Source organism: Chiloscyllium plagiosum, unplaced genomic scaffold (genome assembly GCF_037043375.1).
Source record: "Chiloscyllium plagiosum isolate Xiang-an unplaced genomic scaffold, Cpla_swu_hap1 HiC_scaffold_42, whole genome shotgun sequence".
In the NCBI taxonomy this organism is placed as follows: domain Eukaryota; kingdom Metazoa; phylum Chordata; class Chondrichthyes; order Orectolobiformes; family Hemiscylliidae; genus Chiloscyllium; species Chiloscyllium plagiosum.
This window is the reverse complement of record NW_028270180.1, coordinates 551417-839774: the sequence shown is the minus strand read 5'-3', so window position 1 is coordinate 839774 and position 288358 is coordinate 551417. Positions and strand designations below refer to the sequence as shown.

The following is a 288358-nucleotide window of genomic DNA, read 5'->3' as shown; positions in this document are numbered from 1 at the left end:
TGTGTCTGTAACACATGGTGAACAGTGATGGGGATTTAGTTTGTCTGTGTATACTACATAGTGAGCTCTGATGGGGATTTGGTTTGCATATGTGTACCAGACGGTGAACAGTGATGGAGATTTGGTTTGCATGTGTGTACCAGACGGTTAACAGTAATGGGGATTTATTTTGCGTGTGTGTACCACACGGTGAGCAGTAATGGGGATTTGGATTGTGTGTGTGTATCACACAGTGAGCAGTGATGGGGATTTGGTTTGCATGTGTGTACCAGACGGTTAACAGTCATGGGGATTTATTTTGCGTATGTGTACCACACTGTGAGCAGTGATGGAGATTTGGTTTGCGTGTGTGTACCACACAGTGAGCAGTGATGGGGATTTGGTTTGCGTGTGTGTACCACACGGTGAACAGTGATGGGGATTTGGTTTGCGTGTGTGTACCACACGGTGAACACTGATGGGGATTTGGTTTGCGTCTGTCTACCACACGATGAGCAGTGATGGGGATTTACTTTGCGTGTGTGTACCACATGGTGAACAGTGATGGGGATTTGGTTTGCGTGTGTGTACCACACAGTGAACAGCGATGTGGATTTGGTTTGTGTGTGTGTACCACACGGTGAACAGTGATGGGGATTTGGTTTGCGTGCGTGTACCACATGTTGAACAGTGATGGGGATTTGGTTTGCGTATGTGTACCACATGGTGAACAGTGATGGGGATTTGGTTTGCATGTGTGTACCACACGGTGAACAGTGATGGGTATTTGGTTTGCGCGTGTGTACCAGACGGTGAACAGTGATGGGGATTCGGTTTGCATTGATGTACCACACGGTGAGCAGTAATGGGGATTTGGTTTGCATGTGTGTACCAGACAGTGAACAGTGATGGGGATTTGGTTTGTATGTGTGTACCACACAGTGAGCAAGTGATGGAAATTTGGTTTGTCTGTGTATACTACATAGTGAGCACTGATGGGGATTTGGTTAGTTTGTGTTGTCAAATTGCTGTGGCTTCAAGAGGTGTGTTTTATCCTTTTTTTAAGAGAGAGATTGGGCGACAGGTGTCAAGCGGTCTGTGAGAAGATAAACAACTTGTGAGGTCTCGGGCTACTTTTAAAGTTGGAACAATAGAAGCAGCCTGGATAGGTGTGGCCAGGTCTCATAGACGAGAATTTCTAATTTTTTGGGGTTTAGCATTAAGCAGTTGCTGTTGGAGTCTCAGCAGGGCAGAAACTGCTGGAACTTTGAAGAAGTAGAAACTTTCTTTTCCCTCTGTTGGTTACAGTTAGATGCTTGGGTTTGTCTCTGCTACTGGGTAACTTGTAAGACAAATCTACTTTTCTGAATTTGCCTTTTTGCCAAGGGGTGTATTTATAGGATGTCACGATATTGGAACAGTTAATTAGTGTATCTATTATTCAGTTATGTTTTCCAAAAGAGTTAGATTAATCTGAGTTCATCACAGAATCCCTATAGGTAGAAACAGATCATTTGATCCAATAAGTCCACACTGACCCTCTGAAGTTATTCCACCCAGATCTATTCCCCTACTCTATTACTCTACATTTCCCCTAACTAATGCACCTAGACATCCCTGAATACTATGAGCAATTTAGCATGGCCAATTCACCTAATCTGCACAGCTTCGCACTGTGGGAGGAAACCGGAGCACCCGGAGGAAACCCACACTGACAGAATATACAAACTCCACACAGGCTCTACATTTCCCATGACTAATGCACCTAACACACACATCCCTGAACACTAGGGGCAATTTAGCATGGCCAATTCACCTAACGTTATTTTGTTGTATTTTAACTATGGCGTTTAAATAAACTGTTTTGGTTAACGCAGAATAGTTTGACCAATCGAATTGCATCTGGAACACAGCACATCACATTTGTCTTTAACATAAGAAAAAGTTAGGATCTAGGCTATTGTCTTAAATTATTTTGAGGGAATCTTGTCTGATCCATAACAAATCGAGGGCTCTTGTTGGGATCAAAATCTCTAATTTCAGATTGGGTTTAGGATTACTGAACTCAAAGGCAGCAAGTTGTAGGTGTTGGGACTTTGTTTCTGGTGTTAACTTCAGTTGGCTTAAACAGGGTGTTCTTTTGTGTAGTACTGGCTCTTTTAGTCACTAAGAGTTTTCCGGGGGTCGAAGAAATCACATCGTGAGTTTTACAGAAAATGAGCAAGGCAAAGCTTTCGAATTGACAGACCAACTGGAGTTGGGGTTGCCTTTGCCCACGCGAAAAGCGGAGATAGTTGGACAAATGGCTCAACATTTATGATTTCCAGAAGTGCCATCATAACCTTTGGATATGACTAAAATTCAATTGAAGATATAGCAGCTTGAACATGAAAAGGAAATGAAACAGTTTGAATTACAAATTACAATTAAAAGCAGAAAGTGGGAGAAGAAAAGCAGAAAGAGAGAGTTTGAACTTTAGAAGTTCACAGTTAGAGAGGAAAGTTGACTTAAAAGGGCAGAGGTGAAGGTAGACAGTAGGCCGAGTGAGGCGGATGATGGGGTGACGAGCAATCCCATAGTAGCCAAGGGTCTGGTGGGGATCTGTTTAAGTATGTCCAAGTGTTGCTTACATTTGATGAGAAGTATGTAGAAGCCTTTTTCCTTTCATTAGAGAAAGTGGCTAAACAAATGAAATGGTCGGTGACCATATGAACATTGTTGATTCAAACAAAGTTGGTAGGTAGAGCTAATTAAGTATTTCCATCACTACCAGAAGAGGTATCTGGGAAGTATAATGAGGTGAAAATGCCATCTTTAATGTGTATGAGCTAGCATCAGAAGCCTATAGACAATGTTTCAGGAATTTAAGAAGGGAACTTGGTCAAATGTGCACTGAGTTTGAAGACTCAAACAAAGTAACTTTGATAGGTGGACAAAGGCATTGAAAATAAATCAAAATACGATGCTCTTAGAGAGACAATTATTTTGAAGGAGTTCAAAAATTCAATTTGTGAAGTCGTGAGAATTCATGTGGAAGAGCAGAGAGTTAAAACTGCAAGATTAGCAACTGAAATGGCCAATAATTATGAGTTGGTTCATAAATTAAAGTTTAGCTTCTGAAATCAATTTCACTCTGTGAGGGATAGAAACTGGGGAAAAGACAAATCCTCAGGTCATAAGATCTCATCTCACCTGGATGGGTACATGAACAGGAAAGGTTTAGAGGGATATAGGCCAAGTGCTGGTCAATGGGACTAGATTAATTTAGGATATCTGGTCAGTATGGATGGGTTGGACCATAGGGTTTGTTTCCATGCTGTACATCTCTATGACTCTGAGTTATATTACTGGTGGATTATATAAAGGTGCTGCAGATAGCACATGAATTACCAGTAGAAGATAATTTGGGTGTAAGAAAAACTCAAGCCAAAATACAAAACCATTTTTATTGGTCTGGACATCACAAAGATGTGGTTGAATTTTGCTGGACATGTCATATATGTTAGGTAATTGGAAAACCTCAGGTAGAGATAAAACCAGTATCTCTAATACCCATTCCCACATTTGAGGAATCTTTTACAAGGGTGTTAATTGATTATGTAGGAGGCCTTATCTAAAACCAACAGTGGGAATCAGTATTTGCTGACAAATGGATGTGTTTACTAGATTTCCAGAAGCCATCCATTTCACAGTATCACAGCTAAAAGGACTGTAGAAGAATTACTATTTTTTTAACTACATACAGAGTACCCACTGAGATATAATTAGATCAAGGGAAAGAAGTTATGAATAGCATAGGAATAAAACAATTCAAATCCACTGTATATGATCCAAAATCACAGGTAGCATCAGAATGGTGGCATCAAACTTTAAAGACTATGTTGAGGGCTTATTGTCAAGACTATCCAGAGGAGTAGGATAAAGGAATTCTATTTTTACTCTTTGCAATTAGGGATGCACCAAATGAATCTACCAAATTCAGTCCATTTGAATTAGTTTTTGGGCAAGAGGTGAGATGGCCACTGAAATTAATTAAAGAGAAGTTAGTGAGTAGGAGCTCAGAGATCACATATTTGTGCCAGGTATCAAATTTTAGGGAAAGCTTAAAAAAAGTGGTGAGTTGGCTAGACAGCATTTTAAAGCAGCACAGCATGTGTTGGTAACAGGAAGCAGACAAGAAATCAAAAGTTTGCAATTTTGTGAATGGAGATGAAGTATAAATGTTCCTTCCAATGGTCAGTGAACCTTTAAAAGCAAAGTTTCAAATTGAAAGAAGATTCAGTGAAGTGAATTATTTGATAATAATGCCAGATAGAAAGAAATGAGTGTGTCATATGAATATGCTCAAAAGGTATTTTGATAGGAAAGGAAAGCAAAAGGAGAATATGTTACTGGTTACAACACTGAGTGAAGAACCAAGTTCAGATGATTCGAAATTGGACAGACCTCAAATTAAATTGGACAATAGGAAGTTCTCAAAAATTGGGATAAATTATTGAGTTACCTTCCAAAGGAAAATCAAAATGACCTGAAAGATTTATTACTATCACATGGTGAGATATGTGGGAATACATTGTGAAGTACTAATTCAATTATACATGGTGTAGATATAGGAAATGTTGTTCCAATTAAGCAACATCCTTCTAGATTTAACCCCCTACCATTGCTACAGGTTCTAAGAGATTGAACGCATTGAGATTGCTGAAAGAGGTTGCTCAACAACAACATTATTGAGCTGTAAAGACTGGAGCACATCCATAGCAATGGTGCCAAAACTAGATGGTATCTAACAATTATGTGTGGACTACCCTCTTTCGTGTTTGAGAAGGTTGGACAGGCAACTTATATTTGTAAGTTGGACTTACTCAGAGGATATTGGCTGGTACCTTTATCCAAAGGAGCAAAGACAATTTCAGCTTTCGTGACACCAAATGGACAATACCAATTTAAAATTATTTCTGGATTACCTATTGTATAGTATACATCGATGGCCTGGTGATTTTTAGTTACACATGGGAAGATTTGCAGCATCTATCGGAATTGTTCGATCAATTTCGGGAGGCAGGTTTGGTGATAAACCTGGCTAAGAGTGAGGTTGCAAAAGCCCAAATCACATTCCTGTGTCATGCTACTGAAGATGGACAGATGATTCCACAGGATGTAAACCAAAGGTTATGTGGGAGTTGCCCATACCATCAACGAAGTGGGTAGTACTATGATTCGTGGGATTGAATGGTTCTTATTGGAAACGTGTACCGAATTATAATAATGTGGTTGCTCCAATGACTAACTTGCTGAAGAAATGCAGTAAATTTCAGCGGACAGTGGGCTGTTAGAAGGAATTTGACAGCCTGAAAGCTGTGTTATCCACTGCCTCAGTGTTAGCCACATCTAATTACACAAAGTCATTCAAGGTGGCTATTAATGCGAGTGTCATAATGTGGGTGTCAGTGTCATTCTCTTGCAAGAAGATGACAAGAAGATAGAAAGATCTATTGGGTATTTTCATGCAAATTGAATGATAATCAACAGAAATATGTCATGATTGAGAAGGAAACCTTGACCTTGGTGTTGGCATTACAACATTTCAACACTTATATTGCCAGGAATGTGTCTGAGACAATTGTAAATACTGATCATAGCCCTTTAGACTTTTTGGAAAAATGTAAGGAAAAAAATTCCAGACAGTTCAGATGCTGCCAATTATTGCTGCAATTCAATTTAAAAATAATACACATGGCAGGATGAGAGAATGTAATTGCCAATGCATTGTTGCAACTTTGATGAAGAAAGATGGAGGCATTCAGTGATGGGAGTAATTGGACTGAAATAGACTGTCGTAGTGAATATCTTCATGCTTAGAGTTAATTTAATGTATATGTATTGTAGTGTACTAATAGCAAAAGACTAAGGACTTTTAAAAATCAAGCAATCTTTATGTATTAATGGTTCTTTTCTTTAAGAGGGGAGGTGTGATGATGCTGTGGCTTTAAGGGATTTGTTTTGTCCTGGTTTCTTGGAGAGAGAGACTGGGGAGGACAGGTATTGAGCAGTCTATGAGAAGATAAACAACTTGTGAGGCTTTGGCATATTTAAAAGTTGAAACAATAGAAGCAGCCTGGATAGGCGTGGCCAGCTCTCACAGGCCAGGTCTTTGGAGTTTTTTTTCAGGTCATTGGGTTTAGCATTACGCTGTTGCTGTGGAGTCACAACAGGGCAGAAACTGCTGGAGTTTTGAAGAAGTAGAAGCTTTCTTTTCCCTCTCTCGGTTACAGCTAGAAGCTGGGTTTCCCTCTGCTGCTCGGTTACCTGTGAGAAATCTATTCTTCTGAATTCACCTTTTTGCTAAGGGGTGTGTTTATGGGATGTTACTATATTGAAACAGTTAAGTAGTGAAAGTTACTGTATCTATTATTTGGTTAAGTTTTACAATATAGTTAAGAGCACAAGAAATAGGAACAGGAGTAGGCCATTTGGCCCACTGAGCCTGCTCCACCATTCAATAACATCATGGCTGATCTTTTTGTGGATTCAATTCCACTTAGCTGCCCATTCACTATAAACCTTAATTTCTTTACTGTTCAAAAATCATTCTTTCCCTTAAAAACATGCTATGAGTTAGCATCAACTGCTTCACTGGGCAGGGAATTCCATAGATTCACATCCCTTTGGGTGAAGACGTTCCTCCTCAATTCAGTTCGAAATCTGCTCCCCCTTATTTTGAGACTATGTATCCTAGTTTGTGTTTTGAATCCCATATTCCCATCTATCCTGATAACCTTTGATTGTCCTGCTGAACAAGAATCTATCTAACTCTGCCTCAAAAATACACAATGCTCCCATTTCTACTACCTCTTAGTCAGAGTTTAAAAGTCACACAACCATCAGAGAAAAATAAGTTCTCCTCACCGCCATCTTGAAAAGGCAACACTTAGTTTTATCACCGTATATCTAGTCTGACTGACCAAAAAGAGAATATATCCTATGAACATTCATTTTTCAAGATCATTCAGGATCTTACACGCTTCAAGTTGCCCCTCACTGTTCGAAACTCCAGTGGAAAGAAGTTCTGTCTGGACAACCTTTCCTCATACAATAACCTTCTCATTCCATGTATCAATCTAATAAGCCTCCTCTGAATCTCTTCACTATATTTACATGTGTTCCGTCCATAACAGCTGGGAACCACAATACACAACAAAATAGAAGGAAGGGTCAACAAAAGAAAAATTAATCCAAGGTCACAGAACTGGGTGCATCGCATAGCCAGTAATTCAAGTAATAAAACTGAGTAAATTAAAAGCCTAAAGAAGCTAGAACATTTGAAGATGACTTTATTCAGACTACCAAAATTGCTTCATAAGAGTCACAATTAAGACACTTTATTTTATTTGAATTTTGAGGATCAAGAATCAGTGAAACAGGTATAATTTATTGAAGGTTCAAAAAAGGAGGAATCCTCCACTTTGATGGATGAGGGTAGTATGCTCCATTTTACCCTGAAGAACTAGCATTCTCCATTGCTGCCAATGTTATGGACCAGGCCAGACCCCCTCAAAACATTTCAAGAAAGTAGCCCAGACCCTAACTTTGCTAGTTGATTTAGGCAGATGTAAGATGGATATTCCAGGAGTGATGAGCTGGTCAAACTACTTGGCTTCAAGTAAAACAATTTATTTACACACCACTGAATGAAACACAAGCAAAAGGAAACAGAGTTTAGAATAACATAACCTATCTGAAAATGCAACTAACTCTATTGCAACTTAATGATCCAGTTCCAAATTCCTGCAACATCCCCATAAACATACCCTTTGGCAAAAAGGTAAATTTAACCCAGGTTCTTAAAGGAGAGATATTAGAGAGAGAGGATCAGCCAGGGGTCATTTGCTGAAGCAAGGAACCTTTTTAGATTACTTACAGTGTGGAAACAGGCCCTTCGGCCCAACAAGTCCACACCGACCCGCCGAAGCGCAACCCACCCATACCCCTACATTTACCCCTTACCTAACACTACAGGCAATTTAGCATGGCCAATTCACCTGACCTGCACATCTTTTGTGACTGTGGGAGGAAACCGGAGCACCCGGAGGAAACCCACGCAGACACAGGGAGAACGTGCAAACTCCACACAGTCAGTCGCCTGAACCTCTTTTCACTGTAGCGGCTTCTCTGTCCCCAGCTGTTTCTAACTGCTAAAACTAAACCAAATTAGAAAAGTCCCTGAACTGGGAGAATTGGCCACTCCTCTTTCATTGTACAACTGTTTTTGAAAAAAAACCTAAAGGCCTCCCCTGATTGTTGACTCAGGCAATCTCTGGTAGCCAGGCCGGCACCTCTGCCTTTACACACCCTTTTCAAAAAACCAAGGACAACATAACCTTGTTAAAGGAGCAGCATCGTCACACTGAGAAAAAAATTACTATTCAGTGCTAGGTACAAAATGGGGCAAAACTTTCTAGTGGGCAGCAAATAGCAATTTAACTGCTATTACTGAGAAATACAAGTCTCTTAAGCAAGCAAAATATATAGTCATATGAGAAAAATATGGCATCAGAAATAATAATGTCAAGAAAACTTAATTTTAGAGAAGCAGAATTGCTTCCAAATTAGATAGTAAATCAGATGTGGAGCTAGTAAACAAGTTTCTATGCATAATTGGGAGTATAGCTGATGATGTCACAGCTCATTAAGAGTTTTAAAAAAGCATAAGACTTTAAAAGTATTGACAGATTTTGACAATCACTATCAACCCAGAATGAATAAAACTTGTAAATGAGCAAGATTTAATAGAAACGTTCAGCATCCAGGGGTTTAATAGAGGATTTAATGATCTCTATAGATTAGTGGAGAAAAGCAAATATTGTGATTTCAAGTCAAGCAAGAATTACATGAACACAATAAGTCACTTTTATAAAATGTACAGAAGGGGTCACAGCTTCAGAAAAGCAGGAAATCAAATAGCTATGCACAGAGAGATCTAATGAAGTACTGTCTGCAAAGAAAGAAAACCTGATCCAGGAGAATCATGAAACATCCAGATTGCCAGAATTTGTAAAGTCATTGGTTTGAGAGGGTGGTGGACAAGTGATGGTTGTAATTCTGTGCATACACTGGGGAATACTTCACTCATAAGAACAAAGGAAGAGTAGGCAATTCAACCCCCTGAACCTGCTCCAACGTTTATTATGATCATGGCTGATCTCATCTTGGCCTTAACTCCACTTTCCTGCCTGTCCATACCCTTCTGACCTTTAGAAATCTGTCTATCTCCTCCTTAAATTTACTCGATGTCCTTGCATCCATTGTACTCTGGGGTAGTGAATTCAGATTCATGTGTCTTTAAAAGAAGTAATTTCTCCTCATCTGTGTTTAAACTGTGCCACCACTTATCCAAAAGTCATGACATTTCATTCTAGATTGACCCACAAGAGGAAACATCTGCTGCACTGTAGCTCCATTACTTGGATGGCAGGTTTAATGCACGAAGCCTCACTTTCTCAACCTTGTGTGGTGACTCTCAAACTAACCTAAACTTTCTACAGTCATCTCTCTCTAAGGTCTTCTGAGACTATAGCTATTTTCATTTTCACACAAATGAATAATGGTAATCAGAAAAGCTTGGGTAGAGTATTGTTGAAACCCAATATCTAGTCCTCCTCAACGTTTCTGTAACTTACAGCTAGTTGCTGACATGCAATAAACTACATCTTGTTAACTAAGAGGCTCTTATACTTATACTAGGCAGTGGTTTTCCTCTCCCACAATGGACTGAGTAATTAGAGAATATTGGCAGCAAGCAATGTGGTGAGCTGCCCATGCACATACAAAAGACATTTTGCACCTCCGTACTCGCGGGTTCGAGTGGCTGTCAGAGGGGAGGGCCGTGGCGGCGAGGGTGACCAGGGTTGGGGACGTGCTGAGTGCTGGGGGCCTGGGCTGGATGCTGCTGCAGGACATAGCGAGCAGGGCAGTGGTAGATGTCCGGTACGTGGCCACCGCCATTTGACGCCTTAAAACGGCGGTGCTCGGACCCGACGTAGTGCACCAGTTGGAGGACGCTCAGGTGTGCGGTGGGATCCCGTCCGCGCTCACCCCAGCCCGGACGGAATTTCACATTGGCCCCAAGGTCCCGTACTTCCCGCGGGAGCCTGTGCCCCACAACCTGAGCCTCCTCCGAAATTTTAATTTTGTTTTGTTTAGGGATATAAAAAGAAGAACCCTGTATAGACTGCTGCTGCACACCGTCCACCTCTTCTCACTCATCCACCGTCCGGACACGCCTTGGCGTGCCCATTTGCCACCGGGCGGTGGGGATCCCCAGTGGAGGGCTCTCTACGCGGGAGTCCTCCCCCTTTCTCTCGGGGATCTGGGGTGGAGGGTGCTGCACGCAGCAGTCCCCTGCAACCGCAGGTTGCGGTGGTTCACGGACTCCCAGCCCAACTGCTTGTTCTGTGGCGCTGTGGAGTCCGTGGACCACGTGTATATTGGGTGTGGGCGTTTGCACTCCCTTTTTGATTTTCTTAAAAACCTTCTCCTCTGTTTTTGGCTGCACTTCAGTCCCACGCTCCTGTTCTTTGGACACCCGGTACGGAGGAGGGAGGGCAGGTCTGAAGACCTCCTCGTGGGTCTGCTCCTGGGCCTGGCCAAACTGGCCATCAACAGGTCCAGGCAGCGGGCCGTGGAGGGGGTTGTTAGGGCCGACTGCCTGCCCCTCTTCCACGGTTACGTTAGAGCCCGGGTGTCCTTGGAGAAGGAGCACGCGGTGTCCACCAACACCCTGGAGATGTTCAGGGAGAGGTGGGCGCCGCAGGGAGTGGAGTGCATCATTTCTCCCTCCAATTCTATTTTGATTTAGTCCCTACCCTCCCCTTCACTGTTTTGAACACACAGCACTGCCCCTTGATGTGAAGGGCAGTGTTTGTCACTGGCCACCCGGGTGTTTTTCTATCTTCCTGGTGGTGGAAATTGAATAAAGATTCGTGCACTTTGTGTCTTTAAGAAAAAAAAAAGAGAAAAAAAGAAAAAAGAAAAAGAAAAAAAAACAAAACACATTTTGCACCTCCGTACTCGCGGGTTCGAGTGGCTGTCAGAGGGGAGGGCCGTGGCGGCGAGGGTGACCAGGGTTGGGGACGTGCTGAGTGCTGGGGGCCTGGGCTGGATGCTGCTGCAGGACATAGCGAGCAGGGCAGTGGTAGATGTCCGGTACGTGGCCACCGCCATTTGACGCCTTAAAACGGCGGTGCTCGGACCCGACGTAGTGCACCAGTTGGAGGACGCTCAGGTGTGCGGTGGGATCCCGTCCGCGCTCACCCCAGCCCGGATGGAATTTCACATTGGCCCCAAGGTCCCGTACTTCCCGCGGGAGCCTGTGCCCCACAACCTGAGCCGCCTCCGGAATTTTAATTTCATCCCTTTTAAGGACGTAAAAAGGCGGGTCCTGTATAGACTGCTGCTGCACACCATCCACCTCTTCTCCCTCATCCACCGTCCGGACACGCCTTGGCGTGCCCATTTGCCACCGGGCGGTGGGGATCCCCTGTGGAGGGCTCTCTACGCGGGAGTCCTCCCCCTTTCTCTCGGGGATCTGGGGTGGAGGGTGCTGCACGCAGCGGTCCCCTGCAACCGCAGATTGCGGTGGTTCACAGACTCCCACCCAAACTGCTTGTTCTGAGGCGCTGTGGAGTCCATGGACCACGTGTATATTGGGTGTGGGCGTTTGCACCCCCTTTTTGATTTTCTTAAAAACCTCCTCCTCTGCTTTTGGTTGCACTTCAGTCCCACGCTCCTGATCTTCGGGCACCCGGTACGGAGGAGGGAGGGCAGGTCTGAAGACCTCCTCGTGGGTCTGCTCCTGGGCCTGGCCAAACTGGCCATAAACAGGTCCAGGCAGCGGGCCGTGGAGGGGGTCGTTAGGGCCGACTGCCTGCCCCTCTTCCGCGGTTACGTTAGAGCCCGGGTGTCCTTGGAGAAGGAGCACGCGGTGTCCACCAACACCCTGGAGTTGTTCAGGGAGAGGTGGGCACCGCAGGGAGTGGAGTGCATTATTTCCCCCTCTAATTCTATTTTGATTTAATCCCTGCCCTCCCCTTCACACATCATTACCCTTTGATGTGAAGGGCACTGCTTGTCACTGGCCACTCGGATGTTTTTCCTATCTTCCTGGTGGTGGAAATTGAATAAAGATTCGTGCACCTTGTGTCTCACACCTGTACACACACACCATGGCTGCTGGGAAAAAATACGTACTACTGCAGTTGGGCGGTAGTGTGGGGGTTAAATTTAAAAATAAAGAAAAAAATATATATTTTTAAAAAAAACAAAACACATTTTCAGCAAAAGCCTTTTCTGGGTGTGTTAGTGAAATGTCTGATTGTGATTTCCTGCTGACTGTCTATCTTACTCACGTTGCATGCAGAATTAGGAATTGCAACAGCTTGCTCTGACTGGCTGAGGCTGGAACAGCAAATGATTCCAGACAGTAGCTTTCAGAGACCTACTGCTGTGGTTAGTGTCTCAGACAGGGAATAGCACGTAGAGGAGATTATGAAAGCAATGCAGCAAAATTAAACAAAAACTCACAAAGGGAAATTACTTTGTTTCTTCTTAAAAAAAACTTGAGATGAGGAGGAAAGATTCAAATAAAAACACAAATTTCAGTTTCATTTCAAATTTCAAACAGTATCGGCCGTGAGATCAATGCCTCAAGCAGCAAATTGCAGAGAACAGTGTAAAGGCTTGAAAAGACATACAATGACCAATCTTCATAACGGGAGACCGTCTCTCTCCATATTTGCTCTGGAATCTGTCACAAGCTCAATGTTGATCGAAGGACCAGCTTTCTTTGAAGTTCTGATTTTCAGTTGAGCTTTCCCACTCATTTTCCTTCTTTCTAGAAGGTGCTAAAGTTTGATTCCATGACAAACTAGCTAGTTGATTGGTTGGTTGGTTGGTTAACTGATCTTATCCAGTACTACAATCACCCTCAGTGGTTCAGCTAGAGGATCAAACAGGTTTCTATTTTCAGCTGATTTCATTCCTGGGATTCCCCCACAGTCAAACAACTGACCACCACTCAGTACCATGTCTCACATATGATGAACAATCACTTGGACAAGATAAGGAAAAGCTGCCGTCTTTGGAGCAGAATCCCATGACCCTGTGACAGCCAGAGAATCGGAGAAATATTGAGGAAAATGGTTGGAGACACATTTCTATTTGAGCAAATGAAAGTCCAATCACAATCTATGCAGAGCTGGGTGGGAGTGTGTGTTGTGAGGTGGATTCAGAGATGCTTCAGTATGATTTGGACAAACTGACCGAGAGGCCAAATGAATGGTAGGTGTAATGTAGATAAATTTGAGGCTATTCACTTTGGTAGCAAAAACAGGAGGGCAGATCATTATCTAAATGGCTATAAAATGAAAGAGAGGAATGTGTCCTAGTACACTAGTCGCTGCAGGTTGACCTTGTTGACTCTGACTCTGAAGTCATTAGCTCAGGTTAACAACCCCAATCAGGAAAGCCCTGGCTGACTAATATAAACCAGGAGATGAATAAAGATTTGCACACCTGTTGTATTTCACATCTGCACCCCTATCATGGGTGCTGGGGAAATGTAAGCACTATTGTAGTTAGGTATTAGTATGGGAAGTAAAGTATGAAAAAAAATGTATAACCAGGAGATTTGGAATCCCCTTAGTTTAGGGGACTGACTAAGTGGGCCATGGTCAGTATATTCTGCTAAACTGGGAGAGTCAGGTAAGCCTGGCTGACCAATATGGCCAGGAGATTCAGAATCTCCTCAGTTTAGGGAACTGACTTGATGCTGGCTGGACTACAGTCAGTGTGTTACTGCTGTTATTGGTTTCTGTTTTTTTGGTGGGGTGATTCCTGAACTGGCTGAATTATTTAGCTAGTTTGTTAACTAGTATTCCTTTTTTTATTGATGACTGATTTCTAAACTGCCTGATTTACACAGTCAGTTTTTCAAGTGTAACTCAGTTCTCATTAGGGAACTGTTGTTTCACTGGCTAGTTACAGTATGTGTGATACTCTTTGAGAAGAGGACTATGCTGATTTAGAGACAGGGCTCAGCCCTTGCACTCTGGTTTTCTTTCTTTTGAATGTATTTTCACTTGTTTGGTGTTTGGACTGAGCCTTGTGAGAAAATACATCTTTCTGGATGAGTTGGTCCTGTATGGTAGGCCTGGCCCTTTTGTGGGTAACTAGGCCTCTGTAAAAACTCAACACCTATGTGTGTGCTGGGAGGTGAGCATTTGCTGCATCCTGGAGTTTGGGAATGGACTCTGCCTCAGTCCCCTGTTAGTTAACTGCTTTTACAATGTACTGTGTTCCTGTGAGTAGGCCAGGACTCTATGGAGACTGAATACGTGTGATGTGCATTTGCTGCCTTCAGGAGTGGACTCTGTTTTTAGCAATGGACTCTGCAGTTTGGAGTGAACTCCATTTCTGACAAGGCACTTTGTATACTGGAATGGACTCTACATTTTGAAGAGAACTGCTTATGGTAATAAACACGGTGCACCAGAAAGGACTGTTTGTTGGTAATTGACTGTCGTGTTGCTTGTTGGGGTTATCACCTGCACTGTCTTATGTCCCTGGGTCTAGTAGGCTCTGTGAACTGGGAGCTCAGGTCATCCTGAAAGCTGTCACCCCGAGAGCCAGAGGGTGGATAGACTGTCCTGTGAACCTGACAGTGGGTAGGCTACCCTGAAAGCTAGTGGGTGGGGAGGCCACCCTGATGCCAGTCACCTAGAGAGCCAGAAGGTGGGTAGGCTGTTCTGAGCGGTGTTGCCCCAAAAAGGGGTAATTGGTACGAGCTGTCCTAGTGGTGGTCGGAAGGTGTCAGGGTAGCCAAACACTAGAAGGTGCATTGGGGTTGACCAAGATCCAGAAGGCTTGTGGGCTACCCTGTGTGCTATCATCCCAGGGAAGGGGATGGGCTGTCTTAGAGGTGGCCAGAAAGTGTCAGGGCAGTTCACCGGCCGGATGGCGCATTGGAGTGGGCGAGAGCTCAATGGTATGTAGGGGCAGACAGAAAGCCAGACGGCAGGTAGGCCATCCTCAACGCTGTCACCCCAGGCAGGTACTGGTGTGGGCTGTCCTAGAGGTGGCTGGAAAGTGTGAAGGGTGGCTAGGGAAGCCAGAAGATGGGTAGGCTGTCCTGACTGCTGTCATCCTGGCGGTGGGTTGGGAAAGTAGGATGGGCTGTCCTAGAGATGGTTGGAAGGTCTCGGGGTGGACTGAGAACTGGACATGACATGGGGTGGACCGAGAGCCAGAAGTGGCAGACTGCCTTAGAGTGGCCGGAAGTTGGGAGGGACGAGTGGCTTGCTGGGGGGGTCTGTATTTTATGCACTTTTTTATGTAATTGGACTGTTACATGTACTTGTTACTGTTTTGTGATGATGGAAAGTGGGATTTGAGGTTTGTCCTCGTTTCCTGAAAACTAGTTGGACGGTAGGGTTTGAGGCCTGGCTTTGGCACTCCTTCTTCCTTGGAAAATTGCTGTTTCTCTGTATACAGCTGTTAATGTTCACTGTTTTGTAAACTGTCTATTGTTTATTAAAATAAAAAAAAAAACCAGGAGATTTAGAATCTCCTCAGTTTAGGGAACTGACTCTGTACTGGCTGGGCTGTAGTCAGTGTGTCACTGCTGCTGTTGGTTTCTGCTTTTTCTTTTGGAGAACCTGATTTTAAAACTGGCTGGTTTACAAAGCCAGATTCATTAACTGGTATTTCTTTTTCTTTTTTCCCCCCCACCACACCTACCTAACAGTGGTAGTGCTTATATTTTCCCCAACACACGTGTGTGTGTGTGCAGGTGAGACAGTCAAAGACAATAGATATACAAATTTTTTTTTTATTTTTTAGAGTCCGTCCCCTAAACTGAGGAGAGTCTAAATCTCTCTCCTGGTTATGTTCTTTTCTTCCCCCCACTCCCCCCTTTATTCCCACACTACCGCCTAACTGCGGTCATGCTTATATTTTCCCCAGCACCCATGTTGTGCGCATGCAGGTATGAGACAGTGAAAGACGACAACTGTACAAATCTTTATTCAATTTCCACCACCAGGAAGACAGGAAATACTAGGATGACCAGTGACAATCAGTGCCCTTCTCATCAAAGGGCAATGCTGTGTGATTTTGTTTTTTAAAAGTGAAGGGGAGGGCAGGGATTAAATCAAGAGTTGGGGGGGGTAAGAAATGTGGGATATAGGTAAAGTGTTATTTCTGCAATCATAATTACTTATGCAAGGTAAATGAACTCACACCAGTGTATAATTGTTTCAACCAAGAGCTGAGTCAACGAGAATTAAAACTGTGAAGGAAATATATAATTGTTTTTGTATTAGTTAAAATGTGCATACAAGAATGAAATGTGCCCACAAACAATGGTAGATGTTACAGACAAATAGATAAGGTGCTGTGAGGATGTAGGTTAAGCCAGATATGCTTGTACAAACAGTAGTTATAAGCATCTGTTTCCCACTTCTGCAAAAACAAAAAACAAATCCCAATTAAAAGGTCATAAGGTTCAATATGTTTGAGGAATGGGAGGAAATGTCATAAGTGGGGGAAATAGATGGCAGTGAAGGAAGATATACCTAACAATGGACCACAGCAGGATGTGGTTAAATGGCCAAATAAAACTTGTACTTTGTTATGCACGCGGCTGGATAAGGCAGGAGGTAAACAATAGTAATGGGCACCGGGTTTGGCGTAGTGAATCCTATATAAGATGTGTACTTGCTAAACTGTGTGTCTATTTTAGACACCACACTTGCAAGCATATAATAAACATACTGATTGCTTCAGATCTTGTCTCGGACTGAAATTATTGAAGTGAGTGAGCTCAGTTTCTCACAACTGGGGGCTCGTCCGGGATATTCTTCCATCCTTGGGGGGAGTGGCTGCCCTGGACACTGGGAAATGCATCCCGTTCCCAATTGAGGAGCGGTCTTGTGTCCTGGTTTGGTCTGCTCCCTTAGGCAACTGGTACGAATCCCACAAGAGAGACATCTGAATCAGGCAGTGAAAGGAGGTCGATAGAAAGTATGGCAAAAAGGGGCCAGGCAACTCTGTGCACAGACCAAGGTAAGAAAACTGACTTTTAAGTATTGCCTTGGTGGCTGGGAAAAGGGGTATTTAATCGCTGAGGGACTGGCAAGGGCCCCGAGAAATGGGGGGGGGGAGGCAAAGTAAGTCGAACTGCGACAAAGTAAAGGAAGAAAAAGTCCCTGGTAATATTCCTCCTGAAAGTCCTTTGGGGAGGATGTTGTGGGAATGGACAAGTAACCCTTGTACAAGGGGAAAAAGATAAAAAGAAAGTGATTAAATATTGTTACTTTCGTATGGACCAAAGAACCAATCCTTCGTCCAGCTGTCTTCTGGCCAAAGTATGGTTCGGGGATTGGGTATGTCAGTATTTAGATTTGTATGTGAATGAAAAACAACCTTTTAGTCAAGAGGAGGCGGACTATGTGTCCTGTTGGAAGGGCAGTTTGGGAATGATGGTAGTAAAGACAAGGGATTCCCCCTCTGCCCCACCCAGTCTCTGGGATCCTCTTGGCTGCTTGCCCCCCTCGTACCATAAAATCAGATTAGGTGAAAATGGGGGAGGAGGAGAGACGGAGAGACAGACGGACAGGGAACGGATGACCCACAAGAGGACGACGAAGGGGCGGTGGACGGGGATGTTGTTTGTTCCTGACCCTTAATCCTCAACAAAAGAAAGGGAAGATAAAGTAGACGTAGAGGAGGCCTCCGGAGTATCTAAACCAAAGCCTAAGGGGGAAAAACAAAAACAAAAAAAGGAAGAACGTAAAGACTTATCCCCTTCAGGAGACACCGCTAGGGGACAAAGAGATTTGATTTGTAAGTGCCCCCCTTACCAGTGGGGAGGTCAGAACATTTAAAGAGATGAAGGTCCTGGTTGAGGATCCAGTAGGGTTGTCTGAACAAATTGATCAATTTTGGGGGCCCAGTCTGTATATATGGACTATGTTAATGTCTATTTTGAATATACTATTTACTGGGGAAGAAAGGGGACATATACGAGGAGCAGCCATTTAAAATATGGGACAGGGAACAGCCCGATTGGGGATGCTGGACAGGGAGAGACTAAGTTTCCCCTCAGAGACCTGCAGTGGGAAAATCAAAACCTGGAGCATAGAGAAGAAATGAGGAATTGAAAGACCTGATTCTAAAAGGAATGAGAGGCAGTTCCAAAGTCGCAGAATTTGACTCTGGCTCTGAGGACCCAGTGGCACAGAGCCTTTTGAAAGTACATTTTGTGACAAAGGCATGGCCAGACATAGAGAAAATTTATAGAAGGGTGAAGTGAAAAACTATTAGATGAATTGTTAAGAGGCACAAAGTGTTTGTAAAGAGAGAGACAAAAACAGAAGGCAAAAATGTTGGTAGCTATGGTTGATGAGGTAGTTAAGAAAAGAATGGAACCAATAGTGAGCAAATGGAGCGGCGGGTGGCAGCATGTAGGACGGGGAGAGAGAGGACAAGGGGGAGCATTTGACAGAGGGTTCAGGCGACAGGGGCAGAGATGGATGTCTCCACAGGCAGGATGCTATTATTGCAGAAAGGTAGGGCATTTTAAGCGGGAGTATCCTGATCTACAAAGGGAAGAAAGGGCAATTCCAGGTATGAATTCTGAAGAAGAATAGGGGTGTCAGGGGTTCCTGCCCCCGGGGATCCACCAGGAACCCTTGATAAACCTGAAGGTGGGACCCTGTAGGGAAGAGGTAGTCTTCCTAGTAGATACGGGGGCAGCACGGTCATCGCTGTTTTTTAAACCAAAGAAAATAGGAATGTCAACACGGTCAATTACTGTTTTGGGGGTAAAAGGGGAAGGATTTACTGTTCCAGTATTTGAACCTATGATGATAGAAGGTCCTAAGGATGGAGTCACAGGGGAACTGTTCTATATCCCTGATATAGAAAGTAACTAATTAGGGAGAGATTTAATTATCCTCTTAGGACTGGAAATTGGAATTCAGGAAAAAGAATTAGTTGTACAAATGGTAATGTTGACAGAGGATGTGGAGACAGAGAGAGACTCTATTGTATGGGCTAGAGAAGGGAATCGTGGAAAACTACCCTCCCTTAGAAATAAGTTTAAAAAGGAAAGGGGATGTTGTCTGTGAGCGACAATATCCCACTTCCATAGAAGGTAAACGAGGACTGCAGCTAGTAATTGAGGGACTGATTAGAGATGGACTGTTGGAGCCATGTATGTCTCCTTATAATACCCCAATTGTACCAGTGCGGAAATCCGATGGAACGTATCGATTGGTGCAGGATTTGAGAACATTGAATCGAATAGTACAGATCAGGCACCCAGTGGTGCCAAACCCCTACACGTTATTAAGTAAGAACCCTCATAACCACAAATGGTTTAGTGTGATAGATTTAAAGGATGCCTTTTGGGCTTGTCCCTTGGCGGAGGAAAGTAGGAGTTTGTTTGCCTTTGAATGGGAAGATCCCAAGACCGGATGGAAACCGCAATACGGTGGACCGTGCCCCCCCCCCCCCCCAAATGGGCTTATGGAATCCCTGAATTTATTTGGACAGATGCTAGAACAAATATTGGAGAAATTTAGCAGCCCCAAGGAAACTACCCTGTTGCAGTATGTAGACGACCTCTTAGTAACAGGAAAAAGAAGAGAAAGAGTAGTAGAAGCCACTAACAAATTATTGAATTTCCTGGGTCAGCAGGGACTGCAAGTATCTAAAAACAAACTATATAATATGTGAAGCGAGAAGTGAAATACTTAGGACATTTAGTTAGTGAGGGAAAGTGAAAAATTAAGCCCGGAACGCAGAGAGGGAATAGTGGGGATGCCGCTGCCCAGGACTAAACGGGAGTTACGTAAATTTTTGGGTCTAATGGGATATTGCAGATTGTGGATTGATTCTTATACTCAAAAGACTAAGAAATTATATCTCAAACTATTAGAGGAGGAACCAAAGTGTCTAAGTTGGGATGATGAGGAAAAAGAACTAGTTGAGGAACTCAAAAGAGATCTGATCCATGCCCCCGTGTTCGCCTTACCTTCTCTAGATAAACCTTTCCACCTCTTTGCTACTGTAAATAAGGGAGTGGCTTTGGGAGTATTAACCCAGAGGTGGGGAGGAATGAAACAGCCAGTAGCATATCTTTCTAAGATATTGGATCCAGTATCCCGGGGCTGGCCTGAGTGTGTGCAGGCCGTGGCTGCCACTGCACTGTTGGTGGAGAAAAGCAGAAAGCTTACATTTGGGAAAGCCCTAATAATAAACACCCCACACCAAGTGAGAGTGATCCTAAACCAAAAAGCTCAGCGATGGTTGACAGACTCGCGGATTCTGAAATGAGGCAATATTAACAGAAAAGGATGATCTAGTGTTGGTCACGGACAACTGTTTAAATCCAGCTGCCTTTCTTTGGAAAGGGGAAGTAGAATCTCCTCAGAATCCAGAGCATGACTGCCTGGACATTATAGAATACCAAACTAAGGTCCGCATGGGCCTAAGAGATGTTCCGCTTCATGCAGGAGCTCGACTTTTTATAGACGGATGATCCCGGGTGCCTGAAGGGAAAAGACATAATGGGTATGCAGTCGTAGACTGGATGAAAGGTAGTGTGGTAGAGGCAGGAAGGTTGCCAAATGGGTGGTCAGCTCAGACCTGTGAACTCTATGTATTGGAAAGAGCCCTTAGGGCGTTAGAAAATAAAGAGGGAACAGTATACACTGACTCTAAATATGCATTTGGTATTTTGCACACTTTCGGTAAGATATGGCAGGAAAGAGGACTGATCAATGGCCGGGGGAAGGAATTAGCATGAGGAGTTAATTAAACGGGTCTTGGAGTCCCTATTACTCCCCCAAGAAATAACAGTAGTACATGTAAATGGTCATCAGAAAGGAAATGAACCAGAAACTAGGGGGAATAGATTAGCCACTTCATCGGCTAAAGGAAGCAGCCCTGAACCCACAAGAAATGGAGATTCATTCCCTAATACCTACTGTCCCAGGTCCTCGGGAAGCTCCTATATTTACTGAAAGAGAGGAAAAAGAATTTGAAAAATTTAGGGGCTGCAAAAACAGCAAACGGGCATTGGATGTTACCTGATGGAAGGGAAATGTTAAACAAAATGATGATGCGAGGAAATTATGGCTGTCTTACATCAAGGCAGCAATTGGGGGGTACAAGCAATGTGTGATTTAGTTCTTAGGGAATATGGATGTAAAGGAATATATACAATTGCTAAACAAATATGTGAGGGATGTGTAATATGCAGGAAGGTAAATAAGAAAGCCTTGAGAAAACATACCCTGGGAGGAAGAGACCCGGGATTGAGACCCTTCCAGAGTATACAAGTAGATTATACTCAACTACCCAGATAGGAAGACTGAAATATATGCTGGTCATAGTAGATCACTTATCTGGTTGGGTTGAGGCATACCCCCTAGCTACTGCCACTGCGAGAGGGGTGTCTAAAACAATATTAGAGCACATAATTCCCCGATTATGGGCTAGTGAACCACATAGATTCCGACCAAGGAACTCCTTTTACCTCTAAAGTGTTATGGGGGTAATGAAAGGGTTGGGAATTTCCTAGGACTTCCATACTCCATGGCACCCGCAATCATCAGGAAGGGTTGAGAGAATGAACCAAACACTCAAACGACAGCTTTCTAAATTGATAATAGAAACCAGACTCCCTTGGACCAAATGTTTACCTATAGCTCTCTTGTACGAACAGCCCCAAGGAAAGACTTGGGACTATCCCCCTACGAAATCTTATTTGGATTACCTTATCTGGGAACGAATGGAGAATTGCCAATTCCCAAAACTAAAGACTTGTTCTTAAAGAACTATATACTGGGCTTGTTGTCCTCTTTGTCTTTCCTCAGGAAACAGGGTTTATTGGCACAGACTCCGCCTCTTGAATTCACCGTTCATCCCAGCGGGCCGGGAGATTGGGTCTTAGTAAAATCATGGACAGAGACTAAATTACAACTGGACTGGGAAGGGCCGTACCAGGCTCTTTTGACTACCAAAACGGCAATAAGGACGGTGGAGAAAGGCTGGACTCACTACACTCAGATAAAAGGGCCAGTGGAATCTCCAATTGAGGAAGAAGTCTGGACAGTCGAATCAACCCAAGAACCGCTGAAACTCTGACTAAAGAGACTGAGTAACTGATTATACAGTGGCGACGCGAGCGCGGGATTATTTCTGTAGGATTGTATATTAAGTCTTTTTGCACTTCACGATTTTTAGAATACAAGGATAGATTAGATTACATTACAGCGTGGAAACAGGCCCTTCGGCCCAATAAGTCCACACCGACCTGCCGAAGCGCAACCCACCCGTGCCCCCTACATTTACCCCCTACCTAACACTACAGGCAATTTAGCATGGCCAATTCACCTGACCTGCACATCTTTGGACTGTGGGAGGAAACCGGAGCACCCGGAGGAAACCCACGCAGACACGGGGAGAACGTGCAAACTCCACACAGTCAGTCGCCTGAGGCGGGAATTGAACCCGGGTCTCAGGCGCTGTGAGGCAGCAGTGCTAACCACTGTGCCACCGTGCCGCCCACTGGGGATGCTGGGGATGCTTAGAGTTATGATACTAGCCCTCTTAGTATTGGGATTTTGTCAAATATCATTTTCATATGTGTTATTAACGGTCCCTGAGTCTGATAATCCACAAGTAATAGACGCTGATGCATGCAGCTTAGTCAACTGTGGGGATGTAGATAATCAGAGACAGTACCGCAGCTCAGAGATACATCTTAAGTCCTATGGGGATGGCCTCGGGGATGGTACTTGGTATAATGGTCTCGTCACAGTACTCCGGGCCCCCTTCCGACCAGCTCTCGATTGTCCCGATTAAAAAGTGTAACCCAATATACCTAGCGATAAAGAAAACCGCATGGCACGAAGCAATTCTGGGGAGCATCGATCAGGTACAATTAAATGAAACATTTGGGATAGAAATGAAAACAAACAGGAATGATTTGTCGGGCTGTTGTTTTCGAATTAGCGTAGGACAGGGAAAACGGGCAGAACTACTGGATAATAAGGTACAACCTTTCACCCCTCCCAATGACCTTAAAATAGTAAAAATTATAGATGTAAAGGACTTAAAACAGACCATTGAAATAGAAACTGGGTACGGGGCTGCAAATGTCTGGGTTGAATGGGTAAAGTATACTGTAAAAAGTCTGAATAAGCAATTGCTATGCATGTGCCTCCGGTAGGCCAGTGGCCCAGGTGGTTCCCTTTCCGCTCGGGTGGAAGCGAGACAGAAAGGGTATGAAATGTATGGTAGCCCTGTATCAGGATAAGACTGCATGGAATGATAGGAACTGTACCTCCCTATCTCTGATGTTCCCTCCCTTGGAGAAGAAAGAGTCAAATGCCCCCCACTACGTTTTCAGCCGCAATCGGAAATCACACGTCGTGTGTGCGTAAACGAGGTACAAATCGGTCCAGAGATTTGGGGGAGCTGAAATTATGTACAGAGATTAAGAATGTCACCGAAACGGACAAGGGAGGGAACTACTCAGCACTGAAGGTTCCCCGAGCGGATCTATGGTAGTACTGTGGAGGCAAAATATTGAGACCCACCCTACCTCTGGATTGGAGAGGGGTATGTCCAATTGTACAATTGGCAATTCCATTTACCCTGGCATTTGAGAAGGAAAAGATAGTAGGGAAAAATAGAAGGAGTAAGAGATCACTGTTAGACACTTTGTTCGATGACAGGATTTATCTCGATTCTGTAGGAGTCCCTAGGGGAGTGCCTGATGAGTTCAAGGTTCGTAATCAGATTGCAGCAGGCTTTGAATCAGCTCTCTTTTGGTGGGTAACAATTAATAAAAATGTAGATTGGATAAATTATATTTTCTATAATCAACAGCGGTTTATAAATTATACAAGAGATGCGGTTAAAGGAATATCAGAACAGCTTGATGCCACAAGTAGGATGGCATGGGAAAACAGAATGGCCCTTGATATGATTTTAATGGAAAAAGGGGTGTGTGTGAGTGAGAGAGATGTTTAGGAGGAAGCTGTTGTACCTTCATTCCTAATAACACTGTGCCTGATGGGCCTTAAGGGGATTGACTACCTTAGCAGAGGAACTGGCTGAGAATTCAGGAGTAGACACATCTCTCACGGGATGGCTTGAATCCTGTTTTGGAAAATGGAAGGGGGTGGTGGTTTCCATCCTTACTTCCCTGATAGTAGTAGTCGGGGTATTGGTAGCCATTGACTGTTGTATCATACCCTGTATACAAGGGCTCACCCAAAGACTGATTGAGACAGCCTTGATGAAACAGATGCCCCTAAAAGGGAATCAGGCAGAGGAACTTTATAGATTAAATAATGAGGGGGTGAGTGAGACCAAGATGGATGAAATCTCTGGAATGATGCTTGTGAATTTTGGGGGCGATGCTTAAAAGAAAAATGCAAAAGATAACATATTATAATTAAAGAAAAAGGGGGAAATTGTGCGATATAGGTAGTGTTATTTCTGCAATCATAATTACTTATGCAAGGTAAATGAACTCACACTAGTGTATAATTGTTTCAACCAAGAGCTGAGTCAACAAGAATGAAAACTATGTGAAGGAAATATATAATTGTTTTTGTATTAGCTAAAATGTGCATACAAGAATGAAACGTGCCTACAAACAATGGTAGATGTTACAGACAAATAGATAAGGTGCTGTGAGGATGTAGGTTAAGCCAGATATGCTTGTACAAACAGTAGTTATAAGCATCTGTTTCCCACTTCTGCAAAAACAAAAAACAAACCCCAATTAAAAGGTCATAAGGTTCAATATGGTTGAGGAATGGGAGGAAATGTCACAAGTGGGGGAAATAGATGGCAGTGAAGTAGGATATACCTAACAATGGACCACAGCAGGATGTGGTTAAATGGCCAAATAAAACTTGTACTATGTTATGCACAAGGCCGGATAAGGCAGGAGGTAAGCAATAGTAATGGGCACCAGGTTTGGAGTAATGAATCCTATATAAGATATATACTTGCTAAACTCTGTGTGTCTATTTTAGACACCACGCTTGCAAGCATATAATAAACATACTGATTGCTTCAGATCTTGTCTCAGACTGAAATTATTGAAGTGAGTGAGCTTCGTTTCTCACAGAAAGCACTCCACTCCCTGTGGTGCCCACCTCTTCCTGAACAGCTCAAGGGTGTTGGTAGACACCGCGTGCTCTTTGGTATTCCTTTTTTGAGGACTGATTTCTTACAGAATCAATGTGTTTCAGGCATAATTCATCCCACATTAGGGAACGGTTGTTTCACTGACTGGGTACAGCCTGGGTGTTATTCTTTTTTTACTTTTGAGAAAAGCACTATGTTGATTTTGTGGCAGGGCTTAGCCCTTGCACTCTGATTTTCTTTTTTTTGTATATGTTTTCATATATTTTTTAGTGTTTGGTTCAGCCCCTGTGAGAGTGCACCTTTCCATATGAGTTGTTACTGTGGATAGCGCTAGCCCTTTGTTGGTGGACTAGGCATCTGTAAAGACTGAACACCTGTGTGTGGGTGCTGGGAGCTGAGCATTTGCTGCATCCTGGAGTTCGGGAGTGGACCAAACCCCTGTGAGTTAACTGCGCCTTTACAATGTACTGTGTTCCTGAGAGTGGGCCTGGTTCTCTAATGGAGACTTAACACCTGTGTGTACTGTGGGGTGTGTATTTGCTGTCTTCAGGAGTAGACTGCGCATACCAGAGTGGACTCTGTTTTTGGCAATGGACTCTGCAGATTGCAGTGGACTCTATTTCTGACAATGCACTTTGCATACTGGAGTAGACTCTGTTCCTGGGAATGGCCTCTACATTTTGAAGAGAACTGTTTATGGTAAGGGACTCTGTTTGTTGCTAATTGACTCTGTCTGGTTTGTTGGGCTTATCACTTGCACTGCCTTGTGTGTCCATGGGTCTGACAGGCCTGCGAGCTGGGAGGCTGTTGGCTGTTTTGAGCGCTGTTGTCCTGAGAAGGAGTAATCGGGACAGGCTGTCCTAGAGGTGGTCGGAAGGTGCCTGAATGGCTGAGCACCATAAGATGCGTAGGGGCAGGCTGAGATTCGAAGGCCTGTGCACTGCTCTGAGCACTGTCATCCCAAGGAAGGGGATGGGCTGTCCTGGAGGTGATCGGAAGGTGTGTCAGGGCAGTCAACAGGCCGGATGGCGCATCAGGGTGGGAGAGAGCCAGGTAGTACATAGGAGCAGACCGAGAGCTGTCACCCTGGTCAGGTACCGGGGCGAGCCATCCTTGAATGGCCGGAAGGTGCGATAGGGCGGTTAGAGAAGTCGGAAGGTGGGTAGGCCATCCTGATCGCTGTCGTACTTGGGGCAGGGTGTGTGTGTGGAGACAGGACAGGCTGTCTGAGAGGTCGCCAGGAGGGACATGAGGCACATAGAGTGAGCTGCCTTTGTGTCGCCGGAAGGTGGGAGGGCTGGGTAGTTTGCTAGGTTGCTGGGGGTGTCTGTGTTATATGCACTGTTTTATTGGACTATCTGTTTGTGATTTGTTTCATTCTTGATAATATTAAGGTGGGATTTGAGGTTCGTTCTCCCCCTTTGTTTTCTTCTGTATGGTGAAGTTTGGGGTCAGCCCCCCGCCCTCCGCAAATATTCATGGAGTCATAGATGTACAGCACGGAAACCGACCCTTCGGTCCAACTCGTCCATGTTGACCAGATATCCCAACCCAATCTAGTTCCACCTGCCAGCACCCGGCCCATATCCATCCAAACCCTTCCTATTCATATACCCATCCAGATGCTTTCTAAATGTTGTAATTGTACCAGCCTCCACTACATCCGCTGAAATCCCATTCTATACATGTACCACCCTCTGCACGAAAAAATTGCCCCTTAGGTCTCTTATCTTTCCCCTCTCACCCTAAATCTGTGCCCACTAGTTCTGGACTCCCACGCTCTAGGGAAAAGACCTTGTCTATTTATCCTATCCATGCCCCTCATGATTTTATAAACCTATGTAAGGTCATCCCTCAGCCTCCGATGCTCCAGGGAAAACAGCCCTAGTCTATTCAACCTCTCCCTATAGCTCAAATCCTCCAACCCTGGCATCCTTATACATCTTTTCTGAACACTTTCAAGTTTCACAATATCTTTCCGATAGGAAGGAGACCAGATTTGCACACAATATTCCAGCAGTGGCCTAACCAATGTCCTGTACAGCCGCAATATGACCTCCCAACTCCTGTATTCAATACCTTGACCAATAAAGGAAAGCATACCAAACTCCGCCTTCACTATCCTATCTACCTGCAACTCCATTTTCAAGGAATTATGAACCTGCACTCCAAGGTCTCTTTGTTCAGCAACACTCCTTAGGATCTTACCATTAAGTGTATAAGTCCTGCTAAGACTTGCTTTCCCAAAATACAGCACCTCACATTTATCTAAATTAAACTCCATCTGCCACTTCTTAGCCCATTGGCCCATCTGAGCAAGATCCTGAGGTAACCTTCTTCACTGTCCACTACACCTCCAATTTTGGTGTCATCCAGTCATACTAACTATCCCTCTTATGCTCACATCCAAATCAGTTATGTAAATGATAAAAAGTAGTGGACCCAGCACCGATCCTTGTGGCACTCCACTGGTCACAGGCCTTCAGTCTGAAAAACAACCCTCTACCACCACCCTCTGTCTTCTATCTTTGAGCCACTTCAAATGGCTAGTTCTCCCTGTATTCCATGAGACCTAATCTTGCTAACCAGTCTCCCATTGCTGTTTTTGTAAACTGTTCTTCATTTTAACTGTTGTTTTTTAACTTAAACTGTTTAATATAATGAAACAAGGAGAATTATAATCTCCTTAGTTTAGGGGACTGACTGTGCAAACTGGCCACAGTCAGTACTGTTGTTCGTTTCTGTTTTTGGGGACCTGATTCCTGAACTTGAAGATTTTTACACAGCCAGTTTGATAACTGGTATTCTTTTTTTAATTGAGGACTGATTTCTAAACTGGCTGATCTACACAGCCAATGTGTTACAGGTGTATTTCAGTTCTCATTAGGGGACTGTTGTTTCACAGGCTGGTTACAGCCTGTGTTATTCTTTTATTTTTGATTCGAGAAAAGGACCATACTGATTTAAGTGGCGGAGATTTAGCCCATGCACTCTGGTTTTCTTTCTTGTTTGCATGTGCCTTCACTTTTTGGTGTTTGGGCTGAGCCCCTGTGAGATACTGCACCTTTCTAAATGAACTGTTCCCATGTGAGTAGGCCTGGCCTCTGTGGGTAGACCAGGTCTCTGTGTGTGCTGGGAGGTGAGCATTTGCTACCTGTTGGAGTGGACCATCCTCTGTGAGTTAACTGCACCTTTTACAATGAACTGTATTCCTATGAATGGACCTGGTTCTCTGGGGATAGACCAGGCTTCAATGGATGATTGAACTCGTGTGTGTGTGTGCGCGCGCGCGCTGTGGGGTGTGTATTTGCTGCCTTCAGAAGTGGACTCTGTCTTCAGGTGTGTGCTCTGTTTCTGGCAATGGTCTCTATTCCTGGCAATGGACTCTGCATTCTGGAGAGAACTGTTGGTAATTGACTCTGTCTTGTTGCTTGTTGGGTTTACTCTGTCTTGTATGTCTCTGGGTCTGCCAGGCCTCACTATGAGCTGAGAGGCTCAAAGGTTGTCCCAGAAGCTTTCACCCTGCAAGCTGGAGGGTGAGTAGGCCATTCTGAGAACTGGAAGGTGGGTAGGCTGTCCCAAGAGCCTGAAGGTAGGTAGGCCACCCTGATGCTGGTCACCCCGAGAGCCGGAAGGTGGGTAGGCCATTCTGAGCACTGTTGCTCCTAGAAGGGGTAATCGAGGCAGGCTGTTCTCGAGGTAGTTGGAAGGTGTGTCAGTGGCTGAGAGCCAGAAGGTGCGTAGGGGCTGGCCAAGATCCAGAAGGCTTATGGGCTTCCCTGTGCACCACTGCCCCATGGAGGGGGAACGGACTATCCTAGAAGTGGCCAGAAGGTGTCAGGGCAGTCCACCAGACTGGCTGAGAGTCAGATGTATGTAGGGGTGGACCGAGAGGCTGGTAGGCTATCCTCAGCCCTGTCAGCCTGGGAAGGTACTAGGGCGGGTTGTCCTAGAGGTAGCCGGAGGTGCGAGGTGAGTAGGCCGTCCTGATTGCTATGGTTCTGAGGGGCGGGGGGGTATGGGGAAACCAGACAGGCTGTCCTAGAGGTGGGCATGTGGTGAACTGAGAGCCAGAAGGGGCATGGGGTGGGCTGCCTTTGAGTGGCCGGAAGGTGGGAGGGATGGGTGGTTTGCTGGGTTGCCAGAGGTGTCCAGGAAGCTTTTCTAACGCAGTATGTAGATTGTCCAACCAGAGGGGAGGCCATATTGGATTTGGTACTCGGTAATGAACCGGGACAAGTGGTGGGCTTGTTAGTGGGTGAACATTTTGGTGATGGTGACCACAATTCTGTGACTTTCACCTTGGTTATGGAGAGAGATAGGTGCGCACAACAAGGTAGATTTTATAATTGGGGGAAGGGAAATTACGATGCTGTAAGGCAGGATTTGAGGAGCATACGTTGGGAGCATAGGCTGTCAGGGAAGGATGTGGTGGAAATGTGGAACTTTTTCAAAGAGCAGATACGACGTGTCCATGATATGTATGTACCTATCAGGCAGGAAAGAAATGGTCGTGTGAGGGAGCCTTGGTTGACGAGAGAGGTTGAATGTCTGGTAAAGAGGAAGAAGGAGGCTTACATAAGGTTGAGGAAACAGGATTCAGACAGAACAGTGGAGGGATACAGGATAGCCAGAAGGGACCTGAAGAAAGGGATTAGGAGAGCTAAGAGAGGGCATGAAAAATCGTTGGCGGATAGGATCAAGGATAACCCCAAGGTATTTTATGCGTATGTGAGAAACCTGAGAATGACGAGAACGAGGGTAGGTCCGATCAAGGACAGTAGTGGGAGACCGTGTATTGAGTCGGAAGAGATAGGAGAGGTCTTGAACAAGTACTTCTCTTCAGTATTTACGAACGAGAGGGACCGTATTGTAGAAGAGGAGAGTGTGAAATGGACTGGTAAGCTAGAAGAGATACCTGTTAGGAAGGAAGATGTGTTGGACATTTTGAACAACTTGAGGATAGACAAGTCCCCCGGGCCTGACGGGATATATCCTAGGATTATGTGGGAAGCAAGAGAGGAAATTGCAGTACCGTTGGCAATGATCTTCTCGTCTTCACTGGCAACGGGGGTGGTACCAGGGGACTGGAGAGTAGCGAATGTTGTGCCCCTGTTCAAAAAAGGGAATAGGGATAACCCCGGGAATTACAGGCCTGTTAGTCTTACTTCTGTGGTAGGCAAAGTAATGGAAAGGGTACTGAGGGATAGGATTTATGAGTATCTGGAAAGACACTGCTTGATTAGGGACAGCCAGCACGGATTTGTGAAGGGTAGGTCTTGCCTTACAAGTCTTATTGAATTCTTCGAGGAGGTGACCAAGCATGTGGATGAGGGTAGAGCAGTGGATGTAGTGTACATGGATTTTAGTAAGGCATTTGATAAGGTTCCCCATGGTAGGCTTATGCGGAAAGTCAGGAGGCATGGGATAGAGGGAAATTTGGCCAATTGGATAGAAAACTGGCTAACCGGTCGAAGGCAGAGAGTGGTAGTAGATGGTAAATATTCAGCCTGGAGCCCAGTTACAAGTGGAGTTCCGCAGGGATCAGTTCTGGGTCCTCTGCTGTTTGTAATTTTTATTAATGACTTAGATGAGGGAGTCGAAGGGTGGGTCAGTAAATTTGCAGATGATACGAAGATAGGTGGAGTTGTGGACAGTGAGGAGGGCTGTTGTCGGCTGCAGAGGGACTTAGATATGATGCAGAGCTGGGCTGAGGAGTGGCAGATGGAGTTCAACCCTGCCAAGTGTGAGGTTGTCCATTTTGGAAGAACAAATAAGAATGCGGAATACAGGGTTAATGGTAGGGTTCTTAGTCAGGTGGAGGAACAGAGGGATCTTGGGGTCTATGTACATAGATCTTTGAAGGTTGCCACTCAGGTGGATAGAGTTTGTAAGAAGGCCTATGGAGTATTATCGTTCATTAGCAGAGGGATTGAATTCAAGAGTCGTGAAGTGATGTTGCAGCTGTACAGGACTTTGGTTAGGCCACAGTTGGAGTACTGTGTGCAGTTCTGGTCGCCTCACTTTAGGAAAGATGTGGAAGCTTTGGAGAGGGTGCAGAGAAGATTTACCAGGATGTTGCCTGGAATGGAGAATAGGTCGTACGAGGATAGGTTGAGAGTTCTCGGCCTTTTCTCGTTGGAACGGCGAAGGATGAGGGGTGGCTTGATAGAGGTTTATAAGATGATCAGAGGAATAGATAGAGTAGACAGTCAGAAACTTTTTCCCCGGGTACAACAGAGTGTTACAAGGGGACATAAATTTAAGGTGAAGGGTGGAAGGTATAGGGGAGATGTCAGGGGTGGGTTCTTTACCCAGAGAGTGGTGGGGGCATGGAATGCGCTGCCCGTGGGAGTGGTAGAGTCGGAATCATTGGCGACCTTTAAGCAGCATTTGGATAGGTACATGGATGGGTACTTAATCTAGGTTAGAAGTTCGGCACAACATCGTGGGCCGAAGGGCCTGTTCTGTGCTGTATTGTTCTATGTTCTATGTGTCTGTTACATATGCACTGTTGTTCGGTTTATCAAACTCTGTATATGATTGTGTTCACTGTTTTCTTTTTGATAATGTAAAGTGGGATTCAAGGTTACTTGTTTCCATGCGAACTGGTTGTATGGTGAGGTTTGTAGTCTAGCTTTGCCACCCTTTCCCCTGTAAAATGCTGTTTCTTGTATATGGCTGATTTACACAGCCAGTTTGTCGATTGGTATCCCTTTTATTTCATTGAGGACTGATTTCTAAACTTGTTGATCTACACAGTCAATGTGTTACAGGTGTATTTCAGTTCTCATTGTTTTACTCACTGGTTACAGCCTGTGTGTTACTCTTCTCCTTTGAGAAAAGGACGATACTGATTTTGTGGCCCTTGCATTCTGGTTTGGTTTTCTTTTTTTCATGTGCCTTCACTTATTGGTGTTTGGACTGAACCTGAGTCAATTGTACCTTTCCAAATGAACTGTTCCTCTGCGGGTAGGCCTGGCCCTGTGGGGGTGGGCAGGCCTCTGTAAAGACTGAACACCTGTGTATGCTGAGAGGTGAGCATTTGCTGCCTGTGTGCTGGAAACGCAACTGTGAGGAGTTAGTGAATTCTGTTACTGGATGTGAATTTTGTAATTGATTATGTTTGGGAGTGGGCCAGCTAGTATGTGGAGCGGCTGGGCGCTGGAGGGTTGATGACTGAGCTGGGGAGGGGGAGGGCAGCCGACAGCATGTCTATAGGAAAGCTGGTCAGGGGCTTTCCTTTACACATTGCCTGCACCCAGGTGCAAAGTGTTTGAAATTGTATATTGTGGGCTTTGGCCCATTCTAAACTCTGCCCTTAGCTGAAATTGACTTCTTTTTTTGGACTCCTGTCATTGAGGTACCTTTTAGGAGCTTAAAAATGTGTTGCTGGAAAAGCACAGCAGGTCAGGCAGCATCAAAGGAGCAGGAGAATCGACGTTTCGGGCATAAGCCCTTCATCAGGAAAGGGAACTTGTGCCTGTATCTGGTCTGGCTACATGTGGCTCCAGACACAAGCGATATGGCTGAGTTTTAACTGCCTAACCAACAAGGCCTGCATGCTGTGAATGAGTGGAGAAAAAAAAGCTATATAGAATTCTGACAGTGTGGAAACAGGCCATTTAGCCCAACAAGTCTACACTGGCCTTCTGAAGAGTATCCCACCCAGATCCATTCCCCTACCCTATTACTCTACATTTCCGCTGACTAATACACTTAGCCTACATATCCCTGAACACTGTGGGCAATTTAGCATGGCCAATTCACCTAACTTGTACATCGTTGGACTGTGGGAGGAAACCCATGCAGACACAGAAAGAATGTGCTAACTCCACACATAGCGCCCAAAGCTGGAATCAAACCTGGGTCCCTAGTACTGAGGAACCACTCTGCTGTCTGTTGACAGTTCATAATTGTTTACGTGTGGTTTATTTAGTTATCTATTTATTTGTAATAAATAGTAGTTCTATTTCACAACAGAAACCTGGTATGTGATTTATGTTAACCTGGGGTTATGACAGGTACATTGGACATAATGCATATTTTGATTTATATTTTAAATTTGTGATGACTGAGAAGAGTAGGGTTTGATTTCCAGTGCGCGGCCCAACAATTCGTGGCAATGTTGTTTCTTAACACAAACATGACAGAAAACACAGGCCCCCAGGTCATTATTTCATTTTATGTCTTAGTAATATTTTATACTAAAAGAGGGTATGAATATAAGGGCAGTAGGCACATGAGAACAACATCGCCAAATCTCTCTAATTTCAGACTTGAAAATGTATCACTTTTTTTCCTGATCACTGGGTCACATGCCTGGACATCCATCTCAAATAACTTTGAGGACACTGTCACTACAAGGACTGCCATGGCTCGCCAGGATCTTATTCTCCAGGATCTTATTGATGGGCCTTGAGCAGTGACTTTTACAACATAAATCATTTTGAACTATACAGTTAGGAAAGCATACTGGAAATAGTGTCTGTACTTGTGTGTGTATGAGAAGAAGCATGTGTAAGCCTCAGGTGTACACATACACGCGAAGAGCATGAGACACAGGAGCAGAAATTAGGCCATTGAACCCTACAAGTCCGCTTTGCCATTCAATCATGGCTGATAAGTTTCTCAACACCATTTATCTACTTTCTCCCCATAGCCTTTGATACTCAAGAACCTATCTATCTCTGTCTTAAATTTACTCAGTGGCCTGGCCTCCACAGCCTTCTGTGGCAATGAATTCTATAGATTCACCACTCTGGCTGAAGACGTTTTTCCTCCTTTACTCGAAGGCTGTGCCCTCTGGTCTTAGTCTCTCCTACCGAAGGAATCATCTTCCCAACATCTGCTCTGTTCAGGCCATTCAGTATTCTGTACGTTTCAATGATATCCTCCCCCCCCCCCCCCAATCCTTCTAAATTCCATTGAATATAAACTCAGAATTTTCCAACGTTCTTCATACGTTAAGCTTTTCATCCATGGGACCGTTCTCATGAACCTCCTCTGAATACGCTCCAGGATCAGTACACCCGTCCTGAGATATGGGGACCAAACTAGGCACAATAATCCAAATGTGGTCTAACCAGAGCCTCATAAGTACATTCCTGCTTTTTTAAATTCAAGTCCTCCCAAAATAAATGCCGTTACAGCATTTGCCTTCCTAACTACTCCCAAGTCTCTTTGCACTTCAGACTTCTGAATTTCCTCTCCATTTAGAAAATAGTTCATGCCTCTATTCTTCTACCAAAGTGCATGACCTCACTTTCCTATGTTGTAATCCATCTGCCACTTTTTTGCCCACTCTCCTAACTTGTCCAAATCCTTCTGAACAAAGAACATTTACAGCCCAGCAACAAGCCCTTTGGCCCTCCAAACCTGAGCCGATCCAAATCTACTGTCTAAACCTATTGCCCAATTCCTAAGCATCTGTATCCCACTGCTCCCCACTTACTCGTGCATCTGTCCAGACGCACCTTAAATTAATATACCATGCCTGCCTCTACTACCTCTGCTGGCAACACGTTCCAGGCACCTATCCCCCTCTGTGTAAAGTACTTTCCGCATGTATCCCCCTTAAACGTTTTACCTCTCACCTTGAACACACGACCTCTCATTATTGAATCCCTCACTCTGGGGAAAAAGCTTATCTCTATCCACCCTATCCATACCTTCGTGATTTTGTAGATCTCAATCAGGTTTCCCCCTCGACCTCCTTTTTCCTAATGAAAACAATCCTAACCTACTCAACATCTCTTCATAGCTAGCACTTCCATACCAGGCGACATCCTCGTAAACCTTGTCTGCACCCTCTCCAAAGCGTCCATACCCTTTTGGTAATGTGGTGACCAGAACTGCAGCCTCCCTGCCTCCTCCTGCTACCTATCCCTCTATTTATCTTTGTATCATCTGCAAACGTAGCCAGAATGCCCTCAGTTCCTTAATTTAGATTGTTAGTGTATGAAGTGAGAAGTTGTGTCCCAACACGGAGCCTTGCGGAACACCACTTGTCACCGGCTGCCTTCCTGAGAAGGACTCTTTTATCCCCACTCTCTGTTTCTGCCAGACAGCCAAGCTTCAATCCATGCTAGCACCTTACCTCTGACACCATAGGCCTTTAGACACTCAGTAGCCTCCAGTGTGGCACCTTGCCAAAGACCTCCTTGAAGTCCAGGTCGATAACATCCATTGACTCTCCTTAATCTAACCTACTCATTAGTTCCTCAAAGAATTCCAGGAGATTTTTCAGGCATGACCTCACCTTGATGAAACCATGCTGACTTGGCTTTATTTTACCATGCACTTCCAAGTACTCAGAAATCTCATCCTTCACAATGGATTCCAGGATCTTACCCATGACTGAGGTTAGGCTTCAGTATTCTGTAAGTTTCAAATAGATCACCCCTCATCCTTCTAAATTCAATAGGTCTATAATTTTTTTTGTGTTTTGCCTTACTCCCTTTTTAAATAGGAGTGTCATGTTAGCAATTTTCCAATCCTCTAGGACCCTTACTGAATGTAGCAATTCCTAAAAGATCACCACTGACACTTCCACTATCTCTTCAGATATCTCCCTTAGAAGTCTGGGGTGTAGTCCATCTGGTCCAGGTGATTTATCCACCTTCTGGCCATTCAGTTTTTCTAGTCACTTCTCCTTAGTGACGGCCACCATACTCAGCTCTGCCCCCTTACTCTCTTGAATTGTTGGAATATTATTCGTGTCTTACACTGCGAAGACTGATGTGAAGTAATTATTCAGTTCCTCGGCCATTTCCTTGTTCCCCACTACTATTTCATCAGCAAGATTTTCCAGCGGCTCAATGTCCACTTTTGCCTCTCTTTTGCCATTTGTATATCTGAAGAAACTCTTACAGTCTTCCTTTATATTACTGGCTAGCTTACTTTCCTATTTAATCCACTCCCTTTTTTTTGTTGTCCTCTGTTGGTCTTTATAAGCTTCCCAATTCTATGGTTTCCCACTGCCCTTCGCCGCATGATATACTTTCCCTTTTGCTTTTGTGCTATCCCTGACTTCCCAAGTCAGCCATGGTTGCCTCATCCTCCCTGTACCATGCTGCTTTTCCCTCTAGATGAATCTCTGATGTGTCTCCTGAATTATTCCCAGAAACTCCTGCCATTACTGTTCCACTATGTTTCCTGCTAGGGTCCTCTCCCAGTCCAATTCTACCCAGCTCTTATTTCATGCCTCTGTAGTTGCTTTTATTCAGCTGGAATACAATTACCTATTATTCTATCTACTCCCTCTCAAATTGCAGGGTAAATTCAATCATATTAACTCCTAAGAGTTCCTTCACCTTAAGCTCCCTTAGTCTATCTCACTGCACAACACTAAATCCAGTATTGTCTGTTCCCTAGTGGGCTCCAGCACAAATTGCTCCAAAAAGCCATCTCATAGACATTCCACAAATTCCTTTTCTTGCAGTCCACTACCAACCTGATTTTCCCAGTCCACCTGCATATTGAAATCCCCCACGATCACTGTAACTTTGCCTTTCCTACACATCTTTTCCATCTCCTGGTGTATCTTGTGCCCCAGCTCCTGACTACTGTTTAGAGGCCTGTACATAATTCCAACTGTCATTTTTTTTACCTTTTACAGTTTCTTAATTCTACCCACACAGATTCTACACACCTGATCCTACTTTGTTTCTTACTATTAATTTCATTTCATACTAATAAGGCAACCCCACTACCTCTGCTCACCTGGCTATTTTTTTGACAGGATGTATATCCTTGAATATCCAGCTCCTAATCCTGATCCCCTTGCAGCCACGTCTCCGTGATGCCCACCATGTCATACCTGCCAATTTCAATCAGCACCAAAAGCTCATTTACCTTATTCCTTATACTGTGTGCATTCAGGTATAACACCTTCAGTCCTGTATTAGCCACCCCTCTTCTCTGTCATTCGTTTGTCCAACGTGATTGAAGTTTGATTGCTATCCCTTTCCATATACTCTCTCCTATTTGTGTCTGTGCCGGAATTTTAATAATCTCTCCTGAATTCTGCACTCTTAATTCAACTCTAAATTCCTTCTTTAATTCAAGTTTTCTAATTTCCCCTATAACTGAGCCCTCTTCCCCTGTTTAGTTTAAGGCCCTGTCTCCAGCCTGAGTTCTGTAATGTAAATAGACAATTATAGTCTCCACGCATAATCTGGGAATAGAAATATGTTTCATGGAAAAAGGACTAGGCATTTCTGATTAATTCCCACAAGTAGCCACTGCTCTGTGCAAAGAGTAACTGTGTTGATTTTCTTAACTTTTAGTTGTCAGCCTCAGGCAAAATAGCTAAGCCTTAACTTGCGTTGCTCACACTTCTGGATATTTTCTGATCGAACTGTTCAGAGATTTAATTACACACCTCTGCAGCAGGTAGGTCGTGAACCAGGATCTCCTGGTTCAGAGATGAGCAAACTATCACTGCACCATAACAGCCCTCCACATTGTTATTATTCATAAAATCATTACCTAATGGTAATGAGATGGCAAAACCTGAGTGATATGACTGTACCACCCATAATGGCATTGATGCAATTCAACAGCCCTGTCTTGTTGCTCCGGTTAATTTGGTGCTGCTGTTGCTACTCACCACCAGGGAGATGGGTCTTTTCCAGGAAACAACACCAATTAGCCCTGATAAAAGCACCTGCAGAAAAGAAAACAAGAGTTTTGAGTCTTTATCTTAGACTGTAGGCTAATAATATGCTTCATCCCTGTCTTTTAGAACAACAACTCCCAGCAAAAGCAGCTCCGTATAGAACATAGAACAGTACAGCACAGTACAGGCCCTTCGGCACTTGATGTTGTGCCAACCTTTTATCCTGCTCTAAGATTAAACTAACCTACATAACCTTCATTTTACTATCATCCAAGGTGTTCCTAACGTGTCTGACTTTAGCACCACCACTGGCAGTGCATTCCATGCACCTGTAAAGGACCAACCTATTACATCTCCTCGAAATTTTCCTCCAATCACCTTAAAATTATGCCCCCTTGTGATAGCCATTTCTGCCCTGGGAAAAAGTCTCTGACTATTCACTCTATGCCTCTCATCATCACCTCTATCAAGTCACCTCTCATCCTTCACTCCAATGAGAAAGGTTGAGTGAGCTAGGGCCTTTTTTCATAAGACATGCCCTCCAGTCCAAGCAGCATCCTGGTAAATCTCCTCTGCACCCTCTCTAAAGTTTCCACATCCTTCCAATAATGAGGTGACCAGAACTGAACACAACATTCCAAGTGTAGTCTAACCAGGGCTCTACAGAGCTGCAGCATAACCTCGTGGCTCTTAAACTCAATCCCTCTGCTAATGAAAGCCAACATACCATTCCCTTTTTAAGAAGTCCATCAACTTGGATGGCAACTTTTGAGGGATCTATGGATGTGAATCCCAAGATCCCTCTGTTTCTCCACACTGCCAAGAATCCTGCCTTTAACCTTGTATTCTGCATTCAAATTCACCTTCCAAAATGAATCACTTCACACTTTTCCAGGTTGAACTCCATCTGCCACTTCTCAGCCCAGTTCCGCATCCTGTCAATGTCTTGTTGCAACTTGCAACAGCCCTCAACATTATCCACCACTCCACCAACCTTCGTGTCATCAGCAAATCTAACCACCCTTCCATTTCCTAATCCAAGTCATTTATAAAATTCACAAAAAGCAGAGGTATCAGAAGAGATCCCTGCAAAACACTACTGGCCATTGAGCTCCAGGCTGAATGCTTTCCATCAACTACCACCCTCTGTTTTCTATGGGCCACCCAATTCAAAACGCAAACAGCCAAATTTCCCTATATCCAATGCCTCCTTACTTTCTGAATGAGCCTACCATGGGGAGCCTTATCAAACGCCTTGCTAAAATCCATGTACACCACATTCACAGTTCTATCGTCAACGTGTTTTGTCACATTCTCAAATAATTCAATAAGGCTTGTGAGGCATGACCTGCCCTTCACAAAGCCATCTAACCAGCTCTAATCAATCTATTGTTTTCTAGGTAATCAGAAATCTTGTCTCTCAAAATCTTCTCTAATAATTTGCCCACCACAGTCGTAAGACTGATTGGTCTGTAAATTCCAGGATTATCCCTATTCCCTTTCTTGAACAAGGGAATAACATTTGCCACCCTCAAATCATCTGGCAAGACTCCAGTAGACAGTGAGTATGCAAAGATCATCACCAATGGCACCATCTCTTCCCTCGCTTCCTGTAGTAATCTTGGGTATATTCTGTCTGGATCAGTGGGCTTATCTATCCTTATAATTTTCAAATTTTTTAGCACATCTGCCTTCTTAACATCAACCTGTTTGAGCATATCAGCCTGTTTCACGCTGTCCTCACAAACATCAAGGTCCCTCTCAGTAGTGAATACTGAAGCAAAGTATTCATTAAGGACCTCCTCTAACTCCGCACACAAGTTCCCTCCACTACTCCGATTGGCCCTACCCCTCACTCTGGCCATCCTCTTGTATTTGACAACAATTAATGTTTTGAGAGACACATCTTCCTAATTCAAAAATAGCAATATAGCAACATTTTTTAATTCCAAAAGTTTAATTTATTTATTAAATGTGTGGACGTACTAGTATGACTTGAGAATTAAAGCAGATACGATAAGATCCAACTTGTTTCCATATTGGCCTATTCCTGTTTTGAATTTGCATGATCCTATGTTTGTATTTTCATATCATATTCCACTCTTTGGTTTCTCTATTATAACAAATATAATAGTTTTAATATTTACAACATATATTCCATTTAAAGTTACAGCCCAGTGGCAAAATATTTTAAATTGAAAATAACCAAAAGTGCAATAGGAATAAATCTTTCTCCCTGCATCATATTCTATCTGAGGACTGCTCCTGTTCCAACGTTCAAGAGTCAATCAGGGTTGTGCAGAGTGTGACAGCCAATGAAAGATCTCTCTCGGATATTCTCACTCAACACTCAGTCCTTAATGCTGACTGTAACATATTGTCAGAAGATCAACATGCACTCAACTTTTAAAAATCCTTGGAGATAGTGAGAACTGCAGATTCTGACGAGTCAGAATGGATAAAGAACGGAGCTGGAAAAAGCACAGCAGATCAAACAGCATCAGGGAAGGGAAGTCAACGTTTCAGGGCAGAATCTTTCATCAGTACTGCGGGAACGGGAAGGGAGCTGCAAAATAAATTGAGGGGTGGGGCTGTGGAAAAGGTGGGTGGGATGGCAATAGGTGGATGCAGGTAGGAGGTGATTGTGATTGATCAGTGGGAAGAGTGGAGCAGATAGGTGGGAAGGAAAATGGACAGGTAGGGTCAGGTTAAGGGGGTAGGGTGGAGAGGAAGGGCTGGGTCTGGGATGAGGTGGGAGTGTGGGGAGATTTGGAAGCTGGTGAATTCTACGTTAAGGCCGTATGCTCCTGAGGCAGAAGATAAGGTGTTCTTCCTCCAGTTTGCGTGTGGCCTTGTGTTATGAAACCAGGATCAGTCAACTGAGCTAACTGACCCCCACTTACCTATTTACAGTCTGTATCAATCATTCGGATGACGGGAACAAAGGTATGGTAGGTACATTTGCTGATATCATGAAGTTTGGTAAAAAAATGTGTCTGCAAAGGAATAAGCAGACATTTGGCAGATAGAGTACAGCATGGGTAAATGCGAACTTTTCTAGTTTGGCTAGAAGAATAGAGAAGCAGTACCCTATTTAGATGTAGAGAAGTTGCAGGACCCAATGGTACAGAGCAATCTGAGTGAGCTGGCACATTAGAATGCATTAACAGCAAGTGATTAGGAAGAAAAATCATATGTTATCATTTATTGCAAAGAGAACGAAATATGATGGAAGTGAAGTTATACTGCAACTGTACAGGGTATTGGTGAGTTCTGAGGAAGGGTCACTCGACCCAAAACGTTAACTCTGATTTCTCTCTAGATGCTGCCAGACCTGCTGAGCTTTTCCAGCAATTTCTGTTTGTGTTTCTGAACTACAGCATCCACAGTTTGATCAGTTTTTTTATAGCAAAGTATTGGTGAGGCTACATCTGGAGTACTGTGTCAATTTGACAAAGTATATAATTGCAAAGACCATATCTTTTCATTTTTCTGTATTTGGATTATGGACCAAAAAGAGGAAAGGACTGCGTTAGACCAAGGATTGTGGAAAGTTAACTCTTCAGTGATGATTAACCAGTGACTTAAAAACTGAACAATTACTGAGTCAACCTTTCCCTGTACCTTCAGTGAGAACCGCAACAACTTGGATGTAAAAAAAATTGAATAGAAGAATTGTGAATTATGGGGAGGGTAGTGTAGTACTCCAAAAGGATATTGACAAATTGATGGAGTGGATGGCAGGTGGCAGATGAGGTTCAATGCAGAGAGATGTGAGATGATATACTTTAATAGGAGGAACACTTAAAGACAATATAAAATAAAACACAATTCTAAAGTGGTTGCAGGAACAGAGAGATCTGGTGTACTATGTGCACAGGTTATTGGAAGTGATAGGACAACTGGAGAGAGCAGTAAATAAAGCATTCCTCTGCTTTATCAAAACAAGCATACAGTATCAGAGCAAGGAGGTGATATTAAACATACTTTTCAGACCTTTGCCAGAGTATTGCGAATAGTTCTGGGCACCACATTATAGGAAAGATGTGAATGCACTGAAGAAAGTGCCTAGCAATTTAGTTCCTGTGATGAACAGTTATGAAGAGAGATTGAAGAAGTTGGGACTATTCACCTCGGAGAGAAAAAGACTGAGAAGAGATTTGATAGAGGTTTTCAAAATCATGAGCAGGCTGGATGCAGTAGTTCAGGAGAAGTTCTTCTCACTGATTAAAGGAACAATAATGAACGGGCTTAGATTTAAAGTGATGTGCAAAATAAGCAAGATGATATGAGGAAAAAAGGTTTTCACATAGAGAGTAGTTAGGGTGTGAATGCATTGCCTGGAAATGTGGTGGAGACAAGTTCAATTGAGGAATTCAAGATGATATTAGATGATTATTTGGATAGAAATAGTGTGCAAGAATATGGGGAAAAGGCAAGAGATTGACACTCTATAATGATGACCATTTGCATAGCTGCTGCAGAAATATAGTTCAGGTTGTAAGTTTGCTTGCTGAGCTGGTAGGTTTGTTCTCAGACGTTTTGTCACCATGCTAGGTAACATCATCAGTGAGCCTCCGGTGAAGCACTGGTGTTCGATCCTGCTTTCTATTTATGTGTCTTCGAATGTTAAGGTGGGTAATATTATTTCCGATCCTTTTTCTCAGATGTTGGTAAATGGGTCCAAATCGATATGTTTATCGATGGAGATTCGGTTTGAATGCCGATCTCTAGGAATTCCGTACATGTCTCTGTTCAGCCTGTCCTAGAATGTCTTGCCCCAGTTGAAGTGGTGTCCTCTTTCATCTGTGTGTAAGGATACTAGTGATAGCTGGTCATGTCCTTTGGTGGCTAGTTGGTGTTCGTGTATCCTGGTTGCTAGTTTCTTGCCTGCCTGTCTGACTTATCGTTTCTTGCAGTCCTTGCAGGGTATTTTGTATATGAATTTGTTTTGCTAGTTGTTGGTACTGGGTCCTTTACATTCATCAGTATCTGTTTCAGTGTGTTTGTAGGTTTGTGGGCTACCATGATGCCAAGGGGTCAGAGTAGTCTAGTAGTCATCTCAGAGATGTCTTTGATGTATGGTAGTGTGTCTAGAGTCTCTGGGCATGTTGTTGTGTCGTCTTGTTGGGTTTGTTGTTTCAGAATCAGCGGACTGTGTTTATCAGGTACCTGTTCTTGAATACGCTGTATAAGTGTTTTTCTTCTGCTGCTCTTAGTTCCTGGGTGCTGCAGTGTGTTGTGGCCCAATTAAATAATGTCCTGATGCAGCTCTGTTTGTGGCTGTTGGGATGATTGCTTCTGTTGTTGAGTATCTGGTCTGTGTGTGTTGCTCTCCTATAGACGCTGGTCTACAGTTCTCTATTGACTGTTTGTTCCACTGTGACATCTAGGAAGGGGAGTCTGTTGTTGAACTCTTCCTCTTTTGTAACATTTATGCCAGTAAGGATGTTGCTAATTATATTGTAGATTTTCTTTAATTTGTTTCGTTTCATGATGACAAAGGTGTCATCCACATAGTGGACCCAAAGCTTGGGTTGGATCGTGGGGCAAAGTGTTCGTCCTCATCTCTGCATCACTGCTTCTGCCAAGAATCCTGATATTGGTGTTCCATTGATTTGCCTGTAAGTCTTGTCAATGAAGGCGAAGTGAATAGTGAGGCACAAACAACTAGCTTGAGGATGCTATCCTTGCTGATGGAGTTGGTGCTGTCTGGTGTTTATATCCTTGGTTCATCTAGTAGTGTGGTCAGTGTTTCTTTGGCCAGGCTGATGTTAATTAATGTGAATAGGGCCACTGTGTCAAAGGAGAACATGACTTTGTCCTCTCCTATCTTTGTGTATTTGATCTTCAGGAATTTTTGGGTGGAGTGGATGGAGTGGCATGAGTCTTCTATTAGGTATTTCAGTTTACGGTGAAATTCTTTTGCTAATCTGCATGTTGGTGTGCCGGGAAGTGAGATTATGGGTCGGGGAGAGGGGGGAGGGGGGGATGGTTTGTGTACATTAGGTAATCCATAGAAATGGATCCATCAAATTTCATTCTTTGGAAATATGTGTTGTTAATTTCAACTGATTTGTGGAGTTTCTTCAGTGATGCTGTGATGTGCTTTTCTAGCTGTGGAGTCAGGTCCATCGCCACCTGTTGGTAATGTCGATATCTTTGAGTAGCCTTTTCAATGTACTGTTCTGTTGAGAATGACTGACTGACTATCATGCACACTTTGTCTGCAGGGAGGATTACAATATTTCTGTCTTTCTGAGTCCTTCTAGGGCTTTCCTTTCCTGTGTGTTGAGAGTGTTCCCTGCTTTCTTCCTGTTTAATGTTGTTGCTACTGTCTGTCTGATGGTCTGTTGGGTTTCTTCCGTAAGTCTGTTGTGCTTCAGGGTTGATTCCAATGCTGCTAGGAAGTCCTTTTGGTCTACAGTTGTTTGCGGGTGGCAAACCAATGCCATTTGACTGAGTGTCACCTTATGGCCCCTCGACTCTGCTCTGCCATTCAATAAGAACATGGCTGAACTTTTCATGGATATCGCTGCAGGCGTTCCTCAGAGTAATGTCCTAGACCCAACCATCTTTAGCTGCTTCAGCAATGGCCTTCCCTCCATCATAAGGTCAGAAGAGGGGAAGTGGCAAGTAATATTCGCAAATGCCAGCCTATCAGCATTCCCAAAAAGAGACAGACAATCTAACCACCGCCCCTTGACATTCAATAGTGTTACAATCACTGAATCTGCCACTAACAACATCCTGGGTGTTCCAGACCTCAGCTGGAAACTCAACTGGGCTAACCACATAAACGCAGTGGCTACAAGGCCAGGTCAGAGGCTAAGAGTACTCCAGCATGTAACTCACATCTTGACTCCCCAAAGCCTGTCCACCATCTACTAGGGACAAGTCAGGAGTATGACGGAATACTCCCCATTTGTCTGGATGTGTGCAGCCCCAACAACACTCAAGAAGCTTGACACCATCCAGGATCAAGCAGCCACTTGATTGGCACTGCATCCAAAAGCATCTATTTTCTCCACCACCAATGCTCAGTAGCAGTAATGTGTACTAGCTGCAAGATGCACTGCAGAAATGCACCCAAGTCCTTTAGACAGCACCTTGCAAACCCACAACTACTTCCATCTGGAAGGTCAACGGCAGTAGATATATGTGTACATCACCATTTTCAAGTTCCCCTCCAAGCCACTCACCATACTGACTTGCAAATATATTGTTGTTTCTTCACTGCTGTTGCGTCAAAATCCTGGAATTCCCTCCCTAATGGCATTGTGGGTCACTCTACAGCAAATGGACTGCAGCGGTTCAAGGCAGCAGCTCACCACCACCACCTTCTCAAGTGCACTAGGGATGGGCAAAAATGCTGGCCAGCCAGCAATGCCCATATCCCACAAATTGAATAATTTAAAAAGAGGCGCAGAGATTAGATGATGGCTCTAACAATAGACCGATATTGTCAATTTGAACAAGAAAATATTCTGAAGTCCATTTAGAAAATCAATCTCCTGTGGGTTCTGGTAATATGAAATAAAGTTAGAAACTATTTGGACATCCAAGCAGGTCAGGCAGCAGCTGTGGAGAGGAAAATATAGCTGATTTTTTAAAACTTGATAACCTTTCATCAAAAATCACAGAAAACTTTCATTTTCAGTATCTGAAGATGTTGAGCTATCATGTCGGAGTTCACTGTTCCATTTGGTTAACTAACTACATGATCATCAAGAGTATAAATAAATTTCAGAGGATTAGATCATTTTATTTATAACCATCTATAGAATCCTCCAAAAACAATTCTGGAAATGAAAACTCTCTGAGATAATTTTTTTAAAAAAATACACATAGTCATTTACACCATATTATCCATATATTAATTCCCACTTCAAAGCTACTTAGGTGTATGGTAAAGCACTTTAGGAGAAGCTGAGATCAGAGTGGACTCCAAAGAAATGGAAGTCTTTTGTTCACAGAAGGATGTTATTATTTAATATTTAATATAGTCTGAGGGAAGGCTTGCAGCCTAATGGAATGAGGGAACTGTTGATGGATACAGATATTTTGAAAATCAACTTGTTCAAAGATGTTAATACACACTTTTTGAGCAGATGGGAACTGAACCTCTTGGGTCACAGGTGGGCCCAGGTGATGGATATATAAATTAAAGTTAATTGGGTGTGAATTGCTTGCATAAATATGGGAAGCTAGTTCCAGGAGGTGAGAATCTCCTCATTTCAGGTGACTGACTCTGAGTTGTGGGGAATAGTTAGTTCTCGGAGTTGGGAAACATTTGCCTTCTGGTTTTCTCTTCTGTTTTGTGTGTTTTGGTTAAAAAAAAAAGGGAAGCTAGTAATCAGTAGGCATGAGTTTTATGGAACATGGCTAACTGAATTAAAGCTCACACTGAAGCTCCTTCTCCACCAACTGTGCTAGAACAATGAAAAACTAACTCCAGTTTAATAATATCATTATTGCCTGTGACAAATACTCACTTAATTTTCTCTTAAAAGATGTAATTTCTCCTGTTTCAAATATTCTCTGTGGCAAAATATTCCACACTCCTAAAATCTTTCGTTATGAAATTTCTTAATCTCTCTCCTCGCTTACTAACAAATAAACACAAGTAGCAATCAGAAGTAGACTAATAGGTTCCTGAAATCTGATCTTCCAACCCCCACCTCCATTCCTGAAGAAAGGTTATACTCGAAACATTGACTTCTCCACCTCCTGATGCTGCCTGGCTTCCTGTGTTCTTCCAGCGTCCTACTTATCTACTTTGGATTCCAGTATTTGCAGTTTTATTGCCTTATTTAATAAGATCATGGCTGCTCAGTTTGTGTTTTGAATTTTACATTTACAACTACCCTGGTAACCTTTGATTCCTCTGCCTAATGGACGTCTACCTACCTCTACCTTAAAATTATTTAAAGATTCATCCTCCATCACCTTCTGAGGCAGGGAGTTCAAAGGTAGCCCAACTCTTAAAGAGAAAATTCTCATATCTCCTAAAAGGGCGATCCCTAAGTTTAAAAAAGTGTCCTCTGTAGTGACTGTAACAAGGTCTGTGAACTGGATCTTACAGAATATGAGTTCTCTGATTGCGCTGTTAATCTGGTCCAATCAGGGAACCCTACCTGACATATAAAAAGGTGAGTGTCACAAATATTGACACTCTCGTGCCTGATTCTGTATGAAGCAGTACAAAAGTTTGGTTAAATGGTCATCCGGGGATCTAAAATGGCGGCGATCTGAGAAGATCGCACTGCAGAGTTTTGCATCGCAGCAGGAGCAGGACGGTCCTTTAACCTGCCCAACCCAGGTCATCAGGATTTCTTGGGGCATTGGAAAGATTGTGGAGCCGCAAGAAACATTTAAAAATTGACTTACCTGTATTTTCAGCTGTCCAGAAATGCCTAAAAAGGGAGGAGGAGCATCTAAGACCGGGCCTGCAGCTCAGCCTGCTGCAGCCTCGGAGCCGATTACTCTCCAGGACCTGGTGAACCAGCTCTCGAAATCTCGCGAGATGTTGGGGAAACAGATTAAAGAGAAGCAGGCTCCAGTCTCTCTGATGCTGCAGAAGGATGAGCAGCAGCTGGGAGACCTGGAGAAGAGGACAGATGAGGTAGAGCACAGGTGGAAGCTGATGCCAGTTCACTCAAGGAAGAGATCCAAGCCCTGAAGACACAGGTTCGTAATTTACGTGACTAAGCGGATGATCTTGAAAACAGGGGTAGGATAAAAAACATTTGGATCATTGGTCTGTCTGAGAGTAAGGAAGGTGAGTGGCCTGTGGAATTTGTTGAAGATTGGCTTCCGAAATTCCTTGACTTGGAGACTGGCATGAGAGGATTGAAGATAGAGAGGGCTCACCAGGTTGCAACGCGGAGGTCGGGTATGGGTCAATGCCCTTGTCCTTTCCTGGTGCGGTTCCATCATTACCTGGATAAGGAGAGAGTCATAAAGGCTTCCAGACTCCAGTGGAAGGATCCAAAGACCCTAATTTACGAGGGGTCTAAGATCATGTTTTTTCAGGACTTTTCAGCGGCGGTGATCCAGAAACGAAAATTGTATGATGGTGTCAAGAGACGACTGAAGGAACTTGGGATTCAGTACTCCCTGAGATATCCGGCAGTACTTCGGATCACCTTGGATGGATCCATGCATCCCTTTGACAGATCGGAGAAGGCGAGAGACTTTGTGGACAAACTAACCTAATTTAAACAATTGTAGTATGCATAAATGTTGTTGCTTGGGAATGCATTTTTCATTCTGTAAAAGAAATGGAGGAAATCCGGTTGGAGCTTTGTTTTTCCCCTTTTTTTCCTCTCTTGATAATAATTTGGTTCAAACTATGTCTGGTGGTGGGTAAGATGTACATTTTAAATTTCTAAGTCAGGACATACCAAAGGATGGGTGGGGTATTTATTCCCCTTTTTTAAAATAAAAGAATTTTTAAAAATTCATATTGATACTCTAGGGTGTTTATTCTTTTTAGCTTGTGCTTGCCATGTGGCTCTAGCTGGGAGAAGTGAAGGTGGTTGAGATGGTTAGATGCCTACTTATGGGGAGTTCGGGACAGGTAGTTGCCCCCTCCGGGCAGGGGGTGAGTTCCCCTACTCTGCGCTATTGGCGCTTTATATGTTGGTTTGTTTTCTAGTTTTTGTTGTTTTTTATTTTTAATAATTTTGTATATTTGTTAAATGTAGTGGTTTTAGTTTATGTAGTTTTTATATTTGGTGGACCATGCAACACTAAGGCTCAGCAATTTGTGGTTAGGGTTCCGCCTCTCGGGAATTTAAATGTAATTGCAGAAGATTATGGCTAGTGATTTGAGTAAATGGTGTACGTGGAATATCAAGGGAAGTCACTCACCAATTAAGAGGAAGAAGGTACTCTTGAGTCTTAGAAAGGATAGGGTGGATATTGCTTTGTTACAGGGACAAAAAGCATCTGAAATTACAGCAGAATGGCTTTGACCGAGTTTATTTTTCATCATTTAATACCAGAAGTAGAGGAGTGGCTATATTGGTTAGGAGAAATCTCTCATTTAAATTGTTGGAATGTATTAAAGACACATAAGGGAGGTTTGTAAGCCTTGATAAATGGGGAAGAATATGGCATTTTAAATGTTTATTGTCCCCCAACTCATCCTCTTAAATTCGTGGTAGATGCTTTTCCTAAACTGATAAGTCTCTCAAGTCTCGGCACATCATTATAGGGGGAGATTTTAACTGCCTCATGGACCCCACAGTAGACAGGTTGCCTAAAGGTCCCTCGATACCCTCTGCACAAACTAAACAGTTATTGGGTTTGTCTGGGGAATTAGGGTTGGTGGACGTCTGGAGGTATCTCCACCCTACAGGTAGGGATTTCACGTTTTTCTCCAATCTCATAGATGTCACACGAAGATTGATTTTTTTTTTCTGACCCCTGCGGTAACCTTGGATCTGGTGGCATCCTGTATGATTGGTAATATTGCCATCTCTGATCATGCTCCAGTGTACCTCATGGTTAAGATTAAGGATGTTACAGTGGATTCAAGGTACTGGCGAATGGACCCCTTTATTCTCATGGACAGTAGATTTGTGGAGTATTAGTCTAGGGAATTTCGGGCATTCCTAGACATCAACATAGGCTCGGTTGATAGTTCATCTGTTCTCTGGGAAACTGCCAAAGCTTATGCCAGGGGGTTAGTTATTTCATATTCCACCAGTAGGAAGCGGCAGAAGGGTGAGCAGCAACGTCTCCTTGAAGTACGGTTGAAGGCAGCTCAGAAGGCCTATTTTGACAGACCCTCATTGGTCAAACTACAGAGGATTACAGCACTGCGGTCTACACTAAATTCCATGCTCAAGCAGACGGCAAAGAAGGAGCTCGCTTTTGCAAAGCAAAGGTTATACGAGCATGGTAACAAGCCAGGCAAATACTTAGCATACCTTGCCAGAAAGAGAAGTGCCCCACAAAGCATTACAGCGATTAGGGAAGGGTCTGTGAACCTAACATATGATTCTAAAAAGATTAATGTGGTGTTCCAGAGATTCTACTCTAAGTTATATCAGTCTGAGAATTGTGAGGAGGGGCAGGCCAAAATGGAATCCTTTTTTAGAGATCTGAAGCTCCTGCGTGTGACTCCCGAACAACCGTCCTTTCCCAATGCCCCATTATCAGAGCAAGAAGTGCAGGAAGCTGTGAGGCAGCTTCAGAGTGGAAAGGCGACCGGTCCTGATATAAATTCCTTATAGAATTCACTGGGAAGTCTAAGTACACCGTCAGGCCCGATGCTGAATATGTTTAATGATTCATACAGTCATGATTGTCTCCCACCATCTCTGAGAGAGGCCAATACTTCACTTATCCTTAAAAAAGGGAAGGATCTGGAAGAATGTGCTTCATACAGGCCCATCTTGCTCTTAAATGTGGACTTTAAAATCCTCTCTAAGGCTCTTGTGTTAAGGCTGGAGACTGTGTTACCCTCTATTATTAAAGAGGATCAGACGGGCTTCATAAAGGGTCGCAGATCCTCCAATAACGTTAGGAGGCTGCTTAATGTAATTCAAGCATGCCAACAGCCGTCAATACAGGGATTGGCGATTTCTTTAGATGCAGAGAAGGCATTTGACCGAGTTGAGTGGCCGTACCTTTCCTATACTCTAGACTCTAGACGTTTTCATAAGACGGGTAAAGTCCCTTACAGTGTACCTCTCATGGCAGTCATTACCAACGGGATACAATCAAGCAATTTTAATATTTCTAGGGGCAGCCGGCAGGGCTGTCCCCTTCCATCATTACTTTTTACGTTGGTGATTGAATCGTTGGCAGAAACCATTCATGGGGATCTCAACATATCAACTCCAGAAGTGGGGTCAAAATTACATAAGAGCTCGATGCAGACGATGTTCTAATTTTTTGGACAAATCCAGCAGTCTCAGTGCCTTGCCTGATACAATGCATTCACGCATTTGGCGCTTTTTCAGGGTATAAGATTAATTTTGCTAAATCAGAGGCTATGCCTATGGGTAGGTCTTACAAAAGAGTTGCCTCTTGAGAGTGACTATAGATTCCCATTTAGGTGGTCACAGGGGGGTTTTGTGTATTTGGGCATATTCATTACTCCAGTTCTGGATTGCCTGTTCAAAGCCAATTTTACTCAATTATTTGAAAAAATTAAACAAGATCACCAAAGATGGGAGGCACTTCCAGTTTCATGGTTGGTTTGGATAGCGCTTATTAAGATGAATATTCTCCCTCGTTTGCTATACCCTATACGGATGCTCCCCCTGATTTTCAGTAAACAAACACTCAGGAGACTGACCGGTTGGTTCAGCTCCTTTATCTGGCACCGTAAACAGCCCCTCATTAAATTAGCCAAACTGCAGTTGCCTCACAAATTGGGGGGAGTAGACCTTCCGGACATTAAAAATTACCAATTAAGCTCGCTTTTGACCTACGTGAATGATTGGGTTTGTGGGGACCCTCTTTCAATATGGCTAGATATCGAAGTCTCCCAGGCAAGGTGCCCCCTCACCAGTTTGCTGTTTTTGGACAAGGTGAGGACAGTTAGGGAATATTGCCATAACCCAATAGTCATCAATACTGTTAAAGCATGGAGGGCAATTCAGCAGAGGGAAGGTAATATTGGCAAAACATCTTTGTTTACACCTTTAGTGGGTATGCCGGGTTTTCAACCGGGTATGATAGATTCAGGATTTAAACGTCGGGCAGCTAGGGGTATATCTTGCATGGGTGGTTTATTTGAGGGAAACGTAATGATGTCCTTCGATCAGTTAGTACGGAAGTACAAGTTACCTAATAGAGACCTCTTTTGATTTTTTCAAGTTAGGGATTTTATTCAAAAAAGGACCACACTTTTGACTGACAACACTAACACTACTTTGACTGACCACACTAACAAGGGCTAAGAGTACACTCTGTCAGTACTTTATATCACCAATTGGGGGGGTGCCACCTCAGATGAGTCTGATCGACTCGGCAAGATGTGGGAAAGAGAGCTGGGTGTTGAAGTTTCTTCAGAGGCATGGAAGGATATTTGGGAGAATGCAAGGAAGATATCAATTTGCAATAGGACCCATGCTTTACAGTTGAAGATTCTCCACAGGGTCCACTTAGCCCCAGACCGTTTATCAAAATTTAAACCAGGGGTATCTTCAGCATGTCCCAAGTGCAAGCTCTGCACAGGCACTCTTACCCATTGTCTTTGGTCTTGTGACAGGCTTCAAACATATTGGAGCGCTGTGGTGGGTGCAATGGCGAGGATTTTAGGTGTAGGAGTGGAGAAAGACCCTATTTCTCTCCTTTTGAGCCTACCCATTGTGTTTCCTGCAGACGCGCATAAGAAAAAACTTTTCAATATTCTTATATTCTGTGCAAAGAAGAATATCTTGCTAGGTTGGATATCCGAAAAAAACCCCAGGCCTGTCGGCTTGGCGGAAGATTGTTATGGAGTATATTCCCCTGGATTTTCTCACAAATATGGTACACCACAAAACTGAGAATTTTTACAAGACATGGCAACCCTTTTTGAAATACCTGGACACAGATTTATCTGCCACACTAACAAGAGCTTTTATATAGCCGTAACAATTGTGTTTCATGAGTCCAATATCCAGGGAGGAGGAATTGTGAATGTATGAGTGTTTTGTTTGGCTGGGCTGAGTTATTACTATTTATTTGTTTGTTGTTAGGTATTTATTTATTTAGTTAAATAGCTAGTTTAGGTTTTTTAAAAATTTTATACTTCTCTATATATGTTTATAGATTCGTATAGGAGGGTAGGTTGGGGAATTTTTATTATTATTATTATTTGGGTTTAGTTTTGTACTATTTTTGTACTGTTTTGAATTGCATTGTTTTGTATTTGTTGTAATATTTAAAAATCTACTTTTTCTTAATAAAAATATGAAAAAAAGGTCATCCAGTTCTCATGGAGGTCAATACTGGTGCAGCAATATCAGCTATTGCAGACCAGTTTTTAACAAAATTCTAGACCTCTGGACTCTAGACCTTAATTTTGCACAAGACCTCAGCTAGGCTGAGAAGCTATAGTGGGGAACTTTGCAGATTTAAGGGTTGAATTTTAGTTCCAGCCTCTTATGAAAAGCAGCTGGTTCAATTACCAGTGATAGTTGGAAAAGGCTTGGATCCAAGCTTGTTAGGGCGAAATTAGTTTCACCTAGATTGGCTCAACACTTTTCAATTAAAAAATGGCTACCTGAGTGAAGTCCTAATTAAATATTTAGAAGTTTTCTAGAAAGGTCTTCAAATGATCAGAAGAGCCAAGTCAATGTTGCATTTTGACCAAGAAGCAATTCCATCATTCTACAAGGCCTGCCCAGTGCCATTTGCTTTACAGGGAGAAGTAGAGACAGAAATCAAAAGGTTAGAAAGTAAAGGAATCATCAAACCAGTCCAATTTGTAGAATGGACAGGAGTGGTCGAACTGATTTTGAAGCCCAATGGGTCGGTTCACCTTTGTGGGGATTTTAAACAAATGGCAAACTGCTTTTCACAGCTGGATAAATACTCCATCCCTTGCATAGTGAATTTATATGCTGGCAGGGGGCTGTCCTTTAACGAAGCTGGATATTAGCCATGCGTACTTGCAATTGCATTTAGACCAGGATTCTCAGAAGCATGCTATAATTATTACTCATAAATACACATTGTACCAATATACGAGACAGCCATTTGGGCTTTCGTTGCTGACAAATACTGGCTGAACTTCACTAGCGCCATCCAGGGCTTTCCAAAATGACACTGTCGCCGAGATGTCAGGTGGCCGGGCTTTGACGCGGACATAGCTGTGTTGATGGGTGATTGCCCAGAGTACCAACAAGGACAACAATTGGTGCCAGCAGCTCCCCCAAATCTGTGGGAGTGGCCAGATAAAACTTGAACGTAGTTGCAGGTTGACTATGCAGGTCCTTTTCGTGAGTTCAATGTTCTTTGTCATTGTAGACATCCACTCAAAATAATTGGGCATGCATAGAGTATATTCGTCAAACAAAGCAATGATAGAAAAGCTGCATGCATCTGTTTCAACAGAGTTCTGTAAGTTTTGATCACAGAGAATGGGCCATAGTATGGGTTAGTGGTCACTGCTGTCTCACAGCACTAGGGACACGGGTTCGATTCCAGTCTCAAGCGACAGTCTATGTGGAGTTTACACATTCTCCCTGTGTTTGCTTGGATTTCCTCTTGGTGCTTCAGTTTCTTCCCACAATCCAAAGATGTGCAGGTTAGGTGAATTGGCCATACTAAATTGCCCATAGCATTCAGAGATGTGTTGGGTGCATCAGTCAAGGGTCAATGTAGAGTAATAGGGTAGGGGAATGGGTCTGGGTGGGTTACTAATCAGAGGATCAGTGTGGACTTGTTGGGCCAAAAGGCCTGTTCTATGATGCCTGTTTACCAGCAAGGAATTTGGTTATTTCTTAAAGTCAAATGAGATTCAACATATAAGGACAGCTCCATACCACCCAGCATCCAGGCCGTGGAACTTTGAAGCATGGCTTTAAGAAACAGCTAACAGCCTCGTTATGAGAAGATTTGTAGCGCAGGTTGAGGTTCTGGATGTAGGTTTGCTCACTGAGCTGGAAGGTGCATTTTTAGACATTTCGTCACCATACTAGATAATATCTTCAGTGAGCCTCTGGATGAAGCACTGGGGGTGTAGCCTGCTTTCTATTTATATGTTTGGATTTCCTTGGAGGATGATGTCATTTCCTGTGGGGACATCATTTCCTGTTCTTTTTCTCAGGGGGTGGTAAATGGGATCCAAGTCAATGTGTTTGTTGATAGATTTCTGGTTGCTTCATGCATGAGAATTTAAAAATGTGTTGCTGGAAAAGCGCAGCAGGTCAGGCAACATCAAAGGAGCAGGAGAATTGACGTTTCGGGCATAAGCCCTTCTTCAGGAATGAGGAGCGTGTGCCAAGTTGGCTAAGAAAAAAGGTAGGGGGGAGGGGCATTGGGAATACGATAGGTGGAAGGAGGTTAAGGTGAGGATGATAGGCCAGAGAGGGGGTGGGGGCGGAGAGGTCTGGAAGAAGATTGCAGGTCAAAAAGGCGGTGCTGAGTCTGAAGGTTGGGACTGAGAAAAGGTGGGGGGAGGGGAAATGAGAAAGCTGGAGAAATCTGCATTCATCCCTTGTGGTTGAGGGTTCCTAGGCGGATGAGGCGCTCTTCCTCTAGCCGTCGTGTTGCCATGGTCTGGCAATAAAGGAGGCCAAGGACCCTCATGTCCTTGGCGGAGTGGGAGGGGGAGTTAAAGTGTTCAGCCACAGGGCGGTTGGGTTGGTTGGTGCGGGTGTCCCAAAGGTGTTCTCTGAAATGTTCCGCAAGTAGGCAGTCTGTCTCCCTAATGTGTAGGAGGCCACATTGGGTGCAGCGGATGCAGTAAATGATGTGTGTGGAGGTGCAGGTGAATTTCTGACGGATATGGAAGGATCCCTTGGGGCCTTGGAGGGAAGTAAGGGGGGAGGTGTGAGCACAAGTTTTGCATTTCTTGCGGTTGCAGGGGAAGGTGCCAGGAGTGGAGGTTGGGTTGATGGGGGTTGTGGATCTGTTGTGGTTCTGTTCGCCGAGCTGGAAGTTTTTGTTGCAAACGTTTCGTCCCCTGGCTAGGCGACATCATCAGTGCTTGGGAGCCTCCTGCGAAGCGCTTTTTTGATGTTTCCTCCGGTGTTTATAGTGGTCTGTCCCTGCCGCTTCCGGTTGTCAGTTTCAGCTGTCCGCTGTAGTGGTTGGTATATTGCGTCCAGGTCGATGTGTTTGTTGATGGAGTTTGTGGATGAATGCCATGCCTCTAGGAATTCCCTGGCTGTTCTCTGTCTGGCTTGCCCTATGATAGTAGTGTTGTACTATCACAACACTACTATCATAGGGCAAACCAGACAGAGAACAGCCAGGGAATTCCTAGAGGCATGGCATTCATCCACAAACTCCATCAACAAACACATCGATCTGGACCCAATATACCAACCACTACAGCGGACAGCTGAAACTGACAACCGGAAGCGGCAGGGACAGACCACTATAAACACCGGAGGAAACATCAAAGAAGCGCTTCGCAGGAGGCTCCCAAGCACTGATGATGTCGCCTGGCCAGGGGACGAAACGTTTGCAACAAAAACTTCCAGCTCGGCGAACAGAACCACAACAACGAGCACCCGAGCTACATATCTTCGCACAAACTTTGAACACTTACATTGTGGATCTGACGAGGGAGTCGTGGAGGGAATGGTCTTTCCGGAACGCTGATAGGGGTGGGGAGGGAAATATATCCTTGGTGGTGGGGTCTGTTTGGAGGTGGCAAAAATGACGAAGGATGATACGATGTATCTAGAGGTTAGTGGGATGGTAGGTGAGGACCAGTGGGGTTCTGTCCTGGTGGCGATTGGAAGGCCGGGGTTCAAGGGTGGAGGAGGGGGAAGTGGAGGAGATGTGGTGGAGAGCATCATCAATCACGTCTGAGGGGAAATTGCGGTCTTTGAAGAAGGAGACCATCTGGGTTGTTCGGTATTGGAATTGGTCATCCTGGGTGCAGATGCAGCGAAGGCGAAGGAACTGGGAATATAGGATGGTGTTTTTACAGGGGGCAGGGTGGGAGGAGGTGTAATCTAGGTAGCTGTGGGAGTCTGTCGGTTTATAGTAAACGTCCGTGTTGAGTCGGTCGTCCGAGATAGAAATGGAGAGGTCTAGGAAGGGGAGGGAGGAGTCTGAGACGGTCCAGGTAAATTTGAGGTCGGGGTGGAAGGTGTTAGGAGGATGAACTGTTCAACCTCCTTGTGGGAGCACGAGGTAGCGCCAATGTAGTTATCGATGAAGTGGAGGAAAAGGTGGGGGGTGGTGCCAGTGTAGCTGCGGAAGATGGACTATTGCTATACAGTGGGGAGACAGGCCGCCTACTTGCAGAACGTTTCAGAAAACACCTCGGGTCACTCGCACCAACCAACCCAAACGCCCCGTAGCTGAACACTTTAACTCCCCCTCCTCCATCGCCAGACTATGGCAACACGACGCCTGGAGGAAGAGCACCTCATCTTCTGCCTAGGAACCCTCCAACCACACGGGATGAATGCAGATTTCTCCAGCTTTCTCATTTCCCCTCCCCCCACCTTTTCTCAGTCCCAACCCTCAGACTCCGCACCGCCTTCCTAACCTGCAATCTTCTTCCTGACCTCTCTGCCCCACTCCGGCCTATCACCCTCACCTTGACCTCCTTCCACCTATCGCATTTCCAACGCCCCTCCCCCAAGTCCCTCCTCCCTACCTTTTATCTTAGCCTGCTTGGCACACTCTCCTCATTCCTGAAAAAGGGCTCATGCCCGATATGTCGATTCTCCTGTTCCCTGGATGCTGCCTGACCTGCTGCGCTTTTCCAGCAACACATTTTCAGCTCTGATCTCCAGCATCTGCAGACCTCACTTCCCCCAGTGACTAGAGTTAACCTGACACTGACCCAGGTTAACCTTGTACTGAAATGACTATACCTAACAGTGACCTGAGTTTAATTTGACACTGACCAGAGTAAACCTGACATTTCCCCGAGTCAGCTTGACACGAGTTTCAAAGAAAAGTCACACTGGACTCAAAATACTAACTCTGTTGCTCGCCATAGGTGATGTCCGACCTGCTGAGTTCCTCCAGCACTGTTTTCATTTCAGATCTTCAGCATCCACTGTACGACGTGACAGACAGCAGTTGACACTGACACTAGTTAATTTGAAATAGACGCGGGTTAACTGGGTAATGACCAGCTTAACCTGACAATGACGGTGCCATACCTAACACTGACACGAGTTAATGGGCCAACCTGGGCATGAAGTGGGTTAAATTGGAGTCACTCACCGAGAAACCGGCCCAGAAAGGACATGAATGCCTGACCCTGGCCGAGGAGGTGAGCGCCAGAGCGGCGAAGCTGACTGCCACGATCAGACCCCCGAGTACCATCTCCGCTGCCCCGAGAGCCAGCAGAAGGCGGCGGCGGCGGCGGCGACGAGGATTCCGACCCCAACATGCGGTCGGGCCCAGAGAACGGGATTGGCAGTCACCGGGCATCGCCAGAGCAGACAGCGGTGCCGCGGGAGAGTGCGCGCCACGGGTGCGCGCGGGAACAGAGCGCACTGGCGGGAGTCATGAGCAGCTCGTATCGTTTGCCAGGACAAACGGGGAAAAGCGAAAAGAAACTGCCGCTACAAGGGGGCGGGGCCGCGGGTGATAGGGCGGGTCGGAGAGGGCGGGGCCGAGTGTATAGGGCGGGTCGGAGAGGGCGGGGCCGAGTTTAATAGGGCGGAGCCGAGTGTAATAGGGCGGGTCGGAGAGGGCGGGGCCGAGTGTAATAGGGCGGGTCGGAGAGGGCGGGGCCGAGTGTAATAGGGCGGGTCGGAGGGCGGGGCCGAGTGTAATAGGGCGGGTCGGAGGGCGGGGCCGAGTGTAATAGGGCGGGTCGGAGAGGGCGGGGCCGAGTTTAATAGGGCGGAGCCGAGTGTAATAGGGCGGGTCGGAGAGGGCGGGGCCGAGTGTAATAGGGCGGGTCGGAGAGGGCGGGGCCGAGTGTAATAGGGCGGGTCGGAGAGGGCGGGGCCGAGTGTAATAGGGCGGGTCGGAGGGCGGGGCCGAGTGTAATAGGGCGGGTCGGAGGGCGGGGCCGAGTGTAATAGGGCGGGTCGGAGAGGGCGGGGCCGAGTGTAATGGGCGGGTCGGAGAGGGCGGAGCCGAGTGTAATAGGGCGGGTCGGAGAGGGCGGAGCCGAGTGTAATAGGGCGGGTCGGAGGGCGGGGCCGAGTGTAATAGGGCGGGTCGGAGAGGGCGGAGCCGAGTGTAATGGGGCGGGCCGGAGAGGGCGGGGCCGAGTGTATAGGGCGGGGCCGAGTGTAATAGGGCGGGTCGGAGAGGGCGGGGCCGAGTGTAATAGGGCGGGTCGGAGAGGGCGGGGCCGAGTGTATTCGGGCGGAGCCGAGTGTAATAGGGCGGGTCGGAGGGCGGGGCCGAGTGTAATAGGGCGGGTCGGAGAGGGCGGGGCCGAGTGTAATAGGGCGGGTCGGAGAGGGCGGGGCCGAGTGTAATAGGGCGGGTCGGAGAGGGCGGAGCCGAGTGTAATAGGGCGGGTCGGAGGGCGGGGCCGAGTGTATAGGGCGGGTCGGAGGGCGGGGCCGAGTGTAATAGGGCGGGTCGGAGAGGGCGGGGCCGAGTGTATTAGGGCGGGTCGGAGAGGGCGGGGCCGAGTGTAATAGGGCGGGTCGGAGAGGGCGGGGCCGAGTGTAATAGGGCGGGTCGGAGAGGGCGGGGCCGAGTGTATAGGGCGGGTCGGAGGGCGGGGCCGAGTGTAATAGGGCGGGTCGGAGAGGGCGGGGCCGAGTGTAATAGGGCGGGTCGGAGAGGGCGGAGCCGAGTGTAATAGGGCGGGTCGGAGGGCGGGGCCGAGTGTATAGGGCGGGTCGGAGGGCGGGGCCGAGTGTAATAGGGCGGGTCGGAGAGGGCGGGGCCGAGTGTATTAGGGCGGGTCGGAGAGGGCGGGGCCGAGTGTAATAGGGCGGGTCGGAGAGGGCGGGGCCGAGTGTAATAGGGCGGGTCGGAGAGGGCGGGGCCGAGTGTATAGGGCGGGTCGGAGGGCGGGGCCGAGTGTAATAGGGCGGGTCGGAGAGGGCGGGGCCGAGTGTAATAGGGCGGGTCGGCTGTTGCCAGGGTTGGTGGATTTGAGATATAGGGAGATGCTGAACAGGCTGGGGCTGTTTTCCCTGGTGCGTCGGAGGCTGAGGGGTGACCTTATAGAGGTTTAGAAAATTATGAGGGGCATGGATAGGATAAATAGACAAACTCTTTGCCCTAGGGTCAGGGAGTCCAGAACTAGACATAGGTTTAGGGTGAGAGTGGAAAGATATAAAAGGGACAACCTTTTCATGCAGAGGGTGGTACGTGTATGGAATGAGCTGCCAGAGGAAATGGTGGAGGCTGGTACAATTGCAACATTTAAGAGGTATTTGGATGAGTATATGAATAGGAAGGGTTTGGAGGGATATGGGCCAGGTGCTGGCAGGTGGGACTAGATTGGGTTGGGATATCTGGTCAGCATGGACGGGTTAGACTGAAGGGTCTGTTTCTATGCTGCACATCTCTATGACTCAAATATACCCTGCCCCAGCATCCATCACACTTTGGGGTGGCGAATTCCAAAGATTCACAACCCTTTGGGAGAAGTAGTTTCTCAACTGTTTTAAATTTGCTAACTCTTCTCCCTTCAGTATGGCCTCTTATTCTAGAATGTCTGACAAGAGAAAGCATCCAGTCCATACCTTTATCATCTTGAATATCTCAATGATCTCCCCTCATTCTCCTAAATTCCAGAGAGTAGAGGCCTAAACTGGTCAATCTCTTTTCATACAATAAACCCCTCATTCTCTAAGATCAATCTGGTGATCCTCCTCTGAACTGCCTCCAATGCCATTTCATCTTTCCTCACATAAAGGAACCAAAACTGTGTACAATACTCCAGCTGCAGTCTCACCAATGCCTTGTCCAACCATGTTCCCAAACTAAACTAGTCCCATCTGCCTTTTTGGCATATATCCCTTCTAAACTTTCCTGTTCATGTACTTATTCAAATGTCTTTTAAATTGTACTTGCATTCACGACTTCCTCTGGCAGTTCATTCCATATGCGAACCAGTGTAAAAAACAAAAAAAATTGCCACTCGTCTTTCTTAAATCTTTCTCCTCTCATTCAAAATATGCCACTAGTTTGGAATTGAATCACCCACCCTAGGGAAAAGACCATTGCTATTCATCATATCTGTACCCCTCATCATTTTTATAAGCCTCTATAAAGTCACCCCTTAACCTCCTACAGTCCAGTGAAAAACGTCACAGCCTATTTTTCCAAACTCAAACCCTCCATTCCTGGCAACATCGTGGGAAATCATTTCTGAACCATCTCCAATTTTATAATATCCTTCCAGACCAGAACGGCATACAGTACTCCAGAAGAAGCCTTACCAACATCCTGTACAACCTCAACATTATTTCCCAACTCCTATACTCAATGGTCTGAGCAATCAATTGTCAAGCTCACCCCAAATCCAACGTGATTTAACTTCACTGATTAGTCTCCCATGCGGAACCTCGTCAAAGGCTTTACGAAAGTCCAAGTAAACAATGTCTACCACTATGCCCTCAATCTTCTTGGTTACTTGCTCAAAAAACCAAATCAAGTTTGACAGACATGATTTCCCTTTCACAAAACCATGATGACTATCCCTAATCATTCCTTGCCTCTCAAAATGTATACACATCTTACCTGTCAGACTCACAGGTGGTCTTCTTAAATAAAGGCACATTAGCCACCCCACAACATCTCATCCATGGTTTCAGATGATAAAAATATTTTTGCGAGGGGCCCTGCAATTTCCTCCCTAACTTGCCACAAAGTCCTGGGATACACATCAGGTTCTGGAAATTGATCTACCTTTGTTTTCTAAGACCTCTTCTGTAACATGAGCTGTTTTCAAAATACCAATATTTATTTCCCCCAAGTTCTCTCGCCTCCATTTCTTCCTCTGCAGTAAAAACTGATGCAAAATATTCATCTAATATCTCACCCATGTCCTGAGGTTCAACATGGTGATCTCATTGATCTTTAAGGGGCCCCGCTCTCTCTCTCTCTAGTTGCTTTTTTGCTCTTAATGTACCTGCAGAATCTCTTTGGATTATACTTAATCTGAGCAGTGAAGGCTACCTCATATCCTCACTTTGTCTTCCTGATTTCCCTCTTCAGAATGCCCCTGCACTCTAAGTTCAAGAGATACATTTGATCCCAGTTGTTATCTATGATTCTTTTATGTTTTCTTCACTAGAACCTTCACATCTTTATTCCTCCATTGTTCCCTAATCTTATCAGCCTTACCTTTCACTGTAACAGAGTGCCCCAAACTCTTTATTACACTTTTGAAAGCTTGCCTCATACCATTAAAATTTGCCTTATTCCAATATGAACTTGAACATTTAGGAAGGCTTATCCTTTTCCATATTTATTTTAAAACTAATAGTATAATGATCATTAGTCCTCAAGTGCTCCCCACGCAACACTTCAGTCACTTGCCCTGCCTTATTTCCCAAGAGTACATCCTGGTGTGCTCCTTATCTAGTGGGAACATTTCCATATTGAAGAAAATTTTAATAGAAAATCATATTTAACAAATTCTTCACCATCCAAGCCTTTAACACTATGGCAGTCTCAGTCAATATTTGGAAAGTTAAAATCTCCTACTTTACAACCTCATTATTCTTGCATGTATCTGAGATCTCTCTATACATCTGCTTTTCAATTTCCCTCTGACTATTGGAGTACTATAGTACAATCCCAACAAGGTGATCATCCCTTTCTTATTTCTAATTTCAAACCATACATTTTCACAGGATGAGCCCTCAGAAATATTCTACTTATAGTCATAATGTCTTCCTTAATCAAAAAGGACCACTTCCTCATCTCTCTTTCTCACATTCCTATATCATCTGAAACTTCGAATAGTCCTGGCCTTCCCTCAGCCAAGGTTCTGTAATAGCCATGAGACCTCAGTCTCATGTTCCAATACATGCCCTGATGTCATCAGCCTTACTTGCATGTATTGTTGCTTGTATTGAATTAAATGCAGTTTAATTCAAAATATTAACTGCTTTCTCTCCACAAATGCTGCCAGACCTGAGCTTCTTCAGCAAATTCTGATTTTATTCAGTAAAGATCAGCCATTTGACTCACTCATATGAACTGAGAAATTATAGTTTCCCTATGTTGATGAATATAGTGCTAAAGGCACAAAATAATAGAACATTTCCTTGATCTATTTTCTCCATCAGTTGCATTTGAGGCAGAAAATTAGACAGTTAATCCCAATTAAGTACCCAGCTTTGAAGAATGGCCTCTCCCCTCCCAATCCCTGAACTCTGCATCCACATTTGATCTTGACCAGAGACCCGCACCTGTGGTGGGGCCAGACAGCCTCCACAACAGGTCGTCAGGAGTGAAGAAGAATCACACATTCAGACATGATCGGAATGATGGTCTGAGGATAAATAAACCGGAGTTTGAAAATATTTCATTTCATTGTGCATTAGTAGTGTCCAACAAAATGTTTCGTCTTCTGTCACTATATTCTGAGTGAAAGTTCTGACAACATCAAACTACAGAAAAATGACTGATAACAAATTTCTCACGCTATTAAAATGAATCTTGTGCTTGGGGAAAAGTTAAAGCTTAAGGTACAAGAATACAGCACAATTTAGCATTCTCAGCATAAGGTCGTTGCTAAGATCCAATCCATCTGTTATATCCCATGCCCAAATATCTGCTCATGCATTGATTTGCAGCTTTTGACACAATGATTCATAGTCAGTTCTGCTATAACACGTTTTTTTCAAATCTAATTGGCTTTAATGCGATTAAAGAATTTAGACCGTTATTTGTAGAACACAAACCACTCTCACCTGTATTGGCTATAACGAGATTCCGGCCCCGTTTGTTTAAATGGTATGGCTATTGCACAATTTTCTTATAAAGCGAGAATGCATGAGAACAGGACTATCACGTTACATCAGAACCTACTCCACTGTACAGCCTTTCAATGCTCTGACCCAGACGCAATCTGTGGTGCTTGATAGCTGCGGAAACCCTGGAGTGCCGAAATTCTTAAGGACACCTTGCAGAAGGCTCTTGAATGACTGTAGAAAACACTTAAAAGTGGCAGCACCATGGAGGCTGAGTTGGTTTCTGACATTATGCATACAAGTTCTAATTGCATGGTTCAGCCTAACTTCAAATTTTAAGCAGTAACTGATTTATTTTTTTTAAATGGTACAATTCAAGTTGTCTATTGTCATAAGTTTCACTTGTGCAAATGAGCAAATAAACAAACAAAAAGAAACAAAAAAATTTCCAGCCCAGGAACAGGCCCTTCAGCTCTCAAAGCCTGAGCCAATCCAAATCCACTGTCTAAACCGGTTCCCCAATTCCTAAGCATCTTTAGCTCTCTGCTCCCCACCTACTCATGCATCTGTCCAGACGCATCTTAAATGAATCTACCGTGCCTGTCTCTACTACCTCTGCTGGCAACACATTCCAGGCACCTACCACCCTCTGTGTAAAGTACTTGCCACATGTATCCCCCTTAAACTTTTCACCTCTCACCTTGAAAGCGTGACCACTCGTTAGTGAATCCTTCACCCTGGGGTTAAAAAAAAGTATCTCTATTTACCCTGTATGTACCCTTCATGACCTCAATCAGGTTTCCCCCCTCAATCTCCTTTTTTCTAATGAAAACAATCCTAACCTACTCAACTTCACTTCATTGCTAGCATCTTCCATACCAGGCAACATCCTCGTATACCTTCTCTGCACCCTCTCCAAAGCGTCCACATCCTTTTGGTAATGTGGTGACCAGAACTGTACACAGTATGCTAAATGCGGCCGAACCAATGTCTTGTACAATTTTAACATGACCTGCCAGCTCTTATACTCAATACCCTGTCTAATGAAGGCAAGCATACCATATGCCTTCTTGACCACTCTATCCACCTGTACAGCAACCTTCAGGGTACAATGGACCTGAACTCCCAGATCTCTCTGCTCATCAACTTTTCCAAAAGGCTCTTCCATTTACTGTATAATTTTATGCTAGAATTAGAAATCCTAAAATGTATCACACCTCAGATTTATCTGGATTGAACTCCACCTGCCACTTCTCCGCCCAACTCTCCAGTCTATCTATATTCTCCTGTATTCTTTGACAGTCCCCTATGCTTTCTGCTACTCCACCAATCTTTGCCTCACCTGCAAACTTGCTGATCATACCAACAGTATCCTCTTCCAGATCATTTATCACAAATGTATATCACAACCAACAGTGGCCCCAGCACTGATCCCTGTGGAACACCACTGGTCACCTTCCTCCATTTCAAGAAACTCCTTTCAACTCCTACTCTGTCTCCTGTTGCTCAACCAGTTCTTTATCCACCTAGATAGAACACCCCGCACACTATGGGACTTCACTTTCTTCATTAGTTTACCATCAGCCATCCAACACCGTAGAAAGACAATCAGATCTTTGCTCTATATAAAGTCCATTTATTGATTTGAATCTGACTGTCCTTGGTATCCCTGCAGTAATTTGTATCCGCACTGGTAATCAAAATCCTTTCGCTGCTACATAGATGCGGGGTGAGCATTAACCTGAACGTAGCTCTGACTGATTAGATAGTCAAAAGTTCTGATGGAAACTCCTGATTGGTCTTTCCTCTTACATCAATAATAGGCATTGAGGGATGTTTGAGGGGGCAGGTGAAATACACCCCAATAACAGTCTGTGCCTTCATAGAGTCATGGAGATGTACAGCATGGAAACTGACCCTTCGGTCCAACTTGTCCATGCCGACCAGATATCCCAACCCAATCTAGCCCCACCTGCCAGCACCTGGCCCACATTCCTCCAAACTCTTCCTATTCATATACCCATCCAAATGCCTTTTAAATGTTACAATTGTACCAGCCTCCACCACTTCTTCTGGCAGCTCATTCCATACACGTACCACCCTCTGCGTGAAAAAGTTGCCCCTTAGGTCTCTTTTATATCTTTCCCCCCTCACCCTAAACCTATGCCCTCTAGTTTTGTCTCCCCCACCCCAGGGAAAAGACTGTCTATCCTCAACAGTGACCTAACCAATGTTCTGTACAGCTGCAACATGACCTCCCAACTCCTGTACTCAACACTCTTGACCAATAAAGGAAAGCATACCAGACGTCTTCTTCACTATCCTATCTACCTGCAACTCTACTTTCAAGGAGCTATGAACCTGCACTCCAAGATCTCTTTGTTCAGCAACATTCCCTAGGACCTTACCATTAAGTGTATAAGTCCTGCTAAGATTTATTTTCCCAAAATGCAGCACCTCACATTTATCTGAATTAATCTCCATCGGCAACTTCTCAGCCCATTGGCCCATCTGATCAAGATCCTGTTGTAATCGGAGATAACCTTCTTCGCTGTCCACTACACCTTCAATTTTGGTGTCATCTGCAAACTTACTAACTATACCTCAAGCGAGGACTGGCAGGGGGAAGAACAAAGTTAAACAGGAATAGGTTATCAGACAAACAAATAACTACAATTGATATTTTAAAAAGAGTTTTATTCAATAATAATGATATATTTAGAAACGTGTAATTTGAGTAATCACAGGAAATAAAGTCAGCCCCATTTGAAAGTGAAGTGATTAACAGAAGCCATGTTAGAATCCCCAATGAGCCACGTACTGCTGTGCCAGAATAAATTGTCCATTAGTACAAAAATACATTTTCAGCACACAGTACAGTAACCTGTCACTTTATTCAAAGATCCCTCATTGCACTCCAACATTCCCAAACAGTGCCTTAAAACAAAGGACGCAGTGCCTTTACACAGAAAAACGTCATTCTCAAAGAAGACAGCAACATTATTACAAAGCTGTAGAAATTTAAATGTTTTTTTAAATTGTAAATGTTGATTTTATTGCTGCAATTATACAACTGCTCAAAAGGCCTCATAGCGACAGAATATAAAGATTCTCTTTAGAAAGTTCTTTTCAGTTTGTTTTATACAAAATAAGACATAAAAAAATGTTAATTTACAAACCGAGTTCCAAGGTGAAATCAGGGTTTATGTACAGCCACAAATCTTCGCAACTTTTCTACCAATCCCACAGCATAGCAGGACATCCAAACTTAATTTGTTCAGAAGTTCCTGCCAACCAACTATACACACTCAAAGCCAAACTAAAAGACATAGAAAAGTAGCATGTATATTCAAACTAGGATATGGTTACCTTATAAACATGTAAAGATTCTAAAGTTATAGAATGTAGAAAAATCTATTTAGTATTTTAAATCACAGCTACAAAACTAAATGTAAGGCATCCCTGCTGGTTAACTCAAAACTGGGAAAATGTTACAATTCAGACTTGTATCACTTCAAACTCATCTGCAATTCTTTTCACAGAATTTAGAATGTAAGCATTTACATTTTAGTTTGTCCAACAACCTGCTTTTTGATTGTGAGATAGCAGGTTATTGCTTAAATCTGTGTTCCATCCACTGCCTAGATATCCTGACATAATTGTCAATAACCCACTTTCACCTTTAAAAGTGATCAATCAAAACTGAGACACAATTTGTCCCCACATGGTAATTAGGGTCTCCAGGTAGGGATTTGTTCTGCCAGCTCTTAGGATCACCTGGAAGAAAGAAACAGACCAATTAGTTTAGTATCAAACCAATGTTTCACTCATGAAGGGAAGGGATTTTAGCACAGGTCAATGGGCCAGTTTCTACATTTGTCACCCACATGTATGGCCAGGGCAAGTTTAGTGCAGGGTATATATGATGCAATCTTCCATTTAGAACCCGCTCTAAGTTCTAGGGAGCTTTCCAATTCCAACAGCCAGAAGCAAATTCTAATTAAAGCAGCTGCAGTATCAAACTTTCAGATGAGGCAGTTTTCCCAAGTCAGTTACATTCAAGCACTCCTGCAGCTTGTCTGAAGTTCTTTTAATCAGGATAAACATAATATCCTTGCAGTTTTACAAAAACAGAAGGAAAGGCAACCAGTTCTTCATCCAGACACATGGAACAGCCGTGGGGACCAAATTTGCACCCAATATGCCTACATTTTTATGCACAGGTTCGAACAAGACTTCTTTTCTATGCAGGATCGCCAACCAACATTATACACCAGCTACACTGACAACATTTTCTTCCTCTGGACCCATGGCAAGGAGTCACTGATTAAACTACACAGTGACATCAACAAGTTTCATCCCACCGTCAAACTGACCATGGACTACTCTTGACTATCTGTCTCATTCTTGGACACATGCATCTCCATCAAGGATGGACACCTCAGCACCACACACTACCACAAACCCACAGACAACCTCACAATGCTACACTTCTCCAGCTTCCACCCAAAATATATTAAAACAGCCATCCCCTATGGACAAGCCCTATGCATACACTAGATCTGCTCAGATGAGGAGGAACATGACGGACACCTGGAAGTACTCAGGGCTGCCCTCACAAGAACGGGTACGATGCCCAACTCATCGACCGCCAGTTCCGACATGCCACAGCAAGGAACCGTAATGACCTCCTCAGGAGACAGACACGTGCTGCAACCGACAGGGTACCCTTCGTTGTTCAGTATTTCCTAGGTGCTGAAAAACTACGCCATGTTCTTCGTGACCTGCAACACATCATCAATGAGGATGAGCACCTCGCCAAGACCTTCCGCACACTTCCATAACTTTCCTTTAAACAACCGCTGCCCGGCTCTCAGGACACCACCATACAACTCTGTCACGGTAGGCGCTGCAAGATGTGTCAGAGTGTGGACACAGATACCACCATTACGCATGGGGACACCTCCCACCTTGTACATGGCAGATACTCATGTGATTCAGCCAATGTTGTCTATCTTATACGTTGCAGGCAAGGATGCACGGAGGCATGGTACATTGAGGAAACTGAGTAAAGGCTACGAGAATGGATGAATGGGCACTGCACAACAATCAACAGACAGGAGTGTTCCCTCCCAGTTGGGGAACACTTCAGTGGTCCAGGACATTCGACCTCGGACCTTCGGGTGACCATCCTCCAAGGCGGACTTCGGGACAGGCAGCAGAGAAAAGTGGCCGAGCAGAGGCTGATAGCTAAGTTCGGTACTCATAGGGAGGGCCTCAACCAGCACCTTGGGTTCATGTCACATTACAGGTGACCACCATTGCACTACACACAGAGAGGCACTCCTATACACATGGACACACATATACACAGATGCGCACAGACACCCACACACACCCTTACAGACACCCACACTCCCACATGCACCCCCTCACAGACTTAAGACACTCTGCACTCACCACCAACCCAGATAGACACACACACACATACACACAGACAGACAGTCAAAGACCCACATGCACACACATTTTGTGGGGTGAATTTGTACTTACGGGGTTACATTGTACTTTGCTCAAAAACTGCATGCACTCATGTAGAACTCCGTTATCTCACTTTTTAGATTAGAATCAATCTAAACATCATGGCATAGACAGAGAACACAGGGGGCCAACACCTTCAACATATTGTCTAGCTATCACCCATTGTTAACAGCTAACCTGAGAATGCAACTTTTAAAAAAGGTTTTGTGATTTACAGATGAAAGAAGTGAAACTTTCATGGTATTCAAACAGATGAAAGACTTAATCAATTTTTCAATGTATAATTTCAGTTACATCACACTGTAAATTTTTGCTATAAATTCTGTGTGTTAGGATTGAGCCATCCACTATCACCTGATGAAGCATCAACGCTCCAAAAGCTAGTGTGCTTCCAATTAAACCTGTTGGGACTATAACCTGGTGTTATGTGATTTTTAAGTTTGTACACCCCAGTCCAACACCAGCATCTCCAAATCATAGAAGGAAAGGAATTGCAACATATTCATTTTTGATTCAATATTAATGTGCAATGTTAATATTTTATATATGAACACTGCATGCTGCACATCAATTCTAAGAATAAAGCTTAAGCAAGAAGTTTTACAACTGATACTAAGAGTTGGTTATGAACGAGTAAAGGAGTTGAAGGGTCTTGAGCATCAGCATGTCCAAACACTAGTCAAAAATTCAAGTAGAGACTGTCTGAGAGTTTTAAACACAATTAATTAATAACTTGGATAAAGTTAATACAGAGATCAGGGAAGGCACAAGGGACAACTCAACTTAAGTGACAATTTTTGTGCTTTCTGATCATATCTGCAAGACAGCTAGCAAAGTTAGGGAAGGCCACACAATTAATTGACCTGCAAATGTTACACAGAGACATGATTAAGCAGCTCTTAGGACAGGGTGTATTAAATGACAAGTGACAATTCAAACAAAGCCAGAGTGGGATAGTTAAACTAATTCAGACCAATGCATTAGATTATGTTAATAATGCTTAAATCAAAGTTCAACATTTATCCAGAAGCTTCCAATTTGATGGATGACAATTATTTGACACAATTTGGCAAATTGACATAATTTATGATATTTCAGTAACCAGCTGGAAAAGAACAGTGCATAAGGTCAGAGTACTGAGTACAGGAGTTGGGAGGTCATGTTGTGGCTGTACAGGACATTGGTTAGGCCACTGCTGGAATATTGCATGCAATTCTGGTCTCCTTCCTATCGGAAAGATGTTGCGAAACTTGAAAGGGTTCAGAAAAGATTTACAGGGATGTTGCCAGGGTTGGACGATTTGAGCTATAGGGAGAGGCTAAACAGGCTGGGGCTGTTTTCCCTGGAGCGTCGGAGGTTGTGGGGTGACCTTATAGAGGTTTACAGAATTATGATGGGCATGGACAGGATAAACAGACAAAGTCTTTTCCCTGGGGTCAGGGAGTCCAGAACTAGAGGGCATAGGTTTAGGATGAGAGGGGAAAGATATAAAAGAAACCTAAGGGGCAACTTTTTCACGCAGAGGGTGGTACGTGTATGGAATGAGCTGCCAGAGGAAGTGGTGGATGCTGGTACAATTGCAACATTTAAGAGGCATTTGGATGGGTATATGAATAGGAAAGGTTTGGAGGGATATGGGCTGGTTGCCGGCAGGTGGGACTAGATTGGGTTGGAATCTCTGGTCGGCATGGATGGGTTGGACTGAAGGGTCAGTTTCCACGCTGTACATCTCTATGACTCTAATATAAAGGCTTAGTGAGCCAATCTGCTTGTTCAATGTATCACTTTGGCCATGCTATGTTTAGAAAATCCTGTATCCCTTGCTTCCAACACTTTGCTCCTCTGCAGCTGTCTTCAAGTTACTGCAGCACTCTCAAAGTGCTCCAAAAGTCACTACATGCATGCCCTTCACAGCTCATTCCAGTCCAACATTGGATCAAGTACATTCCAATTTGCACATCCTATCCCATACCTTCCAACGAATGCTTATACCTTACTCCTGGAGGTCAACCAGTGCTAAATGGACAGCACCTGTTGCAATGAAGACCCTACAAATCTTGCATTAATTCATATTCACAAATTGTATAAAAGATGAACAGGTTTCTTGCACCCATCAGTGAAAGTAACACCAGCAAAATTGCAATCTTCAAACATTATCTAGTTTAACACAAAGAACAGGCGGGTATTAGCCTTCATCGACTGTCAAAATTATTTTCTGCATATTCTTCCAAAATCAAGAAGCTGGTTTTAATTCAGTCTCTGTGTTAGATAATTATAAGTGCATGACATTTATTTACAGAATGAACCTGACCTCGAGTGAAATGAAGGGAGCTGACACTAGTCAAAGAAAATTCAACAATACAAATTAAACACATCCTAAACAAACTGAAAGAACAGGTAAAGAACTGGAGAGCCACTCCTGTGCCAAGAAAACTCCAGATAACGCAGAGAGAGACAAAGAGTGAGAGAGAGAGTGAGCGAGCATACCCGACGAGGAATCTGAGGATTTTAGAGCAAAAGACCAACCATCTGGAGTCATAGACGCACAGTGAGGTAAGCGCAGCTCCACAGGCTTCAGGAACTTCAAGCCATGGGGTCCACACATCACCAGTGGGCTCAGGAGTGTTTCACCTAGAAAATAAAAGACATTAAGATCAATACATTAAAATTAGAACTGAATATAGAGGTGAACAAATGAAGTGGACCCCTGAGAAACAACTGTGGTTCATCATTCACAAATTCTTCTTCCTGTCAGTCAGCTTTCCTGCTGGTAAAACCTAGCTGCAACAATGGATTTTGCTTCGCTAGATCTTTTATACATTTTCACTTTTACCTCAATCCTGCTCTTGACTAACAATTGGAGCTCATTTTCTGGGAAGCATAGATCTCCAAAAACATGTTTATCCTGGAAATTGTGCAAATACCTGCAAAAATATATATTTCACCCTGGATATTTCTGCAATGCTATGTAAAACATTAAAGTGAATCCATGTCTAATGTCTCACTTCAAAATAGAAGTATCAACGGGCACTATTTGTGATAAATATTGCCAAGAGCTGAATTCTATCCTTCAACCAAGATAAAAATATTAATTGATTACTTGCCTTGTTACAAACGGGGTATCATGCAGTGAGCAAATTAGCTAATGTGGTTCTAAATTCCAAGCAAGACCTTTCCTGAAAGAACTTGACTGGCTGTAAAGAACTTGGATCATTTTAAGATTGTGTAAGGCATTAGACTAATGTTCCATTACAAACCATGTAGAACGTGCAACATTACAGATCATAAGAAAACACTAAACTTCAACTTAGAAGTTCCAACACCCATATTTTAAACATGAACTCCAACAGCAACACTCAATTGGAAAGCATTAACAAAAGCACGCAACGTTGACTGCAAGTCTACTTTGCTAACACTTTGTTCATTTACTTAGCATGGGATAAGTGCTTCAGAAAATACCACTAACAAGCTGCACCTCGAGAAATTAACATATGCATTATTGAAACAATTTCACTGTATTTAATTAAGTTTGTTATGCTGATGGAAAGCTGCTCAGTCTTGCTTGTCTGACATGCAAGACATAGGGTTTGCCCAATCTACATCAAACACTTGTTGACAATATTGCTTTAACATTAGTGACTGAAGATCACCTGCATCAGCAAATTGAGTGCCTCACACCTTTAAGGAGCTTGGTATGACTATCAGCATCAGGAAGGCAAATATCATATTCCAAGATGTTGCCACCTAGCAGTACGGGCAATGTGACACTGGGGGGGGGGGTTTAATGAATCATTTTAAAGAAGGAAAGCTAGTTCTCACCTTTCTCTTTGTCCAGAGGAGGGAGGATACTGTTGTCTCTGCAGACCTTAAAGTAGATTTCCTGTTCCACTCCTTCTGGAATGGCTCCCTTTGGAATTATGATACTCACTCCAGTCTCAACAGAGCTCAGCACACCACCATTGCTGTCAAAAATTCCCCGAGCTGTTGCAACTACCGTGTGACTATCATCATCATCATCTTCCAATGCACTAGGGCTGAGAAAAAGCAAGTCAGTCAGCATTATAATTATATCAGACGTCTCTACAACTAGGTATGGACTTGAGAGTAAAGGATAATCAACAAGTATTAAGAGAAGACATGTCATTACACTATTCAATGATCAACAGCTAAAACATTACAACTCTACCCAGTCATTGACTAATCTAACATGCGTTTGACCTACTCTTGGTTTGATTTCCATTCTTCATTTATTTGGTTTTGTTGTATACTTGTTGCATGAACTCTGTACTCATCAAATCGAAGAGCATCAGCGCTGGAGAGCTCATTGTTACCGAATCAGGCAAATGTAGGCCAGTTAAAGCACTGACCAGTGATGAATAATATCCTCACTATTCCTTTTCATCTCTCCAACTTCAGCACAGTGCTGCATCAGTTATTTTTTTCCCTATATGATATCCAATGTTTCAAAGTCCAAGGACAATGTTGACACTACAAACAGCAGAGAGATAACAGAATTTTGCACACTGTTCCACAGCCCTTAGCAGCATCAAGATGTCTTCAAATCCAACAGATGCAAAGAATTCATAATAACGTATTTACTGTCCTCTTTGACAAGCTGCTTAGCTTGCAGCAAATAATGAGTCCCTGAAGCCTTTTAAAAGTGTTATGAAGTTGAAGGCTTGTACTACACCTTTAAGAGAGAGACAATGCTGTTCTGAACTGAGAACGGAGAAGCACATGTGTATTTGACTAATGGCAGTCCCAGAGTGCACTGGAAAACTGAAAATATGCAATCTTTGGCTGGGAAATGAATACCTGAATTTTGGTTGCTGTTTTGACAATAATTCCAATTTAACTAGTTTAAATTATGCCCCAGGATACTAAAACACAATCAAGTTTGAATTTATTGATTTGCCAACATCTAACTAATGGGACAATCTGATGTTGTGGGGTATAAGAATGTGGACATTTTGAAAATTGGTCAGAGAACAACTGCTGTAGAGAGAGAAACTGCTGGAGAACTAATTACCCATCAAACATTTTGCTCTCAAAGAAATTAGAAAACGCTCTCAATCAAAAGGTACCTTTTCATGCAAAATATACTCACAGTAAAAAGAAAGAAAGTAACCCAGAGAGATCAGCAGCAGGAAAATTGAAGATAGCAGAGAAAACAACGACTGAGAGTTTATTAAGTGTCTTATTGGAACAGCATATTGTAATAGAATTGGAGTCACAGTATAAGCAATTAAGAGAAAGGTGGGGCTAAGATTTTTGAATTTTTTTGTTTAATGTTCACTTTAGATTAGATTACTTACAGTGTGGAAACAGGCCCTTCGGCCCAACAAGTCCACACCAACCCTCCAAAGAGCAACCCACCCAGACCCATTCCCCTACATTTACCCCTTCACCTAACACTATGGGCAATTTAGCATGGCCAATTCACCTAACCTGCACATCTTTGGACTGTGGGAGGAAACAGGAGCACCCGGAGGAAACCCACACAGACACGGGGAGAATGTGCAAACTCCACACAGACAGTTGCCTGAGGCGGGAATTGAACCCGGGTCTCTGGTGCTGTGAGGCAGCAGTGCTAACCACTGTGCCACCGTGCCACCCACGAGTAAGAAAATAAATTGATGGTATTTTCTTTAAATAGTGGAATTTAGGAGTTCTCAGTCACTCATTTTAATAGATTATGACAAGGGGCGAGCTTTTCTGGGTTTTTAGTTTACTTAACAGAAATGGTTTGCTTCGTGTTATGAAGTTGAAGGCGTGTACTGTAACTTTGAGAGAGTGATTGCAGGCATCCGTCATGCGACTGACAGCAGTCTCATCATATGCTGAAAGTCTGTAACATTTGGATTTGATACAAATACTGGAGCTTGGTAGCTATGTTTTCACAACAGTTCGAATTTAACCAGTTTAAATTATGCCCCAAGATACCAAAACCCAATCGAATTTGAATTATACTGTTTTGATAACATTGGACCAATGAGACAATCCAATGTCTTGGAAATAAAAAGCAGGCATTTTGAACAGTTAGCCAGAGATGGAGCACCTTTTGCCATCGGCTGATTGCCCGCAAACCCTCTCTCTAAAAAGGTACCTTTTTCATATGAAAAATTTGTACAGCAGAAGACCGAAGACGATCATAGGACATCTACAATCAGAGGAGAAAGCTATCTGGTTTTGAAAACTGATTTGCTGTAAATTTAAAAGGGGTTTCCTGAATCAGTATATGGTTATAGAGTGGGAGGTAAATAACAAATCTTTAAGAGAAAGGAGGCTTACTGTTGTAAATAGTTGTTGTTTAATCTTCATTTTAGAGTTTAAGAAAAAAGTTATTTTTTCTTTAAGTAGTGGAATTTAGGTAGTTCTCCCATCACTCTCAGTTTACTACGAGGCGAGGTGAGCTTTTTGTGTGTTTGGTTTAATTAGCAGAAGGGATTATCCAATGTCGTAACAGTGTTGTAACAAAGGGAAAATCGACTATTTCTGAGAGTGGAGCACATTAATCAAATTCACTTTATGTCACATCATTGCAACAACTCTTTCCCAGTACCTGGTTTGGTTACTGGGGACAGTTGAAGAGGAATGATTTAACCGCTTTTCCTAAAATGGCTGCATGCTTTAAACCATTGTTTTTCTCTCTCCTGATGATATAATGTAGGAGGTGAAAACAGAGATTGCACTATTGGCCAGATGGATGCGTGCTTGATGGGTCTGATTTTTATATTTGCTCAGTTCATAAAAGGTCGAATGGGTAAATCAGTTAGGATAGGTGGCCTAATGTCAGAAGTAACAAAACTTTGAAATCATCACCAAATGCAAATCTTATTGGCACATGGAAGAACATGGGGGTTCAAAATAAAAGCCAGAATAAATTTGTTCAAAGGAAACTATGCTCAATTACTATGTTCAAGTTCTTCAATGAAATAAGGGAGAAGGTTGAGAGACAGACAGAACATAGAACATAGAACAATACAGCACAGAACAGGCCCTTCGGCCCACGATGTTGTGCCGAACATTTGTCTGAGCTTAAGCACCCATCCATGTACCTATCCAATTGCCACTTAAAGGTCACCAATGATTTTGCCTATGCCACTGCCACAGGCAGCGCATTCCATGCCCCCACCACTCTCTGGGTAAAGAACCTACCCTTGACATCCCCCCTATACCTTCCACCCTTCACCTTAAATTTATGTCCCCTTGTAACACTCTGTTGTACCCGGGGAAAAAGTTTCTGACTGTCTACTATATTTATTCCTCTGATCATCTTATAAACCTCTATCAAGTCACCCCTCATCCTTCGCCGTTCCAATGAGAAAAAGCCTAGCACTCTCAACCTATCCTTGTACGACCTATTCTCCATTCCAGGCAACATCCTGGTAAATCTTCTCTGCACCCTCTCCAAAGCTTCCACATCTTTCCTAAAATGAGGCGACCAGAACTGCACACAGTACTCCAAATGTGGCCTAACCAAGGTCCTGTACAGCTGCAACATCACTTCACGACTCTTGAATTCAATCCCTCTGCTAATGAACGCTAATACGCCATAGGCCTTCTTACAAGCTCTATCCACCTGAGTGGCAACTTTCAAAGATCTATGAACATAGACCCCAAGATCCCTCTGCTCCTCCACCTTACCAAGAACTCTACCGTTAACCCTGTATTCCGCATTCTTATTTGTCCTTCCAAAATGGACAACCTCACACTTGACAGGGTTGAACTCCATCTGCCACTCCTCAGCCCAGCTCTGCATCATATCTAAGTCCTTTTGCAGCCGACAACAGCCCTCCTCACTATCCACAACTCCACCAATCTTCGTATCGTCTGCAAATTTACTGACCCACCCTTCGACTCCTTCTTCCAAGTCATTAATAAAAATTACAAACAGCAGGGGACCCAGAACTGATCCCTGCGGAACTCCACTTGTAACTGGGCTCCAGGCTGAATATTTCCAATCTACCCGCCACTCTCTGACTTCGACCGGTTATCCAGTTTTCTATCCAACTGGCCAAATTTCCCTCTATCCCATGCCTCCTGACTTTCCGCATAAACGTACCATGGGGAACCTTATCAAATGCCTTACTATAATCCATGCACACTTCATCCACTGCTCTACCCTCATCCACATGCTTGGTCACCTCCTCAAAGAATTCAATAAGACTTGTAAGGCAAGACCTACCCTCTCAAATCCGTGCTGGGTGTCCCTAATCAAGAAGTGTCTTTCCAGATACTCATAAATCCTATCCCTCAGTACCCTTTCCATTACTTTACCTACCACCGAAGTAAGACTAACCGCCCTGTAATTCCCGGGGTTATCCCTATTCCCTTTTTTGAACAGGGGCAGAACATTCTGCCACTCTCCAGTCGCCTGATACCACCCCCGTTGACAGTGAAGACAAAAAGATCATTGCCAACGGCTCTGCAATTTCCTCTCTTGCTTCCCACATAATCCTAGGATGTATCCCGTCAGGCCCGGGGGACTTGTCTATCCTCAAGTTTTTCTAAATGCCCAACACATCTTCCTTCCTAACAAGGATCTCTTCTAGCTTACCAGTCCATTTCACACTCTTCTCTTCAACAATACAGTCCCTCTCATTTCTAAGTATTGAAGAAAAGTACTCATTCAAGACCTCTCCGTTCTCTTCCAACTCAATACACAGTCTCCAACTACTGTCCTTGATCAGACCTACCCTCGTTCTCGTCATTCTCATGTTTCTCACATACGCATAAAAGGGGTTATCCTTGATCCTACCTGCCAAAGATTTTTCATGACCTCTCTTAGCTCTCCTAATCACTTTCTTCAGCTCCCTCCTGGCTATCCTGCATCCCTCCAACGCTCTGTCTGAACCTTGTTTCCTCAACCTTATGTCAGCCTCCTTCGTCCTCTTTACAAGACATTCAACCTCCCTTGTCAACCAAGGTTCCCTCACACGACCATCTCTTTCCTGCCTGACAGGTACATACATATCAAGGACACGTCATATCTGTTCCTTGAAACAATTCCACATTTCCACGACATCCTTCCCTGACAGCCTATGCCCCCAACTTATGCTCCTCAGATCCTGTCTTACAGCATCGTATTTACCCTTCCCCCAATTGTAAAACCTGCCCTGTTGCACGCACCTATCTCTCTCCATAACCAAGGTGAAAGTCACAGAATTGTGGGCACCATCACCAAAATGTTCACCCACTAACAAGCCCATCACTTGTCCCGGTTCATTACCAAGTACCAAATCCAATATGGCCTCCCCTCTGGTCGGACAATCTACATACTGAGTTAGAAAAGCTTCCTGGACACACTGCACAAACACCACCCCGTCCAATCTACTTGATCTAAAGAGCTTCCAATCAATATTTGGGAAGTTGAAATCGCCCATGACTACTACCCTGTGGCTTCTGCACCTTTCCAAAATTTTCCCAATCTGTTTCTCCACATCTCTGCTGCTATTGGGGGGCCTATAGTAAACACCCAACAAGGTGTCTGCTCCTTTCCTATTTCGAACTTCAGCCCATACTACCTCTAAAGGTAGATCCCCCTCGAACTGCCTTTCTGCAGCCGTTATACCATTTCTAATTAGCAACACCACCCCCCCCCCTTCCTTTTTTACCACCCTCCCTAATCTTACTGAAACATCTGTAACCAGGAACCTCCAACAACTATTCCTGTCCCTCTTCTATCCACGTTTCCATGATGGCCACAACATCGTAGTCCCAGGTACCGATCCACGCCTTAAGTTCACCCACCTTATTTCTGATACTCCTTGCGTTGAAGTATACAGCATTTGGTAAACTTCCTCAGAAGAGACTTAGCAAAAGCTGAAGCATATAGAATTGAAGATCTGGCTAGAAAATTGACTGAGTGGTAGGACAGCATGGATATTGCTGAAAAAACTGCTCGGTTGTGCTCATCAAAACAATTCATAAAAAATATCCAAGTAAAGCACGGTGGCACAGTGGTTAGCACTGCTGCCTCACAGCACCAGGGTCCCAGGTTCGATGCCAGTCTTGGGCAACTGTGTGTGGAGTTTGCACATTCTCCCTGAGTCAGCATGGGTTTCCTCCGGATGCTCCGGTTTCCTCCCACAATCCAAAGATGTGCAGGTTAGGTGAAATTAGGTAAATTGTCCATAGTGTTAGGTGCATTAGTCAGAGGGGAGTTGGTTACTCCTCGAGGGTCGGTGTGGACTTGTTGGGCCAAAGGGCCTGTTTCCACACTGTAGGGAATCTAATCTAAAAGGAAATCAACATTTATACCATATTGGTTGATAAGTGGACTCTGGTAGACAGTAGTAGCTATCAATAACATACCAGTTAATGATGACTGACAGATAACTACTGGACAATAGTTATCAGATTATCAAGGTATCGCCTTGATAAATGAACCAGAGACTGACTGTCGCTTATTCAGTTGAGTTGAAATAGGTGTAGTGCGTGTACACGTTCTTTCTATTTGCAAAGGATAGGACCCAGTCTGTTAATACATGTAAGCCCAAATGACAATCTTAAATTGATTGTCAGCATATTTCTTCACATGCTTTGAATTATTTTTTAAATGTTGCCCAATTGCAGAATGACAACTAATGTTTACATTGTGTTGAGAGTTTTGCATGAACAGCGTGATTGGATACAGTCAACACCTTGCTTGTGAAATATGCACACATATCCTTGAATGTGGCAAGGAAAGTTGAAAAAGTGTTTGTAAAGAAAATTGCATCCATTATCAGAGAGATGAAACAAAAGCAAAGAAATTATACTGAACTTTTGTAAAACACTGGCTAGGCCTTATCTGCTATATTCCATCTAATTTTTCCATTGGCTGTGCAAACCTCTGAGATATGTGCATGGCAGCAAATGGAGATGAACACACTTGCAAGAGATAATACAGCCGTGCAACTTCAAGGGAATATTGTTCACCTGGTATCACAGAGAAACCATCAAGGTCCCAAAGGATGAAGGGGATACTTATAAAGGAGCATGGATTAATTAGAAAGACTGAAAATAAGCAATGATTGTCAACATACTATAAAGAGATCTTCAATCATGCATCCTTGACCTAGTAATATCAGATGATCTCCCACATTTATGTGTTTACTTCTGTACGATCCATGTTTTTAACACTGGGGACCCAAGTACAGGACAATAAATTTATTGTATTATTAAATTATGGTTGTCCAAGATGGCAGCAGAGTAGGATGCTCCAGCCAAAGCTCCTTTGCTCAGTCTGTTCCTTTTCTCTTTACATGAGCTTTTTTAAGAACTTAATTTTTTAGACTCACAGGGAGCAGGCCCTGAACCAGAGGGTGTTGTGGGAGGTGTTTGAATAGATAAATTGGAGACATTTTCCATATGAATCAGTTGCTCTGTACCTACAAACCATTAGAAGCTTCAACAAAGATATTGTGACACCATTGGCTTGGCTAGCTGAAAAATGATCATCTCAATGTCAGAATTGGGAAGCAAAGAACATTGAAATAAGTTTCCATTTCTCTCTACCTCTGCCAAGTCTTTTTTTCCCTATTTTTTTGTCCGTGTGTGCACCGGTAAGGAGTAGTTTATAAGGAGGTTAGAGTTTAAGTTAGTTGTGTTACATACCAGTGGTTTAAGTTTCTTGTAGCTTATAATCAAATTACCTATAATAAATAATCATTCTGGTTTCAACAGAAATCTGGTTTGTCCTTTCTATGAACCTTGTTCTGAAAGGTTAAAGTAAAAAAACTTTGACATTTTATATAACTCTGGGAATAGCACGGTTTGATTTATGATGCGCTACCCCAGTGCAATGCAACACAATCCAACCTCACGCTGAGGATCGGCGTTTTAGCAGTTAAACATGTCAAGCATGCTAGCTCATATATGATGCTGGCATGGACACTAAGAGTGATTCCTTTGAGGACTGACTTTAAAAAAATGCAATGGGCACAAACACTCAAAAGCATCCTTTCTTTGCACAAATGTTAATGTCAAGCATCTTACCTTACAGGAATGGCTTTAGGTACTGCGTGGATGTTGTTGGTGTGATATTTAGATCTGTGGTCAGACGGCTTGGGGAATGTGTCAGTGCCACTATCAAAATCTGCAGGATGTGGAGAACTATGCATTTTTGAGGGTGGCTCTGGTTTGGTTTGTATCGGAGGTTCACTAGGTAGGAGGTTGTGATCAAATTTTGGGCTCTCAAACTTGCGCTCAAAAGGCCGTGCGGCACTTGTGTACGGCTTTGGGGTGAATCGATTGTATGCTGCAGCTGTTTGCTTCTGGGTCTGCTCCATTCCATTTACAGGGGCTCTTTCAGAAACAGGAAAACTTTTCTGCGGATAAAAATTTGAATGAACAGTTTCATCTCGAGCAGTAGATCTGAAAGCTTGAGCCTTGCTTGGAGGAGGGAGTTCTGGCTTTGACTGTAGAAGACTGGGCATGTCCCGAGGCATTGAATTCACTGGAAAGTGAGAGGAAAAAACACGAGTTAGTTAACATTTCCTCAGTTCATAAACAAGCATAGAATGATACGGTGCAGGGGGGGGGGGGGGGGGGGGTAAGACAGGGAAGATATATATATACTGAAGAAGATGAGCTTAACCTGAAGATCACCACACCCTAGACAAAGGGCAAGAAGGCAGGACCTTAATAAAAACAAACTTCATGTGGTGCAGGAATCGAACCCACATTGTTGGCAGCACTATATACTGTAAAAAACTGCTGTCCAGCTAACTGACCTCACAGCACAATTAAGCAACAAGTGGTGGGGGCTCCCCAAATGTCTCCATTCTCAATGATGGGGAAGCTCTGCATATGAGTGCAAATGCCAAGGCTGAAACATTTTGCAACAATCTTAACTCAAAGTTGGCAAGTGGCTGATCCATCTCCGCCTTCTCCTGAGGTACACAACATTACAGATGCCAGTGATCATCCAGTTCAATTCACTCCATGTGAGGTCACGAAGGGGCTGAAGGCACTGGATACTAAAAGGACCACTGGCCCCAACAACTTTCCAATAATGGCACTGAAGATGTGTTTCAGAACTCATTCTTAGCCAACATGTTCAAGGATAGTTACAACATTAGAATATCCAGCAATCTGGAAACTTGTCTCGGTTATATCTTGCCCACAATAAGCAGATCAAAACCAACTTGGCCAATTACCACCTAAGTCTACTCTATCAACAGTCAAGTGACTGAATATGTCATCAACAGTGCCATCAAGCAGTACTTAGTCAAGAAGAAGTAACACTGATGTCAGGGTTCTGCCAGGACTATTCAGCTTTTGACCTCATTGCAGTTTGGTCCAGGCATTTACAAGTGTATTGAACTCGAGAGAAAGTGATGATATTGATCTTGATATTAAGGCCATCAACTTATCTGAGTATGGTATTAAAAGATCTCAACATAACTGCAGTCAATGGGAATGGAGGGCGGAGCTATCCACTGGTTACAATCATAATGAGCACAAAGGAAGGTGATTGTGGTTGTTGGAGATCAATCACCTCAGCCACAGGACATCATTCTTCCTGAGTAGTACCATTAGCCCAACAATCTTCAATTGCTTTCCCTCCACCATTAGGCCAAAGATGGAGATATTTCCTAATGATTGTAAAATACTCAACACCATTCTCGACTCCAGATACGTAAGCAGTCCAAGTCCAAATTAAGCAAGACTTGAGACAATATCCAGGCTGGGGCTGCTAAGTAGTAGATAACGGCATACAAACACAATGCAATGACAATATCCAATAAGAGAAAATCCAACAATTGGCTCTTGTTAATTAAAGGTGTTACCATTGCTGAATTCCCCCACTAATATCATTCTTTTGGTGGTTGTGGTGGAATTGTGTGTGTGTCGTGGGGGGGGGGGGGGGGGGGCGGATTTCTTTTACAAAGAATACACCTCCATCATATGGATGATTCAATTCAGGAGTGCTATGGAATATTCTCTGTTTGTATTAATAAGTATAAGTCTCAACAACACTCAAGAAACTGGACACCATTCAGCACAAATTGGCACCACACCAAACACCTTCAACATTCATTCTCTCCACAACACTGACATGCAGTGGCAGCAGTGTGCACCATGTGCAAGACACAGTGTATAAACACACCAATGCTCCTTTGTCAGTGCCTTCCAAACCAATGACTCCTATCCCTTAGAAGAGCAAAAGGAGCAGTTACAAGGGAAGGTCACTACCTGTAAGTAAGTTCGCCTCCAATCCATACAACACCCTGACTTGAATCTATGTCACTGTTCCTTCACTGTGGCTGGATCAAAAACCTGGAATTCTCAAGCAGTGTTCTAGGAGTACCTACATACATGGACTATAATAGTTCAGGAAGGCAGCTCAACATCGAAATAATCTGTGCAATTCTGATCTCCCCCCTATTGGAAGGATGTTGAGAGACTAGAAAGGTTTCAGAAAAGATTTACAAGGATGTTGCCAGAATTGGAGGATTTGAGCTATTGGGAGAGGCTGAATAGTCTGAGGCTGTTTTCCCTGCAATGTTGGAGGTTGAGGTGACCTTAGAGATGTATAAAATTATGAGGGACATAGACAGGTCTTTTCCCTGAGGTGGGGGAGTCTAGAACAAGAGGGCATAGGTTTATACTGGAAGGGGAAAAATTTAAAAGGGATCTAAGGGGTAACGTTCTCACACAGAGGGTGGTGCTTGAATGGAATGGTGGAACCGGGTACATTTAAAAGGCATCTGAATGGGTATATAAATAGGAAGGGTTGAGAGAGATATGGACCAATTGCTGGCAAATGGGACTAGGTTAGGCTAGGATATCTGGTTGGCATGTACGAGTTGGATCAAAGGGTCTGTTTCTGTGCTGTACATCTCTATGACTCTACGACCTGTTTATGGGTAATAAATGCCGGCCTAACCAGTGATGCCAACATCTTTCGAAATGAATTTTCAAAACGCCTGATCCTAACTGCATTGAAAGTCTAAACCTATTACTTTCTGTTGATTTGTAGCCAAATTAAGTCAATACACTCAGCAGGAAGCACGTCATTACCCTTCAATGAGAGTAATTTATCCATTAGGAAGCTTTTATTTACTATCGATAAAATGCATTTTAAGGACTATTGTTGAGGTTTTTGGATTTGCACTCATTAGGTCAAAATGGCAAGAACACCAGATCTCAAAGTGATCAACAGTTTGCATGAGAAGACATTACTAATTGATTGACTAGGGTATTATCATGGAGAATGCAAAGAATTGCAGTCCCCAAACTTTCATTAACTTGAAAAATGCAAAGTACATGGACATGTTCTTCCTGCTTGCAAAGAGCAGAGCCCTGCGAGTAACTTCTAGCATGAGTCAGTGAGCCAAGACGAGATTAACTGATAACCTTACATTATTTGTCAGCATAATTCTTAGTTCAAGCAGGATGTACTGCAAATGTTGTCTAATCATGGAATCATATCCAATGAGCGACACAATGCTCAAAATTTTGCAAGTACAGCCTGGTTTAGAAGTAATTATTCTGATGCATAATCATGAAGACATGCACTGTTTCAAATGATCCACAAAGGGACATAGTTTTAGGGAAAGGGGCCAGGAGATTCAGAAGGGATTTGAGAAAAGAGATGTTTTCACTCTGTGGTGGAATCTCCAATGCCATACCGGGGAAAACAGAGGAAGCCAGAAACCACACAACCTTTAAAAAATATTTAGATGAGCACTTGAAATATCATAACATTCAAGGATATGGGTCAGTGCAGGGAATTCGGAGTAGTGCATCTTTAGTGGTAGTTGCTTTGGTGATGACTTGACGGGCTGAAGGGCCTCTTTGTGCTGTACGACCCAATGACTGAACACCCAGATGTATTGCTTACATATCTGGCATCACACTTCAATGCAATTCATCTCTCACCTTAGTCATTTTGTGGGAGGCAGAGCATGTTTTTGGATGACAGCATTCCATTAGTGGAGAATGCCACTCATATTGCTATTGCATAGCAGTATTATGTAAACAGCTAGCTTCACCTGTAGCCCATTTTGATTTTGAGACACCTCATCGTTATAAGGTAATCTGAGGTAGACTGGGCACTTTTCAGGACCATAAGTGACAGCCTTAGACCCATCCATTCGTTTGTGAGCTGCGAGCAATGATCTAATTGACATGGTCATTATTCCGCAAGTTAGTTCTGATCTGTCCTATTTCAACATATAGCCTGCACAATCAGCAATAGCAATAGGGATCAAAAATTCTTTCCTCCAAGTCTTTAATACTTATTGCAAACAATTCATTCTCAGCACCAATCCCTTTGGAACAGGGGAATGGGAACCAGAGGTGTAGTTGCAGTGCACAGGAGGATGAGAGTAGGAAGGACAGGGACAGGATTTCAGGGTCACAGGAATGTGCTGGCAGACAGCAAAGTGGTTTGAAGTGTGTATACTTCAACACCAGAAGTATCCGAAATAAGGTAGGTGAGCTTGCAGCATGGATAGGTACCTGGGACTTCGATCTTGTGGCCATTTTGGAGACGTGGATAGAGCAGGGTGAGGATTGGATGTTGCAGGTTCCAGGGTTTAGATCTTTCATTAAAAACAGGCAAGGCGGTAAAAGAGGAGGCGTGGCCTTGTTAGTCAAAGATAGTATAACGGTGGCTGAGAGAATTTTTGTGAGGACTACTGAAGTAATGTGGGCTGAGGTTAGAAACAGGAGAGGAGAGGTCACACTGCTTGTAATTTTTTGTAGGCCTTCGCAGAGTTCCAAGGAGGTGGAAGAGAGGATTAGCAAAATTATTCTGAGTAGGAGTGAAAGGAACAGGGTGGTCATTATGGGGGACTTTAACTTCCCCAACATTGACTGGAAATGTTATAGATCTAGTACGTCGGATGGATCAGTTTTGTCCAACGTGTACAGGAGGGTTTCCTGACACAGTATGTTGAAGGGCCGACAAGAAGGGAGGCCACACTGGATCTGGTGCTTGGTAATGAACCAGGCCAGGTGTTTGATTTAGTTGTAGGTGGGCACTTTGGAGAGAGTGACCATAATTCAGTTACGTTTAGTTTAGCGATGGAAAGGGATAGGTACATGCCACAGGTCAAGAGTTATCGATGGGGCAAGGACAATTATAATGCAATTAGGATGCATAGAATGGGGTAGCAAAATGCAGGGGATGCAGACAAGCGAAATGTGGAGCTGGTTTAAGGAATAGATATTGTGTGTCCTTGATAGGTATGTCCCTGTCAGACAGGGAGGAAGTGATAAGGTAAGGGAACCATGGTTTACCACAGAAATTGCATCTCTTGTTATGAAGAAGAAGGAGGCTTATGTGTTGATGAGGCAAGATGGTACAGATCAGCTAGGAAGGATTTAAAGAGAGAGCTAAGAGCAAAGAGAGGACACAAGCAGTCTTTAGCAAATAGAATAAAGGAATACCCTAAAGCTTTCTATAGGTACGTGAGGAACAAAAGGATGATTAGGGTAGGAATAGGGCCAGCCAAAGACAGAAGTGGGAAGTTGAGTGTGGACCCTGTAGAGATCGGAGAGGTGCTAAATGAACATTTCTCATCTGTGTTCACTCAGGAAAAGGAGAATATTGTGGAGGAGAAGAATGAGGAACTAGACATTAGACTAGAAAGGATCGAGGTTAGTTACGCACAGGTGTTATCAATTCTAGGAGTGAAAGTAGACAAGTCCCCTAGGCTGGATGGGATTTATCCGAGAATTCTCTGGGAAGCTAGGAAGAAGATAACAGAGCTGTTGGCTTTGATATTTGAATCGTCACTGTCTACAGGTTTAGTACCTGAGGATTGGAAGATTGCAAATGTTGTGTCATTGTTCAAGAAGGGCAGCAGAGATGACCCAGGTGATTATAGACCAGTGAGCCTTACTTCTGTTATAGGAAAGGTTTTGGAAAGGATTATAAGAGATAAGATTTATAATCATCTCGCAAGCAACAATTTGATTTCAGATAGTCAACATGGTTTTGTCAAGGGCAAGTTTTGTCTCACAAACCTCGTTGAGTTTTTTGAGAAGGTCACCAAGCATGTAGATGAGGGTAGGACAGTTGACATGGTATACATGGACTTCAGTAAAACCTTTGATAAGGTTCCACATGGTAGGCTGATGGAGAAAATGCAGAGGCATGGAATTGAGGGTGATTTAGCAGTGTGGATTAGAAACTGGCTTTCTGGAAGAAGGCAGCGAGTGGTGGTTGATGGAAAATATTCAGTCTGGAGTCCAATTACTCGTGGTGTGCCACAAGGATGTGTTTTGGGACCACTGCTGTTTGTCATTTTTATAAATGACTTAGATGCAGGCATAGGTGGATAGATTAGTAAATTTGTAGATGACACTAAAGTCGGTGGAGTGGTGGACAGTATGGAAGAATGTTACAGGTTGCAGGAGGACTTGGATAAACTGCAGAATTGGGCTGAGAGGTGACAAATGGAGTTCAATGCAGCTAAATGTGAGGTGATGCACTTTGGGAAGAATAACAGGATGGCAGAGTACTGGGTCAATGGAAAGATTCTTGGTAGTGTGGATGTGTAGAGGGATCTTGGAATTCATGTGCATAGATCCCTGAAAGTTGCCACCCAGGTGGATAATGCTGTGAAGCAGGCATATGATCCGCAATATCATGCTGCAACTATACAAAACGCTGGTGCGGCAACACTTGGAATATTGTGTACAGTTCTAGTCACCCCATTACAGGAAGGATGTGGAAGCATTGGAAAGGGTGCAGAGGAGATTTACCAGGATGTTGCCTGGTCTGGAGGTAGGGTCTTATGAGGAAAGGCTAAGAGACTTGGGTCTGTTCTCATTGGAAAGAAGGCAGCTAAGGGGGGATTTGATAGAGACATACAAGATAATCAGAGGATTAGATAGGGTAGACAGTGAAAGACTTTTTCCTAGGATGATGACGTCAGCTTGTACGAGAGGGCATAATTACAAATTGAGGGGTGACAGATTTAAGACTGATGTCAGAGGAAAGTTCTTTACGCAGAGAGTGGTAAGGGCGTGGAATGCCCTACCTGCTAATGTAGTCAACTCAGCCACATTTGGGAGATTTAAAACAATCCTTAGATAAGCACATGGATGATTTTGGAATAGTGATGGGGACAAGCTGAGAAGAGTCCACAGGTCGGCGCAACATCGAAGTCCGAAGGGCCTGTTCTGTGCTGCACTGTTCTATGTTCTAATCCCACTTGTTATGCATTGTCAACCTAATGAACCCCCTTATCCCCACTCAGTGTTTCCTGCCTATCAGCCAATTCTCTATTTACACCAATATTACTACCTCCAACACATGGGGTAGTATGACCTGGACATCTAAATACAACACACCTACTGGTTCCCCTCTATCCACTCTGATTGAGACTTCCTTGTTAAACTATAATAGTGAGACATGATTTACCTTTCATGAAGCTATACTGATACTGCCTGATTAGATTATGATTTTCTAAATGTTCTACTACTTCCTAAATAATTGATTTCACACCTTTTCCAAAAAAAAGCTGTTAGGCTAATTTGTCTACTGTTCTCCACTTTTTGAGTTCCTCGCTGTTTGAGTATGGGTGTCAGATTAGCAGCTTCCTAATCCTCCATTTGTTCGCCAGGATCCAAATATTTTTTGTAAAATTACACTCAGGGCCTCCACCATCTCTATGGCTACCTCTTTTAGGATCCTACTTACAAGCCAACAGGGTCAGAGGCCTTTTCTCCCTTTAGCCTCATTAGTCTGTTTAATACTTATTCTCTAATGCTAGTGATGGTAGTTAGTGTCATCATATTCATTAGTTAAACCATTGAGAGAAAATAAAACAGTTGGAGTGTTTAAACATCTGTTTCATTGTTACTGGTCAAACATTGACAAGACTCCATTGGAAAGAGTACACACTATTTCATTAATGTAAAATGATTTTGTATTCAAAAGAATTTCTAATCAGACCCTGAGATTCACATAAATATGCATATTTCATTAACAGGCACAATGTTATATATTCTTCTGTACACCGTTATTGTGGCTCAGACAGTCATGCAGCCCCACTTCATCAGTTGATGCCCAAAATTCAGAGTATCACTTCAGTGCTGCACTGCAGGAGGCAGATTCATTCTGAAAGAAATTAAAGTGAGGCCCCTTCTGCATGCTCAAAAGTTCCACGGCATCAATCAGAGAGATACAGGGAGGTTTTCCTCATGGTTTTAACCAATTACACTTCTCAAAACAGGTTAATTGGTCACTTAAGTCGGTGCTATTTACCAGACTTTGTCGTGCAAGGTGCTGATCTTGCATACACAATAATGATCACCTTCATAACATATTAAAGGTTGCAAAATGATTTGGGATATCTAAAGGAACTCTTGAGTCATGTTACACATGGAGTTTGACTTTCTTCCTATACTGTTACATTTTACAAACAAACCATTTCTTGCAATGACACAAACCGTGGTTTCAATGTGGCAGCGTGGTAGTTTACATTGGGGTACAATGAACACTGCAGATGCGTGCTGTGTTTCAAAACTTATAAACAGATTCACTCACCAACAGATGGGCAGCTATTTCTTCTATAGGTATCTTAAAGCAGACCAAATGCATTCAGAATAAATGTGGAGGGTAAGTACATTACCTTCAGGTGGAGAAAGCTTGGGATGCACTGGCAGTGACACTGAAGAGTTCAAACTAGATGGTGGTGGTGGCCCGTACCGTGACTGAAGGCCGGGCAATTGTGATACAGAGTCATATTTCTTCTCATTGATGCTAGATTTGATAACATGATCGAAGTTTGTTTGTGTACTCCTGTAAACAATTTTATAATTCTTAGTAAAGCATACTTCTACATTTACTTCTTTGTAACTGCAAGCAGAAACAATAAAAAAAGGTGTTAACATCACAAACACATTAATATCCAAATCTAGCAAAATGGTGCACTTAAGATCTTATAGAGTATCAAGAGATTCCAGGGTTACAGGAAAAAGCAAGAGAATGGAGTTGAGAACCTTGGCCATGATTGAATGGTGGAACAGACTCAATGGGCTGAATGGCCGAATTTCTGCTCCTATGTCTTATGGTCACCGACTCATGACTGCAGTACAATTCTCAATTCCTCTAGTACAGAGGACTTACTTAACAATGGGATGTTTCAGAACTACAAAAGCTGATCAGGAACAATTTGAAAATTATTACTTCTTACCCAATATGAGCCTATATCTTTTCTATAGAGATTCAACTTCATATTGGTGAGAATTTCAAAGGACATTTGGGAAAATGATGTAATCTGGCTGCACATTAAAATTCATTCCTTCAAGTGCAATGTTGCGAATCAATTGCACAAAATCAGTCTTTTAGTAAATTGTGTTATTTGAAACAGGCAACTGCTATCTTGCACAGATGGAATAAACTACCTTCAATTAGCTAGTCATTAATTTGGAATGGTAATATATTTCCATGTCAGGATAGTGAGTGGCTTAGAGAGTAAACTTCTCCCCAATATCTGAGGAGTTGCAAATGTGTTGAATATTATGCAATCATCAGCAAACATCCCCACTTCTGACATTATGGAGGCAAGGTCATTGATGAATACATAAAATATTTTTAATCTGTTATACCGGTAGCTCTCCTATAACCTCAGTTGCGTTCCAGCAGAACATCGCTTAATAGAAATAACTGGGACTATGGGAAAGTGGAGTTAGGGGCAGACCAGCAAAAACCCAAGCCTGATCGGCTCAGGCTTGGAGGGCCAAAGGGCCTGTTCCTGGGCTGTAAATTTTCTTTGTTTTTTTTGTAGTCACGATTGCTCAAAAATCACCCAAAAGCCTAACACAAAGCATAGCATAGCCTGAATGAAGGTTGAAATCATATTAATAAAACACATGTTAACTTAACACAGCACATTTAAAAAACGTATGAAAGCTGCTCTCTGTACAATACTTCTCACAGAAAACTGCTTTGTCGGCATATGGCGCAATGACTGGTGCTGACATCGTGCAAGCACAGAACAGCGCAGAGACTTTGGTGTGGATATCGGTGCACACACAGAATGAAGCACACAAACTGATCCCCACTGAAATCACACTATTGCGGAGTTAAGCATTCTCGAAAATACTGTTCCTAATTGTTCTGCAATGTTATAGCCAAACCGCACTGCTGAAACGCAAGTTACCCCAGAACTACCTGTACCTCAGACAATTGCAATGACAAAGGGCAAAAACTTCATGAGCCAAATCAAAGTCCACTAAGCAGTGCACAATATTAGTGTGGACTACTCTATCGACAAGCATTCCCCAGAAGAATACATACTTCACTTAAGCTCCATCCTCCAGGATACAGGATTTACTGCAAACCCACTTGTCAGAAAACAATCCACCGTCAGCCCCCTACCAAGAGCATAATGTTCAATCTAAGCACATTCCTCACCAGAGCTGACAATCAGTGTGCTGGAACAAATGCCACAAATATAGGTAGGAATGTAAGCTGTAAAGAGACAAAAGCAGGCTACAAAGGGACACGGATAGACTCAGTGAGTAAGCAAAGCTTTGATAATTAGAGTACAAAGTGAGAAAATGTGAAATTTTCTACTTTGGCAGGAAGAACAATTATCTAAATGATGAGAGATTGCAGAGCTCTGAGATGCAGAGGTATCTGCATTCAAATACATCAATGACAAAAGTTTAGCTTGCAGACATAGGTAATTAGGAAAGGCAGTAGAGTGGCATTTAGCATAAGGGGAACTGAATACAAAAGAAGTGAAGCTATACTTCAGTTATACAGGGCACAGGTGAGACAGCATCTGAAATGCTGTGCACAGTATTGGTCATCTTATTTACGGTAGGATGAAAATGCTCTGAAGGTATTTCACTAAAAGTTTAATTTCCAGATAAATATCTGGAGTTTGGATGGGGGTGGTTGTCTCATGAGGAAAAGTTAGATAGGCTCAACTTCCAACTGCTGGAGTTCAAAAGATTAACAGGTGGCTTGATGGAAGTGGAAAAGATCTGAGGGGTCTTGGCATGGTGCATATGAAGGGGACGTTTGTTCTTATGGAAGGAGTTACAATTAGGGGCCACTGTTTAAAAATCAGAAGTGCCCATTTAAAACAGACGAGGCAATTTCTTTTCTCTCTGAGTTGAGAATATCTTTGCAACTCTCTTCTTGAAAAAGTCGTAGCAAGAGTCCTTGAATATTGAAATAGATAGATTTTCATCAAGTAGTAGAAAGAGGTAGGTTGGGTCATACATTTGAGGTTACAATCAGATCAGTCATGATCTTACTGAAGGGCAGAGCAGGCTAAAGCAGCTGGATGACCTACTCCTAATCTTATGTTTGAGTGTATAAGATTCTAGATGCCAATGACATCAAGATATACAAGGTGAATGATTAAACGTGATCTGTTTCAATAACAGAGAAGGCTTGGAGGACCAAACGGTTGCCTCAGTCTCCTATTTCCTACGCACACATAGCTGAGATAATCTGCAAAAGTAAACCAAAAGTAACAGAAATATTGTTTTAATCCAAAATAGATAGCACTCACCCGAGTCCCTCTTTTGCTGTGTTCCCATTCCGATTATTTCTCTGCCTATCCGCCTCTTCCCTCACCATCCCATTCCCTTCTCTTCCTCCACCCATTCTATTCCGCCCCTCTTCCCTCCCTCTCCACTTCACAGCCTACTCTTTTCTCCACCTCATCCCATCCTCCATACTCCTGGCCCTTCCTCGCCCATCCCATGCTGTTGTCCTTCACTCCTTTCCTCCACCACCCAGTCTGCCTCTTCACACCCCTCCCCTTCCTTCTGCCCCACCCCATCCACAGGGATAAAACCTTTCCCAGAGCAGCTAAACTGACAATGAGACAGCACAGATGAACAGAGATAGCTGTGGAATGAAAAGGGGCAGGAGCATTAACTACTCTGTATCTTTGAATCAGTCACATAGATCTAAGTACATTAACTGTAATCTTAATCTCATGATGGCTAGATACATTCTCACAACTGCATCACATAAAATGAAACCCAAAAAAAACTTGAAAAAGTGTAAACTTCTTCTCGTCAGCCAGCACTCACCTGGGTAAGTATCCAGTGTAGTTAGACTGAAGTACAGGTTCTGATGATTTCACAGATTCAGGATGGCTGTTGGCAGGAAGCTGAGTTGCTGGCTTTTGTTCCAAGTTTCTGCGGCCAAAATAAGACAACTGCTTCCTATAATCTTCCTCATCTTCGTCTGCGCTGTAATGATTTATTCGTGGAGCTTCTTCTGGAAGTTTCATCTGTGTTTCAGGACCTCTGCAAGTACAGACATTCAGCTACTTTATGAAAACACTACAGCCTTAACACTACAATAGAGTTCACCAATCACACTGAAAAGATTTTTCCTATTTATATGAATTCTGTTCTGCACTAAATTTCATCTGCCACCTAAACACGAGCCTATATTCGTTTGAAGTTCTATACCTGCCTCTCAGTTCACAATTCAGTTAAGTTTTTTATTATGCTCAAATTTTGCACATTTTACTGAACTGTGTTACAGGAATCTCAACATCCTGAAGAAATGTACCATAAACTATCCACTGCTCAAAGAAAAATCCATTAACTAAATTATTTCTTGTCATTCAGTTCATGTCATATTGCTAAAGTCCCTTTCATTCCATGAGTTCCAAGTTTGTTGTCAAAAGTCAGTGTGTGGCACTGTATTAACAGCCTTCCCAAAATCCACATACACTATATCAACAGCACTGCCCTCATCAAACCTTTATTATCTCATCAAAAATCTCCAACCTAGATAAGCATGGTGCACCCTCAAAGTGTGTGCTGGTTTGCCTTAAGGTAACACTGTAATCCAGCTGTCTCCTGTATTAATTTTATCCTGAATTATTGTTTCCAGAAGATTCCTCATTATCATTATCTTTACATCTTGGGGCAGCACGGTGGCTCAGTGGTTGCCTCACAGCTTCAGGGACCCAGGTAAAATTCCTACCTCGAGCAACTGACTGTCTGCGTGGATTTCCTCTGGGTGCTCCGGTTTCCTCCCACAATCCAAAGATCTGCAGATTAGGTAAACTGGCCATGCTAAACTACCCATTGCATTTAGGAATATATGTTGGTTAGGTGCATTAGTCAGGGATAAGTGTAGAGTAATGGGGAATGGGTTTGGGTGGGATAATCTTTGGAGAGTCGGTATGGACTTGTTAGGCTGAAGGGCCTGTTTCCACACTGTAGGGATTCTCTCTCTTTTTGAGCAAAGATGTTACATTTGCAATTGTCCACTTTGGCACCATCCAAGTGCAAATATTTTTAATCAACATGTTCAGAGTATTATTACATACCTCTGCAGCAATTTGACATGAAACTAATTCAGAGGTAGAGGTACTGTGCCACAAGCCCACGACCTAAGTGTAAAGACAACTGAAAAACTACGACCAGTGCCTCCGCAATTTACATTGTCCTTTCCCTCAGCATCCTTCAATGCATTGCATGTGGTCCAGGTGCCTTATCAACTTATAATTCAGATTTTGTCAGTATTTAAACAGCGCAGGAGGTGGCCACTTGGCCACGGCATCTGCAACAACTCCACAATGAACACTAACTTGGTGCCCTTCCCTATATTCTTGTACATTGCCCTCTAGAATGCCTCAAATGACTCTGCCTCCACCACACTTTCAGGCAATGCATTTCAGACTTCAACCACATTTGAAAACATTCTTTTCCTCTCATTTATATTTGCGAATCACTTCATATCTGCATCCTCTCTTCCTTTCATTTAAAAAAAGGTTTGAATAGCTTCTCCCTATATACTCTGTCCATACCTTTATGATTTTTGAAAACTTCTCTCAGATTTTTTCTTAGCATTTTGTCTTTCCAAGATCAATTTCATTCTCTCCGATCTATCTCGCAACTGAAGTCTCTCAGTCTGGGAACCATTTATGTAATTTGTTTTCCCCCAGTATTCTCCAATGTGTTCATATGCTTCCTTCAGTGTGATGCCCAGAACTGTACATAATGCCACAGACATAATCTTACAAGTGCCAATCTTCTGTCTCATCAATGTTAACCTTTTCAAGTGACTGAATTACCTCCTCTTTCACCATGATCTAAGCATCATCATTTTTTTTTATTTGCAGATCCATAAGCAGAAAATTAATTTAACACCTCATTCCCCCAATTTCCAAGTGCAAATACATCCTTTTTGATCCCAAATCAGCCACACTCCTCTTTTACCAGTCTTTTATTAAAATAATCTTTGGGATTCCCTTTTAGGTTAGCTGCCAGTCTCTTCTCTTACTTTCTTTTCACTTTTTTTCTTTGTTTTTTTGAATTCCCTCAAAATTTCACTTTCAATCTGGGTCTTAGCTGCATTAGCCACCTGAAATATATCATAGGCACAATTTTTCTTCTTCATCTTAATCCCATTTCTCACCAACCAGTGAACTCTAATATCTTTCCCCTTCATGGCAACATACCTGCACTGAACACATTTCTCAGGCATTCCACTGTTCAGTGTTGGTTTGCCCACTAACCTTTGAATCCATCTTATCCCCACTGAAATTGTTTTTTTCCCCAGTAACTTATTTATTCTTACTCTGCATTTTATCTTGCCCTTTTCTGTACTCAATCTAAACCTTGATACATTGAGCAATGTTCTCTAAGTTTTTCCCTACTGAGACTTGGCCTACCTGTTTTGCAAGGATCAGGTTAGCAGTATCTCCTTTCTCATTGCTGGAGAATATTTACCTGAACCCAATCTAGGACCTCCCTGCTCCTCTCTGCCCTTCACATTACTGCTACCCTGGTTTACGCTTGGATGAATAAAGTCCCATTTTATAACCACACTATAATTCTCGTGTCCCTCAAGAATATCCTTGTAAAGTTATTCTTCTACATATTTCCCTTACTTGGTAGTCTGAAACCATGCCAAGCAATGTCATTTCACCTGTTTTGCTTCTTCATTCTTGCTAAATTACAAATTTTTATACTTAAATCAACATCATAACAAAAATTATCTGGTCATTATAACATAGTTGGCCATGGGAACTTGTTGCATGCAAATTTGCTGCTGTGTTTCCAACATGACAACAGTAGCTGTATTTCTAAAGTACTTAATTGGCTGTACATATATTAATACAAGTCCTGCAAGTCTTTTTTTTCTTTCATCAAGATGCAACAAAGTTCTTTCACCAACCAGATGTCAAATATAACAGCTGCACCTGTATAAGTGCGGAGGTGTCTCCTGTTCTGGTGTTGACTGAATAATTGACTTGGAAGGAGCGACCGGAACTAACACAGGTTTAGGAGCTACTTCAGGTGGCTGTAATAAGAAAACACACAATTTGAAATTGAGCATTTCTGGAACCAAGTTCTATACATAGGTTTAAAACTGTGCCCAAAGTCAAGCTACAGCCAAAGATCTTTTAAAAAGAACCTTATAATGAGAGATATTTCAGAAGCTGCTAATAATCAACTGTTCTACAAGGAAACGGAGGATTTCTGCCAAAAGTTTGGATTGGCTAACGTTTTCTTCTTCGGAACAGAATTAGTTCAGGAAGATTAAGTAATGTGGGTGGCATGGTGGCACAGTGGTTAGCACTGCTGCCTCACAGCGCCAGAGACCTGGGTTCAATTCCCGACTCAGGCGACTGACTGTGTGGAGTTTGCACATTCTCCCCGTGTCTGCGTGGGTTTCCTCCGGTTTCTTCCCACAGTCACAAAGATGTGCGGGTCAGGTGAATTGGCCATGCTAAATTGCCCGTAGTGTTAGGTTAAAGGGGTAAATGTAGGGGTATGGGTGGGTTGCGCTTCGGGGGGTCAGTGTGGACTTGTTGGGCCGAAGGGTCTGTTTCCACACTGTAAGTAATCTAATTTAATCTAATCTAATGAAGTGTATCAGAAATGTGGTTTTTGCTTTGTGCAGTTTGTACTGTCAGGCAACATCCTAACAAAGTAGAAAATATTTAGAAAACGGAGTCTTCTAAAAGTGTCCTATGTCTGCCTGTTCTAAAATCTAAGTCACGTTCAGCTCTGCTTAGCACTGGTGATAGGGTCTGTTGCAACAGTTTCAGTTGGTGACTCAAAAATTAGGATGCTGCAAAAGAGCAGTTTCAGGGTCAATAGTTAGCTTGGGAAGACAAAAGAGAAGCAAACTCTATGTTAGATGAATGCAATTAGTGGTGCTGCTGAGGGCAACTGAACTACACAAGTTGCATAGTTCATAGAATCCCTACAATGTGGAAACAGGCCATTCAGCCCAACAAGTCCACACCAACTCTCCCAACCAGACTCACCCCCTACTTTATCCCTGTAACTCTGCATTTCCCATGCCTAATCACCTAATTTGCACATCCCTGAACACTATTGGCTATTTAGCATGGCCAATCCACCCTAACCTGCACATCTTTGGACTTTGAGAGAAAACTGGAGCACCTGGAGGAAACCCAGGCAGACACAGGGAGAAAATGCAAATTCCACACAGATAGTCACTGAAGGCTGGAATTGAACCTGGGTCCCTGGCATTGTGACGCAGCAGTGCTAACTACTGAGCCATCATGCCTGGGGCTCAGGTAAGTCCTAGAGCAGCTGAATGACTTTGTGGGGAGGGCTCAGAGGTATTAGGTGGCATGATGGGATCAAAATGAGAATAGTTCAGTCAGTAGAGAGTGGGGATTGAGAGTCCACGAGCAATATTTGACCTGTGCAACAGAGCTCAAATAAAATCCAAAGGAGTGACTATCTTTGTGAAACTCATTGTGAAAAGTTGGAGAGTTGGGCTGACATGCAGATTCCAATAATTCAAAGGAACACAGTTCCAGGAAAACAAGGTGAGCAATCAGAACATGAGCAATTGTTGAGGAAGTCCACGATAGAGAAACGGCTTCAAAATCTGCAAGGCAGGGCAGGGCATTAGAAGAAAAGAAGCTTAACTGCCTTGGAGATTATTTGATGTATTCTGAGGGGTGCTTGGCATTCGTTTGTTATCCATATTTGCCTCACTAATTTTGGGATATTAGAATACAAATCATATCTATATTAGTACATACAAATATTTCCTTTCAATAACCTCTTGACTAGATTTTACTGGTATTTATAATAAACTAGTTATTCTTTGTTGAAGGAAATCTGGCTGAATTGACCATGACACCCTGGCGAAATTTAAAATTTCTGACTCGTAGTAGATTGAGACCAAAAAGGAGCTGGTGCACTTCAACCTTAGTTGTACTAGCAACCTAAACAATGGTAGAAAGGATCCACTTCCATTAACAGAGATAACAACCAGGGAGCATAGATGTAAAGCCATTGGTGGGAGGTTGAGATGGAAGTTGAGAAAGAAATGTCACTTAGGAGGTAGTGGGCGTCTGTAATTTACTACCTGAAAGGATGATAGAAGCACCCTAAACACACTTGCAAATGCACTTGAAATACTGTGACCTACAGATCAAGTCCTGGAAGACAGAAAAGCACATGCAATCTAATCCTGTCAGCGAAGACACAGTGGAGAGACAGTCTCATTCTGAGATAGATTTTACCATGAAGTGCAGCAGCAATGCCTATGGCCCACAGAAATGCAGCTATTGTGCGATTATACACAGCGCCAGAGACCTGGGTTCAATTCCCTCCTCAGGCAACTGTGTGGAGTTTGCACATTCTCCCCGTGTCTGTGTGGGTTTCCTCCAGGTGCTCCGGTTTCCTCCCACAGTCCAAAAATGTGCAGAATTGCCCCTAGTGTTAGGTGAAGGGGTAAATGTAGGGGAATGGGTTTGGGCGAGTTGCTCTTCGGAGGGTCGGTGTGGACTTATTGGGCTGAAGGGCCTGTTTCCACCCTGTAAGTAATCTAAACTAATCTAATCTATACAAGAATTCAAGTTAAATAGAAGAAAATGAAAGAAAGAAGGGTCATGATCACATCCAACCAGCATTCAAATGGAAATCAATGCATACAACATGAGTATTGCTGGTAATATAGAATTAGATAAACACAAAAGGTTTTAATCAAAATGTGCGCACTAAATAAAATTGTGACTAATTATTCATAAGATATTTTTTTAAAAGAAATGTAATTGGTTTAAGTCACAGAATTGTGAATGTGCAATTTCATACAAAACACAAAAGTGTAACTACATGGCTGCGTCAGCTTTGAAATATACAGAAGTGGCCCCTTCACCATTAACCATATTTTCTCCTCTATGGTGATGGATGTTCTGTATTTCTAGCAATTTTTTTTAAACTCCAAAATTGGAACTTTGCATAATTTAAACCAAATGTGGGGGAAAATAAAAACCTCTGGCACAAAGAAGAACACAGACAATTGAGGTGCTTCACATAACTTAAATACTTAAACCACATAAGGTCAGAAGAAATGTTTAAAAGGAACCTGGATGGGTATGATAGGAAAGGTTTATAGGGATATGGGCCAAATACTGGCAAATAGGACTCGCTTAATTTAGGATATCTGGTCGACACAAATGAACTGGACCGAAGGGTCTGCTTCCATGCTGTACAACTTTATGACTCTATATGCTCCTCAGAAAAGCAACGTTAAAATTAATTTTAGAAAACAGCAGGCTTCTTTGAGAAACAACCCAGAAGTACCAACACTAGTACGTGTTGTGGAAAGGCACATTTTGATGACAGCAGTCAACAACCACAAATTCGAAGAAATTGAATTTCTATGGTCAGTAACCTGAAAGAATGGCTTAGTTTTACAATATATTTGAAAGCCATAGCAAGCCTGCCACATGAATGTTCAAAATGTATTCCCAAGGGTAGGTACATGAATATTGGATCACGGGAATTCTTTCTCCTAAGTAGACTGCAAGTTGGTGCAAAGGTTCCATGCTAAATAAAAGGCAGGGCTTGATCGAAGCTGAATCAAAGTTTCACATTGGAAGTTAGAGTATGATCCTACCAAGAAGCATAGGAAAAGCTATGGTAAGGGCATAATTAGCTTTAACTAAACTAGACATTGTTGCTTTTGATGACTTTACTCACCCTCACTGAAGTTATTTCGGTGGGGTCCTTGGCCTTTGATGAAATGGACTTTTTACTTTCAAACAGTTTCACTCGGGTAAGCACTGATTGTGGCTTCATTGCTGGATCCACATCCTCATCAACATTTGGCTTTATGGGTGGTGGAGGCAATGGCTTACTAACAGAATGTGCAGACTCAGCACCTTTAGAGTGAGGAGGTGGAGGAGGAGGAAAGGTATCTGTGTTCTGGACTGGTTCAAATTGCTGAGGGAGGGAATTATATTCTTGGGATCGGCCCTGGTCATAGCTTCTGACTTGGGACTCAAAAGACTGCTGTTGTGATTCCGGAGACTTGGAGGTTGGTGGATGAAAAGCTTGAGGATCAGGTTCATATTGAGGACGAGGATCATAGCTATGAAGAGGTTGATCATAGCCATGAAGGAGTTGACCATTGTAATGTGGCTGTGAAGGTTTGTAGCTTTTAACTGGCTTTTCATAACGTGGCATTCTATTCTCATAGCCTGTAAATGGCAGCTCTTCATGAACTGGATGGTAGTCACGATCTGGATAATGTTCAGTGTGCTTTGGATCATAGTCAAGTGGATGCTGGTCCTCAAAATAAGGTGGAGGTTGGTCATGTTGAGTAGGTTTTTCGTTATAGTGTAGCCACTTATCATTGTAACCACGTAAACTTTCCTCATAATGCGATATAGGTCCAAAACTTGGGGAGAGCTGCTGCTCATATTTTGTTTGAGATCCATTTCTATAACGTGTCTGTTCCTCAATGTTCTGATGTTGTGGTTCATAAACTTGTCGGTCTTTATCAATTCTCAGTGCAGGATGGTTGCCTACTGGCTGCTTGATGTCATAACTTTGCCTTGGAAGTTCATTGTTGTACGAATCTTTTTTGTATATCTACAGAGCATAGAGGAGTTAAACAGACAGTGGTAATGGGCATTGCATAAGTAATGATGCAAAGCAGTTTAAAGAAAACAAAAACCTGCAGCAGTTCCATCACCAAATCCAGAACAAAACACATTAAGATTCAAGACATACACCCTTCATCAAAGCACATGCTCTGGAGGATATAGAAGAAAATTCTAACTTGCCTTCCTGAAGTGATAGGTCTACTATGCACTTCCAGAAATCTATTTTTGATTTTCAATATTTGCTTGCTTGCTTTTGATTTTACAGATGTGAAGAAAATTTCTTTCCAATTTACTTGGTAAAAATTTGTCCAGAAAATGTTTTAAATGATACTGGAACATTTTAAAATCAACTTGAAAACATACACACCCAAGAATTTCAAAGTAATTAAAGACTTTCAGAATTGTAAAATTTAGAAGTTAAAAGAAAAAGCTGATGTGTTCAAAAATATGATATAATAAACTAAACTCAAGATGCTTAGGCAATATTTGTCGACAGGTATGAATTGGACAGGCATAAGCTTAGCATGGAGCTTACATTATGCAAATTTAAATTGGAATGTAATGGTAAATGCAGTTTAGAAGCTTCATAAGTTTTTTTAAAGCTCTTAATAATTTATGTCCAGTAGACTGTAAAGTAACTTATTTATGGACAGGATGAATTGTCACCTACCTTTAAAATTGTTTTGTTTTACTTATCACAGTAAATGCTGGAAGTAGCATAGGGTTGGTCAAAAGGTTTTTAAAAGGAATCTGAAAACATCATGGCCATGAGTGAAAGGTATTCCAACAATAGTCATTTTGTGCATGGCACTTAGAAAGTTGCAATAAATGGGACAGATGTTAAGTTACAACTAGTGAAAGTGGCTTTTATTTTGAAAGGCCTCAATTCAAACTAAAGTTAATTTGTCTTTTAATATATGCATATTGTGGTGCTGAAGGTGGGGCAGTGGCAGCTAATATCATCAGACTGCCGACAATGCCCTTCGATTCCAAAGGCTGGAGTCTATCAAGGGGACATATATCAAGTGCTCGATGCAGCTGATGGAACGGAGTTTAATTTTAAGCATGAGTACTGAAGAACATAAGTAAACAGATCTGTGAAAAGATTGATTTTACATTGCATGGCAGAGTCTGCTGGCACATAGAGGAACTCTGCCAGTCAGGGAGAACCAGAGGGTGATTTTAGTAATCACAATCTCAAAACAACTAAGTAGAGAGTCAAGGATACCAAACTTTGAAATGATTTTCCACTGAGCGCAGCTGCCTTAAGTTGTATCTTTGTAACATTATTTGAAAAGTCTTTTTTTTAAATGGGTGTTCTGAACAAAATCAAAATTTAAATGCATTTGTTGAAGTAGCAGATGAAGTATTTTTTAAAAACTAAAAATGAACATTGGCAGCTTCTACCTTAACTGATACAAAAACATGACTCAACTGATCAATAGAAAGGTTATAATTGCAGACCAATTGCTAAACTCATATTTTAGAATTCAGTCCTGTCTCCTTCAACAGTCCAAGTTATAAGGATACTGAAGCAACTGCCCTGAAAAGGATCCGAGAGAGTTAAATGTAGACAAAACACATATTGGCAAACATGCTGATGCTTGTAATTAAAATCAGAATCCCCTTTGATCATGCCACAGCAAGGCTGGTTGCAGTCCATGAAAGGTACAGACAGTAGCCCACATAACATATCTTCTAAGAGGAGTTAGAAGGAAGGAACTACAGAAAGCTTTCAAAGAGCAAAGGTATATAAGCAAAAGTTCAAGGTATAGGCCAAGCCAATTAGATTAGTATAAAAATTTGTTAAAAATTCTCAACACAATGGAAAAATTGGGAGTCTGGTATCAATTACATCAACTTAATAATTAATTTTAATTAATTAGTATGCCAGGTAACATTTTTGGTTCGAAGAGAGAATTTTCTGATTAAATACCAAGTGTTAGTGCAGTTCCCTTATAATATTCAGTGAATACTCTACCGCACAGTATTTACAAAGCATGTCAGTAACATTTGTAGGAGGAGTTTAGACAACAACTTTTCTATTCCCTCTCCATCATGAAAGATGGCCATTGGTCTACTGAAAACACATATTTGGTCTGGCCTCTAACTTCAGCAATATGATCAACTACAGAGGCAAAGCAAGTGATTGAGCAGAAGCAAGCAGAAGCTCCGTACATATGGCGTGCCAAGGAATTTACAGCAAGCGGTACCTTTGTTGGTTCTGCAGTTCGAGTTGCTGTCGGTTCTGGATCTCTCAGCCTCTCAGGACTGATGGAATCAATAACATGAGGTAGTTCAGGACTGGGTTTTCTGTAAGAGTTGATCTGGGACTCAGGGCTGCTGTGGGGAGGAGAAGCATTCTCCTCTTGTCTCACATTACTTAGGTCTACTATGGTATTGACTCTAGAGGGCACAGTCATCACAGAAATTGATTCAAGCTGCTGGGATGAATTAGGGACTGCAGAAGGAATATCTGCTTTCTGTGAAACGTCCAAGATAAAATAAATTATTTAAATAGAAATTTATGTTGTCTACAAGGTGCATTGTTGGCAAAACAGATGTTGACTTAACTTTCAAATTACTCTGAAATAGTTATTTCAATCACAATAAGCATATTAATTAAAACAGAAAATATTTAACAAATAGAAGCTAATTCCTTACTGCAAGATTTCACAAATTTACCAAAGTTAAAAACAAACATCTGGCAAGTATAAAATTCATTCTTAACAGAATTATAACTAGGTTCAAAAATGTATGCATTAAAATGTTAGAAGTAGTAATGTGACACAACTGGAAAAGAAATTCATCCTCTTCAAGAAGAGACAGAACGGCAGTGGGAGTAGAAGCAGACTGGTGCATCAGTTTTGCTAACCCAAGTGGGCGGCACAGTGCCTCAGCGGTTAGTTCGGTAGCCTCACATCGCCAGGGACCTGGGCTCGATTCCAGCCTCGGGTGACTGTCTGTATGGAGTTTGCACATTCTCCCAGTGTCTGCGTGGGTTTCCTCCGGGTGCTCTGGTTTCCTCCCACAATCACAAAGATGTGCAGGTCAGGTGAATTGGCCATGCTCAGTTGCCCATAGTGTTAGGTGCATTAGTCAGGGGTAACTATACAGGGTAGAGTAATGGGTCTGGGTGGGTTACCCTTCAGAGGATGGGTGCGGACTTGTTGGGTCAAAGGGCCTGTTTCCATACTGTAGGGAATCTAATGTAATCACCTAATGTCAAGGTACACAAGGTTTAATAAATGGAATTTTAAGGTATCTTGGACTAACTTGTAAAACTGTATATCTTCCAACAGGTGCACTGTAATCCTGATCTCAATTAAATAAAATTACTGTTGATGACTCCTGCCTGTTTATAGTAAATTCAGTCTCTGCCTCTGCAGCTTATTTTTGAAAGGAAGGATAGAAACAGTCTGATGCAAAATTATACACACAGATAATGGGCTTTTATATTGGACAGCTTTTGGTTTGGAGTTAAATAATGTACTATATGAGGCAGAAAAATCTTTAATGATGTTTTTATTTTTAAAATCACAATGAACTGGTATGTTAAAGACTTAGAGAATAATTTGTACTAACAGGGATTTGTGAATGAATTCTAAGCAATTTTTAAATGAACTTTTCTAGCAAACACAAGTTAAGCCCTGTGACTCAATATGGAGTTATTGCTGGCACATTCTCTGTTACTTCAAGTTTAACAAAAGAGCATGTTTTGTGCACAACTAATTGGCCAAACAGCAGCAGTTCTGGGTAGCAGATCTACCAAATACCCTTTTAGAACCATGCACTCCTTTCGGATCACCCTACAAATACATCCCTTGGTAAATTTTCTCAGCTACTAGGCCTTGTCCAATTACTCGAACAATGACAGAAGCCAACTAACTTGTCCAAAGATAGAGAAATTCAATTCAGGTGCCTGAAAAATTCTGCTTCCCTCTTATCCTGCAGCAGTTGATTTGCTAATCACTTCATCTTCATTGATCTATAGAGACCAGAGTTTCCTACCAACACAACTGAAAAATATTAATCTTTCGGAGAGATCACCTCTGTCCATTTCTGTAACCTACCCCACTGCTAAACCATTCTCACAGCTAGACTCTGATTTCTAATCTTTCTTGCGCCCCACTCTAGATTTCTCCTCCTCAAATGCTGCCCACTTTGCTAAAACCCACTTCTGACAAAAGCTTTTGGTCACCCCGTCCTATTATTCCCTTCTTTGCTGCTTAACAAAGATGTATTTTGTCAAAAACTTTCGGTCTTCAATTTATCAGGACGTTTCACAAGAATGTAAATTCAAGAGGAAAACCAACATGTATACTGCATTAACATAGTAGGAAAGTGGACTCTCACTGGTAGAGGTGTTGCCATGAAGAATGCACTAAGTCGTGATGATTGACAGTTAACTTGTAAGCTTTGTTTGAATTTTAAGCTATGCGGGCTGATTTTCATTTGTCTAGGCATTTCCCTGAGAAATAAATCAGTGGATGGTTCACACTTATTTTGTTGTGTGGAAACAGATGTAGGCATGTTCTCAGTCTGGAGAAAAAAAGTGTCTTGTGCATTAATATGCACAGTTTCCAGTACATATAAGGACACCACACTATGAACCTGAGTGATAACCTCAAATTGGTTGTCAATATAATTCTTTGAATGCTCAGGATTATCTAGCTAATGTTGCCCAACTGTGGAATTTAGTATTGGACACAGCGTTGCAAGTTTTGCAATCGCAGGCCGTCAGTGTATGGTCTATACCTCACATGCTAACAGCCAAAGGGATGCACTGTTGGTTACAAGGCACCAATCTCTGGGACATACAGCCTAAATACTTACTATTCCACAGGCACTGAAATTCACATACCACATTAATTATTTGTGTGACAGCCACAAAGTCTTTTTTGCTTGACATCAGCACCCTGTTAATGGCAAACACCATCTTTGGTTCCCAAAGATTGACAGATCATATCAAATAGCACACCCCATCAGTTCTTTGCAATAAGCCAGGTACTAACCATAACCAAACAGGCTGCCCTTGTGTAACTCACAACAATTCTAATATTAGATGTGATTCCGTAGCTGGACCATATCGGATGAGTCACACCTAATGTGCAAAGACCTACACTCTCAGTCAACTTAGAATTGTCAGTCGGGCTCACAGAGAGGCATACTGTGTGTACTGGAAGCTATTAATATACAAGGTTCCATTCTTCATAAATAGAAAGAACAATGAATATGCCCTGCATCTGTTTCAACTCAATAAAATAGGTGGTTCATTTCTCAGCGTAATGCTCTGACCAGTCTGATCACTGCTGAAAATGTGTTGCTGGAACAGCGCAGCAGGTCATGCAGCATCCAGGGAACAGGAGAATCGACGTTTCGGGCATAAGCCCTTCTTCAGGAATGAGGAAAGTGTGTCCAGCAGGCTAAGATAACTCACTGAAATCTTTGTAGAGGGAGGAAGAGAGCTTCCTCCCTCTACAAAGATTTCAGTGAGTTATCTTAGCCTGCTGGACACACTTTCCTCATTCCTGAAGAAGGGCTTATGCCCGAAATGTCGATTCTCCTGTTCCGTGGATGCTGCCTGACCTGCTGCGCTGTTCCAGCAACACATTTTCAGCTCTGATCTCCAGCATCTGCAGACCTCACTTTCTCCTCCAGTCTGATCACTCTGCCTGGTTTAAAACTTAAACAAAGCCTGGCAGTTAACTGTCAAACAGCACTGACGGGTGCATTTCCAAGGCAGCATCTCTGCTGATCAGATTCCACTTGCCAACCAACCTGTATTCTCCTCTTTTCCAGCATATGCATCGGTTCTCCTTAAACTTATATTTCTGGGAGAGATGTCCAGATGAGACCAAGTTGAAAGACTTCAACAAAAGGTACATTTTTTTTTGGCAATACTCAAAATCTGTACTACAAATATACAATTTCCTTCTGCAGTTTGATGTTCATTTTTACCTCATGGCCATGAGGTACCTGGGAACTGTTTTCTACATTGAAAGATGCAAAGTAAATTCAATACTTAACTTACCATACAATTGCTATAACAAGACTTTCCAAATAAAAGAGACAGAATTCTAATAAGCTTTGCCTTTAACATAGTATATTACCACTTAATCAAACACATTAACTACTTAAATCAGAGTGAACTCACCTGTTGATTAGACAAAGGCTTGTACACAGGAGAGTCCACTCTCTGAACTTGTACTGGATAGGATGGGAAGGCCGGCGCCATTGACTCAGAGTGCATCATTGACGAATCATCTCGTACAGGTTCTGAGGACCTAGTTATGGCAGATTCTGTCGGACCAATTTCATCGTTGAGAGTCTCATCCAATTCTTGGTCAGTGTAGGCACCACCTTCAGTATCTGTGTCATCATAATCTGAAGTGTGTCTACTGTCTGTGCTGTACATAGAGTACTCACTGCCTGGAGCTGACAAATATGACAAGCGATCATCGTGCAAGTCAAGATCATCCTCTGCTGTACCATCAGCCTACAAAAAGAACAGTCAAATCACACAATTAAACAAATATTACACTTAGCAGTAAACAAGGTGTTTTGTTAACATCCATTGACCAGCTGGATTATTAGAAATGTGAAGGATCTTCCTCCTCTTAAAGTCCTGGAGAAACTGGTGTGCACGCATGCGTGTGCGTGTTGGCAGGGGCAAAGGTCTTATAACTTTCCAGCAGGAATATTCACATCATTCTTCATGCATCTGACTTCATACATGCCATTTTGCCGGAGAGATCATTCTGTAGTGATCAGGAGTGGGAACATTGGTTGATTTACCTCCCCCCACAGCCCCCCCCCACCATGTGATCGTGCACCAAGTGTTATCCATCTTCTCAACAATTTCAAATCTTGCAACTTATTGGTGTGCTTCAGTAACCCTCCAGTCATCAACTTTCTTAACAATATAAATACAAACAAATTTCTCAGGAACGCTTCCTGGAGTTCATACACTCAGATTTCAAACACCAAAACACTAACTGGTTCAAAAACTCCCCTGCCTGTTTTCCCAAAGGAATTGGATATGTAATGTTGCAAATTCTTTATGTCACAGCACAAGAGAGGAACTTGCAGGAAGAATACTAGTCATTTCTTATAATCTACTCATCACTGACAATACTGGCAGGGAATTTATATAGGTACAGGCAATAAAGCAGAGTGAGTCACTGCCTACTCATGACATAATGCAGTGGGGAAGAGAAGAAAAAAGAGATTTTAGTATAACATTGTGCAGTTTTGATTTAAATTATAATAAATTTTCATCCTACCTTGCCCTCTGAGACCCAAACTAACTGGCTCTGTTGCTGCTGAACAGATTCCTTCAGAGCCCCATACCAGCCTTCGTTCATCGAATTCAAATTGATGTTAGCTGTAAAGACAAGTTGCGGAATCTGTTACAATTTCAATTACTTACGAAAATTCTTCGATCAATGATTTGGAGATGCGGGTGTTGGACTGGTGTGTACTAAGTTAAAAATCACAACATAAGGTTATAGTCCAACAGGTTTATTTGGAAGCACTAGCTTTCGGAGCACCGCTCCTTCACCAGGTAGTTGTAATTATATTCTTATGCTGCACAACCACCTGAAGGAGCAGCACTCGGAAAGCTAGCGCTTCCAAATAAACCTGTTAGTCTACAACCTGGTGTTGTGTGATTTTTAACTCCTGGATCAAGATCTTCTCAAAATCCTTTGATCAAGACCTCTACAAAATCAGATTCCAAAGGCACTTCCTACAAAATGAAGTTGACCTTGTACAGAAGCAATATGGGATAGTTGTGTGTCAAGGTAAACAATGCACTCCCTCTTCCGTTAGGGTGCACATCAGAAATAGTCCAACTATTCAATTGTAAGACCAAAGAATATAAAAGCAGAAAGGCCATTCAGCCCACTGAATCTGCCAGCCATTCAATGAAGTTATGGCTTATCTGATAGTCCTCAACACTTCTCTTTTTGCCCCATAATCCTTGATTCCCTTACAGATTAGAAATTTGATAATCACAGTCTTGAATATACTTAATGACCCAACCTCAATTGCACTCTGTGGTAATATCTGTGGAATACCATAGATTCACTAATTCAAGAAAACAAATTCCTCATCTGTGTCTTAAATGGGCAACTACTTACTCTGACATTATGTCCTCTGGTCCAAGATTCTCCCATAAGGGAAAACAACCTCGCAGCATCTACGCTTTCAAAAGCCTAAGAATTTTCAGTAATATTACTTCTCATGCTTCGTAACTCCAAACAATAAAAGTCAAACCTACTCAACCTCTCCTCTTACAAAAATCCCTCCATGTCTGGGATCCATTCACTAACAGCCTCCAATGCCAGCATATCTTTCCTTAGATAAGGAGCCCAAAACTGGTCACAGTATTCTAGGTGTGGTCTAACTTTTACCTTGTATCATTTTAGTAAGACGTCCCCATTTTAAAACTCTTTGGAATCAAACCCAACTTTTCTTCTGACGTCCCCATTTATCTGCTTGACTTGGATTATGATTTTGAGTATTATATGCAAGGACTCCCAAACCCTCTCTGCTGTAGATTCCTACAGTCTGAATAATATTCAGCTCAACTGTTCCTACCAAAGTGCACAACTTCACATTTTCTCCTTTGCAAAATGTTTGCTCACTCAACCTTCCCATATATCTCCACACACTTTGTGCTATCCTACTTGCCTTCCCATCTATTTTTGTCATTTGCTAACTTAGCAATAGTACATTGGTTTCCCTCATTCAAGTCATTAATATATATGGTAAAGAATTGTGGCCCCAATGCTGATCCCTGTGGTGATCCACGAGTTAGATATTGACATCCTGAAAATGCCAACCCTTATCCCAACTCCTGTCATCTATTAGCTTGCCAGTGCTCAATTACAACTTTTATTATTCTTACACAGATGATCTCTCTACATTTTTGTTCCTCAATTTCCCTTTGACTATCGGGAAATGTAGTACAGTCCCACTAAGGTGACCATCCTCCTCTTATTTCCGAGTTCCACCCATACAGCTTCACTGGATGACTCCCCAGGAATATCATCCAAGTACAGCAATAATGCTTTCCCTAATCAAAAATGCCATTCCCCTTCCTCTCTTGCCTTCCTATCCTTCTGTAGTATTTAAACCCCAGAACATTGAACTACCAGTCCTGTCCCTCCCTCAATCACGTTTCTGTAATAGTTATGATGTCCCAGTCCCATGCTCCCATACATGCCCCAAGTTCATCTACCTTACCTGTAAGACCCCTGCAATGAAATAAATGTAGTTTAATCCAGAGTTACCTCATTTTCAGACTTGGTCTTTCCTGCCTTTTCGAATTAACTTGCTCTTTTTTTAAATTCAGAACCATCCTCATCCGTCTTTCTATTCTCACTACTTAGGATCCCCCGAACTTCCCGATCAGTTCAAAGACTCCCGAATAGCATTAGCAAATTTCCCAGAGAGGAAATAGGTCCTTCCAGTTCAGGTGAAATCCGTCACTTTTAAACAGTTCTTTTCTGCCCAGAGATCCCAGTGATCCAAAAATCTGAATACTTGCCAAATGCACTACCTTTTCAGCCATTGATTTATATGCCCTATCTTCTTATTCCAACTTTCACTAGCACATAGCATTGGGAGTAATCCAAAAATTACTACCTACCTTTAAGGTTCTGCTTTTTAACCTTCCACCTTACTTCCCATAGTCACTCTGCAAAGCCTCAACTCTTTCCCCAACGATGTCATTCTTACCAATGTGTACAGCGACTTCCAGTTTCTCACTTTCCCCTTTGATAATTTGCTGCAACCATTTTGTTGCAGCCTTGACCCTGGCACCAGGATCAACATACCATCCTGAATTCATGTTCATGTCCAGAGAATCTCCTATGTGATATCCTAGGATGCAACCCACCAAGTTGAGGGAAATCAACTTTTATGCCGATTAATTTCCTCAGTACATTTTCTCCACTAACAGTCATTTAATTATTTCTTCTTATTCTTTTGCTTCTTGATTAATTAGAATTTTCACTCAAAATTGGAATCAAGCTGTAATAACCACATCCTGCAAAGCATAGTGACAAGTATCTGCTTCATGATGGATGATGTTGCATTACAAATATCACTTTCCTTCATATTGATAATTATTAGACAATTATTTTTTCTGCTTTTCTTGAGATACTTCAATGTCCATTGACCTCTTCCAATTTCTCAACCACAAGCTGATCTTATGGTGATATCACCAAAACATATATCCCAAATATGCACCAATGGCAAGAAATTCTTCTGTATCACCATCTCTCTGAATACATCTATTGTGTATGATAAGTCACACTGCATGACTGTCATCTAATAATGGATCAGCCTGAAATCACAAACACTGGCTCCTAAATATCAAAAACAACCCTTCTCCTGGATCACCATTGAATCAGATTGTTTATAACTCTGGAGATGATTTTCTGATACCACGTCCGCTTTACCATCAAGTTCACAAACCATCATCTTTGAATCTCTATCCAACTCTCAGCTCATCTGCTGCAGAAACCATCATCCATGCCGCTGTTATTCCAGACTGGATTACTCCAGTGCTCTCCCCTGGCTGGCCACGAATGCTACATCCCTGGGAACCTATGCCCAGCCAAAGCTCTGCTGCTTGAACTCTAAATCTTATGGAGTAGATTCATATATAATTTTAAATATTATGAGCCCAGCCACCATTTATCCATTTTTCTTGATGTCAGATGATTTTACCAGTCCTCATTCATTTATAACCATTTGCTCCTTGACATATATGGGTTTCTGTCTTGATTTTAAATATTCTGTCCAAGTGGAAAATTTCAGAAATATTTCATTGCCTGCGCAGCAAGTTAAAATCATCTGACATCAAGAAAAATGGATAAATGGTGGCTGGGCTCATAATATTTAAAATTATATATGAATCTACTCCATAAGATTTAGTATAATACAAATATAAAACCCTCAATTACACAAAAGTCCAGCAATATTTGCTATACATTTAGGAATGGTGTATTATACTCACATGTGAATAGATGATGATTGTTTTTACGTAGTTTCAAAGCACGCTCAAACAACTTTCTAGCACTCTTTCGGGACTCGGGACAAAGTCTTTGCCGCATGATCTTAACACCTTGTTTGGAATCAGGATTTAGGAAAATTACGATTGGGTACCACTGTGCATAATTCAAACGGTCCACTGCATTTGGAGTAATGTCCAATACTGCATGCTTATCCTAATGTAACACAAAGGCAAATAGACACTTATAAATATGAAGTACACCTCATTTACAATCAAAAGTTGCTTAGACACAGGAATCAACCTTACCCTGTCAATGACTTGTTTGATTGTATGTAGTCGAATAATTCCAGAACTGCGTTGATCAGTGCCAGCATCTCTGGGCTCACTCCCTGTGATCAAATAATGCCATTTGAAAAGCAGAACAGTTTAAAGTCAAACAATTAAACTTTTGTCTCATTTCCAATTCACTTAACTCCCCTTCATTCATCAGAATATTATACATTAAAGCAGTAAACAATTTAGCCCGTCAAGTCTATTCCAGCTCTTTCCAAGAGCAATTCAGCTAGTACCCCTTATACAGAGGATGAACTCTATTTATGCAATTTTTTTTACAACTCAAAATAGTGCTGGATTGTAGCAACAATAAATTTTTCACTACTTTTCTAAATACATGACAATACATAAATAACTCAAATAACCAATTCTCCATCTCTCCCTCTTATTCCACAAATTTTATCTTCAGGTGTTTATTTACTTCGGTAATCTGTAATCCACCATACCTCAAGCACTACAATCCATAAATACCTGAAGAGAGAATTTTAGTACTGAGGAAAGATTGGATAGGCTGGGTTGTTTTCTGAGCTCGCAATAGCACAGTGGTTAGCACTGCTGCTCGCAGCACCAGAGACCCAGGTTTGATTCCAGCCTCAGGCAACTGTCTGTGTGGTGTTTGCACATTCTCCCAGTGTCTGCATGGGTTTTCTCCAGGTGCTCCGGTTTCCTCCCACAATCCAAAGATGGGCAGGTTAGGTTAATTGGCCCTGCTAAATCGCCCATAGTGTTCAGGGATGTATGGTTAGGTGCATGAGTCAGGGGAAAATGTATGGGAATGGGTCTGGTTGAGATACTCTTCAGAGTGTCGGTGTGGACTTGTTGGGCTGAAGGGCCTGTTTCCATGCAGTAGGGATTCAAAAGGATGTTAAGGAGTCAGCTAGATGCAACTTACAGGAGCTTAAAAGGTCTAGATAGTGTGAATAGAAAAAGTCACTGCTCTGCTTAGTTTAAAAGATCTAGATGCCGGAACGGTTACAACATTTAAAAGACATTTGGACAGGTACATGAATAGGAAGGGCTTAGAGGGATGTGGGCCAAACACAGGCAAGTTGGACTAGTTTAATTTTGGAAACTTGGTCAGCATGGGCAAGTTGGATTGAGGGGTCTGTTTCCATGTTGTATGACTGTATAACCAGGACACCATAGATTCAAAAGAAGAGAGAGGAGGTTTAGAGGAGTTACAAAGGGAAATATTTCATCGAGCAAGTGATGGGATGTGGAACTAACTCACTGTCTGGAAACAGTGGCAGAGATAGAAACCCTCATAACATTTTGAGGAAAAAAAGTGGATAGGCACTCTAAGACAATAAGACCAAGAGCCTGAAAGTGGAATTTATTTGCATAGCTGTTTTCGACCAGTGCATATATATTGAGCTGAATGGCTTTCTTCCATGCTGTAAATTTCTGCAATTCTAAGAAAATATCAATACTAATGGGACAAAATTGCAGCAAATTCAGTTCAGTGAAATGAGAGTATTGGGTCTGCAAAGGAACTACCTACAAGACTGTATGCGCACTGTAGCTTGAAATTAGATCTAAACCTCCACTTAGCAGTTTGAAACATTTGGGTTGACTCATACTTAGAAAGCTTGGTTAATTGCAGGTTGCCTTCAGACAAAGGGACGCTAGGAACCTGAACTAAATTTCAAATGTAAAACACTGTTTATTACTTAAACACAATTCGACTTCTTTGGACATTGAGTTGTGTGCCACATCTGGCCTAGAAAAGATTCATCAGGTCATTGTTATTCTGGGGGAGGAGTAGGACAACAGGAAATATGGGATTAAAGACATTTATAGTTCATAGGACTGATACATATATAACTGACAAAAGATCAAAATTGAAAGAGTTCAGTTTAACTCAATGTTGGTATAAAATGCAGCATTGCGGAGTCTCACCTAAATGTAACTTTGGGATGAATTACTTTGCAATATGGTGAATTACAAGAAATATCCAGTTTAGTTGCATATTTTTATGGTTATTAAGAAACACCAAGGTTAATACCTGATACACACTGCTCCTGGAAGCTAACACATTGGCAGGCATCTGTGTAAGTCTCTATCATAATGATGATAGCTCTGCTCAAATAGCCTCAGCTATGAAATTTAATACCCATGCTCATTTGAATTATGGCCACTTGAATGAAGTATCGGAGGTCAAACCTCACTTAAAAGAACATTCCCCAACACCAATCATTGCCAAGAAATGCAGATAAAGACTTGCTGACCACAAAGGCATGCAATGTAGAAACAGTCATAGATTTCAAAGGAAAACTGGATGAACTTTTGAAGGACTATGGAGTAGGGGAGTTGAACCAGATTGCAGTGAGAAGCCAGATTAATTTTGATGGCCAAATGGCCTACTGCGCAGTAAGTGACGATGATTTTAAGGAACTGAACAGAAAATCTTACTTGCAATTTCGTACAAATCTGGTTCTTCCCGTCCAAGTTTCTCTCGAGCAACATCAGCAAGAGGTCCAAAGATGACTACTGGCCTCAGGAAACCAGCTTTAAAAAAAGATAAAGTTTGTGAGAAAATTTGTAGCTTGGGTGCTCATTGTGGTTCTGTTCGCCGAGCTGAGAATTTGTGTTACAAACGTTTCGTCCCCTGTCTAGGTGACATCCTCAGTGCTTGGGAGCCTCCTGTGAAGCGCTTCTGTGATGTTTCCTCCTGCATTTATAGTGGTTTGTCTCTGCCACTTCCGGTTGCCTGTTCCAGCTGTCCGTTGCAGTGGTCGGTATATTGGGTCCAGGTCGATGTGCTTATTGATTGAATCTGTGGATGAGTGCCATGCCTCTAGGAATTCCCTGGTTGTTCTCTGTTTGGCTTGTCCTATAATAGTAGTGTTGTCCCAGTCGAACTCATGTTGCGTGTCATCTGTGTGTGTGGCTATCCACGAAACGACACAACCAGCTATCCTACGTAGCCACACACGCAGATGACATGCAACATTAGTTTGATTGGGACAACACTACAATTATAGGACAAGCCAAACAGAGAACAGCCGGGGAATTCCTAGAGGCATGGCACTCATCCACAGATTCAATCAATAAGCACATCGACCTGGACCCAATATACCGGCCACTGCAACGGACAACTGGAACTGACAGCTGGAACTGACAATCGCAAGCAGTAGAGACAAATCACTATAAATGCCAGAGGAAACATCACAGAAGAGCTTCACAGGAGGCTCCCAAACACTGAGGATGTCACCTAGACAGGGGACGAAACGTCTGCTACACAAATTCCCAGCTCGGTGAACAGAACTTTAAAAAAGATAACCCAAAATTATCATAAGCAATATTGTACATTGTATATTGTAAATCACTGTTAATTATTTAAACACAATTTGACTTGTTTAGACATTGAATTTGCACTACATCCGGCCTAGAAAAGATGAAAAAAAGCTATTAATTCGGGGGAGGGAGGAGGACAGGAGGAAATATGGGACCAAAGGCATTTACAATGTATAGGACTGATAGATGTATAACTGACAAAGATTAAAAATCTCAAAGACATCTGCACATCAGTGGATTTAATCATTCCAGGATTGAACATGCAAATCAGGCACTACAATAACAATCATTTACATGTCTTCATTTAAAAGTGTTTTTCTCAGCAACACACAAAACTGCATAAAGTGGTAATCATATCCCCAATCTATTGGTAATCATATCTCTAGTCTGTTGGGAACAGTGACCAATGCTGCAATAGGAACAGCAAGTATTTTGATGTACTCCATCTGCCGGCTCTCTGCTTCCTGTCAACTGTCTGAGTGAGGTATGACGTACTCCTGCCCTGGTCAGGGACCAGGTAAAGGCAAAACCTTTGAGATTACACCAGCTTCAACAATCTTCAATGTTTCCCAAAAGGTTGAGGTATTCATTTATTTAAATTAATCACAACCTAATACTTAAGAGAATCAATACTGATTGGTTCGATTACATGTGAATTAAGTTTAACTGTCCTTTCTAAAGGAAATTCTGATGAAATGGAATTGATTTTACGTACTCCCATCGAGAACAAATAATAAAGAAAATGAGGTTGACAGGGTCTCTCCCCAAGTGAGCAGAGAGTGATTTTGCTCACCCCAGTAAACACTCAGTTCCTTTCCCTTTACCTTCTCGAAGGACTACTCTCTCATAAGCTGGAAACTTGGTATGAACTGGCTGAGCTGCAAGATCTTCTCTGCTTTTTCTCAAATTTCTCTTTGAACTACGAAGTCCACGAAACCGCCAAAAGTCCGCCCGATCCCCACCAGCAGTCTTGGGTAGTGTGTACTGCACACTAGACATCTGTTCAGCTCTGGTTAGCACAATGTATGAAAAGTACATAATATTAATCAAGTTACTCAGTAGTTAAACCATAGATCTAAACAATGACTTGATGGTGGAGTTAATCTTTTTCTTGAGCACTTAATTTGTAAGGAGACCTCAGTTATCTGTAAGAGTAAAAGGGCAGTTATGGTAGGGGATCTTAACTTTCAAAACATAGACTGACACTGACATAGTGTTAAGGGCTTGGATGAAGAGAAATTTGTTAAGTGTGTACACAAATATTGTCTAACACAGTATCTGATGTAGATGTATTTATGAATGAAGTTGCATCTACTCTTGGGAATTAAAAAGTTACTGAGGTGTCAGTGGGGGAGTATTTTGCAGCCAGTGACCATAATTGTACTAGTTTTAAAGTAGTGATGGAAAAGAATAGATTAGATCTAAAAGTTGAGGTTTTAAACTGGAGGAAGGCCAATTTTGACAGCATTAAGCAAGAACTTTCAAACCTTGATTGGGGGCGGATGTTCACAGGTAAAGACAGGGGGCTAGAAAATCGGAAGCCTTCAAAAATGACGCAGTAAGATTCCAGAGACAGTATGTTCTTGTTAGTGTGAACGGCAAGGCTGGGAGGTGGAGGGAATGCTGGATCACTAGAGAAATTGAGGTTTTAGACAAGAATAGGAAGGAAGCATATGTTAGGTATATACAGCAGAAATCTAGTAATTCACTAGAAAAGTATAAAGGCAAGTAGGAGGAAATCAGGAGGGTAAATGAGGACATGAGGTAGCTTTAGCAAATAGGGTTAAGGAGAATCCAAAGGGATTCTACAAATACATTAAGGACAAAAGGATAACTAGGGAGAGATTAGGGTCTCTTAAAGATCAGCACAGTCAACGATGTGTGGAACTACAACAGATGGGGGAGATACTAGATGAGTATTTTCCATCAGTGTTTATTGTGGAGATGGATATGAAAGATAGCGAACGTGGAGAAATAAATAGAGACATCTTGAAAAATGTCCAAAATGTATAAAGGTGCATAAATCCCCAGGACCTGGTCAGGTGTACCTAGAGCTGTATGCGAAGCTCAGGGAAGAGATTGCTGGATCTCTTGCTGCAATATTTGTATCATCGATAGCCATAGGCAAGGTGACAGAAGAGGGGAGGTTGGCTAACACGGTGTCACTATTTAAGAAAAGTATACACCGGTTAGCCTGACATTGGTGATGGGCAAGTTGTTGGAGGGAATCCTGTGGGGCAGGATTTATATGTATTTGGAAAAGCAAGGACTGATTAGGGATAGTTAACATTGTGCATGGGAAATCATGTCTCACAAACTTTGACAAAGTAACAAAGAGGATTGATGAGGCAGAACAGTGAACATGATCTATGTCAAACGCCTACTGCAGTCCATACATTTCCTCATGATAGGCTCGTTAGCAAGGTTAGGTAACACCAGAAAGGGAGAACTATCTATTTGAATATGGAACTGGCTCAAAGGTAGAAGACAGAGGGCTGTGGAGGTTTGCTTTTCAGACTGAAGGCCCATGACTAGCAGAGTGCCACAAGGATCGGTGCTGGGTCCACTGCTTTTCATCATTTAAATAAATGGTCTGTACGTGAACATAGGAAGTGTAGTAAGTTTCCAGATGACACCAAAATTGGAGGTGTAGTGAATAGCAAAGGTTACCTCAGACTGCAATGGGATCTTGATCAGATGGTGTTTAATTTAGATAAGTGTGAGGTGCTGCATTTTGGGAAAGCAAATCTTAGCAGGACTTATACACTTAATGCTAAGGTCCTGGGGAGTGTTGCTTAACAAAGAGACCTTGGAGCGCAGATACATGGCACCTTGAAAGTGGAGTCGCAGGTAGGATAGTGAAGACAACATTTGGTTTGTTTTCCTTTCCTGGGTCAGAGCATCAAATATAGGAGTTGGGAGGTCATATTGCGGCTGTATAGGATATTGATTAGGCCATTATTGGAATACTGCATGCAGTTCTAGTCTCCCTGCAAAAGGAAGCACATTGTGAAACTTGAAAGGATTCAGAAAAGATTTACAAACATGTTGCCAGGGTCGGAGGGTTTGAGCTATAGGGAGAGGCTGAACAGACTGGGGCTATTCTCCATACAGTGCTAGAAGTTGAGACATAACCTTCTAGAGATTTATAAAATCATGAGGGGCACAGTTAGGGTAAATAGACAAGATTTATTACCCTGTAGGAGGAATCCTAAACTAGAGGGTGTAGGTTTACGGTGAGAGGGGAAAGATTTAAAAGAGACTCAATAGGCAATTTTCCATGCAGGGAGTGCTGAGTGTATGGAATGAGTTGCCAGATAAAGTGATGGAGGCTGGTATGATTCCAACATTTAAAAGGCATCTAGATGGGCATGTCGTTGGAAAGGTTCAGAGGGATATGGGCCAAATGCTGACAAATGGGACTAGATTTATTTAGGATATCTGGTCGGCATGGATGAGCTAAACCAAAGGATCAATTTCCCTGCTACACATCTCTATGACTGTATGTAAATTCTGTTTTAAAACAATCCTTACAAATATATTGGTTTGACAAACAAACAAAGCCCTAACCCTGACTGCTTTGGTTTCATTCCAATCCATCTTTTCTCCAGGCTGCTACTGGGACATTTCATTGACAATAGTAAAATCCTGTAATTTTAGGTGGGAATTCCTCACGTTTTACCATAGATATAAAATCATATTAACAAAAACAAAAATGTTCACTGGGTGCAAGTTCTGATCACACACCTGTTTCTGTTTGGAATGATGCCCCTTTCCACCTCCTTATGGTTTTTGCCAATTCGAATTGCAAGCCAGGAACCCAGCTTCCCATTATACAGTGTATCCACCACTCGGAATACCTCGCCTCTGTTAAAACTTAAACCATACGGCGATTCCTTTTCATAGTCAAAGTGAGTCCGTATGTAGAAAGAATCGCCCACATCAGATTCCACAATACGCCGGTAAACTAGAACAAATAAATAATGTGCTATGAAAGCAGCATTTAAGATAAGGACAATTTGAGAGAGAAAAAATACAATCTCAGGTAACAATATTTCAGCTGAATAAAAGGAAACTACAGAGGCATGAGGGAGCAACTGGGCAGAATCGACTGGGAAAGGAGCCTAGCACGAAAGACAGTGGAACAGCAATGACAAGAGCTTCTGGAAGTAATTCAGGAGACACAGCAGAGATTCATCCTACAGAAAAAGAAGAATGACACAGGGAGGATGAGGCAACCCACAGGTGACTAGGGAGGTCAGGGATAGCATCAAAGAGAAAGCATATAATGTGGCAAAGGGCAGTGGGAAACCAGAGGATTGGGAAGCTTACAAAGACCAAGAGGGTACAAACAAAAAAAAGGGAGAAGATTAAAAATGAGGGTAAGCAAGCCAGTAATGTAAAGGTAGACTGTCAGAGTTTCTTTAGATATATAAAGAACAAAAGAAAGGGAAAAGTGGACAGTGGTCTGCTGGAAAATAATATAGATGAGATAGTAATGGGGAACAAGGAAATGGCTAAGGAACTGAATAATTACTTCGTATCAGTCTTCACAGTGGAAGACAAGAGTAATTTCCCAGAAGTTAGAGAGTAAGGGGGCAGGGCTGAGTATAGCGGCCATCACCAAGGAGAAGGTGCTAGAAAACTGAATGGCCTGAAGGTGGATAAATGACTTGGACCAGATGGACTGCACCCTAAAGTTCTAAGAGACAAAACTGAAGAGATAGTGGAAGGGTCAGTGGCAACCTTTCAGGAATCACTAGAATCAGAAAGGTCCCAGAGGACTAGAAAATTGTTAATGCAACAACCATGTTTAAAAAGGGAATAAGGCAGAAAACGGAAAATTACAGACCAATTAACCTAACCTTGGACATGGGTAGGATCCTGGAACCCATTGCGAAGGATGAGATTTCTGAATACTTTGAAGCATATGGTAAAATAGGGCAGAGTGAGCATGGTTTCATCAAAGGTAGATCATGCCTGACAAATCTTCCAGAATTCTTTGAGGGAGTAACAAGCAGATTAGACCAAGGAGAACCAATGGATGTTATCTACTTAGACTCAAGGTGACCTTTGACAAGGTGACTAATGAGTAAGGCAAGGGCTCCATGGTCTACAGGTACGGTGCCAGCATGGATAGAAACCCGGCTATCTGGCAGAAAGACGAAAAATGGGGATAAAAAGGCCCTTCTCAGGGTGCCAGCCAGTGACAAGTGGTGTTCCGCGAGTGTTGGGATCACATCTTTTCACATTAAAGATCTCGATGAAGGAACCAAGGGCATTCAGGCTAAGTTTGCAGACGATACAAAGATAGGTAGCACTGAGGAGGTGGGGATGCTGCAGAAAGATTTGGATAGGTTGGGAGAGTTGGCACAGAAGTGACAGATGGAGTACAATGTGGGAAAACGTGTGGTCATGCACCTTAGTAGAAAGAACAAAGGCATGGACTATTTTCTAAAGGGGGGGGAACATTCAGAAGTCTGAAGTGCAAAAAGACTTGGGAGTTCTTGTCCAAGATTCCCTCAAATTAAACTTGCAGGTTGAATCAGTAGTTAGGAAGACAAATGTAACAATGGCATTTATTCTGAGATATAAAAGCAGGGATGTACTTCTGATGGTCTAATCAGACCACATTTGGAGCAGTTTCATAGGTTTGGGTCCCATATCTCAAGAATGATGTATTGGCCATGGACAGTATTCAGAAGAGTTTCACGAGAATGGTCCCTGGAATGAAAAGCTTAACATAAGAGGAACATTTGATGACTCTGGGTCTATTCTCGATGGAGTTTGAAAGGATGATGGGGGATGTAATTGAAAGTTTAAATACTGAATGGCCTGGACAGAGTGGATGTTGGGAAGATGTTTCCATTAGTAGGAGAGACTAGGGCCCGAGGGCACAGCCTTAGAGTAAAGGGAAGACCTTTTAGAACACAAGAAACTTCTTCAGTCAGAGAGTAGCAAATCTATGGGATTCACTGCCACAGAAAGCTGTGGATGCCAGGTTCTGGAGTATATTTAAGACAAAGATAGATAGGTTCTTGATAGTGAAGGGTTATGGGGAGAAAGCGGGAGAATGGGTTGAGAAACTTATCAGTCACGATTGAATGGCGGAGCAGGCTAGGTGGCCTGAACAGCCTAATTTCTGCTGCCATGTCTTTGGTCTAAGATGGGCCAAATTTGAAAATTTAATAATAGGAACAGGAGTAGGTCAATCAATTCCTTAAGTAACATTTCTCTTTCCAAACTTAAAGTTTTCTTGCATTAAGGATCTGTAGGATAATTTCAACAACTGGTTACACTTGCTTTGGAACAATTCTAAAACTTCCACTTTGAAGCTTCCACATCAAGCTTGGAGTGAATGAGAAAGTACAACGGAACAGCTCACCATCTTTCTTCTGCTGTGCAAGAATAGTGACCTCATCTCCTTTTGGAAGGTCAAGCAGGAACAGGACAGCTTCCTCACGGATGATATTTGCAAAGTCCACATTATTTACCTGTGAAGACGACATCTGAATGATAATGTCATACTTCCCAGTGCATTAAAAATATTAGATGCCCGTTTTAAATATTTCTTTTCAAGACTTTCCATAAAATACTGTCCACACCCAGCTAAGTTGAATTACTTACTATCTTTAAATGGGTTTTGAAAGTCTCACCAATAACATTATATTTTCATGAACCATAATAAACATCAATTTAAATTTCAGTTCCTATTCTGAATTGCAGTTTTGAAGAAAACTTAAATATTTGGATTAGTTATTTTAAATGATTTTATTTTTATTAGGACATTTCAGAGAGTAGTTAGGTCTAAGGACACATGTAGCATAAACTAAAAAAAGGCACTGTGGTTCAGTGGTTAGCAATGCTGCTTCAAGCACCAGGGATCTAGACTTGATTCTGCCCTCAGGCAACTGCCTGTGTGGAATTTGCATGCTCTCCCCATGTCTGCATGAGTTTCCTCCAGGTGCTCTGGCTTCTGCCCACAGTCCACAAATGTGCAAGTTAGGAGGACTGGCCATGCTAAATTACCCTGCCGTGTCCAGGGAGGTGTAGGTTAGGTGTACAAAGTTAAAAATCACACAACACCAGGTTATAGTCCTTTATCAGGTGATTGTGGAGGGCCCGATCGTAACACAGAATTTATAGCAAAAATTTGCAGTGTGATGTAACTGAAATTATACATTGAAGAATTGATTGTCTGTTAATCAATTCTTCAATGTATAATTTCAGTTACATCACACTGCAAACTTTTGCTATAAATTCTGTGTTATGATCGAGCCCTCCACAATCACCTGATGAAGGAGCGTCGCTCCGAAAGCTAGTGTGCTTCCAATTAAACCTGTTGGACTATAACCTGATGTTGTGTGATTTTTAACTTTGTACACCAGTCCAACACCGGCATATCCGAATTAGGTTAGGTGTGTTAACTATGGGAAATGCAGTGTTACAGAGATAATGTATGGGAATGGATCTGAGTGGAATGCTTTCCGAAGGGTCGGTGTAGACTCACGAGGCCAAATGGGCCTGTTTCCACACTGCAGGGATTGTATTCTATTAAAAGGTGGAGGATTTCCTTTCCTAAGGATTAGAGGACTCTGGATTTTATTGCATCTCCCTGATAACATTGTCAAACAGCATTATAGTTAAGTGGTTAGATACAAAATACAACTTTCCAAAAGTCACATGACAATTTTACTTCATTCATGGAAAGAATCAAATTTCATTAGGACTGCACTCAGTCAACCAACAGAATTCACTGCAAATATGTTGTCTTACTCTGAGGATCTGATCTCCTTCCTCTAAACCTTCTTTAGCTGCAGGACTATCTTCCAATACTCCAGCAACAAATATTCCCACATCATTTCCACCAGCCAGGCGCAGCCCAACACTTTCGCCCTTCTTAAACTTCACAAGCTTCATACTTGGTCTGAAAGAGAACATTGTGTGGTGTGAGACCACAGTAAAGAACAGTTAAACTGTTAACTCCACTGGCAAAACATGCTCAAGTTTTTTGGCGTAAACGGAACGTACATACAATGTATGGATATTCATTGCTTCCTGGTGTTTCTAGCATGAGACCATTGAGCAGTTTCCAAAATAAACAAATTAATAATTATCTGAAGCCCTGTGGATTAAGATTTAGATGATATCTTGTGTAAATCGTGAAGAGAAGAAAACTTCAGCTAAATTATCCAAACACATCAAGTTCTGTGTTATAGGTCGTGGAACAATCACATCATTTCTTAGCAGCACTACACTGGCGTGGGCAGAATTGCTGAATTACCTCAACATTCCATCATCATGCGACGAGTTTGGAATAGGTGCATCAGATGGGCTAACAGGCAAATCCACATCAGGCTGACCAGGTTGAGCATACACAGGCTTCGGTTCTGTAGAAATAGTTCATGTTAGGTATTGTTTTGTAATATAACTTCTCAAATTTAAAAGTAAGGGCATTCTTAAACCTTAATTGTGTCCTAACTAGTTATATTTACAGAAGAATTTCAAAAGATGTAAAAGTCTGAACTAATGTGACTGTAGTGATATATGTCTTCTTAACAGTAATCTTGTCATGTAGCAACGTGCAGAATCGATCAATTACACCTGCTAAACTCTCCAGCTGTCCCTTCTCCCAACAGTGCTTCTGAAAATAGCATAATTTCCTTCTGAACAATAATGATTTTTTTACAACAGACCTGGTAATGGAGGAACCTGTTTCTCTGTTCTCTCGTCAACAACTGCAGTCATAGGCTCTTCGACAGCTTTAGCTACAAACAACTCTTCGGTATTTTTCACTGGTGTGGACACAGCTCCAGCCTTGGGTCCTCTAATCACATCATCTTCACGAGATCTTTGACTAAACACAAATTTGAAAAGTTATCACTAGTTCACTTTTCAAACAAAGAAACTCTATGCATCTGGTGAGTACTCAGTGACATTGAAGCTTTGAATAACTTATTATAGTGTCATAAAACTATGGTTAAAAGGATTATGTCCTAGTCTTTTATCGAAGAAAGGTTTTTAAGACAGAAATGCCAAGATGTCCATTAAAAAATTGACAAGTTAACAGCTTGAGGGGCTTTGGGTTTCTTTTTAAAGTTAGAATAATAGAACCAGCCTGAATGGGTCTGGTCAAACTCTCACAGAACCCGAATTTTTAGTTTCTTAGTTTTGCTGGAAATCTCTTCTTGCTACAGTCTCGGAGTTCTCTTGAAGCATTTCCTCTTGGGCCAGAGTTGCATGTGAGACAATCTGTTTTGAATTTGCATTTTGCCAAGCATGAGTTTATGGGATGTAACTACTGTGATGAAGCTGCTCCTTTAACAAGGTTAGGTTGTCCTTGGTTTTTTTTCCCTTCAGGAGGTCGTAAAAACACAGGTTCCAAAAAGTCTGAGTTTGGATGAGTTTATGGGCTAATTTGTTTACAGCTAACAGATACTGCCTCAGGCACACGGCTTTCAAGTTACGAAAAAAAAGTTGTATAATGAAAGGGGAGTGGCCAGTTCTCCCAGCTCAGCTTTTCTCTGGTTTGGTTTTTTTGGTATGGAAACGCTGCTGGAATTCAGAAGCAAGCTCAGGCTGGTTCTCTCTCCAATTCCTACCTGTAAGGACTTGTATTTGATTTAACCTTTTGTGCCAAGGGATGTTTATGAGGATTGTTGCGAACAGCATCATTAGGTGGGATGATTGGTTTGGTTTTCTGATTAGTTATTTGGCATTCTGCTTCCTGCTCCTTGTGTTTCGTTCAGTAATCTTGTAAATAAATTCTGTTTTGTTTAAAACTAAGTGGTTTGACCAGCTGATTCTCTCCTGGAATACCCACTTTACACCAGAACAAGTGGTGGAGGCTAGTATAATTGCAACATTTAAAAGGCATCTGGATGGGTATATGAATAGGAAGAGTTTGGAGAGATATGGGCCGGGAGTTGGCAGGTGGGACTAGATTGGGTTGGGATATTCGGTCAGCATGGATGAGCAGACCAAAGAGTCTGTTTCCATGCTGTACATTTCTAGGACTTTAAAACAACTGGCACAGTTAGGGTCTGGGACACCTTCTTGAAACGTTTTGAGGGTTCTGGCCTGGTCTATAATACTATATTGGAACAGTTAATTAGTAACAGTTACTGTATCTATTATTCTGTTAAGTTCGCCAATAGAATTACAGCTCAGCCAATTCTTTTATTTCTTTGTTTTGATGTATTTTAACCACAGCTATGAATAAATTGTGTCTTACATAACATTGAGCAGTTTGGGCAATCGAATTGCATCTGGAACACAACATCTTAAAATTATCTTTCTAATAAAGAAAAAGGCAGGGTCTGGTCCATGACAAACGGGGGGCTCGTCAGAATCAAAATATCTAAGTCCGGGTTAGGCTTTGGATTATTGAACTCTCAGGCAGAGAGTGGCAAGTGTTACTGGTCTTAATTTCAGGAGGTGAATTCAGTTGGTTTACACAGGGTATAATTGTGTGGTAATGGCTCTTTCAGGCACTAAGAGGTTTCGGGAGGGGGGTGTGGAAGAAGTACTTCATGACTTTTATGGAAAAGGAGCAAAGCAAAACTTTTGGATGTAGCAAACAAGCTGGAATTGGGGTTTCCTATGTCTACAAGGAAAGGGGAGATAGTTGAGGCAATAATGCAGTATTTAGAATTGCCAGAAATGCCATTAGACTCTTTGGAAAATTAAATTCAATTGTTAAAATTAAATTGCAAATGCAGGAGCTTGAATGTGAAAGGGAAATTAAACAGACTGGATTACAATTTAAAGCCAAAGAAAAAGGAGAGACCAGAGCCCGAGACGAAAGGGAGCAACAGCAAGAGTCCCAGACGAAAAAGGAGCAAGAGGGAAAACCAGAGAAAGACAGACGAAAAGGAGAAACAGAGTTGTTGAACTTCAGAGATTGGAACGGAGAACTCACAGTCGACTTAAACTAAGGGTTATAGATATCAAATGAAAGAGTAGTAATGAGGACAGTGATGGAGAGCAATTCCATCATAGTCAACAGCCCAGTGGGGATCTGTTTAAATCTATCCAAGCGTTGCCTAAGTTCAATGAGAAGGATGTCGAAACCTTTTTCATTTCATTTGAGAAAGTGGTAAAACAAATTAAATGGACGGTGGCCATGTGGGTATTTTTGATCCAAACGAAAGTTGGTAGCAGAGCTACTGAAGTAATTGCATCACCATCAAACAGAGGTCTTTGGGGAGTACAACGAGGTGAAAAAATGCCATCGTATTATAAGAATTATATGTAGTATTATATGAACATGTACCAGAAGCCTACAGATAACATTTCAGGAACTTAAGGAGAGAACTTGGTCAAATGTATATTGAGTGTGAAAGAATCAAACAAAGAAAGAGGATAAAATTCATCAAATATATGACATTCTTAGACAATTATTGAGGAGGAGTTAAAAAATTCAGTTCACACAAGACAGAGGGCGGTGGTGGAGGGTTGCTTTTCAAACAGGAGGCCTGTGACCAGTGGTGTGCCACAAGGATCAGTGCTGGGTCCACTGCTTTGCCACTTTTATAAAGGATTTGGATGTGAATATAGGAGGTATAGTTAGTAAGTTTGCAGATGACACCAAAACTGGAGGTGTAATGGACAATGAAGAAGCTTATCTCTGATTACAACGGGATCTTGAGCAAATGGGCCAATGGGCTGAGGACAGGCAGTTGGAGTTTAATTTAGATAAATGGGAGGTGGCTGCATTTTGGGAAAGCAAATCAGGACAGAACTTATACATTTAATGGTAAGGTCCTAGGGAATGTTGCTGAACAAAGAGACCTTGGAGTGAAGATTCATAGCCCCTTGAAAGTAGAGTCGCAGGTAGATAGGTTAATGAAGGAGAAATTTGGCATGCTTTATTGGTCAGAGCACTGACTATAGGGGTTGGGAGGGCTTGTTGCAGATGTACAGGACATGGGTTAAGTCACTTTTGGAATATTGCATGCAATTCTGGTCTCCTTCCTATCGGAAGGATGCTGTGAAACTTGAAAGGGTTCACAAAAGGTTTACAAGGATGTTCTGGATGTAGATTTGCTCTCTGAACTGGAAGGTTCCCCAAGGAAACCCAAACATAGAAACAGAAAGCAGGTTACACCACTAGTGCTTCATTCGAAGGCTCACTGAAGATGTTACCGTATGGTGACGAAACGTCTGAAAGCGAACCTTCCAGCTCAGCGAGCAAACCTACATCCAGAACCTCAACTTGAACTACAAATCTTCTCAAAACTCGCTTATTGCCAGGATTGGAGGACTTGAGCTATAGGGAGGGGCTGCAACAGTTTTCCCTAGAGCGTCAGAGACTGAAGGGTGCCCTTATAGAGGCTTATAAAATCATGAGGGGCATGGATAACATAAACAAAGTCTTTTCCCCGAGTTGGGGCAGTCCAGAACTAGAGGGTTTAGGTTTAGGGTGAGAGGGGAAAGATATAAAAGGGACCTAAGGAGCAACTTTTTCACGCAGAGGGTGGTGCATGGATGGAAAGAGCTGCCAGAGGAAGTGATGGAGGCTGGTACAATTGCAACATTTAAGAGGCATTTGGATGGGTATATGAATAGGAAGGGTTTGGAGGGATGGAGGGATATGGGCCAAGTGTTGGCAAATGGGACTTAATTAGGCTGCTATGTCTGGTCAGCATGGACGAGTTGAACCGAAGGGTTTGTTTCCATGCTGTGTTTCTCTATGAAATAGTGAGAATTCACGTGGAAGAGCAGAGACTTAAAACTCCAAAATAAGCAGCAGAAATGGCAGATGATTGTGAGCTGATACATAAATCAAAAAAATTTGGCTTCTGACATCAATTTTGATCTGTGAGGGATAGAAATAGGGGGAGAGAGAAATCTTCAGGTGGTGAGAGAAAAGGAAATCTCACTGAAGATAGTTTGTCATATGAATTACCAGATGATGGTCAATTGCAAAGAAGGAAAACTTAAACCAAAATACAGAAATATTTTTGCTGGCCTGGACTGCATAGGGATGTGGTTGAATTTTGCTGGAGATGTCATGTGTGTCAAGTAATTGGAAAACCATAGGCAGTGATAAAACCAACACCCTTAATACCCATTCCTGCATTTGAGGAACCTTTTACAATGGTCTTTATTGATTGTGCCAGGAGCCCTACCTTAAACAATTTGCTGACCATAATGTTAGTTCTAGATTTCCAGAGGCCTTTCTATTATGCAGCATCATGGCTAAAAGGACTGTAGCAGAGGTACTCTTTTTTTTCCCACTAGATATAGAGTACCCTCAGAGATAAAACTGGATCAAGGGTCAACTTTTACAAAGAAGGATAACTTAGGAATAAAATAACTCAAACCCACTGTGTACCATTCACAATCGCAAGCAGCATTAGAATGGTGGCATCAAACTTTAAAAACTGCATTGAGGGCTTATAGTCAAGACTATTCAGAGGACTGGGATAAAGGAATTACATTTGTAATTTTTGTAATTAGGGATGCACCAAAAACACCAACCAAATTCAGTCCATTTGGATTAGTTTTTGGGAAATGAGGAGAGAGGACTACTGAAATTAAGGAAACATTGTTGTGGTTCTGTTCGCCGAGCTGGGAATTTGTGTTGCAGACGTTTCGTCCCCTGTCTAAGTGACATCCTCAGTGCTTGGGAGCCTCCTGTGAAGCGTTTCTGTGATCTTTCCTCCGGCATTTGTAGTGGTTTGAATCTGCCACTTCTGGTTGTCAGTTCCAGCTGTCCGTTGCAGTGGCCGGTATATTGGGTCCAGGTCGATGTGCTTATTGACTGAATCTGTGGATGAGTGCCATGCCTCTAGGAATTCAGAGAACAGCCAGGGAATTCCTAGAGGCATGGCACTCATCCACAGATTCAGTCAATAAGCACATCGATCTGGACCCAATATACCGGCCACTGCAACAGACAGCTGGAACTGACAACCGGAAGCGGCAGATTCAAACCACTACAAATGCCGGAGGAAAGATCACAGAAGCGCTTCACAGGAGGCTCCCAAGCACTGAGGATGTCACCTAGACAGGGGACGAAATGTCTGCAACACAAATTCCCAGCTCGGCGAACAGAACCACAACAATGAGCACCCGAGCTACAAATCTTTTCACAAACTTTAAGGAAACATTGGTGAGTCAGAGCTCAGATATCACATATTTGGACTATGCGCCAGCCATATTTTTGAGTACTATTTTTTTTACAACCCACTAGAACCTTTCCCAGATCCAGGGAGTTTTGGAAAATTCTAATCAATGGATCCACTGTCTCTGCTGCCATTTCCTTTATGACCCTAGGATGTAGGCCATTAGGGCTTGAGAACTTGTTCACCTTCAATCCTAAAGGTTTGCTCAGTACTTTTCCCCAGTGATGATTGTTTTAAGTTCCTCCCTTTCTACAATCTTTGTGGGTGCACCACCCCAATAACAGGTTATACAATGAAAACTGAAGTAAAACATTGAGTTAGTAACTTTGCCATTTGTATTCTTCATCATCAACTCTCCAGTCTCACTATCCAAGTGATCAGCATTCATCTTACCTACTCTCTTCCAGTTATGCAGTAAACCTTTTATTAACCAACCGTATGGAACCAGATTTGCGCCGATTGATCAAATGTTGCAGTTAATCAAGAGATCCACAAATAATAAATATAAAATCATACACTAAGATAATTGAAACATGATGCAGGAGGTATAAACATCACTGTTATGCTTTACTTATTGCATTAATCACTTAAATAATAATGCAACTTTGTATTAAACTTACCAGCAGACATCCTTCTCACTTGCATCCTCAACTGACTACTGAGACATCATGCTAATCCATTAAAAACTTTGGATATTTGAGTATTATTATTAAGTGTGCCAGCTAAAATAAAGTGTGCCAGTTAAAATAAATTTATCTTTACATTAGACAGCAAATTTGACCCAATGCCTGAATTATTATTGATCTGTTTTGTTTTCATTCAGCTTTCAAGCAAAATAGCCAACATTATCCTAACTTTCAGAACAGGAAGCATTGCAAAGGAAAAACACTGTCATTGTTTGTCAAACAAATTAATTTAGCTCTGCCAGCACAAAATATAGTTTGTGCCAGAAAGCACATGGGGACATTTTCCAAAGATACTTAGTGCTGTTTAATTATAGCTTCTGAAAATGGTTTGTACATTGATATAAAACCAACAATGACAAAACTACAAACTTAAACTGCAATTCAGCCATGTTAGCATTAGGTTGTCTTTCCGATGATACTGAAGAAAGAAGAAAGTGAACAAACGTTAATTTGTGTGATGTGAAGCAGCAGCCACACTGACGCTATCAAGCATGGCTCCTTGACAGAATCTGGGGGATCTTAACAAGTTATGTGAACCAACATGGCTGCTGCTACATATCACTGCATGTGCATACACTCTTAAATTAAGAATACTATTGGTATCAAGCCATTTTATTCTTCGGTAGACATGTAACAACATAAAATGTTATTTGCTGACTTGCACAAAGGCCTGAAATAACTGGAGTGTATTATTTAATATTTCAATATTATACCTTCAATGTTCACTCATTCTTTGTGCATTCATGTCATTCACTAAACAGTGCCAAAAATAATGCACTGTGTATGTGGTCAAAATTCTCACTGACAATCTAAATGGTAGGAAGCTAAAGCAATCAATATTTAGCTTTGTGCAGCATCCCAAATTTAACCTTTGTTAATATACATGCTAGGGTGACAAGAACCAAAGGACTCAAAAGTGGAACTCTATACCCACACAGAAGTATTGTGCCAATCCTGTAGAATGGAATTTGCTGTCAGGGGAGCTCAGAGAACACAACAAACCAAAAAAAAACTGGACAGCTTAAGAAAAACCTGAAAATGACTTGTTGTTGACTCGAGTGCCAATAACCTGAAACACAGGGAGGCCTTTCAACTGCATGCAGCTGTTCTCACTGCTGTCTCTTATCCACCTAATTGATCACGTATCTAGCTCAATCCAATCTTTTTACAGAGGCAAACACATGCACATTAAGCATTTGGTAATAATATGACAATCCTTTCCACTTTCCTTTAAACTTTTAAATTATTTTAAGAGAAATGCGCTGCCTTCACACAGATTTCGAAGGTCTATCTAGCTGCCCAACAGAATTAAATTAGTTACTATCAAACCAGAGATAGTACAGACACAGTAAGAGAAATGATTAAAAGGATGATTTTTCCCCAGACCATTGAATATCCAAACAGATTAGTAACTTTGCAGCTGTTATGGGTAGGTTAAAAAGTTATTGACTTGTTCTATGGTCTTACCATCTAGAATTTCATGTGAAGCAAAAGCTACAAAATATGTCCAAGAGCAGTGCAAACCTTGACGCAAGGTAAGGCCTCATTAAAAAGGGCAAAAAGCCTACCTCCCGTTACTGATGGGCTGTGGAGAATGGTGTGAATGGTCAGACCAGTCTGACCGTTTGTCTGGCGAACGTGAACGATTGCGTAGCCGTGGTCTTTCATTTGAACGGTTGGAATGATCAGATACCAATGAATGAATTTCTGAAATATCTAAACAAAATTCACAAATCATCTTGTTACTACAGGAAAAACTCAAAATACAAAAACTATTCACTGATTTCACAAAAACGTATTTCTACAATAAAACATTTAACTTGGGAAAATATTGAGTATCTTCACATCGTGCACACAGTAACTGTTCAAGTCCCAAAGAGAACAATTTGAATTCTATTAGGAACGAAGCTGACAATGAAAGCCTGACATTTCCTAGTACACGCTCAGTATTCCTCTGGTGAACAACTAAACACATTAAGTTTAGGCTCAGCATGTCACTTGCATTGAAAAGGTCTAAAAGGTAAGCAATTACACCACTGTCCTTGAAAGACTTTTAGTTCAAAACTTACCATCTCTTTCAGAAGCATTTGCAGAGGGAATGCTGTCATCCAAATCAGGCACGTTAAGGAGAGTGGCTCTCTCATCTCTCTGCACCACCATTTTAAGCTTCCCCTTTGACCTCTCAATTAGCTTCTTTGCATCTCCTAGTGACATGTTTTCTGTCACAGTACCATTGATCTATAACGGAACAAAAGAACCACAATAAGGAAGAAACTGGTGCCTGACCATAAATAGGTCTTCATCTGAAGGCAGCAGTCAGAGTGATACAATAGCTTCTTCTATGTACTAAAAATTAAAACAGTACTAACATTTTCTCATACAGCAAACATTCTCTTCCCCGTCAGCAGTCCCTACCCATTGTAGGGGAATGGTCTGGGAGGGTTGCGCTTCAGTGGGTCGGTGTGGACTTGTTGGGCCAAAGGGCCTGTTTCCACACTAAGTAATCTAATCTAATCATACCCTCAAATGTATCAACATTAACTTCAGTTATAGTAGTGCAAAACCCTCTACACCACAAGAATTGTTTAAATAGAGCCAAGATTAGAAAAACATTTGTCAATTAATTTAATAAAACAAGATTTTTTTTCTGTTGAGCTTGGACTGTTATGAACTATATTTTCAAGTTGAGAAAGGTTTGGTCAAAGTGCCCTTTAGTTGAATGAAACAGTGACAGCCCTTTAAACTGCCAGAGACTTCAGACACAAGTGTCTTCCCTAACTGGTAATCACTGCAGAAAGACTTCCAACGTGTTCAGATGAATGTGAATTCCAACATACTTTTTCTTTCTTCTGTTCTCTCACTCATCCCAGCTGGAGCACAAATTCTATGATCATCAGTCAACCTCCATTATCTTGCCCATTTCTCCATGTCAGAATAGACAATGAGAAGCAGTAAATTATTTCATTACAAACAGAATCCAATTCTGTTGTGTCTACACTTGAATGCCATCAGGCATGACACAACTTTAATCCTAATTTAGAAATGAAGGCATATTCTGGATTCTCACCAGGTGCCTAGATGATGCCAACTTAGGAGACCAGAATTAGGGCATGAAACTTGCTTGAGCTACAGGGTTCAGCTATGTACTGAATAAATTCATGTTGCCATCAAGAACACCTATTGCTTTAGATGTTCTCTAAACAATAAAAGCGCTGGATTCCTTATCAAATGACATATATTTAAATATTATCGAACTGGCATTTATGGGACAATTACAAAATTGTTTCACGTTATTTTCATCCGAAAGAGCAGTAAACAGCCGGGATCAAAGCCTCCCTGTCGAACCACTTGAACACTGACTAGATAAATGCATTTTCAAAATCAAGGTTTGGTGTCAAATCTGAAGAGGAGGGACATTTTCATGTTTTTAAGATGGGAACTAGAAAAGTGACCAACCTTCAATACTACATCTCCCTCATGAATGTTGCCGTCCTTGGCAGCCAGCCCCTCTGATGAAATCTCCTTTACAAAAATGTGGCTTGCTAATCGCAGACCGTACTCTGAAAAACAACTGACAGTTACTGACAAAGGAAATTGACATTGGACAGAAAATTGTACTTTGCTCCATGGAACAGGATATTCCAAGGCAGAAATTCTTCAGATAAACAGTTTCAAAACACCATGAATCAAAATCAAATTTTGCAGGCATCATTACCATTAAATTGTCTCCTATCTGTTTAGATCAAGCCATCTTCTCTTCACATTTTTCACTGAGCACAAATAGCAATGTCATGAAGAGGCAGATGCTTGCTTGTGCAATACTAGCAATACTAAAGCAAGTGCCAGCACAGCTTTTGTAATTTAGTAATCAACATCTGCATCTCCAACTTTCAGACATCTACTAAACAATTTATTTATTTGTCACTTGAATGATATGCTAAAATTCCAGCAGAGCAGAGGTTAAACATAAACCTTTGACCACCTGAGCCGCTCCCCCTATACAAAAAGGGAAGTGTTGCAAAAAGGACATAAGGCGCCTACAAAGGGATATAGATCTAGCAAATGGAACATGATGTAAGAAATTGTTCACACTGGCAGAAAAAATATTTAAAATAACATTGTCCAAAAGATGACATGTTGCAGAGCTCTGAATCCAAAAAGTTCTGGATGTATTACAGAAGGTTAGAATGCAGATACAGCAAGTAGTCAGGAAAGCTAATATATGAATTGAATACAGCAGTAGGGAGGTTATGCTTCAATTATATAGAACATTATTGAAACCACATCTGGTGTACAACACTGATGACCATATTTTCAGAAGGTTGTTAATGCATTCAAAGGTGTTCAGAGAAGAAGGTTTATTCAATTTATACTTGAAATGAGTGGATTGCCTTATGAGCAAAGACTAGACAAGTGGGCCTGTACATTGAGAGTCAGAGGTGACATAACTGAAACTTAGTATCCTGAAGATTAATTGGGTGGATGTCAAAAGGATGGTTCCTGTTGTGGGAGACTCCACATCTCGGGGTCATAGATTAAGAATAAGGGAGTGTCCATTTAAGACCAGTGAAGAAATTTTTTTTCCCTCTGAGGGTTGACTGTCCTTGGAATTCCTCAAAAGGCAGTGGATGCACAACCCTTAAATATTCTAAAGAAAGAGAGAGAGACAGATTTTTGATTACCAAGAGAATGAAAGATTATCAGGGATATGCAGGAATGTAGAGTTAAGGTTAAAATCAGATCAGTCATGACTTATTGAATGTCGGAGCAGGCTTGAAGTGAGAAGTTGCCTACTCCTTTTCCTTATTTGAATGTTGATATGCACCGACGTGCTATCAAGGTCATGAAGAACAGAGCATCCGGCAGAGCTCAGAACACAATGAAGAAAAACAAAAACTTGGGTTATGTTGCTGAAATGGTGAACAGTTGTTGTAACTCATGATAAAAGCTCACACACAAAGACAAACTTTGATAAATACCAAGATCAACAGATAGCTATGGAACCACGTACAAACAAGAAGCCAGCAACTTACACACCTTTCTGAATTTTCTATTTTAAAAAACCCAAAACCAAATAGTAGGAACAGATTTCAAACTAAAATATTACTTTTTTTTAAAAAAAAAAAGGACCAAACGTTGCAGCAGCTGACAGTTCACGTGTGTACCTCATACCAGAGACCTGGGTCCTTTCGACATAACCAGTTAGAATCATAGAATTCCTACAGTGTGAAAACAGGCTATTTGGCCCAACAAGTTCACAATGACCCTCCAAAGAGTATTCCACCCCGATCAATTCCCTTACCTTATTATTCCAAATTTCCACTGACGAATGCACCAACTACACATCCTTGAATATTATGGGCAATTTAACATGGTCAATTCACCTAACCTGCACATCTTTGGATTGTGGGGGAAACCGGAGAACCCGGAAGAAACCCATGCAGATATGGGGAGAATGTGCAAATTCCACACCATTCAGTTGCCAGAGACTGGATTTGGCGCTGTGATGCAACAGTGCTAACCACTGAGCCACTGTGCTACCCAGTTCTAAGCCTTTAATTTGCTAGTGCAATATATTTATATTGCAGTTTATATATCAGTTTATAATAAGGATGGATAATGAATAAATTTCAATATTTGTGAATGCAATTGTGACTTGTAGATTGATCCCTGCCAACTCTCTAACGGCTAAACTACATGATTTGCATTAACTTCAGAGAAGGTATTGTGAAATAACAAAAAAATTTAGAAATTTATGGACACCATTCTCAATCTACAGCAAAATGGCTATCAGAGCAGAACTTCACATTTGCAATTGCTCCACTGTAATCTTCAGCACTGCACTTAAACTCTCACTCTTAACTTTTTCACTGCCATAATGGACTCTGACCAACGTCAAAAACAAACAAAACAAAAATCAACCACGGAGCAGACTGAACCCTGTTTGCACCATTCTGCTCCCATAGGCAAAGTAGGAAACCACTTTAAAAATAAAGAACCATCTATCTCAGAAAGCATGCTGACCACAAAGTGGAGCCCTGCATAAAAGCTTTTTCTTAATAACCTACAATTTTGTGACCATCCTGTTTGATATGAGTATCCAACTGTACTGCATTGAATTGTCCCATTCTCTAAACCTTTGACCACTTGAGCGGCTCCCCTGTGTCAGGTGACAGTGCAGGGGTCCTACAGTTTAGATTTTTACTTTTGACCACTCTTGGGTATTTAGCCAGCATATCAGTTTCCACTGCCTCACACTAATCAACGCTCTCCCATCAGAAAAGCACTAGTTTGCATCTCAGCCTGAAGTTACCAGTGATTTTTGAATACCGCATCATACATTCAGCATGTATTATTATGAAGATGTAGGTGTTCTGTACTCGAAAGTTAAAAGCTAGCAGAACTACCTGACAGCCTGTTTGGAACAAGATATAATGTGATCTTTCGTCCAACAACTAGTACAGCTGGTTATCTGGAGACAACAAAAACAAATTTGAATTGGGACAGTTCAAACTATACCCCCCAAAAAAACTAAACACTAATCAAGTTTGAATTTAGTATATTGACAATATTAAAAACCAATGACACAATCCAATGCTGTGGGGTATAAGACCGGGAAAAATTGAACAGTTGAGAAAGAACAGCCAATAGGTCAACAGATGTAGACTGCTCATCAGAAGTGTCTGAGAAGTACCTGTCTGGAGAAGGAGTTTATACAGAGAAAAACATCAACCTGGAGAGCAAGTCTGCAAAGAGAAGATTCGACAGCTGGCTGGTTTTTAAATTGGAATTTTTCAGTAAATGTTAAATCGGGGTTTTTTTTAGACTATTATTTTAGAAGGGAAAATAAAAGATAGGTTAGAGGAAGGAGTTATAAATAGCTGTTAGTTAATTATTCGCTGTTATACTTTAAGAAATAAAGTGGTTACTTTTACTTTAACTAGTTTTTGGCCCCGAAGTTTCACAGATTACTGCACGAGATAAATCTTTTCTGTGTTGCAGGTTTAAATTAAGCAGGAGAGTTTACCCTATGATATAACATTTGATATCCCGGACGAGGCCCCAACTGTTGTGTCATGGAGTAATTCTTTTTAAAAAAGTAAAACCTGTCGAATCTTCTCTTTGCAGATTTGCTCTCCAGGTTGGTGTCAATGTTTTTCTCTGTGCAAGTTCCTTCTCTAGACAGGTTCCTCTCAGACAGTTCTGACTAGGAGTCTACATCTGTTGGTCTTCCTCTCAACTGTTCAATTTTTCCCAGTCTTATACCCCCACAGCATCAGGTTGTGTCACTGGCTTTTAATATTGTCAATATACTAAATTCAAACTTGATGGAGTTTGGTTTTTTTTTTGGATATCATTTAAACAGATTGGCCCAATTCAAATTTGTTTTTGTTGCCTCCAGGCAACCAGCTACACTCACTGCGGGACCAGAAGGTTACATTATATCTTGTTCAAAACACTCGGTGTTGTCAGGTAATTCTGCTAGCTTTTGACTTTAAGGGTACAGTACACCAACATCTGCATAAGCATGAATGAAGATGGTGAATTCTGGAAGATATTCTTGAAAAAAAAAATTAAGCCACACAGAATTCTGCTGATATCTGCTACATAAAGAGTTTCCAGCAATAGTCCCTGGATAGAGGGCAGCTAACCATGATTTCTCCACTGAGCACCATACTGTGCTCATGTGAGAGCTCTGGAGGATAATTATCATTTTGCTCAAGTAATGCTACAATGGTAAGAGATTATACTGAGCACCTATCGCTTATCACTAGCAGAAAAGTGTTAAACATACATACATAAACACCTTGACCAATGACCAGCTTAACAGTGATACTTCATAGTTAGAAGTATTTTATTTTCTCAAGTTTGGTTTAACTGGAGAAATGAGCAATTTTGGCCATAAACATCACATAAATCTGTTCAATCTCAATTTAAGATAATTATCTAACCTTTTGCATTTTCCTGATCAACACTCACCTTCACTCTTCCTAGATTTGACCAATGTCACTTTGATGGGTTTTGGTGGAAGATTTGATGACACTGATCGTCGTTCTGATCTTGGTGACAAGCTTCTCTCTCTGCTCCCTTCTCTCCTCCCAATGCTCCTCTCACTCCGCCTCCCACTGTAGGGACTTGGTCCACTTCTTCCACTTTTTCGATCGTACACTTCCTCTTCCTCATAACTGTCATCCTCAGGTTCTGAAATGGGCTGACGGTCTGGCTCCGGTCTTGAGACTGGCATCTGAATTTTTCGTTTTCTCCTAATTGTCTGAGAACATTAAAAAGTATAGCATCAGTTGACAGATCAAGAGTTCTTACTTTGCCTACTCTTACAGATTTCCATTGAAATGTGTTCAGCGGATAGTGCTCTTGACTTTAAGTCAGGGGATGTGGATTCAAGTCCCACTCTAAACATTTAACCAAATGATCCATATTGGCACTCCAGTTCAGTACTGAGAGAGAGTGCTGCAATGTTACTGCAATCATCTTTTGGATGAGATGTTAAGCTGAGCAGGGCAGTTGTTCCTGTTGTTCTGACCAACATTTGTGTGTCAATATGCACTCAAAAGCAGATGTAGTTGTCTGTCTCACTGCATGGAAACCTACAGCAGTGTTTCCTATAGTGACTAAACTGCAAAAACATGTTATCAGCTGTAAAACAATTTGCTGTTCTGAGGTAGTAATGGTAATACATAAATAGAACTGCAATTGACAATGTTTCCAATCATGATAAAGGAAACACTCTCATTTGAAAGATTTGAATACTTTTTACACCAGAGTTGAGGTGGAGAAAATTTCATTTGGGCTATTTGTGCCTTTCATCTACTAGTAAGGTACTAAGATTCCATACCAAGGTACCCTTGTACCTAAGATGGCACCTTAAGTGATGATTTGTAAACTTTTCACTGTACTCCTGCGACTACACGCAACAATAAATGTAAATTCAATTCAGTAAGGCTATTTCACTCATGCACAATGCTGGGAAACTGAATGCCAACTATTTCAGGCAAGGTGAAACTTTAATAATTCCCAATGAATTACAATTTGAGGCTTTCTCTATGCATGACATTGAGATATTAAAGAGTTCATTTGCTCTGTTGACCTTCAGGAAATTCTATGTCCCGAGGCTAGGATGGGATGTCTCTGATTTGCAGGTAGTCTGTAAGGAAATCACATCCCATCTCTTGGCATTCAAATCCATTTTGCATGGCCAAATTATTCAAAAGCCAGTTACATTGTCATATCCTATAATTTACATTTTCATCCGCTATTCAGAAGTCAATAAGAACATTACAGTTGGAATTTGACTACTGCCCAATAGTTACAAAAAAAGATTGACGACTGATTTGACCATTATGGAATGATTTGCATTACATTGTTTCTCAGGTGAAGTAGTCATTGCATTGTGCCTTGAAAGGCATGTGACTGTGGGGGTTGTCTTGTAGACATTACTAACTGTGATGCAAAGATTTTGTATAAAGGAAGGACTGTTTCCTTGGTTCAGGGAGAGCTTTTGCCACAACCCCATTAGCCCTGCAAGGTGTGTTAAAGGTTCCTCCAGAAAGCTTGTACTGTGTTTAATAAATTTGGTTGTTGTTCACAGAAGTTGACATTGCAGTTGCATCAAGTGCGTAAAGAACTTCAGAAAAAAAAAACTTAACAGCACGAACCACATGGCATGCTCACGTAAGGCAAAGGGCAGTGGAATTTGCCTCCTAATCAACACCCCCGGTGCTCAGAAGTGGTGACCCTGGCAGATCACTGCTCACAGGACCTAGAGTATCCATACTGAAACACCATCCTTATTACTGCCACGAGAGTTCACCTCTGCCATCCTAACAGCAGTCAACATACCACCCCATGCAAAAGTGAAGGCTGGTCTGGATGAAATTTACACCCTGACAAATGCACTTGAGGGTTCATTCATTGCAGCTGGTGACTTCAATCAGGCAAACCTCAAGAGAGTGCTATCAAAATACATCTCTCACCAGAGGATCGCACATTCTTAATTATTGTTACACAACCAAAGATGCCTATCGTTCCACACTTTGGAAAATCAGATCACAATGCTGTGTTCCGCCTCCCACTTTGCAAGCAGAAGTTGAAATGTGAGGACCCAGTACAGAAAGTAGTACAGCGCTGGTCTGAGGCAGAAGAGGAGCTTCTGCAGGACTGCATGGAATTGGTGGACTGGTCCACATGAGAACTCTATTGCAATGAGAATGCTAGGCAAAGGTGAGGACTGCAGATGCTGGAGATCAGAGTCAAGATTAGAGTGGTGCTGGAAAAGCACAGCAGGTCAGACAGCATCAGAGGACTAGGATAATCGACGTTTCGGGGTCCTGAAGGGGATGGGCACATTAGAAATGTGGAACTTATTCAAGGAAAAGCTCCTGTGTGTCCTAGAAAATTATGTACCTGTCAGGCAGGGAGGAAGCTGTAGCGTGCGGGAGCAGTGGTTTACGAAGGAAGTGAAATCTCTGGTCAAGAGGAAGAAGGCGGCTTATGTTAGGATGAGATGTGAAGGCTCAGTTAGGGCGCTTGAGGGTTACAAGGTAGCCAGGAAAGACCTAAAGAGAGAGCTCAGAAGAGCCTGGAGGAGACATGAGAAGTTGTTGGCAGATAGGATCAGGGTAAACCCTAAGGTTTTCTATAGGTATTTAAGGAATAAACGAATGATGAGTGTAAGATTAGGGCCAATCAAGGATAGTAGTGGGAAGTTGTGTGTGGAGTCAGAGGAGATAGGGGAAGCACTAAATGAATATTTTTCGACAGTATTCATTCTAGAAAACGACAATGTTGTCGAGGAGAATACTGAGATACAGGCTACTAGACTAGGTGGGATTGAGGTTCACAAGGAAGAGGTATTAGAAATGTTGCAGAGTGTGAAAATAGTAAGTCCCCTGGGCTGGATGGGATCCTCTGGGAAGCCAGGGAGGAGATTGCTGAGCCTTTGGCATTGATCTTTAAATCATCATTGTGTACAGGAATAGTGCCAGAAGACTGGAGGATAGCAAATGTGGTTCCCCTGTTCAAGAAGGGGAATAGAGACAACCCTGGTAATTATAGACCAATGAGTCTTACTTCAGTTGTTGGTAAAAAGTGTTGGAAAAGGTTATAAGAGATAGGATTTATAATCATCTAGAAAAGAATAATTTGATTAGGGATAGTCAGCACGGTTTTGTGAAGGGTAGGTCGTGCCTCACAAAACTTATTGCGTTCTTTGAGAAGGTGACCAAACAGGTAGATGAGAGTAAATCGGTTGATGTGGTGTATATGGATCTCAGCAAGGCATTTGATAAGGTTCCCCACAGTAGCCTATTGTACAAAAAGCAGAGGAATGGGATTGTGGGAGATATAGCAGTTTGGATCAATAATTAGTGAGCTGAAAGACGACAGTGGGTGGTGCTTGATGGGAAATGTTCGTCCTGGAGTCCAGTTACTAGCGGTTACTGCAAGAGTCGGTGTTGGGTCCACTGCTGTACGTCATTTCTGTAAACGACCTGGATGAGGGCGTAGAAGGGTGGGTTAGTAAATTTGCAAACGACACGAAGGTTGGTGGAGTTGTGGATAGTGACGAAGGATGTTGTGGGTTACAGAGAGACATAGATAAGCTGCACAGCTGGGCTGAGAGGTGGCAAACGGAGTTTAATGCGGACAAGTGTGAGGTGATTCACTTTGGTCAGAGTAACCGGAATGCAAAGTACTAATGGTAAGGGCTAATGGTAAGATTCTTGGTAGCGTAGATGAGCAGAGAGATCTCTGTGTCCATGTACACAGATCCTTGAAAGTTGCCACCCAGGCTGACAGGGTTGTTAAGGAGGCACACAGTGTTTTAGCTTTTATGAATAGAGGGACCAAGTTCCAGAACCATGAGGTTATGCTGCAGCTGTACAAAACTCTGGTGCGGCCACACTTGGAATACTGTGTACAGTTCTGGTCACCGCATTATAAGGATGTGGAAGCTTTGGAAAGGGTGCAAAGGAGATTTACTAGGATGTTGCCTGGTATGGAGGGAAGGTCTTACGATGAAAGGCTGAGGGACTTGAGGCTGTTTTCGTTAGAGAGAAGGTGGCTGAGGTGACTTAATAGAGACATAAGATAATCAGAGGGTTAGATAGGGTGGATAGGGACAGCCTTTTTCCAGCGATGGTGATGGCGAGCACGAGGGGGCATAGCTATAAATTGAGGGGTGATAGATATAGGGCAGATGTCAGAGGTAGTTTCTTTACTCAGTAGTAAGGGTATGGAATGCTTTGCCTGCAACGGTAGTAGATTCATCAACTTTAAGTACATTTAAGTCGTCATTGGACGAGCACATGAACGTACATGGAATAGTGTAGATTAGATGGGCTTCAGATTGGTATAACAGGTTGGCGCAACATCGAGGGCCGAAGGGCCTGTACTGCGCTGTAATGTTCTATAAATCAGGAAATCTACGGCCTACTGAAGACTCGGCATGCGGTGCCCAAGTCAGACGACCTGGACATTTACAGGAAATGTGTAAAGCCATTAGAGATACCAAGAGGCGAACCGGACTAAATTTGAATCCCAAACTAATCATACAAACACCTGTCATCTGTGGAAAGGCCTACACAACATAACAGGCTGCAAAATGAAGCAGAACAGCAGACAAAAACGCATCCTGTCCTAATGTGTTCAAGTCATTTTACTGAGTTTGAATATAATGTTCGTGAAATGGTGTCACTGCCCAGATAGCCTCAGATGCACCTGTTCCTTCTGTCATCACTGCAGACATCCATGGGTTCACTCAATAGTGAACGCACAGAAAGCAAGTGGCTCGGATAGAGTACCTGGCTGTGCACTCAGATCCTGCGTGGACCAAACGATCAGAGTATTTGCTGACATCTTTAACCTCTTCTTCTTACAATTTGAAGATCCCATCTGCTTCAAGACCACCAACATCATCCCATACTAAAGAAAACACATGCAATGTGCCTCCATGTCTACTGCCAGGGCCTCTGACCTCCATAATCATGAAGTATTTGAAAGGTTTGTCATGGCTCAAATCAACTCTCAACTCCCAGCCTGACTCGATCCATTACAATTTGCCTACGGGTCCAACAGATCATTGGCAGACACCATCTCCCTAGCCCTACACTCATCCTTAGAACATCTGGATAATAAGGATATCCATGTCAGGCTTCTACTATTGACCACAGCTCCACCTTCAACTTCAGAATCCCAACCAAACTCTGAGGCCTAGATCTCTGCTCCGCCCTTAGCAACTGGATCCTCACTTTCCTGACCCACAAACCACAAGCAAAGAATGGCAACAGTATCTCCTCCATGACAATCCTTAACACTCGCATCCCACATACTTAGCCACTTACAGTACTCTCTATACACTCCTGACTGTGTAGCCAAAGTTAACCCAAACTCCATCTACAAGTTCTTTTACGACACCATCATTGTAGGCCAGATATCAAACAATGACATTACTGAATGCAGGAATGAGACAGAGTGCTTGGTGATGTGGTGCAAAGACAACAATCTCTCAGTCAATGTCAGCAAAATGAAAGATCGACTTCAGGAAGCAAGGAGGAAGGCATGCCTCTAACTACATCAATGGAGCTGAGGCAAAAATGGTCAATAGCATCAAGTTCTGATCACCAATAATCTGTCCTGGACCACACATGTTGATGAGACGGTCAAGGCGGCACAAAAATGTCTCTACTTCCACAGGAGGCTAAGGAAATTTGGCATGTCCATAAGGACTCTCATCAGCTTTTATAAATATACCATAGACAGCATTCTACCTGGATGCATCATAGCTTGCTATAGCAACTGTTCTGCCCTGGATCATAAGAAACGACACAGTTGTGAATACAGCCCGCACTTTTAGGCAGGAGTGTAGTGCTGGAAAAGCACTGCAGGTCAGGCAGCATCTGAGGAGCAGGAGAATTGACATTTCGGGCATAAGCCCTTCATCAGGAATCTTATGCCCGAAACATCAATTCTCCTGCTCCTCAAATGCTGCCTGATCTGCTGTGCTTTTCCAGCACTACACGCTCAACTCTGATCTTCAGCATCTGCAGTCTTCACTTGCACTGCACTATCAGGCGAGCCAATTTACACTTCACGATACCTTGGTAAAACAGCCAACATGAAAGACCCTTCCTACCCCAGTTATATTCTGTTCCAACCTCTTCTGTCAGGCAGTACATACAAAAGCTTAAACACATGCTAACAGATTCAAGAACAGTTTCTTCCCTGTTGTTGTTAGACTTCTGAACTGACCTCTCAAATTTCAAATCTCATGTTGACCTTGCTCTTGATTTCACTCAAAGATCATAGGATGATTGAACAGTGTGTTATGATCTGCCTGTACTGCATGCAAAACAAGCCTTTTCACTTTACTTGGGTACACATGACAAAGATTAATGAAACCAATGAAGAACAACCTGTACTGGGCTGTGATGAATACTGTTGCCAATGCAGGGAGGTAGTGACATAGTTGGGATAATAGTTACCTTAAAAAGATCATTGTACCGTATACATTATTCAAGCTCACAAATGGACAGGAATGTGATGTTTACCTCAAATTACCCTGGAAAGGTGAGATGTTTCAAAACATGAGTAAGTGAAACAGTAATTTCACCCTGCTATACTGCAACAGCAACATGAACGCATTCTTCACAAACAGAATACTGCAATCAAGCCAAAAAAACACACTGCCTAACATACTAATGATTAATGTGATTTGAGAGTTGCATTGTCAGTGCAATGCCAAGCTTGCAGGGTGTAAATTTGAGGCTGGAGGATCAGTGTGTTCTTTCACTGTTTGCAACAGCTTACGCTTATAAAACTCAGAACGTAGTGTCCTCCATCAGATGTGATTTTGAGTTGGACAGCCTTGACTGTGTTAAGAGTTACACTAACAACCAATTTTAGATCAAGTCTGGCTCACTTGCACATGCTAGAAGCAATCTGTCCTGACTTTTGAAGACAGAAAGAACAAGAACAAGAACATGCAGTGCATCTTTTTCAACTAACAAGAGTTTAGGGAACTGCCATTCCCTGGTGCACTCCTCGTAGACCTTGTGCTTTGATCAAAATCAAAACGCCTGGTTTGAAATTGAGGTTGAGCAGTTAACTGTTAGCTGGTGCACTCTTCATAGCAATGCCTTTACCAATCAATCAGTATCCTCCACTCAATAGTATAAACTGCTGTTCCCTTGAGATTTGGCATTCTCGTGATTCTGTCAAGTGCAGAACTAAAAGCTTTGACAGCATTTGTTTAAGCAATGCTCTTATTCTGTCCTTTCAAGCCTCCATATAAACATTCTTGCAACTTCAGCATTTATATTGTTAACCTATCCTTTTGCACTCATGACCTTTGTTTGCATTTGCTCCAAAGAGATAATCCCCTGAACTAAACAGCTCTTGTTTAAGTTGATTGTTTCGTATAATTGCAATACAAATGCTTGGAGTTCAGCGAATTAGGTTTACATAGTACTAGACCCCATGTAGTGTCTGCACTTCCATACTTCCTATTGGGACAGGACTGTTAAATGAAGATGTTGTGACATGTGAAACAGGCAACAACATAATTCCAATATTATGATCTACAATTCCAATAAAATTGATGAAAAATACACATATTAGCAAATGTATCTAATAATGCTTCCCATTGTCTGTTAAATGCAGTGACAGCTTTCACTAAATCGATTGTCTGAACAGAATTAAACTTTGTAACTTTACTTACAATTTTTGCATTCTTTCCACTTTTCCGTAGCTGCTGGACAGCAAAAGCATGTTCAACATTATCCATTGAAACTCCATTAACCATCGCGACCCGATCATTCTCACTGCCAAAACAAAAACATATGAACTGACACAAACAGCACTTAACAAACCACTGCATAGGTAAAGGTTGACAAATATAACTTCTTCCATTTGCTTCTCATGCACACCTGAACAGAGGATTTTGGGTTTTTTTTCCCCATTACCATTGCAAACAGGGAAAGCGCTTTTAACATTGGACTTCTCACAGTCAACCTTCATTTTGTTCAATGGAAGTCTTCGGTCATTTTGCAGTTAAATGAGCCAAGTTAGCATTCACAGATGAAACAAAACCTCCCTTGATCCAATCCAAGCATTCTTTTTAAAAATTATTGCATGTAGTGTTACCAGAGGGAGTTTTATTGCAAATCCAACCCAAAACAGTGATACGCTTTATAACTTTAATGCAGAGATGGCCCATTTGCCAAGAAAGTTAATGACAAAAGCTGTCCATTAAATAAGCAATGCTAGTTTACAGCAGATTTGCTTAACTTCAAATTATTGCTTATACTTAAGAGAGTCTCCTCTGTATTATAAATGTTTTAATTTAACATCAGAACAGGAATAGGCCAGTCAGCCAGCTGAACCTGCACCATCATTTGATATGATCATCGTTGATTGAATTACTTCAATGCCTTTACCCACCTCATCCCCCCATAGCCCTGTACACTATTCGTAATCAGAAATTTATCAATCTATCAATCCTTACTTTAAATATATTCAAATATGGGGCTTGAAACTCTGCACAATACTCCTAATGTGGCCTGACCAGAGCCTTATGAAGCCTCAAATGGACATCCATGCTTTTTATATTCGCGCCATATTGAGCTTCCAAAGCCCTAAGTGGTAGAGAATGCGCAAGATTCGCAACCTTCTGCACATCACAGACCTAAAATGACACTCCCTGCCCCAACTCTTATTTTTGAATTGTGCCCACTGGTTCTAACTTCCCAACATCTTACCTTCATCCACCTTGCATCATGATTCGGAGACACTGATGATGGACTGGGGTGTACAAAGTTAAAAATCGCACAACACCAGGCTATAGTCCAACAGGTTTATTTGGAAACACTAGCTTTCAGAGCATTGTTCCTTCACCAGGTGGTTGTGGAGAAGATTGTAAACCTTTGCTATAAATTCTGTGTTTTACAATGTGATGTAACTGAAATTATATATTGAAAAAGACCTGGTTTGTTTAAGTTTTTCATCTTTCAGAATGACCATGGTGGTTTCAGTTCTTTCATATGTAAATCACAATTTTTTTTTTTAAAAAGTTACATTCTCAACTGACCTTTAACAATTGGTGTCATGTCAGCCCAGATAATGTATTGAAGGTGTTAACTCCCTATGAGAGGCTGTCCACAATGGTCAGACTGATTCTAATCTAAAAAATGGATTTATAGAATCTCACATGGATTCATGCAGTTTTTGAGGAAAGTAAAATGTAATTCTACAAGTACAAAGTACAACTTATATGCTTATGTGTGCATTTGCGTGCGATGATGGTGGTGGTTGTGGGGGGGGTTTATGAGTGTCTGTGAGAGGGTGAGAGCATGTGCAAAGGGGTTTAGTCTGTGAGAGGGTGCGCGTGAAAGCGCGTGTGTGCGCGAGTCCATCTGTCTGGGAGTGTGTATAGTGCAATGGGGTCACCTGGAGTGTGGCATGAACCAAAGGTCATGGTTGAGGCCATCCCCATGGGTACCGAAGTAAAATTACATTTTGCTTTGCTCAAAAACTGCATGAATCCGTGTAAGATTCTGTAAATCCGTTTTTTTAGATTAGAATCTGTGTGACCATTGTGGACAGCCTCACACAGGGAGTTAACACCTTCAATACATTATTTGGGCCAACATGACACCAATTGTTGACGTTCACTTGAGAATGTAACTTTAAAAAAAATTTTGTGATTTACATATAAAAGAACGAAAACCACCATGGTCATTCTAAAAGATGAGAGACTTAAACAAGCCAGGTCTTTTTCAATATATAATTTCAGTTACATCACATTGTAAACCTTTGCTATAAATTCTGTGTCTTACAATCTTATCCCCCACAACCACCTGATGAAGGAGCAGTGCTCCGAAAGCTAGTGCTTCCAAATAAACCTGTTGGACTAGAACCTGGTGTTGTGTGATTTTTAAACTTTGTCCACCTTGCGTGTCTCTTTTAAATATTGGTACATTTTAATGAGATTACCTCCCTCTCTTTGAAACTCTAGAATATACAGGCCTGGTTTGCCCAATGTCTTTTCAGAGGATAGTCCCGCCATCTTAGGAACAAGTCTCACGAACTACTGTTGCACTTCGAAAGTAATGACACCTTTTCTGAGATAAGGAGAACAAAGCATGGAGAGAAGCTTGGCTTGTCTGGCAGAAAGCAGAGGGTGGGGATAAAAGGGTTTTTCTCAGGATGGTAGCCAGTGACAAGTGGTGTTCCGCAAGGTCCAGTATTGGGACCACAACTTTTCACGTTATACATTAACAATCTAGATGAAGGAATTGAGGGCATTCTGGCTAAGTTTGCAGACAATACAAAGATAGGTAGTGGGACAGATAGTATTGAGGAGGCAGGGAAGCTGCAGGAGGATTTGAATAGGTTAGGAGAGTGGGCAAAGAAGTGACAGATGGAAAACAACATTAGAAAGTGAGACAATATACTGACCTTGGAGCATGTTCAAAGGAGGTTCCTGAGAATGATCCCAGGGATGAAAAGCTGAACATATGAGGAACATTTGAGGACTCTGGGTCTATACTCTATGCAGTTTAGAAGGACAAGGTGGGATCTGACTGAAACTTACAAAATCCTGAATGGCCTGGACAGGGTGGACGTTGGGAAGATGTTTCCATTGGTATGATAGACTAGGAGCAGAGGGCACAGCCTTCAAGTAAAGGGAAGACCCTTTAGAACGGAGATAAGGAGAAACTTCTTCAACCAGAGTTCATGGTCATGGAAGGCTGTGGAGGCCATGTCATTGAATATATTTAAGACTGAGATAGATAGGTGCTTGATTTTCAAGGAGATCAAGGGTTACAGAGAGAAGGCAGGAGGATGGATTTGGGAAACCCAGCAGCTACGGCTGAATGACAGCGCAGAATTGATGGGCTGAACAGCCTAATAAAATCTAGGAGCAGGAGGCGGCCATCCAAGCCCTTCGAGTCTGCTCCACCATTCAGTAAGATCATGGCTGGTCTTTTCAGATCCACTTACCCACGCTCTCACCATGTCACTTAACTCCCTTGTTGTTCAAAAAAAATCTACTTGAGCTTTAAAAACATTTACTTAAGTAGCATCAACTACTTCACTGGGAAAGTAGTTCCCTAGATTAACATCCCTCTGGGTGAAGAAGTTCTTTCTCAATTCAGTCCTAAATCTGCTCCCTCTAACCTCGAGGCTGTGCCCTCTTGACCTAGCTTCACCTGCCAGTGGAAACACCCTCTCTACTTCTATCTTATCTATTCCCTTCATAGTTTCATATGTTTCTATAAGATTCCCCCCTCATTCTCTGCTCATATGACTTATGGTCTTAAAACTACACTAAGTACTCCAGCTGCAGTCCAATCAAGATCCAACACAATGAGTTATTGACAAGGACACCAAGTACATGAACATAATAGCACACTACAGGCCCTTCGGCTCTCGATGTTGCACCAATCTGTGAAACCAATCTGAACCATCTAACCCACACTATTCAATTTGCATCCATTTGCCTATCCAATGACCATTTAAATGCCCTTAAAGTTGGCAAGTCTACTACTGTTGCAGGCAGTGTGCACTACGCCTCTACTACTCTGAGTAAAGAAACTACCTCTGACACCTATTTATATCTATCACCCCTCAATTTAAAGTTATGTCCCCTCATACTAGCCATCGCCATCCGAGGAAAAAGGCTCTTTGTCCAACCTATCTAACCCTCGAATCATATGTCTCAACTATGTTACCCCTTGATCTCCTTCTCTCTAACGACAACAGCCTTAAGTCCCTTAGCCTTTCCTCTTAAAACCTTCCCTCCATACCAGGTAACATCCTAGTAAATCTTCTCTATACCCTTTCACATCCTTCCTATAATGAGGTGACCAGAACTGTACGCAACACTCCAAATGTGGCTGCTCCAGAGTTTTGTACAGTGCAGCATGACTTCTTGGTTCCAAAACTCAATCCCTCTACCAATAAAAGCTAACACACCATATACCTTAACAACCTTATCAACCTGGTGGCAACTTTCAAGGATCTATGTACCTGGAGACTGAGATCTCTCTGCTCATCTACACTGCCAAGAATCTTACCATTAGCTGAGTACTCTTTATTCCTGTTTCTCATTCCAAAGTGGATCACCTCACACTTTTCCGTATTAAACTCAATTTACGACCTCTCAGCCCAGCTCTGCAGCTTATCTATGTCCCTCTGTAACCTATAACAGCCTCCATCACTATCTACAACTCCACCAACCTTAGTGTCATCCGCAAATTCACTAATCCATCCCTCTATACCCTCAACCAGGTCATTTATAAAAATTATAAACAGTGGCCCCAAAACAAATCCTTGCGGTACCCCACTCGTAACTGAACTCCAGGATGAATATTTCCCATCAACCACCACCCTCTGTCTTCTTTCAGCTAGCCAATTTCTGATCCAATTTCTGCTAAATCACCCACAATCCATGCCTCCATATTTTGTGCAGTAGCCTACCATGGGGAATCTTATTTTACTGAAGTATATCTACACTTCCCAGGGTAATTGAGAAGTAATTGATAGATTACAAATTTAGAAAATACAATCAATAGTGAAACAAAAGCAGAAATCACTAGAAAAATTCAGGTCTGGCAGCATCAGTGCGAGAAAGGGAAGTTAACCTTGAGTTCAGTGACCCTTCTTGAGAACACAGTCAACAGTGTATTGATTACATCCAATATTTAGCATTACTTGCTAACAATAAGGGCAACAATCACACAAGTTCATCAGATGGTAAGAGAGGAGAAATTATGTGGTTAATGTACTCACTGTAGCAATCCTTCAGCAGGGCCTCCTTTCAAAACATCAGAAATTACAATTGAAGTTTCCCCACTTTGGAAATGTGGATTATCTTTTCCTCCGGATATGGCAATTCCAAACCCAAATCCAGGAGCCTAAAGTTCAATGAAAGGGGCAAACAACATTGTGACATGCAAATGGCAACTTTCAATATTAACTAAAAACAATAACAGAAATTGGAGGAGAAACTCAGCAGACTGCATCTATGGACATACAGTTCTGTTCTTAAGAAGGCTACTAGACTTGAAACATTAACTCTGCTTTCTTTCCATTGATACTACAAAGCCTGCTAAATTTCTCTAGCAATTTCTACTAGAGCTCTTTATTTTAATCCAGTAACTACCTTGTTGATGCAATGGTTAACACCTAATAATATTGCCTCAGATGGGCCACAACATAAGAAACATTAAACCAGGTCCATAAATAAAGGGCAAAGCTTTACTATCCCCTTTCCCACTATCTTGCCAAGTGATTTTTTGATCCATAATCATATTTGATTTTCCAAATATTGTATCCACTTCCATCTGCCTCACTTTTTGACTAGTTGTTATCCATAGAATTTATATGACTCAAATACTCAAGCAGAAGAATCAGCATGAAGAGGCATTATCTGACAGATCATTCAAGATGCAAGGGGGGATAAAAAAGCATTGGATGACAAGATGCTTTTACAACTGTGCTCATGCGCTTCAAAGACTACAGTATAATATCTGAGCTTTGGTTTTGCTCAGTACTTACTATATTTTTCATGCTGATCTGCTGATAGGCAGAGGCAGAAGCAACAGGGGATGTCAATGGTTCCATTATGGCACAATGAAAGCAAGATATCCACAGTAAAGTACCACGTCATATAACAATTTCAACTCGGCTCAATAATCAGCTTCCAGTTTTTCATTGCATTATTACAGGCCAAATGAAACAGGAGTGACTAAGAACTGCTTTCCAAGGCTGTTTGATCTTTGAAATAAATTTCATTACCTGCAGTTACTATAGTAATAGTTAGAGCTGCAATTTAGTCCACTGGACATGCATCCAGAGGTAAATGGACTGAAAATCATTTCAAGCTTGTTGCTGTAAATGGGAAACAACTGAAGTGATACACTTGAAGTGAAAACCAAAGCTGACAGGTAGTTCAAGTCATCAACAAAATTAAATTAATACACTTACATATGACAAAAACATCAAATATTCAGTGTAAATCAACTCCTTGCAGAGTCTGAATGGCAAATTAGACTTGAAATGACAACTGAAGCTATTAGCCCAATAATAGAATAATAAGACAGATGTCCTGTACCTCTAGGAGAAAGTGAAGACTGCAAATCAGAGCTGAAAATGTGTTCCTGGAAAAGCGCAGGAGGTCAGGCAGCATCCAAGGAGCAGGAGAATCGACGTTTCGGGCATGAGCCCTTTTTCCTGAAGAAGGGCTCATGCCCTTCTTCAGTTCTCAACCTATGAAGTGGGGCTTATTCAGAATTCACAGCATCTGTCCAAATTAGAGCAAAACTCTTCTTGTGCAGACTGCAAGTAATTACCAGCAAAGAGTTGCTTCACTATGTAAAAGCTACAGTGCTAACCAGTGTTTAGACAGATCATTGAAGGATTAAAAATCTCAGCCACTTATTATTGAAGTTTCTGTGGAGAATACAATTTCAGCTTCTGTACTAACCAGTCAGCAAAATCACATTGTGAAAATTGTTATTCTAACGAAGAATTACAATGCAGTAATATATAAGTTCAATTGAATCATCTTCCTCCTATTAATCTACCTTCAAACCCTCTCCTGTGTTTTTTCCCTATGGTTGGGGAATTCAAGACTAAGGGGCACATTTTTAAGGTCAGAGGAGAAAGATTTAAATAAAAAACACATGAAGGGCATTTTTTTTAAAATACAGAGTGGTTAATGTGTAGAATGAACTTTGAGAGGAAGTGGTGGATGCAGGTACAGTTACAACGTTTAAAAGACATTTAGATAAGCACAGGACTAAGAAATGTTTGGAGGGATAGAGGCCAAGCGCAAGTAGGTGGGACCAGTTTATTTTGGAATTATGGTCGGCATGGACTAGCTGGACCAAATGATCTGTTTCTGTGCAATATGACTCTATAATGTTGCAGTTGACAAAGGAAAAAAAAATCATAGATTCTGCATAAACCATCCAAAACAAAAGACCACAATGATTAGTCACAAGCATGTTATCCACCAATAAGATTGTTTTTAAAAATCACCCCTCAGACCATCAGGTACCCTGATTATTTTGTTTTGCCAAAAGTTCACTCCTCCTAAAAAAAGATGTCTCGACTGGAGATTAATCGTTTCAGCATTACCGATCCAAAATCTACTCGTGCACATGTATGAAAAAGTAACTAGTACAGTTGACAAGGGGGAACCAGTCAATGTGGCATATTTGGATTTTCAGAACGTATTTTAACAAGTCCTGCATACGATATTGTTGTGCAATATTAAAGAATATGTATCACAAAGCTAGTCCCTTTGCTCAAGGAAACGCTGTCCTCAATTTTTTCAGAGGGATAATAAACCAGGCCGGACTCCAATCAGTCTGGTTTTTTACAGAGATGGAAAGGATTTTGAGAGGCCTTTTGTTTATATGTAAGCAGATGAGACTTCAGGCCAAAGTGGTCATGTTTTAGAAGTGACCGGATTATTGAAAGGGGAGTGGTCAGCTCTCTAGCTGAGCAGTTTAGTTCAGTCTTGAACTGGTGAGGAGTTCAACAGTGAGCTGTGTGGAAACACTCTTTCTGCCCTTAAAAATCAACCTGTAATAATGTGTTCCATTTATACTGGTTTTAAAGGGATTTTGCTTATTGGGACTGTTGTGTATGTTCGGAACAGCATAATTAAGTCCAGTTGGATAGGTTGAGTTCTGTAGGGGTTCTTTATTCTGTTCTGTGTGTTTCATTGTGTAATGTTGCGAATAAATTTTTGTTTGTTCTAAAATCTAGTAGTCAATCAAATAACTTACTCTGAGTAAATATCACTGTATACTTACCGAATCAAATTGCAAAGTCATGTCCTGGGCTGCCTGCTTAAGAATGTTTTGAGTCGCCTCGCCCAGTCCATAACAGATTGGGGGACATCTGGGATCTTAAACAGTGAGTGGTATGTACCAGTGTTTTTACTTCGGGTATTGGTTTGATTGGGCAGACAAAGCTTAGGATAGGAATGGCTCTTATCCAGAAAACTTTTGGTGACTGATATGTATGCAGTGACTTTGGAAGTTTTGCACAAAGTAAAGATGACCAAATTGCAGGAATTAGAGAAGCTGGTATTGGAACTGGCTGTTTTGGTGAGGAAAAGGAGAGAGAACTACAGCAGTAGCTCAGCATTTAAACTTGCTGGAGAAACCCTCAGAATCTATAGAGATAGCAAGAATTCAATTGCAAATGAAGCAGCTTGAGTTAGAGGCAAGAGATAATGAAAAGGCAGCAGAAATGACCCAGTTTGAATTACGATTAAAAGCAGAAGAGGGGAAAAAGACAGAGAAAGAAAAAGAGTGCTTTTGAACTTCAAAAACGGACACTTTAAAGGCTGGAGATAAAGGCTGAGGGTAGGTTTAGTGAGGAAGTAATGCAAACTCATGTGGAAGAGCAGAGAGTTAAAACAACAAGATTAGCAGCTGAAGTGGCTGACGCTTATGAGCTGGTCCATAAAACATGGTTTGGCTTCCAGGATCAATTTCAGTCCATGAGGGATAGAAATTGGGGAAAAGAAAAATTCTCACGTGGAAAGGGAATGGTCAACCTCAATGAAGGCCATATGGATAACTTACCACAAGGTAATAAGGAAACCCTTGAGGGAGACAAAGAAGTTAAAAAGTTCCATTGTTTTCACTGTAATAAAGCAGGACACATAAAATCAGTGCTGTGGGCTAAGAGAAAGCCAGATGTAGGAAAACTAGACAAGCCTGGGAGTTTTGTTGGACAAGTAACAAAAAGCTCAAGGGAAATTAGACAACTGCCTCAGAGTGCACAAGATGATCAGAGGTTGATAAAGGAGGAAGTGCCAGGCCTGCTTAAAAAATATACATGTACGGGTAAAGTTGATTCACATAGGCCAGGAGCAATAGGTAAGGAAGTTACAACATTAAGGACCACAGGATTCTCTGAGTCTGTAGTGCTGAGGAGATATGTACTCCAGAGGAACTATTGCCAGAAAAGGTACCGGGAACAGGAATTCATGGTGCGTCAAAATGTGCTCAGTTACGTAAAGAGAGGCTAGAGAGTCCAGAGAAGAGTGGAGAATTTGTGGTAGGAGTACTGGACAAACTCTCAGCTCCAGGAATGCAATTTGTCCTTGCAAATGATATAGCTGATTCACTAGTAGGCATGCTGCCTGCTCTAGTTGAAAAGCCAGAAGACGCAGGCAACTTAAGACATGGAGAATGTTTTTCCAGGAATTTTCCCTGGTTTTGTGATCACAAGATCACAGAGGCACAAGCTGATGCAGGAGGGAACGAAAGGCACAAATAAGGAAGCTGACATTGCATTTTCCGACAACTTGCCTGATCAGATATGGGGAACAGAGAAGGAGCAAATAGGTAAACGTGCAAGTATCTTTAGCTCTGCAAAGTTGATTGAATTATAGCAGAAAGATGAGTTAAAACTATTATATCAAAAGTCATTTACAGAAAAGGATAAAAAGTGACTGCATTTGTGTGTGTTATTACTTAACAAGTTATGTCTTAATTACTTAACAAATGATGTCTTAATGAGGAAATGGGGACCATCACACATTCAAGCACATGAGAAATGGGCAGAGATTCATCAAATTGTTTTGCCAGTTGGGTATAGAAAGAATGTGCTGCGAGTGGTGCATGAGCTACCACTTGGAGATCATTCAGGGGTGAGGAAAACACAGGCTAAAATACAAAAGCATTTCTACTGGCCTGCACTACATAAGAATGTAGTTGAATTTTGCCAGACGTATCATACATGTCAGCTAATTGGAAAACAACAGGCAGAAATAAAACCTGCACTTTTAATATCAACTTCAGCATTTGAGGAACCTTTCACAAGAGTCTTGATCGATTGACCCCTACCTCAAACAAAAAGTGGGAATAAGTATTTATTAACAATAATGGATGTGTCGACTAGGTTTCCAGACGCAATCCCATTATGCAACATCACAGCTAAAAGGTGTGGTAGGTGAATTACTTAACTTTTTTTTTTAAACGAGATCCAGACTGCCAATAGAGATCCAGTCAGATCAAGGATCAAGCTTCACATCCAAACTATTTAAAATGGTTATGGATAACTTGGGAATAAAGCAATTCAAATCTACTGGTACCAGCCGGAATCGTAGGGAGCGCAAGAGAGATGGCATCAAACACTAAAGACCATGTCGAGGTCTTATGGTCAGGATTAGCCTGATGATTGGGACTAGGGAGTTCAATGTGTACCTCTTGCAATCAGAGATGCACCAAATGAATCAAATTCAGTCCATTTGAATTAATTTTTGGGCATGAAGTAAGAGGACTGATAAAATTGATTAAGGAGAAATTAATAAAGCAGAATTCAGAGACCACCCATTTGAACTATGGGTCAAATTTTAGAGAACCATTAAGTAGAGCTAGATTGGCTGGACAGCATTTAAAAGTATCATGGCATACAATGAAACAAGAGGAGGATAAGAAGTCACAAATTTGCAATTTTGCCCCATTGGGATTGGTGTTACTTCCAGTGATAGGCGAACCTTTAAAAGCCAGGTTTAGTAGACCTGGTCAAATAGAGAGAAAATTGAGTGGGGTGAACTACTTGATAAGGACTCCAGACAGGAAGAAATCTCAGTGTCATGTGGATATACTCAAAAGGTATTTTGATAGGTAAGGAAAGCAAGAAGGTGTTAATGATTACAGCACAGAAGGAAGAGCCAAGTTCAGAGGATTCTGAATTGGACATTCCTCAAATCAAATTGGTAAATGAGAAAGTTGCCAATAATTGTGATAAATTATTAAGTTACCGTCCACAAGAAAGTCAAAATGACCTGAAAGAATTAATACTATCACATGGGGAGATACACGGAAATCATCTGGGAAGTACTAACCTAATTGTGCATGATATAGATATAGGAGATGGTGGTTCCGATTAAGAAACATCCTTATCGGCATAACCCTCTAATGTTGGCACTGGTTCAGAAGGAGATAGAGCGCATGCTGGTTGGAGGACTGTATCGAAAAGGCGGGACAGACAACTTATATTTCGAAGTTGGACTTGCTCAGAAGCTATTGGCAAGTACCTCTGTCAGAGAGAGCAAAGGCAATCTCGGCTTTCGTAACGCCAAATGGATTATACCAGTTCAAATTCTGGTGTAGAGTGGTGCTAGAAAAGCACAGTTCAGGCAGCATCCGAGGAGCAGGAAAATCGACGTTTCGGGCAAAATCCCTTCATCAGGAATACAGACAGAGTGCCTGAAGAGAGCACCACCCTCTTCAGGCACTCTGTCTGTATTCCTGATGAAGGGATTTTGCCCAAATTGCCGATTTTCCTGCTCCTCGTATGCTGCCTGAACTGCTATGCTTTTCCAGCACCATTCTACTCCAGAATTTGGTTTCCAGCATCTGCAGTCATTGTATTTCACCTATATCAATTCAAAGTCATGCCATTTGGAATGAAAAACGCTCCAGCCACATTTCAGAGACTGACTAATAAGGTCATCGCTGGATTACCCAACTGTGTGGTGTATATTGATCACCTGGTGATTTTTAGTCACTCATGGAAGAAACATTTACAGCATTTATCAAACTTGTGCAATTGACTTCGGAAGGCAGGCTGAATGGTAAACCTAGCTAAAAGTGAATTTGCCAAAGCCTAAGTCACCAAGCCTGGGCCATATTACTGGACATGGACAAATGGCCCCACGGCATGCAAAAGTCAAAATAATTGGGCAATTTCCCACACAGTCGACAAAAAAAGCGGTTCCTGGGGTCAAGTGGATTTTATTGAAAGTTTGTGCTGAACTTTAGCAGTTTGGCTGCTCCACTCACTGAATTATTTGAAAAGGGCAAGAAGTTTCAGCGAACAGCGGACTGTCAAAAGGCATTTGACAGCCTAAAGACTGTATTAGTTACACTGGATGACATGAAGCCTTTCAAGATGACTATCAATGCCAGTGTTGTGGGTGTCGGTATGGTACTCCTGCAGTAGGATGACAAGGAAATAGAAAGACCCATTGGGTGTTGTTCCGGGAAGTTGAACGTTCATCAACAGAAATATTCAATGATGGAGAAACAGACTTTAAGCTTGGTGTTGGCAGTACAACATTGCAGTGTTTAAATTATCAATGCATCTGAAACCCTCGTATACACTGATCACTACCCATTGACATTTATGGAAAAATTTAAGGACAAAAATGCCAAACTTTTTAGATGGAGCTTGTTGTTGCAGCCATTCAATTTGACAATTGTGCAAGTGGAAGGTCGCGAAAACATGACTCGAATATGTTATCGAGACTTGAATGAGATACGGAGGGATTCGGTGGTGAGTGCACCACAGCCTGATTTTGCATGGGGTTGTGCATGCTTGTATATTTATAGTTATAGTGTATGTGTGTGTTCAGACTACTAACTGGGTTTTGAAGGATTAAAAATGAAGCCATCTTTTGGTATTCATGGCTCATTTTCTTTTTGTTGGGGGGGGGGGGGGGGGGGGTGGAAGAGAGAGAGAGGAAAAAGAGGTGAGACAATGCCCTTTTTCTTGTAAAAGCTGTTCCTTGGCTCAAGGATACGCTGTCCTTGATTTTTTCAGGGGGATAATAAACCAGGCCAGACTCCAATCAGTCTGGTTTGGTACAGAGATGAAAAGGATTTTGAGAGGCCTTTTGTTTATATGTAAGCAAATGAGACTTCAAGCCAAAAGTGGTCATGTTTTAGATGTGACCTGTATAATGAAAGGAGAGTGGTCAGCTCTCTAGCTGAGCAGTTTAGTTCAGTCTTGAACTGGTGAGAAGTTCAACAGTGAGCTGTGTGGAAACTCTCTCTGCCCTTCAAAAATCAACCTGTAAGCATATGCTCCATTTATATTGGTTTTTAAAGGGAGTTTGCTTATTGGGACTGTTGTGTATATTCAGAATAGCATAATTAAATCTAGTTTGGATAGACTGAGTTCTGTTGGGGTTCTTTATTCTGTTCTGTATGCTTCATTGTGTAATTTTGTAAATAAATTTTTGTCTGTTCTAAAAGCTAGCAGTCAACTTACTAACTTACTCCAGTTAATTTTCAATGTACACATACCAAAACAAATTGCAAAGTTATGGTCCGGGCTGTCTGCTTAAGTATGTTTTGAGTGGTCTGGCCTCATCCATAACACATGGGATTGGAGGAAATGTATAGAGTTGGATAGAAAACTGGTTGACAGAGGGGAAGCAAATTGTAGGAATCAGTGGATCCTTTTCAAACTGCAACGAGCACTGTGTCAGGGGGATTGGTGCTGGGATCCCAGCTATTCACAATATATATTCCTTGATTTGAATGAGATGTTACATTTTGTTCCCTCAAAGTTTGCAGTTGGGTGGGAGGGCGAAGTGTGACGAGGATGCAGAGATCCTTCAGCATGATCTGGACCGATTGGGTGAACGGACAATTTAATGGCAGATGCAGTATAATTTGGATAAATGTGAGGTTATTCCCTTTGGAAGCAAAAACAAGGTGGAAAATTACTACCTGAATGGCGATCAATTGGGAGAGGAGAGGAGGGGGTGCAGCTGGATCTGGATGCCGTGTGCACCAGTTGCTGAAGGTAAGCATGCAGGTGCAGCCAGTTGTAAAGAAGGCGAATGGTATATTGGCCTTCATTGCAATAGGTTTTGAGTAGAGGAACAGCAATACATTGTTGCAGTTATACAGGACCTTGGTGAGGCCACGCCTAGAATACTGTGTGTAGTTTTGGTCTCCTTTTCTGAGGAAGGATGTTTTTGCTCTCGAGGGAGTGCAGTGAAGATTTACCTGGTTGATTCCAGGGATGGCAGGACTGGCGTGCGAGAAATAGATAGACTAGGTTAGGATTATTTTCGCTGGAGTTCAGACGAATGAGGGGAAACCTTATAGAGACTTAAAATTCTAACAGGACCAGATAGGGTAAACGCAGAGAGGATGTTCGCAATGGTATCACAGTCTGAGGATTCAGGGTAGACCATTTAGGATGGAGATGAGGAGGCATTTTTTCACCAAAGAGTGGTGAGCCTGTGGAATTCATTACCACAAAGTAGTTGATGCCAAAGCATGGTATGTCTTCAAGGGGCAGGTAAATATAGGACTTGGGGCAAATGAGATCAAAGGTTATGGGGAGAAAGCAGAATTAGGCCACTGAGTTGGAAAATCAGCCACAATCGTGAGGAATGGCAGAGCAGGCTCAAAAGGTCCAAATGGCCTCTTCCTACGTTCTATATTTCTCTGTATCTTCTAGGAGGGATCACAGGCTCGCAACCAAGAAAAAGAACCCGAACCCTGGTTGATATTTCTACTACCTAATTTAGATGGTAAAGTTAATCGCAAACCTCTCCATTACCACTTTTCTGTATCAGAACAGCTGAGGAATCAGCCGAGTTGAAATGGCTCAGTTACAGATTTTCTTCACCAACTTAGTTAATATGGTAACATCCTTTATTTGACACACAACTTTCTGTCAGAACTCTATCAGTTGGAACTACATCTATCAGGTTCGAGAAATTTAAGGAAAAAAAATAAGTTGCCTTCTGTCATTTCCTGCCATCTGGTCTTGAACCATTGTACAACTGACTACTTAATATCCTGAAATTCACAGCATAGTTAAATGTAGCTGGTGACTCACCCTGTGAAGTGTAACTGTCTGCTGTTCCCAGATCACCGTTTCCTCCATAACTGTCGTCTACAAGAAAAGGAGGTACAATTAAATTTAGAATTTAGAGATTGTTTTATGAAATGATCATTTAAATTTTGTTCCAATGAGTTCTACATTAACTACAGAAGTCAAGTAATTACAAAAATCTCATCGGAAACATCATGCTTTCCATAAAAATGCTTCTAACACGACGATGAGTTTTGGAACAAAACACCACACAACTGGAAATGTGTATCAGTCTGGATCCACAACACCAAATCATATTAACAGAAGTAATGCACTTAAATCTCAATACTTTTAACTTTTCCATTTTCCAACAAATTGCATGGGTCAGATTTTTTGTTTCCAGTGACCAAATAATTATAAATTGCCAAAAACTACACAAAAACGTGCAGAAACTTGCAGGGTTCAATAATTTCTGATCAGTTCCTCAAACTCAAACACCTTCAAGCTTCTGCATCCAGATAAAAATCTTTCCCAAGTCACCGACCAAAACATTTCAAACTTCAAATTCTCAATCTCTGAATTTCTATTCAAAACAATACTTCTGCATTAGTTAAACTGCTCACTCAATTCCATGATCTCTAACTTAAATGTCCATGGCTCCAGTAAAACCCTGAACCACATTGATCATTCCTTGTCATGGTTGAACTCATCACTCTCAAGTCCAAAGGAACACAGATGCTAACACACGTGATTCACAACTGATTACCCTTTCATCACCAGATTTGGCTTGATCATGTCTCACAATCATACCCTCACCATAAAAGCAATATTTGATTGAAGTGCATTTTGTGATATCTCAGTTTTGAAAGGTTCTGTGCAAAAGCTCAATCCAGGATCACACTTGATAAAGTAGACAGGAAAGGAATAAAGATGCTCTCGTGCACTTTATAAATTGGTGGTTGATACAGGGATAGACAAATCCAAAACAATATTTTCTGAAGCCACGTAGCACAGAACTCTCAAGAAATATTCAATTTAGTTTATCAAGAAAGTTACAACCACCCAATACCACGAGATATAAAAAACTAAATGTACCAAACATACATATCAAATCAAATATGATTTTATTTAACATGCTTCTTTTTAAACTCTCAGCTCCATGATTTCCTACAAACTGGAAAGTGGCTTAATCATAATTAATAGATCAATTTCATAGGAGGCTTTCTAATTTCACAAAGATGACCAAAGAGTATAGTCAGTCTTTCATCAATACAGAACACAAAGCTTTGTTCAAACAACGTTGGTGCAAGATTGCATATTCCAATACACAGATTTGTTCCAGAACTAACAGTATTGAGCAGGAGACATTTGATAAAATGTTTTAAACGTTACTGATACACACAAGGCAGGACTAACAGGGACAGAATCTGGCACTGGTGCAGCAGGTGATGGAGCCAGTCAGTTTGAACAAGCTATACTCTTAAGCCATGAGAACATCTGAATGAAAGCATCTCAACAGCATCACTTGATGTGGCCTCCCTCAATCAAACATGTCTTTATTGGAGCTAGGTTTTAGTGACGAGATTAACAGCTTACAATTATTAGAAATTTTGAAAGATGGACAACACGTTTTAATACACATGAAATCCTTCATTTTCACAACCATAGCTACACTTAGCTTTTCAAAAGATTAGATATGAACATTAATGCATTGCCTCAACATTAATTGAACCAGGTATGTTGCATATTTAAACAAGTTTATGCTGAACAGAATCTCCAGTGGATTACATATATCGAACATAGCACTCAAATATAGAAAATCGTACCAAATGGAAGAGTCTAACATCAACAGTAATAAAAGAAATCTGTCAGGGAAAATCTTAATTAATTTAAAATATAATTAGAATTTTAAAAAGAAGAGTGTAAAAGAACAGAATAATAATGCTGTAATCCCATGTAAGGACCATTTTTATTTTATGCTTTTTAAAAAAAATTTCAAATTAACCTAGGTTCAGAACAGGTGGAACTTAAACCCTCGTTCAGAAGTAGGGTCACTGCCTCTGTGCCACACGACCTTCTGTTTACAGACCAGTGCTTAAAAGGATGGCTGCAAATTTCCCCTTTCAAATGCCTCGACACATTCAGATCTACTATCTCTTTTCCACATCTAGGACTGGCCGCCCCATCTAAAACACTGTTCATTATAGTTTTGTGGTGTTTAATCAGGATGCAAGTCTTCGGATTGTTACTCTGCTCTTATTTTACTTTTGAGGCAAAAAAAAACTACAGATGCTGCAATCCAAAATAGACAGACAGGAGGCTGAAAGAACACAGCAAGTCAGGCAGCATCAGATAAAGAAGTCGACATTTTGGGCATAAGTAATCCTGAAGAAGGGTTACACCCGAAACATCGACTTTTCCACCCCTGATGCGGTCTGGCCTGCTGTGTTCTTCCAGCCTCCTGCCTGTCTATTTCTTATATTTTTTTTCAGCTCAATCTATTCAGCATTATTCAAACTCAACTGCAATTCTTATTTTCCTCTAAACTCAACACTTTGGAGCACACACTCCAAAGCTGAAACTCAGCAACCGTCTGCCCTCAAACCTAAAAACTAAAGTGCGAGGGTTCTTACAGCATAGTGGTTGGATCCCACCCCTGGGTTTAGGTGCCACCTGCTCCAGAGGTTGCAATAACATCTCTGAACAGTTGACAGATAACATAAAAGCTAGAGTATGTCTAGCCCCAAAAGCTACCATCACTCTCCCACAATACTAAGTTCATAGGCCCCGTCTCAATATTCTGCATCTGAACACAAGGAGAAAGTGAGGTCGGCAGATGCTGGAGAACACAGTCGAGTGTGTTGTTGGAAACGTACAACAGGTCAGGCAGCATCCAAGGAGCAGGAGAATCAACGTTTCAGTTTGTTTGAAGGGCTCCCGCCCGAAACGTTGATTCTCCTGCTCCTCGGATGCTGCCTGACCTGCTATGCTTTTTTAACAACACATTCTCCCATCTGCGCACAACCCTCAACTCCTCCTCACACCTCATACAGAAATTTCCTTTCCAGCATCTGCAACTTGTCCACCTGCTGACGCAATATTCAGTCTTTAAGTCCCAGACCAAATCTGAAATGAGCCTGGTCTTTGACAACCAAACATCTGTGACCATTCTCATCCACCACACCCCATAATACCTGAAGACTACATCCACTCCTCCCTAATACCACCCTCCCCATCACATGGAGACAGTTACCCCACCCACTTCTGTAGTCTGTACATTCCTCCCAAAACAAAGGAAATTTTCCATTGAACATTGAGGGGCTGCACTACAGTCCATTCCACCACCCAACCCATTCCCCATGACAAAACACCAAAATCCATTCCTTTCCTCCATCTCCCCCACAGCCAGAATCCAATCCCCCACTTCCGACACCTGGAATCCATTTTCTCCCCAACACCTGGAGTCCCCTGCCTCCCCAATACCCAGGGTTCTCTTTGCTGCTTCCCAACATCCGGTGTCTATTCCCTTCCCCAACCTCAGTTATGCTGCCACCTCTTTGGTCAGTAATAGCTTACTAGCTACCCACAGGCATACAGTCAATCACTCCTCTCAATCTCACCAACATTAAGTCCTAAATCAGCCTTAATTATCTTCAAATAGAAGACTACAGGTGCTCATTTCTGCAATTCTATTACTCCCTCCAACTTTAAATTTCTTAGAATGTTAAAAGTACTGTATAGAGGCAATTAAGTGCTTAGGAGGGATTGCTGCACAGTACTGAGGACAGGAAAACTTGCTGATTTCTCTCCCTGAGGTGATGAAGCTAATTAGAACTTTCTCCCTCCCTGCTGCAGTCAACATCAGCCAGCTCAGCACAGACCACACAACGAAACTCAGACATTCCTGGTCTGTATGGCTTAGCACCACAGTCTATCAGTCTATATTTATCCACAGAGCCTACAGTAACTTGCATTTATCCAGTGCCACAAATGTGAAACATAACCAAAGCAATTTCAAAGCAGGAGGAGTGCTTTGTATAAAGGGTTCAAAATACTACAATTAAATCTGTATGCATTAAAAATTTTAATGCATCAATTTTCTATTGCAGACATCAAGTCAAAATTAGATACTTGTGTCTTCAGTGAACTTTAAGAGCTATATTTATATTTCCAATATTTACTTAAATCAGTACATCTTAATCTTTAGTGGCAATTTAATCACCCGAAATTGTCCCCATCGTTTGCATTTCAATCAAGTGCGTACATAGCTCAGAAGATCTTGACAAAACACTTGATCCATGTATCAAGGGAAGTATCTATAATGAATCTTTTGATGTCTTTCATCCACAGCTGAACAGGACATTGCAGGTACATTTCAGCAAGCTACCATTATATTTTGCTAAAAATGTCATGAACATAACTTTTCCAGTGGGTGAGAAAGGGAGAAACCTTTACCAATTCTAGGCCTAATACAGACTTTTTAAAAAATTAAAGCCTTGTATTATCATGAAAATATGATCCTCTTCACTTTTTGGGTTATAACCATAAAACATCAGAGAAGGTACATGGCCAGTTGGCTTGTGGCAGCAAGGCACTCATAGCACAGCAATCACTGATAATTCAATGTCAGTTCTATCCATCACCAAGATTGAACTTATAAATTTTACAATGATTCATTAGTGACTTTTAGGCAGCCATTTGATGTTTACTTAGATTTTTGAATACAGTTTTTCTGGGGCCACACCTAGAGAAATTTTCTAACTATCTTTTAGGTTATTTGGTCCACCAAATCTACTTAGAAATTCAATGGGATCTTGGCAGATCTGATAATCTTCAGCTCTACTGTCTCAGAATAAAGGAGTCAAAAAGTGTGGTGCTGGAAAAGCACAGCCAGTCAGGAAGCATTCGAGGAGAATCGACGTTTCGAGGATAAGCTCTTCATCAGGAATGAAAGCTTATGCTCAAAATGTCAACTATCTTGCTCCTCGGATGCTGCCTGATCGGCTTGTTTTTCTAACACCACACTTTTTGACTCTTACCTCCAGCATCTGGTCAGCATGGACGAGTTGGACCGAAGGGTCCGTTTACATGCTGTACATCTCTATCCTCACTTTCTCCTTTGCTCCAGAATAAAGGAGTGCCAATTTAAGACTGAGATGAAAAGGAATTTCTTCTCAGAGGGTTGAGAATCTTTGGGACTCCTTTCTGCAGAATGCTGTGAGGACAGAGTCCTTGCATGAATTTAAGGCCAAGATAAATAGATTCTTGATCAGTAGGGGAAATCAAGGGTAACAGAGAAAGCACAGGAAACTATACGTGAGCAAAGTCAGATCAACCATAATCCTATTGAATGCAAAACAAGCTCAAGAAGCCGAATGGCCTCCTCCTGCTCCCATTTCATGATCAAGAGCATCTAAATCCCTCTGCATCATACTTTTCTTTAATCTTTCTTCCATTTAAAAAAAAATCAGCTCCTTTATTCCTCTTGTCAAAGGGCACAACTTCATATCTTCTGATCTTATGTTTCACCTTCTAAGATTTTGCCCTGTATTTCTCTGTAAACTCATGCCACCTGCAAACCTGGCGACAGAACATTCATTTCAGATCATAAGACATGGAAGCATTCTAAGGCCAATCAGCCCATCAAGTCTGCTATCATTTAATGAGATCTAATTACTTGATGACCCTCAACACCATTTTCCTGCCTTTTCCTTATTACTCTCAATTCCTTTACTAATTAAGAATCTGTCTATATCAGCCATTTAATGACCTCACTTCAAGTGACATCACATGGAACGTCGCTTCCACCACCCCCCACCCCAACCACCATGGTTTACGTCACTTCCTTTGGTGACATTCACCAATGACACTGACCACAGCCACATTCAACTCCAGCTCTACACCAGGTCCTACCTCCCAGCCATGCTGAGCTTTTACCATCCCCCAGACCACCTCCACATGGAGGATGACTGCTCCGTCCTGAGTAAAAAGGTCTCACCTGCATCCAACTATGCTCCCAGATCAATGAATTCAACGTGCGTTGGGACATCAAATCTTTCTTCTACCATCACCAGACTTACTTTTTCCATCAGGATTCTCACCCACCCTCCGAGGACCTCTTCTCCCACCTCCAACATACCCCATTCCACTTGGACACCCTATGCTAGTCTGTTACCTGCCCTCAACCTCTATCTTCAACTGCCACTGTGACATTGACCACTTCAACCTATCTACCCAAATCACCCGCTCCAACCTCTCTCCCTCACAAAGCGCAGCACTCCGCTCCAAACTCAACCTCCCCATTAAACCAGAGAACAAGGGGGATGTAGTCATAGTTTGGCTCACCAACCTCTACACTGCTGAACCCAGGCACCAACTCACTGATACCTCCTCATACTGTCCCCTTGACCACGACTTCACCTCCCATCACCAAATCATCTCCCAGACCATCCACAACCTCATCATCTCAGGGGATCTCCCATCCACAACCTCCAACCTCATAGTCCCAGAACCCCACACTGCCCAGCTCTACCTCTTACCCAAAATTCAAACTTCACTGCCCAGTTTGACCCATCTTCTCTGCATGCTCCTGCCCCACCTTATCATATCAAGACACCTATCTTCTCATATCAGGACACTGTCCTATCCCCCTTGATCCAGGGACTCCCCATTACATTTGGGACACCACCCACACCTTCTATCTCCTCCATGACTTTGATTTCCCTGGCCCCCAATGCCTCATCTTCACCATGGACAGCCAGTCCCTGTACACATCCATCCACCATAGCGAAGGTCTCCAAGCCCTCAGTTTGTTCCTCTCCTGCTGACCCAACTAGTACCCTTTCACCGACACTCATTCAGTTGGCGGAATGGTCCTCACCTTGAACAATTTCTCCTTAGAAACCTCCCACTTCCATCAGACCAAAGGGGCACCTGCATGGGCTCCAGCTATGCCTGCCTCTTCATCAGATACGTGGAACAACCCATCTTTCGCAGTTGCACTGCCACCATTCCCCACCTTTTCCTCCACTACAGTGATGACTGTATCGGTGCCATCTCATGCTCCCACAAGGAGGTTGAACAGTTCATTAACTTCACGAACACCTTCCACCCTGACCTCAAGTTCACCTGAACCATCTTGGACACCACTCTCCCCTTCCTGGACCCCTCTGTCTCCATCGACAGTCTCAACACAAATCTACTTCAAACCCACCAACTCCCACAGCTACCTGGACTACATCTCCTCTCACCCCTCTCCTGTAAAAATGCTATCCCTTACTTCCAATTCTTCCAATTCCTCCAACTCCATGTCTGCTCCCAGGAGGAGCAATTCCACTCTAGGAAATGCCAGATGGCCTCCTATTTCGAGGACCACAATTTCCCCTCCCATGTGGTCAATAATGCCATCCAGCTGCTCACCTCTTCCACTTTGCACACTTTCCCCTCCAAATGCAACAAAGATAGAAACCACCACCTGCTCTCCTATTCTTCAGCTTCCACCCCACTAATTCCAGATACAGCGGATTATCCTCTGCCATTTCTGCAACCTCCAATCAGACCCCACAACCAGGGATATATTTCTCTCCCTTATCAACATTCCAGAGAGACCATCCTCTCCACGACTCCCTCATTAGGTCCACACCCCCCACAAACCCACCCTCCATTCCCAGCACCTTCCCATTCTGCTGCAAAAGGTGTAAAACCTGCACCTACCCCACCGCTATCACCTCCGTCCAAGGCACCTACGCATTTTCCTGCACATCCAAACACCTCATCTACAGTGTCTGCTGCTCTTGATGTGGTCTCCTCTACATTGAGGAGACAGAACACCAACTCGTGGAATGCTTCAGGGAACATCTCTGGGACACACAAACTAAAAAACCCCACTGGGCTGTGGCTGATCACTTCAACTCCCCCTCCCACCCTGCCAAGGACATGCAAGTCCTGGGCCTCCTCCACTGCCAAATCCAAGCCACCCGACGAGTGGAGGAAGAATGCCTCATCTTCCACATTGGGACCCTCCAACCACACGGCATCAACAATCGATTTCACCAGTTTCCTCATTTCCCCTACCCACCTTATCCCAGATACGGCCTAACAACTCAACACTGTCTCTTGAACTGTCTTACATGTCCACCTTCCTTTCCAACTATTCACTCCACCCTATCACTATCAGCCCTGTCATCTACCAATCGCCTTCCCCCAAGCCCAACCCCCTATTTATCTCTCCGCCCCCTTCACCACTCCCCTCATTCCTGTTGAAGGGCTTATGCCCGAAATGTTGATTCTCCTGCTCCTCAGATGCTGCCTGAACTGCTGTGCTTTTCCACACTGCCACACTGACTGATCTCCAGCATCTGCAGTCCTCACTTTCTCCTAGCTTCAACCACCCTATGTGTTAAAGAATTCCACAGATTCCTCCTAACTTTTGTCTTTGAACGCCTTATTTTGAGATGTGGTCTGGTCCTAGACACTTCCACAAGAAGAAATGAGGTCTCCACATCTACCCTGTCAACTAGCATAAGAATTTTGCTACAATAAGGTCATCTCTCATTCTTCTAAATTCCAATGAGTACAGACCTTGTTCAACCTCTCTCCATAAGACAGTCCTTTCATACCATGTCAGTCTCCTGAAACTTCTCTGAACTTCTGCCAATCCAGCATATCTGCCCTGAAAAAAGGGACTCAGAACAGTTCACCATACTCTTGCTGTGGTCCGCCAAGTGCCTTATATAGTTTTAGCAAAGTTGAAAAATGTGGTGCTGGAAAAACACAGGCCAGGCAGCATCCGAGGAGCAGGAGAATCAACGTTTCGGGCATAAGCCCTTCTTCAGGGAAATGTCAATTCTCCTGCTCCTCGGATGCTGCCTGGCCTGCTGTGTTTTTCCAGCACCACATTTTTCAACTATGGTACTGCAGCATCTGCAGTCCTCGCTCTCAGTTTTAGCAAAGCCTCTCTACTTTTATACTCAATTCCCTCTGACAAAAAGGCAAACATTCCATTTACCTTCCCTATTACCCTGTGAACTTGGCTGCTAGATATTTGAGATTCATGGACTAGTTCTTCCAAACCTTCTGTGCTGTAGCTTTCTACAATCTTTCTCCACTTAATATGCAGCACCTCTGCTCTTCCTGGATGACCTCACTATTCTCCGCCTAATATTCCATCTGCCAAGACTTCACTCACTTATTTAACCTGTCCATATCTCTCTGCAGACACCTCGTGTCATCCTTACCACAAGTTCTGCCACCTATTTTTCTGTCAGCTACAAACTTGGTGATGGGTATATTCACTTTCCTCATCTCAGTCATTAATGCTTATTGTAAAAACTTGTAGTCCAGCACTGATCCCTGTGGCACTCCACTAGTGAAAGGTTGCCATCTGGAAATACCTTCCTTATCCCAACTCTGTTCTCTATTAGTTAGCCAATCCTTTAGCTATGCTAATATATTATCTTCAACACCTTGGGTTCATACATTACAGAGCCTGATCTTATCAAACACCTTACGAAAATCCAAATATATTACACCCACTACTTGCCCTTTTTCTTTCAATTTGATAATATCGTTAACTTCTGCCATTAACCACCATCAGTTTATCCACTTCCCAGAATCATGCTCCTTCACTGGGATATAGCTTTGAGTCATGAAGTATTTTCTTAAATGTCTGCCAGAGCAAACCTCCCCAAAAGAAATAAAAACCCAAAAAATCACTAATGCTGTAAATCAGAAACAAAAACAGAAATTGCTGGAAAAGTTCACCAGGTCTGGTAGCATCTGAGGAGAGAAATCAGAATTAAAGTTTGGGTCGAGCAACCCTTCCTCCAATTCTGAAGGGTCACTGGACCCAAAACATTAACTCTGATTTCTCTTCACAGATGCTGCCAGACCCGCTGACTTTTCCAGCAACTGTTTTTGTGCCCCCAATAGAAATGTGGTAAAATAATCAAATATCACCTATTACACCCATTTGAAGAAGTTGGGAAGCAAACTCATTTCCCCATTTTAAAACGTTGATGGCTTAAAGATTCTACTTTTGTACAATTTTCACCAAAATTTGCAACAGAAAGAACAAAGCAACTCTACAATACCAAGAAGTTTCCATGCCAGTGTCTAGAATGCTCAGAGATCTTCACCTTGGATTGTGGCTTAACTCAGCATCATTTACATTCTTTGGAAGAGAATATTTTAATAAACGTGGACTGTAGGTGTCAGTATTTGTTGGAATCACCTATTGTGACGCTAACTCGTCTGTACGGAATCAAAGACAGTTATTTCTTGCAATGCTCTTTACCAAACTTGCAATAACTGTTGACTGAGGAGCAAGCATATTCCATATACTTTATGCATTTCAGTAAAACCTTAGGCAGAGAACTATGAAGGTTGCTAATGTCAAATTAATCTGGTGAACAGTTGACAAGTTTAAAATCAATAGTGGGGGAGTCCAGAACAAGAGGGGATAGGTTTAGGGTGAGAAGGGGTAGATTTAACACTGACTTAAGGGGGAACTTTTTCCACGCAAAGGGTGGTATGTGTATAGAATGAGCTGCCAGAGGAAGTGGTGGAGGCTGGTACAACTGCAACATTTAAAAGGCATCTGGATGGGGATATGAATAGGAAGGATTGAGGGGGATATGGGCCAAGTGGTGGCAAATTGGACTAGATTAGTTTAGGATATCTGGTTAGCATGGAGGAGTTGCACTGAGGGCCTGTTTCCATGCTGTACATCTCCATGACTATGTACAAGTGGGGGCTGTTGAGGAGGGAAGGAAAATAAGAGGTAGGTGGATGGGAAAAAGACAGAGCCAGAGCCCATAAGCGAGAGAGCGCATGAGCGAGAGAGAGCACGCGAGCGAGAGAGAGAGAGGGAGAGAGAGACACACACAGGCAGAGACACACACACAGCAATAGACTGTGTCACACTGCTTAAGTAACAGCCCCAAAGATAGAAAATAGGAGTAGGAGGCCCATTAGTCCTTAAAGCCTGCTCTGCCATCCAATACAATCATGACTGATCATCCAACTCAGGACCCTGTACCCAGTTTCACCCCATACCATTCAGTCTAAGAACTTCTCTAACTCCTTGAAAACATTCAATTTTGGCCTTAACTTCTTTCTCTGGAGAATTCCACCCTCTGGGTGAAGAAATTTCTCAAGATTTATCATCTTATGGAAGTAAAATTCATTTTAGACAGAATTTCAAGCTTTTGTCTCTTGATTTCTATCTTTTCTAAGACAGCTGCAGTGAACAGTGAAGCTAACCATTCCACAACCTCATTACCAGGAATAGTTCAGGGGACTGGTTCTTCCATATTATTTTCTAGGAAGAGCCCAATTTAGAATTGCTTGGCAAATAGCACAAGAGATGAGAAAATCACTGCCACATCTTCACTGAACAAAATGTAGGAAAATATAGTAAATCACATTCAAAGATATTTCGTAAAGTATTTATTATGAAGGATTTACTGCTTTGTTTTGTTCTAGAATAATGTAATGATTGTACAATGCAGGTCAAGATCAACACTGCATATTTCAGTTATCTTTCTTTTACTTCAATTTAACTTTTTGACATTTAGAAGCTCCACGGTTTGATTTAATCGTGACACACCCACTCAGACAGCACCAAATGTTGCTGACAGACTCCATTTGTTTTGTTTGTGAATGGCTCATGTGACTCACTAAAATCAATGTAATGGATCAGTGGAGTCAGACAGATTAATGCATGGAGATTTAAAATTGTAAACATCACTGATTTACACTAGCACTCAGCATCCTGGGGCATTTAGAGGCCAATTAAAAAGCATGCTGCATAAACAGGATTTTAAAGTAATTACTACTAATTTGAAGACATCACTCAAGAGAGCAAGTTAACACAGTAAAAATTAAGCTTCCCAAGCAACTGAATCTGTGTTTGATTCCAGACTGTTATAAAAATTTTGCTAACTATAGGGATTCTTTGATCGCAAACAATCTCAGAATCCCTACAGTGTGGAAGGAGGCCATTTAGCCCATTGGGTCCACATCAACCCTCCTAACAACATCCCATCCAGATGCAACCCATTCCTGTAACCCTGCATTTCCCATGGCCAACCCACCTTGCCTGTATCTCCCTGGACACAATGGACAATTTAGCATGGCCAATCCACCTAACCTGCACATCTATGGACTGTGGGAGGAAACTAGAGCACCCGGAGGACACAGGGAGAATGTGCAAACTCCCCTACGAACATAAGAGGTATAGTTAGTAAGTTTGCAGATGACACCAAAATTGGTGGTGTAGTGGACAGCAAAGAAGGTTGCCTCAGATTACAACGAGATCTTGATCAGATGGGTCAATGGACTGAGAAGTGGCAGATGGAGTTAGATAAATGTGAGGTGCTGCATATTGGGAAAGCAAATCAGAGCAGAACTTATACACTTAATGGTAAGGTCCTAGGGAATGTTGCTGAACAAAGAGACCTTGGAGTGCAGGTTCATAGTTCCTTGAAAGTGGAGTTGCAGGTAGATAGAATAGTGAAGGCGGCGTTTGGTAGGCTTTCCTTTATTGGTCACAGTATTGAGCACAGGAGTGGAGAGGTCATATTGTGGCTGTACAGGACATTGGTTAGGCCACTGTTGGAATATTGTTTGCAATTCTGGTCTCCTTTCTATAGGAAGGATTTTGTGAAACTTGAAAGGGTTCAGAAAAGATTTACAAGGATGTTGCCAGGGTTGGAGGATTTCAGCTATAGGGAGAGGTTGAACAGGCTAGGGCTGTTTTCCCTGGAGCGTCGTAGACTGAGGGGTGACTTTATATAAGGTTTATAAAATGAGGGGCTTGGATAGAATAAACAGACAAAGTCTTTTCCCTGGGGTGGGGGAGTCCAGAACTAGAGGGCATAGGTTTAGGGTGAGGGGGGGAAAGATATAAAAGGGACCGAAGGGGCAACATTTTCCACAGAGGGCAGTATGTGAATGGAATGAGCTGCCAGAGTAAGTGGTGGAGGCTGGTTTGATTGCAACATTTAAAAGGCATCTTGATGGGTATATGAATAGGAAGGATTTAGAGGAATATGGATCAAGTGCTGGCAAATGTGATGAGATTAGGTTGGGATATCTGGTCGGCAAGGACAAATTGGACTGAAGGGTCTGTTTTCAGGCTGTACATCTCTATGACTCTAAGTTGCTAGATGGCCATTGAAACCCCCAACTAGGAATGAACATTCCTCAGAGGGAAAAAAAAATCAGTTCTCCTCTGAACTGCCTAATCTAAGCACTAATCTAATCATAGTGAATAACAAAGGATGAGCAACAAATGCTGGTTTACCCAACAACACTCATTCCAAGAATGCAAAAAATGCATCGATACATTAACAAACATAAATGCACAAAACATACTTGCACTAGTTAACTGGCCTTTCCTATTAATTAATAAGCCATTTATTGTGTTTTCGAAGAAAGGCCACCTACATAACACATGCACACACCTTCAATATCAGGTGTTCAATGCCATCCTAATGTTGCTGTCATTGAGGTATTCAACTTGTTTCACTGCATTCTCATGACCAGATGTGGCTATTCCCCTAAAAGTGAATTCTGAAACAAAATGAATTCATTGTGCTTATAACTCCAAATGCATTAAAAGTTAAGAAGAATTCACTGATTAAAAACTGTTGCTATTCTTCTTTCCGTGGAACTATGTGCTAACTGCAACGAACTGCAATCTTCCAATTTTTTTGCCTTCACTATAGGCTTAGTTTTGTACAGTCCAATAATCATTCACAATAAATGTTGAAGTGGTTTATCTGGAGTTACACGTGCACACTCTTATTTCCTTTTACGAAAAAGTTCTACAGAGACACAATGTTCCACAGCACACTGAAGGGTGGGGCTCTCAACTGTAGTACAGCTATGACTCCTTAAACACTCCTTACTGTTTCTTAAAAAGAAATATCATGCTAAACAAAAGTCATGAAATGAAAATAGCTTACCCAAGAAAGCATACAATATAGATGGGCTACACGGCCTGCACCATTGATATTAAAAACCTATTGGCTTCCTTGAATCTAAGTGATCCCAAAATCTTTTTAATTAATAGTTTTTAAACTTGACTCCCACTTGCTGCTTCCTTTTCCAGATACACACAGTTCTATAAGACTTTGGCTCAGCCACATTTGGAGTACTGCGTACAGTTCTGGTCGCCACATTACCAAAAGGTACAGAGGAAGTTCGCCAGATGTCACCTGGTATGGAGGGTGCTAGCTAGGAGGAGAGCTTGAGTAGATTAGGATTACTTTCATTGGAAAGGAGGTGGTTGGGGGGAAACCTGATTAGAATTAGGACTAGAATCCCTACTGTGTGGAAACAGGCCCCTTGGCCCAACAAGGTAAAAACAATGACTGTAGATGCTGGAAACCAGATTCTGGATTAGTGGTGCTGGAAGAGCACAGCAGTTCAGGCAGCATCCAAGGAGCTTCAAAATCGACCTTTCGGGCAACAAGTCAACACCGATCCTTTAGAGATTATCCCACCCAGACCCATTCCCCGAAATTTACCCCTGACTCATGCAGCTAACCTACACACCCCTGAACACTATGGGCAATTTAGCATGGCCAATTCACCTAACCTGGATTCTGGATTAGTGGTGCTGGAAGAGCACAGCAGTTCAGGCAGCATCCAAGTAGCAGTAAAATCGACATTTCAGGCAAAAGCCCTTCATCAGGAACAAAGGCAGAGAGCCGGAAGTGTGGAGAGATTTTTACCTAATTCACCTAACCTGCACATCTTTGGATTGTGGGAGGAAACCTACGCAGACATGGGGAGAAGGTGCAAATTCCACACAGAGTCGCCAGAAGGTGGAGTCAAACCCGGGTCCCTGGTGCTGAGAGGCAGCAGTGCTAACCACTGAGCCACCCTCTCATGATTGAGGCCAACAAAGTCATGAGGGGCGTAGACTGGGTGGATAGCAAGAAACATTTGCCCAAAGTAGAGGGCACAATTATAAGGGGTCACGAGTTCAAAGTGAGGGGAGAAAAGTTTAAGGGAGATACACCTGGAAAATTCTTCATAGCAAGTGCCTGGAACGCATTGCCAGCAGAGATGGTAGGGGCGGGAACAATAGCGTCACGTAGCATTATTTTGACAGATACATGAATGGGCAGGAACAAAGGGATACAGATCCTTAGAAAATAGGCAGCAGATTTAGACAGAGGACATGGATCAGCGCAGGCTTGGAGGCCCAAAGAGCCTGTTCCTGTGCTGTAATGCTCTTTGTTCTATATCCCATTTCCCTCTTCTGACTCACTCAATGCAATCCTTCATCCAACTCCCTGGTTCATAGCAAGTAAGCTTTGATTGGTATGGTGAGTGGAAGGAAGAGAAATCAGGAGAAGTAGTGAGGGAAGATTGACCACTTTGCTAATAAAACAGCCTGAACAAGAACAATTAAAACACAGTTCTTGGCATAACCAAGTAACTGTGCTAAATTGAAAACACCATTAAATTTGTATTGCACAGTGTAGTTCCACATCAACCGTCATGCTAGGCCTCAAAAATACAGACTTCCAATAGTAAGGGAAAATTGCAAAGTCTATCATCAGCAACTCACTTCATGCCAAAGACAAGCACAAATAATAAAGTGTGCCAGGAAAACTCAGCAGGACCGGTTGTATCTGTGGAGAGAGAAAGGGATCCAAAAAAATGTACAATTAAAATGAACAATGTGAACGCAAATTTTCAAGTGCAGCACTTTGTAACTGCACTAATACTCACGGAGCCAAACAAATAGTGCACTCAGGGCACAATACTTCAGAGTATTTTCAATCTTATCAAGTGTTAAAAGTGGATCTGAAAATAGTGCATTGCATCTATTTAGCAAAACCTTGTTGGATGCTTTGTTCAAGTGAATGGAAAAAGTAAATGCCCCAGCTACTTTTTACATCAATCTTCTAAGTAGTCCACCTTAAAGGAAAAAAGTCATTTATCGATACTACTGTGATTCTCACTGAAACTGCAACCATGTCAGATCAAATCAATTCAATGCACACAAAAAGCTCTACTCCTTCACTTTAAGGAAATCTTACATTCCATGAAATAATTTTTAAAAGAATCAAAATGAAAACATATGCAAATAGTCTTGGGCTACAAAAAAATGAAGGATTGTTTCTTTTAGACAGCATTCTCCTGTGCTGGACATCTTAAAGCATGGTTTAACTTATACATAACGCTCATTATGAAAGCTTATTTAGCACCTGGAAATGAATTAGGACTTTCTTGCTCTACATTGCATATTTACAAGTGGTGGGGGAGAAGAGGGAGCATGAGAGAACATGCCCCGTGTCACCTCTACAGGTTTAATCCAAAGTCTGTGCTCATTTAGATCACAACTGGGCTCAGTACAACCTGGGTTGCAAAGATGATCATTTTGTATTGGAAAGCTAACTGGGCGGCACGGTGGCACAGTGTTAGCACTGCTGCCTCACAGCGCCTGAGACCCGGGTTCAATTCCTGCCTCAGGCGACTGCCTGTGTGGAGTTTGCACATTCTCCCCGTGTCTGCGTGGGTTTCCTCCGGGTGCTCCAGTTTCCTCCCACAATCCAAAGATGTGCAGGTCAGGTGAATTGGCCATGCTAAATTGCCCGTAGTGTTAGCTAAGGGGTAAATGTAGGGGTATGGGTGGGTTGCGCTTCGGCGGGTCGGTGTGGACATGTTGGGCCGAAGGGCCTGTTTCCACACTGTAATGTATTCTAAACTGGCTTTCTGAGAGAAAGTGAGGACTGCAGACGCTGCAGACCAGAGTCAATAAGCGTGGTGTGGAAGAAGCACAGCAGGTCAGACAGCATCCAAGCAGCAGGAGGATTGACGTTTTGGGCATAAGCCCTTCATCAGATATGTGGGGGTGGAGAGAAGGGGGCTGAGAGATAAATACAAGGGGAGGGAGGCGGTTAGGTAGCTGGGAAGGCAATATGTAGATACAGGTGGGTGGTGATGGTGATAGGTTGGAAGGGAGAATGGAGTGAATAGGTGGGAAAGAAGATGGACAGGGTTGGATCTGGGATAAGGAAACTGAAGTTGGAGGGCCCCAAAGCAGATGATGAGGCACTCTTCCTCCAGGCATCAGGGGGCTTAGACTTGGCCATGGAGGCAGCCCAGGATTGCCTGTCCTTGGCAGAGTGGGAGGGGGAGTTAAATTCCAGGGCCACCTCCACCCACCAAATCCAAGCCACCTGATGCCTGGAGGAAGAACGCCTCATCTTCCACCTTGGGACCCTCCAACCACACAGCATCAACATTCACTTCACACGTTTTCTCATCTCCCCTACGCCCAACTCATCCCAGATCCAACCCTCCAACACGGCTCTGCGCTCTTGAACTGTCCTACATGCCCATCTTCCTTTCCATCTATCCACTCCACACTCCCCTCCGACCTATCATTACCACCTGCCATCTGCATCTACCTATCGCCTTCCCAGCTACCTCATCCCCACCCTCCTACTTATCTCTCAGCCCTCTTTCTCTCCACGACCCCCTTCCCCAGGGATCACAATGAAGGGACTCTTGTTTAAATATTCATTAGGCATGAAAGCCCTAAAGAGAGAACAAGAGCAAAGAACCAACTCCATTTGCAAACTTCTAGACAGGGGGACAAAGTTTATGTATCGCTGGACATTGGAGTGCATCTCGGAAAATTAACAAACAGTGAAATTCACAACTGATCTTGGAGGAACCTGTTTGGGAGAGGTCACAGCACAGAAACAGATAAGCGGACATTTTAAGTGTGGCCTTACAGTAAGCTTGCAGTACTCAGTATAGTGTCTTCTTTCTTGATTATATGATTTATTGAGTTATGTCTCTTGATTAAACTTAAAATATAAACCAGAAATATTAATTTAATCTGGAGCAGTGTTTTGTAGAGGAATAAGACAGTGCTATTATGTGGGATTGTAGATTGAAAGAAGCAAAAATGGCCTTTAGTAGAGCGATATGCTCTTCTGGTCAGATACGAGCGCTTAGGGAGAGTTTATGGGTTCCTGAGGATTACATCGGCAATAAAGGCTGTTGGTTGCAAATCCTATCAGATCAAATGGATCGGTTGGAGAGACAGTTAGAGGCAATGAGGAATTTACAAGAGCAAGGGGATGCGATGGATAGCAGTTGTAGAAAGGGGGAAACATCGCAGATACAGTCATATGGATGGGTTAACTTCAGGAAAGGTAAGAGAGGTAGGCAGTTAATGCGGGAGTCTTTTGTGGCTATCCCCATTTCAATCAAGTATGCTATTTTGGAATACGTAGGGGGTGATGGATTCTCAGGGGAATGTAGCAGGAACAGCCAAATTTCTGGTATTGAGATTGGCTCTGCCAGGGCATGCCAGGTTCCAAGAGATCGATCATGTTAGGGGACTCTCTAGTCCGAGGTACAGACAGACGTTGCTGTGGCCAGCAACAAAAATATCAGAATGGTGTGTTGCTTCCCTGATGCCAGGGTCAAAGATGTCTCAGAGGGTGTAGAATGTTCTCAAGGGGGAGATGGGCCAGCAGGAAGTCATTGTACACATTGGAACCAACGACATAGGAAGAGAAAAGGTTAAGATTCTGAAGGGAGATTACAGAGAATTAAGCAAGGATTTAAAAAGAAAGTCCTCGATAGTAGCAAAATCTGGATTACTCCCAGTGCTACGAACTAGTGAGGACAGGAATAGGAGGATAGAACAGATGAATGCATGGCTAAGGAGTTGGTGGATGGGAGAAGGATTCACATTTTTGGATCATTGGAAGCTCTTTTGGTGTAGAGGTGACCTGTACAAGGAGGACTGATTGCAACTAAATTGGGATTAATATACTGGCAGGGAGATTTACTAGAGCTGCTCAGGAGGATTTAAACTAGTAATGTGGGTGCAGAGGACGGACAGGAGAACCCAGAGAGATAGTGAGGAAAGAGATCTATCGGAAACTGGTACGGTTGAGAACAAAGGCGACTCTAACAGTCAGGGCAGGCAGGAACAAAAGCAGAGAACAAACAGGGAAGGCAGACAAACTCAGGGCATGGTTACGAACATAGGACTGGGATATCATAGCAATTACAGAAACATGGCTCAGGGATGGACAGCTTAAATGTTCCAGGATACAAATGCTACAGGAAGGACAGAAAGGGAGGCAAGAGAGGAGGGGGGAGTGGTATTTTTGATAAGGGATAGCATTACTGCTGTGCTGAGGGAGGATATTCCTAGAAATATTTCCAGGGAAGTTGTTTGGGTGGAACTGAGAAATAAGAAAGGGATGATCACTTTATTGGGATTGTATTATAGAGCCCCTAACAGTCAGAGGGAAATTGAGAAACAAATTTGTAAGGACATCTCAGTTATCTCTAAGAATAATAGGATGGTTGTGGTAGGGGATTTTAACTTTCCCAACAAAGACTGGAACTGCCATAGTGTTAAGGGTTTAGATGGAGAGGAATTTGTTAAGAAAGATTTTCTGATTCAGTATGTAATGTACCTACTAGAGAAGGTACAAAACTTGACCTACTCTTGGATATAAGGCAGGGCAGGTGACTGAGGTGTCAGTGAGGGAACACTGAGACCAGCGAGCATAATTCTATTAGGATGTAGGTTGGCTCACTGATCTGGAAGGTTCATTTCCAGACGTTTCATCACCCTACTAGGTAACATCTTCAGAGGGCCTCCGGGTGAAGCACTAATAATCCCTCCTTTCTACTGAAATACTGTTCTGATGCAGCTTCGTTTGTGGATGTTTCAACGAGCCAACACACTGCAGCACAGAGGAACTACGCAGATCAGAGGAAAATCATCTATACCATGTATTTTTTTTAAAAATGGGTACTCAATGAACACAGTCCACCAATTTCTCAGCAACAAACCCAAACAAGCAGACAAAACACATCCAGAAATCCTAGCCAATCTCCCCTGCAAAGACATCTCTGAAATGACTGTCAGACTACTCAGACCCCTTGGCATCATGGTAGCCCACAAACCCACCAACACACTGAAACAGCAGCAAATTAACTTGGAAGACCCTATACAGACAACAAGCAAAACTAACGTCATTTACAAAACACCGTGCAAGAACTGTAACAAACACTACATTGGACAAACTAGTCACCAGGATACATGAACATCAACTAGCCACAAACGGCATGACCCTTTCTCACTAGTATCCTGACTAAAGGACACCACTGACTGGGACAAAACATCCATCCTAGGACAAGCCAAACAGAAACACGCATGAGAATTCCAAGAAGAATGGCATTCCAACCGGAACTCTATCAACAAACATATCAAGTTAGACCCCATTTACCACCCCTGAGAAAAAGAGCAGGAAATGACATCAACACAGGAGATGACATCACCAACCCAAAGAAACCCAAATACACAAATAGAAAGCAGGAATTATCAGCAGTGTTTCGCCTGGAGGTCCACTTAAGATGTTACATGGTAGAGTGACGAAACGTCTGGAAATGAACCTTCCAGCTCAGCAAGCAAACCTACATCCAGAACAGCTCAGCAAGTAAACCTACATCCAGAACTTAAGCTACAAATCTTCTTAAAACTTGCTATAATTCTATTTTAAAACTAATTCTATTAGTTCTAAAATAGTGATGGAAAAGGATAGACCAAATCTAACAGTTGAAGTTCTAAATTGGAGAAAGAGCAATTTTGACAGTATTAGGCAAGAACTTTCAAAAGCTGATTGGGGGCAGATGTTTGCAGGTAAAGGGACAGCTAGAAAATGGGAAACCTTCAGAAATGAGGTAGCGAGAGTCCAGGGAAAGTATATTCCTGTTAGGGTGAAAAGAAAGGCTGGCAGGTATAGGGAATGCTGGATGACTAAAGAAATTGAGGGTTTGGTTAAGAAAAAGGAATCATATGGCTGGTATAGATAGGATACATTGAGTGAATCCTTAGAAGAGTCTAAAGGCAGTAGGAGTATACTTGAGAAAAATCAGGAGGGCAAAAAGTGGACATGAGATAGCTTTGGCAAATACAGTTAAGGAGAATCCAAAGGGTTTTTACAAATACATTAAGGACAAAAGGGTAACTAGGGAGAGAATAGGGCCCCTCAAAGATCAGCGAGGCAGTCTTTGTGTGGAGCCACAGGAGATGGGGAGATACTAAACAAGTATTTTGCGAGTATTTACTGTGGAAAAGGACATGGAAGATACAGAATGTAGGGATATACATGGTGACATCTTGAAAAATGTCCATATTACAGAGGAGGACAGGCTGGATGTCTTGAAATGCATAAAAGTGGATAAATCCCCAGGACCTGATCCGGTGTACCCTCGAACTCTGTGGGAAGCTAGGGAAATGATTGCTGGGCCTCTTACGGAGATATTTGTATCATTGATAGTAACAGGTGAGGTGCCAGAAGACTGGAGATTGCCTAACGTGGTGCCACTGTTTAAGAAGTGTGGTAAGGACAAGCCAGGGAACTATAGACCAGTGAGCCTGACATCGGTGGTGAACAAGTTGCTGGAGGGAATCCTGAGGGACAGGATGTACATGTATTTGAAAAGGTAAGGACTGATTCGGGGTAGTCAACATGGCTTTGCGCGTGGGAAATCATGTCTCACAAACTTGATCGGGTGTTTTGAATTAGTAACAAAGAGGATTGATGAGGGCAGAGCAGTAGAAGTGATCTATATGGACTTCAGTAAGGCATTCAACAAGTTTCCCAATGGGAGACTGGTTAGCAAGGTTAGGTCTCAGATTACCATGGGATCCTGATCAGATGGGCCAATGGGCTGAGAAGTGGCAGATGGAGTTTAATTTAGATAAATGTGAGGTGCTGCATTTTGGAAAAGCAAGTCTTAGCAGGACTTATACACTTAATGGTAAGGTCCTGGGGAGTGTTGCTGAACAAAGAGACCTTGGAATGCAGGTTCATAGTTCCTTGAAAGTGGAGTCGCAGGTAAATAGGATAGTGAAGGCAGCATTTGGTATGCTTTCTTTTATTGGTCAGAGTATTGAGTACAGGAGTTGGGAGGACATGTTGCAGCTGTACAGTGCATTGGTTAGGCCACTGTTGGAATATTGCGTGCAATTCTGGTTTCCTTCCTAATGGAAAGATGTTATGAAATTTGAAAGGGTTCAGAAAAGATTTACAAGGATGTTGCAAGGGGTGGAAGATTGGAGCTATAGGGAGAGGTTGAATAGGCTAGGGCTGTTTTCCCTGGAGGGTCAGAGGCTTAGGGGTTACTTTATAGAGGTTTATGAAATCTATGAGGAGCATGGATAGGGTAAATAGACAAAGTCTTTTCCCTGGGGTGGGGGAGTCCAGAACTAGAGGGCATATGTTTAAGGTGAGAGGGGAAAGACATAAAAGAGACCGAAGAGGAAACCTTTTCATGCAGAGGGTGATACTTGTGTGGAATGAGCTGCTAGAGGAAGTGGTGGAGGCTGGTACAATTGCAATATTTAAAAAGCATCTGGATGGTTACATGCATAAGGAGGGCTTGGAAGGATATGGGCCAGGTGCTGGCAGATAGGACTAGATTGGGTTGGGATATCTGACCGGCATGAACAAGTTGAACCGAAGGGTCTGTTTCTGTGCTGTACATCTCTATGACTCTAAGTAGTGTTTAAAAGATAAGCATTAAGGTTTTGTGTCAGACATGTTTCAATGATGTGGAATCTATTTAAGTCAAGCTGAGATATAACATGGGGCAAAGAACATAAAGGAGGGGGCTTATATTGACACTCAAATCATAGGAGTGGTGTTGGGAAGGTGATCTTGAGCAGGAATTCCTGGACATATCAATGACGGTTTTCTGGACAAAGATATTGAGGCACGAACTGGAGAACAGGCCAGACTAAACTGGGTATTGTGAAATGAGAAAGGAATATTTGGTAATCTAGTTGTGCAAAGCCTGTTGGGGATGAGTGACCATTTTATAATAGAATTCCCTATCAAGGTTGAGTGATGGAATAGAGTCGGAGACTTAGGTCCTGAATCTAAATAAAGGAAACAATGATATAAGGTCTAAGATGGCTATGATAGATTTGGGAATGTTACTTAAAAGGGATGAGGGTGGAAAGGCAATGGAAAACAAAGAGTGCATTCGTGAACTGCAACAATTGTTCACTCCTGTCTGGCATAGAGGCAAAATGGGAAAGGTGCCCAAACCAAGGCTTACAGGGAAAGTACAGACAGTATCAGATCCAAGTAAGAGGCAGACAAATTGGACAGATAAAACAATAGAACTGAGGAGCAGAAGCAGTTTAGAATTCAGAGGAGGACAAAGGGATTGATTAAGAATGGAAAATAGAGTCCAAGCCGAAGCTGTGGGGAACATGGCTGCAAGAGTTCCCATCGGCAAGCAAAGAGAAAAAGATTGGTGAAGACAGTCCGAAACAGAGGAATTTATAATGGGAATCAAAGAAACGGTCAGTCAATTAAATATATACACTGTTTCTGTGTTCAGAAAGGAGGACATAAATAACATACTAGACATATTGGGGAGCACATTGTGTAGTGAGAGGAAGCTACTGGAGGAAATCAGAATGAGTAGGAAATGGTGTGGTTGACTGGATTGAAAGCTGACAAATCCATATACCCTGATAACCTTCATCTCAGAGTACTTAAGAAAGTGACCCTAGAAATACTGGAGGCATTGGTGGTTATATTCCAAGATTTTGTAACAGTTCATACAATTGTGGGATAACTAATGTAACCCCACAGATGGGCTTCAGATTGGTTTCACAGGTCAGCGCAACATCGAGGCCGAAGGGCCTGTACTGCACTAGAATGTTTGATGCTCTGTGTTCACTATTTAAAATAGGAGGCGGAGAGAAAAAAAAATTATAGATTGGTTAGCCTAATGTCAGTAGTGGAGAAAATGCTAGAGTTTTAGAGAATAAAATAATTAACAGCTGAGCACTTGAAAAAGAAGTGGGCGAATCAGACAGGGAATACATAAATTTACAAAACAGAAATCATTAGGCCTCCACTTGGAATTCTTCAAGGATGAAACTACTGGAGTTGAAGCAGCTGTTATGGTAATGCTAACTAAGAGGGAGCCGTAAGGCTGGAGCACTCTCCTCTCCACGTCCAAGAAACTTCATACAAAAAAAAACTACATTGATGGTTAGTCCCTACAAGTAGATTATATTAGATTCCCTACATATTAGGGGTGGCACAGTGGCTAGCACTGCTGCCTCACAGCACCAGGGTCCCAGGTTCGATTCCAGCCTCAAGTGACTGTTTGTGTGGAGTTTGCACATTCTCCCCGTGTTTGCGTGGGTTTCCTCCCACAGTCCAAAGATGTACAGGTCAGATGAATTGGCCTGCTAAATTGTCCATAGTGTTAGGTGCATCAGTCAGAGGGAAATGGGTCTGGATGGGTTATTCTTCAAAGGGTCTGTGTGGACTGGTTGGACCGAAGGGCTGTTTCCACACTGTAGGGAATCTAATCTACTTGTAGGGACTAACCATCAATGTAGTCTTTTTTTGTATGAAGTCTCTAACCTGGAAGTCACAAAAGAGATCGCTCCTTGGTAGCTCGAACATCTGACTCAGCTGTTCGAAGGACATCATGACCTCCCCAACAAATAGATCTCCCAAACAAGAGATTCCGCTGGGCTCGCAGAGCTAAAAACCAGAGTCCATCGAACCCGGCTGGAATCCCAACTTTCCCACTATGGGAGTGAAAGGGGAAGTTCTTTGGTAAATTACCCTCGTCCTGCCGCATCATTCTCCATGCTTTTACTGTGTTTAGGACAATCAGATTTTTGCAGTGATCCATAACAATTCTCATCTTGTCCATAAACAACAAATTAATGAGAGGGCATTTTGTCTGGGAGGCCTCAATGTCCAATGTTAGGATCAAGGATCCCAACAGGCCCATTCAGCCACATAGAATAGAAAAGAACTCAATTGGTATTTCTTAAAGTCCGGAAAGTCTAGACCCCGCCTCTCCTGTGGAAGGTACAATTTATCCAGCTTAATGAGGCCACCTATGAGGCCAAATAAAAAAACCAAGCCAACTGTAAAGCCTGCGCAGTGCTCGCCTTAGCAACATCAAAGGGAGCATTTGTATGGTATATAATAAGCCAGGAAAAACATTCATCTTAACCAGAGCTATTCTGCCCCAACCAAAATATCAGAAGATCCTCCCAGTGCCTTATCTTCTCTAGCAACTACCCATAGTTGGCTTATATAATTGATCAAAAACTGGGGTAATAAAAACGCCTAAATACAAAAAACCTCCCTGCGACCACCAGAAGGGAAACAGGTTCCATCCCCAAAATTGGATATGCTAGTAATAACCCCTAGAGGCATGACCTCAGATTCCATGAAATTAATTTTATACCCTAAAACAAACCAAATAGATTAATCACTTTTATTAAGTGGGCACAGATGTCATTGGATCAGTTAAAAAGAGAAGGACGTCATCCGCATAAAGGGTGATCTTATGCCTGTCTGACCCTACCTCCAGGGCAGTTATATTGGGATCATCCAGATGGTTTCCTCCAGCGACTCAATCACCACTGTAAATAATAGTGGCGGGAGAGAGAGCACCCTTAATAAAACCCGCCTGGTCCCAGTTTACAATAAAAGGCAGTACCCTCTCCAATCTTAACACCAGCATTTTCGACAGAATTTTAAAAATCCATGTTCAGTAACAAGATGGGCCTATACAAAGTGCAATCCTCTGGGGCTTTTCCTTTCTTGGGACTGAGAGAAATATTTGCTTCTCTCAAAAGAAGACGGGAGGCAGCCCTGACTGCATGAGTAATTGTACATATCCAAGAGAGTGGCCCAGCCAGCATGTCTATAAACTCCTTACAAAACTCACTTTGAAATTCATCTGGACTGGGCGCTTTACCACTCTGCAGCAACCTCACCGCCTCCTGTATTTCCTGAATTGTCAGGGGGGTAGTCAGAAAGGATGCCTGCTCTGAAGTTACACCCGGAAGATCCAGGGTCTTAAAAAAAGATTCCATCTGCATCAATCTGTCCTCATAGCCCTCCGACCGGTACAGCTCAGAGTAAAACTTCCTAAATGCTGCATTTAATCTTTTTGGCATTGCAAGTAAGAGTACCAGCACTCTCTCTGATAGATGCAATAGATTGGGGGTCATTCTTCTTTCTGGCCAAGTATGCTAGATATCTATCTGGTTTATCACCATACTCAAATAATCTCTGTTTTGCAAAAGAGATCTCCCTCTCTGCTGTTTGGGTGAGTGCAACATTCAAAGTAGCCCTCAGAGCTGTAATCCACTGCAATTTAGTTATAGACGTCAAAGTATGCTAACTCAGCTGCCTTCAGGGAGCCTCGAGCAAACACTACTGTTCCCCCTTCTGCCTCTTCAGAGTCGCAGAGTAAGAAATAAGCAAGCCCCGTGCATAGGCCTTGGCAGTCTCCCATAACATCAATGGGTTGCTGGCCATACCTAAATTAATATCCCAAAAGATTTTAAACTCCCACAAAACGTACTCTTATAAACTTGCTATCATTCAGGAGGAAAGGGTCCATGCTCCAGTGCCAGGAGCCCATCCCACCACCACCAGCCTTGACCTCCATGTACACTGCCGCATAATCAGAAAGGGCTATATTCCCTATTCTGCAAGACAGCACCGAGTTCAAAAAGGCCAATGGGACAAAAAACAAATAGCAGTTATGCGGATTAGAAAAAAAAAAAAGGTGAAATCCCTACCTTCAGCTGAAGACATTTCCACATGTCCACCAACTCCAATTCCATGTTCAGGTCCACCAACTGTTTGGATTGCGGAGACATACCCGCAAGACCCCTAGGTATCCTGTCCACCTCAGGGTCAATAATACAATTAAAGTCTCCCCCATACAATTGTTTGACACGCCTCAAGGGCTATCAATCTAGAAAGCGCATCCGTTACGAATTTAAGGGGACGTGCCAGGGGGCAATATACATTCAGAATCCCATATTCCTCTCTGCGTATTAAAGCTTTAAGAATTATGATTCGCCCGCACTCATTCTTAATTTGGCCTAGCATTTGAAACGAGAGGTTCTTCCAGATGAGAATAGCATCTCCTCTACTTTTCGAGTTAAAGGATGAGAAAAACACCTGGACGAATCATTCCTGTTGCAACTTCAAATGCTCCTTATCAGTTAAGTACGGTTCTTGTAACAAGGCTACATCGACCCTCTTTTTTTCTAAGGCTTAACAGTATCTTTTTTCCTCTTAATTGGTGAATGACTCCCCTTAACATTCCAGGTGCACCATTTAAATGAATGGGTAGCCATGATCGTCCGAAACGGTCCGTGACCACCCCCATCCCCGTGGAGGAAGAATCCAACTCATAGCGTGCAGAGTGAAAACCATAAAACAGTTTGTACAAGTTTAAAAATGCAACTTCCAAAACTACTAAATCAAAACCTCTAACACCTACTTCTACAACATATCAATATATAACACAACGGAAAGGAGACTTTCCCCCTTGTCCACAGGGGGCGTTCATCCCACCCATTAGCCCCACCATGCCCCCACCTCAGACAACACAAAGTAAGAAGAAAATACCAATATCTTATAACAAGTTAAAAGTGGGCACTCAAACTGTCCCCTCCATACTGTAATCCTAGGCACTCCTGGCAGAACAAAAAAAAGACCTCTTCCCTCTTCCTCCCCTTCCCCCCCACCATCCAAAACTATTAAAAAGGACAAAAGGAAATAATAAGAAAAGAGAACCCAGGAAAACAAAGGATAACAGGAAGGGAGAGGAAACAGAAATAATTATGACCCCAATATAAAGATCAAAGTCATAGGCTCTGCAATCTCTTCTCTCTTGCCTTCTTCTTGAGAATCATGACTGGAGAGAAGTCCTGGAAAAGCATAATTTGTGATCTTTTATATGTTCTAGTCTGAGGATCCTTTTCCCAGTGCTCTCGAGGCTTCCAGCATCATTTGTTTGTCTCTATAATGTTCGAGTCGCACTAGGACCAGGCGGGGGTGCTGGTCCGATCCAGGCCTGTGCACTGCAACCCAGCCTTAGAAACTGTGGGAGCCATTACTCCAAAAAGCTGACGAGCTGGCTGTCTTCCTCCCGATCAGGAAGCCCCAGCAACCGGATGTTCTTTCTGCCCCTCCAAGGCTCGCACTCTGCGTTCCAGGGTCTGAACCCAATCCGCCGAGGATGCCGACATAGTCTCTGACGCTATGGCCCATTATTCCGAATCCCTAAAATGCTGCCAGAGGCACTGGATTGATTCAAGGAAAAATGGGTACTGCCGATGCTGCAAATCAGAGTCAAGTTTAGAGTGGTGCTGGCAAAGCACAGGAGGTCAGGTAGCATCCGAGGAGCAGGACAATCAACGTTTCGGGCAAAAGCCCTTCATCGGGGGGGGGGGGGTCACTGCCTGGTGTGATCCCCTATAGTCATTTTCTTCACTGTCCCAAACTGATACTAAATAGTTCTAACGGTCAGGAAATGGTTCTTTCCAACAAATTATGCAGTAAAGGGAGGGCGAGTGCCCCACTTTGTCTGGGTTCTGGTGCATGAGCTCAGCAAAGCAAAGGGTTCATTAACTTTTCTGGAAGACCCCTGCAACATGTTCAGCTCTCAACAATCTGTTACAGACTTTTCTTTCTCCCGCTAATATAGCCGTTATGAAGTCCGCCGCCCATATCGCTGCGGATGATCCCATCACCCACAGAAATACTTGTGCTGACTGCCGCATTGACTCCCACCATGTGTTCCCAGAATATAAGCAACTCCGGCAGCTACCGATCTAACAAAGGAGTACGGTCGGCACAGCAGGCTGCTCCGCTAGCCGAGAAATACAGCTGGGTCCACAGGGACGCTAAGGAATCTAAGAGGCTAATGCACCCTGATGGATGTATCATTCGCTCCAAATCCCTTTTGCATGTCCTGGCCGCCCATGGTAAGCTTGAAGCTAAATATAACCATGTGCCAATCCGACAAGGAGCCTTTTCTCAGCTGCAGATTGATTTTGCTCACATCCGCTGAATAGGATATATTTTGCTAATTATCAGCATGTTCTCTAAATGGGCAAAAGCCTTTGCTACATGGAAGGATGGTGCGCGAACATTGGTCAAATGCCTTATGAAAGATGTCATCCCTAGATTTCTGGGTAGTATTAACAGTGATAGAAGAACCCACTTTACAGCAGCCGTCACAGATAATTTAGTAAGGCACTGGGCATCATGTGGAAATATCATATTCCCTATCAGCCCCAGTCTTCCGGTATGGTGGAACGGATGAATGATACACTTAAAACTACCCTGACTAAAATTACACAGAACATGGGCCTGTTGTGGCCAGACGCCTTGTCTTTGTCCCTGTACACCATAAAGAACCAAGTCAACAGAACCATGGAACTTACTCCCTTTGAGGTCCTGATGGGCAGACCGATGCGTCCAGCGGCTAGTCCTCCAAAGCTCCCTGTGGATATGCCATTGCTCCTGATAAGGTGGCCCTACTAGATTCTGTCAAAGCACTCTGTAAAATGATCACCCGTAACCATGATCAAGTGAAAGAGGTCATTCCCATGCCTTGAGTTGAGCCAATGTTTCCTTTCCAGCCTGGGGACTACGTCATGATAAAATCGTTTGACAAAAATTCTCTCTCTCTCCTAGAAAGGAGAAAGACCCTGGGTCCTCCTGATAACCCAAACAGCTGTCAAGGTCGAAGGAAGACCCAATTGGACACATGGAACCTGATGCAAGAGAGCACCGCACCAGAGGGGACGCGAATAGACGGCGCAGGAGGCACCAGCTCTCCCGACAGCAGTGGTAGATGCCGAATAGTTGCCATGCTGCTCATTGCTTTAGTGACATTGACTGGACGTGAGTGGAGCAGAGAGAACGGCATGATGAACCCTAGCAATTGGGAATTGCGTGCCAACAGCCTTCTTTACATGACTTATCTAAGCTCAACAAGTCAATCACTCCAGCTGCTGGATGTGTGCCCATATACCCATACACTCCCAGGGAAGCATTCCCCAAGGCCCATTCCATTTAATATGTCCGACACGGCCGAATAGTGGCTGGAACAAGATAGGCCCTCTGAAGTCAAACCTTGCAACTCCACAGTTGGTTACCATCCATGATTAAAATAGGGACTTTTGGGAACAGCAGCCAGATACGCTGGAAATCAGCAGGCTATAAAATGGAGAAATTTAAGGGTTGGTTCCAACCTCGGTACAATCTCTCATTTGAACCCCCAGTCTTGCTCCTCATCAACACCACAGGAAGGGATACATCCATGGGATCCATCTGCTTGAAAAGCGACCATTCGTCAGGATGGAATGCTTGCATCAGATGTGCCCATCCCCTGCTCCTTATCTCTACACAATTCAGTCCAAATCAGATGAGAGCATACTTAACCTTAAAGTTCTCAACTAAACCGCCAAATATACCACATTCCCAACCTTCTTGACTGGAACTCAGACTGATCATTTGAGTTAAAAACCACACAACACCAGGTTATCATTCAACAGGTTTATTTTGAAGAACTTGCTTTCAGAGCGCTGCTCCTTCATCAGGTGGTTGTCATCAGGTGGTTGTTATCAGGAGCAGCGCTCCGAAAGCTAGTGCTTCCAAATAAACCTGTTGGACTATAACCTGGTGTTGTGTGATTTTTAATTTTGTCCACCCCAGTCCAACACCAGCGTCTCCAAATCATAATCATTTGAGAACCTGTAATGGCATCTACTTCATGTGCAGTCACAAGGCCTACCCTTAGCTGCCACTCACTTGGACTGGGAGTTGCTACTGAGGGTACGTGGCCCCTTTTATTTACCATTTGCACTCCTCTCCTTTCGAGAAGCCAAGGGCTTGCAGCAAGAGAGCAATTATCACACTTGAGCAGGTTCTTGCTATCTTCTCCCCCTCTTATGCAGCTGTCTGACTGGAGATAGAGGGTAGGCGAATGGTCATGACCCGGGGAGGAAATATCGAACGCTATGGCAGCGGCCCTGGACCAGCTTAGTGCAAAGGTGATTTGACATTCGCACCATTGCCTTGCAGAACAGAATTGCTTTAGCCAAAAGGTGTGGGGGGGGGGCGGGGGGGTGGCACATGTGCCCTCATTGGCTCTGACTGCTGTACCTACATCCGACCCCAGTGAGAACATTACCAACCTTGCTCAACACATTCAATAAGCAGCCTCTACACTCCGTGAACTCGGCTCCTGGTGGGACTCGTGAAGTTGGATGGGCTCCTGGCTCGGTTCCTGGGGCAGCACCCTCTGACAAGGGTTTATTGTGCTTGCCGTTTCTGTACTTCTTGCCTTCCTTATTATTTTCATTAAGCATTTTTTGCGTGTTTCAGCTCACTACTGCTGCCTTCCATCCCACTGACTTCCCAATTGACCATGATTCCCCTTTCTGAAAACCCCTGCCATTACGCAGAACATCCGGATCTAGAACCCATTGGGTCTGACCACTCCGATTCAGAGGGCCACCCACCCGATTCCAAGCTTCCCCCACCAGACAACCCCCCTGGTTCTGGCTGTAGTCCCCCTTTTGCTGAAGCTCCTGACCTGCTCCTTTGATTGTGAAAAAAAGGGAAGGATTGCATAAACTATTTTTAGGACCCTAACCAGGCTGTCCTCTGAGGGAACCTTTTTTTTTAAGCTGAGCTGTTTTCTAACTGAAGTTGTTTACGAGAATTCTTTTGCTGACCTTGCTGCTGTATCCCCTCAGCCGCTGATAATTCTCTATACACAGGAGTTCTGTTGGAACCATACCACTGTTTATCTGCTACTAACTTCTGCAAACAGTGTGCTACATGGACCGCCAAATGTTGTTATACATGCATTGTTCTGTAATTAACGGTCAGTTATTTGTAATTCTATATAACCTGTGAAACCCTGTAGCTTGGCGGAGAGGTCATGGTTCATTCGTGCTGAGTGGTCACTGCTCTTTTCCCATGTCATGAGTAAGTGTGTCAATTACTCAAGGCCTGCATAGCAGATTTAATAGCGAGAAATGGAAAACAGCTACAATAGTGCAGCTACAAATGCTGCAACTATACAAAACGCTAGTGCGGCCACACTTGGAATATTGTGTACAGCTCTGGTTGCCCCATTACAGGAAGGATGTGGAAGCATTGGAAAGGGTGCAGAGGAGATTTACCAGGATGTTGCCTGGTCTGGAGGGAAAGTCTTATGAGGAAGGCTGAGAGACTTGGATCTGTTCTCATTGGAAAGGCGGCAGCTAAGGGGGGGAATTTGATAGAGACATACAAGATAATCAGAGGATTAGATACGGTAGACAGTGAAAGACTTTTTACAAGGATGACGATGTCAGCTTGTACGAGAAGGCATAACTACAAATTGAGGGGTGATAGATTTAAGACAGATGTCAGAGGCAGGTTCTTTACACAGAGTGGTAAGGGCCCTACCTGTTCAGGTCGTCAACTCAGCCACATTAGGGAGATTTAAACAATCCTTAGATAAGCACATGGATGATTTTGGGATAGTGATGGGAGACGAGCTGAGAATAGTTCACATGTCGGTGCTACATCGAGGGCCGAAGGGCCTGTTCTGTGCTGTATTGTTCTATGTTCTATAGTGGCTTATTTCAATTTTCACAAGGATTTTGACCAAGTCACACAGAAGAGATTGGCATGTAAACTCAGTGCATTGGAATGGGGTAATGTATTGATGAGATGGACGGAAAACTGGCAGGCAGACAGAAAACAAAGAATCAACAGGTCATTTCAAACTGGCAGACAGAGACTAGCTCAATATCACAGCAGAAAATGTGTTGCTGGAAAAGCATAGCAGGTCAGGCAGCATCCAAGGAACAGGAGAATCAACGATTCAGGCATGAGCCCTTCTTCAGGAGCCCTTCTTCAGGCTCATGCCCGAAATGTCGATTCTCCTGTTCCTTGGATGCTGCCTGACCTGCTGTGCTTTTCCAGCAACACATTTTCAGCTCTGATCTCCAGCATCTGCAGTCCTCACTTTCTCCTCCTCAATATCACAGCAATCAAGACTATGAACCCAGATATTCACAATATGAATTATTGTATTTCCAAATTTGCAGATGACAAAGCTGGAGGGAGTGTGATGATGATGCAGCAATCCTTAAGATTTAGACAAGTTGAGATGACAGATGTAGTATAATGTGGATAAATGTGAAGCTAACCACTTTCACAGCACAAACAGGAAGGAAGATTATCTTAATAGCTGTAATGGAGAGAGGGGGATGAGATCTGGATGTCCATACACACAAGTCAATGGAGGTAAATATGCAGGTGCAGCAGGTGGTAAAGACGACAAACAGTATGTTGGCCTTCACACAGAATTTTAGTGCATGAACAAAAATGTTATGCTACAATTATATAGGGCCTTGATGAGACCATACCTGGAATATTATGCGCATGTCTGGTCGCATCTGAGAAAAGATGTTCTTGTTTTAAAAGGACTGCAGCAAAGTTTTTTATTAAAAATTATCTTGTGGGATGTGGGCATTCTGGCTGGCCTGTATTTATTGCCAGTCCCTAGATGCCCTTGACAAGGTGGGGGTGAGCTGCCTTCTTGAACCACTGCAGTCCGTCTGCTGTGGGTTGACACAATGCCATTAGAGAGGGTATTCCAGGATTTTTACCAGACTGGTTCCAAGGATGGCAGGAGTGACAGATGAGGAGAGGTTGGATCAGTTAAGATTATATTCCCTGGAGTTCAGATGAGTGAGATTTTTATAACAATGGCAATATGGCTGCCATTAGGCTAGCCTTTTCCAGAGATGTTTTGGGTCCGATACAATGAAGCACTTTTATCATTTGTTCACTTCCTCCTCCAGTTCCCCCCTTTCTCAACTATTCCTATGCAGTCCTAGCTGATCCCCCACGTTTCACCATCCATCAAAACTTAATTACCTACATTTTAACTTGCAAGACATCATATTTCCCCTGCTACCGATGCTCACTGATTTCCAGTAACTCTTCGTCAAACAGCTTCATTCTAAAATTTTTGTCCTTGTTCTGTAAATACCCCCATGGCCTCGACCCACTCCATCTCAACAGATTCTCCCACCACAGTGCCATGCAATATCCGCACCTCTATAATTCTAGACTTCTACGCATCCCAAAATTAAATGCTTCACCACTGTGACTTCAGCTGCCTTAATCACAAGCTCTGGAATTTCCTCCCTTGTCCCCTTAACCTTTCTTTCCTCCTTTCAAATACTCCTTGAAAACTAGCTTCTTTGACTTTCATTAACAGGGAGATCGAGGTTAAGAGCCGTGAGGTTTTGCTACAGCTCGACAAGTCCCTGGTGAGACCACACTTGGAATATTGTGTCCAGCTCTGGTCGCCCTACTATAGGAAAGACAGAGAGGCTTTGGAGAGGGTGCAAAGAAGGTTTACCAGGATGCTGCCTGGACTGGAGGGCTTGCCTTATGAATAAGCTCAGACTTCTCTCTCTGGAGAGGAGGAGAAAGAGAGGAGACCTGATCAAGGTACACAAAATGAGAGGAATAGATAGAGTCAATAGCCAGAGACCTTTGCCCAGGGCAGGATTGACTGGTACGAGGGGTCATAGTTTTAAGATATTAGGAGAAAGGTATAGAGGGGACGTCAGAGATAAGTTCTTTACGCAGAGAGCTGTGAATGCATGGAATGCATTGCCAGCGGTGGTTGTGGAAGCAGAGTCATTAGGGACATTTAAGCGACTGCTGGACATGCACATGGATAGCAGTGAGCTGAGGGATGCGTAAGTTATTATATTTTACATTAGGATTAAACCTCAGCACAACATTGTGGGCCGAAAGGCCTGCTCTGTGCTGTACTTTTCTATGTTCTATCTATGTTCTAAGACTTTGGTCATCTCATAGCTGTTTACATGGCTTGATTTTATACTTTGTTTTAAACTACTGACATTAAGTGCTCAGACATTTCACTCTCTTACAATTGCAAATAAAGATCTTGAATTCAACCCCAACTCAAAGTATGGCTTCAGCACCACCCTTTACAGAACATGATCTAGTCTATTGCACCTCCAAGCCACTCACCATCCTGACTTGGAAACAGATCGTCATTACTTCGTTGTCACTGAGTCAAAGTCCTGGAATTCCCTGAGTGGCATTAAGGGGCTACTTACAGCACATGGACTGCAGTGGTTCAAAAAGGCAGCTGACCACTGAAGTACAGCGAGAGGAGGGCATTTAAATGCTGTCCAACTAGCGACAGTCAAGTTCTACAAGTGCATAAAATTTTTTTGTACAATAAATTTTCGTTCTTCAACAGTCCACCATTGCACGAACAACTAGAAAATACATAAAATACATAACCTTTAAGAGTTTATCTGACATTCTGAAACTTCTTCCCTCAAACCACTTCTCCTGCACTCCCTTCTTTCAAAAAAATTCAAATGTGCAAAACTGCCTTTATATGGTCATCTCTTCCATTCTTCTACCATGGTCACATCATTGTTTGATACTGTGAAACACTAACATTTATTACAATAAAGGGCTGCATATAAATGCAAATTATTGTTTAAGGCAAGTGCTCCTTTGAGAATTAATGATGAAGACTAGCAAGAATATAAGGCTTTAGTCACAAATACCCAGACATACACTAAGTCTAGTTGTGAAATGGAAAGATAAGGTGATAAAATATGAATACACTTTTCAAGTCCACTCTTTCCAAAACAGCATCATTTATTCTCACTCTTACTATACAATTCTGAGGGAAATAAATGACTGCAGGTATCACTGAAATACAGATTTTTTGAATCAAGAGTAAACATCAACTAAACAAAAACAAAGATATCGATCTGGATTTAGGACTTAGCAGGCACATTCTTCAGGTAACATTCTGACAGTCCTGAAGGATTGCTGCAATAAAATACTTCATACAGTAAAAGATCATTTTAAATTTAACTCAAAACATCTAATGTGCTGCCAAAGAGAGATTTCCACTAGCATTTTCTATATTTATTTGACTTTAAGGGAATTAACTCATTTGATAACAATTGCTTCCTCCCAGCAGCAATTCAGAAGATGCCATGTAGAAAAACCAATTATATATGCATAATTTGCCATCCATTGCAATCCTGGACTTATTAAACAAAACCTCACTCAGGTGTCACTGGCAATGCCAATGTAATGGCCCTTAAAAGTAACGAGCACTTCATTTTGTTTTTCCAGCTCATACAGTGTAGGTCTACCAGTGGCACTGAGGAGTTCCAGGTTTTGATCTAGCAATGATTAAAGAACATACTTTCAATTGGAGTTGGTGTAAGATTTGGACGGAACTTGTGGGTGACATTGCTCCAATGTGCTGGCTAACTGTAATCTTCTAGATGATAGAAGTCACTGGTTTTGAAAATGCTGTCCAAAACAGGTATACGCTGATGAAACTGAGTTGACTGTGTGCATTACGACAATATTTGATCTTCCATAATGAAGTACGCATGTCGTCATGAATCAAATGTAGTCTTTAAATAAAGTTACATTAAAGAGTGGGAAATGCACACTAAAATCAGTCAATTAGAAGCCATACATAAAAATGAAACAAAGAACTGCAGATGTTGTAAATCTGAAACAAAAAGCAAGAGTGCTAGAGAAACTCAGCAGGTCTGGCAACATCTGTGGAGAAAAAGCACAGTTTGTCCTGACACATGCTGCCAAACCTGCTGAGTTTAGAGTGAGAGAAATACAGCACAGGAACAAACCATGCCGAAAATAGACTGGAAGCAGAGCCTAGTGGGGAAGACAGTAGAGCAAAAATGGCAGGAGTTTGTGGGTATAATTGAGGACACTGTACAGAGGTTCATCCCCAAGAAAAGAAAGATTATCCAGGGAGGGATTAGACAGCCATGGCTGACAAAGGAAGTCAGGAAATGTATTAAAGAAAAAGAGAGATCCTAAAAAGAGAGATCCTATAAAGTGGCCAAGAGCACTGGGAAATCAGAAGACTGGGAAGGCTACAAAAACAAACAAAGGATAACAAAGAGAGAAATAAAAAAGGAGAGGATCAAATATGAAGGTAGGCTAGCCAGTAATATTAGGAATGATAGTAAAAGTTTCTTTCAATACATAAGAAACAAACGACAGGCAAAAGTAGACATTGGGCACTTCAAACTGATGCTGGAAGCCTAGTGATGGGAGATAAGGCAATAGCAGGAGAACTTAATAAGTACTTTGCATCAGTCTTCACAGTGGAAGACATGAGTAATATCCCAACAATTAAAGGGAGTCAGGGGGCTGAGTTGAGTATGGCTGCCATTACAAAAGGGAAAGTGCTAGAAAGACTAAAAGGTTTTAAAATTGATAAATCTCCTGGCCCCGATGGGCTACATCCTAGAGTTCTGAGGGAGGTGGCTGAGGAAATAGCGGAGGCGTTGGTTGAGATCTTTCAAAAGTCACTGGAGTCAGGGAAAGTCCCGGATGATTGGAAGATCGCTGTTGTAGCCCCCTTGTTCAAGAAAGGATCAAGACAAAAGATGGAAAATTATAGGCCAATTAGCCTAACCTCGGTTGTTGATAAAATTCGAGAATCCATCATTAAGGATGAGGTTTCTAAATTCTTGGAAGAGCAGGGTCGGATTAGAACAAGTCAACATGGATTTAGTAAGGGGAGGTCATGCCTGACAAACCTGTTGGAATTCTTTGAAGAGGTGACAAGTAGGTTAGACCAGGGAAACCCAGTGGATGTGGTCTATCTAGACTCCCAAAAGGCCTTTGATAAGGTGCTACACGGGAGGCTGCTGAGTAAGGTGAGGGCCCATGGTGCTTGAGGTGAGCTACTGGTATGGATTGAGGATTGGCTGTCTGATAGAAGGCAGAGAGTTGGGATAAAAAGTTCTTTTTCGAACTGGCAGCCAGTGACAATCGGTGTCCTGCAGGGTTCAGTGTAGGGGCTGCAGCTGTTCACGTTATATATTAATGATCTGGATGAAGGGACTCTGGGCATTCCAGCGAAGTTTGCCGATGATACGAAGTTAGGTGGACAGGCAGGTAGTACTGAGGAAGTGGGGAGGCTGCAGAAAGATCTAGACAGTTTGGGAGAGTGGTCCAGGAAATGGCTGATGGAATTCAATGTGAGCAAATGCGAGGTCTTGCACTTTGGAAAAAAGAATACAAGCATGCACTACTTTCTAAACGGTGAGAAAATTCATAAAGCCAAAGTACAAAGGGATCTGGGAGTGCTAGTCGAGGATTCTCTAAAGGTAAACATGCAGGTTGAGTCAGTGATTAAGAAAGCGAATGCAATGTTGTCATTTATCTCAAGAGGGTTGGAATATAAAAGTACCGTTGTGCTACTGAAACTTTATAAAGCTCTGGTTAGGCCTCATTTGGAGTACTGTGTCCAGTTTCGGTCCCCACACCTCAGGAAGGACATACTGGCACTGGAGCGTGTCCAGCAGAGATCCACACGGATGAGCCCTGGAATGGTAGGTCTAACATACGAGGAACGGCTGAGGATCCTGGGATTGTATTCATTGGAGTTTAGAAGATTAAGGGGAGATTTAAGAGAAACTTACAAGATAATACATGGCTTGGAAAGGGTGGACGCTAGGAAATTGTTTCCGTTAGGCGAGGAGACTAGGACCCGTGGACACAGCCTTAGAATTAGACAGGGTAAATTCAGAACAGAAATGCGGAGACATTTCTTCAGCCAGAGAGTGGTGGGCCTGTGGAATTCATTGCCACAGAGTGCAGTGGAGGCCGGGACGCTAAATGTCTTCAAGGCAAAGATTGATAAATTCTTGATGTCACAACGAATTAAGGGCTACGGGAAGAATGCAGGTAAGTGAAGTTGAAATGTCCATCAGCCATGATTAAATGGCGGAGTGGACTCGACGGGCCGAATGGCCTTACTTCCACTCCTATGTCTTATGGTCTAACCCCTTCACTCCAACACATCCATGCCGACCACGTTTCCTAAATCTAACTAGACCCACTTTCCTGCTTTTGGCCCACATACCTTTAAAATCTTTCCTATTCACGTACCTGTCCAAATGTCTTTTAAGTGTTGTAACTGAACCTGCATTTACCACTTCCTCTGGCAATTCATTCCACAAACAGCCAGAAGCTGAAACGAGGGGGTATTTCACAAAAGGAAGTACAACGTTGGTCCTAGGCTGTGGAAGACCATCTCAGGGACTACTTGGAATCAGCAGACTGGACCGGTTGAAGTACTCAGCGGGAAACCAAGACAAGTACGCCACTAATGTCATGGACTTCATTAGCAAGTGTGTGGGAGACCGCGTACTAAGGAAGTCAATCAGAATGTTTCACAACTGTAAATCTTGGATGAACTTGGAAATCCACTCCTTATTGAAGGGGAGATGTGCAGCATTCAAGTCGGATGACCCAGACTGATACAAGAAATCCAGATATGACTTCCGCAAAGCCATCACTTATGCCAAATGGCAGTACCGGACCAGGTTAGAGACCCATACCTGCCAAACAGAAGCCGCCACCTATGGCAAGGCCTATGCAACATTACGGATGCAAAATGAAGCAGAGCAAGACACCAGAGACATATTCTTCCCTCATGTGCTCAATGCTTTCTATACTCAGTTTGAGCAGAATGCCAATGGCACAGCGATGCCTGTCCATACAGCCCCAGACACGTGTTCCCTTGGTCACCGCTGCAGACGTTAGATTGGTCTTCCTGGGAGTCAACCCAAGGAAAGCATGGGCTCAGGGTTTGGTGACATGGTGTAACAAAAACCTCTCTTTAAACGTCTGCAAAACTAAAGAACTGATTGACTTTAGTAAGAAAGGAGGAGAACACACCCCTCATCAACGGAACTGACATCAAAAAGGTGGAGAGCGTCAAGTTCCTAGGAATGATGATAACCGACGACCTGTCCTGGTCCTCACATATAGTTGAGACAGTCAAGAGGGCACAACAGCATCTCTTCCTCCTCAGGCACCACTTGGACATGCCATTTTTCCTAAGGACCTTGACCAACTTTTACAGATGCACAACTGAAAGTAAACTGTCCAGGAGCATAATGGCCTGGTATGGCAACTGCTCTGCCAGGATCGCAGGAAACTACAGATAATGGTGTGCACAGCCTTGGCCATCACAGGAGCCAACCTTCCACCCATGGACGTCATTTACATAGCTCGCTGCTGTGGAAAGGCTGCCAACTTCAAAAGACCCTAGTAATGATCTCCTAAAACCTCTTCAATCAGGCAGAAGATACAGAAGCCTGAACACACACACACACACAAAGTAGGTTCAGAGACAACTTCATCTTGGCTGTTATTAGACTATTGAATGGACTCTTGTCTAAAGTAATGCTACTCTTGCTAACGTGATCTCTCTTGCACACCCTGTGCAATGTTATTTGTATGCCTCCATCTAAATCTTTTGTTCCGTACATCTTTGCTTCCTATGATCTGCCTGTACTGCTCGTAAACCAAGCTTTTCACTGTACTGCATTACAAGTGACAATAAATAAATCAATGCTGTGTGTTAAAAATTTGCCCTTCCGGTCCCTTTTGAATCTTTCACCTCTCACCTTAAAAGTGTGTCCCTTAGTCTATGAAAAAGACCTTGGCTATTCACCTTACCTAGGTCCCCATGATTTTATAACAATCCCTCAACCTCCTACGGGCCAATGAAAAAAAAAGTCCCAGCCTATCCAGCCACTCATTATCACTCTCACCAACCAATTCCAGCGACATCCCGGTAAATCTTTTCTGAAGCTTCTCGAAATTAATAGTATCTTTGCAAAAGCAGGGCGACCAGAACTTTACACAGTATTCCAGAGGAAGTAATATCCTGTACAACTTCAGCTTTCTCAAACGATTCCTGCTTTTGCTTCAGAAGCCAGACATTCTACTCTGATGTACATTCTATTTTGATTAAGTCATAAAACATGCAGCAGTCCAGCAAGAAATATTGTTTTAAGCAAAAAGTCTGTACTTACAGTTTGAGGAACTGCGTAATGCAAAATTCAAACATTTCAACATCACCACTCATGGGAAAGACAATTTGTCACATTGATGTAAACAGTAGACTTTACACAGTAGACAAATTTGATAAGTGCGTGGAAACACGAATTGGTTATGAATAACTTTTACTTATAAAGAATGCATATTGATCTGTCAGCAATAGCATGATATTCCGCCAGCTTTAAAAGACTTCAGTTTCTAAACAGTTATTGATGTAAACTCAGCAAATGGTCCTGCTTAGACTTACTTGGTGGACTGGTCTTTAGTTTACTACAGCAAGGGTCAAAATTTTACAATCACGCCAGCAGGCAGAGGAGCAGTTCACCGAAGTTATAATGATAACTTACTGAACATATTTTGCTACCAAGAGGTCAAGCAGTTCAGCCCTGAACAAGTTGATTTGTTGGCAACTATTGTCTCAAGATCTCAGCTCACACTGAAAACAGAAAAACCCTTCCATTAAAATCTCAAATCTGAAATCAGCAGTGCTCAAATTTGTTAAAGTATTGGTTTTATTAAATAGTGGGTATGAGAAAATTAAATAACTTTTATTAAACAAAAAATTGCATTTCTAAAGGTCTTAGACAACTACTTTTATAGCACCTCATATACCCAAACAGAAAAAACATTGTCACGGTATTTTTCAAAGTACTATATCCATAAATTGCTAGCCAAATACTTTAAACAGGGAAATCATTTTCAAGAATGGAAACTCAAAGTTTAGTAATAGTTATGCACACATAAATGTGGTTTCTGAATCAGTATTACAATAAGGGTGGCATGATGGCTCAGTGGTTAGCACTGCTGCCTCTCAGCGCCAAGGACCTAGGTTCGATTCCAGCCTCTGGTGACTGTCTGTGTGGAGTTTGCACATTCTCCCTGTGTCTGTGAGGGTTTCCTCCGGGTGCTCCGGTTTCCTCCCACAGTCCAAAGATGTGCAGGTAAGGTGAATTGGCCATTCTAAATTGCCCATAGTGTTAGTTGCATTAATCAAACGGAAACAGGTCTGGGTGGGTTAGTCTTCAGAGGATCAGTGTGGACTTGTTGGGCTGAAGGGCCTGTTTCCACACTGTAGGGAATCTAATCTAAATAAAAAGCCTATAAACAAGTTTTAATTTGGCCTTTACAGCACACAATAATAATTTTAATTCCAAAAAGAGTAAACTAGCAAGTTCAGTCAGCCCAGCATTCTTTTCCTCATGTAGAATTCATTATGGCAGCAAATCTTTGGAGACTTTTCTGTAAATGTAAAAAAAAAAGGTCTACTACATCATGTGAATTTTTCATGCTATACAAGTAGTAAGTAAGTAGCCTTTCCTAATACACAGAAGTATTTATATATACTGGTGTTCATTAAAGTAGCCACATGGAACTTGAGCAATATCTTCCTTTGTTGGAAGTTCTGTGCTACACATTTCATAAACAGCATCAAGGCTCCAAAAACCCTATGGCTTCACTAAATTCCAGCTGAAAAAGCAGTTTGTCTGTTTTTGTATTTAGCAAAAATTCCAATTACAACTGGTATATGTAAAGCACCTGGATCCAAGTATGCCCTAAATTTGATTAGCCACACCTTGCACAAACTGTGACTGCTTGAGACATTTGGTTTAAGGAGGTGACTTTTACCTTCAATTACATTAAAGTTTACTGCAAATTAGTTATCTAACTAATGCATTCCAGCAATCATGTGACTGGGAGTGAACTCTGTGGGTGCAGCAAATATGATGCAACTAGTTTCACCGCAACCCAGTCTTCCAGTTCTGCTCCACCCTCTGATCAGGACGTAACCTTTGAGATTTCAAGTTTCTAAGACATGCTCAATTTAATGTATAGGCAGTTTTGAACTGAAGTGTTCCAATACGGGATGGTGATTAATAAGATGCAATTTAGCTGCCCAAATTTCACAACTTTGTCTCACTGCTGAATAAACTACCAACTTTCAAATGGAATGTCAAGACTCCAATGGGTTTGAACTATGCTATTTGGTCAGAGACAGTACAGAATGATGCAGTCAGAATGGCATGCAAAGGAACCTGTCAGCATGTTTTTTTATGCCACCAAATGTGGTAGCATGACTGGAGTAAAAATTACATTTTCTCAATTCAATTCCAAAGGGGAAAGTACTTAAGGTAAATATTTGCCTGCAAATTGAGCTGAATTGTAAGAATTCATGTTTCTTAAAAATTTTTAAATCAAAGTCCTGAACCAATAGCAATCCTTGATCACCATTATTGAAATATTCCGAAACAGTGGCATTGCACTTTAACTTTCAATGGAGCTTTTGTAGAACATACTTTAAGTAATCCTAAACATATCAATTCCATCTCCTCCCACAATATTCATCACAGTTGACAGATGTGTATTTGGTAGTACTTCAACAGAAACATAATATTTTTGCAAAGAAGGGCTTCCCAAAGTGGGGTCAGGATCCCAAATGTGGTTGAGAGCTGAAATTTTGGGCTTGCAATCCCAAGACAGCAGTGAGCACCATGGAGCTCAGAGTTTTAAAAGCTGTGAACACAGGGCAGAGTTGAGTGGCTGCAGCAATTTTCAAGTTTAGCCCTAGGGATGTTTAACTTTTCTTTGACTTACCATTTAAAAAGCTAGAAATGAGGTTACTGTAGGATGTAGTTTCGGGAGCTGTGAAGTTCATCGATAAGGGACTCAGTAATTAGGCGAGCAGACAGGTGTTTCTGCTGCCACAGACTTGACTCCAGGGTTGTATTTTGCCTTCCTGGTGTCAGGATAGAGGACATCAAGTGGTGGCTGCAGGACAACCTTCTGGAGCTGCTGGAACATGCATAAGTTGATAGGTTGCACATTAGCAGCACTGGGACTAACATCTGCTCAGGGAGACTTGGCAGTGCAGTTGAGGCAAGTCTAAACTATATTAACAAGGAATTCAGGTTGAAAAACAGCAGCTCTACTAATGGAAAGTAAAAAGCTAGGAAGCAAAACTAGATGGCAGACAAAGCAACAGCAAGCATCCAAGGACCAGAACATGGAATAATGTTAAAAAGATAAAACCAAGGGTACTTTGAACACAAACAGCATTTGCAACAAGGTGGATGATTTGAAGGCTGCCATGCCTCACTGAGTTGGCATGCTGGAAATCATACCCAATATTTCTGGTGTCATCACAAAACAGATGATCCAAGTCCACAAAATCAGAACTTACCTACCTTAGATGAGGATCAGGTTAAAAGAAACAAAATTGCTGTACTTAGTAATTTTCAGTCCATTTTTTGCAAATCTGTTTTCCACGAATATAACTCAGTATTATACACTACTGTAACTCAGTGTGTGGCTGGAAAAGCGCAGGTCAGGCAGCCTCCAAGGAGCAGGACAGTCGACGGTTCGCATAAGCCCTTCAGGAATGCTACCTGACTTGCTGTGCTTTACCAGCACCACACCTTTTGACTCTGGCTCTCCAGCACCTGCAGTCCTCACTTTCTCCCAGCATTAACTCAGCAAACTCAAACTCCTTCAAGTTACCTTCCAGTTTTTCAGGGTAAAGTTTTAAATTTATTGTATTATTTCACCAAAATATCTGATTTTAATATTTACTTAAGACTGCTATTGTTTAGGTTAAGCTAACTACAACTTTTGTTTCAATTTTTACTGATATTTTTGGTAGTCCACCTCTAACTCAGTTTTCCTCAAAGGCCTTGTTACTTTTATTGCGCGATTTTCTATAATGCAAGGTCACACAAGAATGCAGTTGTTACGTTATAGAAGAACAGACTGTAACTTAGTTATTAATTAAAAGCCACGGCTTTTGGTAACTGGTGGGAGAAGATAGAGCTGAAAATATGTTGCTGGAAAAGCGCAGGTCAGGCAGCATCCAAGGAACAGGAGAATCGACGTTTCGGGCATAAGCCCTTCTTCAGAAATGCTACCTGACTTGCTGTGCTTTACCAGCACCACACCTTTTGACTCTGACTCTCCAGCACCTGCAGTCCTCACTTTCTCCCAGTATTGTCCTCGGTGGGAGAAGATAACCAGCTTTCCTCAGACTTCAAATATTTTCTATTTCAGACTCATTATCACCCCTTCTCAAGATCCAACGGCAATATCATGCACACCCACAAGCTGATGAGAATCTCAGCAACGTATCCACAGTTACTGGCAGGCAGGCGGCCTTTGTCATTCACAGTGGGTCACAACTCTATAAACCAAACTACTTCTTGCTGGTTAAATTTCACTTGATATATATCCCCTGATGTCAGCCTATCTGCAACTAAGCTCTCTTTGGTTGATCAAAGGAGCACTGTAAACATAACTGACAAGTTTCAGGAACTGGCTTTTAAAAAGTACTGGGTGTGAAAAGTCTTTTTTTCCATTTCAGACCAAAAAGAAATGTACAGAAAAAATAAAATGAAACTGTCTTTACAAGGTACAGAGATGAATGGATGTGAATAAGTTGCCATTTCAGAGACTGGGAAATCAGCATTCAGTAATGTTCATTTAGGTAAGATGGGCAAAAAGGAAAAGGATATGGGATAGCACTCTGACTTAAGGTTGCATGTAGATATAACCTTGATCAAGTAAGAGATGTGTTTACTTTGTTTGATAGAGTCAAACTTCAATGTTTGTTTGTTTCCTTGATATGCTACTGGACAGGACTTTTAACAAATAAAGCTTATTTTTGAAATTAAAAAAATACTCTGATGAAAGGACGATATTTGTCTATTAGTGAGAAAGGATCCTAAATTGAAGGATCAAGCTGTTGAAACAGTTCAGAGTGAAGCTCTGAAAGGAACAGGAAACATCGGTGAGAGCTGTTTATAGGCCAAATAGTAGGGGTATCTTCAAACGTTACATAAATCAGGAAATTAGATAATTGAGGCGACCTCAATAATCTGACATTCGATTATCCAGAATTCGATTAACCAAACGAAATACTCCCTGCCTGTGTCCTTCAGATAATCAAAGTTCCTCTGTATACGCAGCACAGATAACACAGCAATTATGAGCAACTTCAACTTCTCTGTCAATTAGTACTGAAACAGTTTATAGGCTATGACAATCAGGAAATAGAAGATTTAGAGGATTCACCATATGACTTCCTGAAAGCAAAAGGTCAAAGAGCATGAGCAATTGCCGACTGTTTTCAAAAAGACAAATAATTTTGTGACAGAAGGTTTTGAAACAAAGGTAAAAGATTGCTTTATGGCTATAACTAAGTCATACAAACTAGATTTGAGGGCCCTGCACTAGAGGTGCCTAGAAGCAGCTTCTTAAATGGAGTTGCTATTTCTTTTATTAGTCAGTTGACAAAGGGCTTCCTAGCTGAAAATAGTAAATACAGTCTCTTCTGAAAACATCTCCCTTGCTCTATCACAAAAATAAAACAAAAGTGCTGATGCTAGAAATCTGAAACAAAAGCCGATAGTGCTAGGGAAACTTAACAGGTCTAGTAGCATCTGTAGAAAGAAAAACAGAGTTAACGCTATCAGAATGGTCACTAGACTCAAAATATTGACTTTTCTTTTCCTTGTTATCAATGCTGAAAGACCTGCTGAGTTTCTCCAGTACTTGGTTTTTGTTTCTCTTTTTCAAAGTTGATGAGTGTGTTATGAAGATGTGGGTGTACTGTACCTTTGAGAGTTAAAAGCTCGCAGAACTACTTGACACAGCACCAAGTGCTCTGAACAAGATATAGTGTAACATTTGGTCAAACAACTCCATTAGCTGGTTGCCCAGAGACGACAGAACAAATTCTAATTAGGCTAATCAATTTAAATTATACCCAAAAAATACCAAACTCCAACCAAGTTTGAATTTAGTATATTGACAATCTTAAAAGCCAATGACACAATCTGATGCTTTGGGGGTATAAGACTGGGGAAAATTTAACAGTCGAGAGGAGAACTGCCAAGCCACCAGCATCTGCAGACTACCCGAAGAACAGCTCTGAAAGATAACTTTATCAATCAGTAACCTGTGAAACAGTCATCCCTATGAAGAAGAAATGACGACATGGGAAAATATAGGAAGAAGATTCGATATCTGGTTGGTTTTGAAAATTTGAATTTTTGGTAAATCTTAAATCAGGGGTTTTTTTTTTAATCAGACCAGTATTATAGAAGGGAAAGTAAAAGATAGAGGAAGGAGTTGGTAAATAGGTGTTAGTTAATTACTCCCTGGCATACTTTTATGAAATAAAGTTTTTCATTTTACTTTAAATACTTCTTGGCCTCTCAAATTTTCGCAGATTACTGCATGGGATAAATCTTTTGTGTTGCTGGTTTAAATTAAACAGGACGGTCTACCCAGTGACCTAACAAGAAAAATCAAACTCAGCTAAAAAGCACTCTCTCTCTAAACATTTCAGTTTTCAGAATTTTAACTGTTTCCCCATCTGGCCTAAAAATGTTTCATCATTTTTCAAATAGTCGCAACTTTATCTTGCTCACAGGAAACTGAAGGAACAGTCAGAACACAACTCATTCTATTTTTTTTTTAATTTGAATACTTGAACCACAAACATGCTTCCCCACCCCTAAACTCATACCTGTTAAAACCCATAATAAACTGCAGAGCTGTTTTGTCTTTACCTGTCTATGAATGTACTTGCATTAGGATTAAGGGAGATATAGTTTAAGACTGCATAGCATCTTCGTTAAGAACCTGTTTTGCTACTTATATGCCACTTATTTATTAAGAACAAATTCATTCTTCAATCAAGTTATTACTGAGTTTAAGAAACCGGTGAAAATCACTTTTATTTTAGATAATAGCAACAAGAGAATCATGGCTACTTTGCTGATAAAATAAGACCATTACACTTTTGGTACAGGTTTTGGATTCATGGAGCGCATCCCTCCTGTCAGAATGGGTAATCCTAAAAAGCATGAATGCTGTGGAAATTTGTTCCTAGAGTATGTATGAGATGGGCTTCTGGAGCAGAATGTGGAAAAAAATTGAGAGAGAGATTGGGCTACCTTATATTCAGCATTATGTAACAAGAAATGTCTGATTAATAATTCCTACCGTACAATAGCCCTTGGGAAAGAATGTCCATAATATGACAGCATTTACATTAAGTTTAAAAGCAAAGAGTTCATTCTGAAATTAGAGTCGCAAATCTGAACAAAAAAGTGAAGGTATTTTGGGCAAGGTAGGTGGACTGGAAAATCACAGGAATATATTTGATAGTAGTCTAGCTAATATTTCCACTAGAGTATTATCAGGTCTACAAATACACATTCAGTAAAGACACAAAAACACATCAGGAAGGGAAAATCAACCGTGGCTAGCTAAACTTATTAACAATTGCATTAAATCAAAAAAAGACTGCCAGAAAAAAAAAGTGGCAATCTAGTGAACTGTAAAAGCTTTTCTGGATACCCGAAAAGGAACAGACTGACAGGACAAATAATGCCAAGTTCCCAACGGAGACAAAAAAGATTTTTTAAGAAAATAAGGAAATGTCAGAGAAACTGAACAATTACTTTGTAACGGTTTTCATAAAAGACACTAAATCTCCCAGAAATGCTGGGGAATCAAATGGCATATGCTATGATTCTATGACTTGTAAAAATGAGGAATTCAAGAAATTAGTAAAGACTCAACACTTGATCAAGGGTTGATAAATCCCTGGACCAGAGTGCGAAAGGATGTGCTACAGAGATAGGGAGAGTGTGCATTTGTGGTCATCTTTCAAAATCTTTGAATTCTGGAAAGGTTTCTGCAGTTTGGTAAGCCAAGTTCGCAACTTAAAACAGAAGGGAAAGAGAAAATGGAGACTACAAACCTGCTACGTTGACATTAGAACTGGAGGAAAGGTTAGAATCCATTACACAGAGGATGGTATTACGAGGCACTTTGAGCAAGGTCAACATGGATTTATGAAAGGGAAATTAGATTTGTCAACCCAGTTGGAAATTTGAGAATATTACTTGCTAAAGGAGAACCAATTAATGTGGAACACTTCAATTTTCAGCAAGGCTTTAACAAGGTTCCACACAGAATGTTAGTAAACAAAAAATCAGACCATTGGCAGCAATACACTGGTATAAATGATTAAGAGGGATCACTGCAATTAACAGCCAGCACGGATTTAATGGGGGAACCTTCTGTGCCGTAATGAAAACAGTCATAAATAAATTATTCCCAAAACATTTCCAAAGAGGAAGGAAAAAAAGCAGGAAGCTTTCTTTTCACACAAGGAGGAAGACAAACAAATGCAGTGATCAAATGGTCAAAGAAAGAAACATAAAGTGCTCTGTGACACACGCAACTTACCATGGGGGGGGGGGGGGGGGGGGGGGGGGGGGGGGAGAGAGGGAAGAGAGAGAAGGGCAGAGTATTAGTCATTGGGACTCCATAGCTGGAGTGCTGATAGAAGGTTCGGTGGGAATGAGAGACACTCAGGGTCAGTGTATTGCCTCCTAGGTGTCAGGATTGGTGATGTCTCGGGTTGTGTTTTTGGGATCCTGGAGAGGGAGGGGGAGCAGCTCCAAGTCATGTTCCACACAGATACTAGTGACATAGGTAGGAAAGGGATGGGGATTTAAGGCAGAAATTCAGGGAGCCAGGGTGGACACTTGGAGCTAGAATAGATAGAGTTATCATCTCTGGTTTGTTAGCCGTGCCAGGTGCTAGCAAGGCAAGGAAAAGGGGGGGGGGGGGGGGTGAAGAGAGCGAGCGTGAGCAGACAGTGAGAGCCTTTTTCCTCAGATGGTGATGGCTAACACGAGGGGACATTGCTTTAAATTAAGGGGTGATAGACACAGAACCAGATATCAGAGGTAGTTTTTTTAACTCGAGTAGTCGGGGCGTAGAATGCACTATTTGCAACAGTAGTAGACTCGCCAACTTTAAAGGCATTTAAACGGTCACTGGATAAACATAAGGATGAAAATGGAAGAGTGTAGGATAGGCTTCAGATTGGTTCCACAGGTCGGCGCAACAAAGGGCTGAAGGGATTGTACTGTGCTGTAATGTTCTATGAATCTGCACAGTTACTGCCTTTGCTGTTTGAGTTTATGTATCTCTGGACATCGGAGTAAGTTTAGGAAAAATTAAGAGTGAAATTCACAGATGACCTTGGAGGAAGCTGTGTGGGAGAGCTCACAGCACAGGAACAGATAAGTGCACAGCTTTTAAGTGCAACCCTGCTGTAAATCTACAACAGTGAGTACAGTGGCTTCTTTCTTGATTGTGTTTTATTGAGATCGGTTTCGAGATTAAATTTTCAAAATATAAACTATAAATACAGAGTTAGTCTGGAGCAATGTTTTTAGAGCTCTAAGACTGGGCCATTTTCTGGGTTTGTACATTATAAAGGAGCAAAACATGGTCATTAGTAGAGTGATGTACTCTTCCTGTTGGCTGTAGGAGATTAGGGAAAGTTTCCATGCTGCTGATAATTTGATCTGCAGAAAGTGTTTTTAGTTGCTATTCTTATCAGATCACATGGATCGGTTGGAGCAGCAGTTAGAGGTAATAAGGAATTTACAGGAGCTGGGGAGATGATGAATGGCAGTTACAGGACTGGAGAAAAGCCGTAGGTACAGTCAGGTAGATGGTTAATTCCAAGAAAGGTAGGAGAGGGAGGAAGGTAGTGCTGGAATCTCCTGTGGCTATCCCCATCTCAAACAAGTATGCTGTTTTGGAAAATGTAGGTGGTGATGGCCTGTTGGGGGAGTATGGCACGATCAAAGTCTCTGGTATTAAGAATGGCACTAATGTAATGAGGGCTACGTCAGATTCTACGCAATCGATTGTAATAGGGAACCATCTAAGTCAAAGGCAGACAGACAGACATTTCTGTGGCTAACACCAAGAAATCAGAATGGTGTTGCCTCCCTAGTGCCAGGATCAAGGGTATCTTAAACAGGGTGCAGGATATTCTCCAAGGGGAGAGGGACCAGGAGGTCATTGTACACGTTGGAACTAACAACACAGGAACGGCAAAGGATGAGATTCTGGAGGGAGATTACAGAGAGGTAGGCAGGAATTTTTAAAAAAGAGATTCTCGAGGGTAGTAATATCCGGATTACTCCTGGTGCTACGTGCTAATGAGGATAGGAATAGGAGGATAGAGCAGGTGAATACATGGCTGGGGAGCTGGTGTAGGGGAGAAGGATTTACATTTTTGGATCACTGGGATAATTTCTCAGGTAGAAGTGACCTGTAGAAGGACGGATTGCACCTGAATTGGAAAGGGACTAATATACTGGCACGGAGATTTGCTCAGGCTGCTCAGCAGAATTTAAACAAGTAAGGTAGGGGACTAGTCCTAGGGACATAATGAGGAAAGAGATCAATCTGATGTTGAGAATAAAGGCGAGTCAAACAGTCAGGGCAGGCAAGAACAAAGCAGAGAACAAGGTAGGATTAATAAATTAAACTGCATTCATTTCAATGCAAGAGGCCTAAAAGGGAAAGCAGATGAATTCAGGGCATGTTAGGAACATGTAACTAGGATATCATAGCAATTACAGAGACATGGCTCCAGGATGGACAGGACTGGCAGCTTAATGTTCCAGGATACAAATGCTACAGGAACGACAGAAAGGGGAAGGAGGGGGTGGTGTTTTTAATAAGGGATAGCATTATGGCTGTAATGAGGGAAGATATTCTTGAGAATGCTTCAGGTAAGTTATTTGCATGGAACTGAGAACTAACACAGGGACGACCACTTTATTGGGATTGTGTAATGGACCCCCCAATAGTCAGTGGAAAATTAAGAAACAAATTTGTAAAGATATCTTAATTATCTTGAAGAATATTAGTGTGGTTATGGCAGGGGATTTTAACTTCTCAAACATAGACTGGGACTGCCATAGTGTTAAGGGTTTAGATGGAGAGGAATTTGTTAAGCATGGATGTACCTACTAGAGGTGTAAAACTTGACATACCTTTGGGAAATAAGGCAGGGCAGGTAACTGAGGTGTCAGTGGGGGAGCACTTTGGGGCCAGTGTCCATAATTCTATTAGTTTTAAATTAGTGATGGAAAAGATAGACCAGATCTAAAAGTTGAAGCTCTAATTTGGAGGAAGGCCAAATTTGACGGTGTTAGGCAAGAACTTTCAAAAGCTGATTGGGGGCAGATATTTGCAGGTAAAGAGAAGAATGGAAAATGGGAAGCCGACAGAAACGAGATAGAGTGTCCAGAGACAGTATATTCCTGTTTGGGTTAAAGGCAAAGCTGGTAGGTTCAGAAAAAGAAGGAAGCCGATGACAGGTTTCAACAGCAAAGATCAAGTGAATCCTTAGAAGAGTATAAAGGCAGTAGGAATATACTGAAGAGGGAAATCAGGAGGGCAAAAGGGGTCATGAGAGAGCTTTGGCAAATAGAGTTAAGGAAAATCTAAAAGGGATTCCACAAATACATTAAGGATAAAAGGGTAATGAGGGAGAGAATACAGCCCCTCAAAGATCAACAAAGCTGCCAATGTGGAAACACAGGAGATGGGAAGATACTAAGTATTTTGCATCAGTATTTACTGTGGAAAAGGTTACGGAAAATATAGAATGTGGAGAAATAGACAGTGACATCTTGAAGAATGTCCGTATTGAACAGGTGGTGGTGCTGGATGTCTTAAAATGCATAAAGATGGATAAATCCCAGGGACCTGATCAAGTGTACCCTCGGATTCTGTGGGAAGTTAGGGAAGTGATTGCTCGGCCCCTTGCTGAGATAGTTGTATCATCGATAGTCACAGGAGAGATGCCGGAACACTGGCTAACATGGTGGCACTATTGACGAAAGGTGGTAAGGAAAAGTCAAAGAACTATAGACCGGTCAGCCTGACAATGGTGGTGGGTAAGTTGTTGCAGGGAATTCCAAGGGACAGGATTTATATGCATTTGGTAAGGCAAGGACTGATTAGGGATAGTCAACATGGCTTTGCCTGTGGGAAATTGTGCCTCACTAACTTGATGGACTTTTTTGAAGAAGTAATGAAGAGGATTGAGGGGGACAAAGCTGTCAACATGATCTATTTGGACTTCAGTAAGGCATTAAACAAGGTTCCCATGGGAGATTGGTTATCAAGGTTAGATCTCATGGAATACTGGAAGAACTAGTCATTTGGATGGAGAACTGGCTCAAAGGTAGATGGTGGTGGTGGTGGAGGGTTGCCTTTCAGGCTGGAAGCCTGTGACCTGTGGTGTACCACAAGGATCGGAGTTCGGTCCACTGCTTTTCGTCATTTATGTAAATGATTTGATGTGAACAAAGGAGATAAGTTTGCAGATGACACCAAAATTGGAGGTGCAGTGGGCAGCAAAGAATATTACTTCAGAGTACAAAAGGATCTTGATAGATGGGCCAATGGGCTGAGGAATGGCAGAGGGAGTTTAAATTAGATAAATGTGAGGTGTTGCATTTTGGAGAAGCAAATCAGAGCAGGACTTACACACTTAATGGTAAGGTCCTGGGGAATGTTGCTGGACAAAGAGACCTTGGAATGCAGGTTCGAGTTCGTGAAAGTAGACCTGCAGGTCAATAGGATAGTGAAGGAGGTGGTTGGTATGCTTTCCTTTTTCAGTCAGAGCATTGAGTACAGGAGTTGGAAGGGCAGTTTGCAGCTGTACAGGACATTGGTTAGGCCACTTTTGGAATATTGCTTGCAATTCTGGTCTCCCTCCTATCAGAAAGGTGTTGTGAAACTTGAAAGGGTTCAGAAATTATTTACAAGGATGTTGCCAGGGTTGGAGGATTTGAGCTATAGGAAGAGATTGAATAGGCTAGGGCTGTTTTCCCTGGAGGGTCAGAGGCTGAGGGATGACCTTATAGAGGTTTATGAAATCGCGAGGGGCATGGATAGGGTAAATAAACAAGGTCTTTTCCCTGGGGTGGGGGAGTCCAGAACTAGAGGGCATAGGTTTAGAGTGAGAGGGGAAAAATTTAAGACGAACCTAAGGGGTAACTTCTTCACACAGAGGGTGGTGCATGGAATGAGCTGCCAGAGGAAGTGGTGGTGGCTGGTTAAGTCACAACATTTAAAGGTATCTGGATGGGTATGTGAATAGGAAGGGTTTAGAGGGAGATGGCCAAATGCTAGCAAATGAGACTAGATTAAGATATCTTGTCGGCATGGATGAGTTGGACTGAAGGGTCTGTTTCCGTGCTGTACATCTCTGTGATGTTCAGTAAAAGCTTTTTTTTGAGGGAGTGGCTGAAAGACTGGATGCTTTGAACGGCTGGAGGTTTTGATGGGTCTCAGGTTTTAGACAAACGAGGGGTCCCTCCTTCCCCCAAAATCACAACCTACTGGTAATAAAGGGATGGAATCGTGCAATAACCAACAAGATTTCACTTTCTAAATCAAGCCCACAATTCACAAATTGTCTTACAGCCAAATCGCATTTACAAATCGCATCCTCAGTGCTACAGCAAGTGCACAGAGAGGGGAGCCAGAAGGTAAGCGGAGACCAGTTTAAATTAACATTTTTCTTTTCGCAGTCTGTGTTTTTTTTTCAACTAGGAGCAGGAAGTCGTCTCAGAGGCTTCTGGGAAGGTAAGAAGTTTGAGTGGAGAAGGAACCCAAGACACTGCATGTGTAGTGTCTCCCACCCTCCCGCCTCCTCTAACCTAAAAAAAAGGACCCAGTCGGCTGAACAGGTAAGCTACTTAGTGTTCTTGTTTTGGACACTAAGTGTAGAGTTATGGCAGCGCAGGCAGTGGAATGTTCCTCCTGCAGGATGTTTAAGGTAGGGGTGACCACCGATGCTCCTGCCGACTTCACCTGCAGGAAGTGCAGCCAGCTACAGCTCCTCACGGACCACGTTAGGGAACTGGAGCTGGAGTTGGATGAACTGAGAATTATTAAAGAGGCTGAGAGGGTGATAGATAGAAGCTACAAGGACATAGTTACGCCAGAGAACAGAGGTAGCTGGGTAACAGTTAGAGGTGGGAAGGGGAGGAAGCAGGCAATGCAGGGATCCCCTATGGTCGTTCCCCTCAACAATAAGTATACCACTTTGGATACTGTATGGGGTGGGGGGGGTGGGGGGAAACGGCCTAGCAGGGGTAAGCTGCAGTGACCGGGTCTCTGGCACGAGGTCCGGCTCTGAGGCCCAGAAGGGAAAGGGGGAGAGGGGGAGAGCGCTAGTTATAAGAGACTCTATAGTTAGAGGGACAGACAGGTGATTCTGTGGACATGGGTGAGACTCTCGGATGGTTTGTTGCCTCCCGGGTGCCAAGGTCCGAGACGTCTCGGACCGTGTATTCAGAATCCTCAAGGGAGAGGGTGTGCAGCCAGAAGTCATGGTGCACATTGGCACCAACAACATACGTAGGAAGAGGGATGGGGAGGTCATTCAGGAGCTCAGGGAATTAGGCTGGAAGCTAAAAGCTAGGACGGACAGAGTTGTCATCTCTGGGTTGTTGCCGGTGCCACGTGACAGTGAGGCAAGGAATAGGGAGAGTGCGCAGTTGAACACGTGGCTGCAAGGATGGTGCAGGATGAAGGGCTTCAGATATTTGGACAATTGGACTGCAATCTGGGGAAGGTGGGACATGTATAAGCAAGACGGGTTGCACCTGAACCAGAAGGGCACCAATATCCTGGGAGGTAGGTTTGCTAGCACTCTTCGGGGGGGGGGGGGTTAAACTAATTTGGCAGGGGGATGGGATCCGGACTTGTAGTCCAGCAAGTAGGTTAGCTGTTTTTCAATATGTCCAAGAATGTAGGGAGGCTGTGGAGAAGGTAGCACTGACAGGGAATACTTGCGGACACAGAGATGGGCTCAAGTGTGTATACTTCAACGCAAGGAGTATCAGAAATAAGGTGGGTGAACTTAAGGCGTGGATCGGCATTTGGGACCATGATGTTGTGGCCATCACGGAAACGTGGATAGAAGAGGGATAGGAATGGTTGTGGGAGGTTCCTGGTTACAGATGTTGCAGTAAGATTGGGGGGGATGGTAAAAAAGGAGGGGGGGGGGGGGGGCGGCGTTGCTAATTAGAAATGGTATAACGGCTGCAGAAAGGCAGTTCGAGGGGGATCTGCCTTTGGAGGTAGTATGGGCTGAAGTCAGAAATAGGAAAGAAGCAGTCACCTTGTTGGGTGTTTACTACAGGCCCCCAATAGCAGCAGAGATGTGGAGAAACAGATTGGGAAACAGATTTTGGAAAGGTGCAGAAGCCACAGGGTCGTAGTCATGGGCAATTTCAACTTCCCAAATATTGATTGGAAGCTCTTTAGATCAAGTAGATTGGACGGGGTGGTGTTTGTGCAGTGTGTCCAGGAAGCTTTTCTAACTCAGTATGTAGATTGTCCGACCAGAGGGTAGGCCATATTGGATTTGGTACTTGGTAATGAACCGGGACGAGTGATGGGCTTGTTAGTGGGTGAGCATTTTGGTGATGGTGACCACAATTCTGTGACTTTCACCTTGGTTATGGAAAGAGATAGGTGCGTGCAACAGGGCAGGTTTTACAATTGGGGGCAGGGTAAATACGATGCTGCAAGACAGGATCTGAGGAGCATAAATTGGGAGCACAGGCTGTCAGGGAAGGATGTCGTGGAAATGTGGAACTTTTTCAAGGAACAGATACGACAGGTACATATATATTAAGGACACGTCAGGCAGGAAAGAGATGGTCGTGTGAGGGAACCTTGGTTGACGAGGGAGGTTGAATGTCTTGTAAGGAGGATGAAGGAGGCTTACATAAGGTTGAGGAAACAAGGTTCAGACAGAGCGTTGGAGGGATACAGGATAGCCAGGAGGGAGCTGAAGAAAAGGATTAGGAGAGCTAACAGAGGGCATGAAAAATCTTTTGCAGGTAGGATCAAGGATAACCCCAAGGCCTTTTATGCGTATGTGAGAAACATGAGAATGACGAGAACGAGGGTAGGTCCGATCAAGAACAGTAGTGCGAGACTGTGTATTGAGTCGGAAGAGAAAGGAGAGGTCTTGAATGAGTCCTTTTCTTCAGTATTTATAAATGAGAGGGCTTGTATTGCTGAAGAGGAGAGTATGAAAAGGACTGGTAAGCTAGAGGAGATACTTGTTAGGAAGGAAGATGTGTTGGGCATTTTGAAAAACTTGAGGATAGACAAGTCCCCCGAGCCTGACAGGATATATCCTAGGATTATGTGGGAAGCGAGAGAAAATTGCAGAACCGTTGGCAATGATCTTTTCGTCTTCACTATCAATGGGGGTGGTGCCAGGGGACTGGAGAGTGGCGAATGTTGTTCCCCTGTTCAAAAAAGGGAATAGGGATAACCCCGGGAATTACAGGCCAGTTAGTCTTACTTCGGTGGTAGGCAAAGTAATGGAAAGGGTACTGAGGGATAGGATTTATGAGTATCTGGAAAGACACTGCTTGATTAGGGACAGCCAGCACAGATTTGAGAGGGGTAGGTCTTGCCTTACAAGTCTTATTGAATTCTTTGAGGAGGTGACCAAGCAAGTGGATGAGGGTAGAGCAGTGGATATAGTGTACATGGATATTAGTAAGGCATTTGATAAGGTTCCCCATGGTAGGTTTATGCGGAAAGTCAGGAGGCATGGGATAGTGGGAGGTTTGGCCAGTTGGATAGAGAACTAGCTAACCGGTCGAAGTCAGAGAGTGGCAGTAGATGGTAAATATTCAGCCCGGAGCCCAGTTACAAGTGGAGTTCCGCAGAGATCACTTCTGGGTCCTCTACTGTTTGTAATTTTTATTAATGACTTGGAAGAGGGAGTCGAAGGGTGGGTCAGTAAATTTGCAGACGATACGAAGATTGGTGGAGTTGTGGATAGTGAGGAGGGCTCTTGTCGGCTGCAAAGGGACTTAGATATGATGCAGAGCTGGGCTGAGGAGTGGCAGATGGAGTTCAACCCTGCCAAGTGTGAGGTTGTCCATTTTGGAAGGACAAATAAGAATGCGGAATACAGGGTTAACGGTAGGGTTCTTAGTAATGTGGAGGAGCAGAGGGATCTTGGGGTCTATGTTCATAGATCTTTGAAAGTTGCCACTCAGATGGATAGAGCTTGTAAGAAGGCCGATGGTGTATTAGCATTCATTAGCAGAGGGATTGAATTCAAGAGTCGTGAGGTGATGTTGCAGCTGTATAGGACCTTGGTAAGGCCACATTTGGAGTACTGTGTGTAGTTCTGGTCGCCTCATTTTAGGAAAAATGTGGAAGCTTTGGAGAGGGTACAGAGATGTTGCCTGGAATGGAGAATAGGTCGTACGAGGATAGGTTGAGTGTGCTAGGCCTTTTCTCATTGGAACAGCGAAGGATGAGGGGTGACTTGATAGAGGTTTATAAGATGATCAGGGGAATAGATAGAGTAGACAGTCAGAGACTTTTTCCCCGGGTACAACAGAGTGTTACAAGGGGACATAAATTTAAGGTGGAAGGTATTGGGGGCGGGGGGGCGGGGGGGGGGGGGGGGAAGAGATGTCAGGGGTAGGTTCTTTACCCAGAGAGTGGTGGGGGCATGGAATGCGCTGCCTGTGGGAGTGGCATAGGCAGAATCATTGGTGACCTTTAAGCGGCAATTGGATCGGTACATGGATAGGTGCTTAAGCTAGGACAAATGTTCGGCACAACATCGTGGGCTGAAGGGCCTGTCCTGTGCTGTATTGTTCTATGTTCTACATAACACGTGTTATAGGAGAACTACCTGGATATGGGCCAAGCACAAGCAGGTAGGTCTAAATTAATTTGGGATTATGGTCTGCATGGACTGGTTGGACCCAAAGGTCTGTTTCTGTGCTGTAGGACTTTATGAATGTGAAAATTAAATGTATTATTTCAAAATTTGCTCATAACACAAAACTAGTGAGAATACATGTTTGAAAAGGGTGCAAGGAAGCTTCAAGGGGACTTGGAAACTTAACTGAATGGGCAAGAATATAGCAGACGGAACATGATGTGAATAGGTTTGAAGTTATGGTCGAAGAGAGAAAGGCTCTTAACTGGTGACAGATTGTCAAGTGTTGACATCCAAAAGAACTTGGATATGTGATGGATCATGAAAATCAAATGGCAATGTTTGCCTTCTCTGTAAGGAGGCTCAAGTACAGAATTAAAGATGTCTTGTTGCAATTACAAAGAGTTTGGCGGATCTCGTATCCGGGCTAGTATTTCAGAACATGAGGCTAATGTCAGAGATTCCAGTCCCATCACAGCCAATGAAGAAATTTGAATTCAATGAAAAGTATCTGGAATAAAAGGTTACAGGGATAGGGCGAGTCTGGGTGGAACATTCTTCGGAGGGTCAGTGTGGACTCCATGTGCTGAATGGCCTGCTTCCACACAGTAGGGAGTTTTATTTAAAAAAACTAAACGGATAGTAACCACTGCTGATTGCCACAAAAATCCTACACTGTCACCAGATCCAAATCTGATTCACTAATGTCCGATAGGGAAAATAATTGGAAATTCTTACTTGGCCTGCCCAATGCATGACTCCAGACCCAGAGAGTGTGGTTGACTCTTAATTGCCCTCTGGTCAATTAGGGATGGGCAATAATTGCTCGCCTAGGACCATCCCATGAACAAGAAAAAGGCATTCAGTCAGAAGAACAGGCAGAGAATAGAGGAATATGGCCCATATGCAGATAGATGGGATTAGTTTAGAATGGCATCATGCTGTGCTTTTCTGGTCTAGGTTCTCAACATTTTCCCTCTAACTCATAAGCAGCATCTAAATTCTACTTTGTTGATAGGCCTGAATGTCATCTCAGTTAGTGATACTCCACCAAACTCTATTCAAACCTAGCTACGTGGGTACAACACGATAGGTGTTTGGCACCCTCACGTGAATCATTGTTTTTCAGAGCAAGGAAGAAAGATTACACTGTATATCATGGCATTCAATATAGTGCCAAAACTGTTAAATAGCAGACAGTAAGAATTTCTACAACACAACCCACATTGTAAAGTTGCTGGCCTATGAAACAGTGATGCAATTCTTTGCCAGCAGTTAATTGTGGGGGTGTGGAATGTAGCATTACTGGGAAACAGAGTCTATTTCAACAATTTATTTCTACAGTACTGTGGTAGGCAGTGATAAAATACAAAGACGACAGGATGGAATTTTAACAAAAATGAAACAAACCTCATAACAAGAGAAATGTAAACCAGATGAAAGAGACACTGATTAACTAATCTCAGTATGGCATTCTTTTAGCTTTGGTTATCTACCCAAAGACCTGATACACTCAAACATACTGACACCATACTACACATTTCTGAAATCTTAAAAATACATTCTGACTTCCTAGTGGTGTATATGAAATACTTTCAAGGCCTTCTAAAAAAAAATAGTAACTATAACCAAAACAAAGCTTAAAAATGATTCAACACAGATTCTCTGCTTTTATATTCAAATGTCTCTATTAATGATGTTTAAGGATGATAAATCATTTGCAAATTGCTCCAAATGTGCCCTGCCACATTTGAAGATCAATGCACACATCCTCCAGATCCTTTTCTTCCATAATGGCCATAACTGTGTTATCAAATCTATAATATCTTGCCTTATTTCTTATGCTAAAATGTTTCACCTCACACTCCCCTGTAGAAAATACCACTGACCATTTCTCTCTTATCTAATCAATGCCATTTTGCAGATGATAGAAATCACTCACTGTTAACCACTCCTCAAAATTTGGTACCATCAGGAATTTCAAAGTCCTGGTTTATTTTCTAAGATAGAAAGCATTTACATAAAAGCAGAAAAAGCAGTGGTCTGAGCGGTGATCCTTGGGGAACACTGTGCTCCAGTCAGAAAAGTACCATTGATCACGACATTCTGCTTTCTATCTTTAAGCCAATTAGTTACTCTTTATGCTATGGGCCTCAATTTTGTTAATATACACTGACTTCAAATGCTTTTGCAGAACTCATTTGGCATGCAGCTTGTTTCCTTCTTTATCAAAAATTTCATTGAGTCAAGCATTCCTTGCCTTTCACAAATCTATACTGGCTACTTTAATTCAAACAGCTCCTGCTCAAGTGTTAATGATTATTGTTTTTAAAACTTTAGCTAGTGTTAAACTAACTTGCTTGTCGTTGATGAGACTATCCTTACATCTTTTCCTAAATAAGGGTGTCGTCTATTGTTCTTTTAGAAAGCACAGCTGCTTCATTTCTGTGCATGGGCACTTGAATTTATTCTTACATGGCCACTAGTGTGCCTCCTTCTGCTCTTATGTAACAGCATCTAGAAATACCATATTATTTCCACAGTATGTTATCTTCTCAATTTCAGGTCCATACAAAGAGCCATATAAGTAAACATGACTGAATTATTCAGACTGCTGTTACAAGGGTGAATGATAGTTATTTATTTCCACCTTCAACTCAACAGATTTTTGATTGTTCACTAACAAAAGGTAAACTGCATTATGTTATCCCTACTCTTTAGCCACAGCATTTGTGATGAACAATTTCCGAAAAACCTGTTTGTCCAGTGACTGCTTAGTCAAACAAGTTAAGTTTTTTTCACATTTACTCAATACAATAGATGACAGCTTGTCTTGGGAAAGTGAAATATAGCCATGTGTGCCAGTCAAATTTACATACAGCCTTTCAACATTTTAAAATAGCGTTTTCAACAGGTTGTTTAGGCAACACTCTTTGTTAGTTGCATATCAGAAGGGAGCAACAAAATTCCAGACGTTCGGCCTTTGGCAGCTGAAAGCATGACCACCAGTTGTGCAATGAGTAAACTGGGGACAGAGGTTAGAATTGAAATGAGTTACACAAGAGCAAAATACTACAAATGCTGGAAAACTGAAGTAAAAAGCCAAAACAAATGCTGGAAAGAGGGGTCAGGCAGCACTTTGGAGAGAAAATGGAGTCCATGTTTCAGGTCGTGAAGACCTTTCTAATGACGAAAGGTCATCTCAACCCGAAAAGCCAACTTTCCTCTCCACAGATACTGACTGTCATGAGTACTGACAACATTGTTTCTCTTTTTTTGCAGAGTTAAAGGTTATAAGCATGACTCAAGGGAACAAGACAAAACTTACTTTCTTGCACTCATCAGAAGGATACAAAAGAAACACACACCATCCTTATCAAGCAAGTAAATAGAGTGCAGACTATTGTATGGGGATGCAGCAGTTGCCTGTTAATCTTAATTGTCAGACCAAGCATATTGATTCTGATTGGTCAATGTGTTGCCATGTGGATGTACGAAAGATGGGTTGTCTGCATTACTGTTTTGGAGCAATGGAAGCAAAACTCCTTTTACCTACGTAGAACAGGGTCTTATGTATTTATATAGATAACATCAAGCACACAAACATAGTTTCTAGAATGCTCACTGAGAGATACTAATGACTTTAAATTGGTTTCCAGTACAACTTACCACAGTCTGGATTATTTATTAAATGATTTCCAATAGCAGAATCACATCTCATATCTTTTCTGACCCTTGCAACCATGGGCTGGTTGAGCATGATCAGGATGCTGCCCACTAAGTTTTGGACTATTGAGCAATTATTTAGAATTGAAAGTACATCGGTATCTCAGAGGAATGCAGGAATTTGCAGAGGCAGGGAGAAGCACAACCGTGAAGGGATGTCAAAGCCAGGGTAAAATAGACAATCTGCATTTATATAGTACCTTTCATGACTCCAAAAATGTTTCAGTAAATACAGCAATTGGATTCAGGAAATATCACAACCAATGTAATCATAACAAAACCCCTTTAAACAACGAGACAGACAACCAAATAACCTGCTTTAACTATGACTGATGAGAACTAAGCATAGAATCTAAAAATATCGGTAGCAGCCATTGAAATCATCATGCTTGTGCTGACTCTTTGGAAGAGCTTTCCACTTAACCCTTTGTTTTCCTCATATCCTTGCATTTTACCATAATACTATCCGGAAATACCTCTCCCAGAATGGAAACCAAAACAAGTAACTCAGCAGACACCAGAGACTTTCATGGTCTATACGTCCTCAACTATCAATAACAAGAGTAAAATCATCAAGAAGCATGTGCTTCCCAGCCAAGCTAAAATAACCTGGTTTGTCCTGCCAGAATATATACAACCGTGATCAATTAAAGGGCACTGTCATTAAAAGCAAACAACATTTCATCATGGTTACCAGTAATTAGACTCTATTATAACAAATTCAGAGTAATCGTAGTCAATTAAATCAGAATTCTTTGTAAGAAAAATTTACATTTACAATGGAGCACTGATGCAAGTTTACACAATGTAACTTCTGACCTCAGAGCATCAAATTGAGGCACTGTGGGCACCTTAACAGTATATTTCCTGTCCCCAAGATGTGTTGAAAAAAAAATCAGGCCAAATGAAAACTTAACCTAATTACACACTGTTATCATTCTACCTCATAAGTCAACAGTATGTATTATAGAGGAAATGGTATTAACCATTGGTGGCTGTGGTTCAGAAGCCCCTCTCGGTCTTCACAACCTCTGCCCCATTTTCTGGAAAGGGAGGTGGAGAAGGTGCACAATATATTATATCACAACTTTAATTAAAGTAATTTATTTTTGATAACATATCAATGTTTGTTTTAGTTCAGTTAAATAGTCCTTTAAATTTTGAGCTTACCTTAAACATACTCTTCAAAGCTAGTCAGATGATGAGTACCCATATTGAATGCTAACAAATAAATTTATTTCCCAAAATATCGAGATATGACTGGGGCTCTTGTGGTGCAATGGTAGTGTCTCTACTTTCATAGTTACCTCAGATTACAATAGGATCTTGATCAGACGGGCCAATGGGCTGAGAAGTGGCAGATAGAGTTTAATTTAGATAAATGTGAGGTGTTGCATCTTGGAAAGACAAATCAGGGTAGGACTTAAACACTTAACAGTAAGGTCCTGGGGAGTGCTGCTGAACAAAGAGACCTTGGAGTACAGTTCATAGTTCCTTGAAAGTGATGCTGCAGATAGATAGAATAGTGAAGAACGAGTGTGGTATGCTTTCCATCATTGGATAGAATATTGAGTGTAGGAGTTGGGAAGTCACGTTACAGATGTACAGGACATTGCTCAGGCCACTGTTGGAATATTGTATTCAATTCTGGTCCCCCTCCTACCAGAAAGATTTTGCGAGACTTGAAAGGGTTCAGAAAAGATTTACAAGGACATTGCTGGGGTTGGAGGGTTTGAGTTACAGGGAGGGGCTGAATGGGCTGGGGCTGTGTTCTCTGGAGCATTGGAGGCTGAGGGGAGACCTTATGAAGGTTTATAAAATCATGAGTATGGATAGGGCAAATAGACAAGGTATTTTCTTGGGGTGAGGGAGTCCAGAACCAGAGGGTATAGGTTTAGGGTGAGAAGGGAAAGATATAAAACAGACCTGAGGAGCAACTTTTTCATGCAGAGCATGGTGTGGGTATGGAATGAGCTGCCAGAAGAGATGGTGGAGGCTGGTAAATTATAACATTTGAAAGCATCTGGATCGGTATATAAAAAGGGTTTTGAGTGCTGGCAAATGGGATTAGATTAATTTAGGATATCTGGTCAACATAGATGAGTTGGACTGAAGGGTCTCTTTCGTGCTGTACATCTCTATGACTCTATGATCTGGGTTCAAGTTACACCTGCTCCAGACATACATAACATCTGAGTAGACAGATTACAAAATATATATATATACACACACGCGCATACTCCAATCCTTTTAACAAGTGGAGATTGACAAGCACAGGAGAGAACAATTACTGTCAAGGTAGCAAGTTTTGAGAAGATGTGTAGCTCAGGTTTGAGGTTTTGGATGTAGGTTTGCTCACTGAGCTGCAAGGTTCATTTCCAGACATTTCACTACCCTACTAGGTAACATCTTCAGTGGGCCTCAGGCGAAGCAATGCTGAAAATTCCTGCTTTCTATTTATATGTTTGTATGTCATATGATTATATGACATTACTAACCCAAAGAAACCCAAACCCATCTGCCATTCTTAGATAACCTTCTTCACTGTACATTATCAGCAATTCTGGTGTCATCTGCAAACTTATTCACCATGCCTTGTATATTCTCATCCAAGTTGTTTATATAAGTGATGAACAACAGTGTACCCAACTGTCTTGGATTTATGTAATATTAAGAACTGGTTACCGAATTTGCTAACAAGTTGCATTCTGATGCTCAGCTTCAGTTCTTCCACGTTCATGGAGTTCCAAAACTGAATGCAAACATGGGGTGAGCAATTCCCTTACATCCAAGGCAGCATTTGGTTAAGTAACATCAAGGAGCCATGCTGAAGTTAAACTCAATAAAATCAGAGAGGGAACTCTCAGTACAAAAAGATGGTGGTTCTAGTTATTGGAAACCATTCATCACTGCAACCCCAGATCAGGGCTGCAGAGTTCCTTAGGCTAGTTCAGTCGTTTGATCAATAACCATACCTCCACCATAAGGTCAGCAGTGGGTGTGTTTGCTCAGGATTACATCGTGTTGCTTTCCATTTATAAGTCCTCAAGTAACAAAGCTGCCTATATTAACATACTACAAGATCTAGACAACATTTGGACTTGGGTTGACAAACAGCAAGTAACAATCATGCCATTCAAGCGCTGGAAATCTACAGCTCCAAGATAAATGTCAGGGAAGATGGTTAGATTAACATTAGTGAGTTTTGAGAAGGTGTGTAGCTCAGGTTGAGGTTCTAGATGTAAGTTGGATTCGCTAACCTGGAAGGTTCATTTTCAGACATTTCATCATCATTTTAGGTGACACCAGTGAGCCTCCGATGAAGCACTGGTGTTAATGACCCGCTTTCTATTTGTGTTTAGGCTTCCTTGTATTGGTGATGTCATTTCCTGTGGTGATGTCACCAGTGTTTCATTACAGGCTCACTGATGTTATCTAGTATGGTGATAAAACATCAGAAAATGAACCTTCCAGCTCAGCGAGCAAACTTGCATCCATTTAAAAAGATCATTTCTGAAACTCTCACTATTAACATTCTGGAGATCAATGATCAGTAAAAACAAACCTGTAGTCAAAGCTGAAATAAATACAGAAACTGCTGGAGCACTCAGCAGGTCTGGTAGTGGAGAAAGAAGAGTCAGTGTTTCGGGTCCAGTGACCCTTCATCAGCATGCTCTCCAGCAATTTCCAGTTTTGCTTTATTTACTATTACTGCACTCAAGGATTTTTGTCTTGCACTCATCAGGACAATATGGCAAGAACACTGGATCTCAAAGTAAATAATAAGTTATATTGTAAGAGAAAAGAATATTAACTAGTTGGCAATTGAACTTTGATTATTCAAGGTATTGCCCATGGAACAATTACATGGCTTTGCAGCATAAACAGCCAAATCACAGGGTTACCACCGAACAGAAACTGAACTGGACTTGCCATATAAACAGAGGCCACAACAGCAGGTCAGGGGCTAGGAATACTGTGGCAATACAACTCACCGCCTGACTCCCCAAAGTTTGACCATCATCTACAAGGCACATGTCACAAATGTAATGGAATACTCCCCTGGATAAGTGTAGCTCCAACACCACTCAGGAAGCTGGTCACCATCCACAACAAAGCAGCCCTCTTGATTGACACCACATCCACAGCATCCATTCCCTCCTCCACCGATGTTCAGTTGCAGAAATATGTACTACTATCTACAAGATACACTGCAAAAATTCACCAAAGATCCTCAGACAGCACCTTCCAAACCCATGACCACTTCCATCAAGAAGAACAAGGGCTTCCAGCACATACATGGGAACACTACCATCTACAAGTTCCCTTCCAAGCCACTTACCATCTTGATTTCAAAATATATTATTGTTCCTTCACTGTTTTGCATCAAATTCCTGAAAACCCCTCAAGGGCACTGTGGGTCAACCCACAGCACACAGACTGCAGCAGTTTAAGAAGGCAGCTCATAACCAATTTCTCAAAACAAACTAGAGACAGCAATAAAAAATGCTGGCCAGCCAATGACATCCACATCCCTCGAATGAATAAGAAAAAAAAATGTACTACAGGAACTTGCCACCGCTCCTTCAACACCTTTCAAATGTAATTGCTCCACAAGCAGCCACACCTTCAGTTCCAATCATGCCCAACCTCTGGAATAAAAAGCTCTATGACTCTTGCCTCTCTAGCTCACTAGTTCCTGTTGAAAATCCTTAAGCCTCACCTCTGATTCAGTTTTCAGTGAGCTGACTTAAAACTGTCATTTGTTGCCTTTGTTTCACAATGTGCCTGTAAACCATCGCAAGGAGTTTCATTGTATTTAAACAGTGTTTTTAATGTAATGTGTTATTCTTGGGCATCCAAGAGCAAGAGAACTCAGAATAACAAATCTCATCTTAATTGAAATAATAAAAATATGTAACATCAGTAACTCAAATGCTCATAAAAGTAGTTTATGCAGGAAAGGTTGTAAGCTCAAGACTGAGTGGCTCCTTGCACACCATGATCCCTCCATGCCTACAATAAAACAAAAGCAAAAATTGCAGGTGCTGGAAACCTGAAATATGAATGAAAGAAAGCTGGATAAATTCAGCAGATCCAATAACAACTGTAGAAAGTTAAAAATCACACAACACCAGGTTATAGCCCAACAAGTTTATTTGGAAGTACTAGTTTTCAGAGCGATGCTCCTTCGTCAGGTAGTGCAATGAAGGAGCAGTGCTCCAAAAGCTAATGCTTCCAAATAAACCTGATGGACTATAACCTGGTATTGTGTGATTTTTAACCTTGTACACCCGAGTCCAACACCGGCATCTCCAAATTGTGGAAAGAAAGAGTCAACATTTCATGTTGATGACTTTCATGAAAACTCAAAACGTCATACACCTCAAACATGAGCTCTTTTTCTTTTTGCAGATGCTGGAAATCAATGCTTAAATTTAAATCAATTTATAGGAACGCAAACCTTGACTTTAGGTGAGGAGATATAGAACATAACAGTCCAGTACAGGCCCTTCTGCCCTCGATATTGCGCTGACCTGTGAAATTAATCTGATGCCCATCTAAACTACAACGTTCCATTATTATCCCTATGTATGTCCGATGCCCGTTTAAACGCCCTTAACGTTGGCAAGTTTATGACTGTTCCATGCCCCCTACTACTGAGTAAAGACACTACCCCTAATATCTGTCCTAAATCTATCATGCCTCAATTTAAAGCTACTTCTCATGTTAGCCTTCAGCATCTGAGGAAAAAGGCTCTCACCTGTCAACCCTATTTAACCCCCGATTATATGACTTGATTAAGTTATCTCTCAACCTTCTTCTCTCCAACAAAAATAGTCTCAGTTCCCTAAGCCTTTCCTCGTAAGACCTTCCTTCCATACCAGGCAACATTCTACTAAATCTCATCTGAACCCTTTCCAAAGCTTCCACATCCTTCCTATAATGTGGTGACCAGAATTGTATGCAATACTCCAGGTGCAGCCTTATGACCTCGTGGCTCTGAAACTCAACCCCCCCCCCCTACCAATAATCTCCAACATACCATAGGCATTCTTAACAACCCTATCAATCTGGGTCGCAACTTTCAGAGATTTATGCACCTGGACATAGATCTCTCTGTTCACCTACACTGTCAAAGAATTTTACCATTAGCCCACTACTCCGCATTCCTGTTATTTCTTGCGAAGCAAACTACCTCACACTTTTCCACATTAAACTCAATTTGCCACTTCTCCACGCAGCTCTGCATCTTATCGATGTTCCTCTGTAACCCACAACATCCTTCAGTACTGCGCACAACTCTGCCTACCTTGGTGTCATCTACAAATTTACTAACCATCCTTCTACACTCACATGCAGATCATTTATAAAAACAGCAGTGGTCCCAAAACAGATCTTTGTGGCACACCACCGGTAACTGAGTTCCAGGATAAACATTTCCCATCAACCAACCCTGTATTCTTTCAGCGAGCCAATTTCTGATCCAAACCACTAAATAACCTTCAATCCTGAAACTCCTCCTTTTGTGCAATAGCCTACCTTGTGAAACCTTAAATGCCTTATTGAAGTCCATATATACCACATCAACCACCTTACCTTTATTCATCTGTTTTGTCACCTTCTCAAAAAACTCAATAACGTTAGTGAAGTACAATCTACCCTTCACAAAACCACACTGACTATCCCTAATCAAATTATTCTTTTCCAGAAGATGATAAATCCGCTCTTATAACCCTTTCCAACACCTTATCCACAATCAAAGTAAGGCTTGCTGGATCAAACGATAAATCCCATCCAGCCCCAGGATCTTATCTATTTTCAGATCTTCCAAAATTGCTAAAACCTCCTCTTTGGAGAGAAAGTGAGGACTGCAGATGCTGGAGATCAGAGCTGAAAATGTGTTGCTGGAAAAGCGCAGCAGGTCAGGCAGCATCCAAGGAACAGGAGAATCGACGTTTCGGGCATAAGCCCTTCTTCAGGAATGAGGAAAGTCTTTTTTTTGATGTCGGGGTGGAAGGTGTTGGTAAAGTGGATGAACTGTTCAACCTCCTCGTGGGAGCACGAGGCAGCGCCGATAGAGTCATCGATGTAGCGGAGGAAAAGGTGGGGGGTGGTGCCAGTGTATCTGCGGAAGATGGACTGTTCCACATATCCTACGAAAAGGCAGGCAGAGCTGGAACGATTTCGGAGGCCGATGGATGATTCTGGAACAGTTGAGGAACCCAGAGTGTGGGGGTAAGTACATGAAAGTTTTTGGTACTTACTGTCTTTAATTTCCGATATGGCTAGGAAGAACTGTTTATTTAGTGTATGGATTCTTCTGTGGATGAAGAACAGCTGAGGTCCTTTACAGGCATGTGAGTGTGTTGCCCTGAGCTGGGGTAGGTCTAATTGCAGGGAATGTAGGTAGCGCCGCATGGCTGCAAGCATGGAGTGAAGGATCCAGAGGGAGGTCTGTTGCTGGAGGCTTCGGATTTGTTGTAGGTACTGGTTGTCCCGGTTGGGTCCAAATTTTGTTGGTCGGAACATAGTCCGGAGTCCGTGCGGGATCAGTCAGTTCCGTAGGCAGGTGCTGAGGAAGATGTGGCTGTGGTAGCGAGTCTGTTTGAGAACGTGGCTGAAGAGCTTCTGTGCAGAGGAGATGACCTGGGGAGTGCAGTGAGAGAGGGACTCACTGAAATCCTTGTAGAGGGAGGAAGAGAGCTTCTTCAAGGAAGGTATCCTTGTATGAGGATTCGCAGTAGGTTAAAATATTCGAGGAGAAAGTGAGGACTGCAGATGCTGGAGATCAGAGCTGAAAATGTGTTGCTGGAAAAGCACAGGTCAGGCAGCATCCAAGGAACAGGAGAATCGACGTTTCGGGCATAAGCCCTTCTTCAGGAAACCACCTCTTTGTCAACCTCGATCCCATCTAATCTTGTAGCCTGTATCTCCATATTCTCACTAACATGGTCCTTTTCCAACATGAATACTGACTAAAAGTATTCATTAAGCACTTCCCCTATGTCCTCAGATTCCACACACAACTTTCCACTACTATCTTTGATTGACTGGAATAAGGTTAGATGGTGTGTTGCTGGGAAAGCACAGGTCAGGTAGCATCCGAGGAGCAGCAGAATCGACATTTCAGGCATAAGCCCTTCATCAGGAATGGCTTATGCCCAAAACATCGATTCTCCTGCTCCTCAGGCTGCTACCTAGCCTGCTGCGCTTTCCCAACAACACACCCTCGACTCTGATCTCCAGCATCTGCAGTCCTCACTTTCTCCTTGACTAAGATTAGGGCCATTCTTTTATTCCTAATATACCTTTCGAAGGCCTTGGGTTTTCCTTAATGCTATCCGCCAACAACTTCTCATGTCCCCTCCTGGCTCTTCTTAGCCCTCTCTTTAGATCTTTTCTGGCTAACTTATAACTCGCAAGGCCCCTAACTGAGCCTTCACCCCTCATCCTCACATAAGCCTTCCTCTGCCTCTGGAGAAGCGCTTCAACTTCTTTAGCAAACTATGGCCTCCTTTCTCAACAACTACCTCCCTGCCTGACAGCTATATACTTATCAAGGATATGCAGCAGCTGTTCTTTGAATAAGTTGCACATTTCAATTGCACCATCCCCTGCAGTTTCCTTCCCCATCCTAAATCTTGTCTCATTGCATCATAATTGCCTTTCCCCAATTATACCTCTTTCCCTGTGGTATATACCTATCCCTGCCCATTGCTATGGTAAACATAACCGGAATATGGCCACTATTGCCAAGATGCTCACCTATCGCCAAATCTACCACCTGGCCGAGTTCATTCCTCAGTACTCAATCCAATATGGCATCACCCCTTGTTTGCCTGTCTACATACTGTGTCAGAAACCCTCCTGCCCCACCTAAACTACTTGAACTATTGTATTCCCAGTCAATATTGCCGAAGTTAAAGTCCCCCATAACAACTACCTTGTTATCTCACTTCTATCAAGAATCATCTTTGTTATCTTTTCCTCTACATCCCTGGAACAATTCAGAGGCCTATAGAAAACTCCCAACAGGGTGACTCTCCGTGCCTGTTTGTAACCTCAGCCCAAACTACCTCAGTGGATTAGTCCTCAAATGTTATCTCAGCTGCTGTAATACTACCCTTGATTAATAATGCCATTCCCTTGCCTTTTTTACCATCTTCTCTGTGCTTGCTGAAACATCTAAATGCCAGAATCTGCAACAACCATTCCTGTCCCTTCTCTAGCCATGTCTCTGAAGTGGCCACAACATCGAAATCACAGGTACTAATCCTTGCTGCAAGTTCACCCACCTTATTCTGATACTCCTGGTATTGAAGTATGCACATTTCAAACCAACATCCTGATTGCCGGTGCCCCCTCACAACCTTGTAAACCTATCCCTGACCTCACTACGCTGAACCTCCTGTACTCCGGCTCTACAATTCAGATTCCCATCCCCCCGCTGCATTCTAACAGTAGTTCCATAAACAACAGTAAGATTCTCCTGCACAGGCATAGTTAGAGACCATCAAAGACAATGTCCCATTTGACAAACAAGTTCAACAATGGAACCTCAAGTTTCATGTTTTCAGTTTCAATTATACTAATCTTATTCTCTCGTTAATAACCTGCTCTATCTCCTTTAATAATGTCACTCATGTTCCCGTAGCAACCCAAATTCCATCTTTCCTATTAGCCACATGAAATGACTTATCAAAATATTTCTAAATATATTAATCACTATAATTTTATTCTCTGTAAATACAGTAACCACATATAAGCAACAGCTTCCATTCAATATTAACTAGAGATTTAAAATACTAAACATTATACTATCAAAGTCGATCACTCTATAAATCTTCTGCAGAATTCACAGTACTTTATCAACACAAGGATTTTATAATACTTCTTTTGTACTTATTGCAACAGAAAAACACCATACAGTTTTTAATCAAAATTATCAATTCTGTTAACTCAATATACCATAATGTAACTGAAGAGTTTACTCTTTCTTTCAACTACTTTTGCTTTAAAAAAAAACACAATTTGCTGTCACTGTCTTATAAGACAATGGTTTTTTTTTTACAATCATAGTGGTCACAACTCTGTGCAAAGCATTGCCTGAATGGTTCAGCAGTCCCACTCTGGTATGGCAATTTTTGCCATATTTGGTATCTAGGAAAACAGATTGATAAGGTTCCAGACTTGCTGGCCTCTCTTCGAAGGGCTAATGCCCGAAACGTCGATTCTCCTGTTCCCTAGATGCTGCCTGACCTGCTGCGCTTTTCCAGCAACACATTTCCATCTCTGATCTCCAGCATCTGCAGTCCTCACTTTCTCTTCTTAGAGGACTGATGAGCCTTTTATTTCTGCTTGCCTTTTCCACTGCCCTTCCAAACAGTTAGCTTCAAAAAGTCAGGTATCTATAGCAAAGTTAGCCACCTTCACATTTCACTTATTGGTATCCTTGTGAAGGGTGGGACTCCCAAAAATGCTGTGACCTCGTGAACAAATCATGTCACAGAAGGTACTGGATAAACATCCTATTGCCCATTGATAAGTACATTTGAGCCATCCCAAGTAGCAAGGAGTAGGTTCCGGGGCTCCGAATTAGAGCCATTGTCTTGCCAAAGAGATGGAAATGTGTTGCTGGAGAAGCGCAGCAGGTCAGGCAGCATCTAGGGAACAGGAGAATCGACGTTTCGGGCATTAGCCCTTCTTCAGGAAGAAGAGACACAAAGGACACATCTGAGATAAAGAGAAAGTTGAAATTATTCAGCCTTTCCTTCTGCCGAGCATGTGGTCTCTTGGCTTTACTACCGTAGAGAAATCTTTTAAGATGGGTTAGTGGATGTGAAGTTTGGTGTTCTGTCAGGTCGCAGTTGTTCCGTACCATCTTACTGTATGGTCATGACAGCTGCCGCTTTTGCTGTACAAATGTAGATTTCAACATCAAGACAGACTGCTGGTGACTGTGAAGCTAAGATACAGGAGGCTTTCATTAACATCCAATGTCACACTATCAATGAGATATATGGCCACATCCTGGACCATGACTGTCTCTTTCTGATGATAATTACCAAATGAGACTGTCCATTTGCTGTCATCTTTCTTCAGAACGGAACTCTAGCGTGGCATCGTCACCATTAAGCAACTAAGGACTTGGCATATACCTTTGCCTTTTATCTTAGGCAAGCAAAGATAATATACTTTCCACCTGATCTGGTATCTTAGTAGACATTCTCTGTAGATGACCTGAAAGCAAATGTCAGCACTAAAAAGAGTAAAAAAAATGTCAAAAGGTCAGATTAAGTTGCCACAGTCCCAGAGGACTGTTCACTCATTAGAAAAAGATTACTGGTGGCAAATTTAACCTGCGGGGCACTGTGCCTCAGACAAGGGGTGGGGTTGAAAAGGCTGAATCTGCATGGTAATCTTTTATGTGCAACTATGTTGACAACACAGCACAACCCAACCCTGTGTAACTCCACTACATAACTCCAAGAATGTTAACCTTACTTATCGTTACTGTGAAAAGCTTTATCAGCCAATTTTCTCCAGTAGCTTACAGGAATGGGAAAGGTAATATTTACTGGCTCAGTGATGCCCCATGCAATTAATGAATATTTAAAAAATTACAGGAAGTAAACTGGTTGACTGAGAAGAGCTTTGGGTATATAAACTTTTTTTATGACACATGCAACACATGGATCCCCACTTCAGAGGTGCAGGCTAGTAACCAATTTGATAAAATTAAATACAAAACTCTACCCACCAGAGATATTAATGTAACCCAGTTATAAAAGACTTGTTTTAATCACAGGAACAGTTGCTTACATATACAACATTAGAGTTTGTCAGAAAGTTATAATCTCTAAATTCAGTACATAACCTTTTAATTATGCAAAGCAATGAAAAGACAGTTGAAAGACAAGAAAATTATTTTGCTGAAAAATTGTGGAATCAAAAGTGAACAAAAAACTCAATGTATCATTTTTATCCAGAATGCCTTAAAGACATGCACTAATATTGATGATTCAGAAGATTAAGAATGATAACATTTGCAGAAGGGTCTCTTTTGGATGCAGTTGAAGTGCCTTTGAAAAGGCACCACTCCCACATCACCCTGTCACATATCTCAAACAAATAATTAACAAAGTTATCAGCAGTCTCCAACAAAAGCGGCCTTGAAGGCATTTTCTGATAACAATGTAGCCACTACTTTGTGGTTCTACAAAGGCAGATTATAGATTGGACAAAGTTAGCATTCAAAATATTTACATTAAGAACATTGAAAGCCCCCAACCCGCCAACCTGCTTCCAAGTTTAGTTTCTCTACTTAAGAGGTTTAAAGTAATAAAGTATGATTGTAACACTGGCAGATTTTCTTATCAGTGTCCTTCTGCTTCCCTGAGCATTTCCTTCCTTCAGGATAGGAAACAGCTCCAGAGGAGAGCACAGCTGCTCAAAAGACGTAGCAAAAATCTTTGGTTTCTGAAACCAAATATAATTATTCATGGGTGTATATTATCAGATAGTAAAGCACAGCTGACAACTCAACAGCTTGTCTCCCATGCAGGCAACTAGGAATCCCAAATTGCAGCCTCTCAAACCGCTTGCCTTATTTGGTAAGCTAAGTTTCAACTCAGTAGAGTTAAGATTTAGCAGGCTAAGTCAGATCCAGCTTGCTCAGTGAACCACGTTTCCCACTAATGAACTTATTCCATTTGAAAGCAATAAAGAGATGGCACAGTTAAATCAACAAAACAAAATCCCCCAAAACCTTAATTTTGTATATTTCAAGCCAAATAGTCAGCCATGCGAGAGGGAATAGAAGTTAACTGAACCTTGCAGTGTAACATAAATGTAGCCTGGTATAGGAAAACACAAATACAAATTGAAAACTGGATCTAATTCGGATAGAACAATGCACATTACAAAGTGATTACCAATCTTTAAATTATAAAAAAAAGGAAGATGGAAGCATTCTGTTTATACAAGTTGAGGGTCTGAAATGAATACTCATAGGTACAAGATTCACTCCAAATTCAGAATGGGGACACAAGAAATTTCAAAGTTAAAGGCTGCAAAGTTTTCTTGTACGCTTGGTGACAGAGGCATAAACCAAGTTGAAGAAGGAAAAGGAAAAAGGAAACAACATGGGTAAACACGATGGGAACTGTTACTTGCAATGAATAGAAACAGTGACACAGGCTGATGATTTATTTCAGTGCTGTACTGTTTTGTATAAATCCTCAGTGCTCAATATCCCAAACAGTTATACATTTTTATTGTAAAAATTAAAGTGCTGGAGAATCTTATCACATCTGGCAGCACCTGTAGGGAGAAAAACAGAGTTAATGTTGAGTCCAATTGGACTCTTTTTTTTGAAACTGAGGGAAGTTGATTTCGGGATAGTACTCCAGACCTGGTTGCTGTTGCACAAAGCAAGCTGCAGAAACACCAACAGAACTCAAACATGGAAATTATTTTTAATACAATAAAACTAGTTGGGGTAGCTCTTTCAGGAGCTGGTAGACATTATAGGCCAAATGGCATCCTTGTGTACTATAAGATTATAGGATTCTAAAACACCAAATTATGTTAGCAACATCATAAAATGCAGTGTCCAGGATACATAACACTAGAAAGTCAATCTTTACAGCTCAGGTTTTGTAGTCAGCAACAAAAAGCTTAAGATATGACAATTATGGAGTTAAAAACCAGGTTACCAATTAAAAGGTAAAGTCTTACCAGACCTTAGCAGTAGTGGCTTAACATTCATTGTTATTTAAGCTGGTGTGGGAATTGAGCCCATGCCGTTGGCATCACTTTGCATCACAAACTAGCCATCCAGACAACTGAGCTGACCAACCCCCATACAAAATAACTATTAGTTTCAGTGCAGTTGACCACTTCAACATTACCACAGCAAAGTCAGGGCCAATTTCTAATCCTCAGGAAATCCTTGCGGCTCAGTTGATGAATTGTGTCAATCTACATTGGCAGGCTATAACTGAGGATCAGTGTGGTTGGTTAGCCCAATTGGTTGGATGGCCTGTTTGTCAAGTGATACTAATAACATGGGTTCAATTCTCACAATGGCCGAGGTTACAATGAAGGACTCTCCACTTCAACTTCTTTATTCACCTCAGATGTGTTGACCCAGGTTAAATCACCATCAAGTTGTCTCTTCATAATAGAAGAGCAGTCCAATGATCTGGTAGGACAATGGCAACTTTACCTTTTCCTTTTAGTGTAAGGATTGGTATTAGGCCCCAACTGTTCACATTATATATCAATAATTGCAGGGGCGAGCCAGATGAAATATTCTCCAAATTTGCGTATTATACAAAACTAAGTGGGAATATGTGTCCTGAGAAAGATGTAAAGCAGCTAAGGAAGATTTAGACAGGCTTTGTGAATGGCAAGAACATCGCAGGTGGAATACAATGCGGAAAGATGCGAGGAAAGGAGAAACAGTTTTTCTTAAATGGTAAGAGATTGGAAATTGCATATATTCAAAGAGACCTTGATAAGTCACTGACAGCTCATTTAGGGGCAGTAGGCTATTAGGAAGGCTTATGGGCTATTAATCTTTACTGCAAGAGGGAGTGAGTGTACTGGAGCAGAGAAATCTTGCTTGAATTGTAAAGGAGCTTGGTTAGATGGCACTTGGATTGCTGGAGTACTATAACTGCTATACAGGGAATGCAACAACAGTTCATCAGATTTGTTTCTAGGATGGATAAACTATCCTCTGAAGATAGACTGGGCAGACTAGGCTTGTATTGTCGAGAGTTTTGAAGAATGAGAGGTAATCGCTATTGAAACTTACAAAATACTTAAAAGAGACAGACAGGGTAGATGCAGCCAAAATACTTACCCTGCTCGGGGTCCCTACAACTAGGGGACACAATTTAAAAGTGGGGGGTGGGTGCTACTTCAGTCTGAGCTGTGAAGAATGTGTTTACTCAGAGGTTGATGAACCTGTGGAATTCTCTACCACATAGGACTTTGGAGCTCAATCTTTTGACTATGTTTAAGGCAAAGACTGACAAATTTTTAATTACAAAAGGCACATTATGGGGTCCAAGTGGGGTAAATTGACATTGAAATGTTTGATAAGGCCATTCTCACATTGAGTGATGGGGCAAGCTTAACTGGTTGAATAGCCTACACCTGTTCCTGTGTTGCCGTCAGTATTGGGGTTCAAACCTGCTTGCCTGCTAACTTACTACAACTTTCATTATTTAAGATGTGCAGCCTACACCAAATATTCTCTGTCTGCCCTTAGTTACATTATAGCCCCATTGTCCATTCACAAGATATTCTGTGTTATGTGCGATATGGTACAAGACATTGCTACTAGACATGTCTGTCACATCTCATTTCCAAAGGCTCAGTTGAATTATGTTGGCATTTCAATTGCAGCATACTTTGAGAAACTGCAAATAATGCTGCATCTCCAAGACTGCAATCTTTAATCAAGTGCCTTTCAAAGATCTCAATAAGCTAAATAATCTGTTCTCCAGATCGCCCTAGAATTTGTATCATGGTATTAATGAAAACTGATAGGCAGACCATTTCAACAGGGTCAGTAATGAGGATAAGTACTGTAATCATATATAGTGTTCTGCTGCCAACACAACGAAGGTCAGTCACCCAAAAGCTGTTCTCGCTTTACATTTTAGTAAACAAGCGGATGTGCACTGAGACCATTATTCAGATTGCTATGAGCTTAATTAAGTTTATCTTGTAATTTCCACAAAATCTGTCAAAATACTTAACAATTCAACAAGTAATTCATTATGTAATGATTTCTGTCGGCAAATATGGCAGTTGCAATGCCTGCAAGGTTGCATAAGTCTTGCATAAATTCATCATCTCACTGCTTTTGCATATTACCTTGAGAAATTATTTACCTTTTTATGGCCTTGACTATTTAAATTGCCACCAGTAATGATTTGTAAAAAAATCTTAGGTTACAAGTTTACATTTCTCAGAATAAGGGGTTGCACATTTAAGACAGAGATGAGGAGGAATTACTTCCCTCAATTCTTTACCACAGAAGGCTTAAACACTAGGCTAAGTATGATCAAGGCTGAGAAAGATAGATTTTTAATCTGTAAGGGAATCAAGAGTTATAGGAAAAGGCAGGAAAGTGGAGTTGAGGATTATCAAATCAGCCATGATCTTTTTGAACAGTGGAGTGATCTTGATTGGCTGAATGGCCTACTTCTACTCATACATCCTACAGTCATACACAGCTGCACACAAAAGCAACCCCAACTAGCAATGCATCTACGCAAAGAGTTTCACCAATTAATGGTACTTTTCCCAAAGCCATACCAATTCAAAGTCCAAACAATTAAATCCTCAGCTGAAAGAAAAGTACTGCAGATGCAAATCTCAAAGAAACAACGATTCCTGGAGATGCTCTGCAGGCTTGGCAGCATCATCTGAGACAGAAACAGAGCTAACATTTCAAGTCCAGTATGACTCTTCTTTAGACATGTTTGAGGCTAATATTCCACACAAAAAAAATGAATTAACGAAGTGAGAAAACAAAAAGGAGCAACAGATAGACAATGAGAACTAAGATCAAAGAGTAATTTACTGAGATTGGAGAGGGTAAATACGGAGTCAAGAAAAGACTCTTGAAATTCCTGAAGTGTTAATGTACTTTATTTAATCCTTGTTTTTGATTATATTAGATTCCCTACAGTTTGGAAACAGGCCCTTCAGCCCAACATGTCCACAATGACCCTCCAATGTGTTAAGTGTATACAAGAAAATTTCCTGATTCAGTAGGTGGATGAACCTATTCAAGAAGGTCTTTTGAAAGTTAAATGTCACATTAAGAAACTAAATTACATTGGGTTAAAACCATTTCAGTCTCCAAAGGTTCAGTTCAGTGTAGTACTGAGCCACAATCCAGAAAGCCCAGGTTGGAGCCAGTCCATACTGCAATCCTCGGTTGGGTAGCATTCCTGGTTCTAAAAACAGCTTCAGTACCCCCAGGTTACCAAGTGGCAGGTGCAAGGGTGTCATTAAGCCCATCTATGTCCTGTCCTTCATCAACAAATGACCAATGCTATAAAATGTCAAGCAGGGTCAATAAGCTGTAGCAGTAGTATGTCTTCCATCATTGGAAATTCACCACTTTGGAAGTGTAGAACAAACAACCAAGTGGCTCACCAATGCTCAGGTAATCATATTCTTACGTTTTGGATCAGGGCAGCACATATACAGTTAAGAGTAAGGTCCTGGGGATGTTGCTCAACAAAGAGACCTTGGAGTGCAGTTTCATAGTTCCTTAAAAGTGGAGTCGCAGGTAGATGGGATAGTGAAGGTGGTGCTTAGTATGCTTACCTGTATTGATCAGTGCATTGAATAGAGGAGTTGGGAGGTCATATTGTGGCTGTATAGGACACTGGTTAAGCAACCATTGGAGTAATGTGTGCAATTATGGTCTTGCTGCTATAGGAAGGATGTTGTGAAAATTGAAAAGGTTCAGAAAAGATTTACAAAAATGTTGCCAGGGTTTGAGGGCTTGAGCTATAGGGAGAGGCTGAATAGAGTAGAGTTATTTTCCTTGGAGCAGAGGTTGAGGAGTGACCTTTCAGAGGTTTATAAAATCATGAGGGGCATGGATAGAATAAATAGTCAAGGTCTTTTCTCTGGGGTGAGGGAGTCCAATGTTAGATGCCAAAGGTTTAATGTGAGAGGGGAAAGATTTAAAAGGGACCCTAGGGATGACTTTTTTCTACCCACAGAGTGGTGTGTATAAAAATTGCGCTGCCAGACGAAGTGGTAGAAGCTGGTACAACCGCAACATTTAAAAGATATCTGGATGGCTAAATGAATAGCAAAGGTTTACAGGAAAATGGGCCAAATGCTGGCAAATGGAACTGGATTAATTTAGGATATCTGGTCAGCAAGGAAAGTTGGACCGAATGGTCTGTTTCCATGTTGTACATTTCTATGACTCTAAAAACGGTACAATTTTCAGAGTGCAATCACAACTTTAAATGAAGACACTCAGTAATCTAACAATCCACAATGCAGTGCAAAGCTGAGTCGGATCCTTCCCATCTCCAAGTTCTCACAAGCTATTTTACACATTTTATGAAATTCTGCTAAACATGTCGAGTGGTTCATATACCCTTTATCACTGCACAGCATTGGAATTGCACTGGATTGTCAACGTACAAATAAGTAGACAGAATAACCACCAATTCTCATTAGTCAAAATGCTCGACACAAGCTTCTGTATGACCAAACTACTGTGACAGACCCGTTCTATGCTCTGTACAATAAAACAAAAATGACACAGAATTGGAAACTTTTAGGTGTGTGTCATTTTGATTCATTAGAAGCTTAGTCACAGCCAAACAACAACACTGGGTGCACGATGTTATTATTTATTATGTATACACTATATCCATCGTCACAAGTCACAAAAATTAAACTTTTTCAGGGGTGTGGAGACTTCCTAAATAACAGTGAAAATAGAAAGCAAGAGAAGTTGGTTCTGATTCAGAAAAGAGCAAGTTAATTAGAAAAGACAGACCAGAGCATGTCAGACAATGAAGTAACTCTGAAGAATTAAACTGCATTTATTTCAACTCAAGAGATCGTCCTGATCAAGGGCTTATGCCCAAACATAATTCGCCTGCTCCTCATTTACTGCCTAACCTGCTGGGCTTTTCCAGCACTACACTCTTGACTGACCTCTAGGATCTGCAGTCCTCACTTTCTCCAAGAGGTTTTACAGGTAAGGTTGATGAACTCAGGACGTGTATGCGAACATGGGACTAGGACATCAAAGCTATTACAGAAACCTGGATGAGGGAAAGACAGGACTAGCAGCACAATGTTCCAGGTTTTAGATGTGACATGGGGGTGCTGGTGTTGGACTGGTGGACAAAGTCAGAAGACATCCGACACTAAGTTACAGTCCAACAGGTTTATTTGAAATCACAAGCTTTTGAAGTACTGCTCCTTCGTCAGGGTTTTAGGAGTTATAGGAAGGACAGAGAGAGATGCAAGATAAGAGGGGGGTGTGGCATTTTTGATTAAGAGTAACATCACTACTCTAATTAGAGAAAATATTTCTGAGGGATCATTTAGTAAAAACATATAGCTTAAAATTAGAAAGAAAGGGACGATCACCTTAATGGGATTGTACTATAGGTCCCCCCCAACAGTCAGCTGGAAATAATGAAGCAAAACAGAGATCTCAAATATGTGCAAGAATAATAAAGTTGTGATAGTAGGGGATTTTAATTTTTCAAACATAGACTGGGACTGCCAGTGCTAAAGACTTGGATGGTGAAGAATTTGTTAAATGTGTTCCAGGAAATTTTCTTTATCAATATGTGAATGTTTCTATCAGAGAAGGAGCAAAACTTGACCTTCTCTTGGGAAATAAGGCAGGTCAAGTGACTGATGTGTTAGGTAGGGACCACTTTGAGACTAGTGATCATAATACCATTAGTTTTAAAATAGTTCTTCCGTAAAAATTAAATTTCTTAATTGGAGTATGGCAAATTTTAAGGGATTTAAGACAAGAAGTTTCAAAAATTAATTGGAATAAACAGTTCAGAGGTAAAGAGACAACTGACAAGTAGGAAGCCTTCAAAAGTGTGATAATGAGAGTTCAAAAACATTATGCTCCTGTTAGAGTGAAAGGCAAGGCTGGCAAGATTAGGGAACAATGGATAAAGATATTGAGGCTCTAGTCAAGAATAAAAAGAATTATATGTTAGACATTGACAATTGAATCTCACGAAGAGTATAAAGAGTGTAGGGTCTTTCTTGCGAGGGAAATCAGGAAGATTTCTATGACTATAGAATCACTGAAGATAATCCAAAAGATTGTACAAAATCATTAAGAACAAGAGAGCAACTAGAGACAGAGTAGGGCTCCTTAAAGATCAACAAGGTTATCTTTGTGTTGAACTTCAGGAGATGGAAGGATATTAAATTGCTATCTGATGTCAGCTTTTACTGTTGAGAAAGAAATGGAGGCTAAAGAACTCAGAAATTGAATACTCATTTTCTGAGAACAGTTCACACCATTACAGGAGAGGAAGTGCAGGAGGCTTAGAAAACAAAGGAAGATGAATCTCCAGAACCTGATTGAGCATATCCAGGATGTTGTGGGAAGTTAGGCAGCAAATTGCGGAGCCTCCAGCGGAAGTATTTGTACATCTATACACACAAGTGGAGGACTGGAGGGTGGATAATGTTCTGCCATTGCTTAAGAAATACTTTGAGGAGGAGCCTGGAAATACAGACCGCAAGTCTGACAGTGGCGGGCAAGTTGTTGGAAGTGATTTTAAAAATAGGATTTACATGCATTTGAAGTGGCAAGGATTGATTAGGGATCATCAGCATGGTTGTGAGAAAGGGAAGTTGTGTCTCACAAATTTGACTGAGTTTGTTGAGGAAGTAACCAAGAAGATTGATGAGGGCAGAATGGTATTCATTGTTTACTCGGACTTTAGTTAAGCCTTTGACAAGTTCCACACGGTAGACTAAATAGTAAAGTTACAATCACTTGGGTTTCAGGGTGAGCTTGCCTATTGAATACAAAATTCACTTTATGGTAGGAGATACAAAGTGGTGGTGGAGGGTTGTTTTTTGAACTGGGGGCCTGCGACCAGGAATGTTTCACAGGGATTGGTATTGGGTCTACTTTTGTTTGTCACTTATAGAAATGATTTAGACGTAAATATAGGAGGCATGGTTTGTAAGTTTGAAGGTGACAACAAAATTGCTTATCGGAAGAATGTTCTGAAACTTGAAGGGGTTCAGAAAGAATTTACAAAAGATATTGCCAGGGTTGGAAGGTTTGAGCTGAAAATGTGTTGCTGGAAAAGCGCAGCAGGTCAGGCAACATCCAAGGAGGAGAATCCAAGAAGCATTCCTGAAGAAGGGCTTATGCCCGAAACGTCGATTCTCCTGCTCCTTGGATGCTGCCTGACCTGCTGCGCTTTTCCAGCAACACATTTTCAGCTCTGATCTCCAGCATCTGCAATCCTCACTTTCTCCTTGGAGGGTTTGAGCTATAGCAAGAGGCTGAATAGGCTGGAGCCGTTTTCCCTGGAGCGTCAGAGGCTGAGGGGGTGACCTTATAGAGGTTTATAAAATCACGAGGGGCTTGGATAGGATAAATAGACAAGGTCTTTTCCCTGGTGGAGTCCAGAACTAAACGGCATAGGTTTAGGATGAGAGGGGAAAGATTTAAAAGGGACCCAAGGGGCAACTTTTTCACACAAAGGATGGTGCGTGTGTGGAATGAGCTTCCAGAGGAATGGTGGAGGCTGGTACAATTACAACATTTAAAAGGTATCTGGATGGGTATATGAAAAGGTAAGGTTAAGAGAGATTAGATTAGATTAGATTACTTACAGTGTGGAAACAGGCCCTTCGGCCCAACAAGTCCACACCGACCCGCCGAAGCACAACCCACCCATACCCCTACATTTACCCCTTATTACCTAACACTAAGGGCAATTTAGCATGGCCAATTCACCTAACCTGCACATCTTTGGACTGTGGGAGGAAACCGGAGCACCCGGAGGAAACCCACGCAGACACGGGGAGAACGTGCAAACTCCACACAGTCAGTCGCCTGAGTCGGGAATTGAACCCGGGTCTCTGGCGCTGTGAGGCAGCAGTGCTAACCACTGTGCCACCGTGCCGCCCACAGAGATATGGGCCACGTGCTACCAAAATGAGACTAGATTAGGTTGGGATATCTGGTCGGCATGGACTAGTTGAACTGCAGGGTCTGTTTCCATGTTGTACATCTCTAAGGACTCCATGATGCAATAGTGAAAAGTGGGTCAATGGATTGAAAAGTGGCAGATGGAGTTTAATTAGAATAAATGCGAGGTAATGCATTTTGGTAATACAATCAAGGACAGGACAGGACTTGTACAATTAATAGTAAGGATCGGGGTTGTGTTGTCCAGAGACACCTAGGTCGTCAGGTACATAATTCTTTGAAATTTGCGTACAGTAGAAAGGGTGGTTAAGGCTGCACTTAGTACAATTCATTGCTCAGCCCTTTGAGTACCAGCATATCAGTTAGGACATTGTGTTGAAGTTGTACAAGACATTGACGAAGCCTCTTCTGCACTACTCTATGCACTTCTCTGCTCGCCCTCTTTTAGAAACAATATTATTAAACCCTAAAAGGGTGCAGAAAAAATCTCACACAATGTTGCCAGGAATGGAGGGTTTGAGATATAAAAGTCAACAGGAAAGACTGGAACTTTTCTCCCTGGAGGGTAGGAGGTTAGAGGTAACCTTATTGTAGTTTATGAAATCATGAGAGGGATATATAAGGTGAAATACAAGGACCTTTTCTGGAGGGTGGGGGAGTTCATAACTAGGGAGCATATTTTTAAGGTGAGAGGAGACAGGTTTAAAAAGGACATGAGGGGCAACTTTTTTTTAATAGACAGTGGTTTGTGTGTACAATGAACTGCCAGAGAAAGAGGTAGGTGCAGGTGCAGTTACAACACAAAGAATAGGAAATGTTTGAAGAGGTAGGAGCCAAGCGCAGTAAGATATGACTAGTTTAGTTTGGGAACATGGTTGGCGTGATGGTTTGGACTGAAAGGTCTGTATTTAAAGCTATATGACTCTATAGCTCTATGACTTTAAGACCGGTATGCACATCCCCCTCAGCATGAACCAGTGTTCAAAGACTGCATCAAGGCTTTGCCATTGCTCTTCTTTAGGTTCCAGAGAAAACAATCCTCAGTAATAATCAGATGCTGATGAAACAAAATTACTTAAACAAGCATTTCATTATGAACAATGTTAACTGACCATAACATACCACAGGAATGCAATGCAGAGAAACAGGGAGGATTTGCTGACTGTGTAATTTTCATGAAAGCACTTTTGCCAAAAATTAAGCTACACAAAAACTAATAGTTGAACATAAAATTAGGTCACTGGAGAACCCTGGTAATATTTTCTTGATTCAGGAACACGCCCAGTGCTCTCAGCTTTAAAACCAAAGCAGACTCTATTAATTATGCTCAATAAGATCAGAATACACAGAGTTAGGGACTATGCATTTGCTTAGATAAGGAATTGGCTGACTGGTTGAAGGCAGAGAGAGGAGATAAAGGATTATTTTTCAGGACGGCCGCCAGCAACTAGTGGAACTCTGCAGGCCTCAGTATCATAGAAAAGTACAGCACAGAACAGGCCCTTTGGCCCACAATGTTGTGCTGAGATTTAATCCTAATGTAAAATATAACTTAACCTACGCACCCTCATCTCACTGCTCTCCATGTGCCTGCTCAGCAGTTGCTTAAATATCCCTAATGACTCTGCTTCCAACACCACAGCTGGCAATGCATTCCATGCATTCACAACTCTCTGAGTAAAGAACCTACCTCTGACGTCCCCTCTAAACCTTTCTCCTAATATCTTAAAACTATGACCCCTCGTACCTATCAACCCTGGCCTGGGGAAGGATCTGGCTATTGATTATCTATTCCTCTCAATATCCTGTATACCTCGATCAGGTCTCCTCTCTTCCTCCTCCTCTCCAGAGAGAAAAGTCCGAGCTTATTCCACCTTTCTTAAGGCAGGCCCTCCAGTCCGGGCAGCATCCTGGTAAACCTTCTTTGCACCCTCTCCAGAGTCTCTGTATCTTTCCTATAGTAGGGCGACCAGAAACTGGACACAATCTTCCAATTGTGGTCTCACCAGGGTCTTGTCAAGCTGTAGCAAAACCTCGCTGCTCTTAAACTCGATACCCGTTAATGAAAGCCAAAACACCATATGCTTTCTTAACAACCCTATCCACTTGGGTGGCAACTTTGAGGAATCTATATATTTGCACACCCAGATCCCTCGGTTCCTCCACACTGCCAAGAATCTTGTCTTTAATCCTATATTCAGCATTCGAGTTCGACCTTCCAAAATGTACTTTGCATTTATCCAGGTTGAACTCCATCTGCCATTTCTCAGTCCAGCTCGAAATTATGTATTGTGAACACAATCATTCACATCATACATTAATGATCTGAACAAATGAACTAACAGCTTGTTGCTAGGTTTGCAGAGGACACAAAGATAGAAGGGCAGATAAGGCTGAGGAAGCAGAGAGGCTGCAGAAGAACTTGGACAGTCTAGGAGAGTGAGCAAAGTAGTAGCAGATGGAATACAATATGGGAAAACGTTAGCTTGTGCACGTTTGTAGGAAGAATAGAAGTGTAGACTATTTTTTAAATGGGCAAAGTCTTCAGAAGCAAAGGAACTTAAGTGTCTTAGTTCAGGATTCTCAGTTTGAACCAGGTTCATTTGGCAATTAGGAAGGCAAATATTATATTGCATTAACTTTGAGATGGCTAGAAAACATGAGCAAGGGCATATTGCTGACAGTGTATAAGGTTCTGTGCAGACTGCATTTGGCAAATTGTGAGCAGTTTTGGGCCGGGTATCTAAGGAACAATGTGCTGGCCCATTGGAGGGGATCCAGAGGAGGTTCAGAAAAATGATCCCAAGAATGAAGGGCTATCATATGAGGAGCAGGTGAAAACTTTGGGTCTGTACTCAGTTTCAAAGGATGAGGGGGAGATCTCATTGAAACTTACAGAATACGGAGAGGCCTGGATACACTGGACACGGAGAGACTAGGACCCAAAGACAACATCATAGCGAAAGGCCAACCCTAAAGGAGGAGGAATTTCTTCAGTGAGAGGGTGATGAATCTGTGAAACTCATTGCTGCTGAAGGCTGTGAAGGCCAAATCACGGAGTGTATTTAAGACACATAGATGGAATCATCATTGGTAAGGGGACTGAAAATTATGGGGAGAAGGCAAAAGAACGGGGTTGAGAAAAGTATCAGCCAAGATCGAATGGTGGAGCAGACTCATTGGGCTGTGTGGCCTAATTCTGTCCATCTGTCTTACCATCTTAAAGCATATAAAACATTCAAGTAGCAAAACAAATTTCAAAATTAGTCTGCTTCAGAACAGTTTGCAGTAATTTGCAGAAAATCCTACTATATTTATTTCTTTCTATCAACACTACAATTTTACTAATTAAAACTAGCCCAAAGCAAAAGAAGGTTACAAACAACAATGGGGGGAAAAGAGGGTAGCAATTTCCTTACAGCTGCATTTCATGGCCGAATGCAGATTTCCAATTTTAGCTAATATGCCTTCCAACTGAAGGCAAGGCAAATGCTTAAAAGGTCACAGCGCTGCATACCAATATGAAAAATTAATACAACAGAAATGCTGGTAATACTCCAAAAACAGAGTGGAAAAACAACATTAACATCCCAAGTTATGACCTTATTCTTCAAATAAACCGGGGGGAAAGACAGTGTGACAAATTTAGGTTTTTAAAAAATAAAATTAAAAATGTGACAATGATAACTCATGACTTTTATGATAAACACTAGAGAAAACCAAAATCTGAAGCTTTAACATGGATAAAGAGTCTTGAAACTATCACAGTGCTCGTAGTGAATTTTAAAAAGACACAAAATGCTGCTGTCAGCTATCAGGAGATACTCAAGGTCACTGCTTCCACCATCCATTCAGAAAGAGTTCCAAAGGCTAACGACCCTCAAAAAAATTTCATTTCATGGTTGTTTTAAATGGACAGTCCCTGCTTTTTAAACAGTCACCACAATTCTGTCTTTTTAAATGGGCACCTCCTAGGTCTGCTTTAATTATTTTTCTTTTATATCCAGAAATGTTATCATACACAACGAAACAACTTTCCCATGGCTTTTTGCCTTTTTTTATACTATTTAATACTACTAGTATTCAACCATGCAGCCAATTAGAAATGTATATACAAAGCCCATTATGGGCAATACAACCCACCAAAAGTGAGGGCAGATGGGTGGTAGGGAGAGCACCAAGGGGCTAAATCAAAATGAAGTTACATCGGAAAATAAAGCACTGTATCCACTGCAGGGCCCACCTCTCTCTCTAAAGGCAGTGAGAGCATCGATGCATATGCTGTCTGTTATATTTCATCTACGGATTCTAAAATGGTGGGCTGAGAGTAGCATTGATCTTGCAGCGGCTCCTGAGATTCAGCTTCATTTCTAGACTTACTTCCAGATTTCTTAGGTATTATATTTCTGTCATAAGATTTTTATTTTGATTCATTTTAATTCTTTTACAGTCAAAATCACAAAAAGGAAAAAGCATTTTTTTCAAATGGATTCCATTAACGGACCTTTTGGAGAGGACTACACATGGATAGCTCAGTTTTCTTTTCTATAAAATTATACACATAGAAGAGAGTTTTCTTCAAAAATAGAGTTGCATTTACAGAGCTTTTGGAGAGACCTATGCATGGACAGCTCTGGAATTAGATTTTTAAAATCAGAACATTGAAAGCTCTCTGCTGGACCACGTGAGCAGAAGTCTTTTTTAAAATTCAATTGTCCAGCTAAGTGGTTGATTTTATTTAAGATTTTTTAAAACGGGTATTTCTTTTTTTTTACATGCTTAATGTTAACTCTTTGGATAAAGAAAACTAAATTATTTCATTTATAAGGTGCTATTGTAAGCTGATTCCTTTTAGGCTTAATGACATTGAGGACATACAAGAGACGCAGAGTTTTTTTTAGATTAGATTACTTACAGTGTGGAAACAGGCCCTTCGGCCCAACAAGTCCACACCGACCAGCCGAAGCACAACCCACCCATACCCCTACAATTACCCCTTTAACCTAACACTACGGGCAATTTAGCATGGCCAATTCACCTGACCCGCACATCTTTGGACTGTGGGAGGAAACCGGAGCACCCGGAGGAAACCCACGCAGACACGGGGAGAATGTGCAAACTCCACACAGTCAGTCGCCTGAGTCAGGAATTGAACCCGGGTCTCTGGCGCTGTGAGGCAGCAGTGCTAACCACTGTGCCACCAGTTAGATGGCTAGTAGATTTTGAGAAGTGATTACACAGCAGGATCAGTCAGCTAAGTGGGTGACTGTCAGGGAAGGTAAAAGATAGTTCAGAAGTCTCATATGGCTATTCCTCTCTCAAACAGATACTCAGTGTAGGGTATTTTTGAAACAATAATCTCTTACAGGAAAATACAAGAGACAGTCAGGTCTTGGGCACTAAGAAGGTCTCTTACGTTAGGCAGGGTTTATCAAAATTTCAAATAATTGTTTTAGGAGACTTTTCTGTCAAGGACCCAGACAGGAGATTCTACAGCAGTCAACATGAATCTAGGATAGCATGTTGCTTTCTTGGTGCCAGGATTAAGGGCATCTCAAAATGTTTGAAGCAAATTGATAAATGGGAGAGTGAGAAACCAGAAGTTAGTGTACACATTGGTAGGAATGGCAGAGTTAGGAAAAGGATCAAGGCTTTACAGAGTAAATATAAAAGGTTAGGTAGAAGATCGTGGAATGAACTTTCAGAGGAAGTGGTCGATGCAGGTGCAGTTACAACATTTAAAAGACATTTAGATAAGTATGTGAATAAGAAATGTTTGGAGCGATACAAACAAAGCACAAGCAGGTGGGACTGGTTTAGTTTGGGATTATGATCTGCATTGAATTGAAGGATCTGCTTCTGAGCTGTATGCGACTGTTATTAGTAGATGCTTTCATTAAGTGGAAACATCCTCTCCACATATACCTCGTCAAGGCCTCTCACAATACTGTTTCAATCAAATCATTTTTAACTCTAACTCCAAGATGCTACCTAGCCAACTTGCCCTCATTAGAGAAATCAGTCATTCCAGACATTAATCTCCTAAGTGCCTTTAACATATTTATATCCTTCCTTAAATAAAGTGATGACAGTACTGTGCACTGTACCCCAGATGTAATCTCATCAATACTCTGTACAAGTGAATCGTAATCTCCCTACTTTTGTACACTCACTTTATTCTCTTAGCTTTTCTAAGTACTTGCTATAGCCGTACACTAACCTTGTGTAATTCATACACCAAGGCACCCAGATCAATGTGTACCTCAGACAGATTTTCCATTGGTACAGGAGTCAACAACTAAGAGCATATATTTAAAGCTAGAAGTAGAAGGCTAAGGGGAGTTGGGAAGATGGGAGACTGGAACTGGAACACACTGCCTCCAAGAGTGGTGGAGTCAGAAAGTCTTCAAAGTGTAAAGACTGTATTTTGTTTAATTTTTCTGCATTTTTCATTGTGGATTATTATGGGAAAGGGGTGGATTTAAAACCAAGGACTGGAGGAATTTCTGTGCTTTTAACAAACAAGTTACTGAAACTTATTTTAAGTCAAGCTTACACAGTTGCTTTGTTCAAACACTGAATGAGACTATTTGTAGATGGGCTGGCACCAAGGGGTATGTAGAAAGTGAATGCTGGCTGGCAACAGATTGCTGATTAGTTCAGATCGTTCTAATTAGTTAGGACAACCTAAGCAAGTCTGACCACAACTATCTAACTGGCTCTTGGGTAGCTGAACAGCTTATAGGGTGTGCACTATATTGACAGATGGTGCTTCAGTGTGTTGCAGATGGTAAATTTGAAAATGCAGCACTAGACTTTGGGTGGGAATAAAGCTTCAGGCAGCGGCTTACTGGGAAAGGCCACCATTTAAAGTCTGAGATTCTGTTAAGATCCAAGACCCCCTCAAGGAATGTAAATAGTATCCTTTCATGACGAGAAAGTACCCTTCTGTTATAAGTAGATTGAAGCATCAACAACGAATGTCAAAATTCCACTGCTTTTCTGCAAAGTCTGTACGGACCTGTACTTATTTTCTTACATAGGTTATTTATGAATAAAGTATATTTTTAATATAAAATACTTGTCTCTCCTGAAGAAAGCCAGTTTATTTTCCCTCACCAGTTGCTGCAAGTTACAACACTTAACTACAAAGTCTCTTAATTACTGGTTAAATGTTTATGCCTCCTGCAAAGTAGTAAAAAGATAGAAATAAAGAAACTACGAGCAAGATTAGGCCATTAAGTCCTTTGGGCCTGCTTCACCGTTCAACATCATGAATGATCATCTATCTCAAAGCAATATTTCCAACAACTCTCCATACACTTTGCTGCCTTTAATATCTAAAAATTTTATCTATCGCTTTCTTGAATACACTGAGTGTCCTGGCCTCCACATCCTTCTGTGGTACTGAAATCCATATGTTGACCACCCTCTGAGCGAAGAGATAGTTCAGCCTCTCAATTGTGAGCAACCAGAGCAGATCTCTGGTTCTAGACTCAACAACCAGGGAAAATATCCACTCTATTCAAGTCTGTATAGTCATAGTTTTACACATTTCAATCAGCCCCCTTTCATTCACCTAAAGACCAGTCAACCAAGAGCCTGCTGAAAAAGAGACTGAAGAATAGAAGAGCCAAGAGTGTGGTGCTGGAAGAACACAGCAGGTCAGGCAGCATCAAAGGAGCAGTGAAAAAAAAAATCAATATTTCGGACAAAAGCCCTTCATCGGTTTGGAGCCTCAGAAGTGAGTAGACAAATGGGAGGGGGTGGGTCTAGAGGGGAGGGTAGCTGAGAATGCAATAGGTGGATGGAGGTGGGGTTAATGGTGATAGGTTGGAGGGGTGTGGAGCAGATAGGTGGGAAGGAAGATGGACAGGAGAGACAGGTCTTGAGGGCACTACTGAGCTGCAAGGTTAGAACTGGGATAGGGGGGGGGGGGGGGGGGGGAAGAGGGGAAATAAGGAAACTTGTGAAATCCACGTCGAAGGGTCCTGAGGCGGAAGATGGAGTGTTCTTTCTCCAAACGTCAGGTGATAAGGGAGTGGTGGAGGCAGCCCAGGACCTGCATGTCCTCAGCAGAGTGGGAGGGGCAGTTGAAGTGTTCAGCCATGGGGTAGTAGTGTTGGTTGGTGCAGGTGTCCTGGAGAGGTTCTCTGAAGCGCTCTGCAAGTAGGCGTCCTGTCTCCCCAATGCAGAGAAGACCACATCGGGAGCAACAGATACAATAAATGACGTGTGGAAATGCAGGTGAAACTTTGATGGATGTGGAAGGCTCCTTTGGGTCTTGGATGGAGGTGTGGGCACAGGTTTTGCAATTCTTGCACTGGCAGGGGAGGGTGGGTTGTTGGGGGGGGGAGGAAATATGGACCTGACAAGGTAGTTGTGGAGGGAATGGTCTTTATGGAAAGCGGATGGGGTGATGGTCTTTACGGAAAGCGGATAGGGGTGGGGAGGGAAATATCTCTCTGGTGGTGGGGTTCGTTTGTAGGTGACGAGTTGGACCAAGTGATCTGTCTTCATGCTGTGATTCTATGACTATCGCTTCTTCAGGACTGGGGGTGGGTGTGGTGGGGAGCTGCAGAGAAAGCCAGTGGTGGAGGCAGGGTGGTGAAGTGGGATAGGTGAAGACAGGTAGAGGGTACAACCTGCATGGTCAATGGGAGGAATGAATCAGTTTCATGGCTGGGAGGAACGGAAGGAGAGGGAGGGGATGGGAAGGGAGGTTATTTGAAATTGGAGAACTCAATGTTGAGTCCTCCAGGATATAGGCAAAATTGGTGGTGTTCCTCCAATTTGAGGTGTGCTTCATTGCAGCAATGGAGGCCAAGGATGGTCATGTTGGAAAGAGAGTGAGAAGGGGAATTAAAATGGGAGGTGCCTAGGAGTTCCGGTCAGCCCCTGCAGACTCAGCTGTAATGCACGGCGAACCGTTCCCACAAGTTTACACTTGGTGCCCCAGATGTAGAGGGGACTACTTTGGGAGCACCTGATGCAGTAAACTAGGTGAGGTAGGTGAACGTCTGTCTCACCTGGAAGGACTGTTTGGGACCTTGGATGGAGGTGAGGGGGTGGTGTACTGGCACGTTCTGCACTTTTCCAGTTGTAGGGAATGGTATCTAGGGGTTCAGTCGGTGGGGAGAGTGACGCAAACCAAGGACTGTCAAAGGGAACGGTCCTGGTGGAAGGCAGAAAGGGGTGGGAATTGGAAGATGTTCTTGATGTTGGAGTCTAGTTGGAGTTGGCGGAAGTGTCCCAGTCACCACCCATTTTAGTACCCCTTCCCACCCCCAGTCCTGAAGGGTAACACTCGAAATGTCGACTTCTCCACCTCCTGATACTGTCTGCCTTATGTGCTTTCAGCCTCCTACTGTCGATGTTGGAGTACAGCATCTGCCGTTTTTTGTCCCTATGACTATTTCTGCAAACCTTGTGAATTAGGCTCCTTGAACTGCTTCCCCATTTTTTTTTTTAAAAACACCATTTATTTTGTGTATGTGTATGGGGTGGGAGGCTGATGGAATAATTTCACTTTTCTCACGTTATACTCCATTTGACAGATTTTAACCAATTCTTAACCAATCTATATATTTTTGTAGTTTCATGCCCTCTTCATAGCTCACTTTGTAACCTACCTTTGGTTTGTCAGCAGATTGGGAACCTATTATATTCTGTCATTCCATCTCTAATTTTTTTAAAAATTGGAAACAATTGAGGTCCCAGCACCAATCCCTGTGATACACCACTCATTACATCTCACCAACCCAAAACAGACTTATTTATACCTACTCTTTGCTTCATGTTAGCAGTCAATCTTCTATTCATGTCAATATGTTCCCCATACCAGAGCTTCAAGTTTTCATACAAACCTTTCATACGGCAGCTCAGCAAATGTCTTCTGGAAATCTAAGTATAGTACATGCATCAGTTCCCTTTTATTTGCAGCAGGAGTTTCACACTCAAAGAACACTGAGAGATTGGTCAAACATGACTTCACTTTCACAAAACCATGCTGACTCTGCCCAATCACCTGAATTTATTTATGTGCCCTCCTACAACTCTTTTCATAATTTTTAGCTTCTGACATTCCGTGTGACAGATGATAGGCTCTCTGACCTGCAGTTTCCTGCTTTCTGTCTCAATCGCTTTTTGAATAAAGGAGTGCCTTCATCATCTTTCAATCAATTGGGACCACCACAAATCAAGCAAGTTTTGTAAAATTAAAACCAATGCATCAATCTCAGTGCACTTCTTTGAAGATCCTAAGATGATGTCCATCAGGACCTAGGCACTTGTAAGCCCACAACTCCAATTTACTCTGTGCCACTTCTGTGGTTTTTTTTTAAAGTTCCTCTCGCCCTCCCACAACATTTTTCATTGGTTCTGGGATGATACTCGTATCCTCTGGAGTGCAAGCCAACACAAAATAACTATTCAGTTCATCTGCCATCTCCTTCTTGTCCATTAATTTTACAATCTCATTTCTATTGGACCAAGCCTGATTTTGTTAACTCAAATTAGAAGTAAAATATTGCAGAAGCTAGTAATCTGAAATAAAAACAGAAAATCTTGCAGAGAAGAGTCACATCAGGCTCAAAATGTTAACTGTTTCTCTTCAGACAAGTTTCTCTAGCATTTTCGCCAAATTCCTCCCATACTTCATTTTTCCCACTTTCCTTTTCTTGCTCCTCCAATTTTGAGCTGCCACCTGACTTTAAGCAACGATATGCTTTTTTAGTATGAACATATTAACATTTCTATTTAGCCAGAGATGATGGATCCGCCCCTCAGTAATTTTCTTATTGGAAAAGATATCTGTTCTGAAGCTGATCTTGGGGTCAAAAAGAACAGATAGGAACAGGTTTGACAATGGCAGTTCGGGTTTAGAGTTCAGGTCAGCAACCAAAGGAGTTGAAATGCAGTTCCTTAGGTGGTTTAATAAATTTCAATAAATTTTTAAAACTTCAGCTTTGTCAAAACAAAATTTATTCAGGGAAGATGCAATAACTAGTTAACATGGACAACTGTACTAGGGAAGAAGAAATGGTTATGCCTCTTAATAATGCCAAACACAATAAGATAAAATAAGATTGTTTGCAGAGGTTTGAGTATTAAAAAACACTTACGGCCTTTAGGATATGAAAACAAAAGGATATGACAGAATGCTGTGAAATCTGTTGCTCTGATATTTCAGCACATGGTCAAGTCACTAATCGTGCACCATTTTTAAAAGTTTTTCTTGAAGAAAGAGTGTGGGTAGGCATTCATTCTATCTTTCACTCTTTAAAGCCATATACATAACTATTAAGAGCAATGCAACTTCCCTGCTTTACAATACAGATTGACCACTTGGCAACGCCTCTTTCCAAATGACTTTTTTTGATGCTGTTAACTGTCAGGTTTCCTAGGTACACAACATTCTTGCTCAGTCCAGTTATTACCTCGTTGATCAGCCTAAGAAAAGCTGCTGGGGCATTAAGGAAAATGGATATGACCATGCTGTGACATAGGCTTTCCAGGAGAGACTTCACTCACTGTAGGGGTCATGGGGATTTGCCAGTATCTAGTTAACATGTTAATTTTGCTGAGGTTGCAAGAGTGACCCATCTTCTTGATGCAACCTTTGGTTTATAGAACAGACAGGGATGTTGTCATTACAGGAATCAGTCCTGGTCATACCATTTATTACAGCCTGAATGACTAGTGCATTGGATGTTCCAACTGCTTGGATGGGCTCAACTGTTTTATTGTTTAGTACGTGTGGAGTTTCCTGTCTGACCTGTACCAGTTTGTTGGGGCTCAGCTGGCAGTATTTTTGATAAGTGGACGCTATCCCATGTCCATGTCTTGGACCATTAGCGGGACAGACTCCAGTGGATTTCTTGAAGCAGCTGGCCTGCCAGATAGATATTCAAGTTAGATTGCATTACCTAAACTGTGGTCAGTAGCATTCAACTGGGAAAGCTGCCAGTCCTTCATTCTCAACTGATTCCCCTTGTTACCCTCTAACTGGCCATCCTCTCACAGGCACTCACCAGATGACTGTGCTGTGTTTAGTTCAGTTTCATCTGCACAAACATCTTTCGATGTGGTCACATGGTCAGTGGAACTTCAAGATTACTATCTTTCCCTGTTCTGTTGCTTTATGGAGGGATTGATCTCTAATCTGTCTTGTAACCTTTGGTTGTCCATCTCCCACTGCATTGCCTTTCAGTTCCTCAATTTGGTGAGGTATTTCCCACATCTCTATCTCTATTCTTGATCTTACTGTCCCTCCGCATCAGTGGACAGATGTTGCCTTGCCAGATCTCCTACTTATCCAGCCAGTGAGGGATTGTTCAGGACTTCCTGCATCCTTGCTTGTTCCATGTCATTCGGGACACCTTCACTACAGCGATCTGGCTAACCTCTGCTGTTGTTTTGTCCTTTTAAATCTCGATCAGACAGGTTCCTCCCCAGCACTGGGTCTATTTGGCAATCACCCAGGTCCTCATATAAAATTAAGAACAAGGCTTCAACAAGTTAGACCAATTACTCTTCCAGCAGGATAGTGTTAACCATGCAAGATGTGCTTCTTTGCTTTTAAAAAGGTGAGAAAATTTCCCCAAACTGTACCTGATTAGGAACCTTCATACTGCCACCTTGTTCTATGTATTAAATGCAGAAAGGAAATCTCATATAACCAGACCACCAACTTACACAACTGGATCTATCCCAGCTCCTTCTGACTCTTATAGGCTTTTTCTTCACCTTTGAGTTCCTGTGGACTCACTCCTGCCTCCTTTTAGCCCATCAGTCTCTGACTTATTTCCCTCAAACTCTAGTAGCTTTTCCCTATTTTTCAACATCTCTGCTTGAGCTGCTCAGGGTTCTCTCAGCACAATGCCCAGGTCCTTATCATGCCTTATCACTTCCCACAATAAGCCTAATTTTGATCTCATTTTGCATTTCCCTCTTCTTGGGCTTTTCATTTAATCTTCAACATCTGAGGTTGAAGGGCTCATTTTCTCTGCTCCTTTCCATATTATAGCACTTCTAAAATGAAAGTTCAGAATACAATTCATTAGTTCACAGTACCAAGAGTGCAACACATTTTTCTAGTTATGCAGCAGAATCAGTCAGAATGCTCACAACATTCAAGCATCTGGCACAATTAGGCATATACTTGAATTCTTTAGGATTTACATTCTATGACTCAACCAATGGTTCCAGTGCAGGCAATTAGCAGCTGAAAAAAAGAGAAGATACATTGTTAAGATTCCATCTATGTTAAATGTGATCATTATGTAGACATGGTTACAAGATGATCAAGGGCCCTTGAGAGACAGTAGTACTATCCCTGCATCTGAGCCAGGAGGCCTGGGCTCGAATTCCACCTGCTCAAAATGTGCATAATAACATCTTTGAACAGATGTATTTGAAAATATCTACAAGGAGATCAAAACTGGGAACAAAATATTCAAGGGTAAATGACTTTGAAATGATAGTCAGGAAGAAAAGGGTAGTGGAGTAACTTGGTTATTATGAGATGCAATAAGTACAAAGTAAGAAATGATCTTGGATAAGATAGCTAGTAATATAAAGGAAGATTGAGTTTCTTTAGATATATCAAGGGCAAAAGAGAGGCAAAAAGTGGACGTTGGGCTGCTGGAAAATGACACTGGAGAGACAGTAGTGGGGAACAAGGAAATGGCTGAGGAACTGAATAATTACTTTGTCAGTCTTCACTTAGGAAGACACGAGTAACATCCCAAAAATTCAAGGGAGTGAGGGGGCAGAGCTGAGTATGGTGGCCATTACGGAGAAGGTGCTAGAAAAAAAATGAATGGCCTGAAGGTGGATAAATCACCTGGACAAGATGGACGACACCCCAGAGTTTGAAGCCTCAGAGATAGTGGAGTCGTTGGTGATGATCTTTCAGAAATCGCTACAGTCATGCAGGGTCCCAGAGGACTGGAAAATCACTAACATGACACCTCGGTTTAAAAAGGAAATAAAGCAAAAGATGGAAAATTACAGACTGATTAGCTAAACCTCAGTCGTGGTTAATATCCTGGAATCGCAAAGGATGAGATTTTTGAATATTTGGAAGTGTATGGTAAAATAGGGCCAAGTCAGCATTGTTTCATCAAGGTAAATAATGCCTGACAATTCTGCTCGAATTCTTTGAGAAAGTAACGAGCAGGTTAGACAAAGGACAGCCAATGAACGTTATCGACCTGGACTTCAAGAAGGCCTTTGACAAGATGCTACACAGGAGGCTACTGCATAAGACTTGGGCCTATGGTGCCAGAACCAAGGTGTTAGCACGAATAGAAGCTTTGCTCTCTGGCAGAAAGCAGGGATAAAAGGGTCCTTCTCAGGGTGGCAGTTGACAAGTGGTGTTCCACAAGACTCAGTATTGAGACCACAACTTTTCACTTCATACATTAACGATCTAAATGAAGGAAGTGAGGGCATTCTGGCAACATTTGCAGGTGATACAAAGATAGGTAGAGGGACAGGTAGCATTGAAGAGAAGGGAGGCTGCAGAAGGATTTGGATAGGTTAGGAGAGTGGGCAAAGAAGTGGAAGATGGAGTACAACATTGAAAAATGTGAGGTCATGCACTTCCATAGGAAGACGACAGGCATGGACTATTTTCTAAATGGAGAAAAATTTCTGAAGTCTAACATGCAAAGAGACTTGGGAGTTCTAGTCCAGGATTCTCTCAAGGTAAACTTGTGGGTTGGGTCAGTAGGCAGAGAGGCAAATGCAGTGATGGCATTTATTTTGAGGGGACTTGAATATGAAAGCAGGGATGTACTTCCGAAGCTCTGATCAGACTATATTTAGAATATTGTGCTCATTTTTGGGCACCATATCTCAAGGAGGATGTACTGGCCCTGGAGCGTGTTCAGAGGAAGTTCATGAGAATGGTCCCAGGCTGGTACAATTGCAGCATTTAAGAGGCATTTGGATGGGTATATGAATAGGAAGGGTTTGGAGGGATATGGGCCGGGTGCTGGCAGGTGGGACTAGATTGGGTTGGGATATCTGGTCGGGACCGAAGGGTCTGTTTCCATGCTGTACATCTCTATGACTCTATACAGAATACTGAATGGCCTGTACAGAGTGGACGTTGGGAAGATGTTTCCATTGGTAAGACACACCAGGACCAGACAGCATAGCCTTAGAGGAAAGGGAAGACTTTTTAGAATGGAGATAAGAGGTTATTTCTTCAGCCAGAGAGTGGTGAATCTACAAAGTTCTTTGCTACAGACGGCTGTGGAGGCTAGGTCATTGAGTAAATTTAAGACCGAGATAGATAGGTTCTTAAGTATCAAGAGTTATGGGGAAAAAGTGGGAGAATGGCATTGAAAAACTTATCAGCCATGACTGAAGGGCAGAGCAGACGCAATGGGCTGAATGGCCTAATTTATACTCGAATGTCTTATGGTCTTAAGAAAAGATAGAATCCATATGAGCAGAGGTAAGAAATAACAAGGGAAGTCAACACTGGTGGGAGTAGTCTATAGGTACAGTAGCTGCATTACAGCAGAAAGAATAAACCACAAGATAATGACGACACGCAAAAAGAACTGTACATGGTTGACTTGAATCTTCAATAGATTGAGAAAACCCAACTGACAGCAGTAGCCAGGTTTGTAGGTAACATAAAATAGGTGAGAAAGCAAGTAGTGAGTCTAACAGAATCAGAATCCCTACAGTGTGGAAACAGGCCACTTGGCCCAACAAGTCCACACCTACCCTCCGAAGAGTATCCCACCCAGACTCACTCCACTACCCTATTATCATATATTTACTCCTGACCAATACAACTTACCTCCACAGCCCTGAAAACTATGGGCAAATTTAGCTCGGCCAATTCACCTCACCTGCACGTCTTTTGATTGTGGGAGAAAACCAGAGCACCCAGAAGAAACCCACGCAGACACAGGGGGAACGTGCAAACTCCACACAGATAGACATTCACCCAAGGCAGGAATTGAAACCGGGTACTTGGTGCTGTGAGGCAGCAATGCTAACCACTCAGCTGCCTTGCCGCCCTGAGAATTTGCCAAAGAACATAGTTTAAGTGAATGAGCAAAACGTGGCAGATGGAATATAATTTTGAAAAATTGTATAATGCATTCTGGAGGAAAGATTGGAGGAGCTGATTACTACTTAAATGGAGAACAACTGCAAAAAAAAAGCATCTCCTGTGCATGAATCATAAAAATCTACCATAAAAGCTTTGCACGTAATGCAGTGAACAGATTGGTCCCCTTATCTTAGGAAAGATATATTTGCAATTTATACAGTCCAGACAAGGTTCACAAGGTTGATTCTATGTAGGGAGGGATTTTCTTATGAGGACAGGTGAATTAGGTTGGACCTATACTCATTGGACTTTAGACAAATGAGGGGTGAACTTATTGAAACATATACCATTAAGATGACTTGAAGGATCTGTTTCCAATGCTGTACATCTCTATGACTCTATGTGAAGGGGCAGTTTTCCCTTGTGGGAGAGTCTAGGACCCAAGGGACTATCCTCAGAAAACAGGGTCACTCACTTAATTCACAAGAGTTAATTCTCTCAGTAGGTAATAAACCTATTGAAATCTTTCCCACAAAGAGCTGCCAAGGCTAGGTCATTACAAATATTCAAGGCTGAGATAGACATTGTTAATCAGTAAAATGAATCAAGGGTTATGGGTAGAAGGCAGGAATGTGGAGTTGAGGATTATTAGATCTATTTGAAAACAGATCCTTCATAGGTAGCTAGTGGGGCAGGATACACGGGGCACAGAATGTATGAGAAAGATCAGTGTCATACAACTAAGGCGATGTATTAGACAAACCTAGATGGCTGTTAAGTCTGTAATCACTTAGAACAGTGATGCAGGTTTTGATTGATTAATATGTAAACCCTAGAATTTACTGCCCAAGATAACTTAAGGTTTTATCAGTATAAAAACCAAAAGGTGACAACTCAGTTCAATGCATTAAATGCCAAGTTAGAGTCTGCCTTGTTCCAGTCTGGAGTCAGACTGTGGCACTAACTACCTGACATAGGAGCAGCGCTCCAAAAGCTTGTATTTTCAAATAAACCTGTTGGACTATAACCTGGTGTCACGTGACATCTGAATTTGTCCACCCTAGTCCAACACCTGCACCTCCACATCATGATTATCAGATCAGTTGTGATCTCATTGAATGGCAGAGTCGATGGGCTGAAAGGCCTACTTGAACTCATATTTTCTATGTTTCAACGAGGTGAGAAAGTGTGGAGGTGTTCACTGTGACAAAACCTTTAAAAACTAATTACATATGAATATACACAATATTATGCTTTAGTTATTCAAATATTGGTGAGATCACACCTCAGTTTTGGTCCCTTTATTGGAGTTGGTGTTTGCTTCCATTTCCAGGCACACACTGATAATATTAACAGCATTAACACCCAATGCCAGAGCTTTATTTCATTGTCTTGAGAGACAGGTTGATGTAGAGCAGATCATTTGAAATATCTAATTACGCATTTGGAATAATTATATATTTCCATACAGTAGAATTCAAGAGTTAGAAATTCAAACAAACACGAAGGCACAAAATAATTTTGACCTTTAAAGTAGTTGCAACATTCATTGCACAAAACAGTTTACTCAGCAGAAAACTGTTTTGATTGCAAATGCTTCCGCTAAACATTTTCAAAATCCTTCCAACAAATCACTACAACTGCACTTTCTAAATTCCAACCAATAAACTTTTGTTCTCCATTCATCATTCATCATCTCCATTGACCATTTGGTCAATTCAGAGTACAGCCCGCATCTTAGGTGACTGAAAGTTAAGGGGCACAAACTTCAGCTTTCTGGCAGAGAAACTATTAACCTATACATCAACAGATTTCAAGTGATAATAAAAACAGTAAATGTTGAAGAAATACACAGCAAGGCATTTAGCATCTATCTCACTGATGTTTCATGTCTGTGACTTCTCAACAAGTCAGTCAACTGTTTCCACTATTGCTGCCTTGCCTGCTGACTATTTCCAGTATCTTCTGCTTTCATTTTATATCTCCAGCATTTGCAGTATTATGCTATCTCAACAGATTATGATTTAAATCTCCCCCTCTCATAAATTATACCGGGGAGCAAAGATAACATGCAGGTTATCTTCACTATTGAGCATCTCCTTTAACCCCATTCTCTCCAATGAACAAAAAGAACTCAATTTGCTTTATATTTCAGAGTAAGGTAATGCTTACAACTTCACTCTAGGTTTATCTCACTTCAATTTGTTCTAAGATTTAAACCTCCCTAAAGCCATCACTTTGGACGCTACTCATGACCCTCATTCTTGACCCCACAACTGCTTTTCTGCAGCCTTTGATATCATTACCTAAAGTTCAACTTTCCCCATTTAGCTTCATTGCCTCACATCAGCTGTTAGGCAGATAATCTTTCGCTGACCATTTTGCCCATGATCCCATGACTTCCTGAGCCAGTGGACATTTGTTCTAGGTGCCTCTCCACCTTGCATGCTACTACTTGGTAAGATCATCCACAAATGAGGTCAAATCACAGCCAGTTCCAATTCTCTTAATCTCTCCACTACCACCATATTCTCTCCATCACAAAGACACTTACTTTTATCACCATAATTTCATGCATTCTTAACACAGACTGCATTTATCTGCAGCTGAGGTCCTGATTTATTGCATCCAAATTTTACTATTCCAAGGCTCAGCTGTCTGGCTTTTCATCCTCTACTCTTGTAAAATATTAAATTCACCTTGTTCAAAACATAGCTGCCAACATCGACTCCTGGATACTATAACCCCAAAGCTAGAATTTGATTCCTGTGATTGCTTCACAGTTCCAGTCTCTGCAAGCCCTCTTATCTACTTTCCCTATGAAATATTCCATGCCACTGACTTTGACCTTAGGTGTACTCTCTTCAGCGCATGCTGATGCCAAAAGAACTGGCCAAGACCCTTCTGGAATTCTCAAACTCCTCTGCCGCAACGCATTGCTTGTGAAGGACCTCCATAAAATTCACTTTTTTTGACAAAGCTACTGGTTTGAAATTTGTGTCACAGATCGGCAGGATGGTTCAGGCATTTAACACACTTGTCAATTGCTCAGATCTTTGAGCATAGCAGTCAGGACGTCATGTTGAGGTTGTTACAGGACATTGGTGAGGCCTCTTCTGGAGTACTGTGTGCAATTCTGGTTGCCCTGCAAGGATGTTATAAAACTGGAGAAAGTTCAGAAAAGATTCACCAGGATATTGCCAGGAATGGAGGGTTCGAGTTATAAAAATAACCTGGATAGGCTGGGACTTTTTCACTGAAGCATAATAGGTTGAGGGTTGACCTTCTAGAGGTTTATAAAACCATAGGGGCATAAGGGGAACAGCAAGGGTCTTTTCCCCTGGCTGGGCAAGTTCAAAACCGGAGGACTTTTTTTTATTAAGATAAGAAAAGGATGTAAAAGGCAATATTATTTTTTACGCAGAGTGCATTATGTGCAACGAACCACCAGAGGAAGTCATACAATTACAGCAGTTAAAAAACATTTAGATAAGTACATGAATGGGATATAGACCAAACATATGCAAGTGGGACTAGTTCAGCTTGGAAAATGGTCAGTGTAGACTAGTTAGACTGAAAGGTCTGTTTCCATGTTGTCTTATTCTATGACTATCTGACTAACTTCGCCTGCTTTGTTCTTGCCTTGTTTTGCCTGGGAATGTTTTCCTTCATTAGAAGCCGCATAAAAATCAGTTGTCGCCATTGTGTAAAACTATAAAATTCAACAATTACAGGAAATGACACCAAAAACTGAAACAATCTCAGTTTCACTCACTATACTCAGCTTTGACACATAAGTAGGGACTATGCAGTTTTACAGGAGGTTGCCAGAATTACTGAATGCAATCAGTCCCAAATGCAAGCATCAGTCCTAAAGGACAAGGGCTGAAATATATTGTTTCGAGATCAGTGTTGCAAAGGTTCATAAAACTGACTTCCCTGAAATCGACAACATTAAAAAGAGAGTAATTTGGCACATTTACCACTACCAGACAGGAGGCTGAAAAATAATTAAATAACTATGTAATACAATTGAGATTCTGTGAGACATCTATTTGGTTTGCTATCTTGTCCAGACTGAATCAAAGCCTCTCCTCTCCAATTAATTACACCGATTTTAATTGCAATTAACCTCAGCAGTCTTCAACTTAGTTTCTCGTGGGCAGTCCAAAACTGTAATGTTGCGACTCATCATACAGCAAAAACAGGAAACCTGCATTCTTCTAGGACTCGAAGGAGAAACAAGTAAAACAAAAGATGTATTCTGGGGAGAATCAATGTAAGTTCACTCTGCACCAGCCAAGTTATTCCTGACTTGGTGACCGAGTATATTTTTCCTTAAAATACGTTATTCTCAAAGCTGGATAAATCCCCAAGACTTGATCAGATGTACCTCAGAATTCTGTGGGAAGCTAGGGAAGTGATTGCTGGGCCCGTTGTGGAGATATTTCTATCAATAGTCACAGGCAAGATGCCAGATGACTGGAGGTTGACTAATGTGGTTCCACTACTTAAAAAAGATGGTAAGGAAAAGCCAGGGAATTGTAGATCAGTGAGCCTGATGTCAGTGGTGGGCAAGTTGTTGGATAGAATCCTGAAGGACAGGATAGTCAGCATGCTGTGTGCGTGGGAAATAATGTCTCACAATTTAATTGAGTTTGTTGATATAAAAGAGGATTGATGAGAGCAGAGCTGTCAAAGTGATCTATAGGGACTTCAGTAAGGCGTCTGACAAGATTCCTCATGAGACCGGTTAGTAAGGTTAGATCAAGTGGAGTAGAGGATGAACTAGCCATTTGGATATAGGACTGGCTCAAAGGTAGAAGACAGAGGGGGGTGGTGGAGAGCTGCTTTTCATACTGAAGGCCTGTTACCAGTGGAGTGCCACAAGGATCGCTGCTGGTTTAATTACTTTTCGTAATTTATACAAGTGATTTGGATGTGAACATAGGCAATATAGTTAGTAAGCGGCACGGTGGCACAGTGGTTAGCACTGCTGCCTCACAGCGCCAGAGACCCGGGTTCAATTCCCGCCTCAGGCGACTGACTCTGTGGAGTTTGCACGTTCTCCCAGTGTCTGCGTGGGTTTCCTCTGGGTGCTCCGGTTTCCTACCACAGTCCAAAGATGTGCAGGTCAGGTGAATTGGCCATGCTAAATTGCCTGTAGTGTTAGGTATGGGGTAAATGTAGGGGTATGGGTGGGTTGCGCTTCGGCGGGTCGGTGTGGACTTGTTGGGCCGAAGGGCCTGTTTCCACACTGTAATGTAATCTAATCTAAGTTTGCAGATGACACCAAAATTGGAGGTGTAGTGGACAGCAACAAAAAAAGTTACCTCAGAGTACAGCAGGATTTTGATCAGGTGGGCCAACGGGCTGAGGAGTAGCAGATGAAGTTTAATTTCGATAAATACAAGATGAAGCATTTTGGAAAAGCAAATCAAAGTAGGACTTATACACTTAATGGTTAGGTCCTGGAGAGTGTTGCTGAACAAAGAGACCTTGGACTGCAGGTTCATAGCTCCTTGAAACTGGAGTCCCAGGTACATAGGATAGTGAAGGCGGCGTTTGGCATGCTTTCCTTTTTCAGTCAGAGCATTGAGTATAAGAGTTGGGAGGTCATGCTGCGGCTGTACAGGACATCGGGTAGGTCATTTTTGGAATATTGTGTGCAACTCTGGTTTCCTTCCTGCCGGATATAAAACTTGAAAGGGTTCAGAAAGGATTTTGCCAGGGTTGGAGGATCTGAGCTATTGGGAGAGGCTGAATAGGCTGGGGGTGTATTCCCTGGAGTGTCAGAGGCTGAGGGGTGACCTTATAGAAGTTTATAAATCATGGAGGGCACAGATAGGATAAATAGACAAGGTATTTTCCCTGGGGTGGGGGAGTCCGGAACTAGAGGGCATAGGTTTAGGGTGAGAGGGGAAGATATAAAGAGAACCCAAGGGGCATTTTTTTCACGCAGAGGGTGGTGCATGTATGGAATGAGCTGCCAGAGGAAATGGTGGAGGCTGGTTCAATTACAACATTTAAAAGGCATCTGGATAGCTACATGAATAGGAAGGTTTTAGAGGGATATGGACGAAGTACTAGCAAATGGGACTAGATTAGGATATCTGGTCAGCACAGACGAGTTAGACCAAAGGGTCTGTTTCCATCCTGGACATCTCTATGACTCTAAGTCTCAGCTTATGCCACCCACTTCGGCAACTCAAGTCTGCTGTGCTCTTCATCCATCACATTTTCCAAAATTCTTCAATATGGTTACATCTCTCAAATAAAAGCTAAGTATTGTGAATGTTAGAGCATTCATTCAGAAGAGACCTATCAACTTGAAACATGAACTTGGGTTTCTCAAACCACAGATGCTGTCAAAACCCGAATTTATCCAACACTTGGCTTTTATTGCCATATCTCTCCCTATTTTCAATTCAAGATCTCTCTTTGTTTGTACAGTACCATCTTAAAGAATGTTATAGAAGTGTCAGTTGATGCACATGGAACAAAGGCATGTGTTTATTTTCCACTGCCTATCTGTGCAGAACGATCAATTTTCACATGCTCCCACCTCGCGAAAAGAATCTGCAAACACAGAAACTTAACAAGAAGTATCAGACTTAACTATAACCGTTCACTCCTAAAATACTGAGCTCAAATCAATCCTTCAAGTCAGTTAAACAAAGTTTGATTACTTTCCTACGGAGACTATACTTTTCCAGTTCAAAATGGAATTACTAAGAATGTATTGACCATGCAAGATCTGAGCACTTAAAGACATTTGTTGAGTTTAAGAAAAAGATAGCACCAGCAAAATTGTGTTCAGCTGTCATCGAGTTCAATTCAAGGTACGCACAGTACAAATACAAACTAGCTTAGATATGTGCTTTTGTAGCCACATCTTGATGGAAACTCAATACATCGACTACTAGTTTCATGACGACTTAGGTAGCAGCAGAAATATTTGTTGCACCCTTTCTCCTCTAGCGCATACCATAAAGTTTCATCATCGAAGTGAAACCAGACCTTACTAGAGGACAATGGTGCCCTGTCCAAACGCCTTCCTACAAATAAGAAGCCAACTTACTAAACATCACTGACCTCTAAAACATCCGGAAAGACTATTTAAGTTCAAGCAGCAAAGTGAACATTTGTAAACCATTACATTGGCGATACCTGGACCCAGCAATATCATTCGACGTTGAGAGCAGTAAACGAGAGATGACAAGAAACTCGACCCGGAGTTAAGTTGCAGTTAATGCATCTCAATTCCCTTATCATTGGTCCACCCCGTTGTACAGCCTGACCAAAGTGGCCGTGTCCCTGGCGTACCCTCCGCTAAACTGCACCCCATTCCCCAGACTTTCCCTCAACCATAAACTCCTCCAGTGTCAGAGCAGGATTCCGCCAGAGCCCGGTGGGAACAACCCAGTACCTGTCGCGTCGACAGGGACTCACCATCACTCTCCTTTCACTGACCTCCTCACTTCCAACTCCCCCAACCAACTACACTCACTTCCACTAACTTTTCCCCATCTCTCTCCCACTTTCCTCCCCGATCCCTTCCACTCCCACAAATCTCCCTCTGTCTTTCTCCTAACCAATCTCCTCCTACCTCTTTCCTCCCCCCTCCTCTCGCTCTCTCTCTCTCTCTTCCCCTCACACGCCACCCTCGCCCCCCACACGCCACCCTCGCCCCCCACCCCATACCTTGCCCACTACTCCGGCCGCCCGGGCGGACATCTTGTTTTCGCAGTTCTCTAAGGGAAAAGCACGAATGCTGGCCTCGGTCAGCAATGCTGCTCCGGCTCACAGACTGCAGGCGGGCATCCTTGTGCGATAGTGAAAGAGCCACTCAGCTGGGACAATCCCCGTGTCTACTAGGCTCCAAACTGCTATCCTCGATCTCCTCTCGAACTCCGGCGGCCGGTTCCACGGGCACAAAACAACAAGGCCGCGAGGCTCCCGGCACTGACCAATAGGAGCGCTCCCGGCCCGTCATCTGGTCACGCCCCACGCTGATTGAAGGCGGTGGGGACGGGGCGGGGCCAGTGTCCCCGCGCTGACTTACCGCGGGGGGAGGTGGGAAAGTATTCCCCCCGCGCTGATTGACGGCGGAGAGGGGCGGGGTAGTGTCCCCGCGCTGACTTACCGCGGGGGGAGGTGGGAAAGTATTCCCTCCGCGCTGATTGACGGCGGAGGGGAGGAGTGGGGCGGGGTAGTGTTCACGCGCTGACTTACCGCGGGGGGAGGTGGGAAAGTATTCCCCCCGCGCTGATTGACGGCGGAGAGGGGCGGGGTAGTGTTCACGCGCTGACTTACCGCGGGGGGAGGTGGGAAAGTGTTCCCCTCGCGCGGGGGTGTGGGGGAAAGAGTAACCGCCCTGATTGACGTTGGTGGGGTGAGGCCGGGGCCTCTGTCCCTGTGCTGCGGCTTCGGGCTCGGGTATGTAATTTCGGGATTAAAACTCCTAAATCGGTAATGGAGTTCCGGGCTCGGTCTCCTGCTTCACCTCCGAGTTCTATCTCCAGGGATTGTGAACATACACCCCGTGAATCCTCTGAGCTTCCGAGAATCCTATCATTCATTGTTTTCTTACTGCTTGCAAAAAGCCTCATTTCACATTTATCAGCGTTAAATTCCATCTGAGCAATCCATTTATGTCCTCCTTTTGTGACCTAAGACCTTCTTCTGTACTGTCAACCACCGGCCAACCAACCTTTGTGTCATCCGCAACCTTACTTATTACTAGCACTTCCACATCTCCACAACTACATCTACTGTATTATCCTCATCTTCACACCTGGTCACCTCCCCAAAACATTCAATCAAATTTCTAGGATAACATGAAGAGAAAGTGAGGTCTGCAGATGCTGGAGATCAGAGATGGAAATGTGTTACTGGAGAAGCGCAGCAGGTCAGGCAGCATCCAGGGAGCAGGAGAATCGACGTTTCGGGCATTAGCCCGAAGCCGCAGCACAGGGACAGAGGCCCCGGCCTCACCCCACCAACGTCAATCAGGGCGGTTACTCTTTCCCCCACACCCCCGCGCGAGGGGAACACTTTCCCACCTCCCCCCGCGGTAAGTCAGCGCGTGAAGAAGGGCTAATGCCCGAAACGTCGATTCTCCTGTTCCCTAGATGCTGCCTGACCTGCTGCGCTTCTCCAGCAACACATTTCCATCTCTTCTAGGATAACATATTTGACAAAGCCATGCTGGCTATCCCTGATCAAATCTTGCCTCTATAAGTAGAGATTAATTCTCTCCTTCAGCATTTTATCAAATTGTTTCACTACCACTTCTATGAGACTCTGCCATGTTCTCTATGACAGCTGACTGGCCTGCAGCTTCCTATCTTCCTTCTTTCTTTAACAGAGCTGTCTGGTTCACAATCTTTCAATTTGGGACTTTTTCAGAAAAACGATTTTTTTTTTCAAAATTCAAATTCAGTATTCACACTGGAAAAGGACAATGTTGTCGAGGAGAATACTGAGATACAGGCTACCACACTAGACAGGATTGAGATTATCAAGGAGGAGGTTTTAGCAATTCTGGAAAGTGTGAAAATAGATAAGTCCCCTGTGCTGGATGGGATACATCCTAGGATTCTCTGGGAAGCCAGGGTGGAGATTGCAAGCCTTTGACTTTGATCTTTATGTTATCATTGTGTACAGGAATAATGCCAGAAGATTGGAGGATAGCAAATGTTGTCCCCTTGTTCAAGAAGGGGAGTAGAGACAACCCAGGTAATTATAGACCAGTGAGCCGTACTTCAGTTGTGGATAAAGTGTTAGAAAAAGTCTTAGAATTTATAATCGTTTAGAAAGGAATAAGTTGATTAGGGATCGTCAACACGGTTTTCTGAAGGGTAGGTTATGCCTCACAACCTTAATGAGTTTTTTGAGAAGGTGACCAAACAGTTGGATGAGGGTAAAGCAGTTGATGTGGTGTATATGGACTTCAGTAAGGAGTTTGATTAGGTTCCTCATAGTAGGCTATTGTATAAAATACAGAGGCATGGGATTGAGGTGATTCAGTAGTTTGGATCAGAAATTGGCTAGCTGAAAGAAGACAGAGGTTAGTGGTTGCTGGGAAATGTTCATCTGGAGTCCAGTTACTAGTGGTGTACCACAAGGATCTGTTTTAGGGCCACTGCTGTTTGTCATTTTTATAAATGACCTAGGAGAGGACGTAGAAGAATGGGTTAGTAAATTTGCAGATGACACTAAGGTTGGTGGAGTTGTGGATAGTGCTGAAGGATGTTGCAAGTTACAGAGGGACACAGATAAGCTGCAGAGCTGGGCTGAGAGGTAGCAAATAGAGTTTAATGCGGAAAAGTGTGAAGTGATTCACTTTGGAAGGAGCAACAGGAATAAAGAGTATTGGGCTAATGGTAAGATTCTTGGTAATGTAGATGAGCAGACAGATCTCAGTGTCCATTTACTTAGATCCCTGGAAGTTGCCATTCACGTTGATAGGGTAGTTAAGAGGGCATATGGTGTGTTAGCTTTTATTGGTAGAGGGATTGAGTTTCGGAGCCAAGAGGTCATGTTGCAACTATACAAAACTTTAGTGCAGCCGCACCTGGAGTATTGCGTACAGTTCTGAAAGGATGTGAAAGCTTTGTCAAGGATTCAGAGGAGATTTACTAGGATGTTGCCGAGTATGCAGGAAAAGCTGAGGGACTTGAGACTGTTTTTGTTAGAGAGAAGAAGGTTGAGAGGTGACTTAATTGAAACATATAAGATAATCAGAGTGTTAGGGTGGACAGTGAGAACCTTTTTTCTCGGATAATGATGGCTGGCACGAGGGGACATAGCTTTAAATTGAGCGGTGATAGATAAAGGACAGATGTCAGAGGTAGTTTCTTTACTCAGAGTAGTAGGAGCATGGAATATCCTGCCTGCAACAGTAGACTTGCCAACTTTTAGATTAGATTACATTACATTACAGTGTGGAAACAGGCCCTTCGGCCCAACAAGTCCACACCGACACGCCGAAGCGCAACCCACCCATACCCCTACATTTACCCCTTACCTCACACTACGGCCAATTTAGCATAGCCAATTCACCTGACCTGCACATCTTTGGACTGTGGGAGGAAACCGGAGCACCTGGAGGAAATCCACGCAGACACGGGGAGAACGTGCAAACTCCACACAGTCAGTCGCCTGAGTCGGGAATTGAACCCGGGTCTCTGGCACTGTGAGGCAACAGTGCTAACCACCGTGCCACCCACCTTTTAAGGGCATTTAAATGGTCATTGGATGAACATATGGATGAAAATGGAATAGTGTATGTTAGATGCGCTTCAGATTGGTTTCACAGGTCGGCGCAACATCAAGAGCTAAAGGACCTGTACGGCGCTGTAATCTTCTATGTTCTCATACATTTATTTTTTTCAGAAGCCACTTCTTTTAAAATCTTTGAATGAAGCCCATCAGGAGCAGGGGACTTGTGCTTGTTTAGTTCCAATAATTTCATTATCACCCTTTCCCTAGCAATGTTAATTATTTTAAGTTCTTTGCTCTTTTTCACCTTTTGATTTACAATTATTTCTAAGATTTTATTTGTAAACTCTGCAGTGAAGACAGATGCAAAATTTATGATGAATTCATCTTCCACTTGCTTATTCTCCATCATTAATTCCCCAGACCTGTTGAACTTCTGTTTTATATTTATTCTCTTGTACTCCCAAAAAATTATCTCTCCTCATTATTCTTTTAGTCATTGTTGCTTCTTTTTTACATCACATAGAAATGTACAAAATAGAAACAAGGGAGATCAGAAACAAAAACAAAAATTGCTGGAAAAACTCAGCAGGTCTAACAGCAGTTGTGGAAAGAAAGCAGAGTTAACATTTTGAGTCCAGTGGCCCTTCTTCAGAACTGATGATAGCAAGGAAAAGTTTAGTATTTATACAGAAGATGAAGTGGTGGAGTGGGGAGGAGTAAGTGATGAGTGGATATAGAACCCAACGGGATTGAGAAAATCAGCTGAACAAACAAAGGATGGGTTAAAGGTTAGCCTGGGAGAATGAATAGCTGCTAATGTGGACTATTACTAGTTAACAATAGGTTGTGTGCGCGGTGGCAGCACAAGTGATGACAAGGAGAAATTGAAGACTGCAGGTGCTGGAGACCAGAGTTGAATAGTGTGACACTGGAAAAGCACAGCAGGTCAGGCAGCATCTGATGAGCAAGATAACCGACATTTCAGACATAAGCACCTGATGACAGGCCTATGCCTGAAACATCAATTCTTCTGCTCCTCGGATGCTGCCTGACCTGCTGTGCTTTTTCAGTCCCACATTTTTCGATGTGATGACAAAGCCTGGTGTGTGGGGGTTGGGTAAGGATGTGGCCCTAAAATCTTTTAATTTGATATTGAGTTCAGAATGCTGTGAAGTTCCCAAGCACAAATTGAGGCGTCGTTCTTACAGCTCACACTGAGCTTTGCTGGAGCACTGCAGCAAGCCTGAGACAGAGACCTTGGCCAGGGAAGATGGTGGTGTGTTGAAGTGGCAGGCAACTGGTAGTTTAGGGTCATTTTGGCAGACAGACCAGAGGTGTACTGCAAAATGGTTACCCAGTCTGCATTTCTTTTCCCAATGTAAAAGAATTGTGAACAGTGAATACAGTAGACTAGATTGATGAAACGCAGGTAAAGTGCTGCTTCACTGGAAAGGTGTGTTTGGATCTTCAGTAGTGAGGAGGGAGTAAGCAAATGGCCAAGTGTTATTCCTTATGTGATTGCAGGGGAAAGTGCCCTGGGGCTGTGGGTACGTGTTGGGAGTGCAGAAAGAGTGCACCATAGTGTCCTGGAGGGAATGGTCCCTGTGGAAGGCTGACAATGGAAGGGAAGGGACTACGTATCTGGAGATGGCATTCTGCTGGAGATGGTGAAAATGACAACTAATGATCCTGCAAATTTGGATATTGATGGGATGATTGGTGAAAACAAGGGGGACAGTGTCGCTGTTGTGGGAAGGAGAGAGAGGAGGTGACGGCCGAAATTCAGGAGATTGTTCAGCTCAGGAGGTCCATTTGGCTTATCAAACCTGCTGTGCCGTTAAATAAGATAATGGCAGATCTTCTATTGCAGTGGCATTTTCCTATATTATCCATATATGTCATGATGTCTATAAGAACTATTCTGACTTATCTCTGACCTACCACTAGTCGTCTTGAAATTGTATTCTTTCTCTTTCAACTAGATACTTTCTTAAAGTATTTCCTGAGTTGGCGATAGATGGTGCATTCTAACCTTCAAATTTTTCTGACTGGAATGTATCTTTGTTCTGATTGTTCTGAAATATCTCCTTAAATTTCCGCCACTGTATCTCTACTGATCTGTCCCTTAATTTAGTTCCTCAGCTAGTCATCTTCAAATTTTCATAAATACTCTTATTTAAGTATAGAACAGTTGTCTCATACAAACTTTTTTTTCCCTCAAAACAGAATGCGAAATGAATTAATGTTAAGACCACATCTACCTCGGGGTACCTACATTGTGCACTCTCCTCCTCTTCCCCCCTCCCACCCCAAACTCCTGTTCCTATGTTGCTGATTCTGCTTAAAAGTTTTTACAGTTTGTTTTCCTAGTTGATGCTGTAGGTTAAAATGTGACCAAATACTGTATAGGACTGTAAAAGCAGAATCCATACAGCAGTCAGTACGGTTGATTTGATGTGGCCAATCTCAGTGATGGTGGGAAGTGTGGCAGGAAACTCTTGAACCACAAGTATTTCAGATATAACATGCTGTGGTTTCCTGCCTTCTCCTCTCACAAGGGAGATGCAGTTCTCAAAATAAAATCAAAGTACTACGGGTGCTGGAAATCTAAAATAAAACCAGAGAATGAAAGAAACAATAAATCATGCAGTATCATTGAGAAAAAGAGATAAATAAGTTCACATAAATAACCCTGCATAAAAAACACTGCAATAGAAGATCTGCTATTATCTTATTTAACAGCACAGAAGGTTTATTGCAAATGTGTTTAGCTCCTTTTGGAACTGAAGTTTTGTGCAGACAAGATGTAAGTTCTGGATTGTTCTTAAAAAGAAAACTGAAACTTGAATCAAGGTGAGCCATGGAACTCAACTGAATACAAAATCAAAACAGAATCATGTAATATTATCCATTTAATTAAACATAGAATCACTTATGAATATATTGTAACATTTCCTTTAATTATCCTTCCATTTCCAAAAGAAAACTGATTCTTTCCTGGTGCATTTTCATATGCCAGGGCATAAATGGTAACCTGGCCAACAATGCCCACATACTGTGAAAAAATAAAATAAATTCTTACGTAATGATCAAAGCACTTGAAACCAGAATTCCAATGGAGTAGGAAGAAAGTCAATTCGTACGGAGTAGGAAGAAAGTCAATTCCAACTGAGTAGGAAGAAATCAATACTTTTGAATTGGGTAAAAATTTCTTTGGGGATTTGACAGGGTCAATGCTGAAGGGGTACCAGTCGAGAACTCAGGTATCACATTTTGTGGATAAGAGGTTGGACGGAAAGGACTCATAGCATCAGTAATTTTTTCATTCTGAGTGTTGCAAATCTTTGTCATTCTCTATCTCATGGAACCTTGCATGCTCAATTGATGAGCATATCCAAAGAATTAATCAACAGACTTTTGGTTTCTAAGTGAATTAAGGATTTGGAACGAAACTCAAGTTGAGGCTGAGAATCAGCTATCAATCTAGGGAAAAATACAGCTGGAAGTATAATGTAGCCCCACTCTTCTTTCTAATGTTCTTGTGAGAGCTCTTTATGTCGAAAAATAAGCTCATCAAATGGTGGGTTGTCGAAAAATAATTTTTTACATCCTGAATTTTAAAATTTTAAAGGTCAGTTTTTCCCACTTAAAAAAGGGACTTACCTCGAGAGTCGGGCCTCCATTTTGAATAAAGCGGTGAGGAGAGAGGGCGGAGAGAAACGAGGGCTGCTGGAAAGTTTTTAAGTGGGTGAGATCCTAACCTGAGACCCTACACCGTAGGACCTCACTCCCACCCACCTCCTCTAACCTTACTAAGAGTCTGTAAACTCTTAAGTTTTCAGGTTTTTTTGTTTTTTCTTTTCTTCTCTTCCTTGTTTAGTCCTGTGTGGACTTTCAGATTTGCAGGGTATGGCTGATAGGGTAGTTGCATGTTCCTCCTGCAGAATGTAGCAGTGAGAGACATGACACATGTCTCTGCCGACCACATCTGCGGGAAGTGCACCCAACTCCAGCTCCTCAAAATCCAGGTTAGGGAACTGGATGAACTGCAGATCTGAGAGGCTGAGAGAGAAATTGAGAGGATGTACAGGGAGGTGGTCACTCCTCAGATACAGGATAAGGACAGCTGGGTTACAGTCAGGGGGAGGAAAGGGAACCAACAGATCGAGCAAGGATCCCTTGTGGCCATTCCCCTCAGTAATAAGTATACCGTTTTGGATACTGCTGGTGGGGATGGCCTATCAGGGGTAAACCATAGTTGTCAGGTCTCTGGTACTGAGGCTCTGAAGGGAAGGAGGGAGAATAGAAAAGCGCTAGTGATAGGGGACTCAATAGTTAGACGGATTGATAGGAGATTTTGTGGTTAGGAACAGGACTCATGGAAGGTATGTTGCCTCCCCGGTGCCAGGATCCTTGAGGTCGCCGATCGGGTTTACAGGATTTTGAAGACGAAGGGTGAGCAGCCAGAAATCGTGGTACATATTGGACCAATGATATAGCCAGGAAAGAGATTGAGAATCTGAAAAGTGACTACAGAGAGCTAGGTTGGAAGCTGAAGAGCAGGACGAGTAGAGTAGTATAGTGATCTTGGGTTTGCTACCAGTGCTACGATACAGTGAAGTGAAGAATAGTGCAGCTTAACACGTGACTGCAAGACTGATGCAGGAAGGAGGGCTTCAGATACTTAGACCATTGGGATGCCTTCTGGGGAAGGTGGGACCTGTACATGAAGGACGGGATGCACCTGAACTGGAGGGGCACAAATGTCCTGGATGGGAGATTTGTTCATGTGGTTTGTTCAGGAGGGTTTAAACTAGTTTGGCAAGGGGGTGGGAACCAGGGCTACATATCTGAGAGGGGGGTAGTTGGAGCTGGGGCAGTGACAGGATGCAGTGAACCTATTGGGAAGGTTTTTCATGTGATGAAACCAAGGGATAGCATAGGGAACTTGTGCATGGAGTCTGAGCAGATGGGGAAGCCCTAAATTAGTTTTTTGCTTCGGTTTTCACGAAGCAAAGGGACATTGTTGTGAATGAGAACTTTCAGGAGCTGGGAAACAGGCTTGAACAGATCAAGATTGATGAAGTTTATGTGCTGGAAATTTTGGCAAACATTAACATTGATAAGTCCAGAGAGCCAGACCAGATTTATCCTGGGTTGCTCCAGGAAACAGGAAAGGAGTTTGCTAAGCCACTGGCGAAGATCTTTGTTTCCTCACTCTCTACGGGAGTCGTACCGGAGGGATTGGAGGGAGGCAAATGTTCCTCTTTTCAAGAGGGGAAATAGCAAAATCCCTGGCGATTATAGACTAGTGAGTCTTACATCTGTATTCAGCAAGGTTTTGGAAAGAATTGAGTGATAGGATTTATGACTATTTGGAAAAGCATAGCGTGATTAAAGGCAGTCAGCATGGCTTTGTGAGGGGCAGGTTATGCCTCACAAATCTTATTGAGTTCTTTGAGAAGGTGACAAGGCAGGTCAACGAAAGTGGACATGGTGTATATGGACTTCAGCAAGGCATTTGGCAAGGTTCCCCATGGTAGGCTCATTCATAAAGTCAGGAGGTTTGGGATACAGGGAGATTTGGCTGACTGAATTCAGAATTGGTTGGCTGACAGAAGGCAGAGAGTGGTTGTAGCTGGAAATGTATTCTGCCTGGAGGTCACTGTTGAGTGGTGTCCCACAGGGCTCTGTTCTTGGACCTCTGCTCTTTGTAGTTTTTATAAATGACTTGGATGAGGAGGTTGAGGGGTGGGTTAGTAAATTTGCCGATGATACAAAGGTTGGAGGTGCTATTGATAGTATCGAGGGCTATTGCAGGCAGCAACGCAACAGAGACAGGATGCAGAGCTGGGCTGAGAAATGGCAGGTGGAGTTCAACCTGGATAAATGCGAAGTGATGTATTTTGGAAGGTCGAACTCGAATGCTGAATATAGGATTAAAGACAGGATTCTTGGCAGTGTGGAGGTACGGAGGGATCTTGGTGTTCGAGTTCATAGATCCCTCAAAGTTACCACCCAAATGGATAGGGTTGTTAAGAAAGCATATGGTGTTTTGGCTTTCGTTAACAGGGGGATCGAGTTTAAGAACCGTGAGGTTTTGCTGCAGCTCTAAAAGACCCTGGTGAGACCACACTTAGAAGATTGTATCCAGTTCTGGTCACCCTATTATAGGAAAGATACAGAGGCTTTGGAGAGGGTGCAAAGAAGATTTATCAGGATGCTGTCTGGACTGGAGGGCTTGTCTTATGAAGAGAAGTTGACTAAGCTCGGACTTTTCTCGCTAGAGAGAAGGAGGAAGAGAGGTGACCTGATTGAGGTATACAAGGTAATGAGAGGCATGGATAGAGTCAATAGCCAGAGACGTTTCCCCAGGGCAGGATTGACTGACAAGAGGGGTCATAGTTTGAAGATATTAGGAGGAAGTACGGAGGAGATGTTAGAGATAGGTAATTTACGTAGAGAGTTGTGAATGCACGGAATGTGTTGCCAGCAGTGGTGATGGAAGCAGAGTCATTAGGGACATTTAAATGCCTGCTGGACATGCACAGGACAGCAGTGAATTGAGGGGTGCGTAGGTTAGGTTATTTTATTTTAGATTAAGAATAATCCTTGACATAACATCGTGGGCCGAAGGGCCTTGTCTGTACTGTACTTTTCTATGTTCTAACCCTAAATTGTAGGATAGGATCTGAGCATTAATTTCATTATTAACCTTGTCAATCTTTTCTGTATCCTCTTCACACATATATATATCTCCTCCTTATAAAATAACCTCAGAGTGCAATGTGATCTTGATCAGATGGGCCAGATGGAGTTTAATTTAGATAAATGTGAGGTGCTGCATCATTTTGGAAAGGCAAATCAGGGCAGGACCTATACACTGTGGAGTGTTGCTGAACAAAGGGAGTTTGGAGTGCAGGTTCACAGTTCCTTCAAAGTGCAGTCACAGGTAGGTCTGATAGTGAAGAAGGTGTTCAGTATGCTTTCTTTTATTGGTCAGAACATTGAGCATAAGGGTTGGGAGGTCAAGTTGCAGCTATACTGGACATTGGTTAGGCCACTGTTGGAATATTGTGTGCAATTCTGGTCTCCCTCCTTTAGGAAGGATGTTGTGAAATTTGAAAGAGTTCAAAGTTAAAAATCACACAACACTAGGTTAGAGTCCAACAGGTGTACTGTATTCAGAAGTGCTAGCTTTCGGAGTGCTGTTCCAAAAGATAGAGCTTCCAAATAAACGTGTTGGATGATAAGCTGGTGTTGTGTGATTTTTAACTTCATCTACTCTCATCTAACACCGGCTCCTCCACAGCTTGAAAGGGTTCAGAAAGATTTACAAGGATGTTACCAGGATTGGAAGGTTTGAGCTATAGGGAGATGCTGAATAGGCTGGGGCTGTTTTCCCTGGAGCATTGGAGGCTGAGGAATTACCTCATAGAGGTTTATAAAATCATGAAGGGCACGGATAGGGTAAATAGACAAGGTCTTTTTTCTGGGAGAGTCCAGAACTAGAGGCCATAAGTTTAGAGTGAGAGGGGAAAGATCTAAAAGGAACCTAACAGGCAACATTTTCACGCAGAGTGTGGTGCGTGTATGGAATGAGCTGCCAGAGGAAGTGGTGGAGGCTGATACAATTACAACATTTAAAAGGCATTTGGATGGCTACATGAGTAGGAAAGGTTTAAAGGGATATGGACCAAGTGTTGGCAAATGGGACTAGATTAATTTAGGATATCTGGTCGGCATGGACGAGTTGGACTGAAGGGTGTGTTTCCATGCTGGAAAACTCAGGACTGCAGGTGTAATCTATCCACGCTTTATAACTTCACTACTTTTCAATTCTATAGTTTTATGAGAAAGCTCACTTTGTAGCACTTGGATTGCCTTTGGTGGCCTTGCTAACCTGTGACAACTTTTCGTGATTGGTGCTTTTGTACTCGATTATTCTTTTTTGTCTCTACCCTATCTAAATTTTCATTTCCTAAGTAATAAGTCCTTATTTTTTCCACCTTACTCATGTATATCAGCATTGATATTAACTTGCAAATTATTTACCATTCTTCATGTTTGTGCATATTCTCTTGTAATTTATTGCAATCCTTCATAGTATTGACTATCTGTGTAATATGCAAATTTAGAAAATGTTTTTTGATTCAAAAGTCCAAAACATGAATTGCACTGCTGCTACATATATTCTTATGGAACTCCATTTCCCAACTTTTATTACTCTGAATGACTAACCTTTACTCCCACTCTCTATTTACTGTCTTTAAACCAGTTCACGATACATTCTGCCACTTGTCCTCAGATTCCACAATCTCTAACTTCATTTATTCATTAATTATGGGCTCATTATTGAAGAACTTCCAAAAATCCAGATGAATTACATCAATTTCATTCCATTGATTACACTGCCAGATACCTTTTCAAACATTTCAAAGAATTTGGTCAAGCAAGAATGTCATTTCCTTCATTAACTCAATAAAAACATAGGATAGAATCTTGTCGGGGTGATATAGACTATGATAGAACATGTGCATGCATCAGGCAGAGAGACCCATGTTGATATTGGCAGCATTCCCACCATTTAATATGATTTTTTTACAAGTGATGTGGCGAGATTCTTGCTGGACAAAGGCAGGTTGCCAATTGACAGGGATTACTGATTAGGTAAAAACAATGACTGCAGATGGGCGGCACGGTGGCCCAGTGGTTAGCACTGCTGCCTCACAGCGCCTGTAGACCCGGGTTTAATTCCCGACTCAGGTGACTGACTGTGTGGAGTTTGCACATTCTCCCCGTGTCTGCGTGGGTTTCCTCCGGGTGCTCCGGTTTCCTCCCACAGTCCAAAGATGTGCGGGTCAGGTGAATTGGCCATGCTGAATTGCCCGTAGTGTTAGGTTAAAGGGGTAAAGGTAGGGGTATGGGTGGGTTGCGCTTCGGCGGGTCGGTGTGGACTTGTTGGGCCGAAGGGCCTGTTTCCACACTGTAAGTAATCTAATCTAATCTAATCTAATCATGTAAGTAATCTAATCTAAGATGCTGGAAACCAGATTCTGGATTACTGATTGTTAAACACCTTGTTAACAGCCTAAATTACCTCATCAATATTTAATCTACCTTCTTACCAAACTCGCCAAACAAGCTCAATGTCAGGAAAACTCAACAAGGATAGTAGGGTGAGCTTATTCAGCATGTTTCAAACAACCTCCATGTTAGATGCTAGGCACAACATTTCTGACAACACTCCATGGACACCAGTGACAAGCAACCCATGTCCAGTGAGAGAGAACCTCTGAGAACCCATAAGACACATCTCAGAAGATACAGTTACAAGATACGTCAATGCTGCAGCAGCAACGATCATTGTAATGCTATAGCAAGGACACTGTGCTGTCACGGACACAACTCAGTTCACGGTCTGGAACAGCCTGTACCTCCAGAACTTTCACTCACTCTCTTAGCGCAGTCACTCTGAATCTACTTGGTTACTTTTAGCATGCCTGCCTTTCATTGCCTTGCCTTTGTGGTTTGCTCCTCAGCTAGTGATATCAGGTTCACATTACTTCTTGCCTTGCCTTGCTGTTAAGCATAGTCACAATGCCAGGAAGCTTGTTATGAATGTCAGCCGTCCTCAGTCAAATCAAGGGGCTTCTGGCACAGTAAGTCAATAGCAGCCTCCAATGCTAATTCAGGGCCTGCTCAGGGTGGCCAGAGTCAAGATCTCTCCTCACAATGGGTGAGGAGTCAAATATTGGGAAGCCCATCATCAGGCCTGACTCTTCCTGCCTGGCTGTGGATTTCCTCCTGGAACGACTGAAAGGCAGGAATTATAGGAGATGAAAGTGAATAGCACTGTTACTTTTGGTGAGATGTCCTGAGCAAGTCAGTAAGCAATGCAGAGGGCATGTTGCTGGGGAATGGAACTAGTGAGAGAAGATGTTGCAGTTAATTGGAAGAGTGGCAGAGCATGAGACTTGGGAGATGTGTACAGTAGCAGAGGTGGACTGAGTGAGATATCAGAGAGAAGATGATGGCACATGATGGAGTGGAAAAGGTCATTGACTTTCTTACAGTGCTGTGCATCCTGAGACTGCTTTAACCCGGTTGGTAACCTCAGATCAGGCTGGCATGGTCTGATGTTGTGGCCTCCCCAATGGTCTTGGGGAAAGAGGGCATCCTGCTTATGCACCCATCCAGCCATTCATTCAGGACCTTGCTGATAAAAAGCAGCACCAATTTCCCCCTGTTTGCCATGTCCAGTGCAAATGTCAGGAACCATGCAGGGCAGTTCCAGACTGACAATTCACAACAGGCTTATTTGTGATGGTGCAATCTTTCCACAGATATCTGCTTAATGATAAGTTGTTGTGGGAATGGGGCAGGGTAAGATAGGATGGAAATTGGACATCAGAGATTCAAGGGTGTAGCCAGGTAATTAATGAAATCACTTTGGGAACCGAAGGTGAGAAAAGTCACCAGTCCTTGCAGCAACAAACTCAAAAATGTTTGACACAAATTGGGCTCAACCCAAAAAATGGTAAGATTAGCCCACAGAAATTTTAGATGTTAAAGGAGGTTATAAGACCGTAAGGCATAAGAACAGAAATTAGGCTATTCTGCCCATCGAGTCTGCTCCACCATTAAATCATAGCTGATAAGTTTCTCATCCCTATTCTTCCATCTGCTCCCTGTAACCCTTGATCCCCTTGACAATTAAGAACCAATCTATATCAGTCTTAAATATGCTCAATGACCTGGCCTCCACAGCCTTCCATAGATTCATCGCTCTCTGGCTGAAGACGTTTCTCCTTATCTCTTTTATCTCTGTTCCAAAAGGTTTTCCCTTTACTCTAAGGCTATGCCCTCAACTCCTGGTCTCCCCTACAATGGAAACATCTTCAAAACATCCACTCTTCCAGGTCATACAGTACTCTTTATGTTTCAATTAGATCACCCTTCATCCTTCTAAGTCAATTTAGTATAGACGCAGAGTCCTTAAATGGTCCTCATTTGTTAAGCTTTTCATCCCTGGGACCATTCTCCTGAACCTCCTCTGAAAACATGGCGGCACAATTCTCCAAGTATAGTCTGACCTGAGCCTCAGAAATACACCCCTGATTTCATATTCAAGAACTCAAAATAAATGCCATCATTGCATTTGGCTTCTGAACTGCTGACTCAACCAGAAAGTTTGCCTTGAGAAAATCCTGGACTAGAACTCCCAAGTCTCTTTGCACTTCAGAATTCTTAATTTTCTCTGCATTCAGAAAATATTCCATGCCTCTATTCTTCCTACCGAAGTGCATGACCTCACACTTTCCAATGTTGTACTCCATCTGCCAGTTCTTTGCCCACTCTCCTAACCTCTCCAAATCCTTCTACAGCCTACCTTCCCCCCCACCCCCATGCTCCCTGCTCCTCTACCTACCATTGTATCATCTGCAAACTAAGCCAGAATGCCCTCAGTTGCTTCATCTAGATCATCAATGTATAAAATGAAAAGTTGTGGTCCCAGCACTGAGCCTTGCGGAGCACTACCGGCTACCGTCCTGAGAAGGACCCTTTTATCCCCACTCTCTGCTTTCTGCCACACAGCCAGGTGTCTATCCATGCCAGCACCTTGCCTCTGACACCATAGCCCTTATCTTACCCAGTAGCTTCTGTCCGGCACCTTGTCAAAAGTGTCCTGATGAAGGGCTTATGCCAGAAACGTCGATTCTCCTGCTTCTCAGATGCTGCCTGACCAGCTGTGCTTTTCAAGCTCCACACTTTTTGACCTTGTTAAAGGCCTTCTTGAAGTCCAGGTAGATAACATTGATTGGCTCTCCATTGGTCTAACCTACTCATTACTTTCTGAAAGAACTCTAGCAGATTTGTCAGGCGTGACCTCACCTTGATGAAACCATGTCTTATTTTACCATATACTTCCAAGTATTCAGAAATCTCATCCTTCACAATAGATTCCAGGATCTTACCCACAACTGAGGTTCGGCTAATTGGTCTGTAATTTTCCATCTTTTGCCTTACTCCCTTTCTGTCCTCTGGGACTCTCCCTGATCGAGTGATTCCTGAAAGATCACCACTAACACATCACTATCTCTTCATGCCAACTCCCTTAGAACTCTTGGGTGTAGTCCATCTGGTCCAAGTGATTTATCCACCTTCCAGCTATTCGGTTTTTCTAGCACCTTCTCCTTGGTGATGGCCACCATACTCAGTTTTACCCCCTCACTTTCATGATTTTTTGGGATATTATTAGTGTCTTCCTAAGTGAAGACTGACGTGAAGTAATTATTAAGTTCCTCAGCCATTTCCTTTTTCCCCACTACAAGCTCTCCTTCGTCATTTTCCAGCAGTCCCATTACACTTTTGCCTTTCTTTTGGCCTTTATATCTCTAAAGACACTCTCAGAGTCTTCCTTTATTTTACTGGCTAGCTTACCCTCATATTTAATCTTCTCTCCTTTTTCTTCTTTTGTTCCCCTCTGTTGGTCTTTGTAAGCTTCCCAATCCTCTGGTTTCCCACTGCCCTTCGCCACATTATATGCTTTCTCTTTTGCTTTTATGCTATTCCTGACTTCCCTAGTCAGCCATCCTCCCTGTACAATGCTTCTTTTTCTGTGGGATGAATCTCTGCTGTGTCTCCTGAATTACTCTCAGAAACTCCTGCCATTGCTGTTCCACTCTCTTTCCTACTAGGCTCCTCTTTCTGTCAATTCTAACTAGGTCCTCCTTCATGCCTCTGTAGTTGCCTTTATTCAGCTGTAATACCATAATCTGATTTTATTTTCTCCTTCTCAGATTGCAGAGTAAATTCAGTCATGTTATGATGACTGCCTCGTAAGGGTTCCTTTACCTTAATCAAAGTCAAAAATTGCGGTGCTGAAAAAGCACAGCCGGTCAGGCAGCATCTGAGGAGCAGGAGAATTGGCGTTTCGAGCATAAGCTCTTCATCAGGAATGTGGGGGAGGCCCAAGGGGGCTAAGAGATAAATGGGAGGGGGGATGTGGCTGGGGAGGGGGGTTGAAGGTAGCTGGGAATGCGATAGGTAGATGAAGGTGGGGGTGATGGTGATAGGTTGGAGTGGAGGGTGGAGTGGATAGGTGGGAAGGGAGATGGACAGGTAGGACAGTTCAAGAGGGCGGTGCCAGGTTGGAGAGTTGGATCTGGGATAAGGTGAGGAGAGGGGAAATGGGGAAACTGGTGAAATTCACATTGATCCCATATGGTTGGAGGGTCCCAAGGCGGAAGATGAGGTGTTCTTCCTCCAGGCATTGGGTGGCTAGAATCTGACAATGGAGGAGGCCCAGGACTTCCATGTCCTTGACAGAGTTGAAAGGGGGCATAGTTCAGGCTTAAATAAGCTGTCTCCAAAAGGATAACTCAAGTAATCATTTGGCCAGCAATTACGCAGTGCTTTACAATTACCTCCAATTCACAGTTAAGCAGAATGTCAAAATTCCTCATACTATCCAATTCTGACTTCATCTCATGAAGTACTGATTGAAAGGGCATTATAGCCTAATTGGCATCTTGTGATCTCTGAAGTCAACAACAGTAAATGGAGCAAGACAGATTCACTCAATACCTCACTTGTTAATTGACCAAGGCGCACAGTCTCCAGGACTGCAAGCCATGACAATGCAGCTGTAATACATTCAAATACAAGTTGAAGGCTTGATGGAAAGGCTGTCAAGATGAAACACCCTCTGTTAAGACTGTGTGCTTCCTAACTGCTCTCTCAGATCTACTTCAAGTTGAGTCAACATGACAGAGGTTAGCCCAGCACTTATTCACGTGGTCTGACTACTGAAAATGAAATGCAGCAGAGACAACGCCATCAGCAACAAAAGCCATCATTTGCAACACAGCTTCCAGAAGGAGCAGCAGAACAATAGCCACCACAGACCAATAGCGGTCTTGCTTGGAACAGGAGCCACAGGCTTAGGTGCAGTTATCTGTATGAGCAAAACTGGAGTGAATGTGAATCAGGAGTAAATGGGGAATCTCTGCTGATTGGACTTATGCTGAGCATAAAAGAAGATGGTTGTGGTTGTTGGAGGTCAGTCTTCTCAACTCCAGGATATCTCTGCAGGAGTTCCTCAGGGGAGTACCCTCAGCCCAACCATCCTCAGCTGCATCATCAATTACCTGCCCTCAAACATGAGGTCAGAAGTAGAGATGTTTTTGGATGATTGCACAATATTCAGCATCATTTGCGATTCCTCAGATACTGAAGAAGTCTGTGTCCATATGCAGCAAAACATGAACAAAGTTTGGCCTTCAGTTGATAAGTGGCAAATAAAATGTACGTAACACAAGTGCCGTGAAATGGCCACATCCAAAAACAGAGAATCCAACCATTCAGCCCTTGACAATTCATGTATTCCCAACATTGAATCTCCCATTAACAACATCCTGAGGATTACCACTGACCAGAAACTGGGCAACCATATAATATTGTGGATACAAGAGCAGGTCAAAGGATGACAACTCTGCAGCATGAAAGTCCTGCTTAGCCAATGTTCCCATAATCATTTCTTCTGCTGTGCCTGGTAGCAGCTTCTGAAAACAAAAACTAATGCACCAGCATGCCAGTCAGCATATATGGAATCTCAGGACAGCAAAGCTATATTGTTTCAAGGGAATGTTGCTTCTGACTCCTCAAAGCCTGTCCATGATCTATAACACACAAGTCAGAAGTGTACTGAAATATTACGCACTTGCATGGATGACTACAACTGGAACAACTCTATAAAAGCCTGACAATATCAAAAATAAAACAGCCCACTTGATTGGTACCACATCCATAAATATTTACTTCCTCAACAACTGATGCTCAGCTGTAGCAGTATGTACCATCTACATGTGCATTGTAATAACTCATCACATCTTTTCCAACAGCACCTTCCAAATCAATGGTCTCTACCACTTAAAGGACAAGGGCAGCAGATACTTGGGAACACTATCACCTGCAAGTCCCCCTCCAAACCACTCACCGTCCTGACTTGGAAATGTGTCACCATTCCCTCACTGTCTATGAGTTGAAATCCTGGAACTCCCTCACCATTAGCATTGTGGGTGTTCCGACACGCCATAGACTGCAGCTGTTCAAGAAGGCAGATCACCAACATATCAAGAGCAATTAGTAATGGTCAATAATTCTGTACCTACTACCTGCTGCAAGCTTTCTATGCTTGGTTCAAGCAGAATCTGTGACATTGTGTCACCTGCCCTGGATGTACCTGTGCCCTCTGTCACTGGTGCAGACATCAGGTCAATCTTTCTGAGAGTAAGTCCAAGGAAAGGAACTGGCCCAGACAGAGATCCAGCTGTGCAGTTAGATCCTGTGTAGACCTGCTGGCAGAAGTATTCTCTGACATCTTAAATCTCTCCTTGCTACAATCTGAAGTCTTTAAATTGAGGGGTGATAGATAAAGGACAGATATCAGAGGTAAGTTCTTTACTCAGAGTAGTGGGGGCACGAAATGCACTGCCTTCAACAGTAGTAGACTCGTCAATTTTAAGGGCATTTAAATGGCCGTTGGATAAACATATGGATGATAATGGAATAGTGTAGGTTAGATAGGCTTCAGATTGGTTTCATAGATCGGCACAACATTGAGGGTCAAAGGGCCTGTACTCCGCTGCATTTGTTCTATGTTCTATGTACCCCCCAAATTCAAAAGAATCGCCATTATCCCGGTACCAAAGAAAACACCTGCAACATGCCTCAACAACTACTGTCCAGAGGCTCTGACTTCCATAATCATGAAGTGCTTTGGGAGTTTGTTCATGGCCCACGTCAACTCTCGACTCCCATTCTGCCTCAATCTCTTGCAATTTGCTTACTATCGAAACAGGTCAACAGCGGATGCCATCTCCGTAGCCTTACATTCATCTCCAAGCACCTAGACAACAAGGACACCCAGTCAGGCTCCTACTCATCGATTACAGCTTCACCTTCAAAACCATATCCCTTCCAGACTGATCTCAAATCTCCAAGACCCAGGTCTCAGCTCCCTCTCTGCAACTGGATGCTCAGCTTCCTGACCCACAGGCGGCAATCAGTAAAGGTAGAGAACAGCACCTCCTCCACAATAATCCTCAACACTGGTGCCCTCCAAGTATGTGTAGTCAACAGTACTCCCTGCACACTCATGATTGTGGAACCAAATTCCAGAAGAACGCTACCTACAAATTTGCTGATGACACTACCATTGTAAGATGGACATCAAACAATGAGTCAGAATTGAGGAAGGAGATAGAGTGCTTGAATTTGTGATGCAATCATATCTCCCTCTCGCTGTCCTTTT

The 288358-nt window shown here is 42.3% G+C and overlaps 2 protein-coding genes across 20 annotated transcripts in view; both read right to left on the bottom strand.

Moving 5' to 3' along the window:
• The window catches only part of entrep2 (endosomal transmembrane epsin interactor 2), a 98319-nt gene extending 40277 nt beyond the window's left edge, over positions 1-58042 (bottom strand). For 7 of the 12 annotated variants that reach the window (XM_043680321.2, XM_087982171.1, XM_087982167.1 and 4 more), the window contains exons 1-2: positions 57710-58042; positions 37829-37885 (exon numbers count right to left, since the gene is read on the bottom strand). In XM_043680321.2, the coding sequence (XP_043536256.2) occupies positions 37829-37885; positions 57710-57919 (267 nt within the window). In that variant the 5' untranslated portion in view covers positions 57920-58042. Of the gene's footprint in view, positions 1-37828; positions 37886-39823; positions 39920-57462 lie in introns of those variants that run through there. The other 5 variants (XM_087982172.1, XM_087982175.1, XM_087982173.1 and 2 more) reach the window with 4 other exon arrangements.
• Positions 58043-66012: 7970 nt separating this feature from the next.
• tjp1a (tight junction protein 1a) lies at positions 66013-268873 on the bottom strand. Of its 8 annotated transcripts, none has more exons than XM_087982083.1 (28): positions 268516-268873; positions 160823-160879; positions 150995-151119; positions 145920-146022; positions 138167-138458; positions 133643-133746; positions 132256-132424; positions 131755-131902; positions 124065-124225; positions 123653-123758; positions 123145-123295; positions 121754-121862; positions 119116-119335; positions 116193-116377; positions 114484-114579; positions 112045-112127; positions 111742-111952; positions 107996-108096; positions 106867-107208; positions 102923-103192; positions 99802-100695; positions 96027-96127; positions 92890-93108; positions 89460-89629; positions 80860-81319; positions 72697-72911; positions 71425-71508; positions 66013-67113 (listed from the first exon to the last, which is right to left on the bottom strand). In XM_087982083.1, exons 1-28 carry the CDS (start codon positions 268546-268548, stop codon positions 67019-67021), a joined length of 5304 nt encoding a protein of 1767 aa, XP_087838209.1. In that variant the 5' UTR covers positions 268549-268873; the 3' UTR covers positions 66013-67018. The 8 variants fall into 8 exon arrangements, with proteins under 8 accessions (XP_087838209.1, XP_043536249.2, XP_087838208.1 ...); XM_043680314.2 differs by having other exon boundaries at positions 71365-71508; positions 268516-268872; XM_087982082.1 differs by having other exon boundaries at positions 71404-71508; positions 268516-268871.
• Positions 268874-288358: the final 19485 nt, after the last annotated feature.

Excerpts from the sequence above, each read along its gene's own strand:
- tjp1a (XM_087982077.1), bottom strand. The coding sequence starts at position 152,453 with ATGAGCCCTTCTTCAGGAAAAAGGGCTCATGCCCGAAACGTCGATTCT. Across the intron at positions 116,378-119,115 it reads ATCATTCCAAACAGAAACAG|AGCTGAACAGATGTCTAGTG; the intron begins GTGTGTGATCAG and ends TGTGCTAACCAG. Across the intron at positions 89,630-92,889 it reads TACACTGGATACTTACCCAG|GAGTACACAAACAAACTTCG; the intron begins GTGAGTGCTGGC and ends AATTGTTTACAG.